The sequence below is a fragment of the Eretmochelys imbricata genome, chromosome 15 (assembly GCF_965152235.1).
Source record: "Eretmochelys imbricata isolate rEreImb1 chromosome 15, rEreImb1.hap1, whole genome shotgun sequence".
Lineage (NCBI taxonomy): Eukaryota > Metazoa > Chordata > Testudines > Cheloniidae > Eretmochelys > Eretmochelys imbricata.
In genome coordinates, this window is record NC_135586.1 from 10,260,759 (window position 1) to 10,524,061 (window position 263,303).

Here is a 263,303-nt window from a genome sequence, read left to right on the forward strand (position 1 = left end):
CCCTACAAGGGAGAGCCCAGCTCCCAGGAAGACCCCAGCGCAACGCCGAATGAGATCGGAATGGGGGGGTGACACCCCCATCTCTCCAAGGAAAGAGAGGGGAGTGTGGGGGGGGTAGGCTGACCTCTCCCTGCAGGTCAGTTGAAGCAAAAGGGGAGGGTTCCCTAGGTCCAGGGAGAGCCCAGGAAAGTCGGCGGGAAGAAAAAGTCCCCTCCCTCCACGGAGGAGCCGGGCTCCCCTATAAACAGACACACAAACCAGCCCTCCAAGACCTCTTACGCTCCCAGCGGCCCCCACGCCCAGGGCCTTTCTACCCACCGCCGATCTTGCTTTGCCGCCATCCAGGTTTGAACGGTGCGGGGGTAGCGTCCCCATCACCATCATTTCCGGTGACGCAGGGCAGACGTCAGCCTTAGCCAATCCCCAATGTGCCTCCTGGTGACGTTAGCGCTCCGCCCAGATCACGTTCGTGCGTCAACCCAGCCCCTGCCCGGCGGTCAGACGTTGTGGGCGGAGGCAGTCCGCTCTTAGGCCCGTGCTCGCGCTCAGGAAAGGGGGTGGGGGGAATCGTTTAACGGTTTTAACCGTCGCGTTTCCCTCTTCTCCTCCCTCCCCCTGAGGGAAAGCGGGACTGGGCTGTCCTGGAGGCTGGTCCCGGTCCCGTGCTCGCCAGAAGAGGCAACCCGCGTTCAGCGCCTGGCTCTGCCCCTCACCCCACCATCTAAGGCCTGCCTGGGCCCACAATGTAGGCGAGAAGGGGTAGCACTGAGAAAAGGCCCCCAACGCTGGGTGGCGCATAGAAGCAATGCCGGGGGAGGGCACGTGGTAGCACATCGCAGCAACGTGGCGAGGTGGCGTGGAAATGCTGCAGGGCAGCGTGGGCCCTGCCAGGCCCCCTCGGGGTGCTCTGCCCAGCGCGCCAGCCTCGTGTGAAGATGTTGCTGCACGGCCACGTGAGCTGGGGGAGTGGGTGTGAGGCTGCCCTGCCAAAGTGACAGGACACTTTGAAAATGTCAGCGCATTTATTATGCGATGGGAGGGTGTTACTGGTCCAGTAGCATCGGGGCAGGATGCAGTGTGGTGATGTGCAAAGATCAGGCAATTTGGGGACATACTTTTAAAAATAATCTTGGTAACTGGGTGAGTTGACCAGGGAAATTATGTCAGTTGCTGGCCTATTATTTGGCCATGATCAGATATTCCTGCAAGAATGCTATGATGTAAGCAGCAGCCTGCCTTTTTGATTGAATCATGGTACCGTTCCATCATTTTTAGAACTTGATTGTGTTTCACGATTTCTGATTTAAAATAACTCAGTCAAGTAAGGTTTAGAGTAGCAGCCGTGTTAGTCTGTATCTGCAAAAAGAACAGGAGTCAAGTAACTTGTTTATTGTAATTAGGCATAAGTATCTGTCTATAGCTAAGACTAAGCCTGTTGGAGACCATAAAGTCTTTCTCTTCTATTACTATTGTAATAAATTAATGCTTTAAAAGAGGATTATTTTGACATTTGACTGGTCAATTGACCTGTTATCAGATCGTTCAACTGCCCAACCCTAAAATAATCACATTGCAGTGTAGAGTCTCACAAAGCAATTTGTTACTGTCTTACCATCCATCAATCATTTCAATTATGATAACGTTGTCTTGATATCAAGCCAGCAAAATATGGGAATACTGGTTTGTTGCATGGCTACATGCAAGTCACTTTACCTATACATACTTTCATCTCTCTTTCTGTAAAATAGGGATGACACCTATCTACCTCGTTAGGATGGTGGGGGCCTACATTTTTGTAAATCACTTTGACCTCCCTAGATTAAGGGGTCTATATAAATACTAAGTACTATCCTAAACAGAAAAATTGCTCTTTCATTTTTATTATGAATTTTATATAGTTCCTCTAGTGATTTACTCCTCTCTTCCCCCCCAGGGAGACTTAAAAGGACACTGTTAAGATAATCATACCACACATATTTTAATTCCATATCTGGGTTCACTTCAAGCTACTAAAACTGGAAGTTTTAAAATCTCATTTACTTTCCACCATTTTCACTTCTGATTTATTTGTATTTCACTCAGCTTGAACAATGAACCTAGACTGGTCAAGTCTATGTTCAAGATCTCATGCATTACCATACTGGGTTGTGGTTGTTGTATGCATAACCCTACAAGGGAATATTTAAATCTGTTTATTGAAATTGTTGTAGACTGCTCTTGCACACTCAAAAAGCTACCTGTAAAGAGAATTTTGTGTTTCATGGGAAAAACTAATGATGACTGACAGCCAGCATTGTTTTATTTAAAGGGACAATATAAAGTTAAATCTTATTTCAGGAAACTAATTACAGATATTATGCTTATAGCTGCATGTTCCTATATTTGTGTAAGCCTCATGGCCAGGGGAAAAACATTTTATTCATTCTAGGTGAAAACGGAAAGTGCTGCCACAGAGAGCTCTATTTGCATAGGCTACCTAGTCACAGTTTCTCTAATGACACTTGGAAAGTCACCATCACTGTACGTGAAGTTGGATTGGTGGGGTGGGAGACGTAGTGGGCTTCCAGAGAGAGTATGGGGACCTTATTGCTCTGAACTTACTTCCAAGCAATCAGGACTCTCTGTCCAAGGTTCTTAAACATTCTTGGTTCCCCTCCCAAGGGGACTTTGTTGTGAGAGAGAGTGCAGAGAACAGCATCAAAGCTGAGGGGATTCTGGTGAGGCACCTTTCTGTCCAGGACTTTAATAAAGCTGAATTACTTAAAATGGGTCAGGAGGTAGGTCTAGTCCTTAAAGTGAGGGTCACAGACCTGCCAAAAACCAATCTCTCTCTCTCTCTAGATAGATAGATCAAGTTGGGTTGTTGAATGATACACTAAGTCATGGTCTTATCAAAGCTGCTGCTTCCATGTTATGATAGACCTTCCCATCCCTCTTAGGGGAAGGGGGACCCACACAGATTACTTTAACCACTGCTGGTCCTCCAAGCTGGTCTAAATAAGACTCCTTGGGACTGGAGACAGACCTGCAAAGAGATGCTGGGATTACAGCTAGTTACTGATCCAAAATGACTGTGGTTTGGTGGATGGCTGAGGTGGTACAGCCAAGGGACTGTTACCCTTCCCAGATTCTCACCAGCAGGTGGGAAGGAATTAGAGGCATTGTTGACAAACATATTGAAAAGAAGAGGAGGACTTTACTTGCACACACATACATATAGTAGGCCTGTGAAGCGATTTAAAAAACTTAATCATGATTAATCGCAGTGTTAAACAATAATAGAATACCATTTATTTAAATATTTTTGGACGTTTTCTACATTTTCAAGTAGTGATTTCAGTTACAACAGAGAATACAAAGTATACAGTGCTCACTTTTTTTATTACAAGTATTTACACTGTAAAAACAAAAGAAACAGTATTTTTCAATTCACCTAATACACGTACTGTAGTACAATCTCTTTAGCGTGAAAGTTGAACTTACATATGTAGAATTATGTACAAAAAAACTGTATTCAAAAATAAAACAATGTAAAATTGTAGAGCCTGGAAGTCCACTCAGTCCTACTTCTTGTTCAGCCAATTGCTCAGACAAACAAGTTTGTTTACATTTGCAGAAGATAGTGCTGCCGTTGCTTCTTGTTTGCAGTGTCACCTGAAAGTGAGAACAGGCTTTCTCATGGCACTATTGTAGCCAGCGTCGCAAGATATATACATGCCAGATGTGCTAAAGATTCATATGTCCCTTTGTGCTTCAGCCACCATTCCGGAGGACATGCGTCCATGCTGATGGTGGGTTCTTCTCAATAACAATCCAAAGCAGTGCGGACCGATGCAGATTCATTTTCATCATCTAAGTCAGATGCCACCAGCAGAAGGTTGATTTTCTCTTTTTGGTGGTTCGGGTTCCGTTTCCGCATCGGAGTGATGCTCTCTTAAGACTTCTGAAAGCATGCTCCGGACCTCATCCCTCTCAGAATTTGGAAGGCTTCAGATTCTTAAATCTTGGATTGAGTGCTGTATCTATCTTTAGATATCTCACATTGGTACCTTCTTTGCGTTTTGTCAAATCTGTAGTGAAAGTATTCTTAAAATGAACAACATGTGCTGGGTCATCATCCGAGGCTGCTGTAACATGAAATATATGGCAGAATGCAAGTAAAACAGAGCAGGGGACATACAATTGTCCCCCAAGGAGTTCAGTCACAAATTTAATTCACGCATTATTTTTTTTAATGGGCGTCATCAGCATGGAAGCATGTCCTCTGGAATGGTGGCGGAAGCATGAAGGGGTATACAAATGTTTAGCATATCTGGCATGTAAATACCTTGCAATGCTGGCTACAAAAGTGCCAGGCAAATGCTTGTTATCACTTTCTGATGACATTGTAAATAAGAAGAGGGCAGCATTATCTCCTGTAAATGTAAACAAACTTGTTTGTCTTAAGGATTGGCTGAACAAGAAGTAGGACTGATTGTACTTGCAGGCTCTAAAGTTTAACATTGTTTTGTTTTTGAGTGCAGTTATGTAACAAAAATCTAAATTTGTAAGTTGCACTTTCACAACAAAGATTGCACTACAGCACTTATATGAGGTGAATTGAAAAATACTTTTTTGTTTATCATTGTAATAAAAAATAATATACATTTTCTATTCTGTGTTGTAATTGAAATCAATATATATGAAAATGTAGAAAAAATCCAAAATATTTAATAAGTTTCAATTTGTAATCTATTATTTAACAGTGAGATTGAAACTGCAATTAATTTTTTAATCACGATTAATTTTTGAGTTTATCGCGTGCGTTAACTGCGATTAATCGACAGCCCTAATACTATATATTCTGTTGCTGTGTTTTCCAAGTTTATAATTGTATTCCCTTTCTCTAATAAAGATTTCCGTTGTTTGTATATGGTCTTGCAGTGTTTGCACATGGGGAATTTCTTCCTGTTAAGGGCACGCAGCACAGGAGTATTTAGTTTTCCCAGGTTCTGAACTGGTTTCATTATTTGTCATGAGGGACCCTAGATGTATTGAACCTGGCCCTTTTTGCTGCCATTCGCCACCTGCAAGTAGTGTTACATTTGTAGTTTTTTCCCCTGCTGCTGTGCTCTGTGAAAGACCCAAACAAACAAAAGAGGCTATGCACAAGTACAGAAGAAAATGACAAATGAAACTGATAATACACACAGTGCACCAAGAAACTGAAAAATTCAGAAAAAAATTTTTTGTTCTTTGTTATAGTAACCTTAGCAGTTTCTTGTGACAATAGTAGGTAAGAAGCTTCAGACTAAAGTGTGCTTTATTTTTGTTTTTGTTTTTTAAGTTGGTATCACTGTAAGTTCTCAGAGCTAAAGGGTTGATTCCTTCATACTTCTACAATGTTTTAAATTACATGTTTCAAGGGCAGTCATAGGCGACTGATTCCTTCCCTTCTTAAGGGCAAGATTGGTGAATGCTTACTAGTGTGACTAGGCTCATTCAATTTAAAGACTCACCAGCAGAACCTCTGCAAGTATACAGAACAAAATACTCATTCCCTACTATTAAATTAATTAAGAGGTCAATCAAAGACTTAACAGAATAAATAGCTCTTAGTTTTTCTTCTGCACCAGATCCTGATATGCAGCTTCGCTTGTCTGACATCTCACCATGCACTGGATTGATTACCATCTGTTTAGCACTTCTTGTTATAAGAGATGGGGTTTTCCTTGGCCAAAATTTTCCTTCCTCATGCTGTTAGGTAATGTGCTGAGATGGCTGCATTCCAAATGTTCTATGTGCCTATAACTGGTGCACTTTTAGAATGTATAGTACTAAGTAAATATAAATTAATGGTATTTTTTACTGCTGAGTTTTAGTGAAACTAACTGCTTGTGTGCAAAATGTAAATTACCATACATTCTGAGAATACTGAATGGATTTCTAAGCGTCTTTTTTTAAAAAAAAAAATTTTACTCTTCGTTTGTACTCTATGAAGAGCCCTTACAACTCTGCTCAATATGTATTGAAATCAATGGATCAGTGTATACATTTATCTTTGCATTCTAGATGGAATCTGATTTGTGATGTAAGCCCTATACAGCTTAAAACTATAGGATATTTTCCTTTGTGGATCAGGTAGTGGGTGCTAGTGCTTTTAATAATAATAAATAATTAGCTCTTATAAAGTTTTAGAACAGACGCTCCAACTGCCCTGTTATCTTTAATTTTTGAATGGTCATAATGTACTGTATAGTCACAAGTCTGAAATCCTAGGTAACTACAGATCTATTACAATGTAAAGTCTGACTTATATGTAAGGCGATGTCGTCGATAGGTAACAGTGCACCTATCCAATGCCTTCTAAGAAGCTGATGACATGTCAACAGCTTGGAAGGCTGGATGGAAGATGAATTTCATATAAACATTTGCAAGATGCCCACTAGTAATATCTATTTGGCCCTCTGGCTGTTTATAGTAAGGTTGTGCAGATTTTTCTTTAAAACGTTTTTTCACTTTTAAAAAGGATGCAACTGTTCAGTAGTTTTGGCTGAGTAAAGACCCATGACTGCATAAATGAGCCATTATAATTGTGGTTATACTGTAAGCTTCATCCTTTGGATAAAAGAGATATTACTTTTAAAGTAAAGCATACTATAGGGCATGCTCAAATTCACAACTTCTGCATTGCTTCCCCATGCAACAATGTATATGTCTAAATGCTGTGGGTGAAATCCTGGTCTTGTTGGAGTCAATGGCAAAACTCCAGTGGACTTCAGTGGAGTCAAGTTTTCATCCTATATTTATTTACACCCTAGGCCATTGAAGTCTATTAGGTAAATAATGCATGTTTTAAAGTTTGCTTGGATTCTCATACTTCCATAAGAATTTTCTCTTTTAAAAAAGAATCTAAAATAAATACAGACTACACACAGTATTAAAGTAATATATCAAATATACAAACTCAAGAAATACAGGGACAACTAAAACTCCATCCGTATTAGCTATTTATCGATCATTGGTGCACAAGAGGTTTTTCATACAAGATAGGTGCAATCTCTGCCCTGAGGAACTTACAGTCCTAGTAGGATAAGACACAGGATGACAAGAGGCAAGGATGTGAAAAAGAAGGGGGTTTACACTGTAGGAGGTTGTGAGGCTTTAAAACAAAACATACACACACACACACACACACACACACTCTATATGTCATCTTAATTCTTGTAAGAGTGTGATGGCCTCTTTAAGGGCATGTGCTGCTGGACAGGGTCATTACTAGCTCTCAGCTCTTTAAGGAAAGGAAAATTGTGGGAGATGTACTCCCTGGGGGACAAGGATCATAACAACCAAAGCAACTGTAAGAGCGGCCTCTGCTCTTTGACAAAGATATTTGGACAGAGGACTGGCTAAAAGGCACCAGGCAAGAAGAATAGGCAGGAGAAAGAAGCATTCAGAGAGTAGGAGGAACTGGAGTCTCTCCACCTTTGGATCCCTGGCTTTATTTTGTAAGGCTGTATAGGAAATGGCCCAGATAAGAGTTAAGCAAGGTTTGAGTGAAGGGGACATGCTTGTTCACAATTCAGGATATCCAAGCTGTAATCTAGAGTTGAGGAAGAGGCCTGTTCTATTACCTCTCAGCAGCAGGGGCAAGATGGTACTCTCTAGTAGAAGGGGAAAAGGGACAACAAACAGACTACTGACTGAGCCTGACAAGAGACAGAGAAATATAGAGCCCACACAGGGCTGGTGAGAGACTACTTTGTCTTTGTTTTGTATGGACTTGTTTTATGGACTTGAGAATGAAAAGGATATACATAGGTTTAGTTGGAAGGTTACACAAAGCCCAAAGTCATCCCTCCACCAAAGGGAGATGGTGGGCCAACAAGAGATACAGCCACAGTTATAAACTAAGGCAACATCACGAGAGAAGTAAGAACCCCATTACAGGATTTTTTTTTTTTTGAAGGGGAGAGGTATTTATATTTTTTTCTCAAGTTGGCTCGTGGTAATCAGTGTTGGGGAAAAACAAAAGTGATTTCAAAGGAGAGATTTGAAGAAGAAGAAAAAAATCCTTAAAAGAGATTAGAACTAACTTTCAGGGAGAACACCTCCTATGGTATTTTTCAATGCATGCTTACCTAGACTTTATGGATAACCCCTTGCAGTTTCTTTCCAGAGCTAAGGGGGTTCAGAAGTTTTCAAAAGGTGCAAATAGCTGTTCAGGCACCCAATTTATATAATCTTTCATTGTGAGTTAGGCACTTACCAGCCTTTCAAAATTTCCCCCAAGTTTCTTTAAAAAAAAAAAAAAAAACATGGACCTTGCTTTTCACATAAACAGTGCACTCCCCTAGTATTATGAAAAATTGTTTTATGTTCACTCACTTTTATTATAATCCTTACCCTTTATATTTATTTGCACAAGTAAAATTTAAGGAAAACATTTGAAAAGAAAGCATGACAACTTTCCTATTAGATTCTGAAACTCCATCCATATGTTTGCTTATAGAACACCTCATAAGTGCACATAGTATTCCTCAGACAAATCAGACACTACCCCTGTCCTGAGAAACTGGCATTTGAGCACACTTCTTATAATGAATATCCGTCGTTTGTTATCAGGTTCCCCCAAAGTTACAGTCCCTTGGTTGCTGAATTTTTGTTTATGCTGAGATCTTGTACGCTGAACTCCTGACATCACCAAAGCAAGAGTCTGTCCACATGGCAAAAGGTAAATTGAGTGAATCATTAACCATTCTTTTTGTGTGTGAACTTAAGAAGTGCTGGATCAGAATCCCAGGAGGAGTATTATTTATATTTGTTTATGTTGGCCCTGATAATGTAGTAGGCTCTTTTCAGACACACACAAAAGGATGCTCCTTGCTCCACAGTGCTCTGTATCTAAGATCTTAGACAGAGATGAAGGTTTTAAGGGAAGAGGAACAATTCATGGGAAACTTGTATGTAGATCAAAGATTGATGTCCAGTTTTTCCAAAGAACAGATGCAGCGTGAACAGTAGTAGTGAAAGCTACCTAGATACTTATGCCCTTATCACCATAATATGAATGCCTCAATTAATTAAAAATAAATGTCTTCATCACACAGGGTAGTTGAATTTTGTTAAATGACAGTGACTTTGATTAAGTGTGTTAAGAACTATTGAGGGAGAAAGAGTTGAAGAAATGGGTTTTCCATTTGATTTTGAATGCTGTTTAAGTCTGTGGTCTTTCTTATCTCTTCTAGGAGTGAGTTCTATTGGTACAGTTCCCATGAAAGTTCTCTCCCCCGTATTCACAAACTTCTCTGTATTGGCCAAGTTTCACTTGTGTCAGAGCTTGTCTATATGGGAGTACTCAGGAAAGTTAAGACAAATTAACTAAGGTGTTAAGTTCAGACATATTAGTTACAGCACATTAAATCACCATATGGACACTCTCATTTGAAATAAAGTGGCCATAGTTGAATTTAGCATAGCTATCCTAGGCTGTCAGAGGGAAGGGGAAAAAAGGTGATGTTTTAGGTGACTTGGGTCAATCCAATTGTGGGCTTTGAATATTAGAACAGAGACTTTGATTTCAGCACAGCCAGGGCATAAGAGTGGAGTGCACCATTGAGGAATACAAAGAGATGAGTGTAGGCAGATATCAGAGTAGCAGCCGTGTTAGTCTGTATCCGCAAAAAGAAAAGACGTACTTGTGGTACCTTAGAGACTAACAAATTTATTTGAGCATAAGCTTTTGTGCGCTACAGCTCACTTCATCGGATGCATGCAGTGGAAAATAAAGTGGGGAGATTTTATATATACAGAGAACATGAAACAATGAGTGTTACCATACAGACTGTAACACGAGTGATCAGGTAAGGTGAGTTATTACCAGCAGGAGAGTCGTGGAGGAGGGGGAACCTTTTGTTTTTCCCACCATCAGCCTCAGCCTGGACCAGTCCACACAAGAGATCCACTTCCTGGACACTACGGTGCTAATAAGCGATGGTGACATAAACACCACCCTATACCGGAAACCTACTGACCGCTATACTTACCTACATGCCTCCAGATTTCATCCAGACCACATCACACAATCCATTGTCTACAGCCAAGCTCTACGATACAACCACATTTGCTCCAACCCGAGACAGAGACAAATACCTACAAGATCTCTATCAAGCGTTCTTACAACTACAATATCCACCTGCTGAAGTGAAGAAACAGATTGACAGAGCCAGAAGAGTACCCAGAAGTCACCTACTACAGGACAGGCCCCACAAAGAAAATAACAGAACACCACTAGCCATCACCTTCAGCCCCCAACTAAAACCTCTCCAACGCATCATCAAGGATCTACAACCTATCCTGAAGGACGACCCATCACTCTCACAGATCTTGGGAGACAGGCCAGTCCTTGCTTACAGACAGCCCCCCAACCTAAAGCAAATACTCACCAGCAACCACATACACAACAAAAACACTAACCCAGGAACCTATCCATGCAACAAAGCCCGTTGCCAACTGTGTCCACATATCTATTCAGGGACACCATCATAGGGCCTAATCACATCAGCCACACTATCAGAGGCTCGTTCACCTGCACATCTACCAATGTGATATATGCCATCATGTGCCAGCAATGCCCCTCTCCCATGTACATTAGCCAAACTGGACAGTCTCTACATAAAAGAATAAATGGAAACAAATCAGACGTCAAGAATTATTCAAAAACCAGTCGGAGAACACTTCAATCTCTTTGGTCACTCGATTACAGACCTAAAAGTGGCAATTCTTCAACAAAAAAACTTCAAAAACAGACTCCAATGAGAGACTGCTGAATTGGAATTAATTTGCAAACTGGATACAATTAACGTCGGCTTGAATAGAGACTGGGAGTGGATGGGTCATTACACAAAGTAAAACTATTTCCCCTTGTTTATTTCCCCTCCCCTACTGTTCCTCATATGTTCTTGTCAACTGCTGGAAATGGCCCATCTTCATTATCAGTACAAAAGGGTGTCGTCGTCCCCCACTCTCCTGCTGGTAATAGCTCACCTTACCTGATCACTCTTGTTACAGTGTGTATGGTAAAACCCATTGTTTCATGTTCTCTGTGTATATAAAATCTCCCCACTTTATTTTCCACTGCATGCATCCAATCTGTAGCTCACGAAAGCTTATGCTCAGATAAATGTGTTAGTCTCTAAGGTGCCACACGTACTCCTTTTCTTTCTGTAGGCAGATAGATTGCCTGTTGAGTTTTGCCATAAGTAGGATTCTTTCTGCATAGGTGCTTTCATTTCTAGATATGACTTGCAGTAATGAAGCCAGAAGGTTGCAAGTGTATGTATTACTATTGCTGGAAGCATATGTGATAGCAGGGGACACAGTCTTCTGGCGAGTAGTGGATGATCTTGAAATATCATACAAGCTGTATACTGAGGTACATCAGAGATGGATTTACATCCTTAAATTTACTGACATAAAAATTAATGTTGGTCACTTAATATTTTAACCTATTTGTGTATAAATGTAAATGGTTGTACTCACTGCTATAGTACCCCAATTGTCACAAACTTCTGGTTGCAAGGATTCTTACCTAGCACCCCATGCAAGCTAGCTGCCATCATAGGCGCCGACTCCATGGGTGCTCCAGGGCTGAAGCACCCATGGAGAAAAATTAGCAGGTGCTCAGCACCCACTGGCTGCCAAGCTCCCCCCCCTCCTATCCACCCCCCAGCACCTCTCCCCCCGCCAGCGGCCCCACTGATCACTCCTCCCCCTCTCTCCCAGTGCCTCCCGCCCACCGCAAACAGCTGTTTCATGGCATGCAGTGCAGGTTGGCTCCAGGAGAGAGGGGGAGGAGCAGGGAATGGGGGGCCCTCAGGGGAGGGGGAAGAACGAGGTGGGGAAAAGGCAGGGCAGGGGTGGAGCAGGGAAGGGGCTTGGGGGAAGGGGTGTAGTGGGGTGGGGCAGGGGCAGGAAGAGGCGGGGCTTAGGGGAAGGGGTGGAGTGGGGGGAGGGTCTGGGGGGGGGTCGAGCACCCCCCAGGTAGAGTGGAAGTCGGTGCCTATGGCTGCCATCCAGCTGAAAAATCCCCTAATTCCAATCCCTTCTAGGGTAACAAAATATCAAAGTGTAGTCCAAAGTCCCATAGAATCAACCTAGCTTCTGGGCCCTGTTCTGAAGCCCTTCCTGGGATTTCACTGGAGTCCTTTTCTCCACTCTGGTATTGAGTACTGTCCCTATTCAACCTAAGTCTTTGGGAGGCCTCTAGCTTCTAACAGTCTTTGGGCCTTTCACACAAATCTGCTCTCTATGGCTTCTTTCCACAGACTGAACTCTTAGCTCATTTATGAGGCTTTAGTGTCTAGGTGATTACCAGATCCTTCTTAGTCCCACCCTCTCTGGTTGAAAAGTAATTACCACACAGGTGAACTGAATGTGACTGACTTGCCCTTTAATCATTTCTAGCCTATGATGGAGTGTCACCCCATCACAATAAATGTCATTCACCTCCTGACAAATATGGGGGTGCTCTTTGATTTTAATACTGTATCTGCATTTGTCATTAGCATGGTGTGTTTGTTCCGTAACTGGGAGTGGATATTTCAGCTTAGAAGTTTGTCTGGATAGCAGAGCCCACCCGCCTAGAGAAACAAAGAAGAGAGGCCCTTTCTAATAGTCATCTAACAAAGTGCACATAAGGGTTGTTAAGCAACAGTTGCAAATGGCTCTAGCCTGTTCTTGTGGGGAGCGCCCAACCCAGTTTGAACACGATGAGTCAGACAGAGACCTACAGACCAGCAAGATTTGAGCTGGCTCTGAGAACGTAAATTGGTTCAGTTCCATTCCTGTGACATAAGAGGAAAGCCTACCTAACATAGCTTGTAGTGAAGCAAACAAATTAGATTAAAAGCGTGTAGGCTACTGGTTTTTTTAAATCCTTTTTCCTTGAATGTTTTGTTCTAACTACTAAATAAAAATACTTTGTTTTAAAAAGGTTGTTGGTCAATATCACTGGTATACAGAGGGTAACGTACCTGGGTCCTGCTCTAAGAATCACAAGATTCCACCCTGACACAGGTAACAACAAGAGGCCAAACACCTGAATTGGGTGCACTCAGGGACCAGAAAGGCATAGAGGTCCAGATAGCCCTATAACTACGGAAATGTAAGAATAATGATTTATTTTCCTAAGAAGAAGGAATATGTAAGAATAATGATTTATTTACAAAAAAACGAGTAGTTCACTGTTACTGGATGAATATCTTATTTATGTCTGGAATGAAAACCAGAGGAAAAAAAAACCCTATATTTTACACACCTCATCCTCTAGCTTGTTTTGTGCTCTGACAGGAACAGCACTGACTTTGCAAAAGTGATTTATTAAACTTCACGATCTATCAAGAGACGTGAATATTGATGTGTTCACATTAACATCCTGTGTAACAGCTGAATACTAGATCCGTCATGACACAATGAGAATCATACGTTGCAAACCAACAAATGACAGGAGGTCTTAATTAAAGCAAAATTGACAAGTTATCAGGGGCTTTTAAGACAAAACAGCTTTATTTTACAAAAGGGAAAGCGTGAAGAAAGGACTGCTTGGCAGAGAAAACATGCATAGAAAGGAGGGGAATATTAAAAACAACTTATTGAAAGGCAAAACTAGTAGGTAGAAGTGTGAACTTGCACTACTTAATAAAAATTATTGTAGTTTACTTTTATCTAGAAATGTACAAAGCCTTCAAAACTATAGTTATTCCAGTATTTAGCTTTATTAATGGTTTAAAAGATGGCCAAATCCAGTTACTTTAGGTGCAAATTTTAAGTGAAAATACCAATTGTAAAGTTCTTTTTAGAGTATTTAAACAGAAGGCTTTTACCAGGCAGTACATTGTGGACTGAAACAGCCAGATGTTAAATGCCATCACAATTAAAACTGATTGGTAGAGTTTTAATTCTAACTGGCACTTTTGTTTTCCTAGAACAAATGCAGTCTGCAAGCTAATGGGTGTTTTGTTAGCTATTCAGATCCTTTCCTTGCTTCAAACCAAAATACTACAGAGAAAACGGTTTGTTAGAGCTCAATTTAACAATAATTGGCCTCCTTGGCCAGTAGCTTGTGGGAGGCTCTTCTGGACTTTGCATACATGCCAATTTTGATCCATAGGGGAACCTGTAAACTTTCCATACTTTTTGCTGGCTATATCCTGGTTCTAATGCAGGAATTTGACTTTGTCCCATCCACTTAATTGAAATCAAGGGGGATGCTCAGAAAATCCCTCAAATGTCTTAATGCAGGTGATGTGCTCTTCCCTGATTAATCTGTCTCAGACATCAGCCAGAGACAGAGAGGTGTGCCAAACAATGCATATCTTCTAATATTGATGAGCTGTAGAGAGACATGCACGCATCCCTCTTTGGCTGACCTCCAGAAAGGTGCAGTGGTGTGAATTAATTTGGGAGTTAGCTAGATGGCGTTACAGCTTACATATATGTTGCTAGATTGATGTGACTCTTTGGAGTCCAAGTCTGTTTGTTGGTTAGATGTTTCTAGAATTAGATGTAAAGTGTGTGGTGCTATTGCTCTATCTAAACTGCATTATATAGCAAAATGGAAGTAGTTATTTTGGGACTAGGCTGGGCCAAAACAACAAGTTGTTAATGTTTTTGGAGAAGAGGCTGAAAAAGAAGAGTCACTGAAACCAAGTTTCTAATGGATTGGGAAATACTCTCATCTCCCCTTCAAATTTAGATGATTTTTAAAAAATAGGTCAGTTTTAAAGAGTAGCTGAGGAACAGAACCACAATTACATAATGTAATTTATTCTTTGTCTTTTAAAATTAATCACACATCTACAGATGGGTATTTAAGATCTGAAGAAAAGGAATTCAGAGTTGTGGATCAAAAGATGAGCTCATTTATGTCAAGTCTCCACTTCCCAGGCATTTCTCTGGCTTTCTACCATGTAAGAGTTACTGGAATTTGTAAATGGTTGGTATGGATAAAATGTAATGAATAGGCCTGAGTTCTGTCATATGAAACAAAAATAAAGATGCTGGATTATGTTTACAAGTTAGCAACAAAAATACTGCAAACCAGAAGGAGCATGATTCTTATGTAAAAGAAGTACTAAAGGAGATAAACCTATTTGTTTTTAATTATGTAGCCTGGCACTGGCAAATCATTTTTCTAAGAACTTATATATAATAGTCTGTTTTATTTGCCAGTGTTTATGACAAAGAGTATAAAAGCAAAGGCATAGCTTCTTAACATGGCTGATTACTTTAAAAGAAAGAAGCTGGAACCTCTTTAGAGAATTAATCCAAAAATTCCAACAAGCATAATGATCTGTACACTGTAACCTGATGTATGTGATGGCAAGCATGAAAAGAACAAATGAACAATATTGGTGCTTTGCTCACAATGTAGGTAAAATCATCATGATGAGCAGTGACAGATTCTGTACAAGGAATCTTGCAAAAGACTGTACAAGTTTTTAGATATTATTACCTGCCTTTTTAATTCAGAATCACGATTTTGGTACTGTATATATTTAAGATGTTCTTTTTCTGAGTGGGTGTGGTTATTCCTGTCTTGGAGAACTCAGCAGTGACATCCTACATGTTACTTTATTTAATTCTTTCTGAATTAGCAGTTGTGTCCTGTTTGCTTTGTCAGATTAGGCCAAGAAATATTCACTATTTTGCAAGGGCTATAGTTTGAGTCTAAAATCAGTTATTCATGCTAATTTGTGTTTGAATATTTTTTAAACATGCTTTATATGATCAAGACAACAATGGCAAATGAAGTGAATTAACTTCAGCAGTTAAGATGGGTTGAATTTGACCAAAATTGTTTGCTGGCTTTTAGGCCATTGCAAGACCAAAATGTAATTTTTGAACTTTTGGGGGTGCTACTGCCCTTTCTTAACACTCCTGACATAGTAAGAAAGAACTAAATATAAAATCATTTAACATCCCTTTCCCCCACCAAAACACCAACCTCTTCCCTTGCTACTTGGACTAGAAGGCCTCCAGAACCAGCATACTCCTTTTCTGGGGTAGAGAAAGCACCTTGTGTCACTGCAACAACCCCCGCTCTATGGTCACAGAGCACCACTGATGGTCTACAGAGGAATCATGTTTAGCCCCTTTCAGCCAAAGGAAGGTAACTAAAATATCAGGCCTTGAAAGAGGGAATGCACTAGGCAGGGGAGTTCCTCTGTAGAAAATGTTCCCTTTAAAAAAGGCTAATGGAGTTATTTTTATTAGTGTTGGTTCTTAAAGTGATGGATCTGGGCTTCCTCATCCTGAGTTTTAAACTTATTTGACAGGTATTTTATTTGTGTATACATGATTTTATGCTGTTATCGATGGTTTGAGCTTGCTGTTTTGTTACATCAAAAGAGATAATATATAGAATTCAGAGCTCCAGTTGGAAAACCACATCCCAAAGACATTTGGCTGGAAAATCTTCTCTGTTTTTAGGGACAGTTGTCAAATTATGAGTGGAGGGGAAGGGACGGTGGAAATTTGCTCGTCTTTTAACTTACAAAGGCTGCAGTTTCTTTCATGTGTCCCCAGGCCCCACTTTCAGAATTGCAATGAGATCTTCATTTGGAGCTTTGGAAAATAAAATACATATATTTTCTTTGACTTTTTTTGTGTTTTGAGAACACTAAGGAATATGGGGAGACAAACTAAGATTCTTGACACTACTCTTAATTAGATATAATTATCTTATATCTTATATCTAACTCTTATCAGTTATAATATAATAAACCAGCATATTTCTTTTCTTCTTTAGGCCAAGCTCTTTGTACACACTGGGCCTCCTTGCAGCCCGCCATTCTCCCTGTGTGCTACTCTCCCATCCCCTTATAGTTCTGGGACTCTCTGCAACCTACCCCTCTCCCTCTTGTCAGGGGCTCCCACTTCCCCTATGCTTATTACTTTGATTCCCCCAATTTCCCTCTTCTGATTTTCCCTAAAATCAGTACAGATCCAGCATTCAAGAGTTATTGGCTGGAAATATAGCTTGGCCTATATATGCAATGAAGCATGTGACCCTTTATTTTAGAAGCTCGTGGACACATATCTAAAATGATCTCTTGCTTGATTTTACCAAAAGTGGCATACCAGCTGAAGGTAGGTATTTTCTTGGGCTTCACAAGCTTGACCAGTAATACAATACACCTACATTTTCTAAACATTAAACAAATTAGCTAACTATTTGCATTTTTGTTCATATCAGGTTGTAGTGGTCAAACTTAAATGCCAACCGTTGGAAAGCTATGAAGTGAGCTGTAGCTCACGAAAGCTTATGCTCAAATAAATTGGTTAGTCTCTAAGGTGCCACTAGTACTCCTATACTAACTATGTAAACTTCACTATTAACTCGCAACTTTTTCTGAAAGAGAACACAAGCCGTCATTTAAAAACAAACATCGGTACAGAGAACTGGGTTCTCTGTCAACTTGGGCCATCATAAAGAGATGAAGGCAGGGATCAGTAGGAGGCAGGGCTTTTATACTCTTGGATTTAGAATACTGGATTTGAGGGATAGGTGCATGCACCCTTTCCTAGCTGCACCTCTGTCCTTTTTCTGATCTCAGAAGGTATGTCTACAGAGGGATAAAAGATCCACAGCACAGCCACGGCTGGCCTGGGTCACCTGACTCAGGATGTGGGGCTAAAAATTGCTGTGTAGATGTTCAGGCTGGAGCCTGAGCTCTGGGACCCCCACCCTTGCAAGGTCCCAGAGCTCGAGCTCCAGCCTGAGCCAGAATATCTACACATCATTTGTTCAGCCCTGGAGTCTGAGCCCCTCAACCCCAAGTCAGTGGACTCAGGCTACCCACAGGTTTTTTAATCCCTGTGTAGCTGTACCCTGAGTATACCCACCTCAGGTCTTAGTGCCTTTACGTATCTGTGTGGAATTTCACAATTCTCCCACTCTTAGATAGGGCCCCGGGCTATAGAATCCTGCATATCCACTGTGCATACCCTGCAGCTCCAACTAAGTTCAGGCACCTGTGATTCTTCCTACTATGACTAATAGCTTATAGTGACCAGACAGCCTTCTTAAAACAAAAGTATCACTTATTTTAACAGTTGGAAAAAAGGGATTTTAAAACAATCTACACACGCAGGTGTTTTACCTAAAGGTTGGTAACCTAGGCAGGCCCAATTTAGAGAATCCCACTGTGGGTGTCTGAACAACAACTGCCGAGAGAAAACAAACCTTGCTATAGTTCTTCTCCCCCCACCCCCATCCCCCGGCTTTGACCCTTCTGGTGAAAACCAGTCCTGTAAGAGATCAAGACGGGAACAACTCTCATGTGTTTGCTGAGCGCTAGCTTATTTTAAGCCATTCTTTTTCCTTCTTGAATGTTTTTAAACAGACTCCTGTGGAGTTAAATCACTGTAGTCATACAGAAAACACACCAACATTCAGTATTTCTTAATTTATTCCTGCTTAGTGCCAAATCAGTCATACCCCTCTAATGGATAATTGCCTTACAATGGCTCTTGTGGTCACATGGCAGGGCACACAACACCCAGTGTGGATCAGCAAAAGCAATACTTTATGAGAACACAATAACTGGTAACTTAATCTTTTTCCTTAACCTCTCTGTCTCTCCTAAGCGACCACATCTGCATGAGTTCTATGCAGAGGATGCAATGTTTCACTTTTTTATTTGCACTTCTTTTCTACACCAAAATAAAGAGGAGACTGCAGTACCTCAAATGTACAAAAATCACTATGCCGAGGCAATTTATAGTATTTAGTGCCAAATGTTCGTTGTGATTATGAAAATTTTTGGAGTTAAATTAAAAAGCTTACATTACACTTGCACGTGTAAAGCTATGTCATCTGTTTTTTATCCAATGCGGAATTCAAGAATTCCTATAATTGATTCCCTTGACAGCTTAACTACCCTCACTCGCCCACACCGCACATATTGTACTTCCTGACATAGTCTATGTTGGGAGTTACATATTGAGCTGTGATATTTCAACAGAGGAAACTAGTTAAGTCAGGTCAAATAAAATAAGAAGCAAAATCTGCTGGGGTTCTTTCAAGTGTCTGTCAAGTGGCTCAAGCATCAGTAACAGTGTAATATTTTTTAAATGTTGATGGGCTGTCAGAAGAAAAATACATTAGAAAAACAAAATGAAAGTATGGATGCAGGATTGTTCAGACAGACTGCAAGTCTTCTATATTGTTTGTGTAATTTAATTTGGTCTGGAAGTCTGCTGTGAAGTGTTCCTTTAGGGTCTGCTGAATGACAATCATGCTGAAGAGGATCCCTATGGTGAGCTCAGATGCTACAGTGATGACAATATAAGTATTTGGATAAATAAAGGAGATTTTTCCTTCATGCTGACAAGCCGTCAATGTTTTGTTGGATAAACGTGTTTATCCACTACAGTGTATCCCAACCTTTTGGCGCGAATCTAGTTCTCCAGAAAGTTGGGAGTTGTACAACCAGTTTACCAGATTAAGATCTCAGCTGTACAAGACAGTGCCTATTCTACCTATTTGCTTGTACATGTTTTGACTTGAGATGCAGCTTGGGCTGCTCCTGTGTCTTACATGTCATTGAGCTTGGATGACATGAAAGAGTATCCATCTTCATAACTGTGTGGCAAATTGCCAGCACTACTATGATGGGTCCCGCGCTTTCTCTTCTTGGGGGGTGGGGGAGGGGTTCAGGGCACCATTTCTCACCCCTGATCTGGGGTATTAACTGTCTCACTAGAATCCCAGAGAAGGGGAGTGGAGAGGGAGGGACCCGGGCCTGCCCTCTACTCTGGGTCCCAGACCAGGGGCCCTAGGGGTAGCGGCAAACCACTTGAACTTGCGATTCCTTCCCCTGGGCTACTTCCCTCTCCGGTCCTTCAGCTTGTGGGGATTCCTGCCCTCTCTCTGCTTGGGCCAGGTTTCTCCCAACCCCTTGTGTCTGTGGATTCCCTCTGCTCTGCACAAGCCAGGTTTCCCTTTACCTAGGGTCTTGGTCTTCTGGCCCACCACAGCACTTCTCCAAACTCTCCTCTGCTTCCCTTCAAGCTGCTCTCCGCTCCAACACCAAACCACTCTGCTTCAACTCCTCCCACTGTCTGATTGAAGCAGGGGGTTTTTATCAGGTGACTGGCTTTAGGTGTTCTAATTGGCTTCAGATGCTCTAATTAATCTATAGCAACCTCTCTTCCCTCTACAGGGAATAAGACTCTCATCATTCTGGGGCTTACATATCTCCCCTCTATCACCCTCCTGCTACCAGAGTGAGGAGGTTGGCCGATGGAGTCTCCTGTGACTGTGGGGCCTATTTCCTATCCTCCGTCCGTTCACATGTCTGGGCAGAGTTCCTCTGGGCGGCGTCGACTGACTCCCTTGACGCCTTCGAGGAGCAGTGGGCACTGTCCGGGGTTCTCTGCTTGGTGTCCCTGTCCGGTTCCCTTTGTTTGACCCTTTGACCGCACTCCTGTCCCTGTTGTTCATTAGTTGTCCCCCGTAATTATTTGGTTTTCCAGGTCCTGTGGAAACCCCTCTTAGGCTGGGGGGGGATGCTTTAGCAGTGGGCGGGCTTCACCCACCCACTTCCTGGATCCCAATAGGATCACCCTCCTGCTGCCCTCTGGCCATGTTGTAGCACAACTGATAGGACAGCAACAGGCATTGGTAGGGCACTTGGGTTCTCCACACCAGCTGATCATTAAAGGCCCAATTCTGCAACCATTAGTCAAGTTAAACTGCACTTATTCAGTTAATTCTCCAGCAACTCTGTGCATAAATGAGTGCTAGTCAATATAACTAAAGTTGCAAAATCAGTCCTTAAGGTAGGGACAGCTCAGAGTACTAGCTACAAAAGCTTGAACCATCATTTCTGGTACATGTACCATTACTTGAGATCTAATCTATACATGAATATGAAGTAGTTTAATTTTTAAGAGGACTATTTGAAATGGAGATGGAGATATTTACTTTTCTGGCAGTGTCATAGCATTCCCCTATTATACATTCTCCTTCCAATTTTATGAACCAGTTCAAAAAGACAAGCAAGCAAGTTGTGCCAGTGACCATTACTTACCTTTATAACAAAAAAAAAAAAACAAAAAAGAGAGAGAGAGATCCTGGAGGTGGCCAGGACCAACAGCAGTTTTCGACAAAACTCGTAAGATGATTTTTCCCTCTTCTGGGTTCTATGACCATAGATAAGATTATATTATTCTGTTCTGAATGAAGGAATTTCCCTTGAACCAGGCCAAGCTATAGCAGTGTCTTGCAGGCAAGTAAAGAATCCGGGCCTCCTTCACTGCCCTTTTGTACACAAGTTATCTAGTACAAGGTGCCATTGGAGTGGTACAATGCACTCCATCTGCTCTTCCATCTAGAACTGAGCAAGCCATATCCACAATACTTCAACCACTTCTGAGCTGAGAAGCAAAGAACTTATATCAAGAGTCAGTATAATACACTTTAATAGGCTTTCAATTGTTCACATATGACCTGAAAATCATGCCTTTTCCAATCTTTGGAGTCAGAAATTGAGGGGTCTTTTCCCCCCATCCAAACTTGAGGCATTCATATGCATAACTCCCATTCACAGCAGTTAATAGCTTCCATAAATCCTCACATATTGATAGAATAGTCCTCTAACACTATATGAAGAAAATACTTCATTGATTTCTGGAGATGGAAAAATAAGTAGACTGATGTAGAATGCCCACAATAAAAGGGAAGGAAACCACTGAGGTTACCCTCAATAGATATGAATGATCTCATCCAAAGATCAGCACAAAATGAGCATAAATTTAGGCTGATTTAATTAATATGCCTATGAAAGTCTCATCACTTCCTTTTTTTAGAGTACTGTAGTTTGTTTCGACTGTACCTTTTCATTGAGGCAGTAAGTCACCAGGAGAGAGCAGTGCAACTCTGGATAAACAACATCTACAGAAGTATGTGCCAAGGTAATGAAAATCACAAGGGTCCAATCCTACTTTTCACATGCACACACAACTCCCATGAGGACATCCATGGGTACTTTTCAGTGCATGAGAAATGCAGGAATAGGCTTCAAGGGCTTGCCAGTGCAGATTGCAGACTCTCACTATTTAGGTTAGACACTGTCTTTTTTGCTGCAAAGTCACTTCTGAAATCCTAAATAAACAATACTGTAGTGCAAACACATAGCTGTTTCCATTATTTATGTGAAGGTTAATCGGCTAAGGATAAACAAAAGGATGCTGCAATGAATACTACCTGCTGGCTATACTGTACATAGTATAGAAGACTGCAGCAATTTTCTCATAACCCTCTTTTGGTATGAGAGAGAGCCTGCCACTTTTTATACAGAATAATTAAAGTGAATTTAAAGAGGGCAAAAAGGGCAGAATCTACTTTACTGAGGAAAGTCTTGAATCTGAAATTCACCCACGCAGGAGCTGTGTGCAAGTAGATAATTGATACAAAATATATTTCTGACAAATATGGTCTGCTCATTTCCTAAAATATCTAGACGTGTACAATGCAGTATTAAGGATTAGTAGGAGAGGCAGGAAAACAAAGGGAGCTTTTTATCTTAAGATCTATTTTTTGTCATTTATTGAAAGAAAGTATGAACTTTATACAGAACACCCCCAACAAACCTGACCTAGAACAAAGATTTCATTATCCCAGAATATCATACTTTTCCTCTGATTTTGTTTTTATGTAACATGGCCAGTAAATTTGATCTATTATGATCCATCACTGAATTAGTAGTACAGGAGGAGTTGATATTTTGAGAGTGTCTTGCAACAATCAGATATGTATTTTCCCTGCTGTGCTGCCATGTTTATAGCTAATTTTTCTGGACTGCGTCCACCTAACCTGAGCAAAGAAAAAAGAAAAGGAGTACCTGTGGCACCTTAGAGACTAACAAATTTATTTGAGCATAAGCTTTCGTGAGCTACAGCTGTAGATGTCCGGGTTCCAGCAACATGGACACAGGTAACTAACCGCTTTCATGTTCTCTCCACAGGTACCATTGCGGAGAGTGGACCAGATGATATGTCTGGGGGGAGAAAGCAGAAGGAGACTCCGCTGGTTGGAAGGCATGAGATGCACTGTCCTGAGATGGGGGGTTCCACGACCACCACTCCCAAGAGAAGGAGGCGGGTGGTGGTGGTCAGGGACTCTCTACTCCAGGGGACTGAGTCATCTATCTGCTGCCCTGACCGGGAAAACCGAGAAGTCTGCTGCTTGCCGGGGGCTAAGATTCGTGATGTGACGGAGAGACTGCCGAGACTCATCAAGCCCTTGGATCGCTACCCCTTCCTGCTTCTCCACGTGGGCACCAATGATACTGCCAAGAATGACCTTGAGCAGATCACTGCAGACTACATGGCTCTGGGAAGAAGGATAAAGGAGTTTGAGGCGCAAGTGGTGTTCTCGTCCATCCTCCCCGTGGAAGGAAAAGGCCTGGGTAGGGACCGTCGAATCGTGGAAGTCAACGAATGGCTACGCAGGTGGTGTCGAAGAGAAGGCTTTGGATTCTTCAACCATGGGATGGTGTTCCATGAAGGAGGAGTGCTGGGCAGAGACGGGCTCCACCTTACGAAGAGAGTGAAGAGCATCTTTGCGAGCAGGCTGGCTAACCTAGTGAGGAGGGCTTTAAACTAGGTTCACCGGGGGAAGGAGACCAAAGCCCTGAGGTAAGTGGGAAAGCGGGATACCGGGAGGAAGCACAGGCAGGAATGTCTGTGAGGGGAGGGCTCCTGCCTCATACTGAGAATGAGGGACGATCAGCAGGTTATCTCAAGTGCTTATATACGAATGCACAAAGCGTTGGAAACAAGCAGGGAGAACTGGAGGTCCTGGTGATGTCAAGGAATTATGATGTGATTGGAATAACAGAGACTTGGTGGGATAACTCACATGACTGGAGTACTGTCATGGATGGTTATAAACTGTTCAGGAAGGACAGGCAGGGCAGAAAAGGTGGGGGAGTAGCACTGTATGTAAGGGAGCAGTATGACTGCTCAGAGCTCCGGTACGAAACTGCAGAAAAACCTGAGTGTCTCTGGATTAAGTTTAGAAGTGTGAGCAACAAGAGTGATGTAGTGGTGGGAATCTGCTATAGACCACCGGACCAGGGGGATGAGGTGGATGAGGCTTTCTTCCGGCAGCTCGCAGAAGCTACTAGATTGCACGCCCTGGTTCTCATGGGTGACTTTAATTTTCCTGATATCTGCTGGGAGAGCAATACAGCGGTGCATAGACAATCCAGGAAGTTTTTGGAAAGTGTAGGGGACAATTTCCTGGTGCAAGTGCTAGAGGAGCCAACTAGGGGGGGAGCTTTTCTTGACCTGCTGCTCACAAACCGGGAAGAATTAGTAGGGGAAGCAAAAGTGGATGGGAATCTGGGAGGCAGTGACCATGAGTTGGTTGAGTTCAGGATCCTGACACAGGGAAGAAAGGTAAGCAGCAGGATACGGACCCTGGACTTCAGGAAAGCAGACTTCGACTCCCTCAGGGAACGGATGGGTAGGATCCCCTGGGGGACTAACATGAAGGGTAAAGGAGTCCAGGAGAGCTGGCTGTATTTCAAGGAATCCCTGTTGAGGTTACAGGGACAAACCATCCCGATGTGTCGAAAGAATAGTAAATATGGCAGGCGACCAGCTTGGCTTAACGGTGAAATCCTAGCGGATCTTAAACATAAAAAAAAAGCTTACAAGAAGTGGAAGGTTGGACATATGGCCAGGGAAGAGTATAAAAATATTGCTCGAGCATGTAGGAATGAAATCAGGAGGGCCAAATCGCACCTGGAGCTGCAGCTAGCGAGAGATGTTAAGAGTAACAAGAAGGGTTTCTTCAGGTATGTTAGCAACAAGAAGAAAGCCAAGGAAAGTGTGGGCCCCTTAATGAATGAGGGAGGCAACCTAGTGACAGAGGATGTGGAAAAAGCTAATGTACTCAATGCTTTTTTTGCCTCTGTCTTCACGAACAAGGTCAGCCCCCAGACTGCTGAGCTGGGCATCACAACATGGGGAATAGATGGCCAGCCCTCTGTGGAGAAAGAGGTGGTTAGGGACTATTTAGAAAAGCTGGACGTGCACAAGTCCATGGGGCCGGACGAGTTGCATCAGAGAGTGCTAAAGGAATTGGCGGCTGTGATTGCAGAGCCATTGGCCATTATCTTTGAAAACTCGTGGCGAATGGGGGAAGTCCCAGATGACTGGAAAAAGGCTAATGTAGTGCCAATCTTTAAAAAAGGGAAGAAGGAGGATCCTGGGAACTACAGGCCAATCAACCTCACCTCAGTCCCCGGAAAAATCATGGAGCAGGTCCTCAAAGAATCAATCCTGAAGCACTTACATGAGAGGAAAGTGATCAGGAACAGTCAGCATGGATTCACCAAGGGAAGGTCATGCCTGACTAATCTAATCACCTTCTATGATGAGATTACTGGTTCTGTAGATGAAGGGAAAGCAGTGCGTGTATTGTTTCTTGACTTTAGCAAAGCTTTTGACACGGTCTCCCACAGTATCCTTGTCAACAAGTTAAAGAAGTATGGGCTGGATGAATGCACTATAAGGTGGGTAGAAAGTTGGCTAGATTGTTGGGCTCAGCGGGTAGTGATCAATGGCTCCCATGTCTAGTTGGCAGCCGGTGTCAAGTGGAGTGCCCCAGGGGTCAGTCCTGGGGCCGGTTTTGTTCAATATCTTCATAAATGATCTGGAGGATGGTGTGGATTGCACTCTCAGCAAATTTGCGGATGATACTAAACTGGGAGGAGTGGTAGATACGCTGGAGGGCAGGGATAGGATACAGAGGGACCTAGACAAATTGGAGGATTGGGCCAAAAGAAATCTGATGAGGTTCAATAAGGATAAGTGCAGGGTCCTGCACTTAGGACGGAAGAACCCAATGTACAGCTACAGACTAGGGACCGAATGGCTAGGCAGCAGTTCTGCGGAAAAGGACCTGGGGTGACAGTGGACGAGAAGCTGAGTCAGCAGTGTGCCCTTGTTGCCAAGAAGGCCAATGGCATTTTGGGATGTATAAGTAGGGGCATAGTGAGCAGATCGAGGGACGTGATCGTTCCCCTCTATTTGACATTGGTGAGGCCTCATCTGGAGTACTGTGTCCAGTTTTGGGCCCCACGCTACAAGAAGGATGTGGATAAATTGGAAAGAGTCCAGCGAAGGGCAACAAAAATGATTAGGGGTCTGGAACACATGACTTATGAGGAGAGGCTGAGGGAACTGGGATTGTTTAGTCTGCAGAAGAGAAGAATGAGGGGGGATTTGATAGCTGCTTTCAACTACCTGAGAGGTGGTTCCAGAGAGGATGGTTCTAGACTGTTCTCAGTGGTAGCAGATAACAGAACAAGGAGTAATGGTCTCAAGTTGCAGTGGGGGAGGTTTAGGTTGAATATTAGGAAAAACTTTTTCACTAGGAGGGTGGTGAAACACTGGAATGCGTTACCTAGGGAGGTGGTAGAATCTTCTTCCTTAGAAGTTTTTAAGATCAGGCTTGACAAAGCCCTGGCTGGGATGATTTAATTGGGGATTGGTCCTGCTTTGAGCTGGGGGTTGGACTAGATGACCTCCTGAGGTCCCTTCCAACCCTGATATTCTATGATTCTGTGATTCTAATGTTTCTAATAGGAGGAAGAAAACAAGAAGCATTTTGTCCCTTATAGCTGCTTGACTCTTGGAGAAAGTGTGGTCTAATAGTTAGAGCAGAAGATTGGGTTGGGTGAAATGAAATCAGGCAGGAATAATCAGTTTGGGGCTTGGTATGAAAGTTTCCCTGTTCTAGCAAAAGCCTAGATGTCTCCAATTTTCCTGTCTGAAAAGCACCCATTGCAGTCATATTTCAGTCATTATATATCCTGGTTTTTGCCCTGTCCCCAAAAAAGCAACCTTTGCCGAATGGAAGAGCCAGAATCATAGTGTAAAAATCTTGTGTGTTCACATCTCTAAGAGAATATTATAAACAATGGATAGTAAACACAACCAAACCCAATGAAATTAAGTTGGCAATCTCCCAGTAATGCCTTATTTAACAATACTTAATTTTCTCCCTACAAACTTTTATATATTGTGATGGGGCAAGGCCAGATGGCTATAGAAAAGTAATGGGACATAGATATATTAGCTCCAGGCTAAACAAATCCCTGGTACCAGGATAAGTGAAATGGCAGCTGCTCCAGGTCAATTAAGACACCTGGGGCCAATTAAGAACTTTCCAGAAGGCAGGGAGAACGTTCTGTTGATTGGGACACCTGAAGCCAATCAGGGCTGGCTGAAACTAGTTAAAAGCCTCCCAGTTAGTCAGGTGGGTGTGCATGTCAGGAGCTGTAGGAGGAAGTTGTGCTGTTGGAGAGACTGAGTAGTACACACTATATCAGGCACAAGAAAGGAGGCCCTGAGGTAAGGGTGAAGTGGAGCTTGAGGAAGGGAGAGAGGGATAGCTCAGTGGTTTAAGCATTGGCCTGCTAAACCCAGGGTTGTGAGTTCAATCCTTGAGGGGGCCATTTAGGGATCTGGGGCAAAAATTGGGGATTGGCCCTGCTTTGAGCAGGGGTTGGACTAGATGACCTCCCTTCCAACCTTGATATTCTATGATTCTATGAAGTGAGGGCTGCTGTCGGGGAAGGAGCCGAGGGAATTGTACATGTCATGTTTCTAAAAGGTCAGGTACCATAGCTGATACTATTAGGGTCCCTGGGCTGGAGCCCGGACTAGAAGGTGGGCCTGGGCTTCCCCCCACCCTTTGCCCCCTGATTAATCACTGAGACTGGGAGACTACCGAGACTGTGCAAGGAAGGATAACTTCTCCTCACCTCCCTCACTGGCTTATGATGAAAATGGCTCAGTAGACTGTGACCCTTCTCTCTCTAGAGGGTTACGTGGAGGGTCACAGTGAGCCTCTGAGGCTAGCGAAATCTGCCAGGAGACGCGGGACCCACGGAGACAAGGACAGAGCTTTGTCACAATATGTAAATATTGGCTTAAACTGAAGACCATTATGAATCTCATTTTATGGTGAAACATCCTCCTGTAGGAACACAGTGTATTGTTTTTTAATAAACAATATACTTTTACCTTGGGCAGAAGCAGATTGCGCCGCTAAAGCTGGGTATTTTGACTCTGATAAAGCCACGTTGACTGTGATTCAGGCATCAGGCCCTAGGGATATGATCCAATAGCCTGGCAAGTTGCCAGGGGCAACTATTCATTTGATGAAACCAGAAAGGTGTTGATAAATTGGAGGAATTAAGGGAAGAGCAACAAGAATGACATGGGGCGGTTGGAGGGTTTTTGCTTCAGAGGAAAGATTAAAAGAACTAAATATGTATGGCTTGCCTAAGTGAAAGCCAGGGGAAAGAGGAGCATGATTACTTCCTTCAAGTTCCTGTAGGTGGTTACCACAGTAGAGAGGGGAATAGTTTAGAATTGTACAAAAGGGTATAATTGGGGCAATAAGAAGGATCTGAACAAAGGAAAAAGTAGGCTGAATATCAGGACTACATTCTTAACAGTGATGTCTGTTATCCCCAAAGGACACTAATTCATCCCCCAGTGTTCAATACCTTGGGGACTAAACAGCATTCAGTGTTAAGAGGTGATCCCTGTTGGCATTTTGTGGTGCGTATAGAGGGTTTCTGATCCCTGGAACATGTGACAGTTTGGAACTATTGGCACTCTAACTCGGCAGATTTCTGCTGCTGTTTATAGGGGAATCACCTGATCCTTGCTCAGGTGTGCCTACTTAGTAACTAAAGTTGGCTGGCCCCAGCCTCCAGGAATTTAAAGGGCCATTTTCTACCCCATTAAAAATAACAGGGGATTTTGCTGTTGATGTCAATAAGAGCAGGACTGAGCCATTACAGACCTATCTAACTGTATTTATATATAAATAAATCAGGCCAACTACCTTTAGCATTCATGATTACTTAAAACCATCACGGTTTATTAAATTTATTCAATAGTATTAAACTTTTGCATAAAGGGACTATTCTTTCTATTTTAAAAGATAGCATATTAAGCAATATAGTGTTTAAATTCCATAGTTTGCACAAGATACTCAGGTTAAATGTATTATTTAAAAAGTAGTTTTAATACATGAAAAATGCTGAGAGCTTTCTGATCCTAAAGCCAGCAGTAGTTGGCTGTATACTGACCCTTTAAGCCCAAGACTGTCCGATTTGACTTTTTGAAGTTGACACTGCTCAGATAAAAGACTATTTTAAACCCCTTTTCTCTAGTCTATTCAGAGACTAGGTTGAGTTCTCAGCTTTGAATAATATTAAAAAACTTTTGAAAACTGATTTTAGCCCAAAGCACGTTATTTCCTGTGAGCTGGTTAATAAGCAGAGCACCTGAGGGTTAAAGGGCTTGTATGTGTTTTATATCCTTTCCTAGCTGAGTTTATTTGGGAGAGGCAGTGAATAAATGAACTTCTAACCCACAGAGATAGTATTGAAAGATGTACTGATGGTGGAAAGTCTCCTCCGGCCAGCAGGTGAAGGTGCTTTTGTGCTGTGGACAAAAATCAAGGCTATCAGTTCATTTCATAAAGGCCACCAAGATTTTAGCTAGCTGTGTAGAAGAGAGACGTTCTGTACTCTATAACCAATCCCTTGATCTCTCCAATCCCCCTTCTCTCAACATTAAAGGGGCACATCCTTCCTGCTTCAAGGAAGGTAAAGGCAGGAGCCAGTGGATCTTGAAGTATGTAGATGTACGGATCATATACTGCTTCAGACCAAACGCTGATGAAGCTAACATAATGGCCAATGTGCCTCAGCTGCCACTCAAGGAGAATTCCTTTTCCCTTCTGTTGGGCCTCCAGTGTCAAGCCTGTGTACTTGTGATCAGCACCAAAGAGGATTTGCCCCAAAGAGCAGTTACTGGGCAAGTGAACATGGCTGCAACACTTTGATTACATTATTGTCAATTAGTGGCTGCATTTGTGAATACAAATGAAATTTTAAAAAAGGAATACAGTATTTTCCACTTTCTGCACCCAACACTTGTGAATCAGGCTGGTTTTCAGGTAATTTATGGAACCCTAGTTGCCATAACAACATGATTGTTCAATGAATCATAAATACCTGGCAGAGTTGCCATTATCATGAAATAATTGACCTCAACAATGGTCCTTCCTGAAGGAGCTGCACTAAAAATCAAAATTGCTTCATGTCCGCATGGTCACTTATAACACAGTAATGATAGATGACTCACAGTAGCAACAGCAGTGTGTGATTACAAATTGCAGCATATGCATAAGCAAGCAGACACACACTAAAAACAAAACTTTTCTCCTCCTTCTCTCCCCACCCCAAAAAAAAAACCCACAGAAAGTCATATCTCTGCATTTAATGAATGCAGAACAATTCTAACCTGGTTAATACAGCAGCCCAAAAAGTTAGGGCATAACTGTTTCATATAAATAAACCACAAGACAGAAGAAAATGCTACTTGCTGTGTCTTCCACTTGAACACACAACAAAAAGTTCTGAGAGAGAATGGGCTACATTTTTAAAACGCTTATTCCAATGAGTCTCATTATGCAGTCTCATGCTGTAAAATTTAGGAAAGGGTCATTCTAACCCTCTGCAAAAGGCATGTGTTTCATTTAAAATGAAGCCACTTTGAGTTTTTCCTTTAGTACTAACTGAGCACCTGTTGAAGAAAATACAAGCTGAATTTACTGCCAATATATGGAGGTATGAATTGATTGGCTTCAGTGGTGGTGTGCTTGTTTGTGCTAGTGTTGAAATAGGTCCCATGACATTGTGAAGCTTTGAGGGGGGTCTCACACATGGAAACAAATGACTAAGAACTGTAGTAAAAAATTTCCCTCACTAGTTCATAAATCAAAGGGTTACGATATGATACTCCAACATGCTATGAAATGTGTCTTATTTGTTATCCACTTTCATCACTTGTTTTTCAGGGCTGCACTTAGTCAATGGGCTAAGTGCATTCTAATATCAGGGTCAGAAATTCGGGATGCCTGATAGCCACTTATGAAGAACATTGCTGAGTTATCCAGTTCAAACCATCTGTAAACCCAACTGTCTAGACACTTTTACCTTTTCTTGGATTTCTATTTCATCAGCTTTATGGATTGGTCCTTATTTTTAATACAGGATTTAAAAAGATAGGAAACAAAGGGTAGGAATAAATTATTGGTTTTCACAATGGAAAGAGTAAATAGTGGGGTCCCCCAAGGATCTATACTGCAATCTGTGCTGTTCAACATATTCATACATGAGTTGGAAAGGGTTTAAACAGTGAGGTGACAAAGTTTGCAGATGATACTAAATTACTCAAGATAGTTAAATCCAAAACTGACTGGGAAGAATTAAAAAGGGATTTCACAAAACTGGGTGATTAAGCAACAAAATGGCAGATAAAATTTAGTGTTGATAAGTACAAAGTAATGCACATTGGAAATAATAACCCCAGTTGTACTTAGTGAAGGGTTCTAAATTAGCTGTTACCACTCAAGAGAGATAATGAAATCATTGTGGATAGTTGTCTGAAAACATCTGCTTAGTGTCAAAAAAGCGAACAGAATGTTAGCAAATGTTAGGAAAGGGATAGATAGTAAGACAGAAAATATCATAATGGCACCATATAAATCCATTGTATGCTCACACCTTGAATACTGCTTGCAGTTCTGGTCACCCCATCTTATATAGAGATATATTAGAATTGGAAAAGGTACAGAGAAGGGCAACAAAAATGATCAGGGGTGTGGAACAGCTTCCATGTGAGGAGAGGTTAAAAAGACTGGGACTGGTCAGATTAGAAAAGAGACAGCTAGCAGAAAGTGAATAGGGAAACTGTTATTTACCTCTTCACATAACACAAGAACCCAGGGTCACCCAATGAAATTAATAGGCAGCACGTCTAAAACTAACATAAGGAAGTACTTCACACAATGCACAATCAATATGTGCAACTTGTTGCCAGGGGATGTTGTGAAGGCCAGAAGCATAACTGGGTTCAAAGAAGAATTAGATATGTTCATGGAAGATATTGTCATTAGCCAAGATGATCGGGGACACAACCCCATGCTCCGGGTGCCCCTAAACCTCTGATTACCAGAAGTGGGACTGGCTGACAGAGGACAGACGAATCACTCAATAATTGCCCTATTCTGTTCATTCCTTCTGAAGCATCAGGCACTGGTCAGAAGACAGGATACTGGGCTAGATGGACTATTGGTCTGATGCAGTGTGACCATTCTTAGGTTAATAATGGTAACATTGTGAAACAACATCTTGCTACATCAGCAATTTCTATTTCAGGGCCTTGCACCTAAAGGTATCCATTTCATTATTTCTATCAATGCATTTTGCAGAAAAATCCAGTTCCTTTTTTACTAGGTCAAAGCTTTAGTGAAGCTTTTAGAGCTGTCTCTATACAGGGGCAACAGGCATGGCTGCCTTTAGCCAAGCTTGGAGACACCCAAGACTTTTGGGTCCCCACAGTCAGCATATATGCCAAATTGGAGTAACAATCACCCCCTCCCAATGGATCATCTATAAAGCCTTGGAAATCCTGCATCAAGGGACCCTGTGCTTTTTAAATTGTGGAGCTGGATCCATTTTTAGTTCTCCGATGGTCTGACATGACCTAAGAGATGCCCAAGAGGCCCTGCATGTTATTCCGCATAGGGCTCTGGACAACCGAAAGCCAGTCTTGACCATCATGGACGCTCGACTCACTCAAGAGATGCTAGCCACCATCCTGATGAGGAACTATGCCTAAATCAGGGATGCCCAAACTTTGCCCAGCTGTTGGCTGTATTGATAACTTGTCCAAAGCCCAAATGTCACACCTTATTTGCATAAAATGGAGTAAAATAGTCAAGATCATCATTGTTCCTCATCTTCAGTACGGCAGAACAGCCTGCAGAAACTTCAGACAATGCTACATCTTGATTCAAGCATGCTGGGACCCATAACTTGTGTATTAAATGAGGGTAGCAGTGGGCCATCAAGGCCACTTCAGACAATGCTGCAAACAAGCAGCTGCAAAGTGCCCACCAGTGTTGACATTGTTTGTTTTATGTTTCAGGGCTGTGCAGTGTGGACTACAAGCTTCTCGTTGCGTGTAAAGATCACTGTGGTGATCATTTGAGCCTTGTGGAGAATCTGAATCATCTGCCTTTTTATTTTAGCTTTGGCAGGGGCATATAGCAGATTCCTCCTGTTTAATAGGAATTCTCCATCCTCTAGTCCCCTATTTGCCTTCATAAATATACATACTGTGATACAGCATGGCCAGAAGGCAGCAGGAGAGTGATATAGGAGAGATATGTAAGTCCCAGGATGAGGAGAAGCCTTATTCCCTGTAGAGAAAAGAAAGGTTTCTATAGGTTAATTAAAAGCACCTGAAGCCAGTCACCTGATAAAAATCCCCTGCTTCAATCATCTAGGGAAAGGAGTTGGAGCAGAGAGTAGTTTGAAGGAATTGAAGTAGAGGAGAGTTTGGAGAAGTGCTGTGGCTGGCTAGAAGACCAAGACCCTAGGTAAAGAGACACCTGGCTTGTGCAGAGAGAGGGCAGGAAGCCCCACAAGCTGAAGAGCATGAGAGGGAAGTAGCCCAGGGGAAGGAAGCACTAGTTCAAGTGGTTTGCCACTATCCCTAGGGCCCCTAGGCTGGGCCCCAGAGTAGAGGGCGGGCCCAGGTCCCTTCCTCTCCACTACCCTTCTCTGAGTTACTAGTGGGACAGTTAATCCCCCAGATCAGGGGCGAGAAATGGCGCCCTGAACACCCCCCCAGAAGAAGAGGAAGCGTGGGACCCATCATAATCGTGCCAGCAATTTGCCACAATACCTATTGTGTATACTACCTACTTCTCCTATCCAATAGCGATGCACACACAGCTGCAATTTGCAGAGCATAGGAATTTGTAACAGTTGTGGGGGAGAACACATTGAACCTTGGTCCTCACAGCTAAGGCCCAGTATGTAAAGGAGACTCATATGCTTGAACTGGCCTTTTGAGCAGCCCCATTGAACTCTAGGGCCTGCACTTGACCACCTCTACCTTAGTCTCTCCCCCTTTCAGTAGAAAAGTGGCATATTATAGCAGTTTAGCTTTGCTCTGAGGCATATTAGAAGCAGAAATTATTCTAAAATGTGATAAGTGGAGGAAAAATAAAGCAAATAACATTTTTAGAAGACTAGATGCAGAGCTGCAACAGAAGTCTGCTAGTGTGTGCATAGTCGCTGCTACCCCCACAGCAGGGCATTTTCACCATATTAAAAGGAGCCTGAGGGTTGCTAAGAAAATTTTCCTCTCTCATCCCAGTGACGTGAGAGGTCAAATTAAGGAACAAAAGTGAATTTTCACTGATCTGGCTAAGGCTTTCTAGATTCTAGGCTCCCACGCATCCTCTCTTCCTCTGAAGGAGAGGAGGTGTTCACTTATAGTTTTAATTTCTGAGTGTTGCCCTCTTATGTCTGAGGAGGAGGTATTGACTGAAGCAAAAGTGCTTATTGAATTTTCAGTTTTTCTTGAAGAATATTTAAATATTTAAAGAATATTTCAACCTAAAGTGACTGGGTAACACACGAGTACTTGCTTCAATAGCAAAGCTAAATGTCATGGTTAAAAACTTAGAACATCTAGAGTGTTGTTTTCAGTAGGTCTCCCTTGACCCCTTCTGAATCATACAATCCTGTATACAGAAAGCTGTAGTCTAACTGCTAGGAAGCAGAGAGGCAAAGAAGTGTGTCAAATACTAGGTAAACCATAACCCTTTCTGCTTGCTTCACTATTTAATAAATTGGGTGCAGGATCATTCTACCACTTCATTTCTTCTGTGAATATGGCAGGACAATGTTAATTTCAAAACGTGCCTTAATGGAAGGGTTGAGAGCCTCTGTGGCTTGGAGTTCATTTCTCCTTGACCCCTCTAGTGAACATGATGTGTTTATATACCAGTGTCCTAAGCTAGGTTGCTCACTTCCAGATTTGCTTCCTTCAGAGGTGGCTGTGTCTGATTAAGTGAGTTTCAGCATCCGCCCAGCCAGAAAGCCTCCCAGCCCTAAGCCCCCCCACGCTCCCTAAACATCCTATTTAATTACAGAATTGTATTACTGTAGGATGGAGTGTCACCATTTCAGGGTAACTGTACATATATTTTCACTCAAGTGGTTTCCTCAGGTCTTCAGCCACCACCTGTCTCTGGCTATGGACCCTCATCCCACTCCTTCTGAAGAGTGTCAGTCCCGGGGTCAGATTCAATTTGTCTCCTAATACAGGCAAGCACAACTACGATCTGCTTCAGGCAGCTAAACTTCTACTCCCCCTTTCCATCCACTGCTCTACTTCCTGTTTATATGGCTCAGCCCCTAGGGCAGGGCACTGCCGCCTCCTCCTTGGCTATCCCCAGGCTGCAGGCTCCAGCTTATCCCTTAAAGGGGTAGTACACTTTTATACACTCTAAGACTTATTCTTTTATATCAAAATGCCTTTGTTCCCTAGTCTCTGGTAAATCCAGCCTGAACCACTATATGCAAACCACCCCAGGGAGTGGTGCTTCTCTGGGATTGTAAAGAACTCCAGGGGTGATTATCCCTCCCCACCCCACCCCCACTATTTTCAGTTCCTGGAGGAGCTGTGGTAACCCTCCCCCATGAAATAGAACATAATCATACACAAAACATTAATAAATTTAATGCAGTGGTCCCAAAAAGACACTGCATGGGGTTGCAATACCTGTCCCAGGGAGAAAAAGATGAAATCCCTCATTGCTAACCATGTTTGTGGTTCTCTTCTACCCCCGCCCCATCCAGGTTAGCCCATCTGGTTGCTTGTTCCAATATTACAACAGTGGAGGTTTCTGACTGAGAAGGAAGTGAATATCCTGTTGCTTAAAGTTACACACCAACTCTGACTGATGACATTTGCATCCTTGTTTACTTATGCCATAGGTTGAGACTTGCTACTCTTTGGACAAAAAAATTGTATAGCTGTATAATGAGGAAGATGTCATTAGAGCAGACAAAATTAACTGGCAAATTTCCCCTTTCTCACTTTGGCACCAACTGTTTGCATAGTTAAATGGGTCAGTCCATTCTGTGTCTTCAGGGAATGTGGCTCCCTGCTACTATCACCCCTGTAATAATGTCCATGTTTAAAAATATTGACATTTGTATATGCAGGCACATTTCATGCTTCTGGACACTGAAGAAATCCTGAAATGCTTGGCTCAAAATCTCCAGTTTACCATGAAAACTGTGCAATTTTCTTGAATTCTCAGTACATGGGCATTGATGGCTCCCAAAATGTTTTTTGACTTGTTTCCATTAAATGCTGCTTGTTTTTCTAGGCTAGGATTTTTCAGAGGAACAAAGAATGTTAGGCACTCAACTCCCATTGACTTTCAAAGGAAGTTGGTCCCTAACTCCCATAGACTATTGAAAATCCCAGCTCTAGATTGTTAAGCATGTTTGTATACTTCTGGATGAAAGCTACTATAACAATATAAGATAATAATTGATCTTTAACTGCTTTTATGTACATATTATTTTTAATCCATTAAAACAATGTACACAATACAATAAAGGAGTTAAAAGCAATCCAGTAATCTACTTCTAATAATGGCAATCAATAATTAAATTCTGAGGACAGTGATGGATTTTCTGATGTGGAGATTAATAGATGGCCTATTAACAAAGCGTTAATAGAAACCGAGTCAAATGTATTACATAGAACATTGTGCAGTCAGCTGGGCACAAATGAAAGCGGAGCATGTTGAACTAGAATGTATGAGTATGGAGTTAAGAGATCGGTAATAAATGTTTGTTTAGGTGTGTCTGTTTCTCCTCCCAGCCAGACACCTCTCCCACACATCCAACAGCTAGAGCTAAGAGTTTTGTTTGAGACTTTTGGGGGGGATTAAAATCTTCTCAGTATAAGCTCTTTATTTTATAACTGAAGGAGGCATTAGAGATGAAAATGAATGCCACAATGGATTTCCTTAACCACACCAGAAGGCTTGCTTTGTTATAATAGGCTATTCCAGCAGAAGGCGCACATACTCAGTTTGGATTTTAAACTACCTCCCCTAGTTAAGAAGAAGAAACCAGCTAGCATACCTAGTAATGGTATAGTTTCTGTTCTGGGGAGAGGTTCTTTTAAGGAATAAAATATTGTACAGGATCATTTTGCAGTAAAGTGAGTCCTACTTTCCATCTGTGTAAACTTCTGTTTATTAAAAGGCAGGCCTTAAGAGCTGGATGACTGAAAGAATTGATAATGGGATACAGAGCCTTCCACCTCTAAGTTACTGGTTTGAATATAGTTCTGGGTAATAATGAGTTAGTTTAATTTAATTTAACATTTAATACCATTTGATGGCTCTTGGTGGCCCATATGAAATTAATTAAAGCATCTCAGTCTAGTTCTTAGTGAACAGGTATTCATATCACAAAAACTCCACCACAGTTTGCATTAACTGACATTGTTAAGAAAAAGCTCAAGGACTGAGTAGGCATGCTGGGTAAGTTATCTTCCAAGTTATTCTCCTAACACAGGGTTAAGGTCCACTGGTAGAAAGCTAGAGGGAAGTTTGCATTTCCACAACTCATGCTATAACATATCTGGATAAACAGAAGATTTTTAGGGCTCCCAGTCTGACAACTTCATGAGCACTAGGAAGGGATACAGCTCAGTTGTGAGACAGAATTCACCCCACCCTCCAACTAATTATATGTCCTAGCTATTGATATATAGACTGAATTCAAGTGAGTCCCCTAAAGGGCATAGGAATTTAGAGGCAACCTTTAACAGGATAAAGCTGTGTAAAATTCCTGTTCTTTCTGCAAAAGTGTAGTCTTCCTTAAAGGGGTCTCAATTCAACCACAGCTAAAATGACACCATTTTTATTTTTAAATGGTGATAATTTGAAATCTCAGCACCACTTTCCTTCTCCTGCCCCCTCCCCCCCAAAAAAGGGGCCCTTAGCAAAATACCCTAATAAAGATCTCAAGGAAGCCTGGCTATTTGGTGGTTCCCCACTCCTCCGTGATGTCCCTTTCCAGAGAGGGAACTTAATCCTAGAGTTGACTACAACTCCCAACAGTCACTGAGGCTGCCTTTAAAATGAACTTTATCCAAGTACAAAAGTAATCATCTTCAGTTGATGGCAACCCCCCGTGGCTGTTGGGAGTTGTAGTCAGCTATCCAAACTAACCTGCTGGCCATAAAGATGCTATAAGGCACCTCAAAAAGAAAAGGAGTACTTGTGGCACCTTAGAGACTAACCAATTTATTTGAGCATAAGCTTTCGTGAGCTACAGCTCACTTCACCTCGTTAGCCTAGCAAGCCTAACCAAGGCCTCCAAAAGGGCAAGTAGGGCTTAGGATAACATAATGGCACTCTAAGGGGTACAAGGCTCTCTCCTTAGAGATATTTGGGTAGGATGGTATTTTCTTTGGCTTGGGGGCCTGCAAGGATCAGATCTCATCATTTTATGTCAGATATGGAAGAGGATTTGAGAGTGTGTGTATATTAAAAACAAAAAAAAAAACTGTTTCTACTTGTGAACGCTTCCTTTCAGCATTTTAAAAAAAGTCTCAACCACATTTTTAGTGAATTTGTACATGTGTGCACCCCACAGGTTTAGCCAATAGTGTTAATTTTTCACACATTCTTATTAAGAGGATGAAATGGGACTCTCCAAACTTTTCAAAACAAAAAATATTTAACTGAAAACTAGAATTTCTTTAATGAACTGTTATATTTTACAATAAGCTTTTTTGAAATGCCCTCCCCCAAAATTCATCAAAAGCAATTGTGGCAGGGCTTTACTCACTATGCTGGTGCCTCCTGCTGGCCATGTTGGGGATTAGGTCTGCCGGTCAGTACACACTCACCCAGTGGTGCCTCACCCACCATCAAATCTGCTCTTTGACCCATGTCACTCCTAGGACTGCAGTATCATCTTTATGACACAGCCCTCCAGCCACATCACAATCTGTGCTTCCCCCACTTCCAGGGGCCCTACAGACAACTGTCCAGCCACTTCCCCAGTGGCAACTGTAGGCAATTGTCCTGCCATTTCCCCAGCAGTGAGTGGCAGGTCCCAGGCCTACCTAGAGACCCTGTAGATAGCAGCCACATGCTGCATCCCCTCCAACTCTTCAGTACATTTCCCTGGGTCACTTCCCCACAGCCCCAGCATCTTCATCACACTTACTCCAGGGGCACAGCATACCACTCCTAGCAGGCAGGCACTCCCTCTCACTCCCCTGTTCCTGCCTAGCACTGCTCTGTCATGCATGCACTAACAAGGCCCCCCCAGTCCTCCCTCCTTGAGCTCTAGGGGCTAACTAACTCTACTCTGCCCTGCCCTATGTTTATATGGGCCTGCTGGGCCCTAATTGGCTGCTCCTCACAGCCTCTTGCCTATTGGCTGGTTCCTGCCCAGCCTCCTTAGGGGTCTATTAACCCCTTCCATGCCAGTGTGGGGCAGATGCCCCATCACAAAAACTCTATTAACAGGTTAGTGTTTTGATCATGTCATTAGTATCCTAAATCAGAGACGCTCTTACAGTAATTCTCACAACATGCCTACAAAGTAGACATTGTTATGTCATTCATTGATAAATGAGAGAATAAGGCCCACATTTTCAAAAGTAGACTCTAGTTTTAAGTGCCTCACTTTTTGTTGCTCAACTTTAGACACATAAATTGTGTGGGTTTTGTTTTTTTTCCAGAAGGCTGAGTGGGTACAATTCCAGTTGAGCCCTATCTGTCCAAAGTTGGGAATCCAAAGCTAGAGGCCACTTTTGAAAATAAGGCCCTCTGTCATTTGCTTCAGCATAACAAGCAAGTCCCTGGTAAATTGGAAATAGAACCCAGGAGTCCGGCTGAATCCCAGTCCCCTGCTTTGACCAGTGAACCATACTGACTGTGCGTTGAGAACCATGTCTATGAAAAATACTCTAGATTCTGATTCATCCAAATATGAGTTCTGAATGATCTGAGAACCATAAAGAGCCTGATTTTCAGGAACCAGTCTTAGGCAGGATGAAATTCAACATTAGGGCTGTTTTTGGAATCTGGCAGGTTTTAAGAGGATCATGGTTTATAACAATAGAAGTAATAGTGTTTAGTGGACTGAGCAAGCTTGGGAGTGAAGAACTCCTGAGAGGGAATTTTGACTCTGCTTTAGACTTGCTGTGTAGTATTGGGCAAGTGAATTAATTTTTTTCTGCCTGTTTCATTGTCTGGTAAAATGGTGATAACATTTATGACAGGGGGCCTGTGAGGTTTAATTTACTAATGGTAATAAAGTGCTTTTAGTCCTCAGATGGAAGCTGCTATGTAAGTGCAGAGTATTAGTATTCCATTACATTGATAAAGTGCTTTGAAGATGTTACTCCTGTTAAAGTGAGTAGCATTATTATAAAGAAATATCTGATGGGCATTTTCAAGACTAATCTGAGGTAATTTCGAGGGCAACCGTCATCATGGCATCTTAGATGGCAAATCCTGCCAGTAAGCTTTGCCTTGGGCTGGCTTGAACTCTTTGCCTTTGTCTGGTTTTGCTCGCTAATAGTTTCCTGTTTAGTATGAATGGGCAGGTTTAGGCTCAGCCTCATCTCTTCTCCTAGGCTTTCCCTAGCTGAAGGCCCTGCACTGGGCCAGCGCTGCAGCCAGCCCTCCAGAGCGCAGCCCCGGGCACTGCGAGGGGCGCCAGGGGACTCCATCAGCGGGCTGTGCTGTGCCTTAGGGGCTGTCTGGAGAAGACCTAACGCACTATATGCAGGGCAAGGGCCCAGTCAGGGCCGCGTACTCCGGCCCCACCCCGAGAGCAGCCTGTGCCTGGGTGTTAGTACAAGGCGGGTTGTCTGGAAGGGGCCCCGGCGCCTGCGTGTGTCTGGGGGCGGGGATGTTGTTCTGGGCACGGAGGGGTTAATCAGGGCAGCACCTGGGTGCCGGCCTGTGGAGCTACCCGGCTCGGCGAATCAGAGCCCCTCGGAAAACAGGTGTTCGGTGTCGTCAGGGCTCGGGGCTGGGAGGGGGGCGGCCGCCGCCGAGGCTCCCGCAGCCGCCGCTGCAGCGCGATGTTTTGCAGGCGCCGCGGCGGAGATGGGGCGCGGGCAGCAGCGCTGCGGAGCGCGGCCGGCGGCGGCAGCAGCAGCAGCAGCAGCAGCGGGGCGCCCCGCGCGCGCTGAGACAGCCCGGGCCCGGCAGCAGGGCGGCTAAGGCGGCTCCCCGCCAGCTCCCGGGCGGCGGCGGCGGCGGCGCGCGGCGGCGGCTCGGCGCGGGCACGGAGCGGGGCGCAGGCTCCTGGCGCAGCCCAGCGTGAGGGAGGAGAAGGGGCAGCGGCAGCCCCAGCGGCGGGGGCCGGGCTCGCCTGCCCCCGCAGCCGGGAGCGCACGAGGGGCGGGCCATGGCCGCTTACTGCCTGGGCTTGGCGGGCGCCGCTTCAGCACCAGCGGAGCTGGACAGCGCCTGCTGCATGGAGTTGCCGGGGGCCGCGGGAGCAGCAGCCGCCCGGAGCCCCGCGGCCGCCGCGGCCGCCTTAGCCCCGCTCCAGGGCGGCCCGGGGGAGCTGGAGCTGGCGCTGGAGGAGGAGCTGGCTCTCCTGGCCGCCGCCGGGGAGCAACGGCAGCAGCAAGCCGGGGAGCAGGACGCGGGGCCTGCCCCGGCCGGGCAGCAGCCCGAGCTGCTCTCGCTGATCAGGCAGAAGGAGAAGGACTTGGTGCTGGCCGCCCGGCTGGGGAAGGCGCTGCTGGCGAGGAACCAGGACATCAGCCGGCAGTACGAGCGGATGCACCAGGAGCTCACCGACAAGCTGGAGGTGAGGGACCGGGGGCGGAGGACCCGGCCGCTAGGTGATCGGGGCTAGGGGAAGAGCCGGCCGCAGGGGCACTCGCCTACGGGAGGAGGTGGGGAGCTGCGCCGCAGGGGCGAGCAGTGGGGTGGGCTGGGGTGACTCCAGCCTCACTTACTGGCTGGGGGGGGGGGGGGGGGCGAGGAGAAGCCCTGGGCTCCAGTGACAGTATGTGTGGGGGCAAGTGAGAACTTGGCTCTGGAAACCTGCCCTTGAGGGACTCTGTACGGGGGGGCGAGGCGGGGAGAAACCTGCGGTCCAGGGATAACAAGGAGCGTTTCACCTAAGTTGCACCTAAGGGCCTGGCTGGTGAAAGGAAGGCGATGCATTGGCATTCGGGGTGGGAAGTACCCTGGCTCCAAGGACTAGAGAGAGACACAGAGGGAGGTCGGAGGAGCAGGGAGACTGGAGCTCCTTTAGAAAGCCTGGAGGAGGCCTTTCTTCACAGCAAGTTTTTGTGTGTCTCAGTTGCTCCTTCACCACAAACTGGCAATGCTAAATTAAGAGGCCTTGCTAGAGCATTGTATTGTAAAGGCACAAGTAATGAAGGCCCTTCCTTTTCCATCTTCAGCCAAATTACTTTTTCTTTAAAGGTAACTTTTGGGGACTTGTTTGGAGGTTTCAGGCACAAGTCCTTTTTATCCAATTTACTTTGAATGTGTAATGTGCTGTTAGTGTGTATAAAGTGTATGAACTCTGTGCTACAAGGGTTAGTTCTTTCTAAAAGAAGATTTCTATATGGAAACCAAGAGATGCTCTTGCCTTGACCTCCTGTCTTAGGGCTGTGAGGGATGGGAGGAAACCATGAAAACCTTTGATTCCCCAAAGATAAGGTATACAACATTGCAAAAATCTGTCTACAGACCTACCAGAACCTGACATGGGAACTACAGTTAATGAAAATGAAATAAACTGAGGTTAATTTTGTATTAGTTTTGTATCACCTGTATATAATCGAACAACTGGATAGTCTACTGGAACATATGGAACTGCATGAAGGCATTTCAGTTACAAATTATGTCCATCCACTGTCTTTAAAACATTTCTCTGGTGTGGTTGGTCTTCTAGAAAACAGTAATCCTTGACACAGGTACCTTCCTTTCTTGTGTTTACTGGAGATGAGGCATGTGGTTATTATAATGGGAGAACCCAAGACAGACCTGGAAAGGCCTTCAACAGGGCATCAACTGAAAATGCCCCCTGCTGATAATAGGAAAAACCCTATTTGGAAAAAAAAATAATTATGCAATAAAGGGAAAATATTCCTCCTTTCAATTTTTTTTTACTGTATAGAACTTTGAATAATTTGTACTAATTCAGACTACAACACAATATGCTGAAAGGTCTGTGACATAGGTGCTGACCCTGCAGAAGTAGGTAGAACGATAGGTACATTTTAACTGTGGACGTACAAACTTTTTTTTTTTTAAAGTCTAGAATCGGGAATACTTCAGAACTGAAATTTAAAGTAGAAGGTACTGTGTACATAATCTTTGTGCCTTAGCAATTGGCTATTATAGATAACGTATGCCAGCAGATAACCTTAATGGGGTATGTGTGTGTGAACTGTCTGCTTTGAAAATACCTATAAATAGCTGGGAAAGGCTGTTTGGTAGGAACTCAGTGGATTGAGCTATGTATTGATTTTTAGGTTGAAATGGAGTGATTATAAATGAAAGGGCTTGTGCAGACAGCTTCTCTTGGACCAATTCTATGACACAACTATATAAAGTATTACTATTACACCAGTTCTTTGCTTAGATATTTACACTAGACCTTTCTAATTCCACCAGTAAATGTTGTTGAAAATACTAAACCCAGGGAACACCGTATTAGAGCCAGTTTGAACAGTGACAGATTAACATTCTAATTTGAAACCATTACCTGACACTGACCCTGTGTGTACACTTTAGCATATTCCTGTCTTCCTTGTGGAGTCATATATCTTTGCAAATTCAAGAGGATTTGTGAATTTACTGTAAGTACCAAAGTCCTTTGTTCTCTGAGCTTTTTCATCCTAAAGTGATATCTGTCTTTTTGTTATTAAACCCAAGACTTTACTATAGCCAATAACTTTATCTCCATAGTAAAACTTCTCTGTAATTTTACTCTTCTGATAGCAACAGTAGTGAAGGTGACATTTGTTCAAAATATTGTTTAATTACACTATTTATTAGTGTAATGTTCCCCCAAAGTATAAGTTTTTTAATATTTAGCCCTTTTCACTCCCAGTGCATTGTTTAATAGTTAGATTTGCTTTTGTTTTAACCTTAGAGACAGGGTGTTTTGAGATAATATCTTGACTCTGTCACATCCTGGGACCAACATGGCTACACAATACTGCAAAAAACATTGATAATCCTGTGTTCATCAAGCTAAAAGTTAGTCTATTGAAAAACTTCCATTCACTTCAATGGGAGCAAGAGAGACTGGGGGGCAGGGAAAGGAAAAGAGCTGTGCTTATTTTATCCTTTTCCCTATATATCGCAGTTTCTCTCTTCCTTTGTAGAATTTATTATTACTGCTTTCTGAAACTGAGATGTTAGCTGAGATCACCCTGGTTACAGTTTCACCGCTGTCAAGGGACATTTCCTCCTTTCCTCCCAAGTTAACTGTTCAGAGCTAATACTGAGAATTCAGTGCAGTTTCTCCAGTGTATCCACTTTCCAGCTAACAGTGCACTGGGCTGCTCTTCTGGAGTCACTAAAACAGCTATAAATCTATACACTCTCTGTCTCTTGATCCTTTGCAGATTCATAAATTTGTTTTCCTCTGAAAACATATACACAATGCACAATTAGCTCTTTGTTATCTCTAAAAGTGTTCTCTGTGTGTTTGATGGCCTGGTTTACTAAGGTTCTGCATTTGGTACCAAGCACACCTAATTTGACAGACTTCTCAGTGCTTAGTCAGAGTTTACATTCATTTCCAGATATGGAATCCCAGATCTTTTTATAGTTGAGATACTCTCTGAATCTCATTGTTATCCTCTGCAAGGAGTTAAAACAATTAATGCCTCTGTTCCCTTCTGTGTCCTTTTTCCAGCATTTTGCAGTGCAGCTTCTCCTTGTCAACAAGGCAACTCCCACTTGATCCTGTCTTTTTAAGTCAGTACAGACCCAACTCAGTTAACTGGATGAGGAAGCACACTTTCAGAATAGAATGTCTTCTGGAATTCAGTTCTGAGTAGAAATAAATGCTAGAAAAGAAATAGCAATTAGAACAGTCTGTTCTTTCACTCCAGTCAGTACTAAATAGCATGGAAATGCACTAGAGATCTCCATCAAACTTACAGGGACTCCAGGTTTGGGGAAGGATTGATTATAGGAAGAGTCTGTTATTGAGACCAAAAAAAATTATAAAAATGAAAAAAAAAAAGAGAGAGAGACAAAACAAATCTAGTCAGCCCATCTTGGGGGATTCTACTCTTTTTTGACTCTGCAGTGGTATCCCACAATACCTTTTATTATATCTCCTTCACCAGACAACTAGGCTAGAGCTGTTAGGTCTTCCTGGTAACTACATTCCCCAAAACAATATGATTCCCATTTGCTGTACACCTCTTCCATTTATTTAATCTTTTTGCAGTAAATGAGCACAATATTTTAAAATAGTCATTTTGGTCCTGTATATAGGCTTACATAGAATCATAGAATCATAGAATATCAGGGTTGGAAGGGACCTCAGGAGGTCATCTAGTCCTACCCCCTGCTCAAAAGCAGGACCAATCCCCAATTAAATCATCCCAGCCAGGGCTTTGTCAAGCCTGACCTTAAAAACTTCTAAGGAAGGAGATTCTACCACCTCATTAGGCAACGCATTCCAGTGTTTCACCACCCTCCTAGTGAAAAAGTTTTTCCTAATATCCAACCTAAACCTCCCCCACTGCAACTTGAGACCATTACTCCTTGTCCTGTCCTCTTCTACCACTGAGAATAGTCTAGAACCATCCTCTCTGGAACCACCTCGCAGGTAATTGAAAGCAGCTATCAAATCCCCCCTCATTCTTCTCTTCTGCAGACTAAACAATCCCAGTTCCCTCAGCCTCTCCTCATAAGTCATGTGTTCCAGTCCCCTAATCATTTTTGTTGCCCTTCGCTGGACTCTTTCCAATTTATCCACATACTTCTTGTAGTGTGGGGCCTAAAACTGCACACAGTACTCCAGATGAGGCCTCACCAATGTGGAATAGAGGGGGACGATCACGTCCCTCGATCTGCTCGCTATGCCCCTACTTATACATCCCAAAATGCCATTGGCCTTCTTGGCAACAAGGGCACACTGCTGACTCATATCCAGCTTCTCGTCCACTGTCACCCCTAGGTCCTTTTCCACAGAGCTGCTGCCGAGCCATTCGGTCCCTAGTCTGTAGCTGTGCATTGGGTTCTTCCGTCCTAAGTGCAGGACCCTGCACTTATCCTTATTGAACCTCATCAGATTTCTTTTGGCCCAATCCTCCAATTTGTCTAGGTCCCTCTGTATCCTATCCCTGCCCTCCAGCGTATCTACCACTCCTCCCAGTTTAGTATCATCCGCAAATTTGCTGAGAGTGCAATCCACACCATCCTCCAGATCATTTATGAAGATATTGAACAAAACCGGCCCCAGGACCGACCCCTGGGGCACTCCACTTGACACCGGCTGCCAACTAGACATGGAGCCATTGATCACTACCCGTTGAGCTGGACAATCTAGCCAACTTTCTACCCACCTTATAGTGCCTTCATCCAGCCCACATTTCTTTAACTTGCTGACAAGAATACTGTGGGAGACCGTGTCAAAAGCTTTGCTAAAGTCAAGAAACAATACATCCACTGCTTTCCCTTCATCCACAGTTTGCTTCTGAATTATGTTCAATATCTTTTTTTATACAACTGAGAATTTTGATTATAATCTGTTTGTGCTACTTATACTCACCATGCTGAGGTTCAGTCTTCTATCCACAACCCCCCGTCCTCCCCATATCCTTCTGAATAGTGCTTAGCAATGAATGAGATAGTGAGCTATAAAGGAGGATATTTTTGGCTTGATGTGTGGGTATATACATGCATAAGTCCCCCTCACCTGCTAAAATTAGCATATATCCCATAGACTGCAGCAACTGTAGCATCATTAAAATAGTAGGAAACACTTTTCCTCATAAGATTTTTTTAAAATCGAGATGGCAGCCTTCAGAGCAGGGACTGTCTTTCTTTATTTGGTTGTACAGCTCCTGGCACAATGGGGCAGATCCATGACTGAAACTCAGGTGCTAACACGGTACCTATAATTAAAGAATTAAAGACACCAAAGAAGCCACTCCAAATAAATACTGTGTGATTTTTCTCCCCATAGGTTTATGGACATGAAGGCAGGGGGAGATAGTGACCTGTTCACTGTGGGATTGTACCCTGGAAAAAATGGGAATTGCTGTCTGTATTAATCCCAGTGGCCTCTTGTCCCATGCTGTCACATTTTCTCGAAAGGAGGACCACATTCAGGAGAGGAGGCATTGGCAGCATGGCTTCTGATAGAGCCAGCTTGCCATGTGGGACAAAGGGACCCAGGGAGTAGCAAGCAGAGGCTGTCACTCTTCAGAATACCCAAGATTTCCCCAAGAATCTTGGAGCATCACCAGGAAAGGGCTTCACTCTGTGAACCAGTCTGCAGGCAAGCAAATGTGGCCTCTGTTACCCCAGAAACTCTCTGAACTTGAGTTTTCCAAGCAACTTTAGCCCTCCTGGATTTTTCTGCAAAAGGGTATACTATGGAAGCAATTTGACCAAATTTGCAGCTCTACTTTAGCCGAGCCTCCATTTTTAGGCCTTCAGTTAACTGGCCCTGCAAAACGTGCAAATTCTAATAGACTTCTAACGACCTGATTTTTACAAACCATTAATTGTGGATGCAAAATTGTGCCTGAAAAACTAAAGTCAATTTCTGAAAATCTGGTCCTAAATATATGCATACATATATAATGTACAGAAGTCACTTCACCAGCCACTGATATGCCCCACCTGCCCCCGCCTCCTTTGGTGTGGAAAACAATAGCTGTTTTACAGCACACAGTAACACTATGTACCCAGTTAGGACAGAAAGAGCCACTTGACAAGAAGCATGTTTTATTGCAGGGTATCTAAAGTACCACAAAACTGGTTTTAAAGATCTGTGATTGTGAGAGCAGAATGACAGGATGGTACTAGGTTAACCCCCCAAAAAAATTGTTTGAGTTGACTCATGTTTGTCTAAATTATTAATTGGTCTGTGTGACCTAAATTTTCTGCTTATTGACATTCAGACTCTGCTTTGCTGTTTCTTTGTACTCGAAACAAAATTTGGCATTTTTGACTTCCTCCATTTATCTACAAAGCACACGGACAGATTTATTATTGGAATAGGGAGAGATTTCAGTACCTGTTTCTTGACTCTAATATAGATTTGCAAGTCATATAGAAGTAGCAAATTCTTGTATTGTGTTTGCTGCATGAAAGTACAGGGAAGAGCTGATGCAAAACTTGAGGGATATCTGTGAATGGGGAATCTGGTAGGAACAGGCAGCATCCTTTGATTTTTTTTTTTTTTCTGCTTTCATAATCTTTTTCTTTCTTTCTATTACCTAGCATCTAGAGCAAGAGAAACACGAATTAAGGCGACGATTTGAGAACAGAGAAGGGGAATGGGAAGGAAGGGTGTCCGAGTTGGAGAGCGATGTGAAACAGCTACAGGATGAGTTGGAGAAGCAGCAGGTTCACCTTCGTGAAGCAGATCGAGAAAAAACACGAGCTGTCCAGGAACTATCTGAACAGAACCAAAGACTCTTGGATCAGCTCAGCAAGGTGAGGCCTTCTAGCAGGGGCAGGCGCAGGGGAGGTGGAAGTCCCCACATCATTAGTCAAATCTGTCATTCAGAAAAGTCTTGAACTCTTCTGTAATCAACCTTTTACACAAATGAGCAAGACCCTTTCCTTAAAAAAAAAAAATCTATTCCATGTCTCGGGTCAAACTACATCAGTGCCCGTAACAAGATGTACTGTCCTTAAACTGCAGTTCATACCCTGAAAATGGGCTCTTCAAAGTGATCCACAACACATTCACATATTGTTAGTTGTACAATCAAGGCTGTTTTCTGTTTATTTTACGGATATTTTTCATCCAACTTCTTTTTTCCTCTCCAGTAACTTAAATCAGACTTCTAAACAGCTGTCAGCTTGAAGTGTCATTAATATTGTAGGTTTCAGAGTAGCAGCCGTGTTAGTCTGTATTCACAAAAAGAAAAGGAGTATAAATAAATTTGTTAGTCTCTAAGGTGCCACAAGTACTCCTTTTCTTTTTATTAATATTGTACTATATGCAGGGCAAGACTAATCTGCTGTCAATTTAATGATGACACCAAAGGCCTCATTCTGCCTCCAGTTACCCAGGTGTGACAGTTACTGAATTAAATGGTATCTGTACTGTTAGAACTGAGGGCAGAATTGGTCACCCCAAGATCATGCGCTCACTGAGGCTAATTCTGTCCATGGGTAAACATACGAAACCCTACTAACATCATTGGGGTTACATGATTTTTACTAAAGGCATAATTTGTCCCACTGCACGAAGGAGGATTGAAAATTGAAAACTAGGATGAGAAGTTTGTCTAGATTGAATGCATACCTTCAATAATTTAAAGACGGGTGATTTAAGGTTGTCAGGCCCCAAAATTAATTAAGAATCTCTATCTTTTGTCCTCCTTTATTCCATGGTACTCCCAGAGAACCAATAGAAATTTAACAGTCCATATGGTAGTACCCTTGCAAGAATGTCTCATGTGAATGTGGCAAATTACTCCAGCGTATCAAGTGCAGTACCTGGAGCAGTACAGTGCACTGTGTAGATTTCAGGCTAAAGATCCAGAACCGGGGCCAGTATGGAAGCAGCAGCTCAAAGTGTAGGTTTGAGCCAGGATTTTGTTGTCTAGAGCTGATAGGAACACAGTAGTTTGTAAAGGGAAAAATAAGGCCTGAGCCACAGTGCTGGCACCAGGAGAATATCAGTAGCTGGACACAGGGCCTCTGGCTGCAGCTGTGCATTTACTTTGTCTTTTTGTGTTTGTAGCTTCTGCAAGGTCTCTGTACGAGAGAAAAGATGAGCTTGTGGTTACAGCATTGGACTGAAACTTGGGAAATTATGGGTTTTTTTCTTAGCTCTGCCACAGATTATCTGTGTGGCATTGGGCATGTCACTTAATCGGTTTTATTTCCCCGTCTGCGGTTTTTATTTTTAATTGGTATAATAATCCTTCTCTAGCTCCTCAGGTGTAGAGCAAAAATTCATTAATGTTTGTGAAGTACTCTCAGACCACACTGATAGCGCTATATAAGTACCTAGTTATCTAGAATCTGCTCTTCTTAGCTCATACGACAATTCTGTCAAAGAGGGATATGAATCCACGGCTGAGGTCTTCCTTTAGGACTAGAGAGACATTCTGGAGGTTAGATTGATATTGCAAGGGGTAGAGGCTCAGGACTTCACATGAGTCAGGCTGTGAACTTAGTCCCAGTCAGATTTCTGCCAGTTTCAGGACCACTTTTTCACTGCCATGCTCTTTTCACAGCGTCATTAAGACAATGACATAAAAGGTTGTAGCTTGCAGGCATCACAACAAGCTGAAAGATGATTTCAGAAAAGACAAACCTTTTCCTTTGGCTTTGGGCCACACAGGATTATAATTATATAGCATTTATAGTATTAGGAACACCTACAGGCCTCAGTCTGGGCCCCATTGCACTGTGCAAACATAGCATATGGCAGTTCCTTCCTAGAGAGTCACAGTGTTCCACCACCATCCAAGTCCTAACTGGTCTTTTTGGTCCTTTAAATCCCTGCTACTTCCAGAGATCTATGCTTGGTGTCCCTCCTTATCCATTTCTACAGAGCCTGTGTGCCCCACAAAGACACTGGGGGGTGCGGGGAGACGCTCATCTCTTTAGAACTCCAGTCTTGGTGCTGAATTTCACATATGCAGTGACAATCAGCCCCCTTCTTAGAGATAAAGAGGGTGGATTTATGGGGAGAATTTATTGAGTGAACTTCAGATACTAGTAAGCAATGTAGTTCTCAGCATTTCAGTTTGGCACCTGTGCAACAGTTCCTGACATTTAATATACATCTTTCATCATCATCATCATCTTTTGTTTTAAATTCTTACTGGGATGAAGCCATGGGAATCTTGGTAAATTGCAGTTGAAGTGGCAGGGTCTAATAGCTTGAAATCAGATTGTTGCTCATTGTATCCAATTTCTGTTTTTTAATCTAAGCCTGATTAGTACATGGATGAGTGACTACCTAAGAATGCTTAGTGTTCTACATTTGTTGTTCCTCTGTAATGTAACCGTTGCTCTTAATGATCCCGTATCTTAGTCTGAAGATATATATGTGATATCTTACCCGGTAGAAGTGCTTTGCAGTGTTATGTGAGTGACTTTAGCTCTCTGTACATCAGTTTTCCTGCATCTGTAAAACTGAAGATAATATTTTCTTTCCTCACAGGGGTGATGAGAGGATAAATTAATGTTTGTAAAGTGATTTGAGATCTTCAGATGAGAAAGCGGCATAGATGTGTAAAGTTCTACTACTAACAGTTAATATTATTATATTACGGGTACTTAACCTACCCTTGAAATGCAGCTCCTTGGGGAGGTTTGTTTGTAACAAAACAGAGCAACACAACTCAGCAGTTTAAAATGGGGAGTGAAAAAGAATATTGTATCCATTTGAAATTCATGGAGAATTTAGGTGGGGGGTACTGAGATCATAATGAAAGACTATTGTGATACCTACATAAAAAAGTAAAAGTTTAAGGTCTCCACAGCAACCTCTGAGTTTCCTGATTTGTGATTAAAATCTCAGTTGTATGTTGGATTAATTCACACGTACAAAGTATTATTGTAATAAGTCTGGTACAGGCCCCAATCTGAGGTAAAGGAGAATATCTGTAAGCGGTAAAATGTCTGACACATAGTTGATTAGTTCTGATTCTGCCTAAATGCAGGGAAGTGGTATGCATAAATATGACTTAGAAATTCATTATAATGTTTAAGTATCAAGTGTAGGAGACAAAAAGAAAAGGAGTACTTGTGGCACCTTAGAGACTAACCAATTTATTTGAGCATAAGCTTTCGTGAGCTACAGCTCACTGCATCGGATGCATACTGTGGAAAGTATAGAAGATCTTTTTATACACACAAAGCATGAAAAAATGGGTGTTTACCACTACAAAAGGTTTTCTCTCCCCCCACCCCACTCTCCTGCTGGTAATAGCTTATCTAAAGTGATCACTCTCCTTACAATGTGTATGATAATCAAGTTGGGCCATTTCCAGCACAAATCCAGGTTTTCTCCCTATACTTTCCACAGTATGCATCCGATGAAGTGAGCTGTAGCTCACGAAAGCTTATGCTCAAATAAATTGGTTAGTCTCTAAGGTGCCACAAGTCCTCCTTTTCTTTTTGCAAATATAGACTAACACGGCTGTTACTCTGAAAAGTATAGGAGACAAAGGATGGTCCTGTGGTTGAGGCACAGGTTCATTACCTCCAAATTCCCTCTGTGACCTTGGGCTAGGTGCTTAATCTATCTCAGTTTCCCATCTGTGAAATCGAGATAATGCTCCCTTTCTCCTACACTTTCTATCTTGTCTATTTAGACCATAGGCTTTCTGGAGCAGGGACAGTCTCTTCCTATGTATTTCTAAAGCAAATAACACACTGAGACCCCAATCACTGTTCAGGCCTCTAATTGCTTCTGTAATATAAATAATAATAATAATGACCTTCTACTTAGAATGCGAGAAAGTATTTGCTTCTTCCTCTGTCAGGAAGTGATTGAAGGAATCTTTCATGTTGTTTCTGAAATAGGTTTTAGCAGATGGCTTTCCCACATACTTCCTCCTACCAAGCAAGGGACTGCTGTAGCCTGTTGCTGCATCTACAGTTTGGATGAGGATGTATCATTCCCTGTTTAGTTAAGCTTCTTTTACAGTACATGGAGCATTAAGAAGTAATTTAACAACATCAAGCTCCAGTAGTTTTTGCAATGAAAATCTGTTCTCTGTGGCAGGAAGAAGCGTGTATTATCTTGTGTTGCTGGAATAGCTTTTAGTGTTTAGAGAAACTGAAGTCTTAAGTTGCCTTGGTTTCCCTCTAGCATAGTTCTTCAGTAGAGTCACCGTAGTTTTTGTATTCTGACATCTCCGGTGACATGGTGTTGTAATGAATGAGCTATTTCAATCAATCCCTCTAGAGTAGAGAGAAAAAACTTGGGAAAGATTAGCCAGCCTGCTTCAGGTACAAGTCTCCAGAGCAGGTTTTAGTTACTAGCCACATGCCGTCCATTCAGTGACTGATCTGTCTCAATTTTTAAACGGGTGTTTCCTCTTCAGATTCAGTATTAAGGGATGGAAGCTTCATAGGAGTGGAAGCAGGGGTGAAAATAATGTAGAAGTCTTACCGGTATGGGAGCCTGGCTCCAGGCAGAAGGGGCAGGGCCTCAGGCGGAAGGGGCAGGGCTAGGGGGTCAGCCTCCCCCAGCCAGCCCTTCAGAGGCCATGGTAGTAACGGCAGCAGCCAGGAGTCCCAGGCCCTTTTAAATCGCTGGGCCGTGGGGCAGTTGCCCCCGCCCCCTCTGACGGCACTGGGGAAGGGGCGCAACAAAAGGAGCAGCAATATTCGTTGGTGGTGTACAAGTCCGTACCAGCGGCCACTTCTTACTGGTATGCTGTACCGGCCCACTTTCACCTCTGTGTAGAAGTGAAGCTCTCTTCTTGCCCTTTGCCTTCGTTTTTTTGGCAAGAAATGCTTTTATTCCAGAGTTGCAGGCCAGATAATGTTATCCTTTCTCAACCACTTCTATTGAGTACCTTTTCTGGCTACCCTTGCCCTACTCAGAGCAGTGTGGAGTTTTTTGTTTGCAGTTAGTAAGCTGAAGGGTTTTTTAAATGTTTGTTTCTATTGGTTCTGGCAGTATAGGAACTATATAAATTTTAGGTAATTCATCTAGGTTCACATACACATATTAAGCTGGTTTTGCAGAGTGCATTTCCAGATTTGGCATTGTTGCTAATTATTCTGCTGTTGCCTCAGCCCTGGAAGGATCTTCCTGTGAATTACCAGTTCTGCATCCTGGGGCTTGCAATTTAATCATTGATTTGTTTTTTAAAGTACCGTTTTAATTTTGTTGTGGCTAGAATTGTTTTAATGAAGCAGCACTCAGCTGCCCGCTACTGAAGCGTTTGTATTGTATCTTCGCACAGGAGGATCTTCAGGTATACATTGCCTGTAAGTGACGCAAAGTTGGGTTCAGAGGCCAAAGGTGACCTGACCTGAGTCAGTGTATCTTGATAAGTCTCGTTCTGATGTACCGCATATTCAATAGGGGACACACGTCTGCCTAGACGAGGGGCGGGGCCAAGATTGCAAAAGTCAAAATATTTATTGTCAAAGGCCCAGATCCAAGCCCATTGAAAGACTCCCGTTGACTTCATGGGGCTTTGGCTCAAGCCCTTTACGAATTGTATGGGCCTGTTTGGCTGCCCCGCCATTTCCTGATAGTTAAAAATCCCCACATCATTTACAGGACCCTGTTAATTCCATGCACATGGAATTTTTCTGCAGAATTCACCATGCCAGGAAAGGCTTCTGATTAAAATAGATTAATACCATAGCAGAGACTCCAAGATCATAATCCAGCTTCATGCCATATCATGACCAGATTATTGGGACTTTTCTACTAAAGGCATAATTTGTCCCACTGGATGAAGAAGGATTGAAAATTGAAAACTAGGATGAGAAGTTTGTCTAGATTGAATGCATACCTTCAATAATTTAAAGACGGGTGATTTAAGGTTGTCAGGCCCCAAAACTAATTAAGAATCTCTATCTTTTGTCCTCCTTTATTCCATGGTACTCCCAGAGAACCAATAGAAATTTAACAGTCCATATGGTAGTACCCTTGCAAGAATGTCTCACGTGAATGTGGCAAATTACTCCAGCGTATCAAGTGCAGTACCTGGAGCAGTACAGAGCACTGTGTAGATTTCAGGCTAAAGATCCAGAACTGGGACATTGCCACAGCTGAGTGTTCTTCCCTGGAAAGCCCCTCACCAAGCTGATTCAGTGCTGTAGATGGATGCTAAGAAACATATTCAAATCATTTGTAAGCAAAAATTTTGACTTGTCTGTCCAGAAAGGCAGTGGTGTTCATAGAGAGATGCAGAGAAGTTTTAAGATTATAAACTGCTTTAATGACACTTTAAGATCACTGTAGATCTCTCCCCATTGATGTGCTTAACAAAGGCTTCCTGCTAGTTACATGGGGGATGGCTGCATTATCTATACCTCTAGTTTGAAATATCTAGACTGCTTGGAACCACAAGTTTGAAGTCCAGGAGAGTCAGGTTAGCCCTCTATTTTGAGGTAAATAACTAAATCCAGTAAACTGCATAGGATGAATTTCAGCTCAGACCTTTAAAGTGAGGTCCCGTCTGTTCACTCTGGGCATTCAGGATCCCATGGCCCTTGATGTAAATTTATGGTTTTGTCCTAGCTTTCTTAATCACGCTGTCCCTTGCCTCCATATTTATAAGCAACAAGTGATTTTTCCTCTCTAGGAGCCCCCAAGGGCACATCTTTTAACTTCATTGAAATATACTTGGGGGAAACGCTCAGTGTCAGAGTGGAGAAATTCTTTTGTTAACAAATTTAAGAGGGGGCAGGAGGAGCAGTCCTCCCTGGCATGTGTGCACAGATAGCTACTCCCTTCATCCCAGCTATGGCTGAATTTCAGGGGTACTGCATGTATGTATTAAGGTTGGTTGAAGTGTTTCGGGATGAAAGGTACTATGTAACTATAAGGTGCTATTATTTTCAGGATAATCCCTAGGCATGTTAGTAACTAGGCAAATGCTGCACTCTGCCTGGTGGCAAAGGAGAGGGAGATCGGCGGATTTTACAGGATGCAGTTCTAGGGGAGGATTGTTTAGTGTTTTCTGATTGTAGTAGGTGTGTTTTTCCACCTTCAGCCCTCCCCTGGACACCATCGGGGTGGGGGAATGTTGGTGTTTTCCCATCTGATTCCTGCAGCAAGGCTTTACGGGGGTGAGAGGGTACTCGACTCAGCGTCATCCCAGCTTTTGCCTGGGGATGATCAATCTCACTCTACGCTGCCTATTTGCCATTTCCAGAGCTGCTCAGCAGCCCCGTCACCAGTTGCTAGGCTACAGCCTATTACATTGTCCCAGACTGGTGATGTTGCCATGGTGACAAGGTTGTTATTCCACTTGTGAGTCCGCTGTGGTCAGGCTGCAAGTGCATGGAAGACGCAGTTGTGACGTCTAAGCTGGTCAGTCAGGAACCATCTGACATCCCTATTAAATGATTAGCTGCAGGGAAGTAGCACACTCCCATCTCCTGAATTGGGCATGGTGCATGTTGTAGGGCTGCACCTGAAAACAGGTCCTCCTTTATTTGCTTTAGACTTCCAAAAATTGTAATGGAGATTTACCAGCCCAAGAATGAAAGCCCATACCTTACTCTCACAGGCGATGATGAATAATATTTTATTCACCTGTCAAAAATAATTTGCTCCAGGCAAGTGGCCAAGTAGAATTTAGCAAGGCTCACTGTACTGAAATAAGTTGATAAAATGCATTTTTCCCCACCCACAACAAAGAAGGTGGTGAGTTTTTCTGTTTATATATAATAAATCTGTTAAGCCTGGAATTAGAAGGTACAAATTCTTTCACTTAAGTGAGAGCTGCACCGGCTTATATCAGGCTGAATTTGGTCTCGTATCTCACTTATATACAAGTGTCTTTGCTCCAAGAATCACAGTGCTAACTAAGCCAACAAGCCTCACAGCATTTCTATATTCCCTATTTTGTAGACTGGGGAAACCAAGGCACAAAATGGTGGTAGCTACTTGCCCCAACTGGTGGTGGACCTAGGACTCCTGATTCCCACTCCCCTGCCTTGAACACAACCATTGCCTCCTTTGGGGTATGCCCCATCTGAGTGCTAGTTCCCAAAGCAGCAGATATATCACATGCATAATTTGTACGGTAGTTCACTGATAAATGGCTATAACTGGAACTCACTGGCCTTTCTTATACTTTAGATAGTGGTTGGAGCGGCTAAATCTGGATCTGTGCTTAGAGTTTGGGTTTGGTGCTGAAATCTCAGCTGTTTTCATGAGCTTTAATGATGGAAGTCACATAGGATGAGCTGGCTTTCAGATTTCTATCCCCTTGAGACACATCTGGAAAATAGGCCCTTTCTGGAATCTGACCTGGTACCAAAACTGAATTGGGTTTTGATCTGAAATCATTTCCCACTGGCCTTCTCATGCTAAACAAATTCAGCAGGTCTAATTTGAATCAGTGTCTAATTTTAATGTTGATAGTGATGGTCTTGTGCAGCACCTCAGATAAGGGTAGGAAAGGAAATTTTTAAAATATTATTTTTGCTTATTCACACTTGCAGCTGTAAATCTGCTCCAGCAGGTTCTAGAAAACTGAGACAGTGTTGGAGTCCACACATTGCAATTCTAGCTGAAACCAGGGCTATTCAAAACTCTGAGCTTTGCAAACATCTTTAAAAGAGCCTTTACTCTAATATATGCTTATCTTAGAACATAAAGGCCTTTTAAATGGGTAGTTTAATAAAGTAATTTTAAAACTACACAAGTTCAAGAGTAGAGTAAGGTCTCCTTTCCATTAGCTTTATTAAATGAGCACACTTAGTGTTCTAGTTATTTATGAAACATGAGTCGTCTTGCATGAAGACCAAACCTTTATTAAATTGTTTGTATAGAATCATGTTTAGCAACTTATCATACATCTTATTTGAAAGACACTCTTATAGGATTAACTGGAGCTTCTTACAGACCTTTGATAAGGTGTTGCACAACTATTTAAATATAGAACTGGATTGAGCTCAGTTAGACCAACATGTTGGCAACACTAATTATGGCACAGAAAGACAAGATGGTTGCTGGGTAAGACTGCCAGCATACACTTGACTGAAAGTGCAAGGCGCTGTCACTTTTGAGTGGTGACATTTGGGAGTGGGTGGGTTGTGAGGCTGATTTTTCTATAAGTGTTACTGGTATTGCAGTCTGACAGCTTTCTATTGTGCATCTGAAAGACAAATTGCATGCAGAGGAAGATGGGGTGGGAAAGGAGTCTGACACACACAGATTTTATAGACCAAAATGAAATGCGTGGGGACACAAGTAACTTGCATGGATAGTGGTAGCTTAGGAGTAGAATTTGAATATAGAAAAGTGAACATTTAAAGCAAATGACAAAGCTGACCTGGTGCAATTGCTTCATGGGATCAGAGCTCACAACCCAGCCAGTAGAAAAACATTGCAAAGGCAGTTTTGCTCACCTCCATGTACTAACTCTGGTGGGAGTTGCATCCAGCCCTCCTTGATGGCTAGGAGGATTGCCAAGGTCCAGAGAAGGGGGATGGAAGAGATCAAAACTAGGAGGAGAACTCCCAGTGGGAGCAAAGTTCTAACGCTTTGGTAACTACTCCTTAAAATGCTCTAATTGTCTATCTTCGATGTTTAAATGAAAAACATTTAAGAAAAAAAACTACTGAATTTTCTGTCTTTTGCACAGATCATGATGTATATGAAGGTAGTCACAAGAAAACTGTTAATGAATCTGGCACAGGAATTTTCTCCACCAATATACATGCACCTAAAATGTGCCATTCACATCTGAACTTGCCCTTCATATAGCAATTAGTGGATCCATTTGGAAGATCACGAACAGTAGTACTGTAGTTTGCTCTGAAGCAGGTGTTGTGAGCCAATCACTGGTTGCCCTTAGCTTCCTAGTCATTACATCATCTTCTCGTCCCGGACATACATCCCTTCCTACCTTATCACAATCATTCTAGTTCTCTAAAATCTATTCTGGACTCAGCTATTCTGAACACTCAAGCTGCTGTGCATTTTCTCTTGGCCCTCAAAGGCGTATTTTTCCCCGGTATGCGCAAAACCTCCTCAGTTTTCCCGTCCCAAAATTGTTAATCTAACCTGAAATTAGCCATCAGCCCCAGGCTAACATAATTAACCTTATCAAACTGATTTGTTTGTCCGCAAGCAGACACAAGACTGTGTTCTCTACTCTCATTTACTTTGGTGTGACCTGGCTGAGTTTATCATATTTCAGTGGTGCAACTGAGGGGAGAGCTTGGCCCCATGAGTCAGTCATTTTCTTGGGGGAAAGTTTTCCCAGAAGGAATCTGCTTCCAAAATTCACATCCATTTTTGTAGGTTATTAGGGGCAGCCACTTTCAGAAACTGGTTTTGTTTAGCACCCCATTTAGTTTAAGTTGTTTGTTTACCTATTCTTTTCCAAAATGCATTACCACCTAAGAGTGGTAGCCCACAAACTCAGATGGGGATAATAGCACTTCCCTATCTCACAAGATAAAATATATTAAAGGCTATGAGGGGCTCAGATACTTTGGTAATGGGAACATATACTCATCAGATGAGGGCCATATAAGTACTTGATGCATTTTGTCATAATTAGAATATTTTAATATAGCTCCTAGCGCAACACCAATAAGATGATGCATTGGGAGACCAAGTATTGGTTTCAAACAATTTTTTGAATTCTCCTCTTGATCTCCTGGAGATAGATAGATAGATATAGCACATAAATTCCTTAGCCTATAAAACACTAGGAGAAAAGGCCATGGATAAACCATTTTGAAACTTTAGCTTAGAAAACCTAGTGACCCATCACCCTTCCTGCGCAGTGTAACTTCAAGACAGAGTATTCAAGAATTAATGGAAGAACAGAATACAAAGATGATTTATCTATAGACTGACACCCATCGTTATTGCAGTGGGAAACTACGTGGACAACTTGGCCTAGGTTTGTGATTGAGTTAGTAGTAGGATTAAAGAACAGAGAGACGTTAACTATTAATGACACTCTTGCCTTTAAATCTGAGATATTAAAAAGCCAGGGGCATAGCTCCAGGGTACACCTCCAGGCATGCCGGCCAATCCAGGAGGAAGGTTTTTTTAATCTTTACACCAAAGATACTACACAGGGTGCAATGAAGAGACAGCTTATAGACCAAGACATCTCTTAATGAAGTCACAAAGAAACCAGTAGTTATATATAACATGCACATTGTGAAAAATTCTGTATTCTTTGGACCAGCAGAATCTGTCTAAAAGTGCCCTGAAAAGGAAGGACATTGCAATTTGTGCCCTTTTCATAGAATATCAGGGTTGGAAGGGACCTCAGGAGGTCATCTAGTCCAACCCCCTGCTCAAAACAGAACCAATCCCCAACTAAAGCATCCCAGCCAGGGCTTTGTCAAGCCTGACCTTAAAAACCTCTAAGGAAGGAGATTCCACCACCTCCCTAGGTAACCCATTCCAGTGCTTCACTACCCCCCTAGTGAAAAAGATTTTCCTAATATCCAACCTAAACCTCCCCCACTGCAACTTGAGACCATTACTCCTTGTCCTGTCCTCTTCTACCACTGAGAACACTCTAGATCCATCCTCTTTGGAACCTCCTTTCAGGTAGTTGAAAGCAACTATCAAATCCCCCCTCATTCTTCTCTTCCGCAGACTAAACAATCCCAGTTCCCTTAGCCTCTCCTCATAAGTCATGTGCTCCAGCCCCCTAATCATTTTTGTTGCCCTTCACTGGATGCTTTCCAATTTTTCCACATCCTTCTTGTAGTGTGGGGCCCAAAACTGGACACAGTACTCCAGATGAGGCCTCACCCATGCCCAATAGAGGGGAATGAATTGTTTCATAACATACAGTGGGGGGAGGGTCTAAAAGATATTGGGATATTTCTTCAAAACAAGGTGGTGTTTTGATTTGTTTTTTTATTAGAAACTCAGGTCCTGTTTACCTTGGAAGATTCTGTGATGAGTGGAGAACTAGTGAAATGACCTCACAAGAATTATGCATGAAAGATTAGCAATTGAGAGGATGGCCTTTAGACAAAATTATTTGTTTTGTGAAATTGTAGTTAACTACAATGACTAATATTTTGGAGAAAGGAGATCTGTTGTTAAAGATACAACCACCTTGTTCCATTAGTCATCTTATGAAAGATGAACAATACAATTCATCTGAAATAGCTATCTGATCCTTCAGCAAAATCATAGATCAGAGTGGACATTCCAGAGAGTTCTAAGATTTAAAAAAAAAATCGGGTAGAGGGGTTGTGGGGGTGGAAACCAAGACTTTTTTTTTTAAATTTAAAAGGACATATGCTTTGGAAATATTTTGTCCAGCCAAGCTGAGAGTAAAGTATGCAGGCATAAAGCATCTCTTTCCTGGGATGTAATAGCGAATGGAAAGTCAGGGAAAGGTTCCAAGGCAGTTTGTTCCACCAGCTCTTGAGGAATATTATAAGCACTCTATATCAGCTTCATTTTACTTCTGACTCTTTTACACGATGCGGCAAGAAAAGTGTTCCTAAAACGGCAGTTATTCTAAAAGTTAACAGACTGATTCTCTTTAACACAATGTTTGTTTATAAAGTAGCTTTCATTGACCTTTTATAAAGGTCTACATTCACTGCAGTTAATAGTGTCAGTGTGCTTTTGTCTAGAAAAACGTAGATTTCTACTGACGGGTGTACTTCATGGGCTAAGTGTTTGTTCCTTGCTGCCTGTCATACTTTATCTTTTGTCTTCTCTTCCCCTTAGCATAGATGGCCAAAAAATAACAGTTAGCTAAATAGTTCGGCTTTAAATACCAGATTAGCTATCCTTGGGTTTATAGGTTTGAGATATTAGTTTGTGGAGGCTGGTTACTGAAGAAAATGATTGTTGCAGCTATACCACCTCACCTTGCAGCCTCTTAGAAAGTGGTAAGTGAGATTTAAAAAGAAAAAAAACCCTCAGTACTGAACCACTGTGGCATCAGGGAGCTCTGCGCTGTTCAAGGTCAAGCTTTTTGAGGAAGGCTAGTCCAGTGGTTTGGTCAATAGCCTAGGACTTGAGAGACCTGGGTTCAAGTCCTTGCTTTGCCACCGACTTCCTATATGACCATGGGGGAGTCATTTAGTCTTTCTGTGCCTCTGTTCCCCATTTGTAAAATGGGGATAATAGCACTGCCCTGCCTCAAGGGAGTGTTGAAAGGATAATACATTAAAGATTGTGAGGTGCTCAGATCCTCTGATAACGGGGATATTAAGTAGATCTTTTGGAAGAGATGCAAAACCGATTCTGCCTGCTTGTTGTTTTGAAGATCCTTCTAGACCCAGTAAGGTCTATTGCTAGACTCTCCATCTGCAACTCTGGCTCTTTCCTCATTCTGTTTCAGAACAAAAAAAAAAAACTTATCAATTTTTACGGCACTTGTATCTGAAGCAATGAGTGCCTATAAAGCCTACACCAGAGATGCTGAGACATGTTTTGACTAAAAGGATGCACACACACAAGAAGAAAATTTATATTTTTCAATCTTTAAAAACCAACTCCTAAGCACACCGATTGAGATTAAATATCTGAAGTTAAAAATTCAAATAACCTGCCTCAAGACACTTCACTCCTGCCTCCACATTGTGGATGAGATTTTATGGCCCTTCACAGAAGGATGCCTTCCAAGGGGTGCCTTGTCCGTTCAGAATAACGGACATTTACTGGACATGAATTCCAAAGAGGTGAATGGAAAAGGATTTGTTTTATAGGGTGTGAAAGAAGAATTGAGGGATAGATGGGAACCCTGCTCAGCTGAGTCCAGGGACACTGCCCCATGTTTAAACTACTGTGTAAAGCTGACTTTCCATCTAGCCCCCTTGTTTGAACCCCCCTTAAAATGGAAGGAGTGAGGGGGCAGCTGTAGACAGTGGCACTGAGATTAGCAGCTGCTGCTATGAGCCTTCTGAAAAGCTCCTCCTAACCCAAGTACAGGGGATAAACCAGCTGATTTTCTTTGAAGCCTCCCACAATAGAAGGTGTTATCCAGCCCACCAGCTCATCACTGCTGCTTACTGAGATTAGCAGTGACAGAGAGATTGTCTGTGATGGACCAGCTGCTAGTGACACATTCCTCCTCCCCCCACTTCAAGGAGAGTGATTTGTATCACGTCTTAAACTTGGGGAATCCTCTCCCTGTTTCTTTTCTGCTTTACAATCCATACTCAAGGCCCTCTGTCATGGGCTGAGGAAAACTAAACTGGGCTAATGTTGAGGAAAACAAGTGAATTCTTTGTTGCTCACCAGCATTTCTCCTTAATCAGCCAGAGGGGTTGCATTTGCCTAACATGATGCATTCTTGTCTTGCCAAAGGCTGAAAGCTCCGTCTCCTGGGCACTCCCAGCCACTACCAGCCTGGGGACTGGCTCACATGGTAGCCATTGTGAGCTTTGTGCTAGTAGAGACTCTTCAAGTCAGGAGAGTGGGTAGCTTAGTTTGACTAGACATACTTGCATGCAAGCCATCCATTATAAAAGTTAACTCCTCCCACATACCTTGAAAAAATTTTTTTGCAAAGTTAGTGCCTGGAGCGGCCCATCTCACAGGTAGGAGGGAGAAATATAGTAGCTGATAATCTCTCTAGGAAGCAGTTTCCAAACCAACATTTATATGCACTCCCCACCCCAAAAAATCTGCCTTGAAACACCGGCAACACTTTCTCATAATATATGTGGATACATATTGTAGATACAGGATTTACATTCTCCCCCCCTCCCCCCCCAATTCAAAGGCAAACAGATGGTCACTGATCTCAGGACACTGATGCTTTGTCCCTCTAGCTGCATTACAGTAGATAAGGCAATGAAGGGCAACTTGGAAATGACAGGGCTAGGTTTCCCCCCATCTAGCTGCTGTTTTACATGGCAGATCAGTGATTTTGGACTCAATCTGAAATGAATCTTCCAAAATTCACCATGGAGGAGAGACATTTAAGTAAAAGCTGTTCACATAATGTATTTGTGGTACATTTAAACCAGCATCATCAGGCAACTATCCATAAATACCCTTCTCGCATCTCTTGTCACACTAAGATAATGCCTCATCTGACAGTTACCATGGACACAAGTGTAATACTAGCAGGGATTAGCCCCAGTGAGCCTTATAACCTGGTGTAAATTCCTGCTCTGTGAAGTTACTGGAAAAGAAGAGCATTGACCAGCTGTAAGGAGGGGCACGTCTCTCCCCTTTTGATAGGGTGGGAGGCCATGCCTCCTCACTGTTTCTCAAGCAGGGCGCAGCTCCCAGCTGGTGAGTCCACGTGGTGATTAATCCAAGTAGCAGTTAGTCCCTCTGCCCAGTCAGGGCAGTGAACAGTTAACAGGCCTGCCTGACAATCAGCCCAGGCCTTAATTAAGTCTTTCCACCCCAGTCCCTTAGTCAGGGCAATTCACAGTTTATAGCTCAGGTTGAGTCCATGTGAAACAGCCCAGCAGGTCAGGGTGAGGAATTAGCTCTCAACTGGGAGCAACAGCAAATGCTCCTGGTGCCTTAGCTCCAGCAGGTGCCAGATCAATTCAGGCCTCCGAGTGGCAAGGTGGCCACCCTCCACAGGTGGGCTGCCCAGGGTAGGGGGATGCAGGCCCTCCCTCTCCACTGCGTCCCAGCCCAGGGCCCTGTTAGTGGCAGGGTTGTTCACCACTAGATCAGCAGGGATCCACCCACAACACTGTGGCCAGTTCACAATAATTACAGCCAAACCCTGTTCAGCGTCCCTGGACTCCTTCCTACCCTTTTCAGAGTAGCAGCCGTGTTTTTCTTTTTGCAAATACAGACTAAGGAGTACTAGTGGCACCTTAGAGACTAACCAATTTATTTGAGCATAAGCTTTCGTGAGCTACAGCTCACTTCATCGGATATCTGATGAAGTGAGCTGTAGCTCACGAAAGCTTATGCTCAAATAAATTGGTTAGTCTCTAAGGTGCCACTAGTACTCCTTTTCTTTTTTCCTACCCTTTGGGGCACCTGGGTTCCAGGGTCATCTTTGGTCTCTCTGGGGTAAACAGCCAATGGCAGCCCCGGCAGTTCTGGGGTATTCAGTTTTAGGATGGTTCATCTGTGTTGCTGGTCTCCGGCAATTCAGGTAACTCCTCTAGTTGGGCAGCCATCTCCTTCAGCTCCAGGCCCCAGCAGCAAGGAAGAGAGATCCTGCTCCTCTAACAACCCTCTCCTTACTGAGCTAGGCGGCTGGCCTTTTATAGTCCAGCTTCCTGTCCCACCCCTCTGCTTGCAGCAGGGGCGGCTGCAGGTGGCCTGGTTCTGCCCACCAGGGGGCGATCTCTGGTCTTTCCCCTTCTGACAGGGCGGGAGGCCACATCTCCTCGCTGCACCAGGTTATGTTAAAAAGTGCTGCAGTGAGATTATTACTACCACCAATTCCAAAGCTCCTCTGTAAACTTGATGAAAGAGGGGAAAGCCAGTATTCTGTTTCCAAAAACTAGGGTTTGCACCTGCCCTCCCAGTTAACAGGCTCAAAGTGTGTGGATATACTTAATGCCTCACAGCTTGACGGGTAAAGGTGTATTTTGAATCAGCACTTGACAAAAGGCTTGTGCTGAAAAGTTGGACTTTAATATCTTTATCTCCTTAGTCCCTTGGTGCCAATGGATATCATGCTGGGAAGTTCCACATCCCCACAACAAGGGCTTAATGAACCTATGCTGCCCTTCTCCGCCTCTCCCTCCTTAACCTGTTAATTTCTGAATACTGTTCAGGCTGGGTTTGGATCACTCCTTGGTAATATGCACACAGGAGCAGCCTTAGCTGATACTATTTGTGTAAAGTCCTTCAGGGACCTTACACCAATGGAAGATCAGGCATAGAAGAGTTCCACTCCACAAAAACCCCTTCTTGATGTGCCCTGTCCTTTCCCTTACACCAAGGAGGGGACTGACTGGCACAGAAGATGACAGAACTGCCTCTGCCAGCTTTGCACCAGCAGAGAGTTCCTCTGCATAGGAGGATTTCTTCATTGGCTATGACCAGCCAGTTTCAAGGCCACTTTGAGATGCATGATAAGCAGAGCAAAGTGACTTTAGCAGACCAGTGAATTCAGCCCACAGTATGCTTTCCACATACCTCCAGTATACATACTGCAGGTTCACATTCCTAAGATATGAAGCTCTTGAATTTTTCTTACTGGAAAAACAGCTTGGTAAGCAAACCAAGAATTAAAATATTATATAGGCATCTCAGCCTTTATTAAATACAATAATGTGACAGCAGACATGGCTTGTGGTGCACAAGTATTTAAACTACTTGTCTCCTCTTCACAATCTATTCCCCTTTTGTTAAGTGTTATTTGTGTCTTCATTTGTAATGTCTCAGCTTGGAGATAGTCACTGTAGTTTGACATGACTACAAACTCTTTGAACAAGGACAAGTGAAAGAACACCTTTGTTTCATCAAAAATACTTTCCCTTGGCAATGTTAAAAAAGTGTCTTCATAATTTAAGCACCAGTTTAAGAGTTCCTGTGTAGCTTTGTTTGACATTGCTGGAAATGGCTATCCTCTGTTTACTAATGGAATGGGCAGTAGCAGCGCAAGTTTCCCTTCCTCCTCCCACACTGTTTTACCAACATTCATAAATCCTGACCTGAATGGACCTGCTTTAAGGCTGAGAGTATGTGGTTCAGTTTCTGTAGCCTAATCAGTCTCTCTCTGCTGACATTACCAACAGTGTTGGACAATTTATGTTAGAAACATGAGAACACTTGGCCACTGGACTGAAATCACCACACTGTTTTCATATAGGGCATCAAACAGCCAGACAACAATTACTTTTTATTGTTGGTGACCATTTGATCTGACCTAGAAGTGAGAGGCTCTTTAAACCATTATCTGTTGCTGCTATTTGGTGCTTTGTGTTTCAAACCATTTTAGAATAATGGAACAAAGTGACCTTCCAATATTATGTCCCATATTGGAGAAGCACGTTTCTGGGACATCCCTCAAGATAACTGTGGGATGCTCAACTCCACCAGACATGTGTATCTTTCTGAATGGCATTTGTGTCTTTGTCCACCTTTTCTGGACATACTTAGTATGCTTGACAATAGAGGAGTGCATTTCTGAATTGTCCCTGGGCAGGGGATGGCTTTATTGCAACAACAGGAACCAATGAAGTTTTTGTTTGTTCTATGGTTGAACTATATTTCTGGGGTGTTCAGTTTAACCATATCCAAGAAACATATATTGGAAGGTCCTTCATTCACAGTGAAGGACCTCTCTGGCACTTCCTGCATTTAGTGGTTTAAATGTTAAGTCTACGCACAAGAGTAGCAATTTGCTATTCATGTTCTGATTTTGGTAGAGTTGCTGCAGACAGCCTTAGACTTTGCTGGGATTCATTGCCTGGACCCCAGGCCGTCATGGAAATGAAATCATCTTCTAGGAATAGCCTAACTAATCCCAGCCACCTGCTTGCTGTCTCCTACTACTGCCCTAGAGTGACCTGCTGGAACACTCCAGGGAAAGGGGGTGGGTGGGTGGAAAATCTTGTAATGCTGCCCTCTCCAATAAAGTCTCATGGTCCTTTTACCTCTCTGCTGTTTCTCTACTCTGTAAAGTGGCCATAACATCTAGTCAGCCTCCCAGGTGAGAGAGAATTAAAGTAGGACAACACTTTGCAAATGTAAAGTGCTGTTGTATGCACACTTTACTATCAGGGTGATTTTATTCTGTCATCACCCATCTTGACCCTGAGACCAGACACAATGTTCTAACTTCTTAGCGATCCACTATGGGTGGAGCAGGAGAAAGGAAAGAAAGCTGTGGTCTTCATGGGTACAAAGGTCTATAGCTGAAGGAGGAGTGAGAGGTTTCTCCCACAGACCCCTTCAATGTGAGACACTCTTACACACCTGCCCTGGTGGGACTACACACACTTCCGTATACAGGGAAAAGGAGACCACCAATGACAATGAGGCACTAAAGTTAAAACTAATAAAAAGGAATTACTTTTTTACACAATGCACAGTTGGCCTATAGAACTCATTGTCACCAAGATATCTTTGAGGGCCAGAGTTTACCAGGATTCTAAAAAGAATTGGACTTTTATACTGATGATTCAAATGTCCAAAGTTACAATAAGAAATATTTTTTTCTTCAGTACTTAGGAAAGGATGTAAGCCCTCATGTCTAAGGGCATAAACCAGCCTCTAACTGATCCAGCTTAGAAACTGTCTCTGTGGGGAAGTATAGAAGGAGGAACTCACTGCTTGTATACCCCTCACAGCTGAGCATATCAACTCTTTCCTGTTTGGCACCCTCAACCAACACTCACTCTGGTCCTGCATTGGTCTGCTTCCTCTCATGACTCAGCTCTCCAGCCAGGTCACATTTAGTCCAGGGATATCTAAAAGTTCAACAAAAACAAATGTCTAATTTCTCCATCCGGTCTGCCACCCTCTGTTCTGGACCCAGTGGTCTGTATATGCTTTTCTTAGAGCTTCCAGTAGTCCATAGCCCCTTCTCAGGGGGCTCACACCACCACAGTACTTGCTGGTAGGAACCCAGGCCCAGTTACAACACTAGATTCCAGCTCAGGGACCCTAGCACAGGCAGTCTAGGTTCACTCCAGCAGACTCCTTGCTGCCACCTCCCTTGACTTCTACCTACCATGCCTGTCTCCTCACCCTGCAAGAGCTTTCCTATTCCCTACCAGAGGACTGACTTTAAAGTTTCTCCCTACTACCCCTATCTATGCCACATTTCCTGTCTTTATAGTAACCACCCAGCTTCTCAGCAGCTCTGTTTCATCATTAATTAGGTCTGGCCCACCCTCCAGGTGCAACCAAGTGAGTTAATTAGCCTCTCTAGCCCATATTAACTCTTTCACCACCTGTGTGCAGTAGGCACCCCATCACAGCAAGTAATACCATAATTGCCTGTTGCAGGATTTCTTGCACCTTCCTTTCAAGTATATGGTATTGGCCAATGTTGGAGATAGGAATTCCCATACCAAATCAGACCCATGGTCTGTCTAGTCAGTATCTATCTTCCTATAAAGAACTATAGTACGTCTAATATTCCTTTCCCTTCTCTTGCTCCTCAGCTCCCAAGATGATGAGTGTCATGTAAAAACCTAGATAAACAAAATAGGCCATATACTTGACCCCCATGCAGACACTTTCCACCGGTCTGGTGGCACAAAAGGACTGGAAAGCTACCATGGTTAGGGTCTTACCCGGGAATCCTTGAGTGTTGTTGTGTAGCCGTCTGTCTGCCACTACCATGCCCATGTCATAGGGGGCGTGACTGGAGCATGCTGTGTGTAAGCAATCCTCTGTCATTAATGGCAATGTAAGCTAAAGCATCTCTGAAACTTTCACTAGGGGCCAAACCAGGGCTGGCTTTCCCAGGAAATGCGAAAGGGGCATAGAGCTACCTTTCTACCTCCACCTCAGGTCCTGCACTGAATGCAGCTTGGTTGTACTGGGCCCAAAAAAGTGGTGTTGGTTGGTGCTGTTCCTTTAAAATTAAAGAGAGAATGAAAACAGAAGGAATGATGGCACCTGAAGTTCCTGTGACAAACTAGGTGATCAGAGAGAGGATTATCTGAGGGGATAGGGATAGAAAAGAACTAAACAGGGAGGAAGGCAAAAAAAAAAAAAAAAAAAAGGAGGGAAGAACAGAGAGGAGAAACCAAAATGTCTGAGGGAACATAGAAAAGAGTTAAAGCAACTGAAACCAGACAAAGATTTGAAAATACAGATTGAACCCATGAAGAAGTTCAACAGAGAGTCTATACACTGAGACCTATTATTTACTCCAGTTTTCTATGGAGTAATATGGTTTGTTAAAAATAAGCCTAACCTTAGGTAGCAAGGTTATACATAGCCACACATTACACAAATATGCCTGGATGGCCATGGTAAGGGAAGCCTATGCACATTTAAATCTCCCCCAAGAGCAAATTTCTGAGCTAGTGAGGGAGAGGACTCCAGGTTTGCCCCAGGCCAGAAAAACTGTCCAGTCAGTGGGCCAGAAAAAGGGGGCTGGCATGTAAGCAGCATATTGATAAGTGGGACATGTGAGTAGGGATAAAAGAGGCTGAGTCTGAGTGTAAGGGAGCTGTAATTCTATTTCCTAACATGGTTCTATAAGGCTGTTGTCCCGTTCACACTCCAAAAATCAGCTGTGCTAGAACATGGATGTACCTAACTGTGTCAAACAGCTACGCATTGGTGCTTTTAGAATTGTTAGTGTAGCTTAGGCCTATATTGTTGTAACCAGCATGCTGAAGGGCTGGAAGAAAGTGTCAGCTGCACCATCTTCGATGCATTCAGCCCCATATTTGGGCACGCAGTGCTATGATACACCTATTCTTCCTACCAAAAACTCATGCATGTACAAGAGAAATATCAGCCACATCCCAGCCTGGAATGCAGAATAAAGTTTTCTCTTCTGACATTGATCACATTAATCTTGCTTTTCACTAACAGGAGATATACAGTATGAGAGGAAAAGAAAAATGTTAATTTAAATGCAGCATTGCTATGTCAGATCCCAGTTGAAAAGCCTATTGTAGTTTCTTAAGAATTAGTGTACTAGATCAGTGTGCTCTCAAAATGTGCAATAATCTGCATGCTTTCCCCTATGAGGTTAGTCTTGTTTCTCCATTTAAATAAAAATAGTAACAATAAACGAACTTCCATGGAAAAGGAGACAAAGGAAATGCAAATTGCCAGAATTAAAAAAAAAACTTTCCAAAAATAAATCTGATTCTAACTGTATGTGAGCATGAAATCTCCCTGCTACTAGTTAAGAGGAGCTGACTCAGCCACACAATTACTTTGTCTGTTTTATTCAGCTCTCATTTCAGTTGTTGTCCTCTTAAAGTATTTCTTTTTATTTAATTAGATTTGTAGAAACAGACACATGAGGCGCCTATCCTAAGCTCCAGGCAGCCTTGACAATTATTTAAAAGCACAATTAAACAAAGATAATATCATCAGCAGCCTCCTCTATCTACTACAACAGCAAATGGTTAAACCTTGCAGCAAAGGAATAAATAAGAAAAATGCCCCATACTCCCTATAAATACCCCATGCCCCTTCAGCAACATCCTATTCCCCAAAAGCCACCACGGAATGAGGAACCTTACAGCATGCCCTAAAGAGCAATAGGACTGAGCCACTTCAGGTCCCCACCCAGGACAAAGAGTCCAAGTAGGTGGTGCTTGAGGAATATAAATCATATTCCTCAGTCTGATCTTGCCAGCTGTGCCAGGAAGCTGTCTTCGTCAGGGACTGGCGAATGCTATCAGATCTCCATCTGCTGGGAAAGGACAATATGTTAGTAGCAGTATAGGGATGGAGAGCATCCTTTTTGAAGTGGGCAAATAGGGTGACATAAAACAGAGACACCTTTGTATAATCCCCACTGTGCTTGGGTTGATAATATTTTGAATCTGAGATCTGGACAATGTCCTCAGATTCCTCTCTACCCAATTGACTTGGTAGGAATGACTTCACTGCTGGTAAGTACACAGAAAGCTAGAGTGCAGTGTGCTGCTTTGAGCATTTGTGCCTCTTTCACCCACTCCAAACTGAACCTGTTTGGTCTATGACTACTGAAAACACTCAATATGTCCGAGCTCAGTGTTGTCAAGAAGCAGCAAATTTAGTGCTTCTAAAACAGTTCAAAAACAATTACATTTATCCTTCTAGAGCAGATCTCTGCTCCTACTGAACCATTCGGGGGAGGTTTTTACATTAAACAATAACAGAGCCTGACCTACATTTTCAAAACTGTGGCTGCAGTCATAAATCTAATTAGGACATTGGTGCCCCAAACTCAGAGTACAAAGCTAGGCACAAAAATGTCTGTGCCTACAATATACTTTCAGTGCATTCTGATTTACACATGTAGTTACGCTCTCCACAACCTTTGGTAGTGACACCACCTTAGTAGCTCTTTCTTTTCTCCTGCCGGAATTTTATTTCCCTCCCCACCCCTCCAACAAAAACTTCATCTATTAAATTATTTTTATGTGACCCGAAAGTGGCTTGTTCCAGCACAGGTGACCACCCATGTAGCATATGAAGGGATGTCCTGAATTTGGTGCCCAACAACCTCTAACCTATATCGAAAAAATGAGTAAAAACCTCTTTTCAAGCCGTGATCACATATGCTGAAACGTGTGTATGATTTCAGACTGTGAGTAAAAACACTGTGGGATGGTGAGCCTTTAAAATAAGCTTTGTTCTTTTATTTTTCATACAAATTGTCCTTTCTGTTAATTTACTTCTTTTATTTTTGTTTTTTCCAAGCACATATTTTTGTAGGACATAGCTTGAGAGCAGGAGCATAGGAAAATATGCTGAAAGCTGATCTTTAAAAATAATTGCTCTAAGAAACTCTGTTTAAAATCCCACTGAGGGAGGACAAGCTTCCAAAAAAAGGTTCCATGCTCTTGCCTCCAGCCTCCCACATCTTTTGAAGAATTTATGCAATTGCTTCTCAAGAAAATTGACTAAAAACCTGATGAGCTCAAGCCAGTCATAGCAACACTAAGGCCAGATTCTCAAAACAGTTCCTCACCCAACTCCTCTCACATTGGCATCAAAATAAGCAACCAGATTTTCAAAAGTGCTCAGCACTTAGCATCCCCAATCCTGGGTGCTGAGCACTTTTGAAAATCTGGCCCATTAGACTCAAAGGTTATGTCTACATAGCACATACACAAAAATCCACAGCAGTGAATCTCAGAGCCCGTGTCAGCTGACTTGGGCTTGCAGGGCTCTTGCTGCAGGGCTAAAAATATCAGTGCAGATATTCAGGCTTGGCTGGAGCCCAGACTCTGAGACCCTTCCCTCTTCACCGGGTTTCAGAGCCAGGTCTCCAGCCCAAACCCAAATGTCTACACTGCTATTTTTAGCTCTGGTGCACAAGCCCAAGTCAGTTCACCCAGGACTTGATGCTGCAGGTCTTTTTTGCTGTGTAGGTGTACCCTAAGTTGTATAAGTAGCTATTAAGAGAGTCTTCATTATAGAGTAACCTAATGCAGTCAAATGCAGCAGCTTTAGCCCCAATTAGAGTTTATTGCTGCTATTATTGTTTTGTTTATGACTTAAATGACGTTATAGAGATGCATGGCCCTTCAAAAAACAAAGGCCACGTCCCTGCCCTGAAGAGCTTACAGTCCAAGAGCCTGATCCTGTAAACATGTTCATCAGTGGGACTATGCACCTGTGTAAAATGTTTGCAGTATTCAGCACTAAGTCAAGTCAAGCACAGCAGGAGATGACATAGAAAGGAGGCTGAGTGGGGAGGATAAAGGAAAAGACGTGATGGTGTAGCCTCCAGGATCTCCAAAATGCACTCACTTTGAGAGTTAAGCATTTAAAAAACAAACCAACCAACCAAAACCAGAGACATCATAGTCCCTGCCCCAAGGAGCTTACTATCTAAAACAGACAGACCATTCTTTTGCTATCATGAAGGAGAACAACAATTTAGGATTGTGTCTGGAGGCTGATGAAAATATAGAAGGGAAAGTATTTGGAAGCTAGGTTACCTGTATGGAGGAGACAGACCTAACAGACATCTAAAAGCTTTTCATCTGGATGTCTAACAGCCCAGTTCTAAGGTCAGCAATGTTTTGGGTTGTTGGGAGAATAAAGGACACTGACTGAGCAGGGAGTATTGCTAGCAGGCAAAGGCTTGTCCCCCAGCACAGGCACAGTTAGAGAGCATGATGATGCTTTCCTTCAAAGGAGGGACAGTTTGGGGTGTTGGGTTTTTTTAATGTGAACCTATAACTGTACTGTACTGGTGTGTCTACTACTGCACTCTCCGTGTGATGGAATCAGAGCTGTTTATAGGATTTTTAGTGGCTGGCCTACAAAAACAGTCTGTCCTCCTGTGACTGTCAGGGGGCAGAGATTCCCTGTTAGCCCAAAAAGGAGATTGTATATGTATTGAGTACATAGTCCCAAGCTGGATTCCCTGTGCCCAAGTGTTAATTTTAAGCTTATGACCACAGCTTGTTATGTATGCAGCCAAAAATTTGTTTTATTGTGTGAATTAAAATGAAACTCCTGCTGCTAAAGTGAACTTTTACAGTGATTGGGGTGGAGGCTTTGTTCACTGTCCACCAACAGTTTGTGCTCAAGTCCAAGGAAAATTTCATCAGCTCTGGGGCTGCAAGGTTTGAGAAAAAACACTTGAGAAGCTAACAAAATCAGCATGAGTGACAGCTGAACATTTTATTCTAGAACTAAACTGTGATGTGAATGACAGGACAGAAATTGAGCCTAATGGATGGTTGGCTTTGTAACCCTTAGATCCGATTTAAATTTGTCTCAGAGAGTCATATGTAGAGTTTAAAGCCGGAAGGGACCATCAGATCTTCAAGTATGACCTCCTGTATAGCACAAGCCACCAGCACCAGCCAGTACCTGCACCACGCTAAACCCAATAAACAAAATTAGACCCAGGTATTACAGCCCACAGGAGACTAAACTATTATGTGCCACAGGCAGAGAACAGGAGGGACCGACATGCACCAATGCCTGAGGCCTCTACAAAGGCAGGGAATTGATTAAGTGAGATATACCCAGATAATCCTGGTATGTGACCTGCACCACATACTGCAGAAGAGGGGAAAATAAAACCAAGGTCATACCACAGTTTGGCTTGGGGGAAAATTTCTTCCTGATCCTTTGTTTAGATATACTGATTTGTTCTGCAAACTAAGAAAAAGTTATTTTCTTCCTTCCCTTTTCTGTTTTAGAAACTGTTCTCTCTTCAGTTGGGGGTGGGGTGAGGAGGAGCTTTTTCAGATTTTACTTGCCAGTCAGTTTCTTAAAGGTTATGGGCTAAGTTATCTAAAACAGCCTCTGAATTTGTGTTTGCACTTCTTGGCACACAGCTATTCACAGGTGAAAATAATATACTTTTGACATCCACCTATTCGGTTTGCAAGCACAGACATATTAGCACCTGCAGTTCAGATAGATAGAGGTCAACAGTCTGTTTGCAGACACAAATTTAAAAATTGTGTAAAAATGCTTTTGAAAGCTTGGGCCATCTAATGGCTTTCCTTTTGTTTTCTGATTAATGCATGTTAAGATCTAGAATAGCGTTTACCTTAAACGTAGAAATTGCATCTCTGCACTTTAAGGGTGAAAATGTTAGAATTCATTTCCCATCCTTCACAACTCTGCCTTGGTTGTCACACATTAAATGTGCCCCAAATAACTCTGGTGTGTTCTCCCTTTTATTATTTATGTTAAAGAAATGGATGTCAAATCATTTTAAGCTTCCAGCAGTCCCGCATTTTGGGCCTTTCATTGTGACCCACTTTTAGGCATAGGCACATTTTAAGAGAGAGGATAGAAGTCATATTTTTGAACCTGGATGGCCAGTCTCTCAGATAGACTTCAGCCTAAGATACTTCCTTCAGAACTGACTTTGAGAATAGAGGCTGGATTCCCCTGGGTTCCAATTGCCAGCTAGGAGCTTGGAACCTCTCTCTTTCTGAAGAAGTATTTCATGTTTGTGCCCACACTGATATCTATTCCTCATTTAAAAATAAATACTTTTGAAGATATTTGGAAGTTCCTGTGTCCTCAGCTATTCACTAGGGTACATCAACACAGCAATAAAAGACCCACAGCACAGCTTTTGGGCTCACAGGACTCAGGCTCTGGGGCTAAAAATAGCAGTGTAGATGTTCAGGCTTGGGCTGGAGCCCCAGGCTCTGAAACCTTGCAGGAGGGTCTCAGAGCCCAGGCTCCAGCCCAAATATCTACACTGCTGTTTTGAGCCCCACAGCCTAAGCCCCGCTAGACTGAGTTGCTTGACCTGGGCTCTGAGACTCACTGCCATGAGGTTTTTTTATTGCAGTAGAGATATCTATCTATTTATCTAAATTTAGGGTATTTATAGAGATACCCTAAAAAGGAGTTCAAATGTTGTGTATTTCCATTAGAGTATCTTTTGGTCTATGCTCATGATTTATTTTTGGTTCTGCTATAAGGAATGTCTTTGACTTTTGGATTTTACACCAGAGAGGCCACATACAGGCTGATTTTTGCCACAGTCCATATTAAGAATTCAAAGCATACCCCTGTTTGGGGAAACAGTAGTTATTTGTAGAAGCTTTAATGTTAAAATTCCACGTATCCTGGAGTTTGAAATACTAGGTTTATGATAGTCTCCTTTCCCTGATTTCTCGTTCCTTGGAAAGGTACAGATTTGCCTTTCTTGTTAGACACAGGCTCACTTTTCCACAATACAAAACACTGCACACTGATCTTTTAACAATTACCTTGACCTCTGTTGACTTGGTGTATATCATTCAGGTATTTCATTTAAAGTCAAGGCCAGATGATAAAACTGAGGAAATTTGGGATATATCTTTGACATCCTTGCAGTGAGATATAATAAACTTTCTATCTAAGGATCCCAAAGCTCTTTACAAACAATTGGTGCCAAATTCTGGTCCCATTGAAATCAGCTCCCATTGACTTCAGTGAAACTAGACCTGACCTTTAATGAATTAAGCCTCTCAACCCTCCTGTGAGGTTGGTTGTACCCATTCCTATTTTACAGATGGAGTTACTGAGGCGTGGAGAAATTAAATGACTTGCGCAAGGTCACATATGAAGACTGACAATGCTGTAAAGACAATTAAAATAATCTTTAATATAGATAAAGTATAACAGTAGTAGAGTCTTAGTCCTTTCTAATAACCAGGAATCAGTTTGCTGCCATTGAGCCCTATGTTTGATTTTCATTTTAATAGATTGGGAGCAACTAGAGTCTTAGAGCAAAACTCCATTCTGTGATTCACACTGCAGAACTGTTTCCCATTTTCTGCATTTCTTTCAGGAGTGGAACATATGCATGCAGAACAAAAGCCAAACATGCAACACTGTGCACTAATTAGTTTTGGATGTCCTCCAAGCATATAATGTTTTGTTTCTTATCATATCTTTGTCCTCTATCTGGACTTTTAATGTCAACCTATTGTAGGTCCAGAATGGGGGTATTGATTTCAATAGAAGGATTTGGGCCCTTTTTAATGCATAATTTTTTCCTCTTAAGCTAAGCTGAATGCTTGATTTATTTCCTTTTCCATTTAAACCTAAGTACAACAGGAAGGCTGGGCTTCAGACTAGGGTTGCCAACTTTCTGATCGCACAAAACTGAACACTCTAGTCCAGTCCCTTCCCTGAGGCCCCACCCCCTTCCCCGAGGCCCAATCTCCCACTCACTACATTCCCCCTCCTTCAGTGGCTCACTCTCCCCCACCCTCACTCACTTTCACTGGGCTGGGGCAGGGAGTTGGAGCGCGGGTTTACCTGCGGACGCAGTGGCTCCTGGTCAGTGGCGCAGCAGGGGCGCTAAGGCAGGCTTCCTGCCTCTCCTGGCACCACGGACCGCACTGCGCCCCAGAAGCAGCCAGCAGGTCCGGCTCCTAGGCAGAGGCACGCAGGCAGTTCTGCATGCTGATCTCCTCCACAGGCACTGCCCCCCCCCAGCTCCCTTTGGCCATCAGTGTGGAACCTGTGCTCAGGGTGAGGGCAGCGCACAGAGCCCCATGGCCCCCCTGCTTAGGAGCTGGACCTGCTGGCTGCTTCCGGGGCGCAGCACAGTGTCAGAACAGGTAGGGACTAGCCTGCCTTTGCTGGGCAGCATCACCAACCGGACTTCGGTGCTGACTGGAGCCGCCAGGGTCCCTTTTCGACCAGGTGTTCTGGTCGAAAACTGGACAACTGGTCACCCTACTTCAGACACCTCCTGTGATGTGCATACAGTCATTTGTTAAGACATTGTTTTCATTTAACTAATCAGAAAACATTCCATACGGAGATAATAGTTTTTCTCAAATCTTCTTGTGTCAGTTTATACTCCACTTGTGTGCCTGCTGTAAAGTTCGCAATCCTGGAAGACAAATTAACCTATGGTAATAAATTTGGGCCTACCCAGGAAATTATCCAAATAGCAATGCTCAGTGGACAAGATGAAGGCTGCTGCTTTGCATCTGGTTTCTTAAAGTTCAGTTTAAAAAATGCAGAGATTTGCCTTGCAAACTGGTCCTTGCATGTCTGTCACCTTTACAAAGAATTATGGATGTTTTGTAGTGTCCAAAGGAAAGGTGAAAGGCCTGGGAAAATCAAAACACTTTTTGTTTTCAAATTCCCCTAGCCTCCCCCTTATTACTGATTTCCTAACCCATCCATTCTCCAGTGTTGTAGTGTTTAGTGGCACAGAAAAAAAATCCATCATTACTATTAAAAAGGGCATACACAAGAGCACACTAGCAAGTACTGCTGTGTTGTATTTTGTTGTAATTGCATCTGTTGTTTTTAAACCTATATGAATGAATACTAGGGCCAAGAACTAAACCAAACTCCCCTTTAAATTGTAGCCACTGAAATCACACAATCCCATGAATCACGTTTCTCACCTCCTTCCTTGAACTGTAAAATTGAGTCCACCACAACCCCACTTCAATCATAATGATCTGCTAAAGCAGAACACTTCATCTATCAGGTCTTCCAGCAAGACAACTAGTCTTCTGTTTTGAGAAAAACAAAAAACTTTGCCATTTTCCATGTAGATTTCAGGCTAAACCATCACTCATCAAATAATATTCCATATTAAATTTTTAAAAATAATAATAAGTTATAAAAGATCCTGGTTGTGATGACATCTGCATAGCTGAATGGCACAGAGATTTGTTTCTTGCTAACAAAAATCACTTGCTGGAAATCAAACATCATTTTCTAGGAAACAACATGGCGAAGGGACACATGCCAAAACATTTTTGATTGCATTTCAGATTTTTACAAGTTCATGATGTAAAGGTAATTAAAACGTGTGGACTTCTGAGGTCTCTAATGGGTCTACCCAAGCCAGCTGGGTGTATTGCAACAAGCTCTTTCTCTCTTAGCTGAATTACTTTTTGCTGCATTATTTCTTCTTCTCTGTATTAGTACCAGGTTATTTGTCTGTATATTTCACCATCCTACAGCTGGACTAGGCTCTGCAACATCAAGTCCTAAGCATATCTTCTGAGACACTGTTGGTCCTGGAGTTCTGAGTGCTTGCATAACCTGGGTGTGGGTACCTGCATACACAGACACAAAACCATGTCAGCTGATATTCATGGAGAATCAGACTCAGTTAATGTTGAATTAATTATCTCTATGCACCACTTGAGTTTACTTTGCTTAATACTATTGTTGGCCCTCAGATAATGTCATCATAATATATTGCTCTTTTAAAGCCCCGTGCTGTGTAGCACTAAATGTGCTTATTAGTCTCTTCAATTCCTTTTGACATCAGTGGAAGTTGGGTGCGTCATACTCACAGAAAAAGACCTTTATAGCACCCTTCATCTGAAGAGGATGGTTGTCTTATATGTATACGGTGTTCCATGTTGAAGTATTCCAAAGCATCTTTACAAGGCTAATGAATCATATGCAAAACCTGCAATTCATTGACCCTGTTTAGGGTCAATCTGATAACTGATCAAGATGCTGAGAACATTGCATCTGCTTCAGAAAGGATATCTTTCATATCACTATGTTTTTGTTGTAGTGGGTACATGCTGCACCTGTAACAACAATGGTTAAAAAAGACAAATAAAATGGGGGATTTGTAGTGTCCTTCAGAAGTGACAATTGAAGCCAGACACACAATATATTGGCACAGGGTAGGATGGAAGCTAAAAATCAATTAGTAGCACACAAAGCCTTTTTTATTGACAGATATAGGCATGACCTTTGGGTGCTATGGTTCTTATTAATAGGGGCCAGGGAGTGGCTTCTTTGAATTAGGTTTGACACACAGGGAGGCAGGAAATCCTGAGAGAACCAATTAAACTATCTTTTTCTGATTTACCACCATTTTTTCCCAACCTGGAAAAAGTGGCTTTGCTCTAGTTCCTTGTTTATGATTTTAGTAGGCTGTGCAAGTTCAGGGATCGTTTTTAACTTCTGAGTGGCAATAGGGCTGTTCTATGGCTATTACTATAGCTGAAAGTCTGCAGTAGTCTCTGAGGAATGGCTGGTAAAATGTTCTGGAACTATTCTCAAGTCTCATCACGCCAATCTGGTAGCCGTCTTTGCTGACAAAATCAAAGGGAAGAACATAACAAACCCCATTCAGAGATGCACCTGGAGCATCTCCCCCTTTATCAGGCCACAGATCTAAGGCAAGGATTATTAGAACCATACAAGCAGAGAGATGGCCTAGGGCTTAGAGTGGGGTGCCAGAGATCACTTTAAATCTTTTAATGAAAAGACAAGATTGACCCAGAGAGATCAACTTCTGGCTACCCTCACTGTCAGGCTATTCCTCTCCTCGTGCCATATATAAATAGATGCAAATCAGTTAAATTTGTTCTGCTAATGCTGAGACTCAGCATAAGCCCCTGGATGCTGTAGGAGTAGTGCAAAGTGAAATGTAGGAAAGCTGTGGGCTGTGTTCTTTGGTTGTCCCCATCCTTGAGATGCTTGCTAAATTGCAGTGGCTCTAGGAGGCTGTGTGGGATGAATTCTGCACTGATTTATAACTCTATGCAACTCAAGTGTCTTCAGTAGCTTTGTATGGGGGGGTTAGCCAGCTCATAGCGTGCCTCCTCTTTTCAGAATTTTTGGTGATTCCAGACTTTGTTGGGAAATAACATTAATTTAGGGGTTTCCCTTCAGATTTATAAAATCCACCTTGGGTGGGAGAAGCTAACCACTTTCTGGATTTTTTCCTGCCCATGTTTCTCATTTCGGGGTAATTGTGTGTGGCCTCCTATTTGTAGGCATCAGAGGTGGAGAGACAACTCTCAATGCAGGTCCATGCCCTTCGAGAGGACTTCCGGGAGAAGAACTCATCAACCAGTCAACATATAGTACGACTCGAAAGTCTCCAGGCTGAGGTGAGTGGCCTTCTGGTCAGGGTGGTTTAAGGTTTGATCCGTCTCTCAAGGTACTCAGTGGTATTTTAATCTTATGTAATGAACCCCTCTGAACTAGGTAAACAAAACCAAATGCCTAATGGTGATAGTTTGTGCCAGCAAGAAAAAGGGATGCTAGCTAACGGGCAGAAGGAGATAATTAATTTAGTTGGCCACCTGTGTTTCCCTCTTAACTGATGCTCCTCATTCACACCAACAGGACTCCTGTATATAAGTAGCAGAGTTGTCCCCTGTTTTGAAAATAGCCTGAGTTACTGTACCCAAGTGTGACATGGTGAGTGAAGTAATGCCTTTTATTGGACCCACTTCAGGGGAGACAGTGAGGTGGGTCTCTTAGGAGCCAAAATGTTCAGGTCACCTGAGGAAGAGCTCTGTGTAAGCTCAAAGGCATGTCTCGCTCACCCACAGAAGTGGGTCCAATAGAAGATATTACCTCACCCACCTTGTTTCTCTAATATCCTGGGACTGACACAGCTACAACAACACTGCATGTGCAAAAGTGTGTTAGTCACATAAAGGCCCTTAAGTTTACTCTCTTTAAGGTGGTGACTGTCATACAGGCATAGCTACTGTCATGAAAGAATGTTTTGGAAGAAGCATGGCTCTCTAAGAGCTCCATGGAAGATGTTCCCTGGCATTCAACTCCGAGTATGGATAATGTTCTAAAGGCAGGGGTGTATGCAGGCAGCTGGAAAGCACAGCTCCTCCTTCCTGACTGGTGCACAGAAAGCGCCCCATCCTGTTTCAGTTTGTTTTAGCCCCTGTCTAAAGGATAATCCTGTCAGGAAGATGTAAAGCAGGGGAGACGATGAGAGGGATCTTTTAGAGACAAAATGTGGGTACATTCCAGAAGGCCACATCCAAACACACACTCCACTTCTGAGGAGGGTGCTGTTCTGAATGGCTGAGAAGAAAGCAGAAATCCTCTCCTGTATTTGAGATGTGTGTGGAAACATGAGGCCATCTTTTATTCTTATTTTTGCTCTGGATATCTTGGCCAGTATGTTGTTTGTTTTCTTTTCCTTCTGTGATTTGGGGAGGATGGGAGATTTGAATATGAAGAACCTGGAGCAGTGGGGGGAAACCCTATTGTACAATCCTACTACTTTTTAACTGATTAGAAGAGTTTTTCCTAAATTTCTGCTTCTCTTCCCCTCCCTACCCGCTCTTTTCCTTTCCCCTTCCTGTCCTCTTCCCCTTGGTATGGAGCAGCAGGTCCTTGAAGTAAGTACAGATGCTTTGATTGAGTTTTGAATGCATGTCTGTTACCATCACTATGCATGCCCCACCTGTTAAGACCCTTCCTGTCTTGTGCTTTCAACCCATTCCCCCCCCCCCCGCCCTTACCTTGGCCCAAGGCCTGCAGGACAGTTGTGGGTTTTTTTACAGTTATTCACAGGGTGTTCATTACTGAGTTTTATAACAAGTACTAATGTAAAATGCAGTCCTTCTGTTTGTTCTGTGTTTATCTCTGTTGCATCCCTTCTCTCCATTACATTGAAGTCAAGCTTGTAGGGGAAGAGTCTTCTCAGCAATCATTACTCATATAAGAATAATGTCCTAATATGTACAGGAGGTGTTCTATAAATAGAGAAATGCAGATATACAAAATTGACACAACATTCCTTCATCTTTCCAAACACTTGACTCCCCTGGACAAATACAGCATTCCTCATTTATCCAGGACAGCTGACTGTCTACTTAATCTGTGTCCAGGCACCATCTGTACACTAGGTACATAACCATAAACATAGGGCCTGGAAGGCAGCCAGATGGAAGAATATCAGAGCCAGCCTGGAGGACAGTTAGCAACTAACATGGGTGTATTGGAGAAGACCTAGAGAACAGTAAGGCAGAGGGGATTAGAGGAGAGTCTAGAAGGCAACCATAGAACGGCTAGACGAATATCCAAGACGGTTTAAGGCATCTAGGGTATGTGCTAATGGGGGCTAGGAGTGCATCCAGAACAGGCGGGAGGGCAACCTGGAGAGAACCAACAGGTTAATCAAGGAGCTGCAAAGGAGATTTGAAGAGACCTTTGTGAATATTCCTCAAGCTATTGGAGAGGTCTGAAAGGACCTGGGATACTACTGGGGAGCAGCTAACAGAGTGGGTATCAGGTAGGCCTAGGGAACATGAGTTGCTGGACCAAGCCATCTGAGATGGTGTAGGAACTGACCAGGAAGTACTGGGATCATCAAAGATCTGTGAGCATAGCTAAAGAACAGCTGATGGCATTGGACAGCGTACAAAACATATCCCCAGCACTCAGGTATCATGGTGGTGGGCACTGCAGAAGAACCTGGATAGACAGCTTGATGGGAAAATGTATTCTCTTTCCTCGTTAAACAAACAGTGGCCTTTATTAGTGCTGATTCATCCTATATGCAGCTTCTTGCTAAGGGAATGGACTGGGCACATTGCAGCAAGCACAGGTGATGAGGGACACTGGACAATGGAAAGGCATGAATCTGTTTTAAACCAAGTAATTGTCGGGGGGATATCAGTAATTGTTGCACAAAACCATCAGTCTGTTTTTTAAAGCATAAAATTATATTGTGGTGAGAAATCATCAAACCAAACATACAGCAAAGAACAAGGTACACAATCCCTACCACCCACAAGGGGCATAGCAAGAAACACAAACACACACACGCAAACCTCTACCTCTCCTGGGGATTCCAGTAAGTGGCCATGTAGAAATGCAGGAGGGTGAGGGTTCCCTTCCTGGGAACTCCAACATTTGCTCACACCAGGAACAGAATCGTAATAAAGCTGGGCTGAGTAACTAGCTTTTCACATTCTTGCAAATTTTATAGTCTGGGTTAATCCTTAGGAGGGTGGGTAGGGCAGGGTCATGTTTTACTGTAGCTCTTAGGAAATTCCAAGGTACACAGTGGTTTCTTTTCTCCCCTTCCCTCCCTCTATGTTTGCCTGGCAACGCACATTCCAGCGTCTCAGGAGCTGCACTCCCACTCTGCTCCACAGAGTTTTCTGGTGGGAGGTGTTTTCTTTCAGCCTCTTCCTAAGCTCTGAGTTGCATAAAGAGGCACCATCTCTCTCATACAGGTGCAGACACAGACAGACTCTGGTTCCTGCTGCTTTTCTCTTACCACATGGTGGAAAAAAGAAAAATCCCAAAGCCTGGAGCACAACTCGAGCTCTCTTTCCCTTTCAGATTAAGATGCTTACCGATAGGAAGCAGGAGCTGGAATGTCGCCTTAGTGCCATGATGGAGGAAAACGATCTGCTTCAGGGAACCGTGGAGGAACTGCAGGAGCGAGTGCTGGTCCTGGAAAGACAAAGCCATGATAAGGATCTTCAGGTGAGGAGAACAGGAGCTGGAGAGAGATGCTCAAATGAAAGAGAAAATGGAACTCTGAAAGCTAAGAAGGGATAAAGGAGGGGTTCTGGGATAGGACCTACAGTTAAGAGAATGGGAATTTGGAGATAAGAGACCAAAGGGAAGAGTAAAATGACTCTTATGATCACAGAGGAACAACAGAGTGGCTAGCGCCTAGATATGACCTGCAGAGAATAGGAACTCTCACAGAGGAGACTAAAGGAAGAAAAAATGAACTATTAGAACAAGGAATGAGAACATTTAACCAAGGAAAACAGGTACTTCAGTGGAGGATATGGAGGTTGAGGAACCTGGTTACATTTCTGCTGATTTCTTACTGGGACTGACTCCAGTAAGATCCTCTTATGATTATTTTGGGCAGAGATCCAGAGGATGGTAGCCAGCCTCAGATCTGTCACTATTCAAAAGGTGCGCAAAACATGCCTATGGAGTTCTCAGCATCTCTTAGTAAACATTACTCGTGGAACGATGTTGAACAAGTTGCTATGTCAGTGTTATAGGCCCTGTTTCTGGGTGGTGAGTGATATTTTATGGTTTCTTTTCTCAATTCACCCTACCCACTGAAGGTTTGTGGCTATACCAGCTTTTTTTTTCTTTGGCAATTAGCTCCCCGTATTCTCTGCCAGTCTGTGGAATATAAGAATATAGGAACTGCTACACAAACAGACTGATAGTCCATCTAGCCTGGTATTTTCTGTTGGACCTTGGCTGCTCCTTCAGCAGGAAGTACAAAATCCCCTATAATGCACCTAACTAGAATCCTGTTCTACCATAGTAGATGAGGGAAATAATTTCTTCCTGAACTCAGGGTCAACAGTCCTGGAAACTGAAAGTTTCTCACTCTGCCCTACCACTGTTCTTCAGTCTGGGCTTGGAGGAACTCCATCCAGGGAGTTCAGTCTCCACTGACCCATTCGGTCCCTGGCCTCTCTGATGTGAGACTGACATTTTGGGGGCCAGTTAATTTGAGCTGTGATAGTGGGTTTGTGATTTGGACACCCATCCACTGGGAACTGAACTGAGACCCACCAATTCATTTTATGCAGATGAAAGTCATTACAATCTGAGCACTGCTCAATAATCTGCTACCAGCCTGGTGTGGATTTGAACTGGTGACCTAGAGGTGAAAGACTCTTTCTGCCATTCCTAACACCCTGAGCTGTCCATTTCACCAGCCTCTATAATTTTATTCGAATTAATATAATTTATTCATAGATAAAAGTCTCATCAGATTTTGAAATTTACTAAGCTATGTGCCTCAATTTGCACAAGTAAGTTTCATGGACTAATTATACATTGCATTAAAATATTTCCTTTATTCATTTATTTTTCCCCTTTTTAATTTCAGCAAGTGCCCTCTAGTTCTCATGTGATGGGAGAGCATTAAATAGGAGCTCCCAACTGCTTTTTTGTAGTATACAGTATTTATAAAAATATTCCCTATCAGAACTCTTCTCCTTTCCAAACTACTACTCCTAGTGTTTTGCCACATCTGGACCCTGCCCCCACCACATTATGCCTCTAACTAATTTTGTTGTCCTCCACTGGAGCTTTTCTGCTGTCTTTCTTAAGATGAGGGAACCATTGCAGAATGAGGTATGCAAGGTGACTACTTACCATCATTGTAACATAGAGCGAAGTATGAAAAAAATACTATCCCCTACTTGGTACAGGATAGCATCTTTGCTTTTTTGAACACCGCTGTACACTAAGCCATCCATAATGATAGCCTCTAAGGAAAAAGATCTAGGTATCACTAATTCAGAACCTGTCAGTGTAAACAGATGGATTAAACTGTTCCTTTTAATGTACATTACCTCCCATGCACTTGTGTCCATTGAATTTCTGTCTGCCTGTTATGTGTGTAGAAAGTGATTACACCCAATACTGGGGTTTACTGCTTTGACTTTGTACCAGCTGTGTAACAAGAGACCTAATATATTTGTGTTACTTTCTGTTTATATCACTTACAAAAATATATGTGACAATATATTGGTAACTAATTGTTTACTCAGTTGTGTACCCTCTCACTACAGATATGCCCTGATTTAAATGCCTTGAGGGATAACTGAAACATTCAGATAACTGGAGTTTCAAATTAGTAAAATGTTTCTCTGTGAATTTTAGATGCGATGGATATGTGAATCTTGGTTAATTGGGGTTTGAATGACCAGGGTTTAACTATATCTCTTTGAAATACAAATGGTTGCGTGATTTTTTTTTTAATTCAGTTGTTGCTATGTTGTCTAATTACCTAGTTTTTCCTTAACTCCTTCTGGAATTCTTCATAATACGTCTTAGCCTTAACTAACCTGGTGATTTTGAGTCTTCAGCATATTTTAGTTCCCAGCCCATGTCTAGTTCTAGCTGAGAGTAAAGTTTTGGTAATAATGTCTTAGACTGTTAAATTTTAGAAATTAGACAAGCCAGCAAAGACCGTTCCTCCCATATGCGTCTTTTCCTCCCACAAAAGCCCGTCTTTTCAGGGCTCCCACCAAGGTCCTTCATGAGCTGAGAGATTCATCTAGTCCTCAGTCATATTCACTAGTTTTGTTTTTTCCTTTGATTTCCTTTGGAAGCTGCATCAAAGTCAGCTGGAGCTCCAGGAGGTGCGACTGTCCTGTCGGCAGCTCCAGGGAAAGGTAGAAGAGCTTAGCGAGGAGAGAAGTCTCCAAAGTTTCAACACAACCAGCACATCCCTGCTATCTGAGATTGAGCAGAGCATGGAGGCAGAAGAGCTGGAACAAGAGAGAGAACAGGTATGATCATCCTTGCACACTGGGGAAGCATATGAACCTTTGTAAATGTGCCCATATGAACACACGTGTAAACATGTTCACGGCTAGTAGCTGGAAAGCATGGCAGACTAGTGCAAACGGCAGTCACACACCACATTCCGCAAAGCTGCTATTGATATCAGTTAAGAAACCCACAGTCACAGCCTATTGCAAACCACACTGTAGTCATCCAACACTTTTTTTTGCATCTGATAAAGCAGCGCATTAATACACGTGCATATGCTTCTGTGAACTTACCTAGGGGTACAGAACCACACCAGTTAGGAGAGAGCGAAAGGGCTGCACTATTAACACATATTGTAAAGTACATTTAAAATCCATGTGCACATGCACACAGATGAAAAGAGCAAGGGCTGCACAAAACCTGGCTGTTCAAGGAGACAGTGTGATCCAGTGGACATGGCACTGGGCTGTAAGTCAGGAAATCTGGGTTTTGTCTCAATCTCTTATGCTGACTCACCATGTATCATTAGGCAAACCAAGTAACCTCTCTGTGTCAGTTTCCCTGTATATGCAATGCAGGTAATGATACTTCAAGACCTTTAGATGAAAAGCACTAGATAAATACTTGTTGTTTTTCATTAATATTACATCTAGGATAGGGTGCATCGAAGGACTTTTCTAGCTAATGGGGCATCGCCACATTCTGGAGGTCTACAAACAAGAGAATCTCATGGGTCTCTAAAGCCATGGACTAATATAATGCTGTCTTGTTCCAGCTGAGACTGCAGCTCTGGGAGGCCTACTGCCAAGTCAGGTATCTCTGCTCTCATCTCAGAGGAAATGACAGCGCAGACTCTGCAGTCTCCACAGACTCCTCCATGGATGAGTCTTCAGAAACCTCATCAGCCAAAGATGTCCCCGCTGGCAGCCTACGTGCCGGTCTCAATGAGCTGAAGAGGCTCATACAAAGTGTTCTGGATGGCACAGACTCCCCGGTAGGTATTTGGACACAGAGAAGGATTTTTGGTGTCAGTGTTGATGCTAGGCAAGGAACAGTCTGGGTTATTTTAGATCTTTAATTCTGTGGGCTTTCAGAATTCTTTTGTGGCCTTGAAGATGGGACATCAGGGTACACAACCCATTTCCAGCAATTTCACATATCACAAGCAGGCCAGTATTTAGACATGCCAACCCAAGGGATTTAAGCTTATGACCTCAAAAGGTATCAAGGTTCTGTTCAGATACTCATCCAAATCTCTCTAGTCTAGAAATCATTCTGGAAAACTCATCCAAATCTCTCTAGTCTAGAAATCATTCTGGAAAACTCCTGAGATCAGGGTTTCCTGCAAGAGTTCTAGTTAGTGTTAGTTTCAGCCAGCTTGAAAATATTGCAAAGTTTCTCATGGTATTCTGGTTCTCTCACCTTCATTTCTGATTAAAGTCTCCCAACCCTGTTTTAAACTGCAATGATATAAAGAGATCAGTGAGTGAAAATCAAGGTAAGAGTTATCATGAGAATTGGGGTCCCTATAGAGTATAGACACAAACACTCCTCTGATAAGCCATCAGAGGTGGCCCCTATGCCTGGAAGAGGGAATGTTCTACAGCAGAATAGCACCTACTGTTTGCCTTGGAGTACTGAGGATGGAAGCAGAACTCAGAAACTTAACGTAATAGGTGATTGAATGGAATCATGCTGGAGGAGATCTGCAGATCCTCTCTTTGGAGGACTGGGACAACCTCCATGACAGAGTAAAATAGTGGGGAAATGTGTAGCCTTTCAGAAAGACTCAAAAATCACATCTTGGCCCTCCATTTGCTTCATCCTCGAGACTTGTGCGTTCCCCACAAGGAAATAGCCAACCTGAAGGCAGCTCCATTCTGGAGTGGCACATCCAGAAATAAGCCAGGAGGCTATGTGTACTTGCAAACCTCAGACATGAATGGGAACCCTGACCCAACCAGTTTCAATGCCTGTAGGAGTTGTGATTGAATCATAAAAGGTTGAGCAAGAATACAAGATTGTATTTGTTCAAGGGAGAATGGAGATAACATATAAAGGCCTAAACATAGAAACCTGGTTAGGAATAAGTATATGAAGAGGTAAATATCGGAGCTGGGTTGTACTCAGAGATAAGGGCAGAGGATTACAAAGTGGGGAGCGTGTCTGTATATCTTTGTGCTAAGGTAAGTCACCTGTGTGTGTTCTTTCTACCCAGGCTTAGGGGCTGTGTGTGTGTTCATCGTAGTTGATGTGTTTGTGACTGCTTGCATTGTGAGCCCTCTGGACACTGTATAAATATATGTGAACATGTATTGTAACATCAGAGCTCTTGCAGAGTGACGTTCCCACTTCCTTTTACTCTCTTAGAGCTGTCTCCAAATCAGTACAAAACTAATGCAAACTGTAACTTATAAATGAAAGCTCAGCAAGATGTTTCTCTCTTTTTGCCAGAGTTCTCGGAGAAGTGATGATGATGCCTTAGAAGAACAGATCAGGCAAACAAGTGAGGACTCAAGAGCCCTGAGGGAGTTAATGGAGGGAGAAAGAGGGAAGCTGAGGCAAAGCCTGGAGGAGCTGCAGAGACTTCACAGCCAGGTGAGCAATCCATGCAGATTCCCTGGACCTGCTAAAATGCATGTTGCTTTGTAAGACAGGATTGTGGCACATTCCCACAGGGTGCTCTGCTTATGTGGAAGAGGTCGTCTAGTCATATCCTGAGAAGACCTGTTGGCAACACCTTTCAGAGCCCTGTATGAGTCAATTTTGCTAACCCAATGTTCTTCAAGTATGTCTCAGTGTGGATCCCTCTGTAGGTGTGCACATGCGAGATTGGAACTGGAGTGGCAGGAGCCATGTATGCACCCTGTGCTGCCTCATCCGAGAGCATAAAGGTAGGATGGCTGCAACCCTGTCTTGGTTCCCTCTTACTGGCTGTGGCAGCAAGACAGAACCCGGCAAGTATCCAACCCACTAAGTTGCAGCTCAATCTAAACACTTCTTCAAAGCCTTCCCGAACTGAGGAAAAGGAAGAGATCTCTCTTCCCAGCAGCATCCCCAGCCAGACCACTGATGCCTGAATACTGGGAAGGGCTAGATCCAGGGCTGAGCCATGTCCGTGCCTCATCTCACCACTAAATGGTCTCCACCCTTCGCTGCTAGATGCAGTGGTATCCAACGGCAATGGCACCAGCAAAGGCTGACTTTAAAACATTCCAGGAGTTCCTTGTGAGGACTGCCGAGACTTTGGAGATCAAGACACTTGTCCCATAGTCACCCCATTGAGTTCCACTCTTTGCCCTCTGCCTCGCTCTTCAGGGATCCTTCTCATGAGAGCCAGCTACTAACAGAAGTGGCCTCTTTCCTTTGTGGCTCCGAGCCGAAGCTGGATCTCAAGGCAAGGGGCTTCTACTCCCAGTATTTCCTCATTCTGAAAAAGAAAGGGGGTCTTTGTCTATCCTAGATCTGAGGAAACTCAACAAATACATATGTTGTCTTTGGTTCAGCATACTTCCATCATTCTGTCATTCTATGCTTAAGATCGGTTCATGGCTCTCAACTTGTAGGATGCGTACTTCTTGTGGGTCAGATGTATGGCTTTGTGGAAATACCTAAGATTCACAGTGGGGCCCAACCATTACAAATGCAAGGTTCTGCCCTTTGGACTCTCCACAACACCAGGAATATTAGCCAAATGCCTAGCAGTGGTGGAAGAGCATTTAAGGAGGTAGGGAATCCATGTCCACCCGTACCTGGACGACTGGCTGAAGCACGTTCCAACATGAGATTTCTAAGTCTTGGAATACCTCCTTTCCCTATTCTCTTAAATGGGGCTCCTTGTGAACTATGAGACATTGTTTCTCATGCCACTGCAGATGAGTTCAGAGGAGCTTTAATTGACTCCAGGTTGGCAAGAGCCTACCTCAGACAGTGCATACATGTCTGAGACTTTTAGACTACATGTCAGTGTCCATGTACGTGCCACTTGCCAGACTTCACCTATGGCCCTTACAGTTGTGGCTGACATCTGTATACTTCCTGTCCAGACATCACAGGAAGCTGTTCAGTGCCTTGGGTCATGCAAGAGTTCTATTGGTGGCTAGACTTAGTGAACATAAGAAAAGGGGTGCTGTTTTCTGTCCTTTCCCTCATGATAATGCTTATCACGGACGCATTAAGGACAGGCTGGGGCACCTACCTGAACCACTGGCAGATGCAAGGCACGTGGTCTCGGCATGACTTGATCACCTGAATAATATCCAAGATCATGCAGGGTTAGGATTCAACTCTCCCAGCGTTCATTTTGCTGCAATATCTGCTTGTCGCACTCCAGTACACTCATAGCTGGTCTTCGCATGCCCTACAGTATCAAAATTCCTCAAAGGCCTCCCTTGCAGGGCTTGCCTTCCAGTCAAAGACCCAACTCCCATCTGGGACCTCAATGCCATCCTTCTAAAGCTTGTGGATACCCCCTTTGAATCACTATCAGAATGCTCTGTACACCACCTTAACATCAAGCCTGTCTTCTCTCTTGTGGCCATTTTCTCACCACAGAGAGTTAATGAACTCCGAGCCCTTATGGCCAGACTGCCTTACACACCCTTCCATAGGGACACGGTGGTACTGATACTATATCCCAAGTTCATCCCTACAGTGGTCTCAGAATTCCACCTAAACCAATGGATTGCTTGACTAACCTTCTTCCCAAAGCCCCCTTCAGCGCCAGGAGAAAGGAAGCGCCTACTTAGACCTCTCTAGTGCTTTGTTCTATTACCTCACCAGAAGCAAGGCTTTCAGGCCATATCCAGCACATCAAAAGACTAAGCTATCTCATCACACAGGATCCACCTGCTAGCAAATGGCTGGCAAGCATCTCCCTCCAGACATCAAAGCACACTTCTGCAGAGTACAGCCGGCATCTTCCACCTGCATCAGGAACATGGTGATCTCCAAAATCTATAAGGCTACACAGAGCAACCCACAGACTTCATGCACTTGATAAGGCTGCCTAGTCGGATGCCAAATTCAGGGAGTGGTACTTCAATCACTGTTTGACCGATACAGCTGAGACCCCTCACTCCCACCATTCAGGGAAGGTACTAGTGGCCAGTCACCTACAGTGGGATCCATGCTGACAACCTTGAAGAAGAAAGACTCACCATTCCCTAGTAACTGTGGTTCTTCAGGATGCTGTTGTTGTCAGTGCAAGTCCCGCAACCCATCCTCTGTTACCACTTTTCAGATTCCTCAGCAACACAGGAACTGAGTGGGGTCACAGTCACCCCACTCTTTACGCCCCGATATGGGAGCATGAGGCAGCACAGAGTGAATATGCTGCCCAGTGAACACTGCTATTCCAAAATAAACCCACTCTCTCACTGATCAGGCCCATGCACATCTACAGTGGGTCCGCGCTGACTGCTCAAAGCACCACAGTTTCCATAGGGTAAGTAACCACGTGGGAGAAACAATCAGAAAATCTTGTTTAACGCTAAAGAAAATTGCTGGGCAGGTGAATGACTTCTCCATTCTACTCCCACCAAGTGGTGTGTTTTCTCCTGTACACCCCTCTGTACATCCACAGCTACCGATATCATTAAAGGGACAGTGCCTTCTAACACACCTCTGGATATGTATAACAGGCATATTTACAGGGCTTGCCATGCAGTGCAATCTGTGAACAAAGGAACCGGTCAATTCTTATAGACTGTCCCATGCTGAAAGACTGTTCCAACCTCTGCTTGGAAGCTCATCTGCTTTAGATGGATGAAATAGTGTGGGCTCCCCAGCCACCTACTCTGAACTGTGTTCCTCTCCTAGGGGGGAAAAAACACTAATGCAATATCTTACAGCTCATTTAGAACCTCTGACCACTGCCACTTGGAGGAAGGTACTGTATTGGGACTGTATAGCCCTCCCCTTCCTGGGAATAAGCATGGTGGCTTTCCCAATCAGGGCCAGTTGAACAAACACAAATGAGGAGCTTTCCCACTGTATGAATGGTTAATACACAGACATATCTTTGAAGGGTTCCCTAGTGCTTGTGTGGCAATCTCACAGGGAACAGCTCTTTCGTTCTTAGGAATATGCTAACACGGAGAAGATTCAAGTTAAAGCCAGAGCCTTTCCTAGGGATGAAAGAGGTGCTCCCAGCAATACTTCAGACAAAGTATTGGGTAGCTTCTCACAGTTAATTCCATTACAACCCACTACCTCATCTGTCAAAGCTGGGAGGTAATTGTCACATTCTGCTCAGCATTGGTGAGGCCTCAGCTGGAGTACTGTGTCCAGTTCTGAGTGCCACACTTTAAGACAGATGTGGATAAAATGGAGGAGAGTCCACAGGATAGCAACAAAAATGATAGGTAGGACAAGAAGTAATCAGCTTAATCTGCAGCCAGGGAGATTTAGGTTAGATATTAGGAAAAAAATCTAACTATAAGGGAGTTAAGCTCAGGAATAGTCTTCCATGGGAGGTTGTGAAATCCCCACCACTGGAAATTTTTAAGAACGGGTCAAACAAACAACTCTCAGGGATGTTTACTTGGTTCTGCCTCAGCACACGGGGTGGACTAGATGACCCCTTGAGATCCCTTCCAGCCCTACCAGCCCTTCCAGCCCTGTGGTTCTGTATTCTTTACTGGGACATGGAGAGTCCAACACTGTGTAGGACTTCAGCCTAGTGAACATATCTCACCCCCTCCTTCAGCCTCCCAGAAAGACTTGCCAGCCAGTACTGTATTTTCACCTGTCATCACAACTCCATCTTCAGAAGCAGTTTCTCTGTGTACATTCATCTCCCACAATCTGTCCATACCCAGAAGCAGATCCATGGCAGATCCAGTGACAGTGGAAAAGTAAGTATCGATGTGGTGGATAACTTCTTAGCTGTCTTCCCACCACCAGTGAGGTTTAGAGAAGGGTAGTTTGTTGCATCTCAGAAAGATTTCCAAGGTGTTAGTGCAGTACGTTGGTAATGGAACTCCTGCATACAGCAGACCAAGAAACTAAATGCCTATGGAAGATTGCAGAGCTGCGATAGAGCGAGTCCCTCGTGATTTCATACACTATTAATTCACTTTGGACTGGACTAAAGGGTAAATAGATTCTCAGATTATTAAATATTTTACATGTATTTTAAAGTCTAATTAAAATTCTGATGAGTGCCAGTAACTCCTTCCTTAGAGCTGAGTGGCCTTTTTCGCATCATCACTCTTGTATAGGTTTGTTTTTAACTGCTCACTGCTTCTAAAGAAAAGACAGTCAGGAAAAAAAAAAATTATTATTTTTTTAATCTTATTGCGGAGGGGCGGGGGACACTTGAAAATATATGAACCCAAGTGATGTCAAGGAAAGGTCAGAGACTAGAGTGCAGGCTGAAAGGATGTTGGATCAATAGAGGAGTCCCTTGGTGAGGAAGTAACATTTCGACAGTGAACCTTCAGTGGCTGCAATGCAGCTGAGATAGCGGGATCACAACCCATCTTCTTTATGGTGGATCATAGGGGCTGCAGTGGAGCAATGGCCTCTAACATTATCCATGGTGACCATTAAATGTAATGGGGTGGAGTCATTGCCATCTGATGGTGTTTGGTGGCCCATGTCAAGTGAGTTGGCAACGCATAGGCCTTTCAGGTAGGAGCCACCACTTCAGTTATGACCATTGTTGGCAGCCTCTGTAAAGGCAAAGGTTTGATGGGCCCGGAGACTGGAAACTCTCACCCTTACAAGGTGGTTCATTCAGATCAGAGCTGAGGCACATGTCTAGTAGAGGCCAGTTACTGCTCATGCTAACTGCTGTGTGATGAGAGGACTTCTCTCTTCAAGGATGCCAGTTGGGCGCCTTCCACCCATACTAATTATTACCCTGAGAGGAGAAATGTTTGACAGTGCTCTTCCTGTTCCTGACAGGTGACGCTGCTGAGTGTGGAGATGACTGCGCTGAAAGAGGAAAGGGACAGGCTCCGAGGGTCAGCTGAAGATAAGGAGACAAACGAACGGCTTCTGAAGGCCATCAGGGATCGAGATGAAGCCATTGCCAAGTAACTAGAATTCTATCGAAGAACAGAGAAGAGTTTGGGTTGTGGTCTCAGAATTTACCCACCAGTTTGTTCAAAGGAGACACTTTGGGGGCAGCTTTGTTGCCAGGCTGCTGCCAGTAAAGTGGTAGATCTTCCCACTTCTGAATGCTGAGGAGTCCTGCTAAGTGCCTGTGACCGGGGTTCTGATCCCGGGAAGTTCCTGGAACCAGCAGTTCTGCTCTCATTTAAAAGAAACTCCATAAATTCTATTTTTATCAAGTTTGGGGGACAGATCTTTTCATCAAGCCAAGAGATGGCTATTGCCCCATTTGGGAAGGGAATACAAATATTGGAACTGGTCCTTTCCTCCTCCTCCTCCTCTTCCTCCTCCTATTCTCTTTTGCTCTTCCAGCCTCCCTTCCAATTCCTCTGTGTAACTCTGCTACTGCACCTTCTCTAACCTGTTCCATAGCTCTTCCAGCCCCCCTCTTCCATTTTGCTCTGGTGCCTCTGTGAATCTCTGTTACTGCAATCCTCTGGTCCTTTAATTATGCTTCTCCTCTATCCTGTTCCTCTGCCCTTAGCCTCTGTGCTCCACCTCCTCTCTGCTTTCCCTTTCTCCTGCTTTACTTTCTCTGTGCAACCCTGTTACTGCATCCTGCTGTCCTTCCCCTCCCATGACTTCGATCCAGTCTTTTATGCCACGTTTTTTCATTTTTTTACCTCCCCAGTCTGCCCCTTCCCTCCCCATCTTTGCTGGCTCAGTTTTAGGCAGCCTGAGGGAGGAACATGAAGTTCAGAACACCAGGCTCTGGAGGAAGGGAAAGAAGGGCAAAAGCTCTTGTATTCTGCTTATTCTAGATTAGAGGAGACTCTCTCTAACCTCCGGTGAAATGAGACAAGACGGAACACAATGCAGCCCACTTCCTTACAGCAATGCCTAATCCTTGCTGGGTTGGCAAGAGGAGAAAAGCACACAAAAGCATGCGTGTATATGAGGAGGGAGGGGAGATAAGCAAGCATACAGAATGGCTCATTTTGTTTTTTAAATTATACGATCTGTCAAGTGTTTTTTACAGTGTCCCAAAGGATACCAAATCCCTTCAGAATGCCATTGTAACAGCTCCATCTGTTGGCAGAAGTAGGGAATATCCCTGCTGCTGATTGGTGCAAAAGGCTTGCTTTGACATTTAATAGCAGTATGGGTTGCCAGTTCTGCTGTCTCTATGGCAACTATGCCACTTGGGGGATGCATAAATTCTACTGTTAATATCTAGCAGTGATGGGCTGTTTTACAGTAGAAGCATATTTTTCTGAAACACTCAGACCTGGGGCCTTTCACTGGAGAAATGCGGATTTTTTGCTGTTCAGGTGATCCTAGTAGTTTACGTGGGACAAGCCATTAATATTTATGGTGTGTGGAACTGGGTGTGAGAGAGATTACTGGAGAGAGGGTGTACAGAGACTGTGGCTGATTGATTGCAGACAAGGGAAGGGTGGGATGGTGCTTTGGGTGAGAGTGTTTGTGCTTGCACATACAGATATAAAAAACAGCAAAAGGCACATCCCAAGCACCAGGGTAACATCCCCTGCCAAACTTCAAAACCCTGCTCCAAAGGCTGGAGGTATTGGACCATCTCAGTGGAGCAGTTGGAGGATTATTATTAACATGGACAAAGTGTATTTCCCTCTTATCTCAGGCCATTTTTGCTGAAACTTTCTAAAACAATTCAGCCTCAGGCAGACACCCAGCATGGAAAATTTCAGACTGAACAGTTAATTTGGCAAAGTTATAAGCAACTGAGAACCGTGTTTTAATGGGAGGTGTTGAGCGTCGTTAAGTATAGGTGGTGCTACCAACTCTGCCTATAACATAAAAACTAATTCCCAGACCACTCTTCTGCAGAAAAGCAGGGGAAAGTTGTTATTCCAGGGTAGCGGATGAATCAGATGTGGTTGATACAAATATCAGAACAAACTTGCATCTAAAATTAGCAGCCAGGATATTCCCTACCAGTTTATATTGTTTCTTGGGCATATCCTGGCAGGCACAGGAAATGGTTGAATAAAGACTTACAAGTATAAACTGTTTGGGACAGGGTCTTAACACTGGACGCCTACACAACAATTTATCAGAGTATGTCCCACTTTCCATTCCCCCTCTACAGAGAAGTATTCTCCATATGATAAGGGCTCTGCTCACCTGGTGGCTTACTGAACTGGTCCCTTCTACAGGATCCATCTCCTTTTCATTGTCCCAGTAGAAGCTGGAGCTAGTCACCCACTGAATATTCAGAGTCCTTTGGCAGATCGGATGCCAGGTTCCATATCCTGATTTTGTTGAATGTGCTGAATGGAAATCAGTGAACACTGGTGAGGTGGTTCTGAAGACCTGCAGGAATTGATTTAGATAAAATTGAATTGTGCTCTGAGATTGTCCATGTCTCTCTTTTTTTCCCCCAGGAAGAATGCAGTGGAAATGGAACTAGCCAAGTGCAAGATCGACATGATGTCTCTGAACAGTCAGCTGCTGGATGCTATTCAACAGAAACTGAACCTCTCGCAGCAGCTTGAGGCATGGCAGGTAGGTGATGCCCAACATCAGTACAAAGCATTGGTGGAAGCACTTACAGATCATTGGCTCAAGGTGAGGGGGTATACTGGTTGACGAAGTGAAAGTTCCACAGGCTGACTCATTCTTGTCTGTAAGCTCATGTCACACTTAAAGCTGGAATATATCTGGAATACAAAAGTTGTTGTTTCTCAAGTAATAAAACACTAATGTGAAGGGCACAAGTCCCTGAGAGCCCCAGGGTTAAAGCAGGGGAGTGATCTCTGGACTTGGACCCTTGCAGACAGTGGCTGTTACAGTATACTATAAAGAAACAACTATTTAATATGGGGATAGAACAACTAAAGGAACCAACTCTAATTTCACAGCTGCCCATAACCCTGGTGACAGGTACACCTCTTTTTCAAAACTCAGTCCTTCTTTCTAACAGCTGTGACCTGGCTCGGCCTCTGGGATGTGGATATGGAAAAGTTTTGCTGTACAGGGACAAAGGTTCCTTACTCTAGATTTCCTATGTCCATAGGTCAGAGACATTGACCATCTCAGATCAGATTACTATCTGAACAACATGCTGACTGAAGACACTCACGTGTAGCAGGACTAAATCTTCTAAAAACTTCAGTCAGTCTTCTGTGCCTCCTTTTCAGATAGGGAACAGAGGCAAGGAAGCCATTACTGATCATTTGGGGTCTACCATTTCAGGACACAGATGTAAATGCTTTCTTTTCCATCAGAAAATCTAGCTAGATGGAAAGGTGAAAGCTCAGTCCCACTCCAAATTATAGGTAAAATGGCTAACCTGGGTTCTTCCAGTTTGGGAGCCACTAGTACCAAAGTCACACAAAGCCAGAGATCGCTTGAGAGAAATAAGAGACAGTAGTTATTAATTTGGACAAATAATATGGAGGGAGGGATGTGTGAAAAAAGATACAAACAAATGGAAGGAGAGACAAGGACCAAGGCAGAGAGACAGAGATTGCTCAATCCCTGATTTGTTGTAGCTTGTTACAGAATGTGTAAAATGATGACTGCACTGACTATCCAACCTGACCAGTAGAAACCTCTCCCATGCAACCTTTCTCCTATTGTAACTCCATTGTGTTTTCGTTTCTCTTTTTTCTCCTGCTTACAGTTTGCTTCCTCAGGGCTTTTTACTATCTGGCTCCTTTGGTTTCTGATCTAGTGGCCTTTCTCAGTTCCCGTACCAACAGCTTTAGTCGTACACCCCTCCTGCCTTTGAGGTGAGCTCCCACGCTCCATCCCACCCACCTCATTCACTCTCCCATCACATCCAAGTCCAGTGTTGTTTCATTCTCTGCTGTGAGGAAAGTGTGCTTCACAGACTACGCTAGCCTCTGTTCCATTCACTACTTTCATTACACGTGGCATCCTCCATGATCATTTCCACACAGTGAAAGGTGCCCATTGGAATTCACTGTCTGTCTCCTGTAGCTGTTTCCTTTTAACACCTGTTTTCCTCTCCAAAGCTAGGGTATGAATCTGTATCCACGGAAGCTAGTGGCAGGTTTCAGAGTAGCAGCCGTGTTAGTCTGTATCCACAAAAAGAAAAGGAGGACTTGTGGCACCTTAGAGACTAACAAATTTCTTTGAGCATCAGCTTTCATGCATCCGATAAAGTGAGCTGTAGCTCACAAAAGCTGATGCTCAAATAAATTTGTTAGTCTCTAAGGTGCCACAAGTCCTCCTTTTCTTTTTGAAGCTAGTGGGAGTCTTGTCATTGGCTTGAACAGGTCTATAAGGGTAAAATTCTACCATCACTTACACCTGCACAACTCACTGACTTAAGTGAGGTTGCACAGGTAAACTGATGGCAAATGTCTCTTGGCATGTGCACAAATCTTATTAAACAGGTGAGATGAGCTGTTCCTTTCTGAGGAATGAATGGAAAGGTCAGGTCTATTTTAGGGAAGCTAATAGAGTCTGTCTGGGAAATAGTATTTTCTGAAGAGTATGTTGTCATTTGTGTCCAATCCGGAAGTCCTTCTCCTTTGAAACCTTCACTGGGTTTGATGTGTGTTGGGACAACTGGCTGTGAACAAGAAAACATAACAGGTAATTACTATTTTAAATCATCAGAATTATTATAGCTCCTGGTGTAATTCCATTGACTTCAGGAGTTACATCAGGCATGAATTTGGCCTATAAAACTGAGTTAATTTTGTTGAATAATAATGAACGAGAACAAACAGCCTTTGAAAAGTTTTGTATGACCAAAACATTGCTTCGTGGTAAGGGTTTTAAAGTTAAAGCAAAACCTTTTTACATCGTAGGGCCAACTTTGCTCTCAGTTATGCCAGAGTAAACCCAGAACTGGTCCATAGAGACTTACAGTAGTGTAACTGAGCACAATTTGGCCCTTTAGCATGTGAAACCTTTTGCCAAGAAAAGCCATTTCAGGCACTGCACTCTCTCTCTTCAGATCAGAACGTAGAAACTAGCTTTCCATGCCACGACAACACTTACACATCTGACATTGAAGCAGTCATTTGGGAAGCCAATCCAATGTTAGTGACAGCTGGGCAAGGACTCAAACTTTAAAACCATAACATTGCCCACTCAGGCTAAGTCTACACTACAAAGCTTATGCTGGCATAGCAATGTTGACATAGCCCCTTAGTGTAGACACAACCTACACCAACAGGCGTTTTTCTGCCAGTGTAAGAACATTATCTCTCCAAACAACATTACGTGTGCTCACAGAAGTACTCTTCTGTTGGCATAGCTCTGGCTACACTGGGAGTTTAGTCAGCATTCATGCCCCTGACCGACACAGCTCTGCCAATGTAAGTTTTAAGTGTAGATCAAGCCTGAGAATGAGGAAAACTGCTTTTCTCTCCCTCTAGGCTGAGAACACACATCACACTCATCCAATTGCATGCACAAAATTTAGAAGATACATTAAAAAAATCCCACACTTAATTCTTTTAAAAAAAAATCCTATTCCATGGATGTTAACAGGGAATCGCCTTGATGGGATGACACAGTAGCTAACTTACCTCCGTTTTTAGTAGTGGAGGATGCTGGATTGATAGCTCTTGCAACTGAAACCTTCTGGTTATTCACAGAGCAGGTAGCACAGGTTTGGATAGAGCAAACTCCTGGACGTTGCCTGGCCAGTGCACCCCAGTCCTGCCCTGGACGGATCCTCTCTAGAGTTGAAGGGAGTTCAGTCTCCATGATCCATTCAGTCCTTGTCATCTCTAAAATGGCCAAGGTGATGGTTGGTTTAGAGCTGGAGTATCTACCCAGTAAGGCCTGGACTGAGACTTATTTTACACAGACCACCAAACGGGCTCTAGATGATAACAGCTACTGACCTGGGAGACAAAAAATCACTGCTTTTCACCGAGAACTGAGAAACCCCCTAGGTACAGACCCAAACTCACAAAGACTAAGGGCTTGTCTACCCTGGCACTTTACAGCGCTGCACGTTTCTCACTCTGGGGTGTGAAAAAACACCCCCCTGAGCGCAGCAAGTTTCCGCATTGTAAAGCGCCAGGGTGCCCCAGCGCTGGGAGCTACGTCCCTCGTGGAGGCGGTTTTTTTCTAGCACTGGGAGAGCTCTCCCCCAGCGCTGGGCTGTGACTACACAGCCACGTTAAAGCTGAAGACATGCCCTGTGTCAAGTGAACTTGAACTCCCCACACTAGTCGATAGAAGTCTTTCAAAAGCTACATGGAAAAACTGGACTATTCAAGGTGTCCCTGCCTCTGGTAAGGACCCTGAGCCCATTCTCCCTTTGTGCAGTCATTTAAATTTGTGCAAAGTGAGTATTAAGTTCCACCCCCAACTGTGAGTGGCGATTTCTGATTGGGTAGTGTTTTGTACCCAGTCTGCATGCATGTGACTACAAAAGGTGGAAGGCAGTGGGATTCGGGCCTGGTATGCCCATACTAGACATTCTTGCTGCTAATAGCTAAAAATGCGTTCAGTGTCATTCACCTGCCTAGAAGAGTAATTGAAATAAAAATTGGGGTTGTTTTTTTTAATTTGTAGTCTTATCTTTTGACTGATGACAGTACAACAGATCCCAAAGGCTGCAGATAAGGCTATATGGACATCCCTCGTTACTCCTGGAACTTGGACTCTTAGTTACCACGTGTAGTGCTTTGCTAAATTGTAGTTTTATAAACAGGCGTTTGCTGTTTTATATTTCATAGCATATAATGTCAAACAGCAGAAATATAGTGGGACCAATCCTGCTCCCATTGACTTTAGTGGGAGCAGAATGTGGCCCACTACAGAAGATTAGATCAGAAATGGAACTCCACATGTAAAAAATATATATATTACTATATTGCAGTAAGTTTTTGCCAAGCCTCCTGATTTACTGAACCAGAAAAGAAGATTAGAGGTAGATTTTTTTTTAAAAAAAGAGTCATTCATGTCTGATAACCATCTAATATAAATGAAGTTTAAGTATTTTGGGGGTGGTGTTGGATTTTTTTCCAAGACCCCAAGTATTTTTAGAAAATTAAATTAACGCTCCCACTACTCTAGCTGTGTTTAATTCATAATTGTATCTTGGTGCTGGTGAGGTGTCCAAAGTACTATAGTTTTGCTCTCTTAGTCTCTATTTTAACCAACGGCCCTTGACAAAAATAGCCATGTATCCTAGCTTCCTAGAGCTGGGGAGAGCTTATTTACAGTATGTACATTTATACAGATACATGCATTCAACCAAGATAAACCATTCTCATCTCAGCTTGGGTATGGAAACAGCAGATCTTAGTAGAATTAAACATTCCAGTTGGTCTTTTATTCATACATTGCTGCACAGGAGAACCAAGGATCTGCCACTGAACACATATCATGGGAAAGTATCAGACTGGTGAGACTAAGTGCCATTTCTTACACTATGGGTCACTAGAAATTTTCACTGAATTTGACCTGTGCCTACCATTGTCTGAATAAGGAGCAGCAGTGGTGCCCCCAAAAGCAAACGGGGAAAAATTTAGATGCTGAAAGGAGCTTTTGTGTTGCTTATTCAAATAGAGATGCAACAGCTTCCCTTTAACTTTCACTATTAAATAAGACATGCCTGGCTGTTAGAAACCTGCATGAAACCCCAGTAGAGTGGGAGAAGCCCACAACACCTGAGCTGAAAGAAACCTGGGGCCTGATTCTCTGGTGCCTTCCACGATGTGAAGTCTTTTACTCCCTTGCAAGCTGGCTCTGAAATGTTACCACTGGCAGGAGGGAGAGCAGAATTCTGCTATAGTAGCATGTTACAGCCACTTTGCGCAGGTGTAAGTGACTCCACCAGGTGAAAGGCAGCAATGAATCAGCCTCTTGAGCTCTAAGACAACCAAATGCAGCTGTCCAACAATGCTGAGGTGAACAACTGTCATGACTGCATTAGGCCAACGCCATTAATGATGTGTATATGAGAGCTAGTCAATGGAATAGATTGTTTGGATAATAGCGTGTCTAACTAGGTTTGATGGTTAGCGTTGATAAATGCTTGTGCTTTCCCCGAGGCTTGTCTCTAGCAGTGGGATGATATTGTCCTGGCGCAGTGTTCTAGTCCGTAGACATCCTCCCAAAACCATTCGTGTTCTTTGTAACAATGTACTCTAAAAATGGAGGCTCCACCTCAGCTAATCAGAATACACAAGCACTGTCAAATTATCCCTTTATACTTTGGTTTACTGAATGAAACTGATATATCACTGCTCCCTCCACCCAGTTTCTCCTCTCCACTCCATCCCTGTGTATCCCTTGCTGCAAACTACTAGGAGCCACAGCTTGCTGAGTTCTAATGCCAGCTCAGACATGGCCTCTCTGTGTGAGCCAGGGCAAGTCACTGAACTTCTAACCTCTGACCTACCTCTCGTTGTCTAGTCAGCTCCCTCAAGATGTAATGTCTCCTGGGACAGGCTTTTAAAGGGCTCTCTATCCAGCCTCCCTATTTTTATCCTTTGCTCTGCATTATATATAATGGTCTGCCACAGTTAAATGAGGACACAGATCTGCCAGTGAGATGGCTAAGTGCCTTCCTCATCTGCACGGGGGAAGATGCCCTTTGAAATGCTGGGTGTATAAGCCCAAAGGATGTTAAGCTGCTGGAGTGAATAATGAAGTTCAGCTTGACCCCTTCCCCCTTCACTTTCTTCCATCACTGCCCCCTTTTTTCCAGCCCTGATTTAAAAAACTATGAACTCTTCCATCTGTCCTTGCTTCAGGCCCCCTAACAGCCCTGTCCCTCTTCCTGCTACTTCCAGCTCACTTCATCTGCTTCCTAAGGAGCTCAGATAACAGGGCTGGGCTTTGGGCAAGTACATCACAAGGGATGTCAGTCCATCCACCTCCAGATATCGGGTGAATAGGCCACAAGGGGCAATTCTCCCCCTTCTCCCACACACCAAGATCAAGCATTACTGATGACCAGGTGTGTTGTTTTATGTGCTTGTTGGAAGTTGACCATCTGCCTCTAAACCATCAGATACGTAGGGCAGAGGCAACCTAGTGGACAAACTGGAACTGCTTGTGTTCCAATACGACAATCCTAGGTTAATTTATATTTCTAAAACGGGCCTGAAAACAGAGTTAGGAAGGGGTGGAGAGGGAAATATTTTGGGGTCAGAACGAATCTAAAATGCACATTGCTATATTACGTGTACTAGAATAGTTAGAAAGGCAGGTATTTTCCCTCCTGAAAACAAGCTAATCTCTTCAGGATAAATTATTCAATTTCCCCACTCCTGATGACTAACCAGATCACCTTGTAAAGTGAGACATCACCTCCTATTACCCTGTAAATAATGGGCTTATTTTAAGACACTGTAAAAGTGAACGGTGCCATAAGTGGCTGCAGGCTGTTTACATGATTCCCAGGAGCCCAGTGCCTTCACTGCATCACTGACAGTGTTCCACATCTCTGGAGCCCTGAACATACCAAATCAGAGCTGGCATTTGAGCTGTGATGGTGGGTGATGGAGCATGTGCCATCTGTGTCCACTGGCATTTGATGGTCGTCCATAGCAACCAAGCTCCAGTAGAGTGTTATGCTGCATAGAATGTGTGTGGGTTGGAAATTGCCATCTTCTGGACTCACGCAACCCTGAGTCTGATTAGTGCCGAATCTTTGTTCAACTATGTAGCCATCTGGCTAGAAAGTCATTCTGCATAATCAGACCCCACCACTCAGGGGGTTTCATCTAAACAGTAGGTTTTGACAGCCGTGAGGACTTCATCAGCCGCCACAGCCAGGTGGCTATTTCCTCATTCCGGGATTAGCCCAGCAGAGCCTGAATTCAGGTGTCGCAAAAATAGGACTTTTAGCGTGAGGGTGCCTAATGGTGCCTGTTGCTGGCAGAGACTATCAGACAGCCAGCTGGAGTGAGAGAGCAGCTATCAGAACGCAGAGGCCTCGTTCAGAAGACAGATGTGAAAGCTCAACCCTGACTGTCCTGGCTTTTCAGAATGTCATTCCCATGAATGATGGGTAGCTGTTAGTCTGTTCTAAATTCAAAACAAAACACAAACAAATACCTTCTGAAGGATGTGGGGCTGAGTCAGCTGAGGTGCAGTAGGAGACAGGTACGAACAGAATACTTGCTCTGAGAATGGCAGATTACATCACCACTCAGACTCCATTTCCCCATCCGTGAACTGGGAATTCTGACTGTACCTGCTTCCAGCGAGGTGTCTATGTGAGGAACTGGTGTTTGCACAACTCTTTGAACAGCGGAAGTGCTGTGTATTTGTATTGCTGTGTTTAACTAGTCAGAGCCTCAAGTTCTATTGACCCCCATGGACATTGCAAGGGTGAGCAACCTCCTTGAGAGGCAAGGAGCCTCGTCAATTTGGGCTGATTTGACATACTTGAAATTTCACACAAGATGGTAATTCTGATCCTGTTTTCTTGCGAAACATGTACAAGATGGTCTCCTGCTTGCATACGACATTAGGGCCAAATGGAGCAGAACTGGGTTTGGGGTTATTAAACTTCGATTTCCCTGTTGTCAAGTCATGTCTTGCTGGATGATGTTAGAGTTGGCTGTTGACTAGAATCCTTTTGCAAATGGCAATCCTGTTGATTACAATGCTGTGAAAGTTACTTAGGGGAAGGAAGGTTTCTTATACTTTAAAAGTGTTGGATGATCCAGTGGTGAATTATAACCTCCTGCTGATCAGGCAACTGCCGATGGTCTGTGCCATGTTATTTGAAAACCGATCGGAAACAAAGTCACCATAATACTCCTCAGTAAATTGTACTAATGCCACATAACTCATCCGTAGCACACCCCATGACAGTAGTTTCTCTTTGATTATCAAAAGAAACCTTACCTCCTTAGTTCCCTCTTGAAGAGGTTCTCATGTATGTGGTCACCCTCACCACCTCTCTGTCACCTGGCCTGCCTACTCTTCAGTACAGAGCTACTCTAGGTTCAGTACTACAGTCCTGTCCCTTCCTGGACTCTGCTTCAGTCACATGCCTCAGCTGTGCGGCTTTCTGGACAGAGAGAGGGGAGATGGCAGCCAGCCAGCTTTGAAAAGACAAGCCAGGGACCTTGGAGAAGGGTTCCGGAAGCGATGCGCCATTTCACGGGCATCAGCAAAACCCTGGAAAACAGCCACCCCTTAAACTACATTAAACTGTGAATGGCCTGATTTCCATTTTAACAATGGTGGGGCAAAAGGTAAACTTCTTTTGTCTTTATGGGCTGGTGCTTGAGGAGCAGCCAGCGATGCTGATGAAGGCTCATGCTGTGTGGTTAAATGAGGTCCTTGTACCCTCCACCCTTCCTCCTTTCATCATGGCCATTCTATAATCCCATTTTAGCCCTGTCCATGAGTAAATTCTGCTGACACCCTGGCTGTGCTTCTGACTGAGCATCCCTTTTCCCTTCTATTACAGGATGACATGCACAGGGTCATTGACCAGCAGCTGATGGACAAACATCTGAAGGAATGGAGCCAGCCTGCTTATTCCTTCTCTAATGGCTACAGAGCAAAGCGGTGTGCAAGACCCTCCCCCGTGTTCAGGCCGGAGCAGCAGGGGGATGAGCCCATTGGGGCAGAAAGGAACCGTCTCTTTTCCTTTTTCAAGAAAAATTAATTTGAAAGGAGAAATATTTCCAATTATTCCTGCTTAGAGCTGGGGGCAACTGCCCAGCTTCCTAATGGACCTGAATCTGATCCAAAAGGAAAAACACAAAGGGTGAAGGAATTAACCCTTGAGACTGCACTATTTACAATCCACCTGGTCTGAACAAAATGTTTACATGAATTGGAGATTTGCAGTTGACAATGTGATACCAACTGAGAGCAACTTTTCTTATTCCTTAAGCAAAGTGATAAACTTCAGGGTACGTTTTAGGCGCTTTGACACAGGCCCCTCAGTTTCTGCTGTGAAGAATAATCCAATTGTCTTAAACTCATTCTCTCATGCTGGAGAAGGAAATAAGCAACCCCAGGATACGGCAATACAGGGGACTGACTCCTGGCATCACAGTAAGAGTAGGGGAAAGGAGTGGCCTTCATACAACCTCCAGTCCTGGCAGCTGGGCTGTCCTGCAGATTACACAGGCCGTAGTTGCATTGGTCCTGGGAACGTAACATGTTTACATGGCTGTAGCTTACTCTATGGGGGAAGTCCTTATTGTCCTCTGCATCTGACTGGAAGTCTTTATTCCCCCTGGTGCTCTCCATAGCTACCCCTACTGCATCAGGAATCCAGATCCCTTCCAACTCTAGCAGATTTACAACTGCACTATGCTAAGAGGTGAATCTAGCTCCCTGGTGGTCAGTTCCAGACATGCCCCTCTCCCCCAAGTATTGAGGATTTGATCATCGGGGAGGCTGAGCACCTACAACTCAACATGCAGTGAATGGGAGTTGTGAATGTTCAGTACTCCTCATGTACTAACTCTTCCCTTAGCCTTAAGTCTGGCTGGGGAAGTTCAGTGTAGCTCAGCCTTCGGGCCAAAGGCCTTGTGCATCTTCCTAGTGAAATCAATAGCCAAAAATCTGAGTCACTTCAATGGGAATAAGGACTGGGCTCCAATGACCTGCCATCTTAAAGTCCCAAGCACCTAAAACTGATGGATTTGAATAGGAATGGGTTGTTGTGTGTCTGAAAATCAGGTCCTAGGTGTAGCTCTTCCACAGCTCAGCATTGCTGCAGTAGCTTTAGTTATAGGGCTGATCTTCAGGGCCAACCGTAGCTCCTGTGTATATGTTTTCTGCTACTCAGGCCTTGATGGTAGAAGTTTGGATCCCCTTATGCCCAGTGTCGCTGTAGACCCTCCCCTTGTAGTGAGAAGGCTTTGATCAGCCTGGGGTGAGGAGTATGGTCATGCTGCTACTCTACATATGCGCACACACTTTGGTGCTAGAAGTCCTGCAGCATGTAGGAGATTAGTAGTAGGGTTGGTACCTTCTGCAGGCCATATAAGTACCACTTAGAGCTCTTCCTTTAAAATTACTTTCCCACCAATGAAATAAGCATTTCCCCGTTAGAGAAAGCTGACGCTAGCATGTTTAAGCAACAGCCTGTTCCAGAAGGGTTTTATGCTGCTGTCACCTTTTCATTTCCCAATTGCCGGTCTCCTACAGTCCTCTCCAAGCTACGTACGCAGCATGTGTGTGGGTGAGGAGGGGAAATGTATAGCCATGAGGGAGCGTATATGCGCCATCCTAAGGAAAGGGGCTTAAGTTATGCAATGAAGATGCAGTGATAAGAAAGGTGCCTTTTGTTGCATGTTCGCTGGGAGGGGAGAGTGGACGTGGGTCACAGTTGCTTAGGCTAGTGATTGAAATTCACAGCATGGCTCTTCGTTTAAGGAAGAAGCTAGTCCTTAATCTCTTTGCAATATTTTTTTTCCAGTAGGAAGGTTGAGAGAGGAAAGCAAGCATATTTCGAGCTGATGGTTGGGCATGGGAGCTATTCAGCCCAGAACACGGGGAGGACAGAGCTTATGAACCAGGGACCAGGTCAGAGGAAATTGTCCTTATGCTGAGCTGCTGTTGCTCAACTGCAACAAAACTAGCTTAACACCAGATAGATACTGTTTTATGCATCAGTACAATGTCTCAGCAAGATGTTCCCAAAGTGTCACGTAGTTAATGCTCTGCTTTAAGTGTCCTAAATGTTTCATCGTCCCTTAAGCCAGTGGTGGGCAACCTGCGGCCCGTGGGTGGCCCATCAGGGTAATCCACTGGGGGGGCCACGAGACAGTTTGTTTACACTGACCGTCTGCAGGCACAGCTGTCCACACCTCCTAGTGGCAGCAGTTCGCTGTTCTGGGCCAATGGGAGCTGTGGGAAGCGGCAGCCAGCACCTCCCTGCGGCCTGTGCTGTTTCCCACAGCTCCAATTGGCCAGGAGCGGTGAACTGCGGCCACTGGGAGCTGCGGGCAGTCAGTGTAAACAAACTGTCTCACAGCCTGCCAGCGGATTACCCGGACAGGCTGCATGCGGCCTACAGGCCACAGGTTGCCCACCACTGCCTTAAACTGTCCTTGAGCACTCACCATCAAAGACAGCACAGCTGATGATGGATTAAGTCCAGGCTCCTTTCACTGCCTATGAGGGTTGAACATGCCAGCGCCCCCTCCCCCCCAGGGCAGCTGACACTTACAAACCGATTGAAAAAGGTCACTGGGAGGGAGAACACTAACCGGAAGAAGCCCAGCAAAGTAGATTCCGTATCCCAGGCAAGCATCAGCATACAGGGATTATACCACTGCCCAGGAATTGGATCTGCAGCAGTGAACACCACTACAAAATATTTTCACCCATCAGTACTTAAGGGACCGTTCCAGGCAGTATGGCAGGGATGAGACATGCACCTTGTACAACAGTTGCACAGTTAAAGGATGGAGGCTGCACATTTCACACAACTGCACGACAATTACAAAGCAATCTCGCTGCCTCTGTGGGAAAACAAGGAAAATTTTTTTTGCTAGCTAGGGGGAAGCTCCCTTTAACAAAGTCTACAGCTGGGGCCTACTGTTATATATGAGACTCGAGCATAGTACAGAAAACAAATACAAATAAATGTAGATTCAAGTCAAGTCACTCGCACTTTACTATCTTAACACACACCTAGATCAGCAAGGTACCATTCAACAAGAAAACGAGATCCATTTAAGAAGAGAAACTGAGGAGTGAAGTCTACGGCACAGCTTGTGCAGAGCAGCAATAAAGTGGGCTTACTGGCAACAGTACACGCACAAGGACGTCAGGTGATGTGTTTAGGCCTTACCCTATCTAGGATTGATGGTGGATTCTGGACATCCAGCAAACCCTCTTTACCATTCCCACTTCACTGCAAAGCAAGATTGTTTTAACCAAAAGCTTAGAGGTACAAGGGACATGCCTGGGTAAGACAGTGAAGTGACAGTCCCCATAGACTGAAAGTGAAAAAGCACACAGCAGGGACAAACAGAAAGAATGTATCTATAGATATGTACATACCACAGTGCTGTAATTTTTGTACGTAGCAGTAATGTAAATAAGTGTATGGGTTTTATAAGATACGTATTATATACATCTATAAAGGCATATTTTTAGTAAAAACAATGCTCCACAGCTTCTTTTGTAAATAGTTCTCTTCAGAATAAAATGGATCATTTCTACGGTACTGTCTTTGGGCTTTGATCCCTGGTTATTCTCTGAACCTAGAGAGCCACCTCACCCTGAATACACACTCAGGACATCTCGCAATCTCAAGCAATTCAGCCATGTGTGCGCTTCCCGGTGAAAAGAGCAGAGAAGCAGTAGTAACCCATCTATTTCGAGTATTCACACCTTCAGCTGCCTGGGAAACTAAGGGAAGATCTACACTTAAAATGCTGCATTCAGGGCCGGCTCTAGCTCTTTTGCCTCCCCAAGCACCAAGCCACTGAAGCAAAAAAAGAAAAGAAAGAAAAAGGCCGGCCCTTGAAACGTGCCGCCCCAAGCACGGCCGGAACGCCGCCCCTTCACATGGGCCAGCCCAAGCACGTTCCTCCTTGGCTAGTGCTTAGAGCCGGCCCTGGCTGCACTGGCAGAGTTGCAGCGCTTAAGACGCTCCTACACCGACCGGAGAATTTCTCCCATCAGCACAGTTAATCCACCTCCCTGAGAAGCGGTAGCAGCTCTCCCATCAACACAACGCTGTCCACGGGGGGGAGAAACTAAGTACCGAGGGGGACATAAAGTGGAGGTAGACCCACAATGTAAAAAATTGCAGTGGGGAGAAAAAAAAAATGAGCCTCTGATTTTTATTAATATTTGTCCTCTCCTGCTTCTAACAAAGAGCTCCAAACTCTGCTGGAGTCTCCAGCTCTACTCTGTGTAACTGCAAGTTAAGTCTTCAAAGCTTTACCTGGGGACAGGAATGAAGGAATAAAATGCAGATCACCAATTTTCAACCCATAAAGAAAGATGTAATATACAGTTCCACTAAAGAGTGAAAAATCCCAGGGCAGCAAGAGGACTGAAGGCAGCCACTGTCCCTTGCTAAACACTCCCTGCAGAAAAGCACCACATACAACGAGGATGGAGGCAAGCCAGGGAGAGAACCCAGCTCCAGATGCTGGACAGCAGAGGAAACAGACCTTCAAAAGGAAGATTTGGCAGCTTTAACCTTTATTTTTAGTTTTTTAAAATTATTTAAAAAGCATAATTAGAAACTGTCAATACAGAAATAATCCTAGCAAACCAGTTAGACATTCCATCGCTTAACATTAGGAAACTTCACATCAGCACCACTAGAGATGCAGTCCCCAGTCCCCACCCTCTTTCAGTTTAATACTCAGTGGCAGCAGCAGGTAGACAGCTGCTCCTCTACAGCCAATAGAGGCAGCACTAAAAAAAAATCCCACTTCAAGCCAGGAAGCTGGATTGCAGGATTGGCAAAGCTCACACCTGTGGCCACGAAGACCCGGACTCAGTGAGAACTAACCTTTCCACATCAAAACACTCCAGATCAGGTGCACCATTTCCTCACTTTATTGTATCAGTTCCAACAAATTCAGAGTTTTCCTTTTCCCTATACCCTTTACCCCTACCCAGATCTACAAACTCTTCAGCACACGAGCCCTATCAATGTATTTCAAGTCGAGCCCACGGAATGGTAACTGTGGCACAAGCCAGCTCCATTTCAACAGGAAGGGCTAGAGAAGGTTGACAGACCTCCTTCCTGGTACATGTACTATATTCCACATTGGAAGCACATGGGGTGGATGCCTGGTGTAATTTCTGCTGCCACCTGCAGAGGCAACCAATGCACGTCTTGTCATTCATGCAGTGCTCACTCTAGCAGTATCACCCCACTATCTCCAGCTCATTTTTACTCTTGGGTTACCAATGAAACATGGACAGATATGTGCAGAAAAGAGATGGGGGATGGGAAAAGGCAGCTGCTATACACTCCCAACACTTGCACTGGTTAAAAACCTGTCACACGTTCATGGTTTGCATGAAAAAAAAAAAATCTTTAAAGTCAGACTGATCTGTGATGTGATTGTACGATCAGGGCTTTTACCACAAACCATAAGAATCTAAAAAGGCAGGCAAAATAAATAAATCTGATTTCAATTTAGCCTTTCCTGGGTGCGATTGGGATGAGTCCAAGCTCATGCATGTCAGTGGGACATGCCCTACCAAACCTAAGGCCAGTGATTCCAGAGGACCATGTGCTCACACCCAAGTGCCGTGTCATCTTCAGGGTCAAGTATGAAGCCAAAACCCCCACCCCTTTCCGGTCAGTATTTCAAAAGAATTGCTTTTTTGCTTAGAGAATCAGTTGATGAACACGTTACTCAGCAGCCCAAATAGATCCTGCTCCTGCTACGACAGTCTCAGCCTCTGAGCATATCTATCCAGGGACTGATGAACTGAGCCCTTATTTTCCCACAAAAGCCAAAGGCGGCCCGGGGAATGCTATTTGTTCAGCATAGTGAGACCAGAGTATGTTACCAGAGATAACCCCTACCCACAACCATCACCACATAATGCAAGCAATAGCTTTCCATTTCTTTACATTAGCGAGAGCAATCATCTCTGTCAGGAGACTCCTGGGAATGATCCTGCAGCAACTGTTGGATCCAGACACCAACCAAAAGAGCTGGATTCACTTCCACATGTTCCATCTCTCTTGAAAGCAATGCTTTACCACCGGCATTCACATCTGAGTTCAGATCTACTTGTGGACAGGGCAACACGAAGAGCTTTTTTTGGCAGATTCACACTGTTTTGTTGCTCTCAAGAAGAGTCTGGACCCTCGCCTGGAACAACCAGCAGACCCAGAAACAGAAGTCACAGGAGTTTAGTTTCATTTTGTTTTTTTAAAAAGTTTAAATCCAAATAAATCCCATTTTTTGCAGGTTTGTTTTTAAATATCTTGATACAAACTGAAGAGCAGATACAGCTGAGCTGCACCACAAAGCAAATGTTAAACCCAAGGCCCTGGCCACAAACCTGGAGCATGGCAAAGTGAAACCCAGCACCAGCCACTAGCCCAGGGGCTGGTAAAGTGAAACCCCAGGCTCCAGCAGCAACCCTGGAACCTAGAAAAATGAAGCTGAAGCCCCAGTAACAGCCTGGAACTCAAAGTGAAGCCAAAGGCCCCAGGGGCACCAGTTGCCAGCCTGGAGCCCAAACAAAATGAAGCCCAAGCCCCCAGCAGCAATCGCTGCCAGCCTGGAGCCTACTCGAGTTAAGAACTTGGTATTCTATCTTTAAAAAGATAACTCTGCAGTTCATGATTGGTTGACATTAAGAAGTCATAAGCCAGAGTGACAAGAGGGAGGTGCGGCTGGTTAAAGCAATATACATTATGTACAAACTCTTGGATTAATCAGTCCACTTGGTAGGCAACGTCCTTTCTTGTCTACAAGGCGCACTGGAATGAGCAGGGGAGGAGAGAAGGGGCAAGAGTCCATCCGATACTTTCTTGGCACTAACATGGTAAGGTGCCAGGGCCTCTTGATAGAAAACACGGAGAAAAATCTTTAAATAACGGCACAAACTGAGAAAGTCCTCCCGAAGCCTGCCCCAGTGAAGTAGCCCAAGTCTAGGAGGGGCTGATCTGTCAGAGCAGAGTCTCTGCAACAGGGAAATGGCATTAGCAGCACCGCTTCTTCCTTTTACTGTTCTTAGTTAGCTTCACTACGTCGTTCTGTTGCTGCTGTTGCTGCTTTGCTAAGTTTTCTTTCTTTGCTCGCAGAACCAGCTCTGTAATGCAATTAAACATCTGAAAGAGAAACACAATCAAGTTCAGACCATCTGGGAGTGCAGGCTGGCTGCTGAGGGGGTACCCTGCAGAGGAGTAGATGATGCCACTAAGACCAGCAAGTCAGATTTCAGCACATTCTCCTCACAACCCCTCCAAAGGCCAGTGAATTGGGGTCCAGCCCCACATTTCCCTCCCCCACTAAAGCCAGTGAATGAGGGTCTAGCCCAAGAAGAGCAAGTCAGGGTTTGGCATAATCCTTACTTGCCCACAGCACCACCAAAGCCAATGACTCAGGGTCTAGCATTCCCTTCCACTGAGGCTGGCACTTGCAGTGAAAAAAAGATCTCTTGGGAAAAATACCTAATAGGCTGATGCATTTTTATTAATTTTCGCCTTCCAGCTTTAACCTTTATTGCACTGAAGAAAAGTCATCGGATCTTCAGCAACTCTCCACCTGACCCCATCTCTCTCCTTCCCACTGCAACTGCTCATCTGCCGTTTGCATACACGGAGGGTTACTCTTCCTCCCCAGGCAGAATAAATGCTAACTAACAGCAATGAAAACCCCTCCTACTCTTGTTGGTATGTGACCTCCTAACAGTGAAATTTCCATCTCCCTTTAACAGATGCAATATTTGCCATTCCTAGCCTGTTACTTCTGAAAAGTAGCCATATTCCTATTCCCTTCAGGGTATTACCTCTTCCACATTAATGTTTTCTTTGGCGCTGGTCTCAAACAGTTGGATCCCCATCTGCCCAGCAAATTTATAGGCATCTTCCGTCTCCACTACTTTCCGCTCTGGGTCATCATTCTTATTTCCCACTAAAAAGGAAAAAAGGTCAATGCTACACCTCCTACGCTGGCCAGGCTGCCATAGCAAAGGCTTCCCAGAACAAGCAGCAGCAGAGTAGGAGCTTACCCAGTATCCGGCAGACATCATCGCAGTTTTGGTTAATTTCATGTAACCACCGCTTTACATTCACAAAGGATTCTGCACTGGTGACATCATAGACAACAATCACCCCATGCGTCCCTCTGTAATACCTAGGGGGTGGGAAAAGGACACAGATGCTAGTTCAAACTTCAGGCTGCTTGGCCTTACCCCGAACACCTTCCTTTGGAATGGGCCTCTAGATCACCCCCTGACCCCACTGGGAGTCATTTAATGTGCAACTATCAGCTCATGCTCTGCCCCTAAACATGCACAGTTCTCTGCTCAGCTGGCCCATATGAACAAGTTTCAGAGCCCCTATATTGATAAACCTGCTCCTACAGGTCCTCTTTGGACTGCCTGGGACCCAAACAAGGATAAGCATGATCTTCCAGCTGTGAAAGCAGACAGTGGCAATCCATCCTCCACTGCCTTCCTATTTCATTTGAATCTTGGTTCCTGCACAAATTAAAGACTGATCAATGGTTGCAGTCAGGAAAGGAATTTTGCAAGCTCCCCTCCATCTCTAGGTGCCTTCAGTTCCTCTCTGGCAACAGCACCCACTATTCCAGCCATAGGCCTTCCAGCAGAGATAGTTAAATCACGCCAAATTGTGCAGTAGTTTTGAAATGTGAAAAATACTCATTAGAAACTAACATGTGAGCAAGTCTAATTTGTGATCAGATCTCCAGATATAAACTATTCAGAGGTCTGTTTTGCTATTTAGCCCCCCAGTTACTCCTTTTGCTTTAAAGTCCCATTTTACTCTGAAAAGCAACTGTGTACTGACAGCACCTTCCTACTCAACAGATCTGCTCCATATGTGCATTCAGTCATATCTGCTACCTTTAGTGATTAAAAATAAGTGAAATGCAGTCAAAGCCAGTTAGTCCTGCAGAACCAACACAGATAAGAAAAGGAGATGGATTCAGTTTCTTTTTGTGCATCAGAATTGTTCACTAAGTTCCAATTTATTTCACCTGTGCAAACACTGAAAAAAATGGCGCAGTGCAGGCATCACTGAAGACCTTTTATGGCACGCAAAACCTTTGGTACAATGATATGCATGAAGGAAAGAACCTTTACGTTCAGCTTAACATTCAGAGGCCAATTGAGTTTGCAGCGCTGGCAGTTCAGAAAGAAACCTTTCACTTGTGAATTGAGCAAATTTGCTCTGTAAATCACTGAGACAATTAACACTGATCCCTCCCAATAGTTCGGCATTTTTGTTTTTTTAAATGGTTTTCTTTGTAGAACCACTCCAAGAGTTATTTTACTAGATGCACTTTTCACGTTTACCTGTCTTTCCCCTCCTCCTCCTCTTCTTGTGTCTGACTAGGATTAGCTTCTACTAATGCAAATGCGGAAGTTCACAGCAGCCAAACTGAGGCACTTCCCTTAGAAATATTTTTCAAGATTTCCAGAGACAAATCTCTTGCTATCAGCATTTCCACAAGGGCTCTTCCAAGATGACAACTGCGACCAACACTTTGAATCTAGTTCTCCCTTTGCTGAATTAATCCTTCCCCAGACAGAAGAGACCCCAGTCCATCTGTGCACTGTGAAACTGAGCAAGACTAACTAGGCTACACTTCAGACTAGTTCTGATTTCTATTTTCATCTCTGCCACTGACTCACCATAACAGCTTGAGCGAATCACTTAACATCTCTGCCTCAGTATCCTCATCTGTTTTTTTAAGAGACTAACAAATTTGAGCATAAGCTTTCGTGAGCTACAGCTCACTCCATCGGATGCATGCAGTGGAAAATACAGTGGGGAGATTTTATATACACAGAGAACCTGAAACAATGGGTGTTACCATACAGACTGTAAGGAGAGTGATCAGGTAAGGTGAGCTATTACCAGCAGGAGAGAGAAAAAGAATTAATGATATCAGACCTTTGCAACACACTCAGTGCTTCTCACCCACTAAAGTGCAAAGTACTCCTATCTCTAGGAGGCTTTTCAGCTATGCTTCTCCCCGCTAATTGTTCTGTCTTGGCCTCTGTTTCACATCACCAGGTGGTGGTGGTGGCTGCAACTAGGTGCCGTGCAACTTTTTTGCATAGGATCACCACGCTTCAGAAGCATGAAAGGCCACCATCCGACCCTGTCTGCCTACCTGTGTGTTCTCATCTCTACTCTTACGTTCCAGAAAGAAACCCAGGCATATCAATTTTCTTGCACTGCTTTCTCAGAAACATATGCCACGTGTTCAATTCCCTTGGCATGAAATAGCTTAGACCATGAATATTCAGTCCCAAACTGTTTTTCTAGATTTTGCTGTACTTTTAAACCCTTTAACCAGTTCTCTCAACCAATCCTTTCATGATTTTGAAGTTTGTTAGGCCAATTCATCTTTTCCTCAACAGAAAAAAATATGAAATTTCCTTTATAACTTAGATTCTTTAGACTACATAACATCTTTATCCTCATGGGCTGCAGTCAGCATCAAAAATATTCTTCCATGTGAAACAGTGACTTGTACTACAAGCTCTGCTCCAGACTGGGTCCTAACATATAGCCACAGCACCTCCCGTTTTGTGCTCTCTCAGCCTGCTAACAAACCCAGTACTGTATCTGGTTTGGTTTTGCTGGTGCTGAGCAATGGACAGATGGTTTACATCTGAATCCTCTTCTTGATTCTGAACTGGAAGACTCTCATTTAACATATGTTCTTCAGGTTGACCCATTTCTCCCCCCACAATGTTACATTTGTCTATGCTAAACTACAATTTTCTTCATTGTCTGAGATCTCACTCAACATTTCACTAACCTGATGGTTTAATCTATGACTACCTTTATTTCCGGATACTAACCCCCCCCCTTTTTTTTAAGCTAGTCGCCCTGTTTTACACTATCCATGAATCTTATCCAAGGCCTTGTGTCTTAAGTGGCACCTTAGAAATAACTGATGCAACCCCTGAGTGCAGCACAGTACTGTCACTGTATTTTTATATTAATTTACACTGTGGCCATACTTTCAATTTTCCTTGTGCTGCACTAAAGACACATAACTGCTTTATAGAAATTGCCTGGGGGAAGTTGTTGGCTCTGGCAGATGGGTAAGGGACAGACGGGGCTTTTGGCACCCGGGAAGGAGTGGGAGTCAGTTTTGTGTTTTTGACAATTAAGAAACAATTGAGGCTTTTGATACCAAGGAGAAGATGCATCTTCTCTTTCTCCTCCCTATTTTGGATAGGATGGAGGCCATTTTAAATTTGAAGGAGGGAGGAATGAAATCCTCATTCCCCATTCCTGAAAACATTGACAAATAGCTGCCCCCTGCAACTCAATATCTGCCACAACATCCAACAATTGAGAAGCATAGTAACTTGGTGTTTTCCTAAAAAGAATAGTCATAAAATAGCTGTTGATGTTTAAAGCATCACCGGTTTTCTGATTTAATGCCCAATTGAGATGAATGGGGCTACTCACACCTCCAAGTTATTATTTCAAGTTGTCCGCAAAGATTACTGGGTCAATTCACCCTTTGAAGGTTACCTTTCAACCAGGAAACTAGAGACCTGAAATGTATGAAAGCTTAAATTCTGGAGTTGCATCATAAGAAATTAAAATAAAAGAATGAGAATCCTGCAGTTCATACAGATGCATAAATGCATTATAAACATTACCCTGATCTTTTCTACAAAACTTTGTAAAATCTTAAACTGTAAGTACATTATTATTGAATCATTATACAACAGTGTAGTAAATCTTCACAAAACTCCAGGACTGCTTGTTTAAACAATGATATCCTTAAATCAACCCGCTACGCCTTCCCACTACATCTCTTCTAAGGCTACTCCTATAAAAGGAGGAAACATTTTAGAATTAGCATGTGGGACTTGCTGTTACAGGATACTATTGAGTCAGAAAGCTTAATATGTTTTTTAGAAAGGGATTAGACATTTATCAATAGCACCTGCAGTTACGGTAGTCTGTTTTATATTACAAGTGGAAGCAAATCTCATGCTTCAGGATATAAGTGGATCACCACCCGGGATCAGGAAAAAAAAATCTCCCTCTATTTTCTGGTTTTGTATCATAAAGTTAGATACAACCTGGAGATTAACACCTCCCTCTAGCATCCAAAACTTGCCACTGTCAAAGACAGGACACCCAACTAGGTGGGCTGTTGGTCTAGTCCAGTATGGCATCTCCAAAGCCGTTATTGTTAGTTCACTGGTTTACAGTTTACATGTTTGCCTTTTCCAGTCCTCTGGAATCTCACCTGACTGGAGTGAATTCAGCATTTGTTAAAGTTCACCATTTCCTTACTTATTGCTTGTCAGATGCACGAATGCATATAATCTGCAATCAGAATTTTTGTTGATTAAGTACATCTAATCTTTTAATAACCATATCTGGTGTTCAGTACACCACAACTCTACTTCTGTTGTCCTGGAAAACTGATCCCTGACTTGGACATATCTCTACCTTGTTCTTCTACAAATGCATGGTAGCTAATCACTCTATAATTACTTCACTCCTTGAGTTAAGCCCACACAATCCTTATTTTAAGGGGACTGGATATAAACTACCAACCCTGTTAAAAACTGTTCTATATTCACAAATGTACTTGAGCAGACCAAGCATGGAAAGATGCAGTGCATGCAACTCTCACATCTTATTCGTGACCTGCAATGTCCCCAGAGGGTTTGTGATGTGCACATATGGGATTACCAGGTCTAAACTAAAATTCTCTTTGGATTTAGGAGAAAGTCAACCCAGCTCTCTAAAGTTAAGTGGCTAGTGCACTAGTCACTGCTCCACCTAGACACCAATAACCCCAAGACCCCTGATTATTTCATATGTACACAGTCTTACTGCCTTTGACATTTTGCTATTTACTGTAGGATTTTTTCAGTCTATTTTACTTTTCCTGGCTTTCTCAAAAATAATTCTCCTGCTCAGCTTCCTTTACATTCCTTAACAACTCCTGTGTCGTCTTCAGCTTCTGTAATTTAAGTATGTTGGGCTTTTACAGAGAGATGACTTGACTGCAGCTTCTTACGTCTTCCCATTTTGTACTACAGACTTGCACTCAGTTCAGTCATGTTGCAATTCTAAGTCTTCCCAGCAGCACTTCAAACCCACCACTATTACGACAGATGCTCTCAGACTTCAAGCTTGTTTACCATACTTGACATCTACCTGTAGACTCTCTTTATCTGCAAAAAAGATTTACTGGTCTACAGCAATAGCAAAGGATCAGCTTTTCCCCTTTCAATCCAAACAGGCACCGCTACAGCAACCTAAAGTTTCAACCATTCTGTTGACAATGTATTAGTACCCAACCCATGCTTTGTTTGGCCAAGCCCTTCTGTACACTCTATAACCTGGTAATTTGATCTGCTACTCAGTTACTCCCTTGACAATAAAATTCTGGATCCACAATCTTGTTGTTTATTATCTATATAGGGAATATGGTCCACCTTAGAGGGGGCTGCCTCATGCCTACTGGCCAACTAAAGAGGAAGTAGCAGCATGCCACAGCCAGCCCACCTAGCCAGAGGAAAAAGCTTCTCTACTACAATACAGTCTTGGAGCAGCTTTTTCACTTCTTCCTTAAGTATGGGCCATCAATGTCCCATAGGGGGCTGAAAAGCAAAAATGTCCATTCAGTTGTGTGCAAAGCTGGACATTTTTATTGCTTGTCCATGGAAGTTTCTGTGGCAGGCTGGTAACTACCCCAAAAACTCTGCAATATGGGAAAACAAGGGGGCTCGTTACTCCCCCCTCATATTACAATTTGTCTTCAGCTCACTCAGAGAAGTTGTAACAGCAATAGCACTAAATGCATCAGGAAATCCAAAAACCTTCATGTACAAAGCATCCTCTATGACTCTCAAAAGTTCTTGTTTTTAAACGATTGTGAGTGGAAGGAGAAGCAAAAGGTTTACACATTATATTAGACAGTCGCTTCTGCAGCTATTCCTGTCCTCAAAAGTAAGTCTCATTTCCTGGTATTCCCCTTTAATTGCTGGGCATCGTGGTTTTCGGATCTAGCTTGCATCAGCCCCCATAGCCTTGTAAACCAAGGCTCATTAACTCAGAGCTGAAGTGTGGCTGCCAATTCTGAAAACAGGAAGGTGCACTGCTGACTCAGCACAAATTCAGCCAGAACAAGTGGCCCATATGCACAGCTGATAAGAACTTTAGCAGTGCCTTACTGCCTCCCCCCTCACCACTTCCTTTCTGAAGCTGGCCACAGCATTGAAACAAGAAGTGATGTCATGCACAGGATCACTATGAGAAGTAGCGAAGTCTGTAATGCTTTTATGAAACAAGTCTCCAGCAGTATAAGTGAAGAAATGCAAAGGAAAAGGGATGGAGCACAGTTCACTGATTTCTAAACATCCAGACCTCTCCCAAAAGCATCAAACCCCATGATGCTTTTTATTTTGGCGTAGTTACCGGATATGTTATATGAAAAATGACCTGCCTCAGTTAATTGACAGAAGCCAAAGGAGAAGTCAGTTGTGAATGACTAACCAAATGAAGGAGGAGAGGAGATATGATTGCCCTCTATAAATAGATCAGAAGGATAAATACCAGGAAGGGAGAGGAGTTATTTAAGTTAAGTGCCAACGTTGACGCAAGAACAAATGGATATAAACTGGCCATCAACAAGTTTAGGCTTGAAATGAGACAAAGTTTTCTAACCATCCAGGAGTGAAGTTCTGAAACAGCCTTCCAAGGGAAGCAGTGGAGGCAAAAAATCTAACTGGCTTCAATACTGACCTTGGTAAGTTTTGTGGAGAGGATGGTATGATAGGACTGCCTACAATGGCATGTGGCTCATCTGTAACTGCTAATAGCAAATACCCTCAACTGCCAGAGATGGGACACTATATGGGTAGGGCTCCGAGTTACTACAGAGAATTCTTTCCCAGGTGTCTGGCTGGTGGGTCTCGCCCATATCCTCAGGGTCCAACTGATCACCATATTTGGGGTCAAGAAGGAATTTTCCCTCTGGTTAGATTGGCAGAGACCCTGGGGATTTTTCACCATCCTCTGCAGCATGGGGCATGGGCCACTTGCAGGTTTAAACTAGAGTAAATGGTGGATTCTCGGTAACTAAGTCTTTAAATCATGATTTGAGGACTTCAGTAACTCAGCCAGTGATTATGGGTCTATTACAGAAGTGGGTGGGTGAGGTTCTGTGGCCTGCAACGTGCGGGAGGACAACACTAGATGATCACAATGGTCCTTTCTGGCCTTATAGTGTATGAGAAAACAGGCACTTGGGTCCTCCCAGTACAATTTTATTTTATACAGAAAGGAAACAAAGGATCCATTTCCAAATATCTTCCTTCCTCTTCCCCCAACACCACTCTGAGCAGCCCAAATCCACTGTAACCAGTCATAGCAAAAACATTTCATTCTCCTGAGCTCTCAGTGCTGCAGCTGCAGCTCAGGGTGTGGTTTCTTCAGGAACAGGAAAAGCACTGCAGTTGTTCAAAGGACAATGAGCGTGAACTGACCTCAGACCAAGAAGAAGGTTAACATTCTGTTGGTGTCCGTTTCAACAGAACACTATGTACTTTAATCTAACCATCAGAATGTCCCTTCACCATTCGCAATTCCAAAAAGAATCCACGTATTTGACATTGAATTCTTAAACCTCAAACTACTCATTAAAACTACAAAACTAATAGAGAGGATTAATATTTTGGACTTCTGTAGCACATTTTGCAGAAGGTTGAGAGGCTAGATCTACTGATGTATTTAAAAAAAAGAGAGAAACATTCCCAGTTTTACAGTTGGGAAACTAGAGGCAGCGGAATTGAGAGACTTGCCCAAGATCATACAGAAAATCTGTTGCATAGCCAAGAATCCAGAAATCCTGCCTCCCAGTCCTGTGCCTTAACCATAAATCCTTCATCCCTAATTGTCATGGGAGAGCTTGAAAAAGAATCCCCACAAACACAGATAAACCACATACTTGAGAAACTGCCAACCTATAATAGCCAAGCTGCATTCCAAGAAGCCCATAATATCTAAGCTTAGAGCCACATTCAAAGGAGCCCAACTATACTCACGTCGATGTGATAGTCCGGAAACGCTCTTGTCCAGCTGTGTCCCATATCTGTAGCTTCACCTTCTCTCCATTAATCTCAACTGTCCGGATTTTAAAATCCACTCCAATTGTGGTAATGTAGCTGCCTACAGAGAGGAAGTGTGTATGCAAGTGAGAACACCAAACCGTGTTCCCTTTAGACTTATCACATTTACTAGGACACATGTCTAGGCTGCAGCTGGTGGTAGCTTCAGGAGCACTGTCACTTTCCCCAATCTATTTGGGCTCCTTTTAGACAGGTATCTCAAGCCACATTTTTATTTGTATAATAATCATTCAAGACACCAGGCTATTTTCTACCACTGATACCAAAAAATCAAATCCAGTAGCAAAAAATCTATTTCAAGAAAGCTATTCCAACACCATACCAGTGGTTGAGAATAAGCACCAAATTAATCAAAAGAGGGGTAACAAATACACAAATATTTTACTCTTGAGAGCTTGCAGGGCAAAATTTATCTAAACTGCTAGTGGAATCACTCTTTCCTTCAACTACAATCTATTATATTAATCTCCTCCTGATAACTCTGAATCATGTTACAAAGAATTAAATTATAATTATTTAACTATAGTACTTCATCAATCCTAATCCCACAGGATCAATGGAAGGTTTTACAATGGGCAGAAGTTTGCATGGTGCAACGAACATTTAAAAAATTGAACTCTTCTACAGGATTCACACTGATCTAGATACCACGTGATTTTCACAATCAAAATGCAAGGACTGTGTGTGGGCGTGCCAAGAGAAATGGAGCTGGGAAGATAACAGATTTCTAAAATGGCTAGCAGTGCCAGGTTAAGTGAACTCCCAGGATGAGAGTTCTTTAGTGCTAGGACAGCCCTTGGTCAATTCACCACTGGAGGAAAGGGAACACTCACCTGAGAAAGTATTATCTGCGAAGCGTAACAGCAAACTGCTTTTGCCAACACCTGAGAGAGAAAAAAATACTGAGTTCTGTTGGAATAGAAGTAACAGATGGTGGTATTTTGTCTTTCATTCACTGTATTTTCTGAATCCCATTTAATTCCTTCTTCTGGAAGATAATCTGATTCTATCAGTTCCTGACCAAAGCCTCAGAGGAGAAAACTGACACGAACAGAACTGCAGGTCAGATCTCAAGTTATCCATTGCAATTTCCCCAACTTTCAGTTCCTGGATCAATAATGCTACAGCAGGCATCCCCAGCAGATAGTCTAAAAAAATCCTATCTCTGTGATCTTTTGTGCCAGGCCTGAGCACCACTGCCTATATCTCCCATTCAATCATGTACACGTGAACCCACAATGAAATTTGAGCTACTTGGGCCTTGAGATCAGGGTTTGGTGCTGCCAAGTTGGGGTTAGAATGGGCATTATTTAATGGAAGACAGCAAGCACAGACTAACACAGCCAAGGTAAACTAGTGCAATTGCTCAAGAAGATTGGGAACCATTGTTCTATACTGTCATCCAACAGGAAGCAGCAAGTATTCCATACTGCAGGATCACTCTGAAATTGCACCCTTTGCATGAGATGTTTCATGTAACAATTTAAAATGCTTGGAACAGTACTTCATTCAGGTTTTCCTTAAACAATCTGCAGTCACAATCCAGCATTTCCAGTTTCATGGTAACATCTTGCACACATCTGCTTCCAATAAAATCCACCACAAAGAACTGATTCCTTCACAACAAACCCATTGGGTTTTGGCATGAGGAAATCCCAGCTAGTCATTTTTGTTGCTTCTTAGAAGAGACCCTTAGCTCCAGTTTGCTCTCCTGATCACAGTAACTGACCAATGTTCCAGAGTAACAGCCATGTTAGTCTGTATTCGCAAAAAGAAAAGGAGTACTTGTGGCACCTTTGAGACTAACCAATTTATTTGAGCATAAGCTTTCGTGAGCTACAGCTCACTTCATCGGATGCATACTGTGGAAACTGCAGAAGACATTATATACACAGAGACCATGATACAATACCTCCTCCCACCCCACTCTCCTGCTGGTAATAGCTTATCTAAAGTGACCACTCTCCTTACAATGTGTATGATAATCAAGGTGGGCCATTTCCAGCACAAATCCAGGTTCTCTCAGCCCCCCCCCCCCCCCCTTTCCAAAAACCACACACGCAAACTCACTCTCCTGCTGATAGTGTGTGGTTTTTGGAAAGGGGGGGGGGGCTGAGAAAACCTGGATTTGTGCTGGAAATGGCCCACCTTGATTATCATACACATTGTAAGGAGAGTGATCACTTTAGATAAGCTATTACCAACAGGAGAGTGGGGTGGGAGGAGGTATTGTATCATGGTCTCTGTGTATATAATGTCTTCTGCAGTTTCCACAGTATGCATCCGATGAAGTGAGCTGTAGCTCACGAAAGCTTATGCTCAAATAAATTGGTTAGTCTCTAAGGTGCCACAAGTACTCCTGCTCTTTTTGACCAATGTTATTTCCTCTCATTTAAAACTAGGGTCTATCACAGGGACAGGCAAACTTTTTGGCCTGAGGGATGCCCTGGGTTTTGTAAATTGTATGGAGGGCCAGTTTGGGGAGGCACAGCCCCCCCAATCAGCCAGGTGTGACTTAGCACCCTATCCGCGCCCCCACCCACCCATTTCTCACCCCCTGATTCCTCCCCCATCCCCTGACGGCTCCCCCGGGACCCCTGCCCCTTCCACCCCCCTGCTCTCTGTCCCCTGACTGCCCCCGGTACCCCCGCCCCTGACTGCCCCCAGCTGCCCTCTATCCAACCCCCCCTGCTCCCTGCCCCCTGACCACCCCTGCCCTCTATCCAACCCCCCCTGCTCCCTGCCCCCTGACCACCCCTGCCCTCTATCCAACCCCCCCTGCCCCCTGCCCCCTGACCACCCCTGCCCTCTATCCAACCCCCCCTGCTCCCTGCCCCCTGACCACCCCTGCCCTCTATCCAACCCCCCCTGCTCCCTGCCCCCTGACCACCCCTGCCCTCTATCCAACCCCCCCTGCCCCCTGCCCCCTGACCGCGCTGCCTGGAGCACCGGGGGCGCTACAACTGCACCGCCCGGCTGGAGCCAGCCACGCCATCGCGCAGCACAGAGTGCCAGGTCAGGCTGGGCTCTGCAACTGTGCTGCCCCAGGAGCTCGCCACCCGACCACCCAGGGCATTGCACCTGTGGTGCAGTGAGCTGAGGGGGAGGAAGGACAGCAGGGGAGGGGCTGGGGGCTAGCCTCCTGGGCCAGAGCTCAGGGGCCAGGCAGGAGGGTCCCGCAGACTGGATGTGGCCCACGGGCCGTAGTTTTCCCACCTCTGGTCTATCAGGTGAGTGCTTACTTGTGTTAAGTTGCCTGCGCACTGAGAAACTGGTTAATACCGTCACTATTAACAAATCCACAAGGATTTCTGTATGACAACTGCACAAAGCTCCTATAGTTCTTCACAGTCTTTTCAGATTCCTCCAACCTCCCGTAACACTAAATGGAGTATCTTCCCTACCATCCCCAAAATCCATGTCTCATAGGTCAAGAGCATAAGCCTAGCCAGTACTTGCCTAAACATCAAGAGCAGAAAAGGTAGCCTCTCACAGAAGATGCGTGTTATACGGAAGGCAATACTGACAGCCAAGTACAGTTGCCAGATGCTGAACATCCCTAAGCTCCGAGAAGGTGGATGATAACAGTTGCCCAAACTTTAGAGAGGGCTGAACTAGCAACATGCCAAGAACCCAAAGGCTTCATATAAATTATATAATAAACGCTGTTGCAACCACTATCAACTTTCCAAAAGATGCAGCTTGCTGAGTCTACAGATCCCAGTGAGCAGCATGTCATCTCGATCCAAGTGGCCTCAACACCATATGTTGGGTCTTATAGTCTTATCAGACTGCATCTCTACATTTAAGATAAAACCAGCTGCAAACAACACTGTAAAACTCCCTGGAGAGCATATGACTTGCATCTTGTCAGGAGGATCTTCTTCAGTGGTGGACAATGGCTTGACCAAGGGCAATCACCAAAAGGCTTGTAACAAAAAGCCAAGCCTCCGGAATTCAGGAAATTCTAGCTGTTACCCAGATGACCGATCTCACTGAATGAACACTGACTATAGAGCACACTGCTCATATACAGAGAAACCACACTGCCCATGACCCCCCACCTCCTACGGACGTACATTTTAAGTTCAGGGGAGGGAGGGGGAATAGAGAGAGAGAGAGAGAGCCAGTAGAGCTTCTTCCACTCATGTGAAAGAAAGAATTCAGAAGCACTGCCTTGCCTACTAATTTTGTGAAATCTAGTAGTGCATAAATTTGCCCATCGCAGCTTTCAAAACAAACCCAGCTCTAGCTGAATGAAAGAGCAGACATAAGCATGCAAGTAGAAAGTGATAGACTAATTATCTGTACAATTCATTTTTAAAATTTTTGGCACAACTTGGATGGCTAAGACTACAATCATCTTTTCAAAATGACCTGTTTTAAACACGAAAACCTACTGTCCTTTAAACTCTGTCACAATTCCATATTGTGCAAATGAAATGTAACAATCCATCCAACAACATTGCATTTCTTAACACTAGGCTTTTCTGTAAAGATCAATTAATGATGCAAATGAAATGTTTCTGGAAACTGGGACAAAGCCTTCCTCTTGGGATTAAAGAGAAAACATTAACAATCAATACTTGTAGCTCTACAGTGGATTTAACTGTTAGAACCCCAAGCTGCAGGCATCCAGTCCTCTCACAATCAGGTCATGCACAGTTTCTCACACTGGGCACTCTCCAGTGATTAGGGGCTTTGCCCAAGTTAAGAATTGCCAGCAAAGAGATTTAACTGATCAAAAGAAAAATCTTCCTCTCTAAAATAGGGCTCTCTCTAAATAACCAATCTTGCCTATATTGTTTTGAAACCTACTGGCAGGCAAGGAAGACAGTATTTAAACTCTAGTAAAGCGATCAGTATGCTACCACATGTATCTCCTTGGGTTTTAGAAGAATATCCCTTTAAAAAAAAAAAAGGACCTTATTTAAAATAAGGACTCTGTAAACACTAGTCCTATTTTTCTTGCAGCCCCAGGAGCAGCATTGAGGGGGCCACAGTGTAGTATACACTCAACCACTTTTGACAGGGAGCTACAAACCTACTGAGATGGTTCCTAGGATCATGCAGTGTTCCGTTTTTATTCAAATAGCCATGCCACATTGCATGCTGGGACCTGCTGTCTTTACAGGTCACACCTCTGTTAAAAGATATGGGTGGATGCCATATACTCCATTTTATTTAAATTAAGTTTCAGGATCTTGAAGGGTTGCGACTATGGAACTTAACTGGGTGAAGTTTGGGGACCCCTATATAGAAGTAGAAATCCATCACCTGCATTTCTGGTGCACTTCAAAACAGATCAACTGACATGACAGATGGTAAATTCAATTATTTGCCCTTCAAAAGTGTTTCAAATTCTGCAAAGCCTTTTAAAATCAAAGATCAGACATTTTCCCTATCTTCAACCAACAGGTTAAGGTTTTAGGCACCCATGATTAGTAGATGGAACATATACATCCAACACATACTCCTCTTCCATTTTAAAGATCGAAACAAGACCCAAAGCTTATTTCTAAGTTGATGAACACATACACAAAGCTTCAGCTCGGCATATCTTAACAAATACTAAAGAAAAACTTTATTTTTAATGTTAAAAACATAGGAATTGACACATTGGAAACAACAGTCCTTAGGGCATTCTGAGCACAGACCAAACTCTCTAGACTGTACTTAACTGTAGGTTATATTATGAGGGAATTCCTTCCTGATCCCAGCTAGACAACAGCATATGCCCTGAAAACCTGAGGTTTGATTGCCCTTGTACAGTCTATCCTAGCTAGTGTAAATGCTGATGTTATCCTTACATAAACACGTGTCCTTTTTTGAATCTTGTTAAACTTATTTGCCTCAACACCCTGTGGCTGCAAGTTCCACAGGTTAAAAAGAGACTCTGTAAAAACAAAGGAGACAACCGTTTCGTTCTAGCTGCAGAAGGCCTCTCCGCAGGCCCGTGGTGAGACAGGATTAGCCCCACTTAGTTAGGGCAAGCCTGTAGAAGTCCACCAAGGAAGCTGGCAGACGGAGGGTGTCTTTTCACTCCCACTGGTGGATAAGAAGCCACCACTGCAGCTCTGGCAGGACTAGGAGGTGGCAGCCATCCAGTCTATAGAAGTTTCTGCCTCCAGCCTTTGCTCAATGAGTATCACCCCCCTCGCCGCTATCTGACCGGGCATTAAGCCTGGTCAGCCAGCGAAACACCAGAACAGCCCTTCCACCCCGCCCCCAATCCCCCTACCCAGACCCCCACTCCCCGGCACAGACCGCCCGGCCGTGCCCCCGCCCGGCGGCATCGCCCCTTGCACAGACCAGCCCCCCCGGCCCGGCGCTACCCCGCCGCGAGGCGCCACAGGCCTCTCTCCCAGTCAGACGCCGCCAAGCTCGCTCCCCTCCCCCGTCGGGGGCGCGGGGGGCTCCTGCCCCGGGGAGCGGCCTAGCCCCGCCACCCCCTAGGCCCGGCCTCGCTCCCCGCCTCACCGCTGTCGCCGATGATGAGCAGCTTGAAAAGGTGATCGTAGTCTCTGGCCATGGCCGGTGGGGAGCGGAAGCTCCGGGCGGCGCGAGAGGTGGGGTCTCCTCAGGCGGCGGCGGCGGCTCCGGGCCGGATCCACTTCCCGAACAAACAGCCGGAACTGACAGCGGCGGCAGCAACACCCCGAGCGCTCACAATGCGCACGCGCACCACCTCAGCCGCGCTCTGCTGCTGGAGAGCGCCAGCCGCTTAGCTACCCCACTGCACAGGCGCAGTGCCTCCCCGCCCTATCAGCCCCCTGAACGAACGCTCACTTCCTCCCTCTACCTGTCCGCTTACGCCCGTGTCACTCCGAGGCTAGCGAGGGGCTCAAGGACGCATGCGCTTTCTGGCGCCCGACTCGGCTGTGTTCCGGCGCATGCGTAGTGAGGGGCGCAAGTCCACTCAAGTAGTTTTGGCGCTCATTTCACAGTCAGGAGGCAGTGTCCCTCCCCCACAGGAATCCCACCGTCTTCCTCAGACAGGCCCCCAGCCCTTGGGACCTGCGGTGCCAGGGCCTTACCCTCCTTTGCCTCATAGCAGGGAGCCACCGCAGAGGCCCCCTCCACTCTGATGAGTGGGCTGCCCAATGACAGGTTGCAGAGCCAAGGCCCATGGGTCCAACCTGCCTCACCCGGCCACCTTCACCCGACCTTGAGACAGGGCCCCAGTCAAACATGAGAGAGGCTACAAAATGGTGGGGTTTTTAACAAAAACACTGAACGCTGGGCTCTATTTGCCGTCTGGCTTCCGAGCCTTGGGGGGAGGGTCACGTTTTCAAGCAGCCATGAGAAGCTCTGCGAAGGAGCTTGCCGCCTTTCTTTAAAAATAGAGGCTGAGAGTACCAGTCACATGACTCCGGGAGCTGAGGGTTTAAGAAAAAAAAACACCAACTATTGAAACTGTTGGCAGCCCTGCAGCTGCTATTGCGTTCCATATGCTGGAATAGCCTCTCTCCCAAGCAGTCCACACCAAAACCTGCTCCTACCGTTCTCTCTCAGGCAGCATGGCCCCTGACAGCTTCTGAAATGCCCTCATGGGTCATACGGCAAAGGGGTCCTTGGCAGCTCTGGAATGAAGTTCTCATTCTTAATAGAAAGATGCATCCCTGTGCAGTTGAGACAATGCCTGGTCCTGCATAGCTCTGCAAGTGGGCCTGCAGCTACCTCATTCTTCATACACTGAAATCCACTGAGCATGAAGAAGACCCACCTCTGCAATAATCCAATATGCAGATGGAGCCCATGGACTGCTGCTCTTTTTGCTAAACAGGAGTGGCCTATGGTAAAGTGCAAGGCTATGCCTACTCTTATATGGAGATATGGTCCAATAAGACTTACAACAGTCATTTTTTTGTATGCAGCTGCACCCTATGAAGCTGTACAATGAGTCATCCATCTTCCATGGAAAGGTATACAAGACGGGGTTCCATTTGTCCTGTAGCCACCTTCTTTTTTCAGAGATGGAGATCACTGTGGTATTCTGTTTTTTCTGCTAGATTAACTCATAGTGAGGCTTCTATATGAGCACACTTGTAATGACTACTGCAATTGCAAAGTAAGGTTCACACATACCTGAAAATTTTCAGGTAGAGCTGGGACAGAGGACTGACAAAGACTAACAAAATTTTAAAAATTATTCACAGAAGCCTTTGCTTTAACAGTATTTTCCCAAGTTATTTTTCTATAGAAATATTGTTCTTGTTGGTGTTAGAGCCAAAACTAATATTCCTTTTAACTTGAAGTCTTCAAATCACGATTTGAGGACTCAAGTAACTCAGCCAGAGGTTAGGGTGACCAGATGTCCCGTTTTTAAAGGGACAGTCCCATTTTTGGGGACTTTTTTTTTTTCATAGGCACCTATAACCCTGCCTCCCCCTCCTGTTTTTTCATAGTTGCTATCTGGTAACCCTAGTTAGGGGGTCTATTATAGAAGTGGATGGGTGAGATTCTGTGGCCTGCAATCTGCAAGAGGGCAGACTAGAGGATCATGATGGTCCCTTCAGACCTTAAAGTCCATGAGTGTGTCTTTGCTTAGCGTTTATTCAGGATTTTTTTCACTTATAAATTTTTAGGTATACACGGCAGAGATGCACTAGCAAGAGGTGAAGAGACAGCTACAATCAATGTCCTAGATACTGCATGTGTCTTCAAAGCAATTACAGGAATGTCAAATTTTGTTTAGCACAGATTCAAGCCAAAATATTGACACAAGTTAGTAGTTCAATAAACTGAGCTGATTACTGGATTTAACCATATGTTTACAATTTATTAACCCTCACAAATACATTACTTATGTGTACTATTTAAAATCGGAACAAGTATAATTAGCACTGAAAAAAAAATACAACCCGTGTGTCACTGAGGTAAGTGTCTACAGCTTAGCAAGAGACAGAGGGCCTGGCAAGCAAAGAGAGTTAAACTGAAAAATGCTGTGACTCATAACATTTGTGAGAAACAGAATGTAGTTGAATCAGTCTTCTACTTGTGTCATTTAGGGGACAGGATTGTTTTACCTTTGAGGATTTTTTTGTAGTAGGACCATACCATACTTAATGGCCTAAAAGAAACATGATCTGAGTTGTAGAGGTGCTGAGCACCTGCAGTTCCCATTGATTTCAATGTCTCTGAAATCAGATCAATATGATGTTTCTACAAATGACATGTTTACTGAAAATATAGCTGTTTCTATGCTTACTTCTCAAAATGCTCATGTCATAAAAAAAAAAGGGTCTGGGTCTGTCTGTGTGATGCTTTTGCCAGGGACAGAACAGGAATGGAGTCTTAGAACTTAGTAAGTAATCTAGCTAGATAGGCGTTAGATTCTGTTTGTTTAAATGGCTGAGAAAATAAGCTGTGCTGAATGGAATGGATATTCCTGTCTTTGTGTAACTTAAGGTTTTGCCTAGAGGGATTCTCTGTGTTTTGAATCTAATTACCCTGTAAGGTATTTACCATCCTTTTTTACAGAGGTGATTCTTTTTACTTTTTCTTCTATTAAAATTCTTCTTTTAAGAACCTGATTATTTTTTCATTGTTCTTAAGATCCAAGGGTTTGAGTCTGTGGTCACCTATGCAGATTGGTAAGGATTTTTATCAAGCCTTCCCCAGGAAGGGGGGTATAAAGTTTTGGTGAGGATTTAGGGGGGAAAGACGTTTCCAAATGAACTCTTTCCCAATAATAAATACCGGTTAGACATTTGGTGGTGGCAGCAAAAGTCCAAGGGCAAAAGGTAAAATAGTTTGTAGCTTGGGGAAGTTTTAACCTAAGCTGGTAAAAGTAAGCTTAGGAGGTTTTCATGCAGGTCCCCACATCTGTACCCTAGAGTTCAGAGTGGGGAAGGAACCTTGACAGCTCACTTGAGGGGTTTAAATTTCTTTTACCACACTAGTATGAGGCGGCTCAGATCATGAAGGATCAGAATCTTGTTGCCTTTATTATACATTGCACCTTTAGGATTCTTTTCCTATCACCTATAATGAGACAGATATAATAGTACTGCCAGTATTTTCCTATTTGTATGCAGTTAATCAATTACTCTGGAAAAGACTATTGGATTAATCATGCCCATCAAGGACCAGAAAGGCAGCTCCAGTAGTGAAGGTTTTTGGCACATAAAAACAACTCCCACTGTATATTTCCCTTTAGCAGTGTCATCAATGCTTGTGATTATAATTATAAATCTTGCACTATTTGGAGTTTTTCGTAAAGCCCCAGTTCCCGGAGTCTTGAGAATCTCAGCTTTAATTTTTTTAAAGTGAATTTCAAGACCACATGGTTGTGGAGAAAAGCTTGAAAACATAACCAACATACACCCCAAATGCTCAAACAACAAGAGGCAAATAAAGCCTCCCAAGTGTATTTATTTTTAATCTTCATAGAGCCTGCCTCCTGATTTTGAATGCTTGGGGCTTGTTAACACCATTACTACTGCAACATGGACATTTCACAACAGTATCAGTTTTACAGAACAGCTTTTCCATAAAATGAGATTCAATTATTTAGAAATCCAAACATTTGAAGATTTTACACTATCGCCATTTTTTTTCTTTTTTCCATTGAAGAAGGATTAAGTATCTTGCAAGTTTAAACATCTCTTCCATACATTCCTGTGTGCTTGTCTTGATCTGCATATAGTTCAGCTGCCCCGACAGTAACTTGGCAGTTCAAGGCTGTTTGTTTAATCAGTGGTAGGAATATCTTCTCTTCCATTGAAGAGTGATTTTTGCAAGACATCTATGTCTGACATGAAATAAATAGTTCTCTCATCTCCAGTTCACATCAGGTTTACCCACTGATCAGGTTTAATTTCTGTGTTATGGTAAAATTGGTGAGTGTTTTTATTTCTGGTTGACTATACGTTATCTGTTTATTCATCAAAATGTATTCTACATAGTCAGAAACACAAATCAAGATGACTAAAGCCAGCTTTAAACTTTTTTTTAAAATAGTTAAATAGAATATTGAAAGTTACCTTAATCTTCTTAAAAACACAGATGAATTCATATAGTCTTTCCTGAAATGAGACTGTATTCATTCACCATATTTTTTCACTTGACACTATACAAGGAGAAAAGTGTATGTAGTGGCTTTAAAATTTAATATTTAATTCCGCCAATAAAAATTGGATCCCTTAATTTACAAGCTACAACATAATGAGAATCATCATAGGTATCCTTCATTGACCATGTCCAACTTTTACTCACATGCCAACAGTAATTTTTAAACTGTAAGTATAATTTTCTTCTAGTTGTTTTTGCAAGTGGAGACTAACATATATAAATCATGAAGAGAAAGTGTGCATGATGTGTGTGTAGGACCAGTGCTCTCAATTACTGAATGATCTAGCCACCCTTCTTTAGGGAATCTGTTGCATTCTCCTCCCTTTTCTGCCTGTCTACTATAATGACATAGGTGCACTTTCAGTACATCCATTGAACATTTTGCTGTCTGCTGTTTTGTACCTTTTGGATGATATTAACTTTTTAAAGTCTGTTTCAGTGCATAACATCTACTAACAAAATACAACTCCATGCATAATGGGTGAAATTCATTCTAATGCAGTGAGCCTGCAAAAGACGTCAGCATTTAGGCCCTTCACAGCACTAGGGTAAATTTCACCCTTTTATGACTATGTTTAGTCATGTTCATTAATTTCTGTTCATTCAAGAAACATACAATTCACCAACTTTTACCAAAACAAAGTAGAAACATGATATAGAATAAAGTCACCATAGGGGAGTCAAATAATTAAATTATATAGCACACATCTCATCCTGCAGGATCACAAATCATATTATGGACACTTTAGGGGAGTAAGATCATTGTCAGATTTTGAAGCAATACACTCTTGAACAGAAAAACCCAACCCTCCAAAAAGGCCACCCTAGGGGATATTTCTTTCTATTTTAGTATCTGTTTTTAATTCCTGACTAAGTTTCAGTATTGGTATGGTCCAGATCATCAAGCCCTTTCCTACTTACTCCCATCATCATGGCAGCTACAGAAGATCAGCCTTCCAAGGGAAGCAGTGGGGGCAAAAGATCTATCTGGCTTTAAGATTAAACTCGGTAAGTTTATGGAGGAGATGGTATGATGGGATAACATGGTTTTGGTAATTAAATATTCATGGTAAATAGGCCTAATGGCCTGTGATGGGATGTTAGATGGGGTGGGATCTGAGTTACCCAGGAAAGAATTTTCTGTAGTATCTGGCTGGTGAATCTTGCCCATATGCTCAGGGTTTAGCTGATCGCCAAATTTGGGGTCGGGAAGGAATTTTCCTCCAAGGCAGATTGGAAGAGGCCCTGAAGGTTTTTCACCTTCCTCTGTAGCATGGGGCACAGGTCACTTGCTGGAGGATTCTCTGCTCCTTGAAGTCTTTAAACCACGATTTGAGGACTTCAATAGCTCAGACATAGGTGAGAGGTTTTTTGCAGGAGTGGGTGGGTGAAATTCTGTGGCCATTCAGGAGGTCAGACTAGATGATCATAATGGTCCCTTCTGACCTTAGTATCTATGAATCAGCATTAATAACCACATGGAATTACTCCAGATTGTATGATCAGATAAACAACTTCAATGTATGGGACTAAACACACTTATCCATTCATCCTGATTTGAGCCCATAAATTTCATTGCTTTTTGAGGAGTCAAAGCAGTCTCTTTTCATATTTCAAACAAAAGTTCTTAGTGCTCTGCATTTCTTAGGCTTCGCCATTTTTTATCTGATAAAATAGATATGGTTTAACAATCTTAGAGAACACAAAAATCTCACTTTATCTTCCAAAAATACCTCAGCTTCCTGCTACCAGAGCTTTCTGATGTCTCTCTGTATATGGGGCCAACAGTATTGGTGAACTATAAATTCCTGAAGTGGATCTTGCTAGATGAATAACTCTGAGATCAGAGTTCAATGACCAGAAAAATGACCAAAAAAAAAAAATCAATCTTGTTAAAACTAGTACTAATCTTAATTCACTACCAAGTGTTAGCGGTCACAAAAGTGTTATGTTCAACAGTTTGGCAACTGAAGACAGTATGTTCAAGATGCCACTGACCAACAGAATTGTGGGAGCTAGGGAATGTAGTTACTGAGTTGAAATCTGTACTTGTCAGGTTTTTTTAAAATTGTGTTAGTCTTGTCTTGGTTCCAAACCCCCCAGCTTGTTTCAATATTGGAAAGGTCTTTTGTTCATTGCAATGTTATGTACACTAAAAAATTAGTGCTCCAAATATCTCTTGAAAAAAATGGCTCAAAAAGTACACGCATCATGGGAAAACTTTTCCCATATACCTGGCATAAGATGGCTCTACATTTAGACAATATACTTTTGTAGAAAGAAAAATGCTTTCATCATCAGCATTAAATTCAAAGCCTTTATTAAACGTTCCATCTTCAAACAATCTGCATTTAATCCCCCTTTTGCATTTGAAATTTCTAAGGCTATTTTAAATAGTAGTTTTACAGGGATTTTCAGTCTTCAGAACCACCACAAGTTAGTACACAAAAACATTACGTTTTAACTTTCACAGATTTCTATTTCCTCTGCACAAGATCTGTGGAAAAGACCAGTGTAAGGTCCTTTACTAGAGCTTATACACACTTCTGAGAAGGAAACGGGTTTCACGCACAGGCTTGATGCTCAAGACACACCTCACAATCAGTTACAATTAACTGATACTGATTGGTATGATGGTTTCTTGTGCATTCAGTTTCAAAAAGGGGACCAAATTTTCAATTTTTAGTGAATGTAGGTCTAATTAAGGCTATCCTGGTATATTTTTGATATTAAAATACTCTCTGGGAGCCCTTTTCATAAGCCCCCATCGGAATTAACATATTTTCAAAAATGAAAACATTTAACATTGGTTTTTGAGTTGAAATGCTGATGCAGCCGTTGGTTCAGTGTTTTCTTTTCTTCGGGATCTTAAATATCACGTCAATATAGTGTCATCGATCTGTTCAACAGAATCGGCCTGGCTGGCAAGCTTCTTCAGAGATCTCCTGCAGCTCTCATTCAGCAGCTCCAGACTGGCAGCATCTAGGATCTTGGAGACAGACTATGGAAAGAGGAAGAAGATAATACCAATAAAAGCATTCACTCCTAATGCTATATTAGCCCTTATCTATTTTTTTCTATGCCCAAAAAAAGCATTAAAAAAATTCAGTATCTTACAGGGTGTGTCAGAACATAAAAAACACTTGCTAAATTTATACCCAAATTTACAGCTGTATTGAAGAAAACTCTTGTAATTCTTCTCCCAACAGATCTAATGAATAAAATTCAGTTAGGAGTCAAACATAAAAATCTTGCTTTTCATACATAACTGATCTGTCTAGCTTCTTGCATTCAAGGTTCTATCTCTTTATAATTAAACAGGTGTGCATTTTTAATTTTTTTTTTAGGACTAGAATTGAGAGTTTAACAACATCCTTGGTATGGAGAGCAAGATTCAGGGTTACAGACTAAATAAAACCTGTTTGGAAATACTCAACATTGCCACAAATTCTTCTGGTTAAGTCTAATATGAACAGATGAGAATACCACTGGACACAAAGCTCTCTGCAATTGTATATTGTATAATTTAAGAACGAACAAAAATGCTCTGAGAAACTACAGGCCCATTCATTTGACCTCAATTGTATGCAAGGTCTTAAAACAAATTTTGAAAGAGAAATTAGTTAAGGACATATAGGTAAATGGAAATTGGGATAAAATACAACATGGTTTTATCAAAGGTAGATTGTGCTAGACTACCCTGATCTCTTTTTTTGATAAAATAACCAATTTTCTAGACAAAGGAAATACAGTAGATATAATCTATCTGGATTTCAGTAAGCCATTTGATACAGTTCCACATGGGAAATTATTAGTTAAATTGGAGAAGATGGAGATTAAAACAAGAATTAAAAAGTAGGTAAGGAACTGGTTAAAGAGAAGACTACAGCGGGCCATGCTGAAAGGTGACTTGTCAGACTGGAGCGAGGTTACTAGTGGAGATTCTTAGGGATCAGTCTTGGGACCAATCTTATTTCACATTTTCATTAATGACCTTGGCAAAAAAGGAGGAGTGTACTAATAAATTTGCAGATGACAAAAAGTTGGGAGGTATTGTCAATAGAGTACGACTGGAATATTATACAAGAAGATTTGGATGACTTTGAAAACTGGAGTAATAGAAATAGGATTAAATTTAATAGTGCAAAGTCATGCATTTAGGGGCCAACAACAAGAATTTTTGCTATAAACTGGGATGCATTGGAAGTGACAGGAGGAGGAAGAGGAGGGTGGAGATGGATGACAGGAGAGAGATCACTTGATCATTACCTGTTAGGTTCACTCCCTCTGGGGCACCTAGCATTGGCCACTGTTGGTAGACAGGATACTGGGCTGGATGGACCTTTGGTCTGACCCAGTATGGCCATTCTTATGTTCTTACGACCTGGGTGTATTGGTTGATCAAAGGATGACTATTGGCTGCCAATGTGATGCAGCCGTGAAGAAGGCCAATGCAGTCTTCGCATCAGACATGGTATTTCCAGGAAGTATTATCATTGGACAAGGGTAGTGGTGAGATCTGGAATACTGTGTGCAATTCTGGTCTCCCATGTTTAAGAAAGATGAATTCAAACTGGAACAGGTGCAGAGAAGGGCTACTAGTATGACCAGAGGAAAGGAGAACCTAGCTAACAAGAGGAGACTTATGGAGCTGGGCTTGTTTAGCTTAAACAAACGAAGGCCGAGGGGAGGCGCTCTATATCTACAGCAGAGGGATAAACACCAGGGAGATAGAGGAGTTATTTAAGTTAAGTGCCAATGTTGATGCAAGAACAAATGGATATAAAACTGGCCACCAACAAATTTAGGCTAGAAATTAGACCACGTTTCTAACCATCAGAGGAGTGAAGTTCTGGAACAGCCTTCCAAGGCGAGAAGAGGGGGCAAAAAAACCCGAACTTGTTTCAAGACTGAGCTTGATAAGTTTAGGGAGGGGATGGTATGATGGAACTGCCTACAATGGTACATGGCCCATCTGTGACTGCGAGTAGCAAATATCCTCAACTGCCAGAAATGGGACCCTAGATGGGGAGGACTCTGAGTTACTACAGAGAATTCTCTCTCAGGTGTCTGGCTGGCGAGTCTCACCCATATGCTCTGATCATCATATTTGGGGTTAGGAAGGGATTTTCTCCCAGGTTATACTGGCAGAGACTCTAGGTGTTTTTCGCCTTCCTCTGCAGCGTCGGACACAGGTCACTTGGTGGTTTGAATTAGAGTAAATGGTGGATTCTCTGTAACTTGAAATCTTTAAATTTCTATGGCCTGTGATGTGCAGTTCAGACTACAACAGAGGTCCTCAAAGTGTAGGGCATGCCTCCCTTAGCAGGGCATGGAGAACCGTCGGGTGGGGGTGGGGAAGGAATGCTCTGGTGCTCTCCTCCCCAGCTCTGCTCAGGTCCCACACCCCTAGCCATGGCTCCGCTCCCGGCCCCATGCCATCCCCCAGCCTTGGCCACAGCTCTGTTCCGGCACCAGACCCACCCCTAGCTGCAGCCCCAGCCTCAGTCCCCTTACCCATCTGCATCTCTCTCAACCGCCACCCACAGCCATGGCCCAGCTCCCAGCGGGGTATGTGTGGGGGTGTGACCCTCAAATGTTTGGGGACCACTAGACTAAATGATTATGATGATCCCTTCTGGCCTTAAAGTCTATGAATTTCAAACAAGAAACACACAAAGAAAAATTCTTACACACTTACAAGCACATCAAAGCATTTCAGCTGGTTCCACAAATTCAGACATAAGCACTAAATAAAAATACCTTAGAGCTGGAAAAGAATTCTGGACATTGACACGCAAAGGAGTGTTTCATCCATCCTACAACAGCCCAGAGCGCAACTACTACAGAAATATGTTCATATACAGATGACCCTTATTATAATCAACAGCATGGCAAAGCCTAATAGCATTCTGAAGATGTGGCTATTAATTGTTGGGTACAGAGGGGAAGTTAGCTTGATGCATTTTAGTGATATATATTACCGCATTGTAACCATGTATGCCCAAGATAGCCAAGTGGAGAAATATGGAAGTTTGTATGGGAATATTGATCTAGGATGAAGAATTAGATGCTAACCCAAGAAACATTCCCCATTCCACCCGCCCCACATCCATCAATTGTAATATTTTATACCGCAAGAGATTCATTTATATATTCAAAGATAAAAGGCTCCACCCACAACAATATTTAGTTACTCGTATGCAACACAACATGATATGGCCTTCCACTAGGTAGCAAAGTGTTTCTTGTTCATACCTGAAGCACTTCTTCGCCCTCTCTCATCTTCAGGAGGTTAACTATGGCTTGGTCGCTGTAGGCCCTCACACTGGTGTTTTTGTCTTTTGTATTGTCCAGAAGTGCTTTGAGGATTGGTTTAATTGTTTGAGGATCCATAGAGGGGAGGTGATTTTTATTCGCCCACCAGATCATCTTTTCTGCAATTAACTTGATGTCACTGGATGGATTCTGGAGACACTGATTGACACACAAAGACATCCTTAATTTCAATTTACCTTTTTGATAGGGAAGCTAAACTAAAGACTACAAGCACAGATAGAACTGCAGATGCTCCTCATTCTCCCCACAGTACATTTCTGTTTTTCATTATCTACCAACAAGTTTAAGCGAAATGTTAAATGAGAATAAGTCAGGATTGTAACTTGACAACAATACACCTTTTTAAAATAAAAGTTTTGCAGCTTGTGGTTGTCTGCAGGTCCTGTGGTTTCCCTGCAGCTACTTCAGGAAACAGCAATGACCACTAGCACAGCAACAGTTGAGAATTTGAGTGTTTCCATTAAATGTCCTCTTTTTGGTCGTTTTCATTTTCCAATAAAAGCCTGGGACAGTCTGAAGCCTAACATGTCAGAGCAGTGGCTATGGGTCACCGTTGCCTTTTTTAAATGAGTTTTACAACCTTTAATTTTTAATATGAACTTGCCCCTTCTGTTCTTTTTAACCTTAACCAATTTATGATTTACTGTGCACCACACTGGTTTTATCACAATATTCATGTGTATTAACAGCATATTTATACCACAGTACATGATAATGTGTCATACAAATTAAATGTAAGGGCTACAAATGTTGGATGTCTAGTACTTTCTGATATGCTTTCACATAACAGGAGCTGCTTTGAAGCCACTGTGGTCTATATCATGTGTAGGGCCCTACCAAATTCAGAGCCATGACAAACACGTCATGGACTGTGAAATCTGGTCTTTTGAGTGCTTTTACCCTATATTATACATATTTCACAGGGGAGACCAGCGTTTCTCAAATTGGGGATCGTGACCCAAAAGAGAGTTGCAGGGGGGGTCACAAGATTATTTTAGGTGGGTTGTGGTATTGCCACCCTTACTTCTGCCAGCCGTCAGAGCTGGGTGGCTGGAGAGCGATGCCTGTTGACCGGGCGTCCAGCTCTGAAGGCGACGCCCCAACAGCAGCTGTGCAGAAGTAAGGGTAGCAGTACCGCGACCCTACTACAATAACCTTGTGACCTCCTGACAACTCTTTCTTGGGTCAGGACCCATACAATTACAAAACTATGAAATTTCAGATTTAAATAGCTGAAATCATGAAACTTATGATTTTTTAAATCCTATGACCATGAAATTGACCGAAATAGACCGTGAATTTGGTAGGGCCCTAATCATGTGCTTCAGAGCTTTTAAATTAAAAAGGAAAAAAAACCCTGAAAACAAAAATAAATGTCTTTATTGCCAATTAAAGGTGACTGGCAAAGAAAACAATTGAGCTTGTGTCTTTTTTCAATTTTGCTTCTTTATGTTGTATAAAAAAGTCCTGAGAGGTTTTTTTTTTTTCCCAATGAAAAAGGGGCAAGAGGGCTTCTGCTTGGTTTTCACATTAGAAATTCAGCTCCTGTCTACCCTGGTAAAAAGGTGACGCATTAAGAAACTGAAACCAGAGCAACAGAGAGAAAGGGATTTTTAGACTTTTTAAAACTCTGGTTTGCTTGAGGTTTTTTGTTAGTATCTATTTAACGTCAGTGACGGACATTGTAGAGAAAAGACATCTTTGTTAGCATCCCCGCCTCTTTAATAAGAAAAGAGGTGAGAGCTGCAAAACGTGGGAAGTGCTGCACCAAAACCAGGGAAGGAGAGTTAACATTCTGGATATTTCCTAGGTTTTAAAAAAAAGGCAGAAATATTAAAAGGGGGGAAAAGGCATTTTCACGTCTTCCTCATACAGCAAGCAGCAGCAAAAAATTACAAAAGCTCAATTTTTCTTTTACTTATTCCTTTATAAGTCACCATTATTGCAACATGTATATTATGTACCTGCTATCTATCTGCACTAGTAAAAGTATAACCAGGAGGCGAAGGTTTGAGTGTAAAGCCCCTTTTTTTTGTGCTGTTAACACTATCTGAACATACACAGGCTTCTAAAAACTAAAAGGTATCAAAAACCATTTTGTTTGTACTTTGTTGCAGACAAATCTAGATGCTCAAACACTCCAGGGTTCACAGATTCAAAATACAAGATGTCCAAGTTTACTGCTTTTACTTCATATTACAACTAGTACTGAGAGTTTAATTGACCAAACCATCAACTGGCCAATGACCCTCTGCAGCTGACCCCAATACAGGCCACATTCCATTGGTTATGGTCTTTGCAGAATAGTTCAGGTAGCACAAAACTTAAATGACACATTCTTGGGCTCACCTTAATGAAAAGGTTGGCAAGTTTGGGAGGCAGATTTCCTCCTTCTGTTTCTATGTGGTATTTCATAAGAAAACCCATTCCTCTGATACCACTAACTGCAATGGGGATCTGCAGAACAAAGAGAACCAGGGCACTTTCGTTATTATAATTATTACAGTAGTGTGTAGAGGCCTCTATGTGCTCGGTACTGTACATGCACAGAGTAAGAGCGAGTCCCTGCCTTGACGAGCTTACAGTCTAACAGACAAGACAGATAAATGGAAGGAGGGGAAACGGAGGCAGAGAGAGGTCAAATTACTTGCCCAAGGTCGTACAGCAGGTCAGTAGAAAAGCAAAGAATAGAAATCATATATCCAGAGTCCCATCCCTAAGGATTACACTGCCTCTCAAAGCTAAATATGCACAACTATTACTTTATCTTTCCTAAGTATTAATTAGTCACACCATGATGGTCAGCCTACATACAGACCTTCTTCATAAGGTGAAAGAGACCCTCATTCCCTAGTAATTCTAGTCCTAACTTGAGCACTTATCATAGGAGGATCAGACAGTTATGTGGTCATGCTGAAAACTGCTTCATCAATGTAAACAACTTTCACTGAAGTAAGGTCGGAGGAAAGAGGAATGAGCCTGTATTTGAAGTGCTTTCCAAACATGCTCTGGGTTCAGCACATTAAACGAACTCCAGTAGTGTGAAATTTAAAATATAGACAATGAAGAGCACTTTCAACAACTTACACACCATCACACACCAACCACTTCCAGGGACAGTGGAAATCAGATGAGAATCAGAATAATCAAGGAGCTCAAGTGCAGAACTCTCTCTTTGTTCATGGTACATTCTTCAGAGTGTGGTTGTGGGCTGTCCCAGTTTTATTGGGAAGCACTGAGAGTCTGCAAAGCTTTAAACTGTTTACAGTGCAACAGACAGAGCTCTCGGGAAATGCTCTGGATGGCCTTCAGATAGTGCTTACCCTGTCTGCCGTGGCGTTGCTCAGGATCCTCTCCTGAACGCTGTTATAGTATTTGGGGGCACATAGTCTGCTGGGAGCTACCTTTATAGCCACAGACAGTGCAAGGCTCTGTCCATGCCTCACCATCCAATCAATCCCAGAGACATCCGCTGCAAGAGGGAGAGAGCAATATTGAGCCTTGCTACCCAGTATACCAGATATATATGAGTTTTGTCATCTCTGTCTGTTTTCATAAAAAAACCAAACACTTCAATAATACCTTGCTTAGAAAGCTCTATGCAAACATTAACATTAAACCCAACAACTCTATCATGTGAGACCCATTTTGCAGCTACGGAAACTGGAACAAAGAAGCGACTTATTTTAAGGCTACAAAATGAGTCTGGCATAGCTGTGAATTCAATTTAGCAGTTCCTGGTTCCCAGCCCCATGCTCATCCCATTGCCTCGGATGATCTCAATTAGGTATTATTCTCTGACATGTAACAATTTAAAAATGTAAAGGATCTTGTCATCAATAGTGAAGCTACATCTCTTCAATTAAATAAACACATTTGCTGGCAATTCATAGATTCATAGCAACCAATCACTAGATTCCCATTTTAACTCCACAGAGTGGAATGCTATAGTAATGCCCCCAAACCACTAACCGTTCCTGGAGAATTAATGTTTTTGCCAGAAACCAGGACAGAGTTAATTCTCCAAGAGCAGTTAGAAGTCTTAGGGCATTAATATTCCACGATCTCTCAATGTTACAGCCAAATGACACAAAAAGTGGCAGCTGTTTCAAAACTTGCTATAAAAATGTATTTTTACAGTACACAGGTTTCTAACCTTTTTGGTCTGCTGCATCAGTCTGCTACACTAAGACCTCAGCTGTACATGTTAGTGTCTATAGCTTCTCCATTCAACTCTAGATGTTCTATGTATCCCCAATTCAACTCTGCCTGCCCTTTGGGTAACGGAGCACTGACTGCCTCAAATTACAGGAGCATACCGTGGAAACTGCAGCAGACTTTATATATACACAGAGAATATGAAACAACATATGAAACAGTGAGAGAACCTGGATTTGTGCAGGAAATGGCCTAACTTCATTATCATGCACATTGTGTAAAGAGTTGTCACTTTGGATGGGCTATCACCAGCAGGAGAGTGAATTTGTGTGGGGGGGTGGAGGGTGAGAAAACCTGGATTTGTGCTGGAAATGGCCTAACCTGACGATTACTTTAGATAAGCTATTACCAGCAGGACAGTGGGGTGGGAGGAGGTATTGTTTCATATTCTCTGTGTATATATAAAGTCTGCTGCAGTTTCCACGGTATGTATCTGATGAAGTGAGCTGTAGCTCACGAAAGCTCATGCTCAAATAAATTGGTTAGTCTCTAAGGTGCCACAAGTACTCCTTTTCTTTTTGCGAATACAGACTAACACGGCTGTTACTCTGAAACCTGTCAAATTACAGGAGTAATCCAAGGCCCCACTGCGGATGAGAATGCACACTAATGAATGGGAGACTAGCAGAGGAATGTGCAATAGAGGACCTAGAATAGAGGCTCAACATTAAGAATTGAGAACACAAGTCACGAAAGCCTGTGGGACCAGTGACTGAAAGTGCTACTCTATAGTACTTAGGGCCTTCTCCACAGTTTAAGATTTCATAATTAATAAAACGTCCTGTTTATTTCAGAACACATTTACAACTATCTGCTAGACATACCCAATAAGTGTTGCTGCAGAACAGTGCTGAGCTCTTCTTCTGACAGAAATGCACACAGCTCTGCTAGACAGCCAGCTGACGCCATGCGGGTAGCATCCTACAAAGGAAAGGAGGGGGAGAAAGGCAAAGATTAGAAGAGTTTGATACACATTGCCTTCTCAATGGAAATTGTCTAAGTGACAAAAGAAGCTCTGAAACAAAAACACAAAGGAAAATGAAGGTTTCACAACCAGCTCCCCACCCCCACCATTTGTTGATTTCAGTCAACTCCAAGTTTTCTTGTACACTGCAGTAAAATTTAAAATCAAGCCCACAGCCAAAATGGTCAGCTCAGTGCAAAGTACAGCACCACTGCCTTGATGTAAGCATTGAGTTATACACATGGAAAACACATTTGCTTTCACCTCTGTGATTTAAGAGAGCCTTTTGTGGACATGGAAAGCTCAAATTCTTGATTTACAGGCTGGGAAATACAGCAGTGGTGCCTGCTGTCCGCCTGCAAAATACCCTTTTGCAGTGAAGATGCCCTGCTTCAAAACTTTTAGCACCCGTTGTTACTTTAGCTTGCCAAAATGATGAGTTTGCCATTGCAATTCTCCACACACTGATTGGACTGGTCCTGCTTTGAGCAGGGGGTTGGACTAGATGACCTCCTGAGGTCCCTTTCAACCCTGATATTCTATGATATTTACATTGCAATGAGAGTTTTTCCATCTCTAACATGCCAGCAACCTGTGTTTTACGGATGTAGAATAAGGGGGCAGTTACTACAGAATGTGAATTTTGATTTTGCGGTGCAATGCTATGTTGGTTCCAGAGTAAGTGTTGCAATCTGCCATACGCAGCACATGCCTCTTTAAAACTGGATAATTTCTTTGTCAGTGAGAATGTAACCCCTCCGAAAAAAGGGAACTGCATAACCACATTGAGGTTATCTATACTGACGGAGATGTTAAGACTTCACATATGCTTTTACAGTGCAGCTGGGATATTTCCTACCTTCGGCTGATGGTAAGTGAATAGTTTTTAGCTGCCTCAACAAATATGTTGGTGAGGAACAGAAGGTCAAACACACAAAGCAGCCAAGGAAACGCTCATTTCACAAAATTTAGGAGTTACAATAGATTGACCAGGGACGTATCTTATTCCTGGATAAAATTTGCTTCTCAGTCAACATACTGTAAGGTGTTGAAGCGATTTCAGTTTTACAAATTAAATTCTGTTTAGCGAGCAACGCAGAGCTTCAGCCTGCTTTTACACAAGCTCTCTTTCCAGTGTATTATTAGTAACTCCTCCAGGAAGCTATTTTAGGAAACAATTCTGTTAGAAAGCTCAGCGTTTAAATTAAAAAACAAACACACAGAGTGCATGAGACGTCCCCCACGGGCCCTTCACAGCAATACCTCATCATGTCCCAGGATTCCGAGAAGCGCTGTGGTGATGGTCTTCCGAACTGTTGCGTCCACTTTAGCACCAGCTCCTTGCGTTACAAATCGCAGCGCTTGCAGCATGGTGTCTCTGCAGTGAACAACCACAAGTTACAATTCAAGACTGCAGTTTTCCCCGAACAGAATGTCAACAAAGAACAAGGAGCTGGCTGCCAACAACAGATTCACATACACAATGAATAGCACAAAGGTGGGTGTGCCTAAATTTGAAGGGGATGGAGCTTCTCTAAGGGCAGGAAACCATCAGCACCAAACAATGCCTGCATTGGTTCACATCTGATTGTCATGCTTACTGCTGGAAAGGCTCTTTGGCCATTCACAAAGAGAGAAAATCTTCTCCAGTACGAGGCTCATTTCTTAGGGAGCTGGGCATTTTACTGATAGGTGGACTTATTCTTGGAACTAGGAAAAAATACTGAGTCCATATGGACTGAAACAAATGCTAAATAGGAAACAAACTATTGGAGTCTTTCATAGTATTTATATAACCTTGGCTTCTGCTCTACAGACAACTAATCTCTGATGTTAATTGAGTGTTTTTAAAAAGTTAAACTTGCCCTTTCTTCCCACTACTGCCAAGTAGTTCATGCCCTGCCCATTTTCCACAGCTTACCTGATGCTAGAATCCCCACTGGAACGGATCCCATTTAACAGCTCGGTAAAAAGAGGATCCACTTTAATATGGATGGCAATCAATTTACCGAGTGCATCAGCAGCCTTAAGGCGTACAGCACGGTTTGAATCTTGTAGCGCTTTGGTGAAGGTAGTCTGTAGCTGAGGCAGGAATGGTTTCAGGGCAATCCCAACCTGTATAGGCAGAGATTTAGGTGGTGGGAGGGAATCACGTGCACTCAAATGTGAAACAAAAACTAGACAGGGAAGATCAAAAAAAGTGTGGTCTCTTCTAACAGCACTTAGATATAAATGATAAAATCAGCACTTGCCCATCCAGATGAAGAATCTCCCTAACACACAGCTAAAAAAAAATGGGAAAGTCATGCTCGGACTCAATTCAGTTGTCAGAAAGCAGAGAATTAAGCACTGAAGGTTTTCACACCCATGACATAAGTATTCTTTGTAACTAAACATGGTACACAAAAGCCCAGTGTAACTTGGTTACGTAGAGAAGGTTAACAGATCTGGAGAGTTCAGACTTGACAAAAAGGAAAAACAAAGAAGTTTACCAGTGATTTGGAATCTTACCTTGGCCAACAGAAGGCTTAATGTTTCAAGCAAAGCCACCTTGACATTCCAACTGAACCGATCTCCCAATATCCGAATAAGTGGTCCAGTAATGCTCACAACAGAGGGTTTTAGGGCTTCAGCAGAGGTCAGTTTAATAACTAGTCCTAAGGCCTTTGCAGCTTCCTCTTTCTGCTCTGGGTTACCAGTTAGAACTCCCTCTCGCAGCACCGGAAGAATAGAAGTCACTCCCTGTCACAGGAATCAAACAAGAAAACAAGAACCAACAATGCAGACAACACCTAACCTACTTTCCCCCCACTTCCCACTGGAAGTGCAAGCTTGGAAATATCTTATCAATTTCCTACTGATCTTTATTTCCATTAGAAGTACGTTTGCTCAGTTTGATTTCATGCAGTTATGCCTCACTAAACTGCTCGCTGCTTAGTAAATTTTAATCCTGAAAGATTTGGCAGAGAAGTCCAGTTTCACACGTCCACCAAAAAGACAACTAATATGACTCATGTGCATTATAGAGTTGTCAAATAGTTACTTACAACAGAAACCCAAACGGGTATCAAGTAACAGCAGTAACCTATAGAAAGTCTCTACACCTAAAAGTCTGGAATGCTCCAGTGTTACAATATTCTGATAGGTACAAAAATCACATTAACTAGGTTACTGGAAAGAAACAACAGTATTATTGTGGTAAATCACAGCCCCACACTACATACTTATCGTTTACCTTCTTTGGAATACAGAATCCTGGCATGTGTTCTCCTTTGGCTTCATTCCCTACCATACGAATATCCCTATGCAGATCCTCAATGAGGGCAAGCTGGTTCCCAGCATCTAATTTCTGTAGGAGTGACAGAAAGGGCAAAGATGTGTAACAGCATTAATCACCACAATTTTTGAATTCCTCTCATGTTTACCAAGAGATAAGCCACTGCTATCTATGCCCACTCTCTCTGAATGTCTGACCTTTCATATATACTACTACTAGTCTAGTGCAGTCCTCAAAATACTACAATCTTTGCAAAGACCTCATTTCCGGTGAAAATAGAAAAGGAGGACTTGTGGCACCTTAGAGACTAACAAATTTATTTGAGCATAAGCAACCGATGAAGTGAGCTGTAGCTCACGAAAGCTGATGCTCAAATAAATTTGTTAGTCTCTAAGGTGCCACAAGTTCTCCTTTTCTTTTTGCAGATACAGACTAACACGGCTGCAATTCTGAAACCAGTGAAAATAGTGTGTTTTCTTGTCGGAGTATTTGACCAAGTCCATTCCCTCCCAAGCCTGTATTGCTACAACAACCCTGCCCCATATCTCACCTTGGTGATGGAATTGAGAGCATCCCAGCTTTCATTCAGAACCACAGGATTGGTATCATTAAAAAGTCTGATCAAGCCTGAGACCAAGTTCCTGAGATGGGCAGTGCAGTCTCCTTTTGATTTGGAGCAGTAAATGTTTAGAATGACAGCTGCTGCCTGCCTCATTCCCACCTCAGGGCTGCGAGTGGCTTCTAATAGATCTTCAATGATAATTCTCTGCCCGACATCATCTTCCACAGACAGGACTACAGCCTGGCAGTTAGCCATTTCCTAGAAAGTCAGAATGAACTTTATGTTAGCTTTCACCCAGAATAAAAGCCACACATCTCAAGGTTTAATACTGTTGCCCTACAGACCATTATCCTCCAGGATAAATTGTACAGTTGTTAATTACCGTTCATGGAAACCAGTCACACCACCTACAGGTCTTCTGTTCTTGTAGTCCATCTAGAGCCCAAATCAATTTCTTATTTGTTAGTAACTAATTTTAACAATTGATTGTCCTTATTTAATGATAAATCCAGGGCATAAACTAAGGATGGAACACAATTTTTGAAGGATGGAGAGGAGAGTACATGGTAGATTCTCTCTAAAATTAAGAATTGCCCATTTGCCCAAATGAGAAGCTGCACAGGTAGCTTCCCAAGAGCCAAAAGGCTGCACTTAATTTACATAAAATGAGTGTGGTTGCATTTTGCTCCATCTTCAGTGCAGAGGTTTAGAGATCACAGGTCCCAGCACACAATACTTCATCTTGATCCAAGTCACCATACTGAAGGGAATGTCAGCTATGGACAACTTTAGATAGCTCCATGGGAATCTTTGTGCTAGGAGACTGAAAGATCAGCTAACAGACATCTAAGAACAGACAATGAACCCATCACTTTAATTTTTAGTTACACTGGGCTAAACAGACAATCAATTCTTGGGACAGAAACACTCTGGACTTTGCATATTATATATTTTTGAAATCACAAGAAGCAGTATAGAAACAGAACCACACTCAGAGTAAGAACTGTAAGAAAATACGTATATTTTTAGTCTCTCATCTAGCCCCAGTTTTCCAACGCTACAAACAGATCCCGTTAATTGGACACACTGTTGGCCAAACCCATTTAGATTCAGGTAGTCTAACTTTCCCAACTCCTGATATACCACCAACAAAAAGATCATTGAATCAAGAGGCTAATGCACTGAATTAAAACATACCATCAATTTATCTAAAAACCCTAAAACATTGTTTATAACTGAACTTAAAATACTAGTCTTCCTTACTTACCAAAAAATGAACTATGCCACTTACCAGTTGCTCATCAGCACTGCCCAACTTCTCTTTCAGCGCAGACATCATAGCAGGTAGGATTACACCCAGATGCCGTGTCAGGGCCTCGCCTGCCACAGATGAGAGGAATGCTAGCACTCTGGTGTTTACAGGAGGAGAAATTAGCTAAAGGAAACAGGAGAAGCAACAGTATTTTACTCCAGTAAGGTTTTTCAGAAGGCACCTCACATAATACACAGACATGAACAATTCTTAACCATGGGTACATCATAATCCAAATTACAACGAGTGCTTCTGCAAGTAACCTGTGCAGTTTGAAATTTTGCTCCCAGTCTTTGAACATCAGTGCAGAGAACATTTGAAGCAAGAAGAAATAAAAACACCTACGAAGTTTAGATTTATTCCAAACCATACCTTTGGCACCAGATAAGGCAGCACCACACGGCTCTTAACAGCCATAACTTGCTTAAGACCGTCCAGAGCAAAGTCTGATGTCTCTTCAGTATCCTACAGAAAGAGTACAGGGGAGTTAGCCAGCTCGCATGCAAGATTATCTCTGCCACAGCAAACTAGACCTTGTTTCAAGTGACAATCTTTGGGATAATCATACAACCAGCACCTATATAAGTCCTTCCACCTGGGGCTCTCAAAGCCTTTTTCAGACTCTGAATCAAGCCTCCCTACCAGGTTGGGAAGAATCTCGTTAGTAAGGCACACAGATTAAGTGACTTCCCAAATGACAATGGAGACATGTAGCAGAGCCAGAAGATTACCCAGATGTTCCAACTCTTCGTTCTACACTTTAGCTACAAGACCATTCCCTTCCCCTCTTGCAGAAGAGATGAATCCAGGGAAGAAATGAAATATTTAGACTTGTGACCCTCCCCTAAAGATCTAGCATTACAGACCAACTCCTCCTTCAGCCTGTATCGAGAATCTCAAAACTTGTCCTACAGTGAGGTTTTTTAAAAAGCATTTGGTCATATCTGAAACACTTACCAGCTGCTTCAACAAAAATGGCAGGATGTCTTCAAGAGCCTGGTATCCAATTGTTGAGTGCAGCTGTTCAAATGTTTTGGCTGCAGCCTCTCTGACTTCTTCCAGAGGATCACACAGAGCTTTTCTCACTGTAGGAACTAGAGACTCTGAGAAGAACAGCACCTATGAGATATATAGATACAATTACAGGACATCTGTCCCTGGCAGGTGGAGCATTAGCAACACCTGAACACAGCAACTGGGAACTCAGGACTTACACAATAGAAATAAATTGCACTTTACTTGAAATTAATTCATGGAAAATTTAGATGGATTAATGTGTGTGAAAATCTGTAGCATCCACAATGAGCTAGATTAATTTGAAAGAAGTTTTCAACTCTTATGTCTCATAATCTGAAGACAGATTGCACTGTTTTAGGACTGCCAATTGCAGACATAAATTATATATATTATATATATATATATATACACACACACACACACACACTTTCATCTGGACAGCAGTTCCAAATAGTTGCAAGTCCTGAAATTCAGTTCCTTTTATGGCAGTTCATAAAGCAAGTTTGCTGCATCTTCACCCCTTAACTGCAAAGAATGTATTTTATAACAGCTCATGGGCTAAGAAGTTTGAAATTTCCCCTCTGGAATTTAACTTACTGCATCCCTGCTGGTGGACTTCATGATCTCACTCAAACCAATGCAGACACCTTGCCTCTCATCGCTCTTCTCTGACCTCAAACCCTCTTCCAGGATAGGGATGATTTCTGGAAGGATCTTCTCTCCCAACTTTCGAACGAGATCCCCCAGCGTCCGTGCTGCAACCTGTCCCCAACAATCATACAACAGGTCACTCTCAACAGTTATCACAAGCAACTAGTTAGAATGTGTCAACTCCAACTGAACTGGAACATTCCATTCTAACTAGTAAGAGATCTAAGGCAGTTAGCATTACGTACCTCAGTCCATCAGTGTTTCAGACGAATACAGACTGCATCGAGACACTATATACATGCTACGTATACACTCATGAAATACAGTCCATACTGCCACTCTAGACAGTATGACCTCGTGCACATTTTCATTTCCTTTTAAGTTTTTAACAGTACAAACATCTGAAACCCAACACTTCCATTTCTTAGTCGCATGAAACTTAATGGTTGAAGTGATTTTTTTACTCTCTATTTGTTGTACTCTTATATGCCACATTTTATCCATAAGCAAGTGTTCATAGCAGAGTTAATGATGAGTGGAGATGGGAACACAGCTATGAAAAGGGAGGTTTTAAAAAAATGTTTATTTCACCTTAGCTGCTCCAAATAAACAGGGACTGTGTAGAGGAGACACGCATGTGTGTTTAAGTAGGTTAGGTTACTGACAGCTTTGGGGCGGTTTATTGAAAGAGTAACCACATTCCTCAAACACCAGTTATGAACAGAGTAACCTTTGTTAGCAGAGTACCACCTGTGCAGAACCCTTACCGTTCTCTTGTCTGCACAAGTACTGGCCAAGAACCCCAACAGAAGACTAAAGAGGGTTGGCAAAATTTCACGTAGTGTGCGAGGTGTGTTTGAGACCACAATTTTCCAGACGTGCAAGGATGCCTGACGAACTACGAGCTGGGCGTCTGATCGGCCCATGTACAGACCTGCCAGAACTCTGTTCCGCCGTTCCACACCAAGAGCACTAATAATGGCCTGAAATAAATAAAAGGAAACCAGTGAAGTCAACATTGCACTTTTTGCCTCATGAAACTTAGAAGAGGTATTGCCATTATAAAGGTCACTCCAGCAGGTTCTCGCCACAAATGGGAACACGGCAACAGACAACGGCACTTACCTTGTTTGACTGAGCTGTTCCGAAGTTGTCATCCTCTGAGGCAGTTTCTGTTGTCATTTTTCCAGTGACTCCTGAGATATGGAATAGAAGATCCCCAAGGAGCTGAACTGAGCTAAACCTGACAAAGGGAGTAATATCAGTGTTACATGCAGAAAAAAGAAAACAAGTGGTACCTGTCTAAACTGACGGACTGTGATGCTAGACACTACCAAGGGAGCAAATGGTGAGGAAGAGACCCAGGTCAATGTGAATTGTCATATGAGATGCCATAAAGATCATTCCGTCAATCTAAGTGAGAAAGAGCATTATAAAGATGATGGGATGGAGGGAATTCCAAACTAAAACAGAGATTAGAGAGCCCCCATGTTAGGGCAGCAAAATGATAAATAAGCCTTGATCTGAACTATGAAGAGGAGCAAAATAGCCTGTGGGTAAAATCATTTGCACATTGTCTATGTCCACTGTCTTCTGTGCTGATATGAACACACACTTGGGATGCCACAAGACTGCACTCATCAGTAGCCATTTTATGTAACTAATTTTTAGACCAGGGTGCTTTCCACTTCATGTTTCCACACCAGTGGGAATGATTGTTGAGACAGCACTTTGAAAAAAGAAATGCACTATGCGAATGTGAGTTCTAAATATTACCAGAGAAACTGCTGTGGAAAAGCATTTTAAAATTGCGACCTGGCTAAGTGATCCAGTAGGAGTGTTTTGCACTATCACCTGGGAGAAACTGCATGTTCCATATTCCACTCCAGATTCTGAGTCAGAGTACTACTGCAAAGGCACCACATAGTCCACGTGTAGAAGGGAGAGCCTCTTGTTTCCAAGCAGCTCCTACACTTCTTTAAAGAGCAACGCTGAGAGGCTCCGGGGAAGGATGGTTACTGCAGGGTTAAAAACTTATTCTCTACCTGATTCTCCAAAGGTCATCAAAGAGACCTTGCTCAAGCTGAGGCAGGAGAAGAGCAATTGCAGTTTCTGCATACATGCTGATGATTCTCTGTCCAGCACGAAGGGCGGTGTCTCGCACAAACTCATTCTCATCTGCCAGAGCCTAGATCAAGAGACAAATCACAAAGTGTGGTTTTCAATGTGGAAGAAAATACCAAATAGATGGCACTTGATTTCCACAGTGAGATGGTGCATTCCTCCTCCTCATCCATTAAAAGTAATGAGTTGCAAAGCAGTGAATGCCCAGTTGAGACCTCTTCCCATTTCCCACAATCTCCAAAGTCAAGGATTTACTAAAAGCCACACATAAAACCCAGCAAACAATGCTATCAAGGACCTTGGAAGAGCAGGGAAGAGAATCTGCTATGGACAATTACTTTATTAGGCATTTAGAAATACCTGAGAACTTTCCTTCCCGTCCCTAAATTGTGAATTTCCTGCTATCTGCTTCCTACCTTAAGGATGCACGGTATGATTGGCCCAACATAGGGGGTGAACTTGTCTCCAAAGGTGAGGGGCAGGTAGTTGAACATCATGATATAACCATCCCGGACATGGGGTGCAATGTCCACTTTGCTGGCTGTAGCTACAATTTCTGGCATAAGTTTCTCCAGCTTTTCTACCCCCAACCCTGCCATGACTTCAGCCAGACCTGAAAAACAACACTCAGTTTCAAAGCTGGTAAACACACAATGACGACACACACAAACTTCTATTTCGGCCAAGCTAAGGAACTCCAATACCATTGCTCAGCTCCTGTTATACTTACCTTGCGCTGCACCAGATCGATCCACTGAACTCTGCTCATACGTCAGCGTCTCCATCAGCCATGGCAGCAAATCCTCAAAGCACGACTCCCCCATGCCCTTCACCATGGCTCCTAATGCCTTCGCAGATACTGTACGCACCTAACAGGCAAGAGAGAGAAGTGTAAAGTTGCAAAATATCCAGTCATAATGAAAGTTATCAAGACAGAGAGATATGGAGGTCTTAACTCCCCTCCCTGATCACTTTTCACAGCTTCTCTCACTATTCTAACCACAAACTAGTTCGTGGAAAGATTAGGATTAATCCTACAGGCAGAAAGACTCTTCACACTTGAGCAGAACTGTAGTTCTACCAAGACTTACCTCAGGCACGGGGTCCAATAGAGAGGTTTTCAGTCCAGGGGTCACACTGGGTAGGTAAGGAGACAGATCCTGAAACAAAAAGCCCAGTGTTTAAGTGCTGGGTTCAAAAAGAAAACTGAGCCATCAAAATCTCATCTTTGTCTGGTAACAGTTAGATACAGCTGTACCCTGGGAGCTTAATACACTGCCTCCACAGCACTGATAATACACAAATTAACTCAATTTTCCCCACACGGACCTTACAGAGCACTGTCACACTAAGCAGGTCACTCAAAAACCTTTCATGCTCATTCATAAATTAAATTTTTGTTTCCTAAATTAAATCCAGCCCTCTTCCCCCCAATGCAAGGCTTAATTTTAGAGCATAACCAGCAATAAAGGAATCAAACACCGATCTTCACTCTACAGTTACTTCAACTTTTCCTTCTGTGAACCAACACTGAAAATCTCTGAATTCATTCCAAAGTAGTGGATTTATGGAGGCATCTCTCTTAGAGCACAAATATTTACCAATTCGTCTACAAGACTTGTTTGGGAAATGTATATGGCACCAGAGCTACACAGTAGATCAAAGGAGAAAGTTTATAAGTTGGTCTCAACCATGCTAGGATTTTCATTATCTTTGTAGAAGTCACTTGCTCACATGACATCCATGTTGAGTCAGTGCAACTGCTCAGAGTTCTCGGATTACCCTTACCGAGAACAAAACCCCAGACACGCCAGTAAAATATTCACAGTCTTTTGCTCTGTTAGACTATTTCTCCTCTCCAAAGTAAGCGAAGTCTATAGCTGGAAAGATCTCCCCAGCATTATACCTTCTGATCAGTCAGGGAGTACATATTTCCAATGATCTGGGCAGCCATTTTCCTGGTGTCTGTGGAACGATCTTGAAAGGCTCTCTGAACAATGGGCATAATGAGGGCCAGGGACGGAGCATCGATGAAATGGACAAACTTGGTATCCAGCAGGGTCTGCAGGCACTCCTGGGTCTTCCTGGATGGGTCAGTGAGCGCATCCAACAGTACTGGAGCTATTGCTACACATTTCAAAATGGGAGAGAAAAATGCTACGTTTGTACATGGAACAGACAAGTGAGACAGCTTCAGCCACAGCTGGTGTCCTTGCGCCCACCCAAAAAAGTGCGAATCCTTCTAAAGAATGACAAAGTGAGAAATGGCAAAGGGAGCCCTATTGACATCAGCTGAGAAGATTCAGAGAACATTTAGAAAGCTTAAAAACAGACACTTGTGTTGCAGTTTTCAGGTTATACCTTTCTAAAGTGGATTTTGTTTCAAGTTTACATATTCAATGTGAACGTAAACTAAAAGGGTCCTGCTCTAGGACATAGTTATGAACCAGGGTCTCATGTTGGGATGCATTGAGCAATCAAACAACACACACACACACAGGCACAGGGTTCTTACCCAGGATCTCCGGATTCCTGATAACAGAGCCAATTTGCCTAAGAGCCTGCTGTCCTGCCTTCTGCACTTTTACATGGGAGTCTGTGAGCACTTCAGTGAGCTTTGGCACGATATTTGGCAGGCAGGAAGAGAGCTGTTTTGGGGCACAGTATGCCATAGCCCCCAGCAACTCCACGGACCCTGAACACAGAGTAAGAGAAAATTAATGCAACGGAAGAGACTGGCAATGGCAGTGTTCAACTCAAACTCAGCCCTGCACAGAGCAATAGTCCAGAAAGCGCATGCATTGCGGAGGTTTTTAAATAATGGGAAGTTTTAAAAACTGTTTGGGAGAGGCAGCAGGCCAAGATTCCTGCTCTTCAGCTACCTCTATAGCTGCAAGAGAATGTTTCTTAGAATCCAGTCACAAGAAAATGCTGCTTAAATATGTTGAGACAGATAAATGAAGCATTCATTCCAAAAGCTCCGTGCACCGCTGTAGCACAAAAAAGAGAACAAGATCTCACAGTGTTCACTCGGTTGAAAGAATAAGCCAGGCAAGTGGTGTATCAGTGAACTTCAAGCTCCTCTGAGCTATAGCAGAGTCAAACACTAGTCCATACCAGCTTTGGTTCTCCAAGACTCCTCCTCAAGTGCCGCCAGAAGCGATGGTAGCACCAGCTTCACGCCATGAGCGCTGAGGTTGCTCATCACTGCCTTGGCACAGTCGTCTGCAGCCTCGAAGGAGGAAAGAGGACATTTATAATCTGCCTCACTGCTGGTTTCTCCCGCTTCTTTAAAGAGCGGGTGGGAACATGGCCCTGGGGTAAAACAGTGTGGATGTCCAACAGTATAGCTAGTTGAAAGACAGTCCCAACCTAGAGTTAATGCCCAGTGGAATACGATGGTATTGGTTATCAAAGAAATCAAATTCTACTGGCCTGTGGTTTGTACAAGGGTTTGGTTTTTTTAAATTTAAATAGTTATTCAGAATAAGAATAGTTTTTGCTACCACCTCTCGCATTCCTGGTTCTCAGGAACCTCTTACTCACCTCTCGCACATACTGGTTTCCATCTCCAAAACAAAGCAGCAAATGGGGTAACACATGAACCACATAGGGCTCAAAGAGCTTCCCAAGCATGGTGCAGAGCATCTCAAAGGCAAACAGAGCCCCTAGAAAAAGACAGGATAATCAGGAAATAATATACCACTCTAGGTGGGATCAGAAGTGAAGATCAGATTTGCCTGAGGAGCTAAGAGGTAATTTTTTGTGGGAACCTCAGATCCAGAAACCTCCTGGGCATCTCATTCTCCCTCCTTAAACCAGAAGGGAGTATTGTGTCCGGGACTTCTGCTCCCCAAAGGTGGCACAGAGGCTGATAGCATTAAAAATGAAGCTTGGTAGCTTTCTGAGTCCCAGTGTAAGTTAGGATCAGAGTGAAGGAAAGAGAAATAAGGATGGAAAACATACAGCAGCAAATGCAATGAAGAGGTTTTAAAAACCCATCGCCACCTCTGGACCAGCTTACACTCCTATCCTTACTGCCCTGGGCGAAGCAAGAGCCTCCCTAGCAACACCCTTACCTGAGATGGGAGAGATGAGAGTGAGGACACATTCCAGAGACTAAGACCCCTTCCTGTACTCCATTGTGAGGTGGGGTTTTTTGTTTGTTTGTTTTAAAATATACTGTACAAGAGAAATCAAGATTTCAGGAGACGCACATTCCCCACTTTAACAGTATCAATTGAGGGGAAAAGAGTAACCAGATACAGGATTTCCTATGCAAGTCAGTCAGGCCCAAGTAAATGGAGGAAGTACAGGTATCAATATATCTGGTACAAGTGTCAGCAGATCAAATATAGAAAACTTCAAAAAGATGGAGAGGAGAGGGCCTGCCACTCACCTTCTCGCCGGCGGAAGTTCTTCTTATCCTGAATGGCATCTGTCAGCGTGGTCATCATCTTCTGCTGTTTGAGAGAGAGGATGCCAAGGCCTTTCACCAAGCCTGCCAGTCCATATGCTGCACCTTTGCGCTCAGCATACTTATCAGACTCTAATAGCAGCTGCATTAGCTTCTGTATCATTCCTCCTGCATCGTCTTTAATTGCAGGCACAAGAGGTGGTAAACAGCTTGCAACAGACTCCTGGACCTATGGGAAAACCCACTAGTTATCAAACATATCACAAGGTGTATGTCACTAACACTATAACCTGTCCCCACCACTCACCTTGCTGATCTATTGGTATGTGTCCCCAGCGACATGTTTCTGCCTTCTCATGTTTCTGAATTTGAACCCATGTTTGACTTCAGAGTGTAGCTGCTTAGACCCAAGGTTTTCAACCTTTTTTCATTTTTGGACCCCTAATAAATTTCAAATGGAGGTGCAGACCTCTTTGGAAATCTTAGACAGTCTGCAGACCCTCAGGGGTCCGTGGACCACAGGTTGAAAGCCACTGGCTTAGAGAATACAAATTCCCTTTATAACACTCTAAAGCCAGGTTTTGGAATTAACTGAGTAGCTTAACAGTAACAAGTCACTGGGACCAGATGGCATTCACCCAAGAATTCTGAAAGAACTCAAATGTGAAATTGCTGAACTATTAACTATGGTTTGTAAACTGTCCTTTAAATCAGCTTCTGTACCCAATGACTGGAAGATAGCTAATGAAACGCCAATATTTAAAAAGGGCTCTCGAGGTGATCCTGGCAATTACAGACCGTTAAGTCTAACGTCAGTACCACGCAAATTAGCTGAAATAATAGTAAAGAATAAAATTGTCAGACACATAGAAGAACATAAATTGTTGGGCAAAAGTCAACATGGTTTCTGTAAACAAATCATGTCTTACTAATCTATTAGAGTTGTTTGAAGGGGTCAAACAAACATGTGGACAAGGGGGATCCAGTGGACATTGTGTACTTAGATTTCCAGAAAGCCTTTGACAAGGTCCCTCACCAAAGACTCTCACGTAAATTAAGTTATCATGGGTTAAGAGGGAAGATCCTTTCATGGATTGAGAACTGGTTAAAAGACAGGGAACAAAGGGTAGGAATAAATGGTAAATTTTCAGAACGGAGAGGGGTAACTAGTGGTGTTCCCCAAGAGTCAGTCCTAGGACCAATCCTATTCAACTTATTCATAAATGATCTGGAGAAAGGGGTAAACAGTGAGGTGGCAAAGTTTGCAGATGACACTGAACTGCTCATGATAGTTAAGACCTAAGCAGATTGTGAAGAACTTCAAAAAGATCTCACAAAACTAAGTGATTGGGCAACAAAATGGCAAATGAAATTTAATGTGGATAAATGTAAAGTAATGCACATTGGAAAAAATAACCCCAACTATACATACAATATGATGGGGGCTAATTTAGCTACAACAAATCAGGAGAAAGATCTTGGAGTCATCATGCATAGTTCTCTGAAGATGTCCACACAGTGTGCAGCGGCAGTAAAAAAAGCAAACGGGATGTTAGGAATCATTAAAAAAAGGGATAGAGAATAAGACAGAGAATATCTTATTGCCCTTATATAAATCCATGGTACGCCCACATCTTGAATACTGCATACAGATGTGGTCCCCTCATCTCAAAAAAGATATATTGGCATTAGAAAAGGTTCAGAAAAGGGTAACTAAAATGATTAGGGGTTTGGAATGGGGCCCATATGAGGAGAGATTAAAGAGGCTAGGACTTTTCAGCTTGGATAATAGGCGACTAAGGAGGGATATGATAGAGGTATATAAAATCATGAGTGGTGTGGAGAAAGTGAGTAAGAAAAAGTTATTTACTTGTTCCCATAATATAAGAACTAGGGGCCACCAAATGAAATTAATGGGCAGCAGGTTTAAAACAAATAAAAATAAGTTCTTCTTCACACAGCACACAGTCAACCTGTGGAACTCCTTTTGCCTGAGGAGGTTGTGAAGGCTAGAACTATAGCCGGGTTTAAAAGAGAACTGGATAAATTCATGGAAACTAAGTCCATTAATGACTATTAGCCAGGATGGGTAAGGAATGGTGTCCCTAGCCCCTGTTTGTCAGAGGGTAGAGATGGCTGGCAGGAGAGAGATCACTGATCATTACCTGTTAGGTTCACTCCCTCTGGGGCACTTGGCATTGGCCACTGTCAATAGACAGGATACTGGGCTGGATGGACCTTTGGTCTGACCCAGTATGGCCGTTCTTATGTTCATTGCTCTGTAACTCACTACTTCTGTTGTGCCTGGAGTCCATATTTCCAAGAACAGGGATGAAAGCGAATGATGAAATCCCTGAAAGTGTCAGAGAATTAACCTGCTTCTGCTTGGCTCCTGAGAACTTTTGAAAGGAGGTACCTGTTGGGATGGAGTAGACAGGGCTGCTATCAGTTTGGCAACAATTGGTTTCACTTTAGGGTCACTCTTGTCCAGATGTTTTGCCAGGGAGCCCATCAGAATGACTACGCTCTGTCTGACGGCATCATAGTTGGCATCATTTGGAGCATTCTTCAGGAATTCTTCAAATACCGGCAAGAGAGAGTTAACATTGTCCTGAAAAACAAAATGTAGAACATGTCACCTGCTACTAAAGTCCACTCTCAGAGCAAGGTTTGCTCTGCTCAGCAAGACCTTGTTATCCTTATCAGAGGCTAAAACTATGCAACTGTGAGTCTCAATTTACAGTTCATTTTCCATACAGAGAGTCTCATATACTACAGCATTTAGGACCATGTGGCATCCTACAGGCTATGGCTATTTCCTGTGAAAGAGCAGTTAGTTCTTAAATATTAAAAAAAATACATACACAAACCTGCCAGCCCAGCGATCTGGTGAAAATGGTGGGCATTACCATGTGGGAGAGCTGGTTTGGATTTCAGCACCCATTCTCTTGTTCCCTGAATTAGTATGAGCTGGGAGTGAAAGAGGAAAGTGCACCTGATATTGCTCATCTGGCAACTAAGAGCACTAGCTAGTGGTGACAATACTCAAGTTCTTCTTGACTACAGGAATGGGGTGATCATAAAGAGACACCTTGAAGCCTGAATGAGGGAGTTCCAACTCTCCCCTCCAAAATCCATGAGGGGTGCAGTGCTTTGGGCTTGACAACTCATCTTTTCTTGACAGATCCATACATGAGCTACATGTGAAATACCCATATATTTTTTTACTATAATAAGTATGCATTTCTTTAACTTTGGGGTTTTTTATTTGATTCATTTTTAAAATGTCAAAGGCTCTAAGGTTCGCATGCAAGGCCTCCTACATTTTATATATATATACACACATATACACACACACACAGAGATACATATAGATATAGATATATAGGGTGTTGTATATACAGTTCTCAGATGCTGGCATCAGAAGATTAAAGTTATACATGTGACTCCTTGTCAGACACAGGCAGCCTCTGATGGTGCTCACTGCCACGTCTTTACAGCAGTTATTTTACTTACCTTTGTTTAATAGTATAGTCCAATTCTGCTTTTATTGCACCAGTTTTACACCATTTCAATTCCAGACACTTCAACTACATTACTCCTGATTTACCATAGTGTAAGTGAGAGGAGAATATTAGGCTGTTAGTCTGTACTGGTCACTACTGAAACAATTTTAAAATACATTAGAGAAAGAAATTCTCATTAGATGAAGGTTTTCAACCGTTACTTTGTACCAATGGCTTTATCTAATATAGAGGCTTCAACACAGTATCCAAGTCCCACTCACGTTTATTCCCATCTTTAAGGGAAGGAGAGTTTGAGCTTACCTTGCCATGGGTATTGAGCGTAGAAAGAGCTGCATCTAGCATGCACTTCCGGACCTCAGTATTCCGGTCATTAAGGGCATCAGGTACAAAGAACTGAAAAAGGGGCTTCACCTGAGAACTATCCAGGTACTGAGAGAGTTTATTCAAGGCCAAGGCTATCCCACATCTGTATAAAAAAAATGTATTATGTATGAATTGGGCTTCCATGATTCAGATGAGTGACTTTTGTAAGCACTTGTTTTTTGCAGCTATCACCACTTCCATCTCCAACAGTTAACAGAGAGAACGCCATGGAACCGTAACATTTCAGATAGTTCAGCAGCTGTGCCAATTTTCCCAAAGTGATGATCCCAGAGCAGCAACCACCATTTCGCTTTCAGCTCCCTGCTGCAAGTTCCCAAAGGTACAATAATCTGGCATTCGTACAGTAACTTTCATCTGAAGGATCTCAAGCACTTTACACAAACCCAAACACAAGGATAACTTCATCCACCACTGAAACGCAGTAGCCGTAGAGCAGTACACATAAGCACTAAAGAACAGATTCGTTTAAGGGAAGCAGTGAACAATACGCTGTCCAATTAAAACTACAGAAAGCATTTAAGAGGCAGAATGTAATTATCCAAATTGGAATTTGTCCAGTTCACTGAGGCTAGCACCCTATTCTTGACACAAATGATTGAGCACGGGACAGAGACTGAGAATCTGTTGACATAAACCACAAATGAGCCACTTTGATAGGAAAAGATTCCATTCTTATGAGATTGACAGGGATAAAATTGTGAAGAACAACAGTCTGATGCATGGGCGGCAGGTATCATAGGCTGAGGAAAGCTGTGCCTTCCCAAATAGCCAGGCGTGGCCCTGCCCATGTCCTACCCCCAGACCCCCACCTACTTCCTGCTCTTGCCCACTCTTCCCAGTTCCCCTGTGCAGTGGCCCCAGCTTGGGCTGGCACTGGGGCCGCGCCACCCACCTGGGGCTGGGGCCACTAGCCTGGGGCGGGGGCTGGTGGCCACGGTGGAAGGTTCTGAGTTGCAACAGGGCCTCAACTGGAAGGGCAGGGCTGGGGACTAGCCTCCCCCAGCCAGCGATCCATGCACCACCCATGGTCTGATGGATCTGGAAATGTTCCAGAAGAACATGCAAAGCTGTATTGGTCTGCACATTCTGCTCTGAGAGAGACAAGTGTCCCATAATAGGGGAGACCACACGATCACCAGTTGGTACAAATGCAGACAGTTTACTCCTCAGACACTTCCCTGGACCATACGCTTCCCTCTCACCTATAACAACATGAGGAAAAGTCTCAAGCATCTCATTTAGGAAGCATTGGAAGTGAAGAGCAGAATTTGAAGAGACACAATACCTTGCTTCCCACTGGTCAGGTGGAGACTCAGATATCACTCGTCCCAGAGCATCCAAAACTGGAGGTGGCCTCTGTGAGTGGGGAAATGGATATATTTAATCAGCATGCGTTTCCAAGGACACACACACACAAAACATGAAGGGAAAAAACAAAGCTGTATAATAGAAGTTTACTAGCAGCTCAGTCTAGTTTCCTCTCCTTAGCCTACAAAATTTAGATCCATGATACCTTCCACATCTGCAATACCACATTTAACAAAAAATAAAGGACATATACGACAGCACCAACAGAAGAATGCGGTGAGTGCACAGACTGAGTAAGAAAAGGACATAACACTGAGCATGTGTGGGTTGTGCCTATAACTCCACACAACAGCAGCTACTTACATAGAGCTTCTCCTGGTAAATCTCCATAAGTTTACTCATGACTTCAGCTGCCTGGTTTTGATACTGCTCCACAGCTTTGGAAAGAGCCTCAGCGCCAGATTGACGCACGGCTTCCTCGTAGTAGATAGTATCTTTGATCAGCAGGGAACAGAGATCAGGCTGCAACTCCAGACCCATAGATTCCCACAGCCTGCAGGTAACACAAATTGGTGATTGATCATTCTTCAGACAACTAGAGATCCCCCTAAACATAGAACACCAGACAGATCTAAAGTTGCACCCTTTTGGGGGCAAGACCTACACAGATCCTCTGTGTAAGACCCCATATGGGAAGGCAAATAAGCATCACTGTTACAATCCACTGAATAGAGTACAGTTCTCACCTCTCTGCCAGTTTTCTAATCTCATCTTCCACATCAAACTTCACCACCCAGAGCCGGCGCAGCAGATTCAATCCATTCTTTTCATCACTGTCAGGTGTTGGTAGCACCATCTGCAGCTCCATTAGTCCCTGAATGAAACGACAGGACATTCAGTGCGAATGTCTGGTCTCTACAGCCATCCTTAGCAGAGATGACCTTAAATCATAATACAGGAAATCTTCCATGTAAAGGAAAATTGATTAAATTAACTTTCTGCTGAAGAACGTCTTGACACTTTTCGTTTTGCCAAAAGCTGCTGCAAATTGCACAAAATGGAGTTCCAGAGACTGGGTAATAGTTAAGCAAGGAGTATTGGGGGGGGGGGGGGGAGGAGAGAAGAGGGACTATTTCAATTTTACTATATTTGAGCCATCTCACAGCCATGCAAGGAGACTGATACTTGATTAAAGAACCATTTCAGCAGTCTCACACAAAAGAAGTGTTGCACTCACCTTTCTGAAGAACACATTTTGTAATTTAACAGGGAAGCTATATTGCCATCCAGTTGCTCAATAATCACCAGTAAAATAGTGACTGAGGACTAAGAAGGAGGGGGATAAGAGAACATAAAACCAATGTAATTAGGTACAGCAGCCAAGCAATAGCTCTCAGCTGCTTAGAAGTCCAGGCCTAGGTAATTGCCTGGATCAGGAGCCCAATAAAAGACAGAAATCACACCTGCATTGAATAGGACAATATAGTGTCATTTGCAATTGTTGCCATGGTGAGAAATACCATAAAAGGGGAAAGAATTATCCGAGTAATGCTGTGCACACTCAGAGGAAGATGCTTGCCTGAACTTGCTTTTCCACAAGAGAGCACCAAGAAGTAGAGTTCTGGTAGGTGTCTAGCACTGGACAGAACTCTAGGGTTGCGGACAACTCTTATACTACGGTAGGAGGAAATTTATTCCTCAAAAGTCAGTCCATGTCAGGATTCAAGGGGAATAAAAGCACCAAGGCAACTAGACTGTTTCTTCCTCTCGAGCTAGATAACAAAACACCAGCATAACAAACTACACAAGTAAGCTTCATTAAAACAATGTTAGGATTGCAAAGTCAAGCATTCAAAAGTTCAAAGATGTCAGAATTAAGATTGTGTGTGCAACCTGAGACATACACTTTGCCAGTGGGTTTCACAGATACTTGCTCATCAACAAAGAAATATCAGAAACTCAGGAATATTGAGTTACATTACAAGTTCTGGAGAGGAGTGTTCTCTAGTGCAGTGGTTCTCAAACTGAGGGTCAGGACCCCAAAGTGGGTCGCGACCCCATTTTAATGGGGTTGCCAGGGCTGGCATTAAACATGCTGGGGCCCAGGGCTGAAGCCTGAGAGCTTCAGCCCTGGATGGTGGGGCTCATGTTACAGGCCGCTGGCCTGGGGCTGAAGGCTTTGGCCCCCGTGCCAGGGGCTCAGGCTTTGGTCCTCCCTCCTGGGGTCATGTAGAAATTTTTGTTGTCAGAAGGGGGTCGCAGTGCAATGAAGTTTGAGAACCCCTGCTCTAGTGGTTACAGATCCTTTTGCCCTTTTCATCTTCAAGCTTGATCCTGACTCTTTCTGCCCCTCCCTCAATCCCAGTCCAAGTCTCCTTTTCCCTCCAAATCCCAGTCTTCCCCCAATCCTGGCTCCTCATCCCAAATTTCCCACTTGTTGTCCAATTTCAGCCGCCTCTTCTCCCAAACCCTGTCTCCTTGACTGACCAATCCCAGTATCCACCCACTCCTTGCACCAGTTCCTAGACCCAGTCCTCCCAATCTACTCCCTCTGTACCCTTTGCACCCCACACCCAGTCCAGCTCTTGTCCTTTCTGCATTTGAGTCAGGAAGCTACCTCCTCCATGCTGCCCAGATGCCAGCAGGGAGAGCATTAAGAGCACAAAAGAGTCTCTTTGCTCTCAGTTCCTGTGCCTGGTACCACAGTGATGAGCAGCAATTGCAGGGAAAGGCCTGCTCGGCTCCTGCAGCCCCAGCATGCAGCATGCCCCATGCAAACAGACTCTTCAGAAAACTAGCTGCCAAAATGCTAACCAGTCTCTATTGTTTAAAAAAAATCTTTTTGCCTAAGAATTAGGCAAGCACAGACAATTCATAGATTCATAGATATTTAGGTCAGAAGGGACCATTATGATCATCTAGTCTGACCTCCTGCACAACGCAGGCCACAGAATTTCACCCACCACTCCTACCAAAAAAACCTCACACCTATATCTGTGCTATTGAAGTCCTCAAATTGTAGTTTAAAGACCTCAAGGAGCAGAGAATCCTCCAGCAAGTGACCCGTGCCCCATGCTACAGAGGAAGGCGAAAAACCTCCAGGGCCTCTTCCAATCTGCCCTGGAGGAAAATTCCTTCCCGACCCCAAATATGGCGATCAGCTAAACCCTGAGCATATGGGCAAGATTCATCAGCCAGATACTACAGAAAATTTTTTCCCAGGTAACTTGGATCTTACCCCATCTAAAACCCATCACAGGCCATTGGGCCTATTTACCATGAATATTTAATTACCAAAACCATGTTATCCCATCATACCATCTCCTCCATAAACTTATCGAGTTTAATCTTAAAGCAAGATAGATCTTTTGCCCCCACTACTTCCCTCGGAAGGCTATTCCAAAACTTCACTCCTCTGATGGTTAGAAACCTTCGTCTAATTTCTAATCTAAATTTCCTAGTGGCCAGTTTATATCCATTTGTTCTTGTGTCCACATTGGTACTGAGTTTAAATAATTCCTCTCCCTCTCTGGTATTTATCCCTCTGATATATTTATAGAGAGCAATCATATCTCCCCTCAGCCTTCTTTTAGTTAGGCTAAACAAGCCAAGCTCCCTGAGTCTCCTTTCATAAGACAAGTTTTCCATTCCTCGGATCATCCTAGTAGCCCTTCTCTGTACCTGTTCCAGTTTGAATTCATCCTTCTTAAACATGGGAGACCAGAACTGCACACAGTACTCCAGGTGAGGTCTCACCAGTGCCTTATATAACGGTACTAAAACCTCCTTATCCCTACTGGAAATACCTCTCCTGATGCATCCCAAGACGACATTAGCTTTTTTCACAGCCATATCACATTGGCAGCTCATAGTCATCCTATGATCAACCAATACTCCAAGGTCCTTTTCCTCCTCCGTTACTTCTAGTTGATGCGTCCCTAGCTTATAACTAAAATTCTTGTTATTAATCCCTAAATGCATGACCTTACACTTCTCACTATTAAATTTCATCCTATTCCTATTACTCCAGTTTACAAGGTCATCCAGATCCTCCTGTAGGGTATCCCTGTCCTTCTCTAAATTAGCAATACCTCCCAGCTTTGTATCATCTGCAAACTTTATTAGCACACTCCCACTTTTTGTGCCCAGGTCAGTAATAAAAAGATTAAATAAGATTGGTCCCAAAACCGATCCTTGAGGAACTCCACTGGTAACCTCCCTCCAACTTGACAGTTCACCTTTCAGTAGGACCCGTTGTAGTCTCCCCTTTAACCAATTCCCTATCCACCTTTCAATATTCCTATTGATGCCCATCTTATCCAATTTAACTAATAATTCCCCATGTGGCACCGTATCAAACGCCTTACTAAAATCTAAGTAAATTAGATCCACTGCGTTTCCTTTATCTAAAAAATCTGTTACTTTCTCAAAGAAGGAGATCAGGTTGGTTTGGCACGATCTACCTTTTGTAAAACCATGTTGTATTTTGTCCCATTTACCATTGACTTCAATGTCCTTAACTACCTTCTCCTTCAAAATTTTTTCCAAGACCTTGCATACTACAGATGTCAAACTAACAGGCCTATAATTACTTGGATCACTTTTTTTCCCTTTCTTAAAAATAGGAACTATGTTAGCAATCCTCCAATCATACGGTACAACCCCTGAGTTTACAGATTCATTAAAAATTCTTGCTAATGGGCTTGCAATTTCTTGTGCCAATTCTTTTAATATTCTTGGATGAAGATTATCTGGGCCCCCCGATTTAGTCCCATTAAGCTGTTTGAGTTTCGCTTCTACCTCAGATATGGTGATGTCTACCTCCATATCCTCATTCCCATTTATCATGCTACCATTATCCCTAAGATCCTCTTTAGTCTTATTAAAGACTGAGGCAAAGTATTTGTTTAGATATTGGGCCATGCCTAGATTATCCTTGACCTCCACTCCATCCTCAGTTTTTAGCGGTCCCACTTCTTCTTTCTTTGTTTTCTTCCTATTTATATGACTATAGAACCTTTTACTATTGGTTTTAATTCCCTTTGCAAGGTCCAACTCTACTTGACTTTTAGCCTGTCTCACTTTATCCCTACATATTCTGACCTCAATAAGGTAGCTTGCCTTACTGATCCCTCCCTTCTTCCACTCCCTATATGCTTTCTGCTTTTTCTTAATTACCTCTCTAAGATGCTTGCTCATCCAGCTTGGTCTACAACTCCTGCCTATGAATTTTTTCCCCTTTCTTGGGATGCAGGCTTCCGATAGCTTCTGCAGCTTTAATTTAAAATAATCCCAGGCCTCCTCTACCTTTAAACCCATAAATTCTTCAGTCCAATCCACTTCCCTAACTAATTTCCTTAATTTTTGAAAGTCAGCCCTTTTGAAATCAAAAACCTTAGTTGCAGATTTATTTTTGTTAATCCTTCCATTCAGTTTGAACTGAATTAGCTCATGATCACTTGAGCCAAGATTATCCCCTACAACCATTTCCTCTATGAGGTCCTCATTACTCACCAAGACCAAATCTAAAATAGCATCCCCTCTAGTCGGTTCAGCAACTACTTGCTGAAGGAATCCATCAGCTATCGCATCTAGGAAAATCTGAGCCCTATTATTATTACTAGCACTCGTCCTCCAGTCTATATCTGGGAAGTTAAAGTCTCCCATGATCACACAGTTTCCATTAGTATTTACTTTATTAAAAACATTAAAAAGGGCTCTATCCATATCCAAATTAGATCCCGGCGGTCTATAGCACACCCCAAGCACTATCCCAGGGGAGGCTCTAATAGTTTTCTTCCCCAATTTAATTTTTGCCCAGACAGACTCAGTCATATCCATTTCATCGCTTATTTCTTTACATTCTATCTCATCATTGATATACAGTGCTACTCCACCACTTTTACCTTTATTTCGGTCTTTCCTAAACAGCACATACCCTTCAATACCTGTAGCCCAGTCATGACTACTATTCCACCAGGTCTCTGTTATACCTATAATATCTGGTTTCACTTCCTGCACCAGTAACTCTAGTTCCTCCATTTTGTTACCTAGGCTCCTTGCATTAGTGTACAAACATCTTAATTTTTGCTGTTTAGCCTCACTCACATTCTGTACCCTATTAGGCACGGTTATTTTACTACCAGTATAACCTATTAGACTTGTATCTACACTGCCCTTCCTCCTACCTACAGCTGTATCCACTCTTACTTCATTTTCTTTCCACTCTATGTTTAATTCTGGCGTGGAGATTACCTGGACATCTCCCAACCATCTCCCCCAAATTCCTAGTTTAAAGCTCTCTTAATCAGTTGTGCCAGCCTCCATCCTAGAAGTCTATTTCCTTCCCTACTCAGATGAAGTCCATCCCGAGAGAACTGTCCTCTATCCATGAATGCCTCCCAATGGCCATACATCCCAAAGCCCTCCTTATAGCACCACTGCCTAAGCCATCTATTGATAGTCATAATCTTGTCACACCTTTGTTGCCCTTCTCTAGGAACAGGCAGAATCCCACTAAAGATCACCTGAGCCTCAATTTCCTTAAGCGTCCTCCCCAGCCTAGCATAGTCTCCCTTAATACTTTCCAGCGAGAATCTAGCCGTATCATTTGTTCCCACATGAAGGATAATTAGGGGATTCTTTCCCGCTCCCTTTAGAATCCTTTTCAACCTCAGGTCTACATCCCGTATCTTAGCACCCGGAAGACAGCACACCCTCCTATTTTCTGGATCAGCTCTGGTTACAGGCCTATCTATTCTTCTCAGTAAAGAGAAGGGGGTTTATTTACGGTACCAGGAAGACAGACAAGCAGCTTTAAAAATATGGTGCCATAGTGGCCAGTTATATACTTTTTATTAATTCATTTGTACATACAGAGACATTGTTACAAGTAAAAAAAAACCCTAAACAAAAATAAAAATAAAAAAAGTACATACATATAAAGGTCATCCTACTTGCATCAAACATTTATGACTACCTTGCGGGGGAAGAAGGCAGAGAGATGGCAGTGAATGAGTGCTTACAAATATCCGGTGGGTTGTGAAGGGAAAATTAGCATTATTCTAAGAGCTAAGTTACTGGGCGGGCATTAACCATATAAGCTAAGCTATGTTATCAGGTATTAACAAAAACTATGTCCTTGCTTCTCAGCAGTTTGTCTTTTTTGCTGGCTAAATTTTAACTCCTTCCGCACACTACTGAGCACGTGTAAACAGTTTTTTTTCCCAAGGCTTATAACTTGGCCAAAATTTGGACAGGTTTTGTTGGTTTTTTTAAATGGGAACAGTAAGAGAGACATCCCTGATATCAGATGGACCCTCTCCTGCCAAATTTCAAGCCCCTGCTCGAAAGCATGGAGGTGCTTGAGCTCCTTAGCAAGTCTGTAGGAAGAATTTTTAACTTTGACACAACAACCTCTTGGCCCCTTATCCCATTCTCAGAAATGGCTGACCCATTTTTGCTGAAACTTTCTAAAAACATTCAACCTGAGCCAGACACGGAACATTTCAGCCCAAATGGCCCAAAGTTTGGCAAAGTTATAAGCAACCAGAAATAAGGTCTTGTAATGTGAAGCATCAGGCAACCTTTACTACAGGCAGCACTACCAGCTCCTCCTATAATTATTAAGGGCAAACAGAATGTTAAAGCGTTACACAGCTGTACGAGGAAGGAGACGGGGATAAGCCAAAACTGCTATTTGAACCACAAACCCAGTGCAGACCCTTTAATGCAATTAATAATGTTCTGACTGTCCATAGTGGGAACATTTAGTAGTCACTGTCTCCTCCTACAGAGCTTAGCTCAGAGACCCGCTTAACAAATGATGGGAACTATCCCAATCAGGGGGTTGGGTAGCCTGCACAAAGGACTTAGAGAGCCCCGAGTTTAAGTGGAAGTCAGAACAAATGTTTCACACCTACCCTGAGAGCTGCATCTCGAACATTCATGCATGGAGACTGCAGGGCCTGAAGTAACACATCTATCTCCTCCTGTTCTGCATAGGCACAGCCATCCTCTCCACTGCTGCTGGTGCACAGAGCGGTCAGCGTATTGGAAGCCAGAACCTGAAACACAATTACAAAGTATTAGAGCTCCTATTGCTAGCCTTCCATCCCATTGCACTGATCATAAATAAAATATAGGTGGATATGACTACATTGCAACAAAGGAAAAAATCTAACAGACAGTCCAGTGGCAGTGCAACATGCAGCCAGGAAGTGACTTGGTGCTTTGCTTTCTATCTGGGAAAGGCTTTTCTGACTCTCCTCCTCATCAGCATCCTGGCCAATACAGAATGAGCAGTGTAGTTGGACTCTGAAAGGAGCCACTTCTACACTTCTTTGCTAGAGGGACAAGGACCGCCACACAAGGCCTTAGAGAGGAAATAAATAGGGACAAACTCAGGGGGAAATGGGGAAGAACGAGTTGGTCCAGTAGAGGAAGAACAAAGGCTTGTTATCCTCAGATACTGGCACCATATAAAACAACTGGTGGTACGTGAACATATGTGAACAACCAGCCCCAGAGATTTTAGAATTGATGGACATATTTCCTAGGTTCAGCTGCTGATGCAGCTTAGGCTGGGTCTATACTGCTAGACTAAGTGGACAGCTCACCTGTAACCGTGGAGAACCTGTTCCAATCACCCTGGTCAGCAACAGCAGCATATCTGTGCGAGGCAGCAACTCGGGGCCATTCTAAGAAGAGGGGGAAAAATAACATCTTGCCACTCTAATTCGTTCAAATGTAACCCCAAAAGCTAACAGACAGAGAAAATCCAGTGCTAGCAAGTTAGCTGGGCAGGAAGGAAACCCACTCCAATGCCAGCTGCACTACTCCTACACCAGTGAACAAAAAACCTTGAATCATTACATCTGACACACAGAAGGAATTTGCTTTATCCATTCCAGAATTTAACACTCTTAAGGATTAATTCAAACTAATCCATATACTGATAGATGCTGGGATAGTGATCTTAGCTAGGCAATTCAGTAGCAAGAGGATAGGCACCTTCAAAATATCTACGACAGATGTTGAGGGACTTCTGAAGGGAAAGTAATATTTGACTAAGCTATTTGCAAGTAGTGATGGTTAGGTCCTCTACCATCAGATGAGACCAGGGAAAAGTATATGAACAAAGAGAAATCAGATTATTTGTGTAGCACCAAATTTGTGCTAAAGCCTACCACATAAAGCCTAAGAGGCTGTGAAAAAGACAACAGATACTCCCTATAAACCCTCATCAACTTGCCAGCTTGTGAATTCTGTCACAAGCAACAAGGCTCAGACTGAGTGTCTAAGAACAGGGGATACAGAGCAAGTCAGCAGCAGGGAGCTAGGGAAACTGCTTCACTGATATTCGAGACACAAGATGGGCAAGGAAGTATCTTTTACTGGACCAACTTCTGTTGGGGAGAGAGACAAGCTTTCGAGCTACACAGAGCTCTTCTTCAGGTCTGGGAAAGACACTCAGAGTCACACAGCTAAGTACAGATAGATATGTGCTAACTACTTAAGCTAAACTATCTGTTCTAGCTTGTGTTTATCTGTGACTTTCTGAATACTTTTCCCAGGTCTGAGGAAGAGCTCTGTGTAAGCTTGAAAGCTTGTCTCTCTCTCTCTCACCCACAGAAGCTGGTCCAATAAAAGATATTACCTCACCCACCTTGTCCCTCTAATATCCTGGGACTGATCATTGCATACAATCACTGATATTTTCACATACAATCAATAGCAAGCTCTGCTGAAGGGACAACTTAGTAGCTGCACAGAACTCTTCATCCCAGGGTTTCTTGCTGCAGGTATCAGTGCCCACATTAATCACTCCTTGGCAACTCTCTTATCTTTAATGCCATCATCTTCAGAGTGATCTCTTCACATTCCTCCAGTTCCCAGCCCTGGGGAACGGATGAACACTGACCTCATCCACCAGCAAAGTTTGGCCACTTGCTGATCTCAGCTGAGCATGAACTGTAAGGATCTGCAGGATCTTGACCATGAGCGCCTCCTTCTCTTCACTATCATTGGGCGTCTCAGTCAGCACTGTCTTTAACAGAGGAAAGACTAAGGAAAATGCTGGGGCTGATAACGATGCAGTGCCTGCAATGGGTAGAGAGAAAAGAAGAAATCCTGTGAGCACAGTGGAGTCTCTTGGGCCTTCATTTACTCTGTAGATATGTAAGAGATTAATGTATTATTCTTTAACTTTTATATTGTGGTATCGCCTAAAGGCCACAACCGGGTTAGGCCCCATTGTGCTAGGCACTGTACAAACACACACAATAAATGCCACAAAGAGCTTACAATCTAAAAGAGACCATATGTAACAAGTGGACTTGGGCAACAGGGTAAGAAATGTAGCAAGGTGTGCACAATTCTTAGCTATTCTAAAGCAGCAATCACAGCTCACCATCTGCCTAACCACTGTCACATTGCAGTTTCACTTCAACAGCAGTGGCATTCAGGCCGCAGCATTGAGCCGGTCTGAGATGCCTGCTCTCAGTGCTGGTGCATTTTATATTAGTGTGCTTTTAGTGGGCTTTTAATTAAGTGACATTAGGAGCTCAAATGATGTCAGACGCTTAGGACCGTGCAGAAAAAGCACAAAGAGTAAGAGGAATCACTGAAATTCAGGGGACAAAAAGTGGAAAAATAGATGAGATACTGAGCTCAGCATCAACAGCTTTTACACAGTACCTAGCAGCCTAGCCAGACCATCCCCTTAAAGACGTCACATGGATTCCAGGGGACAACACTCCTTTAACTCTGGTTTGAGGCTCAACAAATAAAGCATTTTGAACTCCAGTTGTTTGGCAGCTGGGTCTTTTTCTCTCATAGTGAATCAACTTTAGAACTGGTGTGAAACACACACTCCTCCCAGCCAGTCCAAAACAGGGAGGTATTAGAAAATAAAGCATTAGAAAGGCTAGCAAAATAAATGACCCTAAATCCCCAGTGTCAGGCTATCCTGTCAATAGTTATTTACTGCAGGGTACTGCATGAATATAGCCACTGGTTAGTTATGGACCAGTATTCATAAGAATCCTCCCATGGGACCACAGTTACAGTCCTTTTCCAAATACTGCTAAAAATAAATAGTGGTTAGAGAGCGTGAATACCCAAGAGGAATGTTTGCCTTCTACCTTCTCTATCAGTGAATGCAGATTTTAATTTCAAATGGAAGAATGAAGAGCTCTGCAGATACAGCACTACAGTGTTATAGCCAGTTTCCTCTCATGTAGGACACAAGCTGTCAGAGCATTTCAAGGAAGAATTATTAATGACCCTTTTTCCTTGTGAAGCTGCTAATTTAACACTACTACAGAGGGAGCATGGATGAAGAAGCCACAGCTGTGGAATTTGCTCCCTCTAGCCCCAAATTACGGTAACTTCAGGGCATATCTCATCATGGGTCAAGCATTGGCTTGACTATGGGTTTAAGCAAGGGAGGTTCTTGATTTCTTTACAAGGGGCTTTATCAGGGAGGAAAGCGATTTTGCATTCATTTCAGACAACAATTATTGTATTTAAGTATGTAAAAATATGCCCAGATGCTTCAGAAACAGATGATTACATCACATTTTGAAGGGGTAATTTCATGGTAAACCAAGGAATTAATCTTAATTTAAAAGATTAATAATATTTTGGATATTAAGAGACATTAAGCACTGCAGCATTTAAAAATCTTCAATCTAATGGGAAAAGGAGTTAAATCAAAATTTCAATTAGAAAAGCTGGGAAAGCATTTATCCATGCAACAGGATTTGCACAACAATCTACTAATGAGCAAATTCTCAGACATTTGTTCAAATAACTGCTGAGTGGGAGGAACAATGTGTATTGTGGTTGTATCCAGCAACGGCCACTTTCAGGACAGAAGCTTTAAAATGGATCTAAATATTAATGAGACAGTACAGTTGAAACAGATGATATATTGCAGAGTCACAATATCACTGAGATGTTAAACAACGTACTGAAGTGGAAAGCACCATGGTCAATGGTTTACTAAACTGTAAAGAATAAGTGTACTGCTACCACAAAGAAGCAGACCGTGGTGGGTGAAGGACTATAGCACTGAGGTACAAGGTCTTTAAAATGATGAATAAAGCTGTATCTTAGATTTCCTCTAAAGAACTGTAAGGGTTGTATCCTAAGGTATTATACTGGTCATAATGGGACAGGAACAGAAAGGTTAAGTTAGATGGTAAACAACCAGAAGCCGGGATGAGCCACAGCTCACACGGCAAGCAAGCTGGGGCAACTCACCCTTTTTTTTCCCCCCCTTCTTTTCCTCTTTTCGCTTAGACTAATATTTGCCACACTTAGTCAACACTTATTAAGCGGTGCTGAATACTAAGAATTATTCAGTGTGTGCACATATTTATGAACCATGCGTACAGATTCCTCTGCAGGATGTGGGCCTTAGCATGAACTCTGGTGTAGCATGGTTTGTTTGTATAATTGGTTTTTGGTTGTGTTTTTTAAAGATGAAAAACTAACAAGGAATAATTGATAGCAATTTTATACTTGCACTGATTGTACCTGTGACAACATGTATTACCGCTATTACTGCAACAAAAAAAATCTTAGGGAGTAAGTCTGGGGATTTGGGTAAGTAGAGGAGCTTTTCTATCTAATTTGGGGAAAATAAATGTGACGTTTTAGCTCACAAGAGGCTGTACAAATATCTTAAAAAAAAATCATCTGGAAAACCCCTAGCATCTCTTACCTGGCTCTCCCTTGCCAGTCTTGCTGGGGATGGTGTGTGCATGCAACAAGCAAACAACTCTGTTAATGGCAGTAGACAACTCTTCCTGGCACCAGGATTCATCTAATTCACATGCTGGTTTCATCAGGCGTAAGGTCACATGACTCACTAAAGTACCTAAATATAATAAAACAGTCTTTGAGTGGACTAAATACAAACAATAAAAGTCATTCCCAGAGGTAAAACATAAATCCCCAAACATTACCAACCAGTGGCGTAGGAGCAATTTTTATAATGGGGGTGCTAAAAGCCATTGAACAAAGTTGTAAGCCCTGTATATGATGGAAACCGCTTCAAGCCAGGGGGTGCTGCCGCACTCCCAGCACCCGTAGTTCCAGCACGTCTGTTACCAAACTTCCAGAGAGAAGGAACTGCTACCCACAGAGCTAAGGGCTCTCACACCAGCTGGATGAGAGTAGAGGGAACAGAGTACAAACTCTCCAGCTTATGAGAGATGTCTCCATCTGTGTGCATTTCAATCAGATTTCAGGCTAAGCTTAATTCTTTGATCAGAAATGAGCCGTTTTCTGCAAGAGCCATCAGGAAACCCAAGAAAAGAAGCCTCATGCATTCAAAGTTTCTCTCAGAGTTCTCCACATAAGGGCCATAGGTCAGTTGTTATCGCCATCTGATGGCCTGCTATGAGTTGCTAGTTACTGACCATTTCCACATCCAATGAACAAACATCAAGTTTGACATTTGGTACCCCTATTGGCAAGTTCAACAAGGTAGCCAAGGACTGAATGATGAATGCGTGCAGTCAAACTACACTGGGGCAGATACTCCCATCCCAGGACAGACTGAGACATATCTGTTCTATTGCTAAAACAAAGCAGCGTTCAGAGATATTTAGCTAACATATTTCACACTCTCTCTATTCACTTTAAAAGTTCCAGAAGAAACATTTACAATCCCATATAACAGAAGCATTCCCTGAACAGGAAATCTTTATACAACACACAACAAATTGCAGACACTAACCAAAAGTCTTCAGTCGAGGAGGCATGACACAGGAAGCTAAGGAAAGGAAAGCGGTTTTAATTCTGGGAGCAGCCAATGGGGATTTTAACAGTGGCAAGAAGGAGCCTATGAGAACCGGGATGTACTGGGTTAGACCAAGAGGGTTACTCTTTAGAACAGCATCCAGGAGTCCTAGAGCTGCTTCCAGTTCGCCATCAAGCTGCAAGAGAAATCATTGCAATGGTTACTCCAAAGACTATCTACAAATCAAGGAAGAGGTTTAATCTTTTGTTTCTGATGAAAAACCGCAAATGGATTATTGTCAGTTCTTACATTTTCATTAACTTTTCTTTTCATTGAAATGATTTGTTCATCTCAGTTTGCAGAGGTGACGAAAGTGCCTTGAGTCAAAAGTATCAGAATACCATCCCCTGTCCCCACCCTAGAGCTAGCAGAGATCCAATTTCAGGCAAATTCAGTAACTTGCCTCCTTCAGTTGCTTTCTGATTTGAGACTCCTTCTCCAACTGTGCATGCAGCAACTCCTTCTGTTTAGTCGTCAGCTGCACCTCCTCCTTTATTCCTTTCTTCTTCTTTATTTCCTGAAGGACAGAGTTATTGACATTATTTGGGGACTATCAGCACTATCCTCTCCATACAGGCTATGGAGTGGGAGGGAAGGAGGTGGAGACAGAGAAAATGCAATCAACTCAAAATTAGCTACTCATAAGGCAACATCAAAACACTGCTCCAAAGGCATACAACTCCTACTCGAAGGGCTGGTCTACACTTGAAAATTAGATCAACCCAGCTTCCTTATTCAGGGGTGTGAAAGCTCCACGTCCCTAAGTGACATAATTAAGGTGTCCTAAATCCCCAAGTAGACAAGGCTAGATTAGCAGAAGAATTCTTCCGCTGACCGAGCTACCGACTCTTGGGGAGGTGGATTACCTATGCTGATGGGAAAACACTTCCCGTTGGCGTATGTAGTGTCTACCCTGAAGCACTGCAGCTGTGCGGCTGCATTTCAAACCTAGACAAGCCCTAAATGCAGAATGAAGCTCAATGAGTTCACAACTCAGCAGAGGATCCCATTAGCAGCAAGGCACCAGTTTTGCTCAGCTTTTGTTCAGCAAGGAATTATTCAATGAACTGCACTTTCAGTGGAAATAGCTGTATGCAGTATTTCCATTGACTATATCAGGTAAATCAGAGGCCTCCAAATAAATCTGGGGGTTTTTTTTCCCAGGAAGTTATCCTTTCACACTTGAATACAGCTACCCAATTTAAACAGGATTTACCACTTGTTCCATACAATAATGGGAATTATTCTCTCATACAGACATAAAAAGTGTTTATTTGCTTGCTACGATTTCAGTTTATCACATTTAGTCCCAACGGCAGCGTTTCATATTACTGAGCTCTGGTCTTAGGTTGCATTTGGACTGGTTCTACACTGATCTTTGCTGGAGATGTCCTCTCCCCACCTCAGCCTGGAGCTCAGCACTACCCCTTGTGACAAAGTCAGGCCGGATGGCTGCAAGAGGGTTCTGGAAGGCCAAGATATTAGCCCTAGAATGTTAAAGGCCCTTTTTCCTACAAGCCGAGAAGGGTTTACCTCAGGTCATTTAGGGACACCTGAATCCAATTAAGGGCTGCCTGAGACCTTTTAAAACCCCTCCTCTGGTGAGAGAAAAGGGAAGAGAGAGAGAAGTGGCTGCCAGGCTAGTGGCAGCAAGGAAATTAACTTCTCCAGGGTGAGAGGCTGTGCTCCTTCCCATAGGGGAAACAGCCAAACCTGAGTTCTTCCCCTAGCAGACACTGACACCCTGAGGCAAACAATGGGACAACACCCTGCCCCAGTGAGGGAAGGTATCCCCCTTTGTTTTTGAGTTTGTGAGACTGTTTCCTTTTTATTTGGTGGAGGAATCACCCCTTAGGCCAACCCTAAGGCCCACCCTGAAAATACGGCCAAAGGAACACGGAAAGGCGAAGACAAATGCTGCCCAGAGTGGGGCTGGATTTACCCCAGGCCCACCACCACCTAAGTGGGAAGTGCTAAGTCTGGAAAGACGAAGGAGGTACCTTGCCACACCCTGTTTAATAGCAAACTACTCATTTACTTCTGGATTCTGCAAAAATGCATTGGCTGTGTCCTTGCCATTCAGATACTGGTGATCCAGTAGGTAGCACCTTTCCTCCCTAATTGTATTACAGTATCACCTAGAGGCTCCAGCTGACACTGGGGCACCATTGTGTTAGGTGCTGTACGTGTACACACACACACACACACACACACAGAGTAAAAGGCAGTCTTTGCCCTGAATAGTTTACAATCTGAACAAGGGATGTAAGGTAAAACAGAGGCATAGAGGGGTGAAATGACCTGCCCAAGGTTATATGAAAAGTCAGTGTCAGAGCTGAGAACAGAACCTAGGTTTTCTGAGTCCCAGACTAGCATCCTATTCACTGGACTATGTTGCCTCTCCTAGTTCATACTGAACTACTGTCATGGCACAGAGTTAGAGAGCTGTGTTCCCATGGTTTTAAATGAGAAATCCTGAAAGATACCATGGCATCTTCACAAGGACAGGAGATATTAACCATGGTATACTGGACAGATTAAAACTCAGGTCACTATATTTTTGCCTCCCCTAATTCCTCCTAAAGTTTTAACTGGACACAGTATTATTCTTCACTTCCTGTCCTATACAGTTGATTGTTGCTGGATGCTATTAAAGCGGACACATTTCAATCCCTAAAGTGATCCTTACATGTAGTGTGTACATCAGACAGGTTTGTAAAGCTCTGTGATGGGAGGTGCTCTCCCAGACATTAATATCACATGTAGACAGAACTGATACTCATCCTGTTCCTCTGAGGGTTGGGCAGGTCATTGATCAAACATATGGCAACGTGTCCAAAAAGAGCCCTTTGATTAATTTGACATAATTCCTTCTACTCTGTTACTTTCCCCATAAAGCATATATGTACATACTGAATGGATCTGCTAGTTGTTACCAAAATGCAAGTTCCCGTTAACGCCTACTGAGAACCTATTAATAGACTGTTATACAAGATGCATGAAATAAGACATGAAGAGAGAAGAGACCCTTGCACATGCACTATATACTGGTTGCATTGTAATCATGTTCACTTCACTAAAACTGCACAGCATATGTATGCATTTAAATCAATTGTAACAGCTGGTATTTGGACACCAAAAATTTATATTTCCTTCAATACACACAGACACACACACACACACACCAGAGCCATGCAATGAAACGGATGAGCTAGGCTGGTCATTAAAACCTTCAGCATTGGGATGTCCTGCTACTATCGCCTTACCTCCTTCAGTTCCAGCTCAATGATCTGCTCCTTGAAGGAATAAGCCTTATTCTCCCTCTTCATGTTGGCCTTTTTCATGCTGTCTTGTTGTGCACTGAGAAAAAGTATTTAGAGGAATCAGCACAATGAAGTGGACTGAAAAGGTTCTTGCTAAAGATCCAGGAACACCCATCTACGAGCAGCTGCTGAAGCCCTTTACCCCAAGACTGGAAGCCACTGGAAATTGACTTCCACATTCCAACTTACACAGGGAATTAAAAGCCCTCACCTCTGTATGATGGATTTGTCGAACAGCTCCCCCTCTGGCGTCTGCATGATGGCAAACTCTTCTCGAGTCACATGGCACAGAGCTGGGTTCTCCATAGAAGCTGAGATTGTGCTGATCAGCTGAGGGAGCACTTTGCGAGGTGAAAGTGCCGAGAGCGATCCCACTGCATTCATGGATGACTGCGAAGAAAAAAACACCGTGGTCAGTGTTCACTGAAACAGTCTCGCCATCTTATTCACAAGACTAAGTCCCTGCTCAGTTGGCCTGAACTATTTGTCCCGTAGGCCATTTTTTCCGAGCAAAGAGCTCCTTGTCTAAGGTGCTCTTGACACCTCACCCAGGCCTAGAGCTCAGTCACTGGCACATCATTTCCCTTTCATCTCCCAGGAACTTCCTATGGAAAAGGTTTTTTCATTCCTGCACTCTTTCCATTGCAGAACAGAGCTCCCTCCCGATGAACCACTCTGCCTCTCTCATCACCTCCACCCTTTGCCCCTAAGATGTTTTTGGAGATAGTTCAGGGAAAGCAAAAGCTAGTCACCTGGTTTATGGGTGTCTGGGTGGTGATTCTGGGTAGAATTTTATCCAGCTGTTTGGTAATGAAGTCTTCAGGGTCTATCTTCATCTTGATAAGGAGGGCTGGCCAAAGCCCAGACTGCACCTCCACTGAAGAGACGTTTATGGGAATACATAGGCATAATAAATACAGAGCAGGGACTGCTAAGAAATCTAAGCAACCCCATAGGCACCCCTAACCAACACCTAATAGCCAGTAGGATGGTCTTGTCCCTTCACTCACCCAAGGAAGGATGATGGCTCACTAACAGCATCTCCAGTGCCAGATTTTCTGTCTCAGTACGGTCCACCTCCAGCCCTGCTACACCTGAGATCACACATAGTGTCTCCTGAAGCACACGAGGGGGTACGTATGCTTTCCCCAGCTCAGACAGCTCTCCAGTCTCTGTCACCAGAGCCTCAATGGGCAGCACCTGAACAGACAGAACTTGCTATTAACCCATCAAAGCACATGTTCTAAGGCCTTGCCACTTCTCCCCCCCAGCACAAATAAAATTGTATTGGAACAAAAATAAACTGCCTTAGATAATACTGTGAACCTGCAGACTATGGAAGAAAGAAGGGATAAAGGCTGGTTCTGTGGTTGAAGCACAGAACTAAGAGCAATGTAAAGGAAAGAGAAAAACTGAGAAAGGAAGGTTATTCTAAACTCAACCAGTGGGGAAAGGCAGGATAAAATAAGTCATCCTAGAGGATGGATTTGGGGACGTTCGCTCTGACAAATACCTCCAAACTGTATAATGTGTAATTCCCCACAAGGTCCTTAACCAAAAAAACTTCTGCTAAGCATCTTGGATCCATCTGACATTGGGAGGGAATGCCTAAGTGAATTAGGAGCAGCAGTCCCACTGAAAGTCATGTAGGTGCTTTTGCAAAACCCATCTATGGTGGTTGGATAATGCAAATCAATTTATAACTACGCAGTCACAGCCTAGCAAATAGTGTGTTATATTTGGTCTCTTATTTTATTATTTTTTCATTTCTAAATAATTACCAATAAAATGTGCAAATTATACATAATTTTTAAAGATAGCCTGAACAGAGCATCTGAACTATTAGCTAAGGCCTGCTACTAACCGGCACACTGAGAAAGGGAACAGAGTACTCTGGCCTCACCAAGGAGACAGAGAAAATAATAAGTAACTACTTAGACAAAAAGAAAAGGAGTACTTGTGGCACCTTAGAGACTAACCAATTTATCTGAGCATAAGCTTTCGTGAGCTACAGCTCACTTCATCGGATGCATAAAAGTGGAAAATGCAGTGAGGATATTTTTATACACACAGACCATGAAAAAATGGGTGTTTATCACTTCAAAAGGTTTTCCTCTCCCCCCACCCCACTCTCCTACTGGTAATAGCTTATCTAAAGTGATCACTCGCCTTACAATGTGTATGATAATCAAGGTGGGCCATTTCCAGCACAAATCCAGGGTTTAACAAGAACATCTTGTGGGGGGGAGAACAAGGGGAAATGGGTTAGGTTACTTAGACAAAAAAAACACAGGCAAATAGAAGGTGGAAGTCTTCCTCCCCAAACAGAAGCATAGGAGGGATAATGAGGACAACTGGGATCACAAGGAAAGAAATCACCTGAAAGGTCCTGGACACCTTATGGAAGTCTAGTAAGGAAGGAGTGGTGTTATGTGGGATCATTAACACAACATCCTTTATAAAGCCAAAATTCTGGTTTTGACATCATGTTGTGCAGCAACACTAATAGCAAAGGGATTACAGAGGCTAAATCTGCATGACACTAGAAACTAGTGGCAAGGGAATAGACCTGGTGATCATTCACCTTATGAGACTTGAGAACTGTTTTCAGCTCCTCCAAGATCCCATAGGCCAACTTGTACCCTCCAAGTGAGGACAAGAGTTTCCTAACCGTCTTCTGGGCATGCCTACGAACATGCCAGTTCCGGCTCAGCAGTACTGCAACAAGGGCTCGGTGATACTGTCTGAAAACAGAGAGAAACAAGTTCAGCAAGGGAGCTAGTCAGGCAGAACATTCAGACATGTAGATACAAAAAGTCCAGCCTCTCTGTGTAAAGTCCCAAGACCTCCCTCTCCACTGCCTGCGTTAATATTTCAGCAAGTTAACTGCATCCAATTAAAACAGACAATTTCTACGTACTGAACTTTATTTTCAGGGAGCCGATGTGCATGATCCAAGAGGAGGCGCTCGGTCAGCTGCAATACCGTGCACATGGCTGTAGAGAAACACAAGACACATAAGAAACAGCGTGAGGGCTTACTTACTGTGGGTTTAAAGAGGCTGGATCTTAACCTATGAGCAGACAAAGAGTACACAGGACACTTCAGAACAACATATCTGAAAAACCGATCCTTCCATAGCTGCCAAGAAACATCCTCTACTGATCCTGTGTAAGGGGTAACAGTATCACAAGCAACTAAGATTTTGTCCATACTGGAAGTACCAAATGTAACTGAACAGGACTGTTACTAGCAGGGGTCTAGCATGATTCCTCCGAGCAATGTGAGTGGGGACAATTTTTGTCTGATACCGGGTTATAGAAACTGGGCTACAGACAAGATCTTGTGTACCCTGCGACATGATGGACCTAAATTCTGCAGCAACGCCCTAGTATCTGTAGCATTCTGGTGCAGCTTCATTCAAAAATGAGCATATACTACTATTGCTACAATAGTCTGTGCTACTTAATTTAGGCCATCCTCAGATTCTCTTTTTCAGCATGCCCCTGGTTTTTGTCTCAACAACATATAGCTGCATGATGGAAGATGTTGAGAGACGCTGAAGGTTTCGGCACTTGGATAAGGGGAAAGTGGGGCTTTTTGGCAACCAGAAAGTCACCGGAAATGATTTGGTATTGTTAAGTAACTTAGTTGGCTCTTTCTGCTTACTTAATCTGTAGTGAAACATTTAACAATTGGTCACTCACACTGTCAGCGTTAGGCTCCAGAGTTAAAATGTAATTGCAATTAACAGTGGCTGTTCAAGTATCTGAGGGATAGTATTTCAGGTTGTCTGCAGACTCAGGAGGATCTCTGTTAGTGTTTCCAAAGTTTCCTTCACAACAGCGAGAGCAGGAAACTTCTTCTTTTAAATGAAAGCTTAGATTCTGAAGCATAATTTTATAGTAAAGGGTGGATTCTGCAGCAGCACAGAACACATGCGCCCTGGCTATCATCACATCTCTGTAATACTGTTTTGCTATCATTGTCTTGAGAAAAAAATCCCTGTCCATACTAGTCAGGGAAACAACACTAGCACCTTGTTCGTGACCGCCATGTTCATAGAGTTGTTGTGTGCATAGCTCTGCTCTCAACAGGAACAAGATGACGAGCACAACATCTTTCAGCAACACTAATGTCATCAGGAGAAAAGGAGAACTCTGACTCCTGAACTGCGATCATGGTGAGTAAAGGAGAAATAATACTACTACAAATTTAGGAAGATTTACATCTTCAAAGCTCTGCACTCATAAAATCACTTTGAGAACTAATTACTCAGCTCATTTTCAAATATTTTGATTGAAAAGGTCATGTTTTTCTGGACACGTTCTGTTAATTTTTCTTTTAAATCTTTTTAACTCATTTTGAACATTGGAGGACAAAATGGAGACAGCACTCACTATAATTTATAGCGCAACAGATTTTCTGTCTCCCAGATTATTCCTCCTCCACAAGTCTCTCTCTTTCTCCCATACATTTTCTTTCCCAACACACCACTACTTCTCCCTTTTTTTGCTTTCCTCCACCAGACCTCACCCTTTGGGTTTCTCTAAACTAAAATTTGTGATAATCTATGACTGCTCTAGATACTCCACAATTATTTCCGTCATGGAACAACATTTGTTAAATGCTAATCTAGACACTTCACAAGGTGTTTCAAAGTAATCGGTAACCAACAAATTCACATTAAAAGAGGATCATCAGTAGGCTAGATAGGCCCTTTGAGAGAGCAGTCTGTTCACTTTAGTTTGAAATCTGACCCTGTGAGTGTCAGACAATATGGCTAATAAGCAGCAGAAGCTCTTGTAAAGTCCCAAATAACAGGATTAAACAGGAACTGGCTATGTACGAATGAACTCTGATCACATTTAACAACTCACCTTCCTCTGATGCAGACTGCAAGAACTTCTCAGAAGTGAATATTTGCTTTTTCTCATCTAGAATCAGCTGCCAGAAACCACTCAGCTTGGACTCTGAGTGAGAGAGAGATTCTTCCATCAAGGTAACTCAAAATAAGGCCAGATTTACCATGCAATTACTTCTTTCATTGAAACATAGTTCAATCCTGTCTCTTAAATTGGGGTTCTCTACCTTCACTGCTCTTCAGGTATAAAGCTACCACAACTTTCCGCTATCGCAGAATGTATACCGCCTACACACCCACCCACAGCCCTGTTACAACAGCACTTTCTACTACAGACATTTACTTATGAACCAAGAGATTACAAGAACTAGAAAGCCCCATTTACACATGCATCTCTGTCTCATCCAGACTTTCCGAGGACAAGTCTTCCAAGTGATCCAAATATTGAAGGGGAGGAAGCTGAATAGAGGAGTTTTGCCCTAGCAGATACCTGGGTTTGGACAGTTCTTGGAAAGAGGCTTTGGTGGCAGTATTTAATTGGAAGCATATAACCTTTGCTACTCTAATGGATGGTGGCGTCCCCAGCTACTTCTTTAGAGGATCATTTCCCAAGTTTCCAATCCCACCACGCTCCAAAGAAAGAGAAAAAGTGTTACAAAAGAAAAAGGATGTTCTTAATGCTGGTTTAATCAATGCCTCAGTCAAGAATTATGGGAATTTAAACACCTACATGAAGATTTTCTGTACGAAGACAGACCACTAAAAAGGCATGCTGCACCAACTAAGGCACCGGAGGCTGGGATTTTCACAGCTATGGCACAGTAAGAATTCTGCGTAGTCTCAGTTACATGAGATCTGCCTGCATTAGCTCCACATGGGATAAATCTTACCATGGTTTATACTTTAACTAGCTTACAAACGGACAAGGATTCTCTATGAGGAAGCAACAAACAGACTAAGAATATGACATATATCACAAATCCACTGTCACTGTCCTGGTAACTTGTTCATTTGTGGGCTCTTACCAGTTAGTGCATCAGCCAAAGACATCCTACAGATCAGCAAAGCAGAAGCAACTCCTTCCGTTACCATGGAAACCTGTGTACTTTGAGATGCAGACTTTTCCACTGTCTGGATAAGCATTGGTAATAAGTCCATTGCCTGTAATAACGTGTCGCCTGAGGAAACAGGAAGAGATAAGAGGCAAGAGAAGGTGGACTTCCTGGATCTACACTGAAAGATTCTAACAGCTCTTCTGTTGTCACAAATCCAGTTATGGAAATGAACTAGAGAGACCATTGGGAAAAGTCTACATCTCCAGAACAGATAATCTGCCAAAAGGACTCTAGTTCCTTACATCACCACTGTAATTAAATTTTAAGCCACGGCAAACAGAGGCACTTCCCCACTCCTCCCTCCTCAGGAGCATGTTGCCTTCTCTCTCTGAATTTCTGTTCACAAGTGAAAGATTCTGATCCAATGCTACACAATTACTCATCCACTCAAATTCCACCCAGTTTCCTTGCATTTGACAGAGAATGTTTCCTGAACAGAGTACGTTTTCTGAAACAAGGCAAAGCGGACTTCATTGGAAGGTCTGTGAGCACCCCTCTCATCTCAAACAATCAAAAAAAAAAATCACAGGATTCTACCTTTGGCTTTCAAATTTAAATATCCTTTAAATTAACATTCAAAACTACCTACCCTTTTTAAATTTCCAAAACAAAATGTAACACAAAATACTATAAACAAAAAGAAACATTTCCAAATATGTATCACCACAAAACTCCGAAGTCAGTCAAGAAAGAGTGTTTTAACCATAAAAAAAAATTCAAGAATGAGATCAATATCTTTATATTCTTCATATTTATCAGTTGTTTGGAAAAAAAATTCTCAAGGTTTGCCAGGTAGGTCAAACCAAAGGCACAATCAACAAGATGAATGGGTAATTTCCATTTTTGTAATATTAATGCCTTGATTCCTGATCCCATGAGCAGTTGCACACAAGCAGACCCATGCACCCCGATGAAGCCCCAACAACCTCAGGAGTTTGCCTACATGGGTCTCATTGCAGGATCCTAGCTCTCGTCACTAATTTAGTTCTCAAAGTATTTGCTTCTGCCCTCATAAAAATAGACAAGATTCCTGGTAGACAGAAATGCAGGGTTCACTTAGAAAGTCCAAATTCAGTCACTCACAATGAGAAAATGAAGGCAGTTCCACAGTATCTGTATAATATTTGCATTTATTGTTCAGCTACACCAATGCTGATCATCTCTTTGGTTTATACAGTCTCAGTAACAGTGGATTTATTTAAACGTATATTATATATTTTATTTAGACTACAGAGATTGTTACTCTACAGTCAAATTTTGAGTCCACAATGATGAGGGCCAGTGAAAGCAATTCTCAAAGGAGCACCAAAAGTTTGTGGTTTCTGAAGACCTTTACTTCAGAAACAATTTGCCACACAGAATCTATCTATATCCCTGCAATGATCAGTTTACACCTAGAAGAATGAGATTCAATTACCCTTCTGTTCCCCTGCATAACTGTAAGAGTTATGATCGTAAAGTTTACCTTTGAAAGAGGCTAGCATGCATTGCAGGTAGGCATGTCTCACAGCTGAAGTAGAGGTTTTAAGGCTGAAGGCTTTCTTTAACCACTCTACAAGCTTCTTGGGAACTTCTGTGGTGAACCGATTACACCAAAGAGCAAGGACAGAGACAGCATGTACCAAAGTGCCTTCATGGACTGGGAAGAAATGCAGAGAAAGTCAACACAGCTATCTCAAACCCACGAATGCAGTGACAAGGTAGCAGGAAGATGCTGAGGAGTGATGGAAAGGATAACCCATCGCTACACTTCAAACTGAACTTACATAGCATATTTTCTCTACAAGGCTGTTTTATCACTATAGAATGAGGGTCTATTCCAGCGGTTCTCAACCTGTGGGTCGGAACCCTGTTTTAATGGGGTCGCCAGGGCTGGCAGTAGACTTGTTGGGCCCCGGGGCCAAAGCCAAAGCCCAAGGGCTACAGTTCAGGTTACAAGCCCCCAAACCTGGGGCTGAAGCCCTTGAGCTTCAGCTTTGGAACACCCGCCAGGGCAGCGGGGCCCAGGTGGGCAAGCTCAGGCTTCAGTCCCCACTCCTGGGGTCGTGTAGTAATTTTTGTTGTCGGAAGGGGGTCGCAGTGCAATGATGTTTGAGAACCCCTGGTGTACACAAAGGATCCAGCAACTCAACAGCTGTGTTTCAGAGTGATCTTCAGCTAAACATGATCTGCACCAAAATCCTACTCTGGCTTGAATGAAGCTGGGCAGGATCCAGAACAAAGAAAACTGTGTCCTCACCTTCTTGTTGCAGGAAAGGGATGAAAAGTTCAGCCATGGTTCCACTCAGAGCTTGACTTGAAGATCCAGAAACCACATGATGACTAAAACTGCCAATTCCTAAAACGACAAAACCCTCCCTGGTTTGTGCCCTACTACAAGAGTTACTGCAAACCAGACAATGTAGGCTACAACCAACACATCATAGCTCAATCCTATTCAACCCTGCCTGTCCAAATTTCTCTCCATCGCTGCACCAGTTCTGGATTTAGCTGTCCACCAGGTTCTGTACCTGCAGAACCTCTCTCTAAATTTCAATCATTGCTGCAACCACGTAATCCTCATTCTTTGGCTACACATTTTAAAGCTTTCTGAATTCCACTGGTCTCTAATGGCCACCAACAGCCATCAACCTACTTAAACAGCAGAAGGCCATTAGCCTGCAGGCAATAATATGTACCTTCACCCAAGACCCTCTAGCCATGGCTGGTTAAGAATTACTGGGCTGGGAGCTCTCAGCCCAGACACTGATAGCTCACGTACTCATCTTTCTGCTAAATCTGTTCCACTGTAGAATAAACCTCTCTACTTTCTTCCAGGAGCCTTACCTGAAAGGACACTTATCTTCTGAGCCACAACCGTCAGTTTCCCTTCAGAACCTGTCAACAAAAAACATGGTGGTGAGAGAGTTGGTAGCAAGCAATCTAACTGGGGCATTAAATCCATGAGAGAGACAGACTATTTTTTACCAGAAAACTGTTCAGCCTTTCATCTGATCCAGATCATGCTGGCTCTATTCAACTTACAGCTGACATACGACATGGAACACTCCTCAAAGCAAGCAAACTTCAGCTGAACTGCACTGACTGACTCATAAGTTACTTACCCCCCAGGATGGCAAACAGGTGTCTCCCCAGCAACTCCACAGCCGATGGATCACTGCATTGTCGAGCCAGATTCTTTAATGCCACCACTGCCTCATCCATCAGCTGTGGACTGTTGGATTTCAATTGACCTAAAAATGGAATATACAAGCTAAGAGTTACTCAAGAGCTATGCACATCTCCTCAACAGGGTGCAGAGTCATCTTTGTACAATCCATGTGGCCTGCCTTAGCTTCTGGCCAAGTGAGAATTTCCTCCCTTCCATTTTGGCAGGGCATATAATCAATATTGTTACTATTAACTCCACAGTTCTACAGCATTTTACAGACATTAATAAATGTACACTCCACTCCTCTGTGAGATTGGAATGATACTTCCCTATTTTACCAATGGAGATACTGAGGCACACAGAATTAAGTGAATTGCCCAGCGTCACAAAGCTAGTCTGTAGCAAGGCTGGAAACAGAAGCCAAGTCTCTTAATTCCCTGTTCTGTGCCTTACCCCAAAAGCAGCCGTCGTCCTGCTACTAAACCACTTTGCACAACAGGCCTCAGGCAGCCATAAGATTGCTAGAACTGAAACCCCAATTTTTTTCAAAAGTTTAATGTGCAATATTTTAATTCCATTTCACAGTATCGCCTCCCACCCACAATGACAAGGACATCTTCATAGTCAAGAATGGCGCTAACAATATGGCAATCATAAACACACAGGCACAGTCGGAGTTGTAGGGAGTCCTGCTAAGAATCTGTCAACCCATCCAGAGGTCATGGCACTTACTGGCCAGTCCTTTCACGATGTCCACAGCATACTGGCTGAGATCAAGAGTCACAGATGCTAGCAAGCAGGAGATTGCTGGGGACAGAAAAGAAGTTATGGTGTTAAACAACAACTGGCTTCTAGCCTGGTAGTAACCTCACACAGTCCAAGCCGTCAGAGACCATTAGAGAGGAGTTGCTGCCATGAGAAATGGAAAGAAAACCATAGAAACTGCCTCCCAATGCACAAATTTACTCAGAATAATTCTACACATTCAGCTCTGAAAGTCTGTTCCCCGCAAGCAGTAGACACCACACACCCAGCCACTTGGGATCATATCACCAATGCTACCTCTCCACACCCACCCCATAGGAGCCAGCCAACCTGCCACCGAGCTCACAGGCAAAGAGTCTGCCTGAGCACAGTCCAATGGGTGGCATTCTCCTATTCCCCATACCAACTCCTGAACTCCAAGTAACAACTATTCATGCCCCCACCCCATGTTGCTTTAGAGAAGACTCACTTTCAATCACGTTCTCAGGGCTCCGCAGTAGGGATTTCTGCAGAGTTGGTAGGACCAGGTCCTTGAATTCAGAGTGAGTCACATATCGGAGGAGGGGGGCACAGTTATCCTGCAGAGAGAACACAGTCAGGCGCCCAGCACAGCAGCAAACCTTATACCTGGGACAAAAGTATAAACAGTGCCACATGTCTCTCACCAGCAAGTGCTTCTGAGGTTTTGTCTTACTCATCACGATGGTCTTCATGTAGAAATCCAGAAGGGCACTCTGAACAAGCAGAACATCCATTACAGTCATGTCACAACTTGCTCACACTCCCCGAATGCCAGCAGGGAGCCAAAGATCATGCCCCATCTTCTTTCCCCCAAAAACACATAGTCCCATTCAAGCTGAATTTCAGTTCCATTACCACTCCCTCACACACAGGTCCACTAGGAAGCATGGTTCATTGCCCTATCTGCCAGCCTGAACACACAAAATCCACAGAGAGCTAGGTGCTCAGCTCCATTCCTGAAATCAGGATACAGAGATAGGGAAAGCAAGCATCTTGGCCATCTCCCTAAAAGCAAGAGATACACTGAAGAGCTGGGTGTGCCAACGGTCTCCCTAAACATAACTCAGATCAGGATACCTGAGCTTTAATCAGAGCAATCTCACTTTACTATCAGACAGACAGATGTAAAGCACCAGCCTTGCTGTAACATTTCTATCCCTTCCCAATAGAAAATCATTCTGATTATTATGGAGGAGAAAGAGGAGCCAGTGTTCTTATTTACCTTGTGTCTGTTAACAACATCCATTTCTTTCTGGCTTGTGCAGAATTGCACCAGAAACCCCAGCATTGCAGCATAGCTCTGGTTTGGTTCTAGACTGAGAATGACAGACAGGTACTGATCCACCAGCCCTGGGTTCTGTTGAGAAGAACCATAAGATACATTTACTCAAGTGACACTAGAAAAGTCAGTGAATTAGGTCACACTGTGTCAACCCATGTGTCACCTCTTTCCAAAGCCTGTTCAATTTCTTCACAGCTCCAGCCACTGCATGCTTGTGAGAACCTCCCAGAACTTCTAATAGAAGCAAACACTGAACTTCCACCTGCCAAGAGAAATAGGAAAAGACACATTCACACACTTACCACTTGAGAAAGAAACAATTAACGTCCACTCTAACTTGGAGTAAGGCTTCTAGGATCTTTATCAGCAACTTCCTCAACACAAATGACTTTAAACAGGATTTCAAATACATTTTCATGTGAGCATTGTAAAGAGAACAGCAGTTTCACCTCTCCAATTGGTACTGCAATCCAAGGTGGCAGGAATAAGGTCCACAGGACAGACCAACCAATCGAGAAAAACAAAGTGAAAAGCTTCTTTACACCATCCCAAACGTGGTATAATTGGCAACCTGCTTAGGAGACACCCAGGATGAGACCAGCACAGGATACTGCAGGTTGGGGTTCAGCTGCATTGCTAACAGATCCAGGGGGTATCCCAGACTAGAACCAGTTTTGTTGCCAGACAGAAGTGTACAGAGCAAGCTTGCCTGGCTCTAGCCAAGACTATTAATCTCAATACCTCCTGCCTCTTTTACCAGAATAAGGGAGACCAAAAAACTATATGAAGTGTATAGGGTAAACAAAGGGACGAGAAAGCCCTATAAGGATGTGTTTTAATGTAACACCAGCTGTTACAATCACCACTACTGAGCTCACAGTCACATTCAGGATTCTTCACATTAGCCTGGAAATACACAATACTTCAAAGACTCTTCCTTATCCCTGAGGGGCAAGATACCTTTCCAGAGCACAAAAGTACCTACCAGCTTTTTCCATGTTTCTCCTTCTCTCTTGTCACGTGTTGGGAAGACTATGCGCACAAGCAAACAAATCCAGGAGAGAGCCAGCAAAGCTGCAGATCCACTGCTCTTACTGCCATAGAAAGGGGAAAAGGAGTGAGTCTGTAGTTCCAGGGATATTGCTCAGTGTTATTAACCCAGGACACACACATTATTATGCCCAAACTGGAATTTGTCACCTTGTTAGTGAAGCATCTTCACTGGAGAAAAACAGCTGAAGTCTCAGGTTTTAAATCATTTCTCAGCACCACTAATTAGCACACTTTAAACATTCAGAATCCTCTGAACAACACATCAAAAGGCCAAACCTTGCCTTCTGGGGATGTCAAACCACAATATGAGAAAGATCCCTAAGATCTGTGGAGATCCCTAAGGCCAGTACAGAAGGGAGAGGCAAACATTTTGCAAGTTGAAACTGTGGGCTGCAAGTAACCCAGCCTTCTCATCAGTTGCTCTCTTCTGTAGGCAGACTGGACTGCACTTCTCAGATTACTGAATGACCACTCACTTATCATTTACCCTCAGCCACTTTGGCACAATACCCTTATTTCTGATTTGTGCCAGATCTATTTCCTATCTCTGTTGTAATCCTCAGCTCTCTCCCAAGGTGATGGCAGAAGATGAATCCTTCACATGTCTGTCAGAGCTCAAAAAATCATACCCCCATTTGACCTCTCTCTCCTTCAAGGTACAATGTCATAGCCAACATCCTTATAGACAATAATAGGATTGGAGTCCCTTAAGAACCAGCTGCTGCCAGACAGTAACTAGAGGGGTAAATACAACATTACATGGATAAATCGAGATTGGACATTTTTTCTAAAAATACTCTAATTCAAATCCCTAGTTATTGGGCTTGATGCAGGAATCACAGGGTGAAGTTCTGTGGTCTGTGTTATGCTAGAGGTCTTGCTCAATCATAATGGTCACTTCTGGCCTTCTGGACCCATTCCCTAACTGGAATCTCTGGTTGCTACTGTAATATAACAGCAATAAAGTGTTTTAGAACTGAATCTAAAACACGGTCTACCTATTGATTACCCCTGCACCAGAGAACCAACCCAAAGCAGATTAAGGTACCAAAGCTAAGAATGTCTATAATAATATCTTGAAATTAAATAGCTGAACAAGTGTCCCTTTCCTGGTCACTCCTTGATAAAGCAGCTTAAAACAAGTCGTCCTGTATTTGAAGGCTACTGAAAGGAAACTGTAATCCAGCCCAACCCTGCTATCTGAATTTCACTAGAACGAAGCCTCTCCCTTCCCAATGGGCATTCAGTGTGCTTCGTCTGCATAAAGAAGTACTAGCCGCAGTACTCTCCAATCAGAGTCGAAACAGGCTTCGGCAGAAGTTTCTGAGTCACCTTCTTGGAAATGATGTTGCTTCTATGGCAAGATGGTTGACGTAGTAAATGAGAATAAAATACGAACTATCAACTTTCCCTAATTCTGCTTGCAAAAGTAAGAGTTAACCCCTCTCAGTGGTAAAGCTTCAATTCTGGATGCAAGAAGCTGACTGGCAGTATTTCATGAAATGGTTTCATGCACAGCAACGGGAATAGCAGTCAGCCGTCACCTTGGAACTCCAGCCTTGCCACTGATCCCTAAAGACTGCAGGGATTGCAGAAGGTTTTTTGCAGTTGCTTCTGGCTGAGACTCTGCAAGCTGTTGGAGAGCAGACTGCAGGGCTCTGCGGGACGCTGCATCTCTATAGAGAAAAGGAAACATTTTCTGTAAATGTTACAAATCTTGTCAGTGTTTCAGATATTAAATTCTAGATTCCACACACAGGGTTCTGCTTCCTCTTCTCATCAGTCTGGCCAACAGCCAGTATATCTTTACCGTTCCAACAGGTGAAGAAGGTTCTGTATCATCTACACGCATGGCAGAATGCCCCATATCCTACCTCAACACACAGCCTGACCTGACCAGAGGACCACCACAACAATTCTCATCCCATGACACAAGATTAACAATTAATTCTGGATAGGCCCAAGGGGGGGTTTCAACCACTTCTTTTCTACAGACCACATTTTAAATCTAACCGAAAATTGCTCAGCCCGATCCTGCAACTCACGGAGCTCTGCAAGGGCAAAGGGATGCACTCATGCACAGTGATTTTCAGGATCAAGATCTGAATTTGTTTTTAATTTGAAAAGATGAATTTTTGTTATTAGGTGTTATAAAACTTGTTTTTCTACAGATTCTAAATGTTGGGCCGACATTACTGGACAGCATTTTTTATGACAAATCTCTCTATATACTACACTCCACATCAACACTATTTCCATATGGAAGATACTACAGTCAAGTACAACTACCAGATATGTAGCCTTCCCAGCCCCACGTACTCACCTGTAACGATGCAGGGTGAGGCAGAATAGTTTGCAAAGGCCTTTAACCACACTCTCTGGCAGATCTGAAATAAATTGGATTCCAAAGTGTTTATTTGGGAATCATCACTAAGGCCCCAATCCTGAAAAAATGCACATGCTTCCTTTTACTACTGTGAGTAGTCCCACTGATTCCACTGAAACTATTCACAGCAGTTAAGTTAAGCATGTGTGTGAGTGTTTGCAGGACCAGGGCCCAAGGCTGATTGACTGTCATGACCCAAAAAAAAATGGGAATCAGAATTTCAATTTTTAGAAGTGGGGAAAAAATCAGAGCACACAATACTTGAATATTAAATTGTTTGCCATGGGAGAGTGTGAGAAAAGTCAAATAAATATCGTATTTTTTTTTAAAACAACCCACCACCACACAAAAAAAAACCCCCTCATTTTCAATCATAAATGCATTTTAAATTATTTAAGAGCATTTGAAAATCCCATACTCCACTACTCTGCACAGATATAAAGCTACGTTTGCAGTAATGATTCATGGAGGAGTCTTATTTAGTAAAAGACTGACCAGGGTGATAAAGAGCATGATTTTATACAAAAAACCCTAAAAGCTATGGCTGAGACAAACATTCAACCTTAGGACCAGATATAGAATGCATAGATACAAAGGAAGTCTTTCCATCAACTTCAATGAGCTCTGGATCAGGTCCTTAATCATTTGTAGAGAGCAAGTTAAAACTTCTAGGCTTGCTTTGTAATCAAGAAGCATAATATAAGATCCAGCCTCCTACATGAAATATGGTAACACTAGTTTGAGTGAAACCAACTGGACATCAGCATCAAACAGGGCTCCCTCCGCATCTCAGTGTCCACAAATATTTTATGAGTATCTGCCGAAGGATTTAACCTTTATATTTTCATTCCTCGTCCTCTTTTCTTATGTCTACGCTGAACAAGATACAAAAATTGTTGCTGCATGTTTCCTCATCACCCTCTTAGTTACCTTTTTCCAAATGTAGAGAATACATTTTCACTATGGTCAGACTCAGCGGGGCAGAGTTATGCCACAGGGCAGACCCAGATGAGTAATCAGCTATAGGTTGCTTGCTCTTAGATCAGGACCATTTTGGAAGTTATTTATTCACCTTTCAGAAGAGGCATGCTATCATGCCCAGTAATACTATCATCACATTTACAGAACACCTTTACACCTCAAAGGATTCCAATGAACTTCATGTAAAAAGGAAACATTTCAGTCAACACTGAAAAACAGCCACCTCTGGGGTAGTTCACAGCAGCTGTTTAAAAGTACAAAACAACACTACACTACACAACATGTTAAAACAAAGTGGAGAAACTAAATTTAAATCACTCCTGCAATTTCATCTCAGCAAAATTTATTTGATCTCACAAAAATCTGCCAGGACACCTCTACAATGGGAATATGTAATAATCAGGAATACCACTTTACATCTTCACTTCTCATCTGAGATACCTGTTTTTGGCTTTGCTGGAATCCTACGCATAAATAAATAACCAAAGGCTATGAACCAGAGTGGTCTGGCCTTGGCAAAATAGCAGCACACCAAGTAAACACACTCCTGACCTGAGAGGATGGTACAGTGTTCTCAAATAACGGCATAAACACATTCCTAGGAGACGGGACAGGAACACACAGACTCTCGTAAGAAAAGGATGGGATGACAAGGTAACGGATGGGGATGTTTTGTTTGAACTAGCAGGCACAAGGTACAGGACAGTAACGAAAACCATATGGAGTGCAATAGGTAACTTGTTTGTATCAATGTATAAAAGGGGAAAGGCATAGGAAAGGCAACTTTGTACTTGCCGAGGGGACTGCATCCTGGTGCGCGGACTGAGCAGCTGCCTTGTTGCAGGCATACATGTTAACGTACCTGTAGCTCCTATGGGACACTAGTACCGTGCTTTGTCAACAATATACCTGGCCGAGCGTCTTTGCCACTGAACTGAGCCTGTGGTCTTTCCTTATGAATAACATCACGGTCTGTTGGTGTTCAGAGCTATTTAGGAGGAGAGGGGCAGAACAGAAAAATCGGGCAAAATCTCCAGGACCAGCAAGCCATGCTAAAGGTTCATGTCTCCTTGTACTTGTGTATACATATATACAGACACAGACACAGACACACAACTGTTAGAATTGCTTAAAGGGAAAGCACATAGTCCAATGCCTACAGCCCTAAGGCCTCAAAAAAGGGACAAATATTTCACCGGTCTTTTAAAATGAAATGCACTGCAGGGGTTTCCAAACTGTGGTAAATGGACCACTGATGGTACATGAGCTTGATGTTTCATCCATTCACTCCATGATTTTTTCAGAAGGTGGTATGTGAACCAATGAAGTTTGGGAGACGTTGCTTTAGCACATGCCTAAACCCATTCCACACTCTCTGTGAAAGAAATAGCAAACAAATGCTTTAAATAGATGAAATACAAGTACCTTGCCCAGTGACACATCTTCCCAGTTCATTAAGTATCTCTCTTCGCTCCTTCACACTGGCTGTGGTCACTTTTACAGCAAACCTCTTCAGTGTATCAGAAACCTAAAACAGCCATTCATACAAAAAAAAGTTATCACTCTCTTGTCACCATCAACATATGGACTGCACAACCAAAACAAACAGAAGCACCGGGAAGGGAGAATGTGCTCTTTTGCAGACAGCCAACTCCTCTTACTAACTGACCGGTGTGGTTAGACACAGTCATCCAAACCACCATGGTACTTGGCAAGCCAACAACTCCTGCCTGTATCCATGAAAAGAAAGAATCATTAGAGTCTCATACAAAGTGACGCTCCTCTACTCGTTTGATAATTCAAAATCTCTTTCATATATACAGTAGGATGACCTTTCTCTGATTTTCAACCTTCTTATGTGGCACTGCATCCTCACTCAGTAATATACACTACCATTAGTCTCCAATTACCCTTTTATAAAGTGGACAGACTATATTTACAATGCAATGTCTCATGTGAATCACTCAAGGAACTGGAAAAATCAATTGCCTACTACATGTGACTTTAAAGTTTAAAAAATTTGCAACAGAATAGAATGCAGATCTTTTGCTTTCCAGTGGTGCACTTTAGCCCCTAGACCAGGGTCAAACACACAGCCCACAGGGTTATTTCCTGCGGCCCACCAAGCTCCTCGCACCCTCCCCGGAGTTATTTCCTGCAGGCCGCCACACTCTCCTCCCCCCTGCTCCCTGCGTCCCCGCTCCTCTGCCTACCTCCAGGCACTTCCCACTGCCAAACAACTGTTTGGCAGCGCTTAGCTTTTTCCAGGAGGGAGGAGCCCCACACTCAGGGGAGGAAGCGGAGAAGAGGCGGGGCAGGGGCGGGGATTTGGGGAAGGGGACTTTGGAGAACAGGTTGGAACGGGAAGAGGTGGGGCAGGGGCGGGGCCGGGCAGTGGGTGTCAGAGATGCAGCCCTCAGGACAATGTACTAGTCCTCATATGGCCCCCATGGTGATTTGAGTTTGAGATCCCTCCCTAGACTGCACTCACTCACTCATTTAAGGGGAGCTTCCTCCATGAGACAGTCTATGCTGCAGGCTTAATTTCATATATTGAGTATTTCACATTGTCAATTGTTATGAAATTACGTAAGAGGAATAACAAGTGAAAGGTTTTTCATTGTACCTTAACAGACACCTGTCACATGTTCATGGAGTTTGTGTAGGTTAGTCTCCTTTTAAACTGAAATGTCTATCAGGTTTAAAAAGTCACATCCTGTTTATAAAAAAAACTCTTTCCTATGTTACCACACAAGTGGAAATTAGATTGTTAAATGTTTTCTTTCAGTAATTTACTTTACACCATTTATGCTGTCTGTTTACTTTTTACACCTAACCCAGCTTCAGAAGTGGAACTAGACCACTCAATTTCACTTTGGTGTATAATCAGTTTCACTTTTCAGTTTTCATGCACTAGCACCATGTTGTGATGTCTGGACTGAAAACACTGCAGGAGAATGTTTAAATCCCAAACCCAGTAATAATCTGTTTCCTTAATTTTTAAATATATTAAAACATTATTAAAGTTTTGTAAAACATGCATGAAAAAAAATTTGTTCTAGGCTGACAGCAGGGCTTGGCACATCTGGTGGCAAGTAGCAACTGATGTAGTGTCAATTTCCTGCAGACAACCTGAAACAGTAGATGCATGAGAACCACCTAAATATAAAATCCCAACCCAGCACACGGACTGAGCAGTCCTAAAATGCTTCATGTACAGTACTTCAACTTCAAAGCTGGAATAGCCTCCATACTGCCTGTATCTCCACAGCATAGGTGGAGATGCCTTGATCCACCATCCAAAGCCCCTGTTATACTGGGGCACACAGGGAGCCCAACTGAACTGTGCCCTGCACTCCCAGGAACACATGCCCTCCATGGACTCCTCAAATCCTGATCCATCTCCTCCAAAGCAAAGCTCCATTGGTTTTGTAATAAAAGGTTCCTTCATATGCATGGAAATGGCAGGATTTGCTCTTGAGAAGTATGAACTGCCTCCATTGATCTCAATGAAGCTTTTGTCCGTGTGCAAGAGACCCCTCAAAATTGCTGACTGAAATTTCCAGGAAATTCCTACCTCCCCTTTCCTCCAACTCAGCCATCCCAATCCTTGTGCCTCTCTCCAAGGATGGGCAAAGGGTAGGGTAAATCTGGCTAGCAACCTGCAGAATTTGTTGAGAGATGGTTGTCAGCAATATTAACTGTTCGTCAGCCTACCAGTTAAGGTACGAACATGTGAGCAACTATTTTAGAGAAAACTTTCCATTGTTAAAGACAAATCCAAGATGTCTAGTAGGTACTGATGCTGATTGACCATATATAGGTGTGACAGCCATTTACAAGGAATACACCTCTGTTTTCAGAGGCTTGGGATAATTTTAAATCTGCATTATATTCCAGTTGTTCCCAATTTATCCACTAACTTAGGGAATGAGCAGTTTTTATCATTCACACCATTTCGGTGACGAGGAGTCACTGTGCAAAAGTCTCATGCACCACTGGTTGTTCTTTTTATTAAGATGTATATAGACAAACATGTGTTAGTAAATTACACAAGAAAAAAGGTCCATGAAAAAGTGAAGTCTAAACATACATATCAAGCCAGATAAGACCTGACTTTGGAGGGGCTCTCTGAAGCAACCTCCATAAAATAATGAAAAGTGCATCACCATAAGCATATAGAGAAAAGAGGAAAATATTGTAACAAATGAGCTAAGAACTGTATGGTTGTCACTCTTCTGCACATCACAGCTATTTATAATTTCACAGCAATATGGACAGAACTCACTCTCCTGTTCCTAAAGCCTAAATCCATACCACTTGATAAATCTTCATTAGCTGTTAGACACATAATAGGATCGGACACAGTGGAGCAGTTCTGATTCCACCTAAAAAAGAGCTGAACATGCATGTGATCACATGCACAAGTCTTATTGCAATATCCTATGTGATTAAACTGGAATACATTTTTATTACGTACATATTTTTTTTCAATGTATTAGGGACAGCCCTTTTTGTCTTTAAATGAACATTTACTGAATTTTTTTAAACCTACTCACATTCCAAGTACCAGTCAAGACCAAAGAAACTGGAAAACTAGAGAAAATATTTATCGATTTTTTCACTTTATACTTTTGATAGGTATTTCCATATAGTCAGTTTCATTGGTTTCCTTACAAAAGGGGTCAATGTCCTCTACTGTTTGTGTGAAGGTTTTTAGAGGGCAACAGAAACATTTGTTTAAAAGATACAACAAGGCAACCATAGAACCACAAAAAGTCTCAGTGGCTGGGGTGGTGCCCACAGCAGATTGTTTTTGCTGGAAACTGAGCAAGTTTCAACTTCATAAGGGCCTTTTTAACACTGATGTTAAACGCTGAGCCAACCCCGACCTTCGCCCCCGCCGAGCCCGGCCCAGCGGCAGAGAAAGGCTCGTCCCGCCGGCTCTGAGGCTCAGACAACTCCTATCCCCCACGGACACAGACGACGCGACAGTCGCGCTCTACAAACGCTTCCCGTCCCATTCCCCGCGCGGGGCGAGGCAGCGCGGCTGCTCCGATCCCCTGCGCAGCCGGGCCGGACTCCGCGGCGGGGCCAGGCTCGCACCGCGAGCCTAGGCTGTCTGGGGCAGGCGCGAGCTCGGCCGGGGACCCGCGGCCTCATTCGGCCTGTCCCGGGGCTGGGCCCGCGCTCGGCCGGGCTGGCTGCTCGGGAAGAGCACGCGGGGCTGGCTGGGGGTCGGCGCCCGGCGAGGGCCGGGGCTGACGCGACTGCCACGTCCCTTCTCCCGCTGACAGGGGCCGGCTCCCGCGAGCCACCGCCACCTCCCGTGACGCGGCCGCCCGAGCGCGGCCAAGCTGAGGAACCGGGCCGCGGAGACAGACAGCCCCAGAGCGGAGCCCGCCCCACGGCCGGCCCGCGGGAGCGCCTCTCCCGGAGCCGCCTCCAGCCCCACGGCTGGGCCCAGCCCCCCGCACTCACCTGCGTGTCGGCCGCCATCGCGCCGGCCTGACCCCGGAAGCACCACGAGGCTCAGTTCCGGGTCACGCGCAGACCCGCCCGGGAGGCGGGGCTCGTGGCTATAGAGATGCCGGGAGCGCGGGGCCTGACCCCGAGTGAGCGGGGCTGGGGCCTGCGGCCGCCCCGGCGAGGCCTCGGGAGCTGCACGTTTCCCGGAGGCCGCTCCGCCCCCGCAGCTTCCCCAGCTCCAGCGCCGGGCACACAGCGGCCGCCTGCGGCAAGGAAACCCAGCGGAACGCGCCCGGAGAGGCTCGGCCACAGCGGCCGGCCCGGGGGCTCCGACCAGGGCAGCGGGGGCCCCGTGCACGAGCACAAGCGGGCGAGCCGCTCCCTGCCCCTGATGGTTCCTCCCTTATCCGCGGCGATGCTGCTGGTCACTTGCCTCGGAAACCCGGGCGCCGCTGCTCACGGGCTGACTCAGGCAGATATTGACTTTGTAAAAAGAAAAGGAGGACTTGTGGCACCTTAGAGACTAACCAATTTATTCGAGCATGAGCTTTCCTGAGCTCAAATAAATTGGTTAGTCTCTAAGGTGCCACAAGTCCTCCTTTTCTTTTTGTGGATACAGACTAACACGGCTGTTACTCTGAAATTGACTTTGTAGCAATAGGAGCCGTCTTCAGTTGCTGGTGTAAAGTTGCACCTAGTCATGGATCCGGGTCCCCTTGGGCGAGGTGCTGCCAGGGCCAACATAAAAGGCAGTTCCTGCTGCCAGAGTTTAATCCCATCTTCAGAGCACCTGAGTGAAGGTCGCGAAAAGAAAAGGAGGACTTGTGGCACCTTAGAGACTAACCAATTTATTTGAGCCTAAGCTTTCGTGAGCTACAGCTCACTTCATCATCGGGAAGTGAGTGGGCTGTAGCTCACAAAAGCTTAGGCTCAAATAAATTGGTTAGTCTCTAAGGTGCCACTAGTCCTCCTTTTCTTTTTTGCAAATACAGACTAACACGGCTGCTACTCTGAAACCAATATTAACCTAGTATCAAAACATAATAGTTATGCACCTAAATCCACATTCAGACCTATATGTGGGTCATTTTTTCAGAAGTGATAATCAGCTACAATTCTCATTGAATTAAAAGGAGTGACATTCCACAACCCTGAAAATCAGGCATTTGTTTTGGCTCAACATTTTGGCCTGCATCTTACATAATGATTGAATCACAGCACCAAAAATCACAACAGCTCATTCTTCATAAAATACAGAACACACCTGGCCTAACTTGGCAGCAAAACAAAAACATTTACTGTTGAATTGCTAAATCTTACAGCGTAATCTGAAGCACACCAGAGCAATCAAGTTCCAGACACTGCGGTGACACCTGCAACTGAGAATGTTCCACTGCTGGCCCCATGAAGACAGTTCCAAAGCTGCAACAGGCAACCTCATAAGACTGCGTCTCCAAACTGATCCACTCATCACTTGCTTATCTAATTTATCAACCAAGGCCTTAGTTTTCATTGTGTATTCGATTTAATGTAGACTGCTCCTCAGGGCAGGGACACTGTTTATTTGCCTGCAGTTATCAGTGATTCATTGAGCACATTTACTGTGCCTCATGGCTCCAGCAGACACTCAGGCTAGCCACTTGAGCTCAGACCCAGGGGTTTTCGTAAGACAAAGCCTGAGCAAGCACCTGACCCACAACATCCACACTGCTATTTTTAGTACAGTAGCTCAAGTCCTGCTAGCCTAAGGGCTTGTCTACACAACTGAATAACTATAGCATCCACTCAGAGTGATTCTGGAATATCTCTTGCACTTTAAATTCACCCTCTACTTTAATTCACAGTAACATTCCAGTGTAGCCAAGGCAGAATTTATTAAGTGACATGACTAGTACTTGATATGTGTAGATCCCTCTTGCTCTCACCTGCAGGGGAAAGTTAGTTGAAGGTTTCTTGAAATTATTTTATGGCTGTTTTGGTAAGTGTTTATGATTGAAGGCAAAATCAAAAAAGTACATCTTTAGATTCAAAATCCATATATTAAGTTTCACACCAATGGAAAGTTCATGCATGATGATTCCTCCACCCCACCCAAGATAAACACACAACAGAGGGTGTAAAATAGCACTTTATTTCTCTAATTAAACCAGTTGATGAAGTGGTGAGCATGTGGTAGGGGTTAGTCAAAGAGACCAAATCCCATGTCCTCATCAGACTCCTCTGATTCCTCCTTTACTTCCTCTTTGGCTGGAGCAGCAGCAGCAGGAGCTGCAGCTTCAGCTGCCACAGGGGCAGCAGCCAGGAAGGCTGAGGGGTCAGCTAGGAAGGCCTTTACCTGTAAGAGGATAAAAGTATATAGTAATTTCAGGGAACAAACAGGTCACAATTTACTATCCTATTGCCAGACTGAAAACTGATAGCGTATTAGTGGGTCTCCACAGGAATTAAGAGCAGGGAGCACAACCTTTGCAACCCCAAAGGCCATGCAAGCAACTTACTAGCAACCCAAGGGATGCATTATACAAACAAACTGAAGACAACCAACAGAGGAGGGCAACGTTGCCTTATCATATGAGAAGAGGACCGGGGATGCTCTCAGAAAACACACTCCACACCCTCCTTGCCAGTACACTGCTCCTAGGATTGAGGGGTGAAGAGGCAGAACTGCACCTCCACAAAGCAAGGAATTCCCCCGGCTGCAATGCAGTTACATGCACTTCACGCTGTTCAAGGCCTCTTTTCAGTGCAGATCTCTAACATACAACCTTCTAGATCTTTAAAGGCTCAGGCTCAAAGACTAGTTTGTGAGCCTTAAGTCCGCGCACAATCTATTCCAGTCTGTCTCGCTCACACTTTACCTTTTCAGCCAATGGGAAGGTGTATTCAGTCTCCACAGCCACAGCTAGGACTCGCTTGTACCCATTGATGATGGAGTGAGGCACAGAAGCGATGGTTGGGTAGCCAATTTGCAAACAAATGCTAGCTACGTTACGAACGCCCTGAGGAAGAGGGAAAGAAAGTCATGTTCCAAGCATTCAGCTCTGAAAATTATACTGCAAGTAAACACAACCATCAATAACAATATGTGCAAGCGTAATAAAGGGTACTATGGGTGAGAGAATTGCGTGGTTCTGGCAAGGGAGATAAACAAGAGGCAGCCTTAACCACATACTTTAACACTCGTTACAAGGGGTTTCCAGATTTTGTATTCTCTGCATTTCATACATAACAGATAGCTAACAGAATGGAACATCACTCCCAGTAGAAAACACATCTGTGTTGCAAATCAAAATTCCCAGCATTCAGGGATGAATGCTACAACCCACCAAGAAGACTACTGTATGGCAAAGCCACGATTCGCACAACCTCTATTTTCCAAAGGTAATAGGGAACATCAAAACACCTTGGGAAAATTGGGGTGCTGGTCAGCAGGCTGACACACACTTGCATCTGGATCTCCCAACTCTGGAGGGCAATGAAATGGCACAGACCAGTTTTAAAGGGACCATGCCAGGCCAATAACCTTGTTATTCAGGACTGTAGCGCTGTAAAATCACTTTTAGAATTCAGTGCTAGTCTCATTCACAATTCAAAAGGGAAAAAAAAAAACCACACACACAGCCCTCCTGAACTTCAGATTAGATACTCAAGCACTTAATCTGTCCCCATAACTACACGGAATAAAGTAGACAGGGCATATAGCACAGGCAAGCAACTCTTACTTCCAAGAAGCGTCTGTGCAGAGTCTCCTCGGTGATGTCCAGCACTTCAGGATTGTAAATGCTGCCGTTGTCAAACACCTGCTGGATAATCAGCCCAAAGGAGAATGGGGAAATATTCAACATGTTCAGCAAGGTCGCTTCGCTGGCTCCCACTTTATCTCCAGTCTTGATCAGCTGCACATCACTCTGAGAGTCAAAGAGGGAAAAGTGAGCAACGAATTGCTACAGGGGTTAAAACTCAGGCACAGAGCCGCAACAAGGTTCAGCTTCCCATTACAAACATCTGTAGATGGGACTGAAGGAGTTAGACCCACAAATGATTCTGTATCAAAACAAGTTCAAAGCTCAGCTGAGCAAAGCATGAGGCAAAGCCCACCCAGCAGATGGCACATTTCAAAGCGAGGTCCATAATTATGAGACGTGCAAATGGAATCAGCTACACTTAACACATCATCTAGACCTAGGCTGCCCCATTAGCCACTCAAACCAGAGTTTCTCATACCCAAAGTACAGGGTGCCCAGCTAGAAGGAACTAAATAAACCCTTCTTCTCCACAGGAGTCAAACTAGACATCTGGCTTTAAAGATTACTGAAGGTAGAGCAGCAACACCACTGCCATTAAGATTATGTCTAAGTTTTTATACATGTCTTAACCTTTATACTTACTATTCCTCACAGAGCAGCAGTTACCTAAAATAGTCTGAATTTGTGAGGGCAGTTTTGTCAAAAATGGATCGATACTCACTGATAAGCCTTTCAAAAACCTCACCTTCCTTGAAACTGTTCAGAGACTCATCTTTTTTCAAAAACCCTTTGCCAAAGCTAACAGACTTGGACTTGAAATTCCTCTCTCGCATTACTGAACATGCACTATTACCTACACCACTAGTTAGCAGAAGTTACCCCTTTTATTTTCCCAACTCTTCCAAGTAAATGAGAACACTGCCAACACTAGCCACTATCTAGATTTACCTGAACTGATGAAGGGGAGTAACTCGATAGGCACCTGGCCTTCAGAAGCAGCCTCAGGCCCCACTTTCCCCACCTCCAAGAATGGCTAGAGAGCAAGGAACTTCTCCCTCAAATTGCCTCACAGTGAAATACCAGTCCAGGTCCTCACACAGCTCCCCTTTGCTACCACACCCGCTGTATTTCACAGGGAGGGAAAGCACTGGCCTCCCAAGCCTAAGCAGGGGCAGGAGACTGGCAATGCTGCTCTTGACAGAATCATAGAATATCAGGGTTGGAAAGGACCTCAGGAGTAAGCAGGTCACCCCTCCCAAGAGTGTTTTACAAGGGAGAGGGCTGCTGGGGGAGATTTTAAGGCCAAATAGCAGAGGGGAGCCATGTTAGTCTGTATCCACAAAAACAATGAGCACCTTAAAAGACTAACAGATTTATTTGGGCATAAGCTTTTGTGGGTAAAAAAAACCACTTCTTCAGGCCAAATAGGATCATTATGGTCATCTTGTCTGACCTCCTCCTCAACACAGTCCAGAGAACCTCACCCAGTCATTCCTGCATCAAGCCCATGACGTACACTTCAATTATAGCATGGAATCATACAGATGAATGAGTGGGCCACTGATGAAGGCATTTGCAGGCTCTCAGTCAGCAAATCAGACCTGCTTTGCCATCTGGTAAAGGAATCTGAGAGGTTAGGGATGGGAGGTCAGCTGCTCAGACAGCGCTCCCACCCAGCTTGGCAAGAGGCAGAAAGAACTTATCCAGCCCAATCTCTCTGACAGGTTCCTATTTGATTAGGATTTCTTTGTCATGCAATGTCCTATTGTTGTCACATTACTCTGCTATTTTCCTTGTAAGATGCTTTAGAGACATGCCTCCAAAGTCCTCAATAGAAGGTGGGGATCGATCTTGTGCCATGGAAAGCAGCACAAGACATGGGGATGTAGGGATGAACTAGCTACACATCTATAGTCACAACTTCAGTGGAATTGCCAAACTGTCCAACCAGGGCCATCCAGTATATAGGAGCAGCTAAATAGCTGTGAATGACCTTTTACTTGCTAGTAAGCACACTGAACTTTGCTCTGCACTCACCAGGATTTCAATGGTACCCCTGGAGATCTTCGTGGTGATGCCCAAAGCCTGGAAGAAGGAGGTCTTCTCGGGACCCAAACCAGTGTTCTGGGCTGGCACAGTGACATCACAAGGGGCAATGGCACCTGCTCGAGCAGCAGCTGGCACCTGACAAGACAGTGCAAGAATAGAAAGCAAAATAATGCTTGGCTTTCAGACAGTACTGTATAGACACTAATTCATCCTCACAGCACTTCTGTGAGATCAGCATCTCCCAGTTATTCACATGGGGAAACTGAGGTCACAGCAAGTCAACGGCAGCACTCTGAGTATAACACAGGAAATGCCTGGTTCCCAGTTCTTGCTCATTCTAAAATCACACATCCACAGAGAACGTTCAGTGTTACACTCTCTCCTTCCTTCAGATCAGGCCCCAAGACCTCCCTGAGTAGACGCACTATAACAATAGTGTCCTCCTCCCTTACCTTGTTAGCCAACAGCATGTCCCTGATCTCAGTCAGATCCTCCTTGGTGAACACAAAGCCCACATTCCCACGGATATGAGGCAAGAGCCTGGCGGAAAGACAGCATCATTCAGTTTCACTCTTCCAGAGAACATACAGTCTTCCCCAGGAAACAGGGTGTGGAATCATACTATTTTACTCACTTTTCCAAAGCAGGGTTATTCTCCAGATGACCACGGATAGCCTTGCGCATCATGGTGTTCTTCCCCATCAGCACGACAGCCTTCCCACGCAGGGACATGCGGATCTGCTGCATCTGTTTGGATCCTACATTGTCTGCTCCCACGATGAAACATTTTGGATAATCATCCAGGAGTTGCTACAGAAAGAAGAAATGAGTTTTACAAAGAAACCTAGACCAGGGTATAGAGTAACATTAGGTCCCATTTAGGCTCCGTAATGAAATGGCCAGATTTCCACAAATGCTTAGCACCCAGGAACTCCATTTAGGTGCATAAATGGGAGCTTCTGTGTGCTAAGCTGAGAAATCTGACCCAATGTTACCAATCAGAACCTGTCCCAAAGCAACCAAAAAACCCTTTCACCTGACTAGGGCTCTTAAACAGCCAACATTGGTACGCATTCCAATCAGCAACCAGTATGTGCACTAATCAAATAAATTGTCCCACCATCTGCCACTCTGCGGCTACTTCCCTCCTTTCCCCCACAAGTCTCCAAACCAACCGTGATGTGCCAATTTTCAGGCTCTTTAGGTTGACAGGGAGCGAGCCATTGTTTAAAACATATGGTTACAAGGCTGCCAACCCAATGCTACAGAAAATGCAGAGTGCAATTCTTTCTGAAAAAAATTACATACGAGCAGCTCTCTGATGACCCCCAGAGAGGAAATAAAGGAGTCCCAAGGCACATTTAAGGGAGACAAACATGCTAAATGAGATGCATTTCAACCCTGCAAATAAAGCACAGTCAGGACGTACCAGGAGCTTAGCTGAGATGTGATGTTTATGCCTGTAAAAACGTTAATGCAGTTTCTTTGAAAGGATCCCTTGTAAAGAGCCAACAACTTGATAATGCTATCCATTAAGGAGGCTCGGATGTGTGGCTCTTTTGCCGATGCTACTTTTGCTTACACAGTCACTGTGAATAGTATCTCACTGCTACAGAACACATTGAGGCATTAAAAATACAAATGATATTCAATTAAGAAGCAGCACTAACATTGACAGGGCTCTTCTGAAGGATTTATTTGTGATTGGAGTGGACTCTGTTCTTAGTAGCATGGTTTAATTCTTTCCAGATTCAAGTGTTCTGGGGACCTTACTCAGGCTTCCCAATTGCTTTTAAAATGTTCAAAACCCTGCCAATGGCAGGTATATTCATTGTAAGAGAGAGACAACAGCTATGCAAGTATCTATTCCAAAGATCACTTGAAGGAGCCTACTGAGGACTCTTCTGATGAAATTTGGATGTAACATCTAGAAAAGTCTTCAGAGTTGCATAATAGCAGCCACCAGCAGGGAAATGTGGAGTACCAGGCTCTTGGTCAGAGGTACTCAAACTGGGGGTGAGGGTGGGCATGGAGGAATGTTTGGGGGAACACAGCTGAGGCCCAAGCCAGCTCCTACAGGGGGCGGGGAGGGAGCGCCACCCTGCTCCACTCCCTAGCCCGGCACCGCATCTGCTGGCCTCAGCCAGAGCTCCACTTCTGCCCTCAGCTGAGGCCCCTCTGTCTGCGTTCTCCCACCCCACCCCCAGTCCCACTCTGGCTCAGGCGGGGGAAGGGTAAGAGGGAAGCATGACTGTGAAAAGTTTGGGGACCACTGCTCTAGACCCAGCTGCAATAGTGCTACTCAGTTTTTGCCCAATCAGCAGCTTCACTGGCAACTTTCCAGGAGCCTGGGGGCTGCACCTCATTGGTATACAATGGAGCAAATTGCTACACAAGCCATTAACCACAGTGTGGAACTACAGCCTATGGAGACCCACTGTCCCAGCACAGCTTGCTCCTCCTCCATCACGTAACCTCTGCAAACTGCAGCTCTGTGTGAATGATGAGGCTGGCTCCTGCCTTGCTGTCAAACACAACAGCCCCCCTTCACTCTGTAGCTCCCCATGTGCCACCACGGATCTATGCTGCGTTAGGATTAACCCAGGGTGCACGTTTGCAGGAGCAGTCCAGAGAACGGCCAAGGCAGACTGAGCCAGGAGCGACAAGAGTCCATCCCAGCCCCAGGTCCAGACTGTCTCGAACACACCCCAAGGGAGACACTTACAATGATTTTCAGGAAATAGTTGGACTTCCACGTAGCCCTGTCTTCCCTGGGCATCTCGACGGTGCTTCCAAGGATTGCCACGAAGGGTTTAAAGACAAGCTGTTACCTGCGGGAGACAAGGTCGGGAAACCAGGGTTCAGCCAGACCTCTGCAACCGCAGCCTATGCCCCGGCCTCCGGCCCCCCGCCCGATAAGGGGATGGCCCGGCCCGGCCCCCAAACGATCAAGCGGGGCTTAGAGTGGAGGCTGTTTCCAGGGTTTTAGAAAACGGAGCCGCTGCGGGATGGCCCCGGGGAGCTGGGGAACCGACGGTCGGTGTGTCCCTTGCACCAGCAGGGGGGTGTCTATGGGCCCCGGGCACCCCCGGCTCCCTCCAGCCCCGCGCTGGGGGGCCGGGCCCCCTCACGGGATCCCGTAGAGGCGACGAAGAGGCCCCTTGGCCATCGGGATCGCGGGATCAGCCCGGCCCCGGTGCTGAGCCGGCCCCGCGTGGCCAGGCCCGAGGCCTAGCGACACCGGGAGCCGCGGCGGGCCCCAGCAAGCCGGGGAGCCCCGGGGTAAGGCCGACTCGCCCGGATCCCCGTGATCTCCTCCCCGGCCGGGGGCTGAGCGCGGCCGAGTCCCTCGCGGGCCGCCCCCTCTCCGGACACCCACCTCCCACCAGGGCTCCGGGAAAGAAAAGGGAGCGCGCCCGCCTTCTCTTCTCGTCTTATACTCCCGGCCACAGCCAATCAGCGATAGGTGACCTCCGGCCACGCTCAATCTATTGGATTCTTGTAGACGTCAATCCAGGTGACCGGTCGAGTCCCTCCCTCCTATTGGACAGAAAACTTGTCATTCACAAAGCCGACGGCTGAAGGCGCTGTCATTTAAAGAGGCAGTAGCAGCACATAGAACGCTAACTCCTGCTAGGGCTCCCCCTTCTGGATGAGAGATATTCACCCCCCTTCCCCTCCACACCAGCTCATTGGGATACTGGGCTTCAGCCACGGGGCCTAGGGACCACCGAAACCTGCCCTCTGATTTCCCCGTGGCATCCTGCAGCGCGCCCCCCCCCCCCCCCGCACCCAATGGAGCCAGTATTGTGACATCATCTCTGACATGCCTCTGATGCCTGGCAGGGGAGTTCAGTCCATCTGCCAAACATGCCACAGCCGTAGTAACCCTGTTGTGCTTCAGGGCTGCTCTAACTTAGGCTCCGGTTACCCGAGCTGCTCAGACCACAACGGCATTGGGGCCACTGTGGCCCACTCCCTATTTCCCTGCACAGGGGCAATGGAGATGGGGCTGACATAATAATGGTATCTCATGAGTTTTTCACGCGTGAGAGGATTTCAGACAGGCCAGGAGCTTGTCTGGTGATGACACGAGATGCTCCAACTGCCTTGTGAAGGTCAGCCCTGGTAGAAGCTGGCAGAGTCTCTCCTCACCGGTCTCACAAGATGGGAGGGGGAAGAAACGAGTAAAGAGCCCAGCTGCGCTGGCCTGGGTGTGTGTGTGTGAAAACCCCCCAGGAACAGGTGAGGCTAAATAAGACTACATTGTGGGAGGTGGGGGCACTGAACTGAGGAATGGTACACGTCCTAGCTGAAAAACAGCAAAGAAATGTGTTGTGTTGTTGTCTATGTTAACATTTTGTTTGTAATATGGGTATAGTTTTCATTCATTTGTAACTCTTCTCTTTGGTTGGTTCGTTGTAGCTTATTCTTATTAGCCCTCTGAGTTGAAAGGCTGCTCTTGCAGATTTTACTTTATGGTTCATAGGTCAGTTAAACTGCTGCTTCCTTTTTTTATTCTCTGTAGGTATTTAGTATACCTTCCAGAATTGATTGTGTGGTCAGGATCATTCTCTCTCTCTCTTCCACCTCCTACCAGGAGAGAATTTTTCCATCCCATTCCCCTGGAGAAAACCTCACTATTTTAATTTAGGAAAGTCTCTGTAAATGGTTTGCCCAGATTAGGGGTAATTTATAGGAGCAGAAGAACCAGGTTGTGGCCCTGTGAATCACATGATCTGGTGGTTTCTTCTGACCTTAATCGGACGTCCTGCACATCCCAGACCACTAAACCCCTCCCAGCTACCCCTGCAAAGAGCCCACTAACCTGGATTAGACTAAAGTATTACAGCCATCCAGAAACTAAACTGTGTCTGCCACAGGCAAAGAATAGGAGGGACTGAAGTGCACCAATGCCCGAGGCCCTGCAAAGGTAGGGAATTGATTTGGTGCGATACACCTAGATGATTCTAGCAAGCGACCCACACCCTATGCTGCAGAGAAAGGTTGAAAAAAACCCAAAGCCCCTACAGTAAAATTCCTTCTTGACCTAAAAAATGGTGCTCAGTTTGACCGTGAGCATGTGAGCCATCCCAGTTGATGTCCCATCTCCAGCCATGGCCAATCTCAGACGCTTTAGGAGAAAGACAAAAAATAAAACCTCGAATACATCAGGGGAGGGGTATGTCTGAATCCCTGAAGCATGAGATTTTGAATATAAGATTTAGGACCAAAAGGGAACACATGGCCACCGATCCAAGTCTCTATCACAGGCATTAATCACATAAGACAATCCCACTCACATTTATCAAGCTCTATTTTATATCTAATTTAGTTATTTGTCCCTACTACTCCGTGCTTTGGAATGCGTCGTGCCACCCACCCCACCATCAGAAAACTACCCTCTATAGGATTTCCCTGCACAGCTTACCTTTTAATTCTTGTTTGCCTGAGTTGAGCGGAGTAGAGTAGAGAATTGGCTCTGGGTAGGGTGTACGTACCGTGGTTACACAAGGAACTAGACTGGTACTGCAAGAAACTTTAAATACCTTATGTATGCCTGATTGTCTGTTTGAGATAGTTATATGAGAGCAGAAAAGAGCATTGAGGCTACCGTATAGCGTAGGGGTGAAGATCGGCTTAAGGCATAAACTAACTAAACTACAGGTTAGGGCCTCACACTGTGAGGGGTCTTTTTTTTTTAACTCCATTTCAAATATTATTAAAATCAGTTGATAAATAAAGGAGATATTTAGAGATAATCTTTTTTCCCATATGACAAAAATATATACATTTGGCTACACAAATACCCATAACCTACCTCTACCCTTCACTAATTGTTCATTATTGACAAGGTGGGAGGCCAGGGCTGAGGGGAAAAAAGATAATTGCACTTGTAAAATTAGTATTTCTATGAGTAAGTCTGCTATCCGTCTCCTAAAGCAGCATTTTATTGGCCAGCAGCTGCTGGTAAAATTCTGACTGTGCCTTCAGAACTTATTCATAACTTCAGCAGTACAGGTTTCAGAGTAACAGCCGTGTTAGTCTGTATTCGCAAAAAGAAAAGGGGGACTTGTGGCACCTTAGAGACTAACCAATTTATTTGAGCATAAGCTTTCGTGAGCTACAGCTCACTTCATCGGATGCAGTCAGCTGTAGCCCACGAAAGCTTATGCTCAAATAAATTGGTTAGTCTCTAAGGTGCCACAAGTACTCCTTTTCTTTTTGCATATTGGTTCTGTGAGGTTAGCCACTGCAGAACCAGATATGGAGCATGTTAAGGCTGTCCAAATTGATGGCAGGTAATGCTTGGGGCAGAGGGATACAGAGGCCCAGATCTCTCTGGTTAAGCAGTGTGGGGTCCCAAAGGCCAGTATGTTGCCTGGCCAAATAGAGATTCTGGGGGTGCCCAAAAGCAGATCCCTCATACCACTAGCTAAAATCCATGTGGTTTGGAAGGTGTTTTGACTGGGCGGGTAATGGAACACCTCCTATTCGGCCTGCTCCTGGGTAATGATTTTTTCTGTCTACCTCAGGTTAAAGCATTTGCCTGCAGCAGGAGGGAATTTTATGCTGGGACCCCCCAAGGGGAAGGTCTCAGGAACTTCTGAGAGAATGGGAGAGAGTCCCCTTGCTTCTTCTGCAGCTGGGGGAAGTCATATGCTTCTAGGTGGGAGGGTGGTTGAGACCAACTCCTACACTGCAGCTGGAGGCAACACCACATCAGGAAGGGATGGGGGGGTAATGCCTGCCAGGGAGACAACTGTCCAGGTTGCAGCTGAACCAGAGAGAAACCCGGCTCTAGGGAGCAGAGAGATGTGTCCCAGAGAAAGAGCAGGGAATCTCAGAAACCACTGAGGTGAGTGAGGATTTCTGTAACACACGGAAGCAGGGTGCTTCTAAGTATGGGAGGGGCTGAGACTAGCTCCTTTCCAGCAGAAGGCCACATGCCTTCAGGCACAGGGGCAGGAGAGGTGTCCTCAGTCATTAAGGAAACTGTCCCCGTTGTTAGCTGGCAGCTGAAGGAGGGGGCCCAGAGGAGGAAACTGGGGAAAGAATAGTGGGGATACAGGAGTGTCTCCTCATTAGTCACTTGGGGCAGGATGCTAAGGACCCTAGGGGGATGGCTGGCTCAGCATCCCTGCACCCAGGCACTCAGCCTGTGACCCAGGTTTTGAGAAGGACCTCTGTAACTGACCTCCTGGAGCTGATTTCTCAGGGACAGAGAGAGGAGTGGCGGAGGGTACCCCAATCCAGGTCCCGAGTTTTCAAGATGCTATTTCTGATAAGTTTTTGGAAACTAACTGTCTTTTTACATCAGGATGCAGCTCCAGTAACAGCAGGGGAGTTTAGACCAGGAAATTTCCCGGTGATCGTTGGCCAGAACACAAATGACCCAGCTGACGGGGGGGGGGGGAGGTGTTTCCCCAGGCTGCTGAGAGACGGGGAGCAGTTATGGAAAAGCTGCTGGGAAGAGGTTCAGCTGGTCAAAGGGTAAACACAGCTAGCCCAGAGAGCAGGGATCGCAGGGGGGAGAGAGAGCACAGTGGTTTGAGCATTGGCCTGCTAAACTCAGCGTTGTGAGTTCAATCCTTGAGGGGGGCCATTTAGGGATCTGGGGCAAAAATTGGGGATTGGTCCTGCTTTGAGCCGGATGTTGGACTAGATCCCTGCCAACCCTGATATTCTATGATTCTATGATCACAGCCCTCTAGGGGGCAGGGAAGGACTCAGTGCTGGGAGGGGGAAACACAGGGTAACCCCAAAAGGGGAGCTGGATTGCCTACATATGTAAGTCCTGGGGTTGGGAGACCACTCCCCAAAGGACCAGCCAGTGTGCAGGATCCCCCTGGACCCTTATCTTGCCAGAGCCTGAGACATCAAAATGCCAGAAATAGGATTAAATTAAGAGCCCACACAAAGGGAAACACTGGAGGGAAAGAGAAGCCTGTGACTGATTACATGGGAGAGAGTCAAAGGACACCATGGGTAATGAACAAACTAACCTCAAACTACACTAACTGAACAGAGGGGTGTGGTATCAAAAAGATACTTGTAAACACCCATCTGTGATAAAAATTTTGGTATTAATGTTATATTTTGGGGATAAGAATTTCAACACAGATGTTAAACTTTTTGAGAATGCTACTTTTCAATTAATACCTGTAAACAGGTTTAAACCTTATCACAGCAGAGAAAACATAAAAAAAAACCCCTGGTTTGCTGTGTGTGAATGGGGAAACTGAGGCACGCTGCCTCATAGCCTTAATGGCTGGATGCCAAGAGAACTATAACAACAAACTACCTTTCAGATCAGTAAACTAAGAGGGGAGGTGTGATGCTCTGTACCTCGGGGGAACACCCTACACACCATGTTCATCTTTAGAAAATGATTGTGTGGTATGCAATGCAAAGTTTGTCATGTTGGGTGCCTTCGGAAGGCTCATCATGCACTGAGCATGGTTGTTATAGTGATGTTATAAGAAAAGGAGGACTTGTGGCACCTCAGAGACTAACCAATTTATTTGAGCATAAGCTTTCGTGAGCTACAGCTCACTGCATCCGATGAAGTGAGCTGTAGCTCACGAAAGCTTATGCTCAAATAAATTGGTTAGTCTCTAAGTCCTCCTTTTATTTTTTCGAATACAGACTAACACGGCTGCTACTCTGAAACCAGTGATATTATAGTAATTGTTACAGTATGGTTACAATTTCATGTATATAGTTATGAGCCTGAAAATGTATCCTCCTTGCTTAAAGCAAGCCCATGCAAAAACTCTCCAAGAACAGAGAGGCAGTTCACACCTCGTCAGGGCATGGATGGGGCCTGCTATGCAAGTGGAGAGCTGCATAAGGAGGCTTTCGTCCCCAAGCCCTCTACCGCCCATCAACCCCTAACCAGGGGTTGGGGCTATTCAGGGAGAACAAGGCTTTAAAAAGCCCATTCCTAAGGGAGGAGAGAAGTTAGAGAACAGGAGCAGCTAATGTGAGTTTTGTAAGGCAGGTAACCAGATGAAGGAGGAGCAGGTCCATGACCCTTGGGGTGAGTTTCTTCTGTGTGTGTGTGTGTGTGGTTGCTGCTTCAATGAAGGATATAGGGTATGTCTACACTACAGAATAAGGTCGAATTTATAGAAGTCGGTTTTTTAGAAATCGGTTTTATATATTCGAGTGTGTGTGTCCCCACAGAAAATGCTCTAAGTGCATTAAGTGCATTAACTCGGCGGAGCGCTTCCACAGTACCGAGGCTAGAGTCGACTTCCAGAGCGTTGCACTGTGGGTAGCTATCCCACAGTTCCCGCAGTCTCCACTGCCCATTGGAATTCTGGGTTGAGATCCCAATGCCTGATGGGGCTAAAACATTGTCACAGGTGGTTCTGGGTACATATCGTCAGGCCCCCGTTCCCTCCCTTCCTCCGTGAAAGCAAGGGCAGACAATCATTTTGCGCCTTTTTTCTTGAATTACCTGTGCAGCTGCCATACCACGGCAAGCATGGAGCCCGCTCAGGTAACCATCACCGTATGTCTCCTGGGTGCTGGCAGACGCGGTACGGCATTGCTACACAGTAGCAGCAACCCATTGCCTTCTGGCAGCAGACGGTGCAGTACGACTGGTAGCTGTCATAGTCATGTCCGAGGTGCTCCTGGCCCCGTTGGCGGGGAGCGCCTGGGCAGACATGGGCGCAGGGACTAAATTTGGAGTGACTTGACCAGGTCATTATCTTTAGTCCTGCAGTCAGTCCTATTGAACCGTCTTATGGTGAGCAGGCAGGCAATACGGATGGCTAGCAGTCGTACTGTACCATCTTCTGCTGGGCAGGCAAGAGATGAGGATGGCTAGCAGTCGTACTGTACCATCTTCTGCTGAGCAGCCATGAGATGTGGATGGCATGCAGTCCTTCTGCACCGTCTGCTGCCAGCCAAAGATGTAAAAGATAGATGGAGTGGATCAAAACAAGAAATAGACCAGATCTGTTTTGTACTCATTTGCCTCCTCCCCCGTCTAGGGGACTCATTCCTCTAGGTCACACTGCAGTCACTCACAGAGAAGGTGCAGCGAGGTGAATCTAGCCATGTATCAGAGGCCAGACTAACCTCCTTGTTCCAATAAGAACAATAACTTAGGTGCACCATTTCTTATTGGAACCCTCCGTGAAGTCCTGCCTGAAATACTCCTTGATGTAAAGCCACCCCCTTTGTTGAATTTAGCTCCCTGAAGCCAACCCTGTAAGCCGTGTCGTCAGTCGCCCCTCCCTCCGTCAGAGCAACGGCAGACAATCGTTCTGCGCCTTTTCTCTGTGCGGCTGCCATACCAAGGCAAGCATGGAGGCTGCTCAGCTCCCTTTGGCAATTAGGAGCACATTAAACACCACACGCATTATCCAGCAGTATATGCAGCACCAGAACCTGGCAGAGCGATACCGGGCGAGGAGGCGACGTCAGCGCGGTCAAGTGAGTGATCAGGACATGGACACAGATTTCTCTGAAAGCATGGGCCCTGCCAATGCATGCATCATGGTGCTAATGGGGCAGGTTCATGCTGTGGAACACCGATTCTGGGTTCAGGAAACAAGCACAGACTGGTGGGACCGCATAGTGTTGCGGATCTGGGACGATCCCCAGTGGCTGTGAAACTTTCGCATGCATAAGGGAACTTTCATGGAACCATCAACCCCTAACCAGGGGGTGGGGCTATTCAGGGAGAACAAGGCTTTAAAAAGCCCTCTCCTAAGGGAGGAGAGAAGTTAGAGAACAGGAGCAGCTAATGTGAGTTTTGCAAGGCAGGTAACCAGATGAAGGAGGAGCAGGTCCATGACCCTTGGGGTGAGTTTCTTCTCTGTGGTATGGGTGTGTGTGGTGTAGCGTGGTTGCTGCTTCAATGAAGGATATAGTGTGGTCTGTTCATTTGAGGGAACTTGTGCTGAGCCTAGTGGCCTGTTAGGAAACTTGAGAGCTTCTTAAGGAGGCTGTGATGGCCAAGCCCTTGAGCATCCATCAACTCTTAGCAGGGTTTGGGGCTCCTCAGGGAGAACGAGTCTTTAAAAAGCCTGCTCCTAAGGGATGAGAGACGCTTGGGAACAGGAAACTTTCAGCCCATGGGGTGAGTTTGTGGTCTGTGTGTGTGGTGTGCTGGGTTTGTTTGAGGGAGCCTGTGCTGAGCCTAGCGGACTGCAATGCAAGGCTGAGAGCATGTTCTTGAGGCTTTCATCCCCCCATCCCTGTAGGACCTGCCAACCCTTCACTCGGGGCTGGGGCTAATCATGGAGAACGAGTCTCTAAAAAGCCTGCTCCTAAGTGACCAGAGGAGCTAGGGAACAGGAGAGCTCTGTGAGGGAGTTCTCCAGGTGAAGGGGGAGTGACTACGTGACCCTTGGGATGAGTTTGTTGTCTGTAGCACAGGCACTGACTGGTGGGTGCTTTGGAAGAGGGGTGTGGGTGCTTGGGGAGGGAGGGTGAAGGGGGCACTCTGCCAGTTTTGGGGGGAAGCAATTGTCAGCATTTATACTGCACATGTCTATCCTATTCTAGTTACTGAACGTGTCTCTCATTGTTATCTTTACTATTTTAAGAATTAAATAGTTTTGAACTACATAATTACATTTTTATGAATTACAGCAGATTAAAATCATTGCAATTACTTAAAAGCGGTCTTCACTAACGTCCCAGTTTAAAGACATTATGGATCACTGTCGCTTTCTGGATGAAAGGGTCAGCAATCTTATTTACATCTAGGTCCCTTGGTATTGTTTTGGGGATTGTGTGTGTGAGGGGGGGGCAGGGGGGGGTGCTTACTGAAATCTATAGTGCGCATAGGCGGCCAGTTCTATGGGCCCGTAGTGCCTGGGCACCAGGAATATTCCTGGCCAGGGGTGACAGTAACTCTGCAGACTTACCTGTATGTGGGCTGGGGCCAGTTCCGGCCCCCGGGAGGGGCGGGGCTGGGCTGGGAGGGGGGTCAGCGTCCCCCAGCCCGCCCTTCAGGCCGCCTGAGCCACACCACCGGGGCGCCAGTGGCGGTTTAAAGGGCCGGGGGTTCCTGCCGCAGCAGCCACCAGGGAGGGGCAGCGACGTGACCTCACTGCCGCGACAGCGCGTTAAGGACCGTCCTTGGCCGTGGCCGCGCTCGGACGTCCTGCGACTGCTCCGGGCGGGTTCACTCTTGGGGAGAGGCAGCAGCCGGGAGCCGCGGGGTGAGCTGCTGCCTCTCCCCAAGCCACGGAAGCAGAGGCCCCCGCCCGGCCGCCCCCAGCTGTGGGCTGCTGTTTCTCCCGGCAGAGCTAAATCCTGGGAGCTGAAGGGGGGGCCCCCCGCTCTCAGCGGGCGCCGGTCTCCTCCGGCAGAAGCCCCTAGCCCCCCCACCCTGCCGCAGGGCAGCCCGAGCTCCCCCCGTCTGGACGGTGGAGAACGGGCGGGGGGATGGGGAGCTCCAGGAGCCGGACTGTACCCGTAAAAGAGCCGTGTGTGGTTTGCCCCCTCCCCCCCCGCCGGACAGCGCTTGCGCACTTCTTCTCTGATCTGTTTTGCTGCCAGACTTAACGGTCACGGAGTACGTCACAGGACGTGGCAGGAGGTGCAGAGGGAGAGGGTGGGGGTGTGTGGTGCTTACCTGGGACTCCTGGGCCAGGGGGGGCCTCCACGCGCTGCTGCCCCCAGGCTCTGCCCCTGCAGCTTCCTATTGGCCACAGGGGCGCTTGGGGCAGAAGGAGCGTGTGTGGACAGACCCTGCTCACTCCGCCCAGGGGCCGCAGACCGGGGCCGGCAGCCATGTGGAGCGAGCAGGCAGGAAGCCACCCCGCTGCCAGTGGTGCCGAAGGGTGCCCGGGGATGGAAGGTGGGGCGGAGGGAGAGACCCAGCCTCAAACAGCGCTGGAGTCGGTCCCCGGGCGGGCGGGCAGGCAGGGGTGAAAGGGAGCCGGTATGGGGTACGGTACCCGCCCATACACAGCCCACATTAAAGCGCTGCTTGCTGCTTTTGCCCCCCCCGTCCACGGCCCTGCTGGTAGGGCCGGCACTGGCGGGGCCGCCGACAGTGAGGGGGGAAGAGAAGAGCGAAGGGGCGGCGATGTTAAAGCGCTGCCACGGCAAAGGACGGTCCTTAAAGCGCTGCCGCAACAGTGCTTTAACGTCCCTGCGCCTTCCCCGTTGGTGCCCCTGCCGGTACGAACCCTTCTTCCCCCTTCCCTCCCCCCGTCAAGCCGCCAACGGGGGCGGGAGGGGGCAAAGGGAGCAGCCGTCCCAGGGCCGGCCATTTAAGACTTGAGAGTTGGCTTTTGGAAGCCTTGTTCTCACATAATACAATCCCACTCTTAAATTTATCCAGCTCTATTTTTATATCTAATTTAGGTATTTGTCTCTATTACTCCATGCTTTGGAATGCGTCGTGCCACCCACCCCACCACCAGAAAACTACCCTCAACAGGATTTCCCTGCACAGCTTACCTCTTAATTCTTGGTTTTCCTGAGTTGAGCGGGAGCGTTGGGAACGGAATCAGCTCAGGATAGGGTGTATGGGCAGTGGTTAGACAAGAGTCAGCAAGGAACTGGACTGGTACTGCAAGAGAGTAAGTACCTTAGGCAAGCCTGATTGTCTGTTTGAGAGAGTTATGGGAGAGCAGAAAAGAGCATTGGGGCTACCGTAGAGCACAGGGGCCAGGGCCGGTTTAAGGCATAAGCTAACTAAGGAACAGCTTAGGGCCTCGCAATAGGAGAAGCCTCTAAAAAAGAAAAAACTGACTCCATTTCAAATTTTATCACAATCGGTTGATAAATAAATAAAGGAGATAAGGGAAAAAGAGGAGGAGATTTTCGTTCACATATGACAAATATACACATCTGGCTAGACAAAAACCCTTACCCTTTACTAATTGTTCATTACTGACAGGTGCGAGGCCAGGGCTGAGGGAAGGGGGAATTGCACTTGTAAAATTAGTATTTCTACAATTAAGTCTGCTGTCAGTCTCCTAAGGCAGCGTTTTGTCGGCCAGCTGCTACTGGTAAAATTCTGACCGTGCCTTCAGAACTCATTTAAATAAATAACCTCAGCCCCAGTAAAAATCGGGAGGAAATGTGAGGTCAGAGACGGCAGTGTCAGGAAGCAATCCTGCCAAGCTCATACTCGTACGGGACTCGTCCTAGGAGCGAGGTCATGGGTAGCGTCCCCCTTGGCTGGTAATACCCGGAAGGGCGCCGTCTTTGGTTTACGGTCCAGCACGTTGAGTCGTATAGTGCCTTCGTTCCTGTTTTTTTTCTTCTGATCCGTACAATAGTGTATTTTAGTGCGCACGCCGCTTTCTGCTTCATGAGCCATCCACGTTTCACGTGCCTGAGCTTGCAGGCGATCGTCTTATGGACTTGAGTCGAGCGGATCTTGAGGAGGATACATTTGTTTTGGCTTCCCTCCATCAGTTTTGGGAAACTTCACAGTAAATATCAGAGTGCTGACGAAAGGATAAATAGAGGGTTTTGAGAGAAGCGAAGGAAGATCTAGATCTATCTGTATCAAAATATCCTGAGTACTTGGTGAGCAAGTTATTTCAAACCATGTGCATATAAGATTTATAGGCTAGTTATTATATTTGCTTGACTATAGGCTAGATTTTCCTCACTCTCTCCATGCCTGTCTAAAGATTACTATTCTCTCTTTGGCTTGTTGTCACTGTGTGCGTCCTCTGTGTTTTCTCAAGATAAATGAGCGGTCCTTGGGGAGAGCGAAGGGAACACGAAGAGAGAAGTCTGCCTAGAAAATGCTGCAACAAAAGCAATCTGCCCTAAGCATTCTGTGCAGCGAAAGTGTATCATAGAATATCAGGGTTGGAAGGGACCTCAGAAGGTCATCTAGTCCAACCCCCTGCTCAAAGCAGGACCAATCCCCAATTTTTGCCCCAGATCCCTAAATGTCCCCCTCAAGGATTGAACTCACAACCCTGGGTTTAGCAGGCCAATGCTCAAACCACTGAGCTATCTGTGGCAGGCACCAGTCTCCTCTAGCAGAAGCCCCTAGCCCCACTACCCTGCCGCAGGGCAGAAACCTTGAGCTCCCCACCCCCAGTACGGATCCTGGAGCTCCACATTTCCCTCCGCCCCCAATGTGTGGAGAACGGGTAGGGGGAAATGTGGAGCTCCAGGATCCGCACTGTAACTGTAAAAGAGCCGCACGCGGTTTGGCCACCCCGGCCGGATAGCGCTTGCTCACATTTTCTTTGATCTGTTTTGCTGCAAGAGTTAACAGTGACTGAGTACGTCACAGGAAGTGGGTGGGTTTATGCAATTTAGGAGTATGCGGCAGCAGCCAGGGAAAGCAGCGAGATGAACCCAAGTAACCAGACTGAAAGAATTCTCGGTCCTTGAGCAGAATTGTGTGTTGAGTTCTTGCTTGAATTATTACATTGGAGTCATTTAGGGGGAGCGATTGTCACTGAGAGTTTCCTAGTTGTCAAAGTCTCATTGAGGGCACTTGGTCCCTGTCTGGGAGCTCCTCGTGGTGACATAGAAAGCTGTGGCAGAGGTAGGGCTGCCTCGTTTTTCAGCATATCGTTATCGCTTCTCGGCCTTTTGGCTAAGATCAAGTGTAGTATCTGTTCTTATCAGTTTAATATCTGATACGTCCTCTATCTGAGGACTATATATTAAATGGATTTTTGGAACAGGGAGATGGAATAGGAGCTTGCTCCATCCACTCCACGCATCGACCTGGTATTGCAGTACCTCCAGGAACGGTGCACCTCCCCTTGGGGAGACTATTGTGGTTAAAAAATAGAATTAGTTGAATTTGGTACACCCAGTACTGACTTGGATTCTCACTATATTCTCTGGGTGGCATATCACTGATGCTTTAAGAACTCCCACACCCCAATCTGGGTGTATGCTGGTTACATACTATGTATGTATCTCGTGAGCCTTGTAACCGACGTGCCTTAAGCCTGACCCCAGATGTATCCTACCTTCCTTCTTTGACCCCAGATGTATCCTACCTTCCTTCTTAACTTGCATGGACTTGATTCCATGTACATAGGCCAAACCGGACTGTGTCTATGCAAAAGAATAAAATGGACACAAATCAGACATCAAGAATTGTAACACTCATAAACTAGTAGGAGAGCGCTTCAATCTCCCTGGACACTCAACAAACAGACTTAAAAGCAGCCATTCTTCAAAGACAGAAACTTCAAAAACAGACTTCAACGAGAAACTGCAGAACTGGAATTAATTTGCAAACTTGACACCATCACATTAGGCCTGAATAAAGCCTGGGAGTGGCTGGGTCACTCCAAAATGTAATTTTCCCTCTGTTGATACTCACTCCTTCTTGTCAACTGTTGGGAATGGGCCACATCCACCCCTGATTGAATTGGCCTCGTTAGCACTGACCGCCCCCGCCCCCCCCCCCCACACACTTGATAAGGCAACTCCCATCTTTTCATGGGCTGTATATTTATACCTGCCTCCTGTATTTTTCACTCCATGCATCTGATGAAGTGATACTTACTTTTTAGAACCCGGATTAAACAACTGTGTCAATTAATTAGACTTGGTTGTATTCTTCTCCCCACCCAACATATGTTCCATGGATCTTGATTTGTGAGACCATGTGAAGGCACTAGGTGTCCTGATGTACCCAGAGGTCCCCGTCCTGATTTTTTTTTTTTTTCCAAACCTACTATAAAAATTCTAACTCATGATACTTACCGTCTCCTTCTTAGGCTGTGACTTGGGACAGGCCACTTAACAGGGGTGGGAGCCTGCAGCGTGAAGATTAAGCTCATCCACAGGAGCTTTGTGATGAGCGTACATGATCTAGTGCTTGTGGCAGGCTTTCCCACTGTGAAGTGCTCCTCGTTACTCTTCCATTCACTCTCTTTTTGTGGGGATCGATTTACCCCTGTCAGGCACTCAGTGAGAGAGTTGCTTCCCCCGCCCTTGCAGTTGTTTATTTTTCTACCAAGCTTTGAAATCCGAACCAGCAGGTGGCGCCATCGCTCCACAGCCGACCCTAGAGAGGGGAAAGTGAAGTCTGCTCTGCAGGCTGAGCAGAGCCGGCTGTTGGGACCCACAGGGCGTGCAGTCGACAGGCTCCTCTGCCCGGCATCGTAGCTATAAGCCTAGTACCTGTTCCAGCACCACGCCCCCACGTAGACTCTATTCCAAATAAAATCAACTTGGTTCCCCCAAATTACGACTCTGCTTGGATGAAAAGCGTCTTCTTCCATCTCCGGTTTTCCATGTACTACCCATGGATGGCATCCTCCAGGGTCCTCTCCAGCATGGTTCTCGCTCTCGGAGTGATGATGGTGCGCTCGGTGTTCTTGACCCGTGGCAGCAGGACTCCCAGCTCCCGACGTTCCTCACACCACATCAAGTAGCTGCCGATATGCTTTTCCAGCTGTTGTGTTGCATTGCAGGCATGAGTCCAAAGTGGAGCAAAGACTCCACCGTCTCTTCCAAATACGGCTTCCAGGCGACCTCTTGGCTGGAAGGGGCCACGGCGATTCGCTTCCCGATGATGTCACGCACAGCACTCGCCACAAGGTTCCTCACCGTAGCATCCAGGCACATCGAAAGATGGAACGCGCAAGTGATCGCCGCAGCGTCAGACACATCACCCCTTCGAGGGATGTTGGTGCCTCCCTACCTGTGCTCGTTACTAGCCCTCCAAGGGAGTGACAGCCTCTTCTTCGCCAGCTGCCTTATGGAGCTGTTTGCCTTGTTGAGAGGTACCTTTGCCACAGCAGTTAGCACCAGGAAACCACGATCTGTATTTTTCAGGAGTTGTCGTACCAAATGCTGTCCTTTCCTGGGGCTCTCCTGTGTGTCTTCATGCGTCTGTCACTATTTCCTGTGCTGTAAAGTCAACTTCTTCCAGCACCACTTCATGGCTGAGCTGGGGCAGGGGCGAAAACCATCTTGAACGCTGCGTATCGTTCGGGACTACACGGTCAAACACAGCCATGGAGTATGAGAAGAGTCTCTCGGATGGGATGGCACGGTAGGATGAGGGCCCGTCCGAGAAGCTCCCTCATAGCCTTCGGACGGTTTGACCATTATTGCTTCTGAATCCTGGAATCTGCTGTCGGATCATAGCGGTGACTCAGGTGTTTCTTCTCCCGGCTTCCTGGCTGTAGTTATATCTAGACGCAGGGGCTCTGTGAGAATTCGCTGTGTTCCCCTGATTTCCATTCTTCCCCGATGGAATTTCTGCAGACAGGTCTTTAGTGAGCCTGTCTACAAGGCGGTCAAAGTCACTGAAGGATTCTATCCCCCATCCCACTCAACTCCCTCAGAGCTACAGCCAGGAAGAGATGGTCCAACAACTTACTGCATTGTGTGCCATGTTGTAGCAGTCTGCCGCCGGCCTGTAGGCCAGGTAATCATACATCCTACGTTCAGTGCAATAAACTGGATAGCCCCCACTCTGTTGCTGGACTTCTGCCTGCATTCTCTTTTTACTCCTGCAGCTCTTTCCTTTCTTCTTGTTTTTGTTTTCATCAGGGGGGTTTTATTTACTTAAACTTCATTAACATTCTTTAAACTTATCTTCTCCTCTCCCTCCCCCCCCCGCCCACTCCCCTCTAATCTCCCTCAAAACTTTCCTGTTCCCTAGTTCCCCTGGTCCCTTAGGAGCAGGCTTTTTAAAGTCTTCTTCTCCCTGAGGAGCCCCACCCACCGATTAAGAGTTAGCACCCACCAAAGGGCTTGGCCATCAAAGCCTTCTTAAGAAGCTCTCAACTTGCCTAGCAGGTCTCCAGGCTCAGCACAGGGTCCCTCAAACGACCAGACCACACTATATACTTCCGTCAAGCAGCAAGCACACAACGGACAAGCCAGGGACCATAGGTGCTGACTCTGCGGGTGCTCAGCACTCAGGAGCCAGAGCTTCAATGTAGAATGTGATCAGTTCTGTGCTGCGAACAACTTCTGCCCTTTGGGCAGGGAGTTTGATTGTAAACAGAGGCAGGGTGATTAACTACAAGCCTTTTGTAATCTTAAATTAAGTTAAGGATGGCTAGATCATGAAAGCATTCCCAGGCGCTCCAGTAAAAGATAGGAAACAAAGGGTAGGAATAAATGGTCCATTTCCAGAATGGAGAGAAGTAAATAGTGGTTTCCCTGAGGGGCTTGTACTGGGACCCAGTCAACAGATTCATAAATGATCTGGGAAAAGGGGTAAACAGCGAGGTGGCAAAATTTGCAGATGATACAAAAAACTACTCAAGATAGTTAAGTCCCAGGCAGACTGCAAAGAGCGACAAAAGGATCTCAGGTTTCAGAGTAACAGCCCTGTTAGTCTGTCTTTGCAAAAAGAAAAGGAGTACTTGTGGCACCTTAGAGACTAACCAATTTATTTGAGCAGGAGCTTTTGTGAGCTACGAGCTGTAGCTTACGAAAGCTCATGCTCAAATAAATTGGTTAGTCTCTAAGGTGCCAAAAGGATCTCACGAAACTGGGTGACCTGGCAACAAAATGGCAGATGAAATTCGATGTTAAATGCAAAGTAATGCACCTGGCAAAATATAATCCCAACTATATATCCAAAATGATGGTGCCTAAATTAGCTGCTACCCCTCAAGAAAGATCTTGGAGTCATTTGCAGTACTCCGGAAGCACTGTGTTTCCAGCTTACTGCAAATGTATAAGAAGCCTTCTCGCTGTGCCTCTATCATCCTGAACTCATTCTTCAGCTTCAGAAGACTTCAGAATTATCTCCAGTCATCAATGGGACAGACGCAACTGAATAACGTAGCTGGGCTTAACATGCATCAAAACAATACCAAGGGACCTAGATGTAAATAAGATTGCTGACCCTTTCATCCAGAAAGCGACAGTGATCCATAATGTCTTCAAACTGGGATGTAGGTGAAGACCGCTTTTAAGTAATTGCAATGATTTTAATCTACTGTAATTCATAGTAGTGTAATTATGTAGTTCAAAACAACTTAATTTTTAAAATAGTAAAGATAACAATGAGAGACACATTCAGTAACTAGAATAGAATAGACGTGTGCAGTATAAATGCCCCCAAAACTGGCAGAGTGCCCCCTTCACCCTCCCTCCCCAAGCACACACACACCCCCCCACACACACACCCCCTACACCCCCCCACCTCCTCCAAAGCATCCACTAGTCAGCACCTATGCTACACACAACAAACTCCCCCCAAGGGTCACGTAGTCGCTCCTCCTTCACCTGGAGAACTGCCTCCCAAAAGTCAGGTTAGCTGCTCCTGTTCCCTAGCTCCTCTGGTCGCTTAGGAGCAGACTTTTTAAAGACTCGTTCTCCACGATTAGCCCAAGCCCCGAGTGAAGGGTTGGCAGGTCCTACAGGGATGGGGGGATGAAAGCCTTGAGAACATGCTCTCAGCCTGGCATTGCAGTCCGCTAGGCTCAGCGCAGGCTCCCTCAAACAAGCCAAGTACACCACACACACAACCACACACAACCACAAACTCACCCAATGGGCTGAAAGTTTCCTGTTCCCAAGCGTCCCTCATCCCTTAGAAGCAGGCTTTTTGAAGACTCGTTCTCCCTGAGGAGCCCCAAACCCTGCTACGGGTTGATGGATGCTCAAGGGCTTGGCCATTACAGCCTCCTTAAGAAGCTCTCAACTTTCCTAGCAGGCCACTAGGCCCAGCACAAGTTCCATCAAAAAACAGACCACACTATAGCCTTCATTGAAGCAGCAACCACACTACACCACACACACACACACACCCAAACCCACCCCACAGAGAAAAAACTCACCCCAAGGGTCATGGACCTGCTCCTCCTTCATCTGGTTACCTGCCTTGCAAAACTCACAAGAGCTGCTCCTGTTCTCTAACTTCTCTCCTCCCTTAGGAGAGGGCTTTTTAAAGCCTTGTTCTCCCTGAATAGCCTCACCCCCTGGTTAGGGGTTGATGGGTGGTAAAGGGCTTGGGGATGAAAGCCTCCTTATGCAGCTCTCCACTTGCATAGCAGGTCCCATCCATGCCCTAACGAGGTGTGAACTGCCTCTCTGTTCTTGGAGAGTTTTTGCATGGGCTTGCTTTAAGCAAGGAGGATATATTTTCAGCCTCATAACTATATATATAAAATTGTAACTATACTGTAACAATTTAATAATTTTATTAAGATGAAATTTATAACATCACTATAACAACCATGCTCAGTTCATTATGAGCCTTCCGAAGGCACCCAACATGACAAACTTTGCATTGCATACCACACAATCATTTTCTAAAGATGAACCTGGTGTGTAGGATGTTCCCCCGAGGTACAGAGCATCACACCTCCCCTCTTAGTTTACTGATCTGAAAGGTAGTTTGTTGTTATAGTTCTCTTGGCATCCAGCCATTAAGGCCATGAGGCAGCGTGACTCAGTTTCCCCATTCACACACCGCAAACCAGGGGTTTTTTTTATGTTTTCTCTGCTGTGATAAGGTTTAAACCCGTTTACAGGTATTAATTGAAAAGTAGCATTCTCAAAAGGTTTAACATCTGTGTTGAAATTCGTATCCCCAAAACTTCACATTAATACCAAAATTTATATCACAGATGGGTGTTTACAAGTATCTTTTTGATACCACACCCCTCTTTTCAGTTAGTGTAGTTTGAGTTTAGTTTGTTCATTACCCATGGTGTCCTTTGGCTCTCCCATGTAATCAGTCACAGGCTTCTCTTTCCCTCCAGTGTTTCCCTTTGTGTGGACTCTTAATTTAATCCTATTTCTGGCATTTTGATATCTCAGGCTCTGGCAAGATAAGGGTCCAGGGGGATCCTGCACATTGGCTGGCCCTTTGGGGAGCGATCTCCCAACCCCAGGACTGTACATATGTAGGCAATCCAGCTCCCCTTTCAGGGTTACCCTGTTTTTCCCCTTCCCTGTTCCCAGAGGGCTGTGATCACAGAATATCAGGGTTGGAAGGGATCTCAAAGCAGGGCCAATCCCCAATTTTTGCCCCAGAGCCCTAAATGGATTGAACTCACAATGCTGAGTTTAGCAGGCCAATGCTCAAACCACTGCGCTATCCCTCCCCCCTGCGCTCCCTGCTCTCTGGGCTAGCTGTGTTTACCCTTTGACCAGCTGCACCTCTTCCCAGCAGCTTTCCCATAACTGCTCCCCATCTCCCAGCAGCCTGGGGAAACACCCCCCTCTCTGTCAGCTGGGTCATTTGTGTTCTGGCCAAGGACCACTGGGAAATTTCCTGGTCTCAACTCCCCTGCTGTTACTGGAGCTGCATCCTGATGTGAAGGGACACAGTTACTTTCCAAAAACCGTATCAGAAATAGCATCTTGAAAACTTGGGACCTGGATTGGGGTACCATCCTCCACCCCTCTCTCTGTCCCTGAGAAGTCAGCTGTGTGACTGCTCCCCTCCAGGAAGTCAGTTACACAGGTCCTTCTCAAAACCTGGGTCACAGGCTGAGTCCCTGGGTGCAGGGATGCTGCCCCAGCCATCCTCCTAGTGTCCTAAGCATCCTGCCCCAAGTGACTAGGGAGGAGACACTCCTGTTCCCCCACTATTCCTTCCCCAGTTTCCTCCTCTGGGCCCCCTCCTTCAGCTGCAGAACTCTGCCAGCTAACAACTGGGACAGTTTCCTTAATCACTGACAACACCTCTCCTGCCCCTGTGCCTGAGGGCATGTGGCCTTCTGCTGGAAAGGAGCTAGTCTCAGCCCCTCCCATACCGGGAAGCACCCTGCTTCCCTGTGTTACAGAGACAAGAGTCAGCAAGGAACTGGACTGGTACTGCAAGAGAGTGAGTACCTTAGGCAAGCCTGATTGTCTGTTTGAGAGAGTTATGGGAGAGCAGAAAAGAACATTGGGGCTACCTTAGAGCACAGGGGCCAGGGCCGGTTTAACAAGCTAACGAAGGTACAGCTTAAGGCCTCGCAATATGAGAGGCCTCTAAAAAAGAAAAAAACTGACTCCATTTCAAATTTTATCAAAATCGGTTGATCAATAAAGGAGATAAGGGAAAAAGAGGAGGAGATTTTCGTTCACATATGACAAATATACACATCTGGCTAGACAAAAACCCTTACCCTTTACTAATTGTTCATTATTGACAGGTGCGAGGCCAGGGCTGAGGGAAGGGGGAATTGCACTTGTAAAATTAGTATTTCTACAATTAAGTCTGCTGTCAGTCTCCTAAGGCAGCGTTTTGTCGGCCAGCTGCTACTGGTAAAATTCTGACCGTGCCTTCAGAACTTATTTAAATAAATAACCTCACCCCCAGTAAAAATCGGGGGGAAATGTGAGATCAGCGACAGCAGTGTCAGGAGTCATTTAAGGGGAGCGATTGTTACTTAGATAGTTTTCTAGTTGTCAAAGTCTCATTGACGTGTGCAGTGTAAATGCTGACAATTGCTTCCCCCCAAAACTGGCAGAGTGCCCCCTTCACCCTCCCTCCCCAAGCACACACACCCCTCTTCCAAAGCACCCACCAGTCAGTGCCTGTGCTACAGACAAGTTTCAGAGTAACAGCCGTGTTAGTCTGTATTCACAAACTCACTCCAAGGGTCATGTAGTCGCTCCTCCTTCACCTGGAGAACTCCCTCACAGAGCTCTCCTGTTCCCTAGCTCCTCTGGTCACTTAGGAGCAGGCTTTTTAGAGACTCGATCTCCATGATTAGCCCCAGCCCCGAGTGAAGGGTTGGCAGGTCTTACAGGGATGGGGGGATGAAAGCCTCGAGAACATGCTCTCAGCCTTGCATTACAGTCTGCTAGGCTCAGCGCAGGCTCCCTCAAACAAACCAAGCACACCACACACTTCTGTCAAGGAGTAAGCACACCACACACACACACAGACCACAAACTCACCCCATGAGCTGAAAGTTTCCTGTTCCCAAGTGTCTCTCATCCCTTAGGAGCAGGCTTTTTAAAGACTTGTTCTCCCTGAGGAGCCCCAAACCCTGCTAAGGGTTGATGGATGCTCAAGGGCTTGGCCATCACAGCCTCCTTAAGAAGCTCTCAACTTTCCTAGCAGGACACTAGGCTCAGCACAAGTTCCCTCAAATGAACAGACCACACTATATCCTTCATTGAAGCAGCCACCACACTACACTACACTCACACACACAGAGAGAGAGAAGAAACTCACCCAAGGGTCATGGACCTGCTCCTCCTTCATCTGGTTACCTGCCTTGCAAAACTCACATTAGCTGCTCCTGTTCTCTAACTTCTCTCCTCCCTTAGGAGAGGGCTTTTTAAAGCCTTGTTCTCCCTGAATAGCCCCACCCCCTGGTTAGGGGTTGATGGGTGGTAAAGGGCTTGGGGATGAAAGCCTCCTTATGCAGCTCTCCATTTGCAAAGCAGGTCCCATCCATGCCCTGACGAGGTGTGAACTGACTCTCTGTTCTTGCTTAAAGCAAGCCCAAGCAAAAACTCTCCAAGGAGGATACATTTTCAGCCTCATAACTATATACATGAAATTATAACCATACTGTAACAATTACTATAATATCACTGGTTTCAGAGTAGCAGCCGTGTTAGTCTGTATTTGCAAAAAGAAAAGGAGTACTTGTGGCACCTTAGAGACTATCCAATTTATTTGAGCATAAGCTTTCGTGAGCTGCAGCTCACTTCATCGGATGCAGTGAGCTGTAGCTCATGAAAGCTTATGCTCAAATAAATTGGTTAGTCTCTAAGGTGCCACAAGTCCTCCTTTTCTTATAACATCACTATAACAACCATGCTCAGTGCATGATGAGCCTTCCGAAGGCACCCAACATGACAAACTTTGCATTGCATACCACACAATCATTTTCTAAAGATGAACATGGTGTGTAGGGTGTTCCCCCAAGGTACAGAGCATCACACTTCCCCTCTTAGTTTACTGATCTGAAAGGTAGTTTGTTGTTATAGTTCTCTTGGCATCCAGCCACTAAGGCCATGAGGCAGCGTGCCTCAGTTTCCCCATTCACACACAGCAAACCAGGGGTTTTTTTTTATGTTTTCTCTGCTGTGATAAGGTTTAAACCTGTTTACAGGTATTAACTGAAAAGTAGCACTCTCAAAAAATTTAACATCTGTGTTGAAATTCTTATCCCCAAAACTTAACATTAATACCAAAATTTTTTATCACAGATGGGTGTTTACAAGTATCTTTTTGATACCACACCCCTCTGTTCAGTTAGTGTAGTTTGAGGTTAGTTTGTTCATTACCCATGGTGTCCTTTGACTCTCCCATGTAATCAGTCACAGGCTTCTCTTTCCCTCCAGTGTTTCCCTTTGTGTGGGCTCTTAATTTAATCCTATTTCTGGCATTTTGATGTCTCAGGCTCTGGCAAGATAAGGGTCCAGGGGGATTCTGCACACTGGCTGGCCCTTTAGGGAGTGGTCTCCCAACCCCAGGACTGTACGTATGTAGGCAATCCAGCTCCCCTTTTGGGGTTACCCTGTGTTTCCCCCTCCCAGCACTGAGTCCTTCCCTGCCCCCTAGAGGGCTGTGATCATAGAATCATAGAATATCAGAGTTGGCAGAGATCTAGTCCAACATCCGGCTCAAAGCAGGACCCATCCCCAATTTTTGCCCCAGATCCCTAAATGGCCCCCCTCAAGGATTGAACTCACAACGCTCAGTTTAGCAGGCCAATGCCCAAACCACTGTGCTCTCTCTCCCCCCTGCGATCCCTGCTCTCTGGGCTAGCTGTGTTTACCCTTTGACCAGCTGAACCTCTTCCCAGCAGCTTTCCCATAACTGTTCCCCGTCTCTCAGCAGCCTGGGGAAACACCCCTCCTCTCTATCGGCTGGGTCATTTGTGTTCTGGCCAAGGACCACCGGGAACTTTCCTGGACTCAACTCCCCTGCTGTTACTGGAGCTGCATCCTGGTGTAAAAAGACAGTTACTTTCCAAAAAACTTATCAGAAATAGCATCTTGAAAACTTGGGACCTGGATTGGGGTACCCTGCGCCACCCCTCTCTCTGTCCCTGAGAAGTCAGCTCCAGGAGGTCAGTTACAGAGGTCCTTCTCAAAACCTCGGTCACAGGCTGAGTGCCTGGGTGCAGGGATGCTGAGCCAGCCATCCCCCTAGTGTCCTTAGCATCCTGCCCCAAGTGACTAATGAGGACACACTCCTTTATCCCCACTATTCTTTCCCCAGTTTCCTCCTCTGGGCCCCCTCCTTCAGCTGCCAGCTAACCATGGGGACAGTTTCCTTAATGACTGAGGACACCTCTCCTGCCTCTGTGCCTGAGGGCATGTGGCCTTCTGCTGGAAAGGAGCTAGTCTCAGCCCCTCCCATACTTAGAAGCACCCTGCTTCCCTGTGTTACAGAAATCCTCACCCACCTCAGTGGTTTCTGAGATTCCCTGCTCCCTATCTTAACATGCTCCATATCTGGTTCTGCAGTGGCTAACCTCACAGAACCAATATGCAAAAAGAAAAGGAGGACTTGTGGCACCTTAGAGGCTAGCCAATTTATTTGAGCATAAGCTTTTGTGAGCTACAGCTGACTGCATCCGATGAAGTGAGCTGTAGCTCACAAAAGCTTATGCTCAAATAGCCTCAATACGCTGAAAAACGAGGCGGCCCTACCTCCGCCACAGCTTCTACGTCACTATGAGGAGTTCCCAGACACGGACCAAATGCCCTTGATGAGACTCTGACAACTAGGAAACCCTAAATAACAATCGCTCCCCCTAAATGACTCCAATGTAATAATTCAAGCAAGAACTCAACACACAATTCTGCTCAAGGACCGAGAATTCTTTCAGTCTGGTTACTTGGGTTCATCTCGCTGCTTTCCCTGGCTGCTGCCGCATACTCCTAAATTGATTAAACCCACCCACTTCCTGTGACATACTCATTCACTGTTAACTCTTGCAGCAAAACAGATCAAAGAAAATGTGAGCAAGCGCTATCCGGCCGGGGTGGTCAAACCGCATGCGGCTCTTTTACAGTTACAGTGCGGATCCTGGAGCTCCACATTTCCCCCTGCCCGTTCTCCACACATTGGGGGCGGAGGGAAATGTGGAGCTCCAGGATCCGTACTGGGGGTGGGGAGCTCAAGGTTTCTGCCCTGCGGCAGGGTAGTGGGGTTAGGGTCTTCTGCTGGAGGAGACTGGTGTCTGCCACTTCGTGGAGGACAAGTCTCTAAAAGACCCTAAGCATTCTGTGCAGCGAAAGTGGCATGTACTTTTGGAAAGTAACTATGTCCCTTCACATCAGCATGGAGCTCCAGTAACAGCAGGGGAATTGAGACCAGGAAACTTCCTGGTAGTCCTTGGCCAGAACACAAATGACCCAGCTGACACAGAGGGAGGTGTTTCCCCAGGCTGCTGGGAGATGGAGAGCAGTTATGGGAAAGCTGCAGGGAAGAGGTGCAGCTGGTCAAAGGGTAAACACAGCTAGCCCAGAGAGCAGGGAGCACAGGGGGGAGGGATAGCACAGTGGTTTGAGCATTAGCCTGCTAAACCCAGGGTTGTGAGTTCAATCCTTGAGGGGGCCATTTAGGGATCTGGGGCAAAAATTGGGGATTGGTCCTGCTTTGGGCAGAGGGGGTTGGACTAGGTGACCTTCTGAGGTCCCTTCCAACCCTGAGAGTCTATGATACACTTTCGCTGCACAGAATGCTTAGGGCAGATTGCTTTTCTTGCAGCATTTTCTAGGCAGACTTCTCTCTTCGTGTTCCCTTCGCTCTCCCCAAGGACCGCTCATTTATCTTGAGAAAACACAGAGGACGCACACAGTGACAACAAGCCAAAGAGAGAATAGTAATCTTTAGACAGGCATGGAGAGAGTGAGGAAAATCTAGCCTATAGTCAAGCAAATATAATAACTAGCCTATAAATCTTATATGCACATGGTTTGAAATAACTTGCTCACCAAGTACTCAGGATATTTTGATACAGATAGATCTAGATCTTCCTTCGCTTCTCTCAAAACCCTCTATTTATCCTTTCGTCAGCACTCTGATATTTACTGTGAAGTTTCCCAAAACTGATGGAGGGAAGCCAAAACAAATGTATCCTCCTCAAGATCCGCTCGACTCAAGTCCATAAGATGATCGCCTGCAAGCTCAGGCACGTGAAACGTGGATGGCTCATGAAGCAGAAAGCGGCGTGCGCACTAAAATACACTATTGTACGGATCAGAAGAAAGAAAACACACGAACACTTAAGAAGACGAAGAAAAACAGGGACGAAGGCACTATACGACTCAACGTGCTGGACCGTAAACCAAAGACGGCGCCCTTCCGGGTATTACCAGCCAAGGGGGACGCTACCCATGACCTCGCTCCTAGGACGAGTCCCGTACGAGTATGAGCTTGGCAGGATTGCTTCCTGACACTGCCGTCTCTGACCTCACATTTCCTCCCGATTTTTACTGGGGCTGAGGTTATTTATTTAAATGAGTTCTGAAGGCACGGTCAGAATTTTACCAGTAGCAGCTGGCCGACAAAACGCTGCCTTAGGAGACTGACAGCAGACTTAATTGTAGAAATACTAATTTTACAAATGCAATTCCCCCTTCCCTCAGCCCTGGCCTCGCACCTGTCAATAATGAACAATTAGTAAAGGGTAAGGGTTTTTGTCTAGCCAGATGTGTATATTTGTCATATGTGAACGAAAATCTCCTCCTCTTTTTCCCTTATCTCCTTTATTTATTTATCAACCGATTTTGATAAAATTTGAAATGGAGACAGTTTTTTCTTTTTTAGAGGCCTCTCCTATTGCGAGGCCCTAAGCTGTTCCTTAGTTAGCTTATGCCTTAAACCGGCCCTGGCCCCTGTGCTCTACGGTAGCCCCAATGCTCTTTTCTGCTCTCCCATAACTCTCTCAAACAGACAATCAGGCTTGCCTAAGGTACTTACTCTCTTGCAGTACCAGTCCAGTTCCTTGCTGACTCTTGTCTAACCACTGCCCCTACACCCTATCCTGAGCCGATTCCGTTCCCAACGCTCCCGCTCAACTCAGGAAAACCAAGAATTAAGAGGTAAGCTGTGCAGGGAAATCCTGTTGAGGGTAGTTTTCTGGTGGTGGGGTGGGTGGCACGACGCATTCCAAAGCATGGAGTAATAGAGACAAAAACCTAAATTAGATATAAAAATAGAGCTGGATAAATTTAAGAGTGGGATTGTATTATGTGAGAACAAGGCTTCCAAAAGCCAACTCTCGAGTGACCAGAGGAACTAGCGAACAGGAGCAGCTAACATGAGTTTTGCGAGGGAGTTCTCCAGGTGAAGGAGGAACAACAACGTGACCCCCTAGGGTGTGTTTGGGGATTGTGTGTGTGTGTGGGGGGGTGCTTACTGAAGTCTATAGTGCGCATAGGCGGCCAGTTCTAGGGGCCCGTAGTGCCTGGGCACCAGGAATATTCCTGGCCAGGGGTGACAGTAACTCTGCAGACTTACCTGTATGGGGGCTGGGGCCAGTTCCGGCCCCCGGGAGGGGTGGGGCTGGGAGGGTCAGCGTCCCCCAGCCCGCCCTTCAGGCCGCCTGAGCCACACCACCCGGGGCGCCAGTGGCGGTTTAAAGGGCCGGGGGTTCCTGCCGCAGCAGCAGCAGCCCCTCTTAAATGGCCGGCCCTGGGACGGCTGCTCCCTTTGCCCCCTCCCGCCCCCGTTGGCGGCTTGGCGGGGGGAGGGAAGGGGGAAGAAGGGTTCGTACCGGCAGGGGCGCCAACGGGGAAGGCGCAGGGACGTTAAAGCACTGTTGCGGCAGCGCTTTAAGGACCGTCCTTTGCCGTGGCAGCGCTTTAACGTCGCCGCCCCTTCGCTCTTCTCTTCCCCCCTCACTGTCGGCGGCCCTGCCAGTGCTGGCCCTACCAGCAGGGCCGTGGACGGGGGGGGCAAAAGCAGCAAGCAGCGCTTTAATGTGGGCTGTGTATGGGCGGGTACCGTACCCCGCACCGGCTCCCTTTCACCCCTGCCCGCCCGCCCGCCCGGGGACCGACTCCAGCGCTGTTTGAGGCTGGGTCTCTCCCTCCGCCCCGCCTTCCATCCCTGGGCACCCTTCGCCACCACTGGCAGCGGGGTGGCTTCCTGCCTGCTCGCTCCACATGGCTGCCGGCCCCGGTCTGCGGCCCCTGGGCGGAGTGAGCAGGGTCCGTCCACACACGCTCCTTCTGCCCCAAGCGCCCCTGTGGCCAATAGGAAGCTGCAGGGGCAGAGCCTGGGGGCAGCAGCGCGTGGAGGCCCCCCCCGGCCCAGGAGCCCCAGGTAAGCACCACACACCCCCACCCTCTCCCTCTGCACCTCCTGCCACGTCCTGTGACGTACTCCGCGACCGTTAAGTCTGGCAGCAAAGCAGATCAGAGAAGATGTGCGCAAGCGCTGTCCGGCGGGGGGGGGGAGGGGGCAAACCACACACGGCTCTTTTACGGGTACAGTCCGGCTCCTGGAGCTCCCCATCCCCCCGCCCGTTCTCCACCGTCCAGACGGGGGGAGCTCGGGCTGCCCTGCGGCAGGGTGAGGGGGCTGGGGGCTTCTGCCGGAGGAGACCGGCGCCCGCTGAGAGCGGGGGCCCCCCCTTCAGCTCCCAGGATTTAGCTCTGCCGGGAGAAACAGCAGCCCACAGCTGGGGGCGGCCGGGCGGGGGCCTCTGCTTCCGTGGCTTGGGGAGAGGCAGCAGCTCGCCCCGCGGCTCCCGGCTGCTGCCTCTCCCCAAGAGTGAACCCGCCCGGAGCAGTCGCAGGACGTCCGAGCGCGGCCACGGCCAAGGACGGTCCTTAACGCGCTGTCGCGGCAGTGAGGCCACGTCGCTGCCCCTCCCTGGTGGCTGCTGCGGCAGGAACCCCCGGCCCTTTAAACCGCCACTGGCGCCCCGGTGGTGGGGCTCAGGCGGCCTGAAGGGCGGGCTGGGGGACGCTGACCCCCCTCCCAGCCCAGCCCCGCCCCTCCCGGGGGCCGGAACTGGCCCCAGCCCCCATACAGGTAAGTCTGCAGAGTTACTGTCACCCCTGGCCAGGAATATTCCTGGTGCCCAGGCACTACGGGCCCCTAGAACTGGCCGCCTATGTGCACTATAGACTTCAGTAAGCACCCCCCCCCCACACACACACACAATCCCCAAAACAATACCAAGGGACCTAGATGTAAATAAGATTGCTGACCCTTTCATCCAGAAAGCGACAGTGATCCATAATGTCTTTAAACTGGGACGTTAGTGAAGACCGCTTTTAAGTAATTGCAATCATTTTAATCTGCTGTAATTCATAAAAATGTAATTATGTAGTTCAAAACTATTTAATTCTTAAAATAGTAAAGATAACAATGAAAGACACGTTCAGTAACTAGAATAGGATAGACGCGTGCAGTATAAATGCTGACAATTGCTTCCCCCCAAAACTGGCAGAGTGCCCCCTTCACCCTCTCTCCCCAAGCACACCCACCCCTCTTCCAAAGCACCCACCAGTCAGTGCCTGTGCTACAGACAACAAACTCATCCCAAGGGTCACGTAGTCACTCCCCCTTCACCTGGAGAACTCCCTCGCAGAGCTCTCCTGTTCCCTAGCTCCTCTGGTCGCTTAGGAGCAGGCTTTTGAGAGACTCGTTCTCCACGTTTAGCCCCAGCCCCGAGTGAAGGGTTGGCAGGTCCTACAGGGATGGGGGGATGAAAGCCTCGAGAACATGCTCTCAGACTTGCATTACAGTCCACTAGGCTCAGCATAGGCTCCCTCAAACAAACCCAGCACACCACACACACAGACCACAAACTCACCCCATGGGCTAAAAGTTTCCTGTTCCCAAGCATCCCTCATCCCTTAGGAGCAGGCTTTTTAAAGACTCGTTCTCCCTGAGGAGCCCCAAACCCTGCTAAGAGTTGATGGATGCTCAAGGACTTGGCCATCACAGCCTCCTTAAGAAGCTCTCAACTTTCCTAACAGGCCACTAGGCTCAGCACAAGTTCCCTCAAACGAACAGACCACACTATATCCTTCATTGAAGCAGCAACCACACTACACTCACACACACAGAGAGAGAGAAGAAACTCACCCCAAGGGTCATGGACCTGCTCCTCCTTCATCTGGTTACCTGCCTTGCAAAACTCACATTAGCTGCTCCTGTTCTCTAACTTCTCTCCTCCCTTAGGAGAGGGCTTTGTTCTCCCTGAATAGCCTTTGTTCTCCCTGAATAGCCCCACCCCCTGGTTAGGGGTTGATGGGTGGTAAAGGGCTTGGGGATGAAAGCCTCCTTATGCAGCTCTCCACTTGCATAGCAGGCCCCATCCATGCCCTGACGAGGTGTGAACTGCCTCTCTGTCCTTGGAGAGTTTTTGCATGGGCTTGCTTTAAGCAAGGAGGATACATTTTCAGCCTCATAACTATATACATGAAATTATAACCATACTGTAACAATTACTATAATATCACTGGTTTCAGAGTAGCAGCTGTGTTAGTCTGTATTCGAAAAATTCCCACTGTGGGAAAGGGACTGCGAGGCTTTCCCCATTGGACCTTATGAACTGGAACCATAAAGCCACTGAACATTAAATCCCACCAAATGAGGGTAGACCCATCCCCACCATCGTATCCACTCACTATACTCCGCACCTGAACATAGCCGTTATGTGGATAACTTACTCCATATCTCGATGTCTGTACTCTGACCGGTTAAACTTTTACCCCCAGTTGGGGAGATTGCAGATTATGTAATCCTTACTCCACCAGCTCCTAAATCAAATTTTGCACCGCTTGATAATCTGTACCTTATGCCCTGACAACCAGAAACATCTATGCTTGAGCTCTGTACCGTTTCTTTTTTCAACATTATCGTAATAAAATTATTAAATCTGTTCTTGTCAGTTTAATATCTGATACGTCCTCTGAGGACTATATATTAAATGGATTTTTGGAACAGGGAGATGGAATAGGAGCTTGCTCCATCCACTCCACGCATCGACCTGGTATTGCAGTACCTCCAGGAACGGTGCACCTCCCCTTGGGGAGACTATAGTGGTTAAAAAATAGAATTAGATGAATTTGGTACACCCAATACTGACTTGGATTCTCACTGTATTCTCTGGGTGGCATATCACTGATGCTTTAAGAACTCCCACACCCCAATCTGGGTGTATGCTGGTTACATACTATGTATGTATCTCGTGAGCCTTGTAACCGATAAGTGCCTTAAGCCTGACCCCACATGTATCCTACCTTCCTTGTTAACTTGCGTAAACTTGATTTCAGTGCCCCTCTCCCATGTACATAGGCCAAACCGGCCTGTCTCTACGCAAAAGAATAAAATGGACACAAATCAGACATCAAGAATTGTAACACTCATAAACCAGTAGGAGAGCGCTTCAATCTCCCTGGATACTCAACTAACAGACTTAAAAGCTGCCATTCTTCAAAAACAAAAACTTCAAAACAGACTTCAAGGAGAAACTGCAGAACTGGAATTAATTTGCAAACTTGACACCGTCACATGAGGCCTGAATAAAGCCTGGGAGTGGCTGGGTCACTCCAAAATGTAATTTTCCCTCTGTTGATACTCACTCCTTCTTGTCAACTGTTGGGAATGGGCCACATCCACCCCTGATTGAATTGGTCTCCTTAGCACTGACCACCCCCCCACACACACTTGATAAGGCAACTCCCATCTTTTCATGGGCTGTATATTTATACCTGCCTCCTGTATTTTTCACTCCATGAATCTGATGAAGTGATACTTACTTTTTAGAACCTGGATTAAACAACTGTGTGAATTAATTAGACTTGGTTGTATTCTTCTCCCCACCCAGCATATGTTCCATGGATCTTGATTTGTGAGACCATGTGAAGGCACTAGGTGTCCTACTACATACAGAGGTCCCCATCCTGACTTTTTTTTTTTTTCAAACCTACTATAAAAATTCTAACTCATGATAGTTACCGTCTCCTTCTTAGGCTGTGACTTGGGACAGGCCACTTAACAGGGGTGGGAGCCTGCAGCGTGAAGATTAAGCTCATCCACAGGAGCTTTGTGATGAGCATACATGATCTAGTGCTTGTGGCAGGCTTTCCCACTGTGAAGTGCTCCTCGTTACTCTTCCATTCACTCTCTTTTTGTGGGGATCGATTTACCCCTGTCAGGCACTCAGTGAGAGAGTTGCTTCCCCCGCCCTTGCAGTTGTTTATTTTTCTACCAAGCTTTGAAATCCGAACCAGCAGGTGGCGCCATCGCTCCACAGCCGACCCTAGAGAGGGGAAAGTGAAGTCTGCTCTGCAGGCTGAGCAGCGCCGGCTGTTGGGACCCACAGGGCGTGCAGTCGACGGGCTCCTCTGCCCGGCATCGTAGCTATAAGCCTAGTACCTGTTCCAGCACCACGCCCCCACGTAGACTCTATTCCAAATAAAATCAACTTGGTTCCCCCAAATTACGACTCTGCTTGGATGAAAAGCGTCTTCTTCCATCTCCGGTTTTCCATGTACTACCCATGGATGGCATCCTCCAGGGTCCTCTCCAGCATGGTTCTCGCTCTCGGAGTGATGATGGTGCGCTCGGTGTTCTTGACCCGTGGCAGCAGGACTCCCAGCTCCCGACGTTCCTCACACCACATCAAGTAGCTGCCGATATGCTTTTCCAGCTGTTGTGTTGCATTGCAGGCATGAGTCCAAAGTGGAGCAAAGACTCCACCGTCTCTTCCAAATACGGCTTCCAGGCGACCTCTTGGCTGGAAGGGGCCACGGCGATTCGCTTCCCGATGATGTCACGCACAGCACTCGCCACAAGGTTCCTCACCGTAGCATCCAGGCACATCGAAAGATGGAACGCGCAAGTGATCGCCGCAGCGTCAGACACATCACCCCTTCGAGGGACGTTGGTGCCTCCCTACCTGTGCTCGTTACTAGCCCTCCAAGGGAGTGACAGCCTCTTCTTCGCCAGCTGCCTCATGGAGCTGTTTGCCTTGTTGAGAGGTACCTTTGCCACAGCAGTTAGCACCAGGAAACCACGATCTGTATTTTTCAGGAGTTGTCGTACCAAATCCTGTCCTTTCCTGGGGCTCTCCTGTGTGTCTTCATGCGTCTGTCACTATTTGCTGTGCTGTAAAGTCAACTTCTTCCAGAACCACTTCATGGCTGAGCTGGGGCAGGGGCGAAAACCATCTTGAACGCTGCGTATCGTTCGGGACTACACGGTCAAACACAGCCATGGAGTATGAGAAGAGTCTCTCGGATGGGATGGCACGGTAGGAAGAGGGCCCGTCCGAGGAGCTCCCTCATAGCCTTAGGACGGTTTGACCATTATTGCTTCTGAATCCTGGAATCTGCTGTCGGATCATAGCGGTGACTCAGGTGTTTCTTCTCCCGGCTTCCTGGCTGTAGTTATATCTAGATGCAGGGGCTCTGTGAGAATTCGCTGTGTTCCCCTGATTTCCATTCTTCCCCGATGGAATTTCTGCAGACAGGTCTTTAGTGAGCCTGTCTACAAGGCGGTCAAAGTCACTGAAGGATTCTATCCCCCATCCCACTCAACTCCCTCAGAGCTACAGCCAGGAAGAGATGGTCCAACAACTTACTGCATGGTGTGCCATGTTGTAGCAGTCTGCCGCCGGCCTGTAGGCCAGGTAATCATACATCCTACGTTCAGTGCAATAAACTGGATAGCCCCCACTCTGTTGCTGGACTTCTGCCTGCATTCTCTTTTTACTCCTGCAGCTCTTTCCTTTCTTCTTGTTTTTGTTTTCATCAGGGGGGTTTTATTTACTTAAACTTCATTAACATTCTTTAAACTTATCTTCTCCTCTCCCTCCCCCCCCCCCGCCCACTCCCCTCTAATCTCCCTCAAAACTTTCCTGTTCCCTAGTTCCCCTGGTCCCTTAGGAGCAGGCTTTTTAAAGTCTTCTTCTCCCTGAGGAGCCCCACCCACCGATTAAGAGTTAGCACCCACCAAAGGGCTTGGCCATCAAAGCCTTCTTAAGAAGCTCTCAACTTGCCTAGCAGGTCTCCAGGCTCAGCACAGGGTCCCTCAAAGGACCAGACCACACTATATACTTCCTTCAAGCAGCAAGCACACAACGGACAAGCCAGGGACCATAGGTGCTGACTCTGCGGGTGCTCAGCACTCAAGAGCCAGAGCTTCAATGTAGAATGTGATCAGTTCTGTGCTGCGAACAACTTCTGCCCTTTGGGCAGGGAGTTTGATTGTAAACAGAGGCAGGGTGATTAATTACAAGCCTTTTGTAATCTTAAATTAAGTTAAGGATGGCTAGATCATGAAAGCATTCCCAGGCGCTCCAGTAAAAGATAGGAAACAAAGGGTAGGAATAAATGGTCCATTTCCAGAATGGAGAGAAGTAAATAGTGGTTTCCCTGAGGGGCTTGTACTGGGACCCAGTCAACAGATTCATAAATGATCTGGGAAAAGGGGTAAACAGCGTGGTGGCAAAATTTGCAGATGATACAAAAAACTACTCAAGATAGTTAAGTCCCAGGCAGACTGCAAAGAGCGACATAAGGATCTCAGGTTTCAGAGTAACAGCCGTGTTAGTCTGTCTTTGCAAAAAGAAAAGGAGTACTTGTGGCACCTTAGAGACTAACCAATTTATTTGAGCATGAGCTTTCGTGAGCTACGAGCTGTAGCTTACGAAAGCTCACGCTCAAATAAATTGGTTAGTCTCTAAGGTGCCAAAAGGATCTCACAAAACTGGGTGACCTGGCAACAAAATGGCAGATGAAATTCAATGTTAAATGCAAAGTAATGCACCTGGCAAAATATAATCCCAACTATATATCCAAAATGATGGTGCCTAAATTAGCTGCTACCCCTCAAGAAAGATCTTGGAGTCATTTGCAGTACTCCGGAAGCACTGTGTTTCCAGCTTACTGCAAATGTATAAGAAGCCTTCTCGCTGTGCCTCTATCATCCTGAACTCATTCTTCAGCTTCAGAAGACTTCAGAATTATCTCCAGTCATCAATGGGACAGACGCAACTGAATAACGTAGCTGGGCTTAACATGCATCAAAACAGTACCAAGGGACCTAGATGTAAATAAGATTGCTGACCCTTTCATCCAGAAAGCGACAGTGATCCATAATGTCTTCAAACTGGGACGTTAGTGAAGACCGCTTTTAAGTAATTGCAATGATTTTAATCTACTGTAATTCATAGCAGTGTAATTATGTATGTAATTCAAAACAACTTAATTTTTAAAAGAGTAAAGATAACAATGAGAGACACATTCAGTAACTAGAATAGAATAGACGTGTGCAGTATAAATGCTGACAATTGCTTCCCCCAAAAACTGGCAGAGTGCCCCCTTCACCCTCCCTCCGCAAATACACACACACACACACACCCCTCTTCCAAAGCCTCCCCCAGTCAGCACCTGTGCTACAGACAACAAACTCCCCCCAAGGGTCACGTAGTTGCTCCTCCTTCACCTGGAGAACTGCCTCCCAAAAGTCAGGTTAGCTGCTCCTGTTCCCTAGCTCCTCTGGTCGCTTAGGAGCAGACTTTTTAAAGACTCGTTCTCCACGATTAGCCCCAGCCCCGAGTGAAGGGTTGGCAGGTCCTACAGGGATGGGGGGATGAAAGCCTCGAGAACATGCTCTCAGCCTTGCATTGCAGTCTGCTAGGCTCAGCGCAGGCTCCCTCAAACAAGCCAAGCACACCACACACACAAAACCACACACACACACACAACCACAAACTCACCCCATGGGCTGAAAGTTTCCTGTTCCCAAGCGTCTCTCATCCCTTAGGAGCAGGCTTTTTAAAGACTCGTTCTCCCTGAGGAGCCCCAAACCCTGCTAAGGGTTGATGGATGCTCAAGGGCTTGGCCATCACAGCCTCCTTAAGAAGCTCTCAACTTTCCTAGCAGGCCACTAGGCTCAGCACAAGTTCCCTCAAACAACAGACCACACTATATCCTTCATTGAAGCAGCAACCACACTACACCACACACACACACACACACACCCACCCCAGAGAGAAAAAACTCACCTCAAGGGTCATGGACCTGCTCCTCCTTCATCTGGTTACCTGCCTTGCAAAACTCACATTAGCTGCTCCTGTTCTCTAACTTCTCTCCTCCCTTAGGAATGGGCTTTTTAAAGCCTTGTTCTCCCTGAATAGCCTCACCCCCTGGTTAGGGGTTGATGGGTGGTAAAGGGCTTGGGGATGAAAGCCTCCTTATGCAGCTCTCCACTTGCATAGCAGGCCCCATCCATGCCCTGACGAGGTGTGAACTGCCTCTCTGTTCTTGGAGAGTTTTTGCATGGGCTTGCTTTAAGCAAGGAGGATATATTTTCAGCCTCATAACTATATACATAAAATTATAACTATACTATAACAATTACTGTAACAATTTAATAATTTTATTAAGATGAAATCTATAACATCACTATAACAACCATGCTCAGTTCATTATGAGCCTTCCGAAGGCACCCAACATGACAAACTTTGCATTGCATACCACACAATCATTTTCGAAAGATGAACCTGGTGTGTAGGATGTTCCCCCGAGGTACAGAGCATCACACCAACCCTCTTAGTTTACTGATCTCAAAGGTAGTTTGTTGTTATAGTTCTCTTGACATCCAGCCATTAAGGCCATGAGGCAGCGTGACTCAGTTTCCCCATTCACACACCGCAAACCAGGGTTTTTTTTATGGTTTCTCTCCTGTGATAAGGTTTAAACCCATTTACAGGTATTAATTGAAAAGTAGCATTCTCAAAAGGTTTAACAGCTGTGTTGAAATTCCTATCCCCAAAACTTAACATTAATATCAACATTTTTATCACAGATGGGTGTTTACAAGTATCTTTTTGATACCACACCCCTCTGTTCAGTTAGTGTAGTTTGAGGTTAGTTTGTTCATTACCCATGGTGTCCTTTGGCTCTCCCATGTAATCAGTCACAGGCTTCTCTTTCCCTCCAGTGTTTCCCTTTGTGTGGGCTCTTAATTTAATCCTATTTCTGGCATTTTGATGTCTCAGGCTCTGGCAAGATAAGGGTCCAGGGGGATCCTGCACATTGGCTGGCCCTTTGGGGAGCAGTCTCCCAACCCCAGGACTGTACATATGTAGGCAATCCAGCTCCCCTTTCGGGGTTACCCTGTGTTTCCCCTTCCCTGCTCCCAGAGGGCTGTGATCACAGAATATCAGGGTTGGAAGGGATCTCAAAGCAGGGCCAATCCCCAATTTTTGCCCCAGATCCCTAAATGGATTGAACTCACAATGCTGAGTTGAGCAGGCCAATGCTCAAACCACTGTGCTCTCTCTCCTCTCTGCGATCCCTGCTCTCTGTGCTAGCTGTGTTTACCCTTTGACCAGCTGATGGGGTTGATGGGTGGTAAAGGGCTTGGGGATGAAAGCCTCCTTATGCAGCTCTCCACTTGCATAGCAGGCCCCATCCATGCCCTGACACTTCATCGGATGCAGTGAGCTGTAGCTCACGAAAGCTTATGCTCAAATAAATTGGTTAGTCTCTAAGGTGCCACAAGTCCTCCTTTTCTTATAACATCACTATAACAACCATGCTCAGTGCATGATGAGCCTTCCGAAGGCACCCAACATGACAAACTTTGTATTGCATACCACACAATCATTTTCTAAAGATGAACATGGTGTGTAGGGTGTTCCCCCAAGGTACAGAGCATCACACCTCCCCTCTTAGTTTACTGATCTGAAAGGTAGTTTGTTGTTATAGTTCTCTTGGCATCCAGCCATAAGGCTATGAGGCAGCGTGCCTCAGTTTCCCCATTCACACACAGCAAACCAGGGTTTTTTTTTTTAATGTTTTCTCTGCTGTGATAAGGTTTAAACCTGTTTACAGAAATAACTGAAAAGTAGCATTCTCAAAAAGTTTAACATCTGTGTTGAAATTCTTATCCCCAAAACTTAACATTAATACCAAAATTTTTTATCACAGATGGGTGTTTACAAGTATCTTTTTGATACCACACCCCTCTGTTCAGTTAGTGTAGTTTGAGGTTAGTTTGTTCATTACCCATGGTGTCCTTTGACTCTCCCATGTAATCAGTCACAGGCTTCTCTTTCCCTCCAGTGTTTCCCTTTGTGTGGGCTCTTAATTTAATCCTATTTCTGGCATTTTGATGTCTCAGGCTCTGGCAAGATAAGGGTCCAGGGGGATCCTGCACACTGGCTGGCCCTTTAGGCAATATGTAAGGAGGCAATCCAGTTCCCCTTTTGGGGTTACCCTGTGTTTCCTCCTCCCAGCACTGAGTCCTTCCCTGCCCCTTAGAGGGCTGTGATCATAGAATCATAGAATATCAGGGTTGGCAGAGATCTAGTCCAACATCCGGCTCAAAGCAGGACCAATCCCCAATTTTTGCCCCAGATCCCTAAATGGCCCCCCTCAAGGATTGAACTCACAACGCTCAGTTTAGCAGGCCAATGCTCAAACCACTGTGCTCTCTCTCCCCCCTGCGATCCCTGCTCTCTGGGCTAGCTGTGTTTACCCTTTGACCAGCTGAACCTCTTCCCAGCAGCTTTCCCATAACTGTTCCCCGTCTCTCAGCTGCCTGGGGAAACACCCCTCCTCTCTATCAGCTGGGTCATTTGTGTTCTGGCGAAGGACCACCGGGAACTTTCCTGGACTCAACTCCCCTGCTATTACTGGAGCTGCATCCTGATGTAAAAAGACAGTTACTTTCCAAAAAACTTATCAGAAATAGCATCTTGAAAACTCGGGACCTGGATTGGGGTACCGTCCTCCACCCCTCTCTCTGTCCCTGAGAAGTCAGCTCCAGGAGGTCAGTTACAGAGGTCCTTCTCAAAACCTGGGTCACAGGCTGAGTGCCTGGGTACAGGGATGCTGAGCCAGCCATCCCCCTAATGTCCTTAGCATACTGCCCCAAGTAACTAATGAGGACACACTCCTTTATCCCCACTATTCTTTCCCCAGTTTCCTCCTCTGGGCCCCCTCCTTCAGCTGCCAGCTAACAACTGGGACAGTTTCCTTAATGACTGAGGACACCTCTCCTGCCCCTGTGCCTGAGGGCATGTGGCCTTCTGCTGGAAAGGAGCTAGTCTCAGCCCCTCCCATACTTAGAAGCACCCTGCTTCCCTGTGTTACAGAAATCCTCACCCACCTCAGTGGTTTCTGAGATTCCCTGCTCCGTATCTTAACATGCTCCATATCTGGTTCTGCAGTGGCTAACCTCACAGAACCAGTATGCAAAAAGAAAAGGAGTACTTGTGATACCTTAGAGGCTAGCCAATTTATTTGAGCATAAGCTCTCGTGAGCTACAGGTGACTGCATCCGATGAAGTGAGCTGTAGCTCACGAAAGCTAATGCTCAAATAGCCTCGAAACGCTGAAAAACGAGGCGGCCCTACCTCCACCCTTCACTTGGGGCTGGGGCTAATCGTGGAGGATGAATCTCTAAAAAGCCTGCTCCTAAGCGACAAGAGGAGCTAGGGAACAGGAGAGCTCTTTAAACCGCCCTTCCCGATGAAGTGAGCTGTAGCTCATGAAAGCTTATGCTCAAATAAATTGGTTAGTCTCTAAGGTCCCACAAGTACTCCTTTTCTTTTTGCAAATACATACTAACACGGCTGCTACTCTGAAACCAGTGATATTATAGTAATTGTTACAGTATGGTTATAATTTCATGTATATAGTTACGAGGCTGAAAATGTATCCTCCTTGCTTAAAGCAAGCCCATGCAAAAACTTCCCAAGAACAGAGAGGCAGTTCACACCTCGTCAGGGCATGGATGGGACCTGCTATGCAAGTGGAGAGCTGCATAAGGAGGCTTTCATCCCCAAGCCCTTTACCACCCATCAACCCCTAACCAGGGGGTGGGGCTATTCAGGGAGAACAAGGCTTTAAAAAGCCCATTCCTAAGGGAGGAGAGAAGTTAGAGAACAGGAGCAGTTAATGTGAGTTTTGCAAGGCAGGTAACCAGATGAAGGAGGAGCAGGTCCATGACCCTTGAGGTGAGGTAGGGGGTGTGTGTGTGTGTGTGTGTGTGTAGTGTAGTGTAGTGTAGTGTAGTGTAGTGTAGTGTAGTTGCTGCTTCAATGAAGGATATAGTGTGGTCTGTTCATTTGAGGGAACTTGTGCTGAGCCTAGTGGCCTGCTAGGAAAGTTGAGAGCTTCTTAAGGAGGCTGTGATGGCCAAGCCCTTGAGCATCCATCAACCAGCAGGGTTTGGGGCTCCTCAGGGAGAACGAGTCTTTTAAAAGCCTGCTCCTAAGGGATGAGAGACGCTTGGGAACAGGAAACTTTCAGCTCATGGAGTGAGTTTGTGGTCTGTGTGTGTGTGTGTGTGGTCTGCTTACTCCTTGACTGAAGTGTGTGGTGTGCTTGGTTTGTTTGAGGGAGCCTGTGCTGAGCCTAGCAGACTGCAATGCAAGGCTGAGAGCATGTTCTCGAGGCTTTCATCCCCCCATCCCTGTAAGACCTGCCAACCCTTCACTCGGGGCTGGGGCTAATCGTGGAGAACGAGTCTCTAAAAAGCCTGCCCCTAAGCGACCAGAGGAGCTAGGGAACAAGAGAGCTCTGCGAGGGAGTTCTCCAGGTGAAGGAGGAGCGACTACGTGACCCTTGGGGTGAGTTTGTTGTCTGTAGCACAGGCACTGACTGGTGGGTGCTTTGGAAGAGGGGTGGGTGTGCTTGGGGAGGGAGGGTGAAGGGGGCACTCTGCCAGTTTTGGGGGGAAGCAATTGTCAGCATTTACACTGCACACGTCAATGAGACTTTGACAACTAGAAAACTATCTAAGTAACAATCGCTCCCCTTAAAATGACTCCTGACACTGCTGTCTCTGACCTCACATTTCCCCCCGATTTTTACTGGGGCTGAGGTTATTTATTTAAATGAGTTCTGAAGGCACGGTCAGAATTTTACCAGTAGCAGCTGGCCGACAAAACGCTGCCTTAGGAGACTGACAGCAGACTTAATTGTAGAAATACTAATTTTACAAGTGCAATTCCCCCTTCCCTCAGCCCTGGCCTCGCACCTGTCAATAATGAACAATTAGTAAAGGGTAAGGGTTTTTGTCTAGCCAGATGTGTATATTTGTCATATGTGAACGAAAATCTCCTCCTCTTTTTCCCTTATCTCCTTTATTGATCAACCGATTTTGATAAAATTTGAAATGGAGTCAGTTTTTTTCTTTTTTAGAGGCCTCTCCTATTGCGAGGCCTTAAGCTGTACCTTCGTTAGCTTATGCCTTAAACCGGCCCTGGCCCCTGTGCTCTACGGTAGCCCCAATGCTCTTTTCTGCTCTCCCATAACTCTCTCAAACAGACAATCAGGCTTGCCTAAGGTACTTACTCTCTTGCAGTACCAGTCCAGTTCCTTGCTGACTCTTGTCTCTGTAACACAGGGAAGCAGGGTGCTTCCCGGTATGGGAGGGGCTGAGACTAGCTCCTTTCCAGCAGAAGGCCACATGCCCTCAGGCACAGGGGCAGGAGAGGTGTTGTCAGTGATTAAGGAAACTGTCCCAGTTGTTAGCTGGCAGAGTTCTGCAGCTGAAGGAGGGGGCCCAGAGGAGGAAACTGGGGAAGGAATAGTGGGGGAACAGGAGTGTCTCCTCCCTAGTCACTTGGGGCAGGATGCTTAGGACACTAGGAGGATGGCTGGGGCAGCATCCCTGCACCCAGGGACTCAGCCTGTGACCCAGGTTTTGAGAAGGACCTGTGTAACTGACTTCCTGGAGGGGAGCAGTCACATAGCTGACTTCTCAGGGACAGAGAGAGGGGTGGAGGACGGTACCCCAATCCAGGTCCCAAGTTTTCAAGATGCTATTTCTGATACGGTTTTTGGAAAGTAACTGTGTCCCTTCACATCAGGATGCAGCTCCAGTAACAGCAGGGGAGTTGAGACCAGGAAATTTCCCGGTGGTCCTTGGCCAGAACACAAATGACCCAGCTGACAGAGAGGGGGGTGTTTCCCCAGGCTGCTGGGAGACGGGGAGCAGTTATGGGAAAGCTGCAGGGAAGAGATGCAGCTGGTCAAAGGGTAAACACAGCTAGCCCAGAGTGCAGGGGGGAGGGATAGCGCAGTGGTTTGAGCATTGGCCTGCTCAACTCAGCATTGTGAGTTCAATCCATTTAGGGATCTGGGGCAAAAATTGGGGATTGGCCCTGCTTTGAGATCCCTTCCAACCCTGATATTCTGTGATCACAGCCCTCTGGGAGCAGGGAAGGGGAAACACAGGGTAACCCCGAAAGGGGAGCTGGATTGCCTACATATGTACAGTCCTGGGGTTGGGAGACTGCTCCCCAAAGGGCCAGCCAATGTGCAGGATCCCCCTGGACCCTTATCTTGCCAGAGCCTGAGACATCAAAATGCCAGAAATAGGATTAAATTAAGAACCCACACAAAGGGAAACACTGGAGGGAAAGAGAAGCCTGTGACTGATTACATGGGAGAGCCAAAGGACACCATGGGTAATGAACAAACTAACCTCAAACTACACTAACTGAACAGAGGGGTGTGGTATCAAAAAGATACTTGTAAACACCCATCTGTGAAAAAATGTTGATATTAATGTTAAGTTTTGGGGATAGGAATTTCAACACAGATGTTAAACCTTTTGAGAATGCTACTTTTCAATTAATACCTGTAAACGGGTTTAAACCTTATCACAGGAGAGAAACCATAAAAAAAACCCTGGTTTGCGGTGTGTGAATGGGGAAACTGAGTCACGCTGCCTCATGGCCTTAATGGCTGGATGCCAAGAGAACTATAACAACAAACTACCTTTCAGATCAGTAAACTAAGAGGGGAGGTGTGATGCTCTGTACCTCGGGGGAACATCCTACACACCAGGTTCATCTTTCGAAAATGATTGTGTGGTATGCAATGCAAAGTTTGTCATGTTGGGTGCCTTCGGAAGGCTCATAATGAACTGAGCATGGTTGTTATAGTGATGTTATAGATTTCATCTTAATAAAATTATTAAATTGTTACAGTAATTGTTATAGTATAGTTATAATTTTATGTATATAGTTATGAGGCTGAAAATATATCCTCCTTGCTTAAAGCAAGCCCATGCAAAAACTCTCCAAGAACAGAGAGGCAGTTCACACCTCGTCAGGGCATGGATGGGGCCTGCTTTGCAAGTGGAGAGCTGCATAAGGAGGCTTTCATCCCCAAGCCCTTTACCACCCATCAACCCCTAACCAGGGGGTGAGGCTATTCAGGGAGAACAAGGCTTTAAAAAGCCCATTCCTAAGGGAGGAGAGAAGTTAGAGAACAGGAGCAGCTAATGTGAGTTTTGCAAGGCAGGTAACCAGATGAAGGAGGAGCAGGTCCATGACCCTTGAGGTGAGTTTTTTCTCTCTGGGGTGGGTGTGTGTGTGTGTGTGTGGTGTAGTGTGGTTGCTGCTTCAATGAAGGATATAGTGTGGTCTGTTGTTTGAGGGAACTTGTGCTGAGCCTAGTGGCCTGCTAGGAAAGTTGAGAGCTTCTTAAGGAGGCTGTGATGGCCAAGCCCTTGAGCATCCATCAACCCTTAGCAGGGTTTGGGGCTCCTCAGGGAGAACGAGTCTTTAAAAAGCCTGCTCCTAAGGGATGAGAGACGCTTGGGAACAGGAAACTTTCAGCCCATGGGGTGAGTTTGTGGTTGGTGTGTGTGTGGTTGTGTGTGTGGTGTGCTTGGCTTGTTTGAGGGAGCCTGCGCTGAGCCTAGCAGACTGCAATGCAAGGCTGAGAGCATGTTCTCGAGGCTTTCATCCCCCCATCCCTGTAGGACCTGCCAACCCTTCACTCGGGGCTGGGGCTAATCGTGGAGAACGAGTCTTTAAAAAGTCTGCTCCTAAGCGACCAGAGGAGCTAGGGAACAGGAGCAGCTAACCTGACTTTTGGGAGGCAGTTCTCCAGGTGAAGGAGGAGCAACTACGTGACCCTTGGGGGGAGTTTGTTGTCTGTAGCACAGGTGCTGACTGGGGGAGGCTTTGGAAGAGGTGTGTGTGTGTGTGTGTGTATTTGCGGAGGGAGGGTGAAGGGGGCACTCTGCCAGTTTTTGGGGGAAGCAATTGTCAGCATTTATACTGCACACGTCTATTCTATTCTAGTTACTGAATGTGTCTCTCATTGTTATCTTTACTCTTTTAAAAATTAAGTTGTTTTGAATTACATACATAATTACACTGCTATGAATTACAGTAGATTAAAATCATTGCAATTACTTAAAAGCGGTCTTCACTAACGTCCCAGTTTGAAGACATTATGGATCACTGTCGCTTTCTGGATGAAAGGGTCAGCAATCTTATTTACATCTAGGTCCCTTGGTATTGTTTTGATGCATGTTAAGCCCAGCTACGTTATTCAGTTGTGTCTGTCCCATTGATGACTGGAGATAATTCTGAAGTCTTCTGAAGCTGAAGAATGAGTTCAGGATGATAGAGGCACAGCGAGAAGGCTTCTTATACATTTGCAGTAAGCTGGAAACACAGTGCTTCCGAAGTACTGCAAATGACTCCAAGATCTTTCTTGAGGGGTAGCAGCTAATTTAGGCACCATCATTTTGGATATATAGTTGGGATTATATTTTGCCAGGTGCATTACTTTGCATTTAACATTGAATTTCATCTGCCATTTTGTTGCCAGGTCACCCAGTTTTGTGAGATCCTTTTGGCACCTTAGAGACTAACCAATTTATTTGAGCGTGAGCTTCCGTAAGCTACAGCTCGTAGCTCACGAAAGCTCATGCTCAAATAAATTGGTTAGTCTCTAAGGTGCCACAAGTACTCCTTTTCTTTTTGCAAAGACAGACTAACAGGGCTGTTACTCTGAAACCTGAGATCCTTATGTCGCTCTTTGCAGTCTGCCTGGGACTTAACTATCTTGAGTAGTTTTTTGTATCATCTGCAAATTTTGCCACCTCGCTGTTTACCCCTTTTCCCAGATCATTTATGAATCTGTTGACTGGGTCCCAGTACAAGCCCCTCAGGGAAACCACTATTTACTTCTCTCCATTCTGGAAATGGACCATATATTCCTACCCTTTGTTTCCTATCTTTTACTAGAGCGCCTGGGAATGCTTTCATGATCTAGCCATCCTTAACTTAATTTAAGATTACAAAAGGCTTGTAATTAATCACCCTGCCTCTGTTTACAATCAAACTCCCTGCCCAAAGGGCAGAAGTTGTTCGCAGCACAGAACTGATCACATTCTACATTGAAGCTCTGGCTCTTGAGTGCTGAGCACCCGCAGAGTCAGCACCTATGGTCCCTGGCTTTTCCGTTGTGTGCTTGCTGCTTGAAGGAAGTATATAGTGTGGTCTGGTCCTTTGAGGGACCCTGTGCTGAGCCTGGAGACCTGCTAGGCAAGTTGAGAGCTTCTTAAGAAGGCTTTGATGGCCAAGCCCTTTGGTGGGTGCTAACTCTTAATCGGTGGGTGGGGCTCCTCAGGGAGAAGAAGACTTTAAAAAGCCTGCTCCTAAGGGACCAGGGGAACTAGGGAACAGGAAAGTTTTGAGGGAGATTAGAGGGGAGTGGGCGGGGGGGGGGGAGGGAGAGGAGAAGATAAGTTTAAAGAATGTTAATGAAGTTTAAGTAAATAAAACCCCCCTGATGAAAACAAAAACAAGAAGAAAGGAAAGAGCTGCAGCAGTAAAAAGAGAATGCAGGCAGAAGTCCAGCAACAGAGTGGGGGCTATCCAGTTTATTGCACTGAACGTAGGATGTATGATTACCTGGCCTACAGGCCGGCGGCAGACTGCTACAACATGGCACACCATGCAGTAAGTTGTTGGACCATCTCTTCCTGGCTGTAGCTCTGAAGGAGTTGAGTGGGATGGGGGATAGAATCCTTCAGTGACTTTGACCGCCTTGTAGACAGGCTCACTAAAGACCTGTCTGCAGAAATTCCATCGGGGAAGAATGGAAATCAGGGGAACACAGCGAATTCTCACAGAGCCCCTGCGTCTAGATATAACTACAGCCAGGAAGCCGGGAGAAGAAACACCTGAGTCACCACTATGATCCGACAGCAGATTCCAGGATTCAGAAGCAATAATGGTCAAACCGTCCTAAGGCTATGAGGGAGCTTCTCGGACGGGCCCTCATCCTACCGTGCCATCCCATCCGAGAGACTCTTTTCATACTCCATGGCTGTGCTTGACCGTGTAGTCCCGAACGATATGCAGCGTTCAAGATGGTTTTCTCCCCTGCCCCAGCTCAGCCATGAAGTGGTGCTGGAAGAAGTTGACTTTACAGCACAGCAAATAGTGACAGACGCATGAAGACACACAGGAGAGCCCCAGGCAAGGACAGGATTTGGTACGACAACTCCTGAAAAATACAGATCTTGGTTTCCTGGTGCTAACTGCTGTGGCAAAGGTACCTCTCAACAAGGCAAACAGCTCCATAAGGCAGCTGGCGAAGAAGAGGCTGTCACTCCCTTGGAGGGCTAGTAACGAGCACAGGTAGGGAGGCACCAACATCCCTCGAAGGGGTGATGTGTCTGACGCTGCGGCGATCACTTGCGCGTTCCATCTTTCGATGTGCCTGGATGCTACGGTGAGGAACCTTGTGGCGAGTGCTGTGCGTGACATCATCGGGAAGCGAATCGCCGTGGCCCCTTCCAGCCAAGAGGTCGCCTGGAAGCCGTATTTGGAAGAGACGGTGGAGTCTTTGCTCCACTTTGGACTCATGCCTGCAATGCAACACAACAGCTGGAAAAGCATATCGGCAGCTACTTGATGTGGTGTGAGGAACGTCGGGAGCTGGGAGTCCTGCTGCCACGGGTCAAGAACACCGAGCGCACCATCATCACTCCGAGAGCGAGAACCATGCTGGAGAGGACCCTGGAGGATGCCATCCATGGGTAATACATGGAAAACCGGAGATGGAAGAAGACGCTTTTCATCCAAGCAGAGTCGTAATTTGGGGGAACCAAGTTGATTTTATTTGGAATAGAGTCTACGTGGGGGCGTGGTGCTGGAACAGGTACTAGGCTTATAGCTACGATGCCGGGCAGAGGAGCCCGTCGACTGCACACCCTGTGGGTCCCAACAGCCGGCGCTGCTCAGCCTGCAGAGCAGACTTCACTTTCCCCTCTCTAGGGTCGGCTGTGGAGCGATGGCGCTACCTGCTGGTTCGGATTTCAAAGCTTGGTAGAAAAATAAACAACTGCAAGGGCGGGGGAAGCAACTCTCTCACTGAGTGCCTGGCAGGGGTAAATCGATCCCCACAAAAAGAGAGTGAATGGAAGAGTAACGAGGAGCACTTCACAGTGGGAAAGCCTGCCACAAGCACTAGATCATGTACGCTCATCACAAAGCTCCTGTGGATGAGCTTAATCTTCACGCTGCAGGCTCCCACCCCTGTTAAGTGGCCTGTCCCAAGTCACAGCCTAAGAAGGAGACGGTAAGTATCATGAGTTAGAATTTTTATAGTAGGTTTGAAAAAAAAAAAAAATCAGGACGGGGACCTCTGCATGTAGTAGGACACCTAGTGCCTTCACATGGTCTCACAAATCAAGATCCATGGAACATACGTTGGGTGGGGAGAAGAATACAACCAAGTCTAATTAATTCACACAGTTGTTTAATCCAGGTTCTAAAAAGTAAGTATCACTTCATCAGATGCATGGAGTGAAAAATACAGGAGGCAGGTATAAATATACAGCCCATGAAAAGATGGGAGTTGCCTTATCAAGTGTGTGGGGGTGGGGGGGGGCGGTCAGTGCTAAGGAGGCCAATTCAATCAGGGGTGGATGTGGCCCATTCCCAACAGTTGACAAGAAGGAGTGAGTATCAACAGAGGGAAAATTACATTTTGGAGTGACCCAGCCACTCCCAGGCTTTATTCAGGCCTAATGTGATGGTGTCAAGTTTGCAAATTAATTCCAGTTCTGCAGTTTCTCCTTGAAGTCTGTTTTGAAGTTTTTGTTTTTGAAGAATGGCAGCTTTTAAGTGTGTTTGTTGAGTATCCAGGGAGATTGAAGCGCTCTCCTACTGGTTTATGAGTGTTACAATTCTTGATGTCGGATTTGTGTCCATTTTATTCTTTTGCGTAGAGACAGTCCGGTTTGGCCTATGTACCTGGGAGAGGGGCACTGAAATCAAGTTTACGCAAGTTAACAAGGAAGGTAGGATACATCTGGGGTCAGGCTTAAGGCACTTATCGGTTACAAGGCTCACGAGATACATACATAGGTTTCAGAGTAACAGCCGTGTTAGTCTGTATTCGCAAAAAGAAAAGGAGTACTTGTGGCACCTTAGAGACTAACCAATTTATTTGAGCATGAGCTTTCGTGAGCTACAGCTCACTTCATTGGATGCATACCGTGGAAACTGCAGCAGACTTCATATATACACAGAAAATATGAAACAATACCTCCTCCCACCCCACTGTCCTGCTGGTAATAGCTTATCTAAAGTGATCATCAGGTTAGGCCATTTCCAGCACAAATCCAGGTTTTCTCACCCTCCACCCCCCCCCCCCCGACAAATTCACTCTCCTGCTGGTGATAGCCCATCCAAAGTGACAACTCTTTACACAATGTGCATGATAATCAAGTTAGGCCATTTCCTGCACAAATCCAGGTTCTCTCACTCCCTCACCCCCCTCCAAAAACCCACCCCCATACACACACAAACTCACTCTCCTGCTGGTAATAGCTCTTACCGCCACTGGCGCCCCGGGTGGTGTGGCTCAGGCGACCTGCAAGGGCGGGCTGGGGGACGCTGACCCCCCCAGCCCAGCCCCACCCCTCCCGGGGGCCGGAACTGGCCACAGCCCCCATACAGGTAAGTCTGCAGAGTTACTGTCACCCCTGGCCAGGAATATTCCTGGTGCCCAGGCACTACGGGCCCCTAGAACTGGCCGCCTATGCGCACTATAGACTTCAGTAAGCACCCCCCCCACACACACACACCCCCAAACACACCCTAGGGGGTCACGTTGTTGTTCCTCCTTCACCTGGAGAACTCCCTCGCAAAACTCATGTTAGCTGCTCCTGTTCGCTAGTTCCTCTGGTCACTTGAGAGTGGCTTTTGGAAGCCTTGTTCTCACATAATACAATCCCACTCTTAAATTTATCCAGCTCTATTTTTATATCTAATTTAGGTATTTGTCTCTATTACTCCATGCTTTGGAATGCGTCGTGCCACCCACCCCACCACCAGAAAACTACCCTCAACAGGATTTCCCTGCACAGCTTACCTCTTAATTCTTGGTTTTCCTGAGTTGAGCGGGAGCGTTGGGAACGGAATCAGCTCAGGATAGGGTGTAGGGGCAGTGGTTAGACAAGAGTCAGCAAGGAACTGGACTGGTACTGCAAGGGAGTAAGTACCTGAGGCAAGCCTGATTGTCTGTTTGAGAGAGTTATGGGAGAGCAGAAAAGAGCATTGGGGCTACCGTAGAGCACAGGGGCCAGGGCCGGTTTCAGGCATAAGCTAACTAAGGAACAGCTTAGGGCCTCGCAATAGGAGAGGCCTCTAAAAAAGAAAAAACTGTCTCCATTTCAAATTTTATCAAGATCGGTTGATAAATAAAGGAGATAAGGGAAAAAGAGGAGGAGATTTTCGTTCACATATGACAAATATACACATCTGGCTAGACAAAAACCCCTACCCTTTACTAATTGTTCATTATTGACAGGTGCGAGGCCAGGGCTGAGGGAAGGGGGAATTGCACTTGTAAAATTAGTATTTCTACAAGTAAGTCTGCTGTCAGTCTCCTAAGGCAGCGTTTTGTCGGCCAGCTGCTACTGGTAAAATTCTGACCGTGCCTTCAGAACTCATTTAAATAAATAACCTCAGCCCCAGTAAAATTGGAGGAAATGTGAGGTCAGAGACGGCAGTGTCAGGAAGCAATCCTGCCAAGCTCATACTCGTACGGGACTCGTCCTAGGAGCGAGGTCATGGGTAGCGTCCCCCTTGGCTGGTAATACCCGGAAGGGCGCCGTCTTTGGTTTACGGTCCAGCACGTTGAGTCGTATAGTGCCTTCGTTCCTGTTTTTCTTCGTCTTCTTAAGTGTTCGTGTGTTTTCTTTCTTCTGATCCGTACAATAGTGTATTTAGTGCGCACGCCGCTTTCTGCTTCATGAGCCATCCACGTTTCACGTGCCTGAGCTTGCAGGCGATCGTCTTATGGACTTGAGTCGAGCGGATCTTGAAGAGGATACATTTGTTTTGGCTTCCCTCAATCAGTTTTGGGAAACTTCACAGTAAACATCAGAGTGCTGACGAAAGGATAAATAGAGGGTTTTGACAGAAGCGAAGGAAGATCTAGATCTATCTATATCAAAATATCCTGAGTACTTGGTGAGCAAGTTATTTTCAAACCATGTGCATATAAGATTTATAGGCTAGTTATTATATTTGCTTGACTATAGGCTAGATTTTCCTCACTCTCTCCATGCCTGTCTAAAGATTACCATTCTCTCTTTGGCTTGTTGTCACTGTGTGCGTCCTCTGTGTTTTCTCAAGATAAATGAGCGGTCCTTGGGGAGACCGAAGGGAACACGAAGAGAGAAGTCTGCCTAGAAAATGCTGCAAGAAAAGCAATCTGCCCTAAGCATTCTGTGCAGCGAAAGTGTATCATAGAATATCAGGATTGGAAGGGACCTCAGGAGGTCATCTAGTCCAACCCCCTGCTCAAAGCAGGACCAATCCTCAATTTTTGCCCCAGATCCCTAAATGGCCCCCTCAAGGATCACAACCCTGGGTTTAGCAGGCCAATGCTCAAACCACTGAGCTATCTGTGGCAGGCACCAGTCTCCTCCAGCAGAAGCCCCTAGCCCCACTACTCTGCCGCAGGGCAGAAGCCCTGAGCTCCCCGTCCCCAGTCTGTGGTAGGTGGAGAACGGGTAGGGGGAAACGTGGAGCTCCAGGATCCGCACTGTAACTGTAAAAGAGCCGCACGCAGTTTGGCCACCCCGGCCGGATAGCGCTTGCTCACATTTTCTTTGATCTGTTTTGCTGCAAGAGTTAACAGTGACTGAGTACGTCACAAGGAAGTGGGTGGGTTTATGCAATTTAGGAGTATGCGGCAGCAGCCAGGGAAAGCAGCGAGATGAACCCAAGTAACCAGACTGAAAGAATTCTCGGTCCTTGAGCAGACTTGTGTGTTGAGTTCTTGCTTGAATTATTACATTGGAGTCATTTAGGGGGAGCGATTGTCACTGAGAGTTTCCTAGTTGTCAAAGTCTCATTGAGGGCACTTGGTCCCTGTCTGGGAGCTCCTCGTGGTGACATAGAAAGCTGTGGCAGAGGTAGGGCTGCCTCGTTTTTCAGCGTATGGTTATCGCTTCTCGGCCTTTTGGCTAAGATCAAGTGTAGTATCTGTTCTTATCAGTTTAATATCTGATACGTCCTCTATCTGAAGGACTATATATTAAATGGATTTTTGGAACAGGGAGATGGAATAGGAGCTTGCTCCATCCACTCCACGCATCGACCTGGTATTGCAGTACCTCCAGGAACGGTGCACCTCCCCTTGGGGAGACTATTGTGGTTAAAAAATAGAATTAGTTGAATTTGGTACACCCAGTACTGACTTGGATTCTCACTATATTCTCTGGGTGGCATATCACTGATGCTTTAAGAACTCCCACACCCCAATCTGGGTGTATGCTGGTTACATACTATGTATGTATCTCGTGAGCCTGATACGTGCCTTAAGCCTGACCCCAGATGTATCCTGTGCCTTAAGCCTGACCCCAGATGTATCCTGACCCCAGATGTATCGTGCCTTAAGCCTGACCCCAGATGTATCCTACCTTCCTTCTTAACTTGCGTGAACTTGATTCCATGTACATAGGCCAAACCAGACTGTGTCTATGCAAAAGAATAAAATGGACACAAATCAGACATCAAGAATTGTAACACTCATAAACTAGTAGGAGAGCGCTTCAATCTCCCTGGACACTCAAGAGACTTAAAAGCAGCCATTCTTCAAAGACAGAAACTTCAAAAACAGACTTCAACGAGAAACTGCAGAACTGGAATTAATTTGCAAACTTGACACCATCACATTAGGCCTGAATAAAGCCTGGGAGTGGCTGGGTCACTCCAAAATGTAATTTTCCCTCTGTTGATACTCACTCCTTCTTGTCAACTGTTGGGAATGGGCCACATCCACCCCTGATTGAATTGGCCTCGTTAGCACTGACCGCCCCACCCCCACCCCCCACACACTTGATAAGGCAACTCCCATCTTTTCATGGGCTGTATATTTATACCTGCCTCCTGTATTTTTCACTCCATGCATCTGATGAAGTGATACTTACTTTTTAGAACCTGGATTAAACAACTGTGTGAATTAATTAGACTTGGTTGTATTCTTCTCCCCACCCAGCATATGTTCCATGGATCTTGATTTGTGAGACCATGTGAAGGCACTAGGTGTCCTGATGTACCCAGAGGTCCCCGTCCTGATTTCTTTTTTTTTTTCCAAACCTACTATAAAAATTCTAACTCATGATACTTACCGTCTCCTTCTTAGGCTGTGGCTTGGACAGGCCACTTCACGCTGCAGGCTCCCACCCCCGTTAAGATTAAGCTCATCCACAGGAGCTTTGTGATGAGCGTACATGATCTAGTGCTTGTGGCAGGCTTTCCCACTGTGAAGTGCTCCTCGTTACTCTTCCATTCCCTCCCTTTTTGTGGGGATCGATTTACCCCTGTCAGGCACTCAGTGAGAGAGTTGCTTCCCCCGCCCTTGCAGTTGTTTATTTTTCTACCAAGCTTTGAAATCCGAACCAGCAGGTGGCGCCATCGCTCCACAGCCAACCCTAGAGAGGGGAAAGTGAAGTCTGCTCTGCAGGCTGAGCAGAGCCGGCTGTTGGGACCCACAGGGCGTGCAGTCGACGGGCTCCTCTGCCCGGCATCGTAGCTATAAGCCTAGTACCTGTTCCAGCACCACGCCCCCACGTAGACTCTATTCCAAATAAAATCAACTTGGTTCCCCCAAATTACGACTCTGCTTGGATGAAAAGCGTCTTCTTCCATCTCCGGTTTTCTATGTACTACCCATGGATGGCATCCTCCAGGGTCCTCTCCAGCATGGTTCTCGCTCTCGGAGTGATGATGGTGCGCTCGGTGTTCTTGACCCGTGGCAGCAGGACTCCCAGCTCCCGACGTTCCTCACACCACATCAAGTAGCTGCCGATATGCTTTTCCAGCTGTTGTGTTGCATTGCAGGCATGAGTCCAAAGTGGAGCAAAGACTCCACCGTCTCTCCAAATACGGCTTCCAGGCGACCTCTTGGCTGGAAGGGGCCACGGCGATTCGCTTCCCGATGATGTCACGCACAGCACTCCGCCACAAGGTTCCTCACCGTAGCATCCAGGCACATCGAAAGATGGAACGCGCAAGTGATCGCCGCAGCGTCAGACACATCACCCCTTCGAGGGATGTTGGTGCCTCCCTACCTGTGCTCGTTACTAGCCCTCCAAGGGAGTGACAGCCTCTTCTTCGCCAGCTGCCTTATGGAGCTGTTTGCCTTGTTGAGAGGTACCTTTGCCACAGCAGTTAGCACCAGGAAACCACGATCTGTATTTTTCAGGAGTTGTCGTACCAA

At 44.6% G+C, this 263,303-nt stretch overlaps 4 protein-coding genes, 1 long non-coding RNA gene and 3 other non-coding genes across 9 annotated transcripts; 4 read left to right on the plus strand and 4 right to left on the minus strand.

Moving 5' to 3' along the window:
• The first annotated feature begins 41,420 nt into the window (after nucleotides 1–41,420).
• Nucleotides 41,421–106,578, plus strand: BICDL1 (BICD family like cargo adaptor 1). The gene is made up of 11 exons (XM_077834909.1): nucleotides 41,421–41,831; nucleotides 48,464–48,679; nucleotides 80,639–80,755; nucleotides 82,007–82,018; nucleotides 83,973–84,119; nucleotides 86,738–86,917; nucleotides 87,676–87,894; nucleotides 89,355–89,498; nucleotides 94,812–94,942; nucleotides 97,385–97,505; nucleotides 106,378–106,578. Exons 1-11 carry the CDS (start codon nucleotides 41,421–41,423, stop codon nucleotides 106,576–106,578), a joined length of 1,899 nt encoding a protein of 632 aa, XP_077691035.1.
• Nucleotides 77,359–99,053, minus strand: LOC144275550 (uncharacterized). Its single transcript, XR_013348047.1, has 7 exons — nucleotides 98,763–99,053; nucleotides 98,293–98,349; nucleotides 97,553–97,660; nucleotides 97,125–97,313; nucleotides 83,987–84,086; nucleotides 79,193–79,438; nucleotides 77,359–78,949 (listed from the first exon to the last, which is right to left on the minus strand). It is a non-coding gene; the product is annotated as an uncharacterized LOC144275550 (long non-coding RNA).
• A 4,500-nt stretch (nucleotides 106,579–111,078) lies between the features above and the next one.
• Nucleotides 111,079–129,438, minus strand: RAB35 (RAB35, member RAS oncogene family). The gene is made up of 6 exons (XM_077834968.1): nucleotides 129,231–129,438; nucleotides 123,584–123,634; nucleotides 122,667–122,790; nucleotides 114,606–114,730; nucleotides 114,384–114,508; nucleotides 111,079–113,703 (listed from the first exon to the last, which is right to left on the minus strand). Exons 1-6 carry the CDS (start codon nucleotides 129,280–129,282, stop codon nucleotides 113,575–113,577), a joined length of 606 nt encoding a protein of 201 aa, XP_077691094.1. The 5' UTR covers nucleotides 129,283–129,438; the 3' UTR covers nucleotides 111,079–113,574.
• A 6,691-nt stretch (nucleotides 129,439–136,129) lies between these two features.
• GCN1 (GCN1 activator of EIF2AK4) lies at nucleotides 136,130–202,185 on the minus strand. 2 transcript variants are annotated; one of them, XM_077835490.1, is made up of 58 exons: nucleotides 202,162–202,185; nucleotides 198,106–198,208; nucleotides 195,637–195,700; nucleotides 194,858–194,989; nucleotides 193,246–193,354; nucleotides 192,424–192,522; nucleotides 192,201–192,335; nucleotides 191,623–191,691; nucleotides 191,427–191,535; nucleotides 190,925–190,999; nucleotides 190,146–190,274; nucleotides 189,868–189,918; nucleotides 189,281–189,379; nucleotides 188,507–188,680; nucleotides 186,952–187,104; nucleotides 185,943–186,035; nucleotides 183,983–184,058; nucleotides 183,647–183,806; nucleotides 182,073–182,262; nucleotides 181,815–181,939; nucleotides 181,274–181,452; nucleotides 181,006–181,099; nucleotides 178,143–178,256; nucleotides 177,677–177,875; nucleotides 176,657–176,812; nucleotides 173,849–174,027; nucleotides 172,545–172,625; nucleotides 171,849–171,992; nucleotides 164,673–164,800; nucleotides 164,290–164,479; nucleotides 163,904–163,974; nucleotides 162,535–162,700; nucleotides 161,124–161,318; nucleotides 158,690–158,936; nucleotides 157,837–157,958; nucleotides 157,408–157,522; nucleotides 156,806–156,985; nucleotides 156,197–156,417; nucleotides 155,382–155,450; nucleotides 155,021–155,159; nucleotides 154,707–154,903; nucleotides 154,212–154,354; nucleotides 153,292–153,409; nucleotides 152,934–153,149; nucleotides 152,113–152,277; nucleotides 151,456–151,617; nucleotides 150,871–150,963; nucleotides 150,478–150,621; nucleotides 149,175–149,444; nucleotides 148,583–148,696; nucleotides 147,859–148,089; nucleotides 147,269–147,462; nucleotides 146,611–146,725; nucleotides 145,208–145,304; nucleotides 143,489–143,637; nucleotides 142,515–142,622; nucleotides 140,085–140,303; nucleotides 136,130–136,827 (listed from the first exon to the last, which is right to left on the minus strand). In XM_077835490.1, exons 1-58 carry the CDS (start codon nucleotides 202,177–202,179, stop codon nucleotides 136,702–136,704), a joined length of 8,013 nt encoding a protein of 2,670 aa, XP_077691616.1. In that variant the 5' UTR covers nucleotides 202,180–202,185; the 3' UTR covers nucleotides 136,130–136,701. The 2 variants fall into 2 exon arrangements, with proteins under 2 accessions (XP_077691616.1, XP_077691617.1); XM_077835491.1 differs by lacking the exon at nucleotides 202,162–202,185 and adding an exon at nucleotides 198,350–198,354.
• A 2,074-nt stretch (nucleotides 202,186–204,259) lies between these two features.
• Nucleotides 204,260–211,389, minus strand: RPLP0 (ribosomal protein lateral stalk subunit P0). The gene is made up of 8 exons (XM_077834963.1): nucleotides 211,324–211,389; nucleotides 210,670–210,775; nucleotides 208,579–208,754; nucleotides 208,397–208,484; nucleotides 207,933–208,079; nucleotides 205,872–206,057; nucleotides 205,008–205,148; nucleotides 204,260–204,484 (listed from the first exon to the last, which is right to left on the minus strand). The coding sequence occupies exons 2-8, from the start codon at nucleotides 210,721–210,723 to the stop codon at nucleotides 204,329–204,331; spliced, it is 948 nt and encodes a 315-aa protein (XP_077691089.1). The 5' UTR covers nucleotides 210,724–210,775; nucleotides 211,324–211,389; the 3' UTR covers nucleotides 204,260–204,328.
• A 12,091-nt stretch (nucleotides 211,390–223,480) lies between these two features.
• LOC144275913 (U2 spliceosomal RNA) lies at nucleotides 223,481–223,671 on the plus strand. The gene has a single exon (XR_013348144.1). It is a non-coding gene; the product is annotated as a U2 spliceosomal RNA (small nuclear RNA).
• A 16,947-nt stretch (nucleotides 223,672–240,618) lies between these two features.
• LOC144275895 (U2 spliceosomal RNA) lies at nucleotides 240,619–240,803 on the plus strand. Its single transcript, XR_013348128.1, has one exon. It is a non-coding gene; the product is annotated as a U2 spliceosomal RNA (small nuclear RNA).
• A 20,222-nt stretch (nucleotides 240,804–261,025) lies between these two features.
• On the plus strand, nucleotides 261,026–261,217 carry LOC144275894 (U2 spliceosomal RNA). The gene has a single exon (XR_013348127.1). It is a non-coding gene; the product is annotated as a U2 spliceosomal RNA (small nuclear RNA).
• The last annotated feature ends 2,086 nt before the right edge of the window (nucleotides 261,218–263,303 follow it).

Bases quoted from the DNA above. Each gene is read 5' to 3' on its own strand.
- RAB35 (XM_077834968.1), bottom strand. From the start codon at position 129,282: ATGGCCAGAGACTACGATCACCTTTTCAAGCTGCTCATCATCGGCGAC. The intron at 114,731-122,666 runs GTGAGTATAGTT...CCCACCCCCTAG, and splicing joins TTCCGGACTATCACATCGAC to GTATTACAGAGGGACGCATG. The intron at 113,704-114,383 runs GTAATACCCTGA...TTTCTCTTTCAG, and splicing joins AAAACATTAATGTGGAAGAG to ATGTTTAATTGCATTACAGA.
- RPLP0 (XM_077834963.1), bottom strand. From the start codon at position 210,723: ATGCCCAGGGAAGACAGGGCTACGTGGAAGTCCAACTATTTCCTGAAA. The intron at 206,058-207,932 runs GTGAGTGCAGAG...TTTGACTCTCAG, and splicing joins GGGGTACCATTGAAATCCTG to AGTGATGTGCAGCTGATCAA. The intron at 204,485-205,007 runs GTAAAGTGTGAG...ATCCTCTTACAG, and splicing joins CCTTCCCATTGGCTGAAAAG to GTAAAGGCCTTCCTAGCTGA.
- GCN1 (XM_077835490.1), bottom strand. The intron at 187,105-188,506 runs GTAAACTTTACG...CTGTTTCCTCAG, and splicing joins CATGCTAGCCTCTTTCAAAG to GCGACACGTTATTACAGGCA. The intron at 157,523-157,836 runs GTGAGTAAGAGG...TCCTCCTTCGAG, and splicing joins GAAACCAGTATGTGCGAGAG to GCTGCAGACGACTGTGCCAA.
- BICDL1 (XM_077834909.1), top strand. From the start codon at position 41,421: ATGGCCGCTTACTGCCTGGGCTTGGCGGGCGCCGCTTCAGCACCAGCG. The intron at 89,499-94,811 runs GTGAGCAATCCA...TGTTCCTGACAG, and splicing joins TGCAGAGACTTCACAGCCAG to GTGACGCTGCTGAGTGTGGA. The intron at 94,943-97,384 runs GTAACTAGAATT...TTTTTCCCCCAG, and splicing joins CGAGATGAAGCCATTGCCAA to GAAGAATGCAGTGGAAATGG.